This window comes from Apodemus sylvaticus, chromosome 10 (genome assembly GCF_947179515.1).
Source record: "Apodemus sylvaticus chromosome 10, mApoSyl1.1, whole genome shotgun sequence".
Classification (NCBI taxonomy): Eukaryota; Metazoa; Chordata; class Mammalia; order Rodentia; family Muridae; genus Apodemus; species Apodemus sylvaticus.
In genome coordinates this window covers 16021836-16310193 of record NC_067481.1, presented here as the reverse complement: position 1 = coordinate 16310193, position 288358 = coordinate 16021836, and the positions used below count along the sequence as shown (strand labels likewise).

At 43.1% G+C, this 288358-nt stretch overlaps 6 protein-coding genes and 1 non-coding gene across 24 annotated transcripts in view; 3 read left to right on the top strand and 4 right to left on the bottom strand.

Moving 5' to 3' along the window:
• Positions 1 to 71328, bottom strand: part of Pecam1 (platelet and endothelial cell adhesion molecule 1) — a 97143-nt gene extending 25815 nt beyond the window's left edge. For 4 of the 10 annotated variants that reach the window (XM_052196391.1, XM_052196395.1, XM_052196390.1 and 1 more), the window contains exons 1-12: positions 71157 to 71327; positions 35579 to 35924; positions 35462 to 35488; positions 18205 to 18498; positions 15303 to 15605; positions 13148 to 13423; positions 9351 to 9599; positions 7933 to 8208; positions 3578 to 3865; positions 2865 to 2972; positions 2259 to 2286; positions 1559 to 1632 (exon numbers count right to left, since the gene is read on the bottom strand). In XM_052196391.1, coding sequence (XP_052052351.1) covers positions 1559 to 1632; positions 2259 to 2286; positions 2865 to 2972; positions 3578 to 3865; positions 7933 to 8208; positions 9351 to 9599; positions 13148 to 13423; positions 15303 to 15605; positions 18205 to 18498; positions 35462 to 35488; positions 35579 to 35612 — 1957 coding nt within the window. In that variant the 5' untranslated portion in view covers positions 35613 to 35924; positions 71157 to 71327. Of the gene's footprint in view, positions 1 to 1558; positions 1633 to 2258; positions 2287 to 2864; positions 2973 to 3577; positions 3866 to 7932; positions 8209 to 9350; positions 9600 to 13147; positions 13424 to 15302; positions 15606 to 18204; positions 18499 to 35461; positions 35489 to 35578; positions 35925 to 71156 lie in introns of all 10 variants that reach the window. The other 6 variants (XM_052196386.1, XM_052196388.1, XM_052196392.1 and 3 more) reach the window with 3 other exon arrangements.
• A 2085-nt stretch (positions 71329 to 73413) lies between these two features.
• Positions 73414 to 90264, top strand: Milr1 (mast cell immunoglobulin like receptor 1). Of its 4 annotated transcripts, XM_052195778.1 has the most exons (8): positions 73415 to 73670; positions 73900 to 73941; positions 77347 to 77616; positions 83213 to 83326; positions 85892 to 85981; positions 87509 to 87577; positions 89334 to 89429; positions 90128 to 90264. In XM_052195778.1, exons 1-7 carry the CDS (start codon positions 73505 to 73507, stop codon positions 89384 to 89386), a joined length of 804 nt encoding a protein of 267 aa, XP_052051738.1. In that variant the 5' UTR covers positions 73415 to 73504; the 3' UTR covers positions 89387 to 89429; positions 90128 to 90264. The 4 variants fall into 4 exon arrangements, with proteins under 4 accessions (XP_052051740.1, XP_052051741.1, XP_052051738.1 ...); XM_052195777.1 differs by lacking the exon at positions 90128 to 90264 and having other exon boundaries at positions 89334 to 89570; XM_052195780.1 differs by lacking the exons at positions 83213 to 83326; positions 90128 to 90264 and having other exon boundaries at positions 73414 to 73670; positions 89334 to 89570.
• Positions 90265 to 92281: 2017 nt separating this feature from the next.
• Positions 92282 to 104251, bottom strand: Polg2 (DNA polymerase gamma 2, accessory subunit). 2 transcript variants are annotated; one of them, XM_052195775.1, is made up of 8 exons: positions 103352 to 104251; positions 101046 to 101172; positions 100822 to 100927; positions 99150 to 99323; positions 96513 to 96653; positions 96321 to 96401; positions 95634 to 95734; positions 92282 to 92827 (listed from the first exon to the last, which is right to left on the bottom strand). In XM_052195775.1, the coding sequence occupies exons 1-8, from the start codon at positions 103965 to 103967 to the stop codon at positions 92662 to 92664; spliced, it is 1512 nt and encodes a 503-aa protein (XP_052051735.1). In that variant the 5' UTR covers positions 103968 to 104251; the 3' UTR covers positions 92282 to 92661. The 2 variants fall into 2 exon arrangements, with proteins under 2 accessions (XP_052051735.1, XP_052051736.1); XM_052195776.1 differs by having other exon boundaries at positions 101046 to 101192; positions 103477 to 104248.
• A 1818-nt stretch (positions 104252 to 106069) lies between these two features.
• Ddx5 (DEAD-box helicase 5) lies at positions 106070 to 112706 on the bottom strand. The gene is made up of 13 exons (XM_052195774.1): positions 112472 to 112706; positions 111157 to 111322; positions 110706 to 110802; positions 110482 to 110615; positions 110324 to 110389; positions 109768 to 109909; positions 109520 to 109680; positions 109260 to 109432; positions 108909 to 109019; positions 108594 to 108655; positions 108450 to 108509; positions 106978 to 107202; positions 106070 to 106779 (listed from the first exon to the last, which is right to left on the bottom strand). Exons 1-13 carry the CDS (start codon positions 112513 to 112515, stop codon positions 106373 to 106375), a joined length of 1848 nt encoding a protein of 615 aa, XP_052051734.1. The 5' UTR covers positions 112516 to 112706; the 3' UTR covers positions 106070 to 106372.
• Positions 112707 to 113425: 719 nt separating this feature from the next.
• Positions 113426 to 143135, top strand: Cep95 (centrosomal protein 95). Of its 3 annotated transcripts, none has more exons than XM_052195772.1 (20): positions 113427 to 113555; positions 114931 to 115059; positions 117128 to 117235; positions 121130 to 121240; positions 124937 to 125045; positions 126874 to 126989; positions 129580 to 129696; positions 130811 to 130998; positions 132977 to 133086; positions 133577 to 133706; positions 135041 to 135194; positions 136197 to 136336; positions 137464 to 137559; positions 138303 to 138435; positions 139440 to 139609; positions 139702 to 139776; positions 140570 to 140722; positions 142071 to 142217; positions 142468 to 142539; positions 142814 to 143135. In XM_052195772.1, the coding sequence occupies exons 1-20, from the start codon at positions 113537 to 113539 to the stop codon at positions 143003 to 143005; spliced, it is 2469 nt and encodes an 822-aa protein (XP_052051732.1). In that variant the 5' UTR covers positions 113427 to 113536; the 3' UTR covers positions 143006 to 143135. The 3 variants fall into 3 exon arrangements, with proteins under 3 accessions (XP_052051733.1, XP_052051732.1, XP_052051731.1); XM_052195771.1 differs by having other exon boundaries at positions 130808 to 130998; XM_052195773.1 differs by lacking the exon at positions 137464 to 137559 and having other exon boundaries at positions 113426 to 113555; positions 130808 to 130998.
• Positions 143136 to 145077: 1942 nt separating this feature from the next.
• On the bottom strand, positions 145078 to 256128 carry Smurf2 (SMAD specific E3 ubiquitin protein ligase 2). Of its 3 annotated transcripts, XM_052194744.1 has the most exons (19): positions 256007 to 256128; positions 209829 to 209867; positions 205129 to 205237; positions 199377 to 199510; positions 196147 to 196212; positions 191725 to 191809; positions 186009 to 186092; positions 182458 to 182660; positions 179908 to 179992; positions 175146 to 175304; positions 169492 to 169687; positions 166570 to 166673; positions 161729 to 161843; positions 159058 to 159236; positions 156089 to 156226; positions 153594 to 153714; positions 149388 to 149589; positions 148015 to 148090; positions 145078 to 147758 (listed from the first exon to the last, which is right to left on the bottom strand). In XM_052194744.1, exons 1-19 carry the CDS (start codon positions 256056 to 256058, stop codon positions 147659 to 147661), a joined length of 2247 nt encoding a protein of 748 aa, XP_052050704.1. In that variant the 5' UTR covers positions 256059 to 256128; the 3' UTR covers positions 145078 to 147658. The 3 variants fall into 3 exon arrangements, with proteins under 3 accessions (XP_052050704.1, XP_052050705.1, XP_052050706.1); XM_052194745.1 differs by lacking the exon at positions 209829 to 209867; XM_052194746.1 differs by lacking the exons at positions 186009 to 186092; positions 191725 to 191809; positions 196147 to 196212; ... (2 more) ...; positions 209829 to 209867; positions 256007 to 256128 and adding an exon at positions 183108 to 183702.
• LOC127695774 (U6 spliceosomal RNA) lies at positions 241272 to 241379 on the top strand. The gene has a single exon (XR_007980121.1). It is a non-coding gene; the product is annotated as a U6 spliceosomal RNA (small nuclear RNA).
• Positions 256129 to 288358: the final 32230 nt, after the last annotated feature.

The window sequence follows — 288358 nt, the reverse complement described above, 5'->3', positions numbered from 1 at the left end:
TTTCAGGCAGCATCTCTGTGAACCTGGAGTTTGCTGATTCAGCTGGACCAGCTCATGATGGAGCCTACAGGGTGTGACCATTTCCATCACCTCCCCCAGGACTGGGGTTACAGGGGTTTGCTACCACATGTAGCCTTTACATTGGTGCTGGGGAATTGAACCCAAGGCCTCCAGCTCACACAGAAAACATTTTACCATCTCCCCAGCCCTCCTGTGACTTCTAAAACGCCCAGTACTGCTAAGAAAGCAAAGTCTATTCCTTCAGGTGACAAACGCCTTTGCCTCTGATCCTGGGTCTCCTCCTTCGTCTCTCTGTGGTGTGAGCTTTTCCTGCCTGCAGTGGGCCTTCCCTCCACTGCCTGGATAGAAAGGTACAGCTACAGAGGAGCACTTTCATTTGAGAGTTATTGGGAATTCAGAATGGTTTGATGTAAGTGAACTAATTAAAAGTGAAGCTTCTTTCTAGAAGGGACCAGTCACTAAAACCAAATACGAAAGCTGGTGGTTAGCTAACGTTCTCTGGTTAGGGAAGTGGGTTGACAAGAATACAGTTTAAGGAAATAACAGTGTCTCCGGATTATCACCTCAGTGCACACACACAAAATGAAGTGTGGGGTTTGTTTGGTGGTGATGCCCTTGCCCAGAATATGTGAGGCTTTGGCTCAAGCCCAAGCACTATAAAAACAAACAAACATTTTAGCATGTTCCTTGCCTTAAGAAATTCTTATATATAAGATATTATAAATATTAAACACATGGTTCTTTAATGTATGTGAGTTAATTAGTGTTAATCAAATTGCTTGTTTTGAGACAAGGTCTTGGTGTGCAGACCTATCAGGGTGGACTCCAACTTGTAGTGATCCTTCTGCGTCTGCTCTCTGAGTGCTGAGACGTTAGGTGTGAGCCATCACACTTGCCTCTGAGTGACTTTCTCACAGACCCAGGGGTCCTGACACCCACTGGGCAGCCTCTCTCCACTGATGCCTGCGCCAGAATGACATCTCAAGCTGGGCAGTGGTGGCACACGACTTTGATCCCAGCACTCAGGAGGCAGAGGCAGAGGCAGATGGATCTCTGTGAGTTCCAGACCAGCCTGGTCTACAGAGTGAGTTCCAGGACAGTCAGGGCTGAGAAGCCCCATCTTGGGGAGGAAAATAAAAGGTACCTTAGCACTTCTCAAAAATGCCTCTGCCAAGAGCAGACTGTTTCTCTCACTCTCCCTTTGTGGCAGGGTTAAGAGACGTGGTGGGAGTCCCATTGGAGATGTTTTACTGAAGATTCAATTGGATTTGATTTAATATCTGGTTTCTGTCTCCCAAGGGTCACCTACGTATTTTGGTCTGTGGAGGCAACAAGCAGTAGGGCCAGTCTCCATTCTCCATCCCAAAGAAATGAAGCAGAGAGGGGAAAGCAGAAAGGGTCCCATCTTCCCTTTCTGTTTGGTTAGCTGATTTCCCATGGCTGGTTATATACGGTACTGGTACCGCTGCCTGAAGCCAGGCTTTCCCTTCTACCGCAACCCTAAACCTTTGGTAATTAAAGGAAGCCTTGGCTTTACCGTAATGGCTGTTGGCTTCCATGTTGGGCTCAGAAACCTTCTCACTGTTGGAGTTCAGAAGTGGAGCAGCTGGCCTTCACATGCAAATGAAAAAGAAAAGAGAAAAATATGCATTAATATTCTTCCTCCAAGTCAACCAAAACATCAAAGGAAGACCATGAGAAAGCAAGAAGAAATATGCCTATTACACACTTGTAATCATGGCACTGGGGAGGCTGGGGCAGGAGGATGGCTGTGACCCTGAGACCAGCCAGAGCTATACAGCAAGACACAAAAAGCTGGACGTGGTACCACATGCCTACAATCCCAGCCCTGGGGAGGTAGAGGTGAGAAGATCAGGAATTTAAGGCTAGCCTTGGCAAAAGGAAAAGGTAAAGGATGTAAAACCCTCCCTTTTTTTAAATTTTAGGTGTGTGTGTGTATGTGTGTGTGTGGTACCAGCCAAGGTTGAATCATATCTCCAGCCTGGTAAAAAGCATTTCTTTTAAAAGGTCAACTCTATTATTCTAAGTATGTAATGAGTTGGCAGTCTTCCACTGAGACAGACAGAAACACACACACACACCCATTATACCCAAGGCCCTTATTCTTCATGAGTTTGCTAAAGAATCTCTGATAACTTCCTAGCAACCAGTCTGGGCTTGCAGACAAATCCAGCCCTGCCCACAAAGAAGCCACCCTCTCTTACAGGGACACTGACCTGGACATCTCCACGGGTTTCTGTTTGGCTTTAAAAAAGAAAGAAAATTTCAGGTCAGTATAAGTATACGGGACAGTGACAGCCTTCTTTCCCTTGACTCTCCTGAAACCTGACTACTCCATAAAGGAGAAAAGAGAGACTGGGGGGTGGGGTAGCTCAGTGCAATTTTCCTGCCTTGGAAAAGACAAAAGACCAACCCAGCCCAGACAGCAGCACCATTTTACTTGAGCCTAGGCTAGACCCTATTCCCACAAATGTATATGGTACACAATACCAGATCAAGGCACATCTGGAAGATTATCTGGGAGGCACATGGTATGTGCATGCACGCGTGTGCCTCACACAGGACACACACCAAGAAATAGCTTCTTGTGACTAGATCAGGTGTAATGTCACCCAGATCCCCCCACCCCCAGTTGGCTTGCCCAACTAGACAAGTACCCGTGTTCGTGAACAGCCAAGGCTTCACACCCTCCAAAGCCAGGACCTTGAGTTACCAAGTTGACATCTGACAAGGAGAATGCATGGTGCTCCCTCAACCTCCTCCGGGATGCCTCGCAGACCCAGCCAGTTCCCTGGAAGCGCAAGCTGCAGAAAGTCACTCACCCTTGGCTTTCCTCAGGAAGTAGCATTTGGCTGCAACTATCAAGGCGGCAATGACCACTCCAATGACAACCACCGCGATGAGACCTTTCTTCCACGGAGCAAGAAAGACTGGAAGTCGGGGAGGAAAAAAAGGAAGCACATGTTTTTCTCCTAGCAGCAAGAAGCAGCAGATGTAAGCAGCAATTCAGACCCTGTCTTGCAGTCCTTGTAAACGGCATCTTGCTTTGGCGTTGGCCTGTGAGGGCGTCTGTACTCAGCCTGTGCAATGATGGTGGCTTCTGCTAGACGCCAAGGTCAGCTACGGTCTTCAAGGAGTTACCAAGCTAATTTTGCTGAGGTGTGGTTCCATCCTCCTCCATCTCTACAGGACTCTCCCATCCAAGCACACAGCTAAGTTCCTATCAACGCCTCTGTGTTTGGGTACAGGCATTTCATGGATAGACATTGCACTCACAGTATGAGTCAACTGGTGTTTCTCTAACAGATACTTAGAATTGGGACTGGATAAAATAGTTTCATTTCTTTATATATAATCATCTCCTTTTCTGCTCAAGTTAGTATGAGTGGGTTTCTGCCAACTGTAACTAATCAGACACCAGTCTCTTAGCTCTCTCAAATAAGCTAGGCTCCGCTCCTCTCCCTTTTACAAGGAATGCATGCTTTCTGTCCCTTGGAAGCCCCCATACTGATGCTCTGGTGGGGTGTGGACTCACCTCTGACTGTCAGAGTGCTGCTCCGGAGACTGAGCCTCCTCAAACTGGCTCTGTTGGAGGCTGTACAATAGTATTGTCCTTCCTGATCCTTGCTAGTTTGTTTGTTGAACCAAAACGCTTGGGTGCTATTCACGATGTCTTGGTGGAAGGGTCTGTCCTCCTTTTCTTTGTAAAACTGGAATGTAATGGGGCCAGTCCCCTCTTTCACAGAGCACAGAAGTACCATTTCACTTCCAGACTGGACCTCGTTACTTGACAGGATGGAAATCGTAACTTCATCCACCGGGGCTGGAAAGCAGGCCAAGAATTAGCCCCGAGCAGAGAGGGGAGGGAATCAAGTCAGAAGTGCACACCCTTAATCCCAGCACTTGGGGGATGCATGCAGAAGGAGTTTAAATTCCAAGCCAGGGTACAGCATAGAGAGCCAGTCACAAAGAACCCAAGAGGGAAGGACAGGGAGTTGAACAGAGAGGGTACACAGAATAGCCACTTCTTGTCAGCGTCTCTTCCAGCCTAGGATAGACAGACAGACACCCCCTGTCCCCTTCACAGATAAAACATAAGATGCTAGGGTCATGCACCACCCTCCCACCTTGAGCATGACCGGCCACTCAACAGAACGACAAGATTAATTTGTGCTCTCTCTTGGAGTTTTGAGTACACGTGCACATGTGTGTATGTGTGTGTAGGTGCACCTGTGTGTTTGTGTGTGTGTATTTGAATGATTTCTCTCTGCCTTTCTGCTGACCACGGTGTGTGGCACATGAGCTAGAGAGATAGATGCCTCAGCAGTTGAGAGCATTGGCCGCTCTTCCAGAGCAGCCTACCGAGATTCAGTTCCCAGTGCCCACACAGCTGTTCACAACTGTCTGTAATTCCAGTCCCAGAGGATCGACACCCTCACCTGGCTATACATTCGGGAAAAACACCAATGCATGTCAGATAAAGAAACGAGAATTGTAAAGGGTGTGGGGCACTTATCCCTGTGTTTTCCTCTTCCCGTGTGCTTTTAAAGCCTTGTCCCCCATCTGTTTGCTCTCCCTCAAGCTTGCCTTCCAACCATCTGGTTTTGTTATTGTTTGCTATTTCCATTGTTCATTTATGTATTGTGAGACAAAGTCTCACTCTGTAACTCTGGCTGGCCTCTAACTCACAGAGATCTGCCTGCCTCCACCTCTTAAGTGCTGGGATTAAAGGCATATACAACCATATTTATTTTGTTTTGAGACAGGGTCTCATAGAGCTGGCCATGAACTCCAGATGTTAGCCTCCAAAATCCTGGGATTGCAGGTAAGTACCATCATCTGTAGATATCCGTCTGCTTTTGAAACTGCATTGCTAGCTAGCTGGGCAGTGGTGACGCATGCCTTGAATCCCAGCACTTGGGAGGCAGAGGCAGGAGGATTTCTGAGTTAGAGGCCAGCCTGATCCACAGAGTGAGTTCCAGGACAGCCTGGGCTATACAGAAAAAACCTGTCTCGAAGAAAAAAAAAAAAAAAGAAATAAACTACATTGCTATTTCTAGTTTCAACGAAGCTGGAAAAGTTCCACGGTCCTAAAGAGAAATTCAGTGGAGGACGTTTTAACCATACTTAACCCGGTTTTCCAGTCTCGGCCTCCAATAGCCTGAGTATCCCCCAGCCCACCCGCCACTGTTGACACGCCTCTACTGTCTGTGCTGTCTCTGAGGCTGGTTCTCCTTCCTTGCTAGCTGCCTTCCTCTTCACTACTTCTTTTGGTAGGAAAATATGGGTTTGGGCTTTCTGGAGAGTTGGTCCTCAGTCTTCCAACTCCACTCACATATATATATATATATATATATATATATATATATATATATAATTTTGATTTATTTATTCTGTGCATGGGTGTATACGCGGAACTCTGAGAACAATTTGCAGGAATCTGCCCTTCTACCAAGTAGGATTCAGGGGACCAAACTCAGATCATTAGGCAGAGCGGGCCCCTCTCTACCTGCTGAGCCATCTCACCAGCCCCTCCATCTCCACTTAGAGACTTTGCCTCCACGCTCTGCCTTTCTTTTTTGAGCACTGAGACCTAAATAGCAGTTTCCTGTCCAGACAGCTTCCCGGAACCTCTCGGCTCCCTTCCCACCTGAAAGCTCAGTGAGGCAAGTCCACTGCACCCCCACTGTGCCCCTTTCCTTAGCAACATTCTTCACCATTCAAATCCTGGTCCTATGTCACTATTCCAAGCCACCTTCCCTACTAGTGACGGTGGACTGGCCAGCAGACAGACATGAGCCACCTCTCTGAGCACAAAGGGAGGTATTATCTTGAAGGGAGTAGAGCATTTGGCCTGGGATGGCACTGGTCCCACACAGGGGCAGACAGCCTGAGCACACCGTGAGACCCGACAGTCTCTCCCACTGGGAAGCATAAGAGGTTAATGGTGAATCGGTCTCAGGAGCACATTGCCTGGGTTCAAATCCCCGCCTTACCTACTATGCCTTAGCTAGAAGTCTTAGTGAGTTCACTGCAAACTCAATGGTAAACCATGATGAGTCTCATGTGCTATTTTAAATACTACTAGGGACAATTTACTACAATGCTTCACCCAGGGCTGGGCACATGTGGAGGGCTCAGTAAATGCTGGTCACTAACGCTGACCTAATTTAAACTCAGCCTTCTTCTTCCTTGTGGGCATTTACTACTTCTTCCTCTTCCTCCTCCTCTTCTTCTGTGGTTTTTTTTTTTTTTTTTTTTTTTTTGAGACAAGTTTTCTCTGTGTTGTGCCTACCCTGGAACTCACTCTGTAGACCAAGTTGACCTGGAACTCAGAGATCCACCTGCCTCTGCCTCCCGAGTGCTGGGGTTAAAGGTGTATGCCACCACTGCCCAGATGTATTTACGTTTGAACATCTGGAGTTCTGAAGTCTTCACTCTTCCACAATAGCCCGAGTGCACAACCGCCAGGTTCATCTCTCCAGACCGATTCTTATTATGCCCCTCCTGTCTCCCTCGCCCACCGAGATCTGGGTCATATGTAACCTCGGATGGCCTTGATCTTACTATGTAGCTAAGGATAACCTTGAACTCCTGATCTGTCAGCCTCTACTTACTAAGTGCTGAGATTACAGGCTTCGTTTACCACTTACCTGCCACCTGTAGCCAACTTTTGCCCACACCAGCACAGGTACACAGTATACAATTATGTTGCATGGGTTTTTTTGTTTTTTGTTTGTTTGTTTGTTTTGGTTTTTCGAGACAGGGTTTCTCTGTATATATCGTCCTGGCTGTCCTGGAACTCACTCTGTAGACCAGGCTGGCTTCGAACTCAGAAATCCACCTACTTCTGCCTCCCAAGTACTGGGATTAAAGGCATGCGCCACCACCGCCCGGCTATGTTACATGTTAATAATTCGTTTTTATGTGCATTAGCGTTTGGCCTGCATGTACATCTGTGTGAGGACATCAGATCCCCAGAAACACTTGTGAACTGCCATGTGGATGTTGGGAATTGAACCCAGGACCTCTGAAACAGTAGCCAATGCTCCTAACCACAGAGCCATCTCTCCAGCCCCTATAGACTGCATGTGGATGACACAGAGTTGTCAAAAGATGCCGAAGGACAGAGGAGAAGGCAGATTGAGAGTCTTATAGCAGCAGGATTCAGAGCAGCAGGGGCAGTGGCACTGCAAAAGCCACCCAAGGTCACAAGTCAGATGCTCTAGGAAAAGATATCCAACCCTAAAACCACGCACGGTGCGAACCCCAGGCTAATGTCAGCAACTCCCATGAGCCCCCGGTCAGCAGCAACGCCTGCCGCAGGTTTCATGTGAGACTCAGACGCTGCACCAAGGCCAGTAGCAGGAAAGCGTTCGTTCCAGCCTGCAGTTCTTGGGGGGGGGGTGGCTCTCTCCTCATCTGAAAAGGCCCCCAAACCAAAGAAGCCTACAATACCAGCAGTATTAACCTTAAGTCCAGTCACCTTCCCTTTTTGGGGGTTCAACTGTCACTTGAAAAGTAAAAAGGAGCCGGGCGGTGGTGGCGCACGTCTGTAATCCCGGCACTTGGGAGGCAGAGGCAGGTGGATTTCTGAGTTCGAGGTCAGCCTGGTCCACCTGGTCCACAGAGTGAGTTCCAGGACAGCCAGGGCTATACAGAGAAACCCTGTCTTGACAAAACCAAATCCAAAAAAACCAAAAAAAAAAAAAAAAAAGGTAAAAAGGCGTTACAACAGCCACATCAAGAGCCCCCACATATTTTCTAGGCTCACAGTCTGGGCCTTGGTCTTTGATAGGCATCTGCTCACTGGGACACATGGGGAGCATCCTTGTGACCCCACAATCCCTCCCCTTGAACCTCCTTGCTCCTCAGGACACAGCTGCTTACCTATCACCTTGACCCTCAGGATCTCGCTGCGCACCTCGGGGTAGGAATGGCAATTATCTGCTACGCACTGGTATTCCTCGTCTCCGACGGGCTTATCTGTGAATGTCGCAGGGCCACTGGAGTCCATCTCGAGAGTCTGGAAGTTGTTCTTTGCTTTTATAAGGTGGTAAGTGATGGGCGCAGTGCCGTTTGCGGACCAGCAGCTGATGCCCACGGCCTGTCCTTTTATGATCTCAGATGTGGCATCGTGGAAAATCCTGGGCTTAGAGAGCATTTCTAGAACAATAGGGGGAATCCAAATGAAACAGAAGCAATGAACCAGTCCGGGGCCTTCTTTCTGAAAACTCTGAGCCTGGCTTTCCCCGTTGAGATCATGATTTCCAATGTCTGCCCGCCTGCCTGTCTTATCCATCTTAAGGAGCTTCTATAAGGCTGCCCGGGCCAGGCTAGGCAATGCTTGTCTATACGTGTGTGCAAGTGATAACAAGGGAGAAAAAGAACTGCTGTAGATGGGTGGGGATATGGACCAGTAGTAGAGCACTTGGCTAGCATGTGTAAAGTCTTGAGTCCAAAGAATGTGGAAGCAGGAAGAACTTTGTGAGTTTGAGGCCAGCCAGGGCTACATAATGAGACTCTGTGTCAAAACAGCAAAAATATATATATTTTTAAATCTAACTTTTTTTTTGGTTTTGGTTTTGATTTTGTTTTGTTTTATTAATCATTCCTATTGTTTACATCTCAAATGATATTGGTTTTGGTTTTTTTAGATGGATTTTCTTTGTATAATCTTCAACGTCCTGGAACTAGCTCTGTAGAACAGGCTGGCCTCGAACGCACAGAGATCTGTGCCTCTGAGTGCGGATATTAAAGGAATGTACCATTACAGCCCAGTTTAAAATATCTAATTTTTAGAAGCAAAATAATGATATAATATCTGGGTATAGTGGAGCACACCTTTAGTTCCACACCTGGGAGGGCAGGTGGGAAAATGGCAAGTTTGAGGCTAGCTTGAGCTACAGAGGGTAACCCTGTCCTGTCTCAAGAGGAGGAGGGAAGTAGGAGGATGTCTGGGAGAGTGTGGGGAAAGGAAGAGGTGGGAGATCCAGGATGGTGGTACCTGCCCACCTGGTACCACACATAGACAGACTAAACACGGAGGTCAAAGGTCAGAGGAGGTCAAAGGTCAGCTTGTAGTTGTTGCTCCTCTGCCTCCACCACATGGACCACAGCGACTGGATCAGGTTGTCTGAGTGGGCAGCAAGCACAATTACGCAGTGCGCCGTTTTCCTGGGCCTCCCTGGAGTTCTCCACCTGTCTGAATCCCATAGGCCTTTGCGACTGCACTGGGGATAGCTGCCCCTCACACTCCTTGTTCCTACTCAACCTTTGTACATCTGAGCAGCTGAGAGCGTCCTCACCGCACACCCGGATCGGTACCAAGCCACTTCTCTTGACCACTTTGCCGATGCCTGCGGTACAGCTGTACAGCCCGCTGTCCGTCTCCTCGGCGATCTTGCTGAAATTCTGATACTGTGACAAGACCGTCTCTTCCTTCTGGATGGTGAAGTTGGCTACGGGCACGCCCGAGACAGAGCAGGACAGGTCCAACATTTCCCCTTGGTCCAGACGGCTGGAGGAGAATTCTAGCCTCGGCTTCGGAAACAGCTCTGAGGGACATCAAGAGGGAAGGGAGGGAGATGTGTCTGGGTACCACCTCAGTCCTCTGCGGGAGGCACTTGTAGCCCAGGTACTCTCGGCAGAATTAACCCTTAGGAGCCTGCAAAGAGTCTTCCCTGCTTCTTATATACCTGATGGCACGGCCCAAGAGCCAGGACTCCCTCTGAACCTGAGACCTCTCTGCAGGCTCGTCCTGCATTCCCTATGAGGAGTCACTCAGCCATCCATTCGTTTATCGAGACTGTGTCTCAAGCAGCCTAGGTTGGCCTTGAACTAACTATGTAGCCAGGGATGGCCTTGAACTTCTGATCCTCCCGTCTCCACCTCCCAGGTCTTGGGACTACAGGTGTGCACCACTATACCTGGCTTCCACAAGTGTTTACTGTGGGGAAGACCCTTCGCTGGGCAACAGGGAGATAACTGAGATAACTGTATATGAGACAGTCTGACTTCAAGGAACTTATATCTAATGCTCAATTCAGGAATACCGTTTGCAGCAGAGTTCACGGAGAGGAAACTGAACTTCACCCTGGGCATTAAGGGAACAGTCCCTGGAAGGGAGTTGTCCTAGGTGGTTGCCTAGAGCATATTAGACAATATTTGCAAGTTCATTATGGCTAGAAGAAACCACCATTGACAGGCCTGCTTGTATCTGAAGCCTTCAGTTCTTAGAAAGCATCCCAGTATACAGAAGAATGTAATATATATGTATATATGTGTAATGTATATATATATATATATATATATATATATATATATATATATATGTATATATATGATGGCTTTTTTTCTCTAACAAGAGAATGTATACCTTATCAAGAGCACTCCAAGGATTTGTCACTATCAATAATCCATGCTGGGCACGATGGGGCATGCCTTTGATCCCAGCATTCAGAAGGCAGATCTCTCTGAGTTCTTTATAGGGACCAGCCTGGTTTACATAGGGGAGTTCTAAGGCTACATCATGAGAATGTCTCAAAAATTATAAATAAGCAAATAAATAAATAAATCACTAAATTGTGCATGACATCACACCCTACACCAGGAAATAGTGTGCTAATCCCCTAATTGGTGAGTTGGTAACCACATTCAGAGCTTGACACTTGGGGGTTTGGAGGAAACCACTGAATGAGCGGATGAACATTTATATGAATGGAGACATTCAATGGAAGACAAGAGCCAACTAGGCTCTTGGCAACATTGTAACACAAGGCTCAGCCCAATCCTCCCTCTGTTAAAGACACAGCATTGAACAGAAGAGTTAAGGTCTCAGCCCTCAGCAGCTTACATTGTAACAGCTGAATATTCACAGCCAACAAGAAAAGTACAGTGTTCTTGTAAGTGGCAAGTACTTTAGAGAGATAAAGCTGGGAACTGGGGTTAGGAGAACTAGTACTGGGCACTGCCTGGAGTAGAACATGCCTGGAGTCCTTTGCATGGAGGTATCAGGATCAAGAGTTCAAGGCCAATTCCACAAAGTGAAAGGCTAGCCTCAGTTATGTGAGATCTTGTCTTTTAATAAATGGAGGAAGAGGTAGAGATAGCTCAATAATTAAAAGCACTTAGTGCTCTTGCAGAGAGCCTGGATTAGGTTCCCAGTACCTACATCAGACAGCTCAGGTGGTGACTACCTGAAACTCCAGTTCCAAGAGCTCTGACATCCTCTGCTCTCAGCCTCGCGCGCGTGCACACACACACACACACACACACACACACACACACACACACACAGTACATATAAATGCACATAGACATACATAAATTCTTTATTCAAAATCTTTTGGGAGCTGGGCATGGTGGTGCACGCCTGTAATCCCTGCACTTGGGAGGCAGAGGCAGGCGGATTTCTGAGTTCGAGGCCAGCCTGGTCTACAGAGTGAGTTCCAGGACAGCCAGGACCACACAGAGAAACCCTGTCTCAAAAAAAAAAAATCCTTTTGGTTGTTTTTTGGTTTTGGTTTTTGAGACAGGGTCTCACTAATGTAGCTCTAGCTGGCCTGGAATTCATTATGTAGACCAGGCTGGCCTGGAACTCACAGAGATCTACCTGCCTCTGCCTCCCAAGTGTTGGCATTATAGACATGTGGAACAGGTATGTGCCACCATACCTGTTAAATTCTTTTACAGGCTGGCTATTGTGGCACATGCCTTTAATCATCCTAGCAGACAGGAGACAGAGGCAGGTAGATTTCTGTGAGCTTGAGGCCAGTTTGGTCTACGATGGGAATTCCAGGATAGCCAGGACAGGTTTTTCAAGACAGAGAAACCCTGTCTTGAAAAACTGAGAGAGAAAGAGAGAGAGAGAGAGAGAGAGAGAGAGAGAGAGAGAGAGAGAGATTGAGATTGAGAATACCTGCATAGCTGCAGACATTTTGTTCCTGCTGGGTATTTCATACTGTTGAGGTAATACACCTGCCAGTCACTGATGCAGGAAATTATTCAGAACAGGGTCATGCTGACCACATACCCTGTTATGTTCTATATGTTATGAGGTTGGTTGACCTTAAAAAAAATTCCACAACCATATGTGTCACTTAGGACCCATCAAATTAAAGGTCAATATGAACCGTTATATCTAAAATGGCTTGAGTCAGGGCCAACCACTGGGCAGCACTTCCAGCACCTGCATATGTGCTCATGGTGGGGTTTTTGTGGTCTTAGTCTTTATAAACTGATATAGAAAAAAATGTTCGGGGTCACAGCCTCAGTCCCCAAATTCTGAACTATGGCCCTGATTGGTTAGCCTTAGGGTACAATACAGCCCTGTCTGACTAAGATTAGTGTCTGTGTGGTTTGTGGGGCCTGATTCCAGGACCTCAACACCTTTTAGAAACAGATTTGGGTTGGAGTTTGGGCTCAGCACCTAAGAGCACTGGCCACCTTGCAGAGAACCCAGGTTTCATTCCCAGCCCCAATACGGTGACTTCCAACTATAACTCCTGTTCTAGGGTGGCCTGTACCCTATTCTGGCCCTCACAGACACCAAGCCTACAAGTGGCACACAGACCTACATGCAGGCAAAGCATCCACACACAGAAAACAAAATCTAAAAAATGCAAAAAGGTCATGAAGAAGAGTTAGCACAGAAGAAAGCTATACCGACACCTGCAGAGATATTAGCCAATCATCACTTAATGCAGACCACAGCTATCTCATTTAAACAAACATTGGGACAGTCCAATATAGTGAGTACCATCCCATGCCCGTTGTATTTCACACAGTTGGGGCAGGTTCAAGAATTCAGCCAAGGGCACAGAAGGAGTGAGGCACAGGACGAGTCAGAGCCACACCCAAACATTCACTGCAGCCCACTGACTCTTTCCCACAAACCCCGGCACCCAGCGTGAATACACCCAAGACAACCTGGAACAGAAAAGACATCACGCTCATCGGCCAGGGTCTCACTAGACAGCCCAGGCTGGCCTTGAACTCACAATCCTCCTACCTCAGTGCCCCAAATGCTGGCATTACAGACATGTGGATCGATGCCTAGCCACAACGGCCTCTTGAGCACCCACCAGCCCCTCAGCATTCCTACCTGTGATGTTGACCATGATGCTACTGGCCTTGGAGATGCGGTTTGATTCCACTTTGCAGGTATAGTGTCCACTGTACTCTACCATGGCCATGACTGAGTAGACGGCTTCGCTGCCTCGCTTGGAGGTGGCTATAATCGCCTTGTCTTTTTGGATTATAATTTCTGGAAATTCCCGGACCAAGTGTGTCACTTGCACTATGCACCTAATGTGGAGCTGGTCTCCTTCTATGATCATCCCAGGAGGCTCGATTTGAAACTTGGGAGTAGAGAAGGACTCTACAAGAAAGATGACAAGCCGGTTGGACTCAAGTTCAAAACTGGGCACTTTCTACTCTGTTATCTGGGTGGGAGGAACCCTGCGTGTGTATGAGGGCGTGGTGCTCTGGTGTAATGTGTGTGTAAAGGCAGGAAGAACAGCATCTATGCTAACCACTGAGCCATCTCTCTAGCCCCATTTGCCCTGGTTTTTTATGAGACAGACTCTCTTATTGGCTTGGGGCTCAATATCTAGGCTGAGACTGTCTAGCCCGTGAGTGTCACGAATCTGTCTGGCTCTGGCTCTCTAGGGCTGGGATCACAAACGTGCACCACCATACTCAGCTTTGCACTCACTTTGCTTTGGGAGCTGTCTGTCTCCCTAGCTCTGGAGCTGTCGCCTCCCTAGCTCTGGAGCTGTCGCCTCCCTAGCTCTGGAGCTGTCGCCTCCCTAGCTCTGGAGCTGTCGCCTCCCTAGCTCTGGAGCTGTCTGTCTCCCTAGCTCTGGAGCTGTCGCCTCCCTAGCTCTGGAGCTGTCGCCTCCCTAGCTCTGGAGCTGTCTGTCTCCCTAGCTCTGGAGCTGTCGCCTCCCTAGCTCTGGAGCTGTCGCCTCCCTAGCTCTGGAGCTGTCTGTCTCCCTAGCTCTGGAGCTGTCGCCTCCCTAGCTCTGGAGCTGTCGCCTCCCTAGCTCTGGAGCTGTCGCCTCCCTAGCTCTGGAGCTGTCGTCTCCCTAGCTCTGGAGCTGTTGTCTCCCTAGCTCTGGAGCTGTCGTCTCCCTAGCTTTGGAACTGTCATCTCCCTAGCTCTGGAGCTGTCTGTCTCCCTAGCTCTGGAGCTGTCGTCTCCCTAGCTCTGGAGCTGTCTCCCTAGCTCTGGAGCTGTCTCCCTAGCTCTGGAGCTGTCGTCTCCCTAGCTCTGGAGCTGTCGTCTCCCTAGCTCTGGAGCTGTCGTCTCCCTAGCTCTGGAGCTGTCGTCTCCCTAGCTTTGGAACTGTCATCTCCCTAGCTCTGGAGCTGTCTGTCTCCCTAGCTCTGGAGCTGTCGCCTCCCTAGCTCTGGAGCTGTCTCCCTAGCTCTGGAGCTGTCTCCCTAGCTCTGGAGCTGTCGTCTCCCTAGCTCTGGAGCTGTCGTCTCCCTAGCTCTGGAGCTGTCGTCTCCCTAGCTCTGGAGCTGTCATCTCCCTAGCTCTGGAGCTGTCTGTCTCCCTAGCTCTGGAGCTGTCGCCTCCCTAGCTCTGGAGCTGTCTCCCTAGCTCTGGAGCTGTCTCCCTAGCTCTGGAGCTGTCGTCTCCCTAGCTCTGGAGCTGTCGTCTCCCTAGCTCTGGAGCTGTCGTCTCCCTAGCTTTGGAACTGTCATCTCCCTAGCTCTGGAGCTGTCTCCCTAGCTCTGGAGCTGTCTCCCTAGCTCTTTTTCCGCTCTTTTGGTTCCTCTTCCTTTGCAGCCCCTCCCCCAGTGGATTTAGATTTTCCCAAATGCCGGTCAAACTTCCCACCCCATGTTTGTATCTCTAGTCCTCTCTTTCATTTCTACTTTGAGAGAGGGTCTCACTCAATGGCCCAGACTGCCCTTGAACTCTCAATCCTCCTGCCTCAGCATCCTGAGTAGGTGGGAATCGCAGGCCTGCACCGTAACACCCAGCTGCTGTTCCTGCACCCTACTTATTCTTTTTAGTTAATGTTATTTATTTGGCTCATGGGAGAAAGAGTCTCATAGCTGGGGGCTAGTCTTGAACCTCTGAACCCCCAGGGGTCACTAGGACTGGGATTACCATCTGTGCTAACAAGCTTATAATTATGAGAGCAGGTGCCCCAAAAGGAGGCACAGTTTCTCTGATTCTGGGCTCCTTTTTGACACATGCGACCTGTCACCACAAAGGCTGGTAAAGAGGTCAGGGTGCTGACCATGCACGGTGACATATTCGCTCCTGACGAATTCCGAGTCCGCCACTTTGCTTCCAGACAGGACCCCAGCCTGGCAACGAAACACCAGCACGTGGTCTTGCTCCTCAATGGGGAAGTCCATGAGCACAAAGTTCTCGTTGGAGGTCTTCTCTCTCCTCTTCTTGACTAACTTCGTCTCCAGTTCTACTTTCTCAATTTTAAAAATGATCGGCGGCTTCTCTTCCTGCACGGAACAATTGACTGTCACGACCCCGCCTTCTGTCACCTCCTTTTTGTCCAGTGTTATCTTGGGCTCAGTTACGCCTTTAGAGAATGAGAAGTACAGTTAGGATCAGTTCCTCATAACGGCCCACAGCCCTCTTCTGTCCCCGCGGCTGAGCCGTGATCAGTGATCAGGTGATCACTGATGGCATCTGTGTACCTGGCACTGTAGTGTACAGTTTAAAGATATAATACCATGGTGTTCTCAGAGGTTTACCTTCGGAAGGTGGTACAACTAGATTCCCAACTGGTGCAGTTTAAAAAGGAAAAACCTAGGCCGGGTGTGGTGGTGCACGCCTGTGATCCCAGCACTTGGGAGGCTAAGGCAGGTGGATTTCTGAGTTTGAGGCCAGTCTGGTCTACATAGTGAGTTCCAGGACAGAGTGAGTTCCAGGACCACACAGAGAAATCCAGTCTCAAAATAAAAACAAAAACAAAAACAAAACAAAACAAAACAAAACAAAAAAAAAAAAGGAAAAACCCAGGTGTGGCGATGCACGCCTTTCATCCTCGTTCTTAGGAAGCAGAAACAGGTAGATCTCTCTGAGTTCAAGGCCAGCCTAGTACACACACACACACACACACACACACACACACACACACACACACACACACACACACAGTGAATTCCAGGACAACAACATAGTGAGCTACATAGTAAGACCCTGTCTCAAAAAAAAAAAGTCAGTATTTAATAATGTTACTTCAGAGCCGGGCAGTAGTGGCGCACGCCTGTAATCCCAGCACTCTGGGAGGCAGAGGCAGGTGGATTTCTGAGTTGGAGGTCAGTCAGCCTGGTCTACAGAGTGAGTTCCAGGACAGCCAGGGCTACACAGAGAAACTCTGTCTCAAAAAAAAAACCAAATCCAAAAACAAACAAACAAACAAAAAAGTTACTTCAGCTGATGCTTCCATTGTCTCTATTAGTGTGTGAGTTCAAGCACTCGCACGTGGACCTCCATGTGGGGGCTACAGGCCAATACTGGGCATCTTCCTCAGCTGTTCTCCGCCTTACCGTTTGAGCTGGATCTCACTGAACTTGTATCTCACTAATTCAACTAGGCTGAAAGGCCAGCAAACACCAGGCATCCTCCTGTCTGCCCGCACCCCCAACTGTAGCATTATAGGCACATCCCAGACCCACGAGTACTGGGGATCTGCCCGTTCATGTCTTTCATTTTTTACAGACTGAGCTATCCCTGGCCTCTGTTGTAATTTATTGACTGCCTACCTCAAGCCTGGGACTTTACCCAGGATATGAAAAATAGGCCAGTTGTTGTCTTTGTTTTGAGACAGGGTTTCTCTGTGTAGCCCTGGCTGTCCTGGAGCTTGCTTTGTAGATCAGGCTGGCCTCGGACTCACAAAGATCCACTTGCTTTTGCCTCCAGAGTACTGGGATTAAAGGCATGTGTTTTTCAACAACTTCTGCCTGTCTGGAATAGGCTAGAATTAATCTCTTTGAGATTTTATAGCTCAAAAGAGCAGACAGATGTGTGGGGTTGGGGTTGGGGTTGGGGGAGGAAACATGTTTCAAACAACTAAAACACAGCCTGGGAAATGCTCTGTGAGGTGGCGAATGCTCTGTGAGGTGGCGTCATCCCAAGAAGAGAGTAAATTTGCCCAGGCTAAGATGGCATAGCATCACAAGGTTACCTGGTAGGTTACCTCATGGGCCCACCATGGTCTGTGTTGTTCACCATGCACTAATGACTGTACCTCATGCAGCTGTACACCAATTGGAGGGAAACTACCTGTTATCTTCACTTCATTCATGAGGATTCAAGAGTTTCATGTTCTTGTTACATATTACTTATTATTTGTTTGGTGTTGTGTATGGTTCCTATGGTGTAGGTGTGGAGGTCACGAGACACTATGGGAGTCAGTCCCCTCCTTCTACTGTGGGGGTTCAGGGCATTGAATGCCTCTCACCAGGCTTCACAGCCTCCCAGGTACCTCTGTGGCCCCTGAACTGTAGAATGGCTATTGGACTTGTCCAAACTGCGGCTCAGGCATCGAGACTACAGTCTAGTGGGTTTTGTTCTGTCTTTCCAGATAGGGTTTCTCTGTGTAGCCTGGTTATCCTAGAACTCACTCTATAGACCAGGCCGTCTTGAACCCACAGAGATCTATCCACCTCTGCCCACTGAGTGCTGGGATTAAAGGTGTGTACCACCAAGGCCCGGCTCACGGGACACAGCCTGTGGTGGTCTGTCATTCTCACAGAGGAGCATAAACACTGTAAGGACTGGTACCCTGGGAGAAATCAACTCTATTGAGAAAGTGCTAGAAGAAACTCAGTAGCAGGGTGTGTAATGCCAGTGCATGCGCAGGAGATTGACGCCAGCTGGGGCTGTGGGGAGACTGCGGTTCAGAGAGGGGGCTGGGAGAATAAAGTGTAGTCTGTGACATAAGGAGGATGGGGAGGGGTGTTCCCAAGGCCGGGACATCATCCAAAGGAGGAAGTCCTGCCCTCACACAGTGGGAGTTTCTAAAGTCTAGAGTTTCAGGTCAGGATGCCAGGCAGCGAGCAGGAAAGGTGGGGCTTCACGGAGAGGGAAACAGCGTGACTGGTGTCACCATGAGCATCACCAACATGAGCACCGTCACCAGCCTGCTGTGTCGTCCAAGCCCCCAGACTCACCATTCACCTTCACCTGCTGCTCCTCCGTGGTTTTTTCCTTGTTGTTCAGGATCACGGTGCATTTGTACTTCCCTGAGTGGAAGACCCGAGCCTGAGGGATGACGTAGCTCTCTGTGGGCTCCCTGGAGGAGACGTTGTACACCAGCACATCGTCCTTATAGAACAGCACCAGGTGCTGAGGCCTGGTTTCTGAGGTGGTGCTGATGTCCACAATGCACCGCAGGGTCAGTCTGTGCCCGTTCGCCACCTCCCAGGATGGCAGGCTCTCTATGTGGATGCTGTTGATGGTGAAAGCTGAGGAAAGCAGAAGGAGGGCAGATGCTGTTACCTCAGAAACAGGATCGTTCAGAGAGACACAGACCCATGCACACACCACACACACACGTACCACACATACCCCCTCACACACATACCACACCACACACATCACACCACACACATAGCCCCTCACACAACACACACACACACCACACCACACACACACACATACACCACACACATACCCCCTCACACACCATACCATACACATACACACCACACACACACACACACACATACACACACCACACATACCCCCCTCACACACATACTCCCTCACACACATACCACACCACACACTGCAGCACACCACATATCACACTAGACTGCTTCCTCTGCCTTATTTTGTATCTCTATTTTCTTAATATTTAAAATGCTTTCTCTAGTAACTATTTTCAAAACCCTGTGGAAAAATACAGATCACATCATACAAAATTAAGGCACGCTATCGGTCAGATGTGGCGCTAACATCTGTAAGTTCCAGCATTTGGAAGACTAAGACAGGGAGAATGCTAAGAGCTCAAGGCCAGTGCAGGTCCCAGATAGAGATTGGGTCTCACTTAAAAACTTAAATGAGAGCGAAGGAGAGCTGTAGGATTCTAGCAGATTCAAGGCCAACCTAGGTTACACAGTGTATCTCAGGCAAGTCAGTGAAGTTCTAAAATCTAAAATAGACAGCCAGCCAAACAGACAGGTAGATGTGTTGAGGGAGGGCTGGGGATGCATTTCAGGGATTGGGTGCTTGCCTAGCATGTAAAATGGCCTGGGCCTGTGTTCAATCCCTAGTACCACAAACAAAAGCATATCTTGAGGCTGGACGTATAGCTCAGAGATAGTGAACATATGCTGTGGTTTCAGAAGGGGAAAACAAGCTTTAGAAGAACAGTCATTACCTGAAATAGATGTATGCGGGTGAAAACAATAAACTCCCTAGGTTGTGGCCAGCAGGAGTTTGTCATCTAAGTGGCCTCAGAGTGTGGGACGTAAAACCATGTCAGGAAGTCTGGTAAGGTAGAGCAGGTTGAGACCTGGAGACTCGGTGGGCACACACATGAGACTTCCTGCTCCCAGCCAGACTCTTGGCCTGGAACTCGTGCCAACTCCTCACAGAAAAGAAACGTGCCTTATAGTCACATAGGCCCAAAACAGTTCTCCATGCTTATGAAGTACCTAGAGGCCTGGAGGGCTTAGTCAATAAGCCTTCCCAGACATTCCCCTCGGTGAAAGATATTTAATCTCAGGTCCACCCTGAGAACTGGGTATGGTATGGTATGTTTTTTTTTTTGTTGTTGTTGTTTGTTTGTTTGTTTTGCCAGGAGCAAACAATAAACTGTTTAGAACCACAGACTGTCTCTTCCATCCAGATCCATCGTGGGGAGCCATGGAGAAGACATTAGACGATAAAAACACAGCTTGATTCTACCACAGAAGGCCTCTCCGTGCTGCCAGTCACCACTGCCACCAAGTCAGCCTTAGCCAAGCTAAGGACAATCACCACTGGGACAAGCCAGGGCTCCCCTTCCCACCCCCACCCCCAGCCCAGGCTAGACACTGTCCCCAGCCCAAGGACCCCTGACTCAGTTCTCAGCTTCTCCTTGATTCCTCCTGGGTGCCTGAATGAGCAGGAAAATCCCCTACAGCCCTGCACCTGCCCCAGCGGCAGTGGAGTAGGATAATCTAATCGCAGTCAAACTCTCCATGTTATGCCTCCCCAAGAGGCCGTGCCCAAGGGCAGGGAGGATAAGAATCCACAGCAGAGGTGTCGCCAGATGGGGAATTTATTTTATCTTTTTATGCAGAGTTTGATGTAGCCTTGCACTTCCTCTAGCTCATTGTACAGCTGAGGATAACGGAACTTCTGGTCTTCTTGCCTCTACCTCCTAAGTCCATGGTTCATCCTTCCTAATGCTGTGACTCCAATACGGTTCTTCATGCTGTGGTGACCCACACACACCATAACGTTACTTTCCTTATTATTTATAACTGTGATTTTGCTACTGTTATGAATCTTAATGTAATATCTGATATACGGCCCCCAAAGGGATCTCTCTCGACCCACAGGTTGAGAACACCTACTTAGGTTAGGTGTCCCAAGTGATGGGATAGGAGCTTGTGTCACTGGGCCAGGTTTACAGAGACACAGATGAAGGCTTACACCCTTACACATAAAATGAACAAACCTAAAAATAAATCTAGAGACAATTTTATTTTTACATAATTTAAAGCTAAACATACGGACGGACTCACACCTGTAATCCCACAGTAGGAAACTGAGGCAGGGGGTTCCCTGTAAGCACAAAGCATACATACACACATAAGAAACCGTAAACGGGAGCTCCTCTGGCCTGTTTATGAAGAGATAGCATGCTACACACGGCACACAGGGTGACACCTTCACGCCTAGCAGGTAACCGGGGAAAACCCAAAAATGCATGTGGCTATGAAAGATTCGAAGACTGGAGATGGTGGAAGATGTCACAGGTACTAGGTCCCAGGTACATAGTGATTTGAATGAAAATGGCTCCCAGAGGCCATTGGGAAGTGGCACCGTGAAGAGGTGAGGCCTCGCTGGAGTAGGTTGTGGGGTCACAAGGCTATGTCCGCTGTCTGGACATGCAGGCCCAGAGCAGGAGGAAGCAGTCCTACTCCTGATGGTCTCAGGATGAAAGTTTCGGGGTTTGGATGAATTTTGATCTCAACCTTGTTCTGGAAGAGCTTGGCAGTTCGCATGGCTTTCAAGGCCCCACAGTGGGTGTGGCCTTGTTAGAGGAAGTGTGTCACTAAGGGTGGGCTTTTGGGTTTCATATGACCAAACCAGACTCAGTGGCTCTCTCTCTGCCTCCTGGGGCTCCAGATGTAGAACTCTCAGCTACCTGTCCAGCACCATGTCCACCTGTCTGCAGCCATGCTAATGACTGACCAAACTTCTGAGTCGTAAGCCAGTCAATGAAATGTTTTCTGTCATACAAGTTGCTGTGGTCATGGTGTCTCACTGCAGTGATAAACTCTAAGATAGGTAGAGAAGTTGTGCCAGCTAAACAGAGAGCCCTATGGCTTAGACAAGGCTCTCTAAAAGTTCAGTTCCTACCCAGTGAGAGGAAAACATTCATAGGTCATGATCACCATGTATGTTACATGATAGTTGAAATCGCCTCATTGACAAACCAGGAAGGACACCAGGAATGGTGATTATACCACCATGACACACCCTCACCAACTGTGCCAGATTGACTGAGGGAAAGCATCTGGGCTAAATTTTGTCCCCTAACTAGATCCACACGTTAAGTTGTAGCCTCCGGTCTTGTCGAATGTGACTAGGTGGACCTCAGGCCTCTACTGAGACCATTAAATTAAATTAAAAATGAGGCCTGTACCGTGTACTCTAAATCCGCTAGGTGTGTCTTGTGAACACAGATCCCATGTGAAGACATGGCTGAGGAGAGGGGATTGCTATAAATTTGATGAGACCAGTCTGGGCTCCTTCATCCAGGGCCAGGAGCCAGGTTTGTCAAGCACTTTGATCTTGGCGTTCTAGCCTTCTGAGAAACAATACGTTTCTCTTTACTTACCAGTCTGTGGTGTTTGCTACGTGAGCCTAAACAGACTAACAAGGATGGAGCTACACATGGCAGCTCATGCCCATGAATGTAGCACTCAGGAGACTGACGCAAGATTGTCATTGTGAACCCAAGGGCTTGAGCTACGAAGTAAACTCCTGCCTGGCTGGGGGCAGAGTTAATAGAATGCTTCTCAGCATGGAGGATGAAGCTAAGGGTGCCATCCCCAACACGACCTTTAAAAAGAAAAAGCCAGTGAGATGGCTCATCAGGTAAAGGCGTCTGCTGCCAAGCCTGGTGATCTGAGTTCAATTCCAAGAACCCACGTGGTGGGAGGTTCTACGCCATCACCCTGGCCTACGCCATCACACTGGCCTACACCATCACGTTGTCCTCTGACCTACATATGTGTGGAATGGCTGTCCTCCTCCAAATGAATTTTTAAAAAATGTAAAGAAGAAACTAACACCCTGTCTACACACACACACACACACACACACACTTGACATGGTGGTACACATCCTTAATGCCTGCGCTCAGTTGACCAGTCTGGTCTACACAGCATGTTCCATGCCCTCCAGGGTCTACATAGTAAGACCCTGTCTAAAACAAATGAACAGACCCCCCCACCCCCAGGACAAACAAAACCCAACACTCACAAAACTGTCTTATAGAGGGGCAGAGGGCATGGTTCTATTTGCTTGCCATGTGGGAGCCCTGGGTTCAGCTGCAGCACCAGGAAAAGGAAAAAAGGAAAAAAGGAAAAGACTGAGAACTGGTTTCCCAGCGCTAAGCAAGCCAGGCCGGGGAGTGCAGCCGACTCATTCCTAGACTCCGAATCCTCATAAGCCACCAACGGGTCTTGTGAGTTTCTCTTTCCTCATAAGCCACCAACGGATCTTGTGAGTTTCTCTTTTAGATCCAAAAGTTCTCTAATTTCAACGAACTTCTTGTCATGTAGAGGGAGGAAGACCAGGCGCTCAAGGTCAGCGGTGGGCTATGCAGCAAGTCTGAGGCTAACCTGGTCTACATATTGAGACCCTGTCTCAAAAAACAAAAACAAAACAAAACCAAATAACACATAAAGCAGGGGCTAGGGCTCAGTGGGAGAAGTTGTAGGCCAGACAGAGCTATATAATGAGACCCTGTTTTAAACAAGCAAACAAACAAAAAATAGAATAACTAACGGGTGGTTCCCACATGTATCAACTTCTCAAAGCAGAGACGGCTGTCCAGACCCTGCTTGCGTCTTTGAGAAGGTTTTGGGGTTTATGTCCTCCAAAAGGTTACATGAATATAAACAGGGAAAAGAGGAAATGATTCTATACTATTCACTGTAAAGTGAGACATTCTCAAGAGTTGACCTTTTACCAGGAAATGAACGGCCACAGGCCACCTCTGCTGTGGGCAGAGCAGTTAGTTATTTCAACCACAGTTGTTAGCGGTGGGTCCTACTCAGCCCAGGCTCACATCCCCCTGTGATGTGATGATTACATACTGTGGAGGTCGACCGGAGGTTTTTTTATCCTCCTGCTGTCACCTCCCAAGAGCTGGCTCCCAGGTAGGGGTCATCACTTTTGGCTTAGGAGATGTTGAGGAGTGAACCTACGACTCTGAGTGGAGCGTGCTAGGCAGGCGTCACATCCACTGGGGACACAGCATCGTTCTTAGCACCGGGGAGAACAGCAGGGAAATGGGAGCTGGAATCTGTCTGTCTGTCACAGAATAAATGGGAGTTTTAAAGCTTCATCTCTTCTCTGTTTCTAGAAATTTAGTTCATGCAGAACAACTTGTAACATCGCAATGTCCAAACTGGGGGTGTAGATCAGCAGTAGACCATGTGCCTAGCATGCATAAGGTCCTTGGTTCAATTCCCAGGACTGCCAGAAATAAATAAACCTATGAGTTCTTTAGGCTCACAGATCTGTTCTTACTCTGTGGTCTCCACCCTGGTTAGGGCAACTGTATAGACAGCATCCTGAACAAGCCACCTTTAGCTAAGTAGGGTTGAGAGTTGTTTTTGTTGTTACTACTACTACTACTACTACTACTACTACTACTTGGTTTTTTGAGACAGGGTTTCACTGTGTATATCTGGCTACCCTAGAACTCACTCTGTAGACCAAACTGGCTTCTAACTCACAGATCTGCCTGCCTTTGTCTCCTGAGCTCTGGGATTAAAAGGTGTGCACCACTAAACCTGGCTATTTGGAAGTTGTTGTGTTGTTTGTTTTTTAACTCCTGTAGTCTTTCTGCTTCTATTTTTTGAAATGGGAATACTAACACATGTGCATTTCTTGGGAATTTTTTTTTCTTGGTGCTAGGAAATCGAAGCTAGTGCCCTTCGGATTCCAGGCAAGCACTCAGCTCAGCCACTGAGCCACAACTCACCCAGCCCCACTCCCCTACCTCCATATTTGTATCTCAGACGGTGACTGAGGCAAGGCACCCGTGGTAATAAAGAACCTGGACCTGATGGATAATCCCTTCTCCCTTCACACTGCAGGACAATGATGACAGGAAACACTAAAGGCCTCTCCAGGCCAGGAACTATCTCCAGCGCTGAGTGGGTCAGTGATGCCCCGCCCCCCAACTTCATAATAGGTGCAAAAAAAATTAAGTTCGAACAAAACATTACATACAACTGTTCATACTATTGCTCCTTCTGTTGTTTGTTTTTTTATCACATGCATGAGTGTATTCTGCATATGGGTTTATGTACATTAATACAGTGTCCGGTTCCCTGGAGCTGGAGTTATGGGCAGTTGTGAGCTGCCCAACATGGATGCTAGATACCCTTCCTCTGCTAAAGCAGTAAGAACTCTTAACTCTTGGGCCATTCCTATCTTCCACCCCCTCCTTCCCTCCCCGCCTTTTAAGAGGCAATCTAGGGGCTGACTCAGCAGTTAAGAGTACTGACTGTTCTTCCAGAGACCCTGAGTTCAAATCCCAGTAACCATATGGTGGCTCACAACCATCTGTGATGAGATATGACACCCTCTTCTGGGGTGTCTGAAGACAGGGACAGTGTACTCACATATAATAAATAAATAAATCTTAAAAAAAAAAAAAAGAGAGAGAGAGAGTCAATCCAACGAAGCTAGTTAATCAGCTGGAATTTCAGGAATGCTCCCGAAAGGGAGTTCCTGTCCACCTAAATAAGGACAAGCTAGAAGGAACTTTTCTTTCTTTGAAAGGAAGTCTCCTGCCTCCAGGCCACTGTGAACTGTTATTTGAAACATCCTACCCAATGGCCCTTGTAATTTCTCTTCTTTTCTATTTCCTCTTCCCCCTGATAGAGATCAAAGTCTGGGGGCAGGAGGTGGGGGATGGGGGATACCCTGAGCATTCAGTCTCTGAGACCCACCCTCACACACTCTGCCAAGATGCTGCCCCACTACCCTCCATTGCAAAAGCATGGCTTTCTCTCTCCTTTGTTTCCCTGAAGTTTTTTTTTTTAATACAATATTTTTTTTTAAATTTCCTTATTATATGTAAGTACACTGTAGCTGTCTTCAGACACCCCAGAAGAGGGCATCAGATCTTGTCAGAGATGGCTGTGAGCCACCATGTGCTTGGTATGATTTGAACTCATGACCTTTGGAAGAACAGTCGGTGCCTTTAACCACTGAGCCATCTCTCCAGCCCCTCCCTGAAGTTTTATAACTTGGCTGCTCTGTTGTTTCTCTCAAACTCTAACTGTCCTCAAGGTTAATTAAATAATAATAATAAAGTAATAAATTTTAAAAAATCCTCAATTAAACACCAAGTGTAGCTTTTTGTTGTTGTTGTTGTTGTTGTTGTTGTTGTTTTGAGACAGGGACTCACTAGGTAGCCCTGGCTGGCTTGGAACTCAGTAGGTAGATCAGGTTGGCCTCGAATTCACTGAAATCCACCTGAGTTTCTGCCTCTTGAGTGCTGGGGTTAAGAGGTATGCTTGGCATGTGTGGCTTTAAAAAAAATTATTTACTTATTATATGTTAGTACACTGTAAGTGTCTTCAGACATTCCAGAAGAGAGCATCAGATATCATTAGGAAAGGTTGTGAACCATCATGTGGTTGCTGGGCTCTGAGCTCGGGGCCTCCAGAAGAGCAGTCAGTGTTCTTAACCACTGAGCCATCTCTCCAGCCCATGTGTGGCTTTTGTAAGGAGGATGGTGTCGGCACGGGTGAGTTCTCTGATACACATCCACTTGTGTAACACACACCTGGATCACCGGAAGGAGCGTCCTGTCGCCACTCAGTCAGCAGAGGAAACACTGCAGAAAACTCAAGGAGCCAGGTGCCGTGGCTCAGGCCTCTGATTCTAGAGCTCAGGAAGCAGAGAAAAAAAGAACTGCCAAGAGTTCAAGGCCTGTCTGGTCAACAGTGCAAATCCCAAGCCAGGCAGGATCACATGGAATCCCTGCTTCAAGGAGAGACGGGCGTGCAGGGCAAGAGAGATGGCTTGGTGATTAAGAGCATTTGTCCTTGCAGAACTAGGGTTCTATGCACCCACAAGGCAGCTCACGGTCATCTAATACACATACACATGAAAAAAAATAAAAATAAAAATAAAAATAAAAATAGGGCTGTTGAGACAGCTTAGCAAGCAAAGGCACCCGAGTTTGTGGATCCCAGGACTCACAGGGTAGGAAAGAATAAACTCCCGCAAATTGTTCTCTGACCTCTAAAAGGACATCACAGAGTGCACACAAAGCTAAGGCACACACACTAAATAAATATGCGTTAAAAGTTTAAAATAGAGGAAAGAAAATTTCCAAAATGAGCCAGGCCCAGGCCAACTTCCCACCCAAAGAGAGACTATAACCAGTGTCTGTATCATGGCTGCCGCTCTGCCCTAGACATCCCTGAACAAGATGCTCGTCACATCTCCCACACTGCACCAGGGCTATCACAGGACAGTTTACCCCAGTGGAGCCAGGATGCTCTCTGTTAGTTACAGATGTGTGCAGCTTCATCTAGGCAAGCTCTCTCCTCCAGGACCTCTGCCCTGGCTCAACCCAGCTGTCATGTCCCACGAGAGCAGCTCAGAAGAAGAGGGTGTCTCACGGGATGAAGAACTTCAGTGCAGCCACAAGAGTCAGCTTGAAAGCAGTTGCCCAGGCTTAGTCAGTCTTTGTGGAGTAACTTTGACCTTGACCAAATGGGTCTATCATCACGTGAGATCCTGAGCCAGAGTTACCCCGCAAGACTGGGTGAGGGGCTGAATGTATGCGATTTTCAGCCAGAGTCTTGGAGTACTTCAAGGTTTGTTGTGGTTTTTTTTTTTATATATATTTGTTTATTTTAAAACAATCTTGCTATGTAGCTGAGGCTAGCCTTAAACTCTTCACAATCCTCCCTTGGTTTCCAAAGTTCTGGAACTACAGCGTGAGCTGGCACACCCTTCCCCCAGCCCCTTTTATGTTCTGTTAGTACAAAGTTCCCAAGCTTTACTGAGCACTCCCTCTGTAACCTTGGCAGCCCTGGAAAGCCCCACCTCCCAGATTCATCACTCCAAGTACTGCAGTGGGAGTGTGCCCACTGGCCAGGCCTGTGCGGTAATTTTATTTTATTTATTGTTTGTTTGAGTCAGGATTTCTCTGTGTAGCTCTGGTTGTCCTGGGATAGTTCTATAGAGCAGACTGGCCAGGAACCCACTGTGTAGCCAAGGATTAGCATGGGTTTTGAGCTTTATGACTTTCCTGTCTCTACCTCCCAAGTCCTAGGCATGTACCGCCATGTATGGTTTAGGCAGTGTTGGGGATCAAACCCAGGGCCCCATGCGCGCCAGATGAAGTCTGAGGAACATTCCCAGTCTTGTTCACTGGTCTTTGATTTTGCAAAATCAAGCAAACAAAATAATACACCCAACAGATCTTGAGAATTATCTTTGTCTATAGAACAGAATTTTTACTCCTCTCTATAAGTAAATCCCGCCCACCTCCCACACATGAAGTGCTGCACAGAAGTCTATTGCCAGCATAAAGCACAGTAACTATTTACAGACTGGGGTGCACGGGATGTTGGAAGTGTCCCACAGGTCTCCCATTACGCACAACTGTATTTTCTGGCGGGCCCTCCACCCCTTCCACACACTCCTCATTAAGCCTCGAACTGTTCAAAACGGTTAATGGCAAACAGCTTAAAGAGTTCGGAGAGAGAAGGGTCTACAAAGGGAGTTCCAGGACACTCAGGGCTACACAGGGAAACCCAGTCTGGCGGGAGGAGGGGTAGGAACAAGGCTAAACACTAATGGTTTAGTGGTGGGACTTCCTTCCATAATCAAGGTCCTCTTAGCAAGACCAACCCTTACTCCCCGCGCCCCCAAGCCACCTGGTTCTCAACCTGGAAATGACTCAGAGTTGTGGGGGAGGGGAGGAGGAACTACCCACTATTGTCAGGAAAAATTACAGAGTTCCTAGGAAGCATGAGTCCCTAAGGCACTTCCTTATTATCACACAGGACATGCTGGCCCATCTGCCCTGGGGACTCTCAAGCGTGGCCTCAGTTCGCTTCAAGTTCCCACTCACGTGACTTTTATCCAACTACAGTGCCCCGTACTGGGTGTCCAGGAAAAATAAGAACTTACCCCTGCTCTCTAGAGTGCAGGCTGGTGGGTAATTGACTATAGCTCAGTCAGTGATGCAGAGAGGTAGGGATTGCCCAGGAGAGAACACAGTGTGCTGGATGTGCCCCGGATTGAGTCTGCTCGGCCGGAGGCAGGCCAGCTGGTGCGCACTCCAGAAGAGCATGTATCAGGGCAGGAGCGTAAGACACCACCGCATTCTGGGCATGAGCAGTTCCGGGAGCAGAGTGTGGGAAAGAGGGGTCAGTGGGTCAGGATGGTAATGCCAGAAGGAACTGGAGTTCTGGGAAAAATCACCATAAGGGGCTGGAGAGATGGCACAGCGGTTAAGAGCACCGACTGCTCTTCCGGAGGTCCTGAGTTCAAATCCCACCAACTACATGATGGCTCACAACTGTTGCATGAAGAGATGCAAATAAAAAACTATGAGCTAGAGCGAGTGGGGGTGGAGGGTGGGGAGGGGGGTTGGAGGGCTGGGGGGGTTGGAGCAAGAGGTAGAAAGGGAAGGGGGAAATAAATAAATAAATAAATAAATAAATAAATAAATAAATAAATGGGAAATCACCATGGCCCCAGACTCCACGGTGCCAGGGACTGTTCAGGTGGAAATGGAGGAGGCTGGGCAAGCAGGTGGGCAGAGCAAAGGTTGTACGTGACTCTCAAGGGAACCAAAAGCGCTGTATCTCTAGAGTGATGGAAACCTTCTAGAACTATACAAGGCTGTAAGTGCTCTTAATGTCAATATAGTATAAAGGAAGGTAAAGTGGCACACACCTTTAATCTCAGCACTGAGGAGGCAGAGGCAGGCAGATCTCTGAGTTCAAGGCCAGCCTGGTCTGCACAGCGAGTGAGTACCAAGATAGCCAGGGTCTCACAGGGTCTCAAAATAAATAAATGAATACAAATTTTAAAAATAAATTTTAGATTATATTTTATTTTTTAATGCCTGACTTGATTGACTGAAGGACTTGAAAAATGGAAGACAAGTTTCCTGGCTACTGATAATGTCAGGCAAAAGATAAGAGTGGGGACCACAGCCTTACATCTGAGGGGAAATCTGAAGACCTGGCAGATAAATGTACAGTAGGCTCAGAATTAAAACCTGAGGTTCAGGGAAGAGACCAGTATGGAACAGAGAACCAGACAGCATGCTGGAGAGGGAGACTGAGAGTCTCAGAGACAGGAACAGGGCTGGGCAGAACCAGTCTCCCCTGGGTGCAAGGAAAGAGGGTTTCTGAGGGAGAGAAATTGGAAGGAAATCCTAGGTCAAGAGAAGCCGGGATCCCGGTATGATCTTTAGTCAAGGGCAGCAAAAGTGACGGGATGGAAAAGGCTTGGCATCAGGTGGTCTTTGGTGGAGCTGAGATTCCAAGCAGAGGCTGGCCTCAAAGTTCCCCTGAGAATGGAAGCAGCTGGGGCCCGGGGTGGGGGTCCTTGTGGTGAGGGAGGGATAGGCTCAGGCCCAGGTGGGCCAGCAGGGGCCTGGCCAGCCTGAGGGAAGGTGCCTGTGCTCTGACACCAGAAGGGGAACCAACAGGATGGGTGGGAAGGCAGATTAGCCCGCAGCCAGGACTAGGTCCAGGGAGTTCCCTCCAGTCTGAGGCAGGCTGAGGTGGGCCACAGGCCTGAGAAAAGGGTCAAGTTTGGCCAGAACCTGACTTGCAGAGTCGGAGAAATCAACTAGAAAAACAATAAAACCTGCATTTCACATACTCCACTCGGGTGACTTGGGAGGCAGAGACTGGCTTGCTTACCCCTAGGGTTGACCCTGCACAGCTGGGTCTCAGTGGCCTGGATCATAAAAAACCTATCAAGGATCAGAGGGGTCCGCAGGCACACCATTAGGCCTACCTTGTGGAGCTGATGCAGGAAGGAAATGGTTCTCTAAACTAATCAAGAGGCCCTTCCTATCTCAAAGATGCCATCAACGCCATTAACTCAACAGCTGCAATTCTCTTGTTCTAGTCTGGACAGGGATGTCAGCGTCTTCCTTGGAAGGTTGGAGGTGATCGCCAAAGCATCACTGACTGGTTTTTGTTCTTTTGGTTTTCTTCCTTCCTCCCTTCTCCTCCTTCTCCTTCTTCCTCTTCTCTCTCCTCTTCCTTCTTATTCTTATATATATATATTTTGGATTTGTTTTTTTTTTTTTTTTGAGACAGGGTTTCTCTGTGTAGCCCTGGCTGTCCTGGAGCTCACTCTATAGACCAGGCTGGCCTCGAACTCAGAAATCCGCCTGCCTCTGCCTCCCAAGTGCTGGGATTACAGGTGTGCGCCACCACCGCCCAGCCTTATTCTTATTCTTTTTTTTTTTTTTTTTTTTTGAGGCAGGGTTTCTTTAGGCTGGCCTCAAACTCAGAGCTCTCCCTGCCTCTGCCTTCCGGGAACTGGGATTACAGGAAGCCACCACCACCACCAGCAGCAGCAGCCTGCCATCATTTTGTGTCTTGAGACAAGATCTCATGTATTGACATCTGAGCTCCTGCCCCCACCCACTTCCCGAGTGTGGGGATAGTAAGGCCTGTACCACCGTGTCTGGCATAAGCTGTGCTGGGACATCTTCCTTCTAAAGCCTTTCCTGGAGAGATACTGGGCCATCTCTGGGAACCCAAGAAAGGGACCAGCTAGTGTAAACTCACTCTCTTAATGTTCCCTACAGGGTTGTATAGTATTCCCTCCTGGCTTTGTTCTGAATCTTTGCCGTGTATTGAGTTTTACTGTGCCCCCTTGGGCAGACCCTCCTCTAAAGTACTCAAGCTGATGCCTTTCTACACTGTCCATTTGTCAGCTCAAAGAGAAATCTGCACCCTAAACCCCTACAAGCAGGCCAGGTGGCCTCTGAAGGGGGACCCCGTGCCATCCGACTCACCCCGCTAGAATTGTTTTCGGGACTCAGAACTAGAGCGTCTGGGCTACATCAGTCAACCTCACTGCCTCGCCTGCTCTCGAAAGCCTTAGAGAAATTTCGGGATCAGCATAACATCCTTCAGGACCGAATTCGATTACTTGCAGAGCTGCAAGATTAGATCTGACTCCCGGTAAGGATGGGATCTGTGCCCTTAGAATGGGACTGCTTTGGCACCAACAAATCCTAACAGGTTTGAGATGGGGCCCAAAGATACAGCCCCCAGACAAAAATTCAGCCTCAAGCTTCCTCCTACGTAAAGGCTTTTAGTTCCCTCCCACGCTGGCTCCTCCCTTAGGACTCCTCCTCATTCTCAAACTCACACTTTTACTTTAAAGTGTTTTACCCTCGGAACTTCCCCCTTACCAAAACAATGAGTGCTAGGTAAACCATCACAGTCACACCCAACGCAAGCGAGAGGGCTCTAAAGGCACAACTCCAACAAACGACCAATCAGATTAAGGAAGACCTGATCTTGACACAACAAACCTAGTCCCCCTACCACATCAGATAGATGCCCCGGCTACAATGTCCTCCAAAACTGTGGAAGAATAGACTTAGTGATGCTCCCCAAAAGTGAGGCATCGGTGCTTTCCTAGGGGAAGAAGCCTGTTCCTAAGCAAGCCAACATGGTCTACTACGGAAGAATGCTAAACAATTCCCAGAAAGACTCAGAAAGGGTAGACAATATCTTCCGCAAGGATACCTGGACTTCTTGGGGCCATGGGTCAGTCCCTTGGCAGACCTGATCACTACGGTTGGACTAACTTTGCCCTTTGGTCTCGGCCTTCTCAACCATCTCACCATATAAAATAAATAAATTTTAAAATTTATCATTTATTATATGTAAGTACTCTGGAGCTGTCTTCAGACACTCCAGAAGAGGGTGTCAGATCTCATTATGGATGGTTGTGAGCCACCATGTGGTTGCTGTGATTTGAACTCAGGACCTGCAGAAGAGCAGTCAGTGCTCTTAACCACTGAGCCCTCTCTCCAGCCCCCCACCAAGTTCTTTCAAAGGGTCACTCAATTCTTCATGGCTAGAAACTACTAGCCACTACCTTGCCTGGAAGGGACGTCAGAATGCTCCTTCCACCATTGGAACTGTCACCCCACTCTAGCTGGAAGAAGACCTCCCTCCCAAAACTACAACCCTCCCTCCCCCACCCCCCACCTTCGCTTGCTCTTTCTTTCTTTCTTTCTTTCTTTCTTTCTTTCTTTCTTTCTTTCTTTCTTTCTTTCTTTCTTTCTTTCTTTCTTTCTGAGACAGGGAGGGTTTCTCTATATAATAGCCCTGGCTGTCCTGGGACCCACTTTGTATACCAGGCTAGCCTCAAGCTCACAGAAATCCAGCTCCAGCCCCCTCTTCTTTCTACCCTTTCATATTTGGGAATATATTACATAATAGTCCCAGGCCATGAGGAATTAAGTTGGGCTGCGAGGGGCAATAGTCCTGCTGTGGTGGTGCACGCCGGTAATCCCAGCACTCTGGGAGGCAGAGGCAGGCAGAATTCTGAGTTGAGGCCAGCCTGGTCTACAGAGTGAGTTCCAGGACAGCCAGGGCTATACAGAAAAACCCTGTCTTGAAAAAAACAACAACAACAAAAAACCCCAACAACAACAACAACAACAAAATGGCTCCGCCCCAGCCTGACTGGTCAGCTCTACCTGCAGAAACAAGGTGCCCGAGGATCAAAAAGAACCCACCCTGCTTCCAGTCCAGCTACAGAAAAATAGCTGTAACTTCCTGGTAGCTATGCACACACACACACACACACACACACACACACACCTCCCCAGCCCCTCATCCTGGGGGAAAGGTTGAGGCCCCTCCCAGTTCCAACAAAGCAGCTTCATTTCAGTGTGTTGCTGCTTTTCTGCCTCATGTTTCTTACAGCTGGTGTCTTGAGAGAGAGAGAGAGAGAGACAGAGACAGAGAGAAGGGAAGGAAAGAAACAAGCTATGAGGATCTTGAGAAGCAAGACCCCTCTAGGACAGGAGACAGAGAGTGCTGGGGTGGAACTGCCTAGCATGCGGAAAGCCCTGGGTTTGACTCCCAGCGCTTTGTAAACCTGGTGTGGTGTATGCCTATAATCTCAGCCCTTGGGAGAGGAAAGTAAGAGGACCAGAAAGTCAGTGCCATCCTGAGCTACACAGTGAGTCTCAGGTATATGACACCCTGTGTGCGAAAGAGAGACGGGTGGGGGTGAAGATGGGGGTGGGGTGGGGTGGAGGTGGGGGGTGCAGATGCTGGGGGAAGCGAATAGGGCACAAGTTTAAATTATAAGGGAGGGCTAGGAGTGATTGCCCGGATCATTTATTTACTAATCCCTGCAGACAGTGCAACTACGTCTCCTCCCTTATGCCAATCTCAACTTTACCCTGCTCCGTGCCACCGGGTCTGGGGATGATCTGCATTTTACAGCCAGGCGAAAAGGTTTCAAGAAACAAAGCAAATCTGGGCTGAGTGACACCAGGGTGGTGGCACACAGCTGAGAACCCAGCACTGGGGAGGCTGAGGCAAGAGGATTTAGAGTTCATAGGCAGCCCGGGCTACACAGTGGGTTCACGACCACCTTAGCTTACCGCGTGAGAGACTCCGGTCTCAAACCAGACAAGATGAGCAAAGCCAAGCCCACCCCCCACCCCCACCCCCGGAGATGTCTGGGTTCTGGGCAGTGAGATCAGAGAGCTGACAACCCCTGACATCCTAGGCTGAGTCACGTCTTTCTGAGGCTCACGGATTCCACCGTTAAGTGGGGGATGACTTGAAGATAATACAGTCTGTCTCCAGGTGTGGCCATGGGAGCGGGAAGCCTGAGGAAGCATGGACAGACTCACAGACCACAGCCCTCCCCACCCTGGGGCCACAGCTCCATACCCGGCCCCACTCAGCCCAGTCAAGTTCCTCAGCTCAAAAAAGCCTGCAGCCCAGCATGCCCAGCCTTCACACACTGAAATAACTTTTGACTGACCAGAGAGTGTAACCTGTGGTGGCTTTCTTCCTGACCCACAGCCCCTGGGCTGGGCTGAGCCCCTTCCTTTGAGTCTCTGGATCAAGCAAGACAAATCCCCTTAATCTGAAAGATTTGAAGGTTCTGAACCAGCTCTCAAGTGGATGGACTTTAAGGACAGACAGAAGCCTCTCAGTGCGCAAACTCAGAAAGGCTCAAAGAGGAATGGAGCTACCCAGGCGGGTGGGAACGGGAACGGGAACGGGAACGGGGACCTGGCCAGTCCTGGCCTCTCCTTTCATTTAATCCCTTAGGAGAGAGGGAGTCCTGATAGTATTTACTATCCGCTCCTTCAGACGTCATTGTCTGTCAAGTCAACTGGGTCTCATTTGTAAATTAAAACAATTGAAAGAAAAAAATATTTTTTTAGTTTGTTTTGGGGCGGGGGAGGAGTAGGTTTTGTACTGTTTCAGACAGAGGTCTCTCACATAACTACTGACCTTCTATGCCTGCCTCCCAAGTTCTGGGATTACAGACACCAAACCCAATAAAGAGAAGAGTTTGAAAGTAAACAGAGATGTAGTATGCTGTAAAAAGAAATAGTTTAAGACAGAAAGACCATAAACAAATAAGGAATCACTGGGATTTAAAAAAAAAAAAAAACGCATCTCTCAAATTCCAACAAACAGAAAACCACCAAGATCTGAGACTGTTCGGCGATGCTCGCCGCCAATGCTGTCTCTAAAACACACTCTTTGAAGCTTGACTTAGAACAAGCTTTCGTTTTAAATGCCTATATATATATATATACACACACACACACACACACAAAGACAGCATCCACTTTAGATTTTTCTCAGCTGTTGTAAACACCAACCCTAAGCAGTATGACATGAGTTAAGAATTTCAGAAAAGAGACAAGGAAAGAAACCATGTAAAAACACCGGGACTTACAGTTTTCCTGGGCCTGGAGGCTTGCATCTGAAACAGAAAGAAAAAGAAAACCAATCTGTTGATTTCACTAATTCAAGTCTCCTGAAAATGGAAGCGAGAAGTAGGTTAAAAACTCACAGAGCGGCAGCGTGAGCAGCAGAACCAGGAGCATCTTGTCTGTGGACTGAGGCCCACCTCAGCTGAATCCTGAAAGATTCCAGCAGACTGAGGAACACAGCTAGTTCTGCCTTCCGGCCATGCCTCGGGGGCAGACTTCTCTTCCCTGCCACAGACCAGAAGCCTGCTGTGTGAAAAGCAGAAACAACTCTGACAACCTCTCCAGGCGCGCGGAGACCAGCTCTGGTACTTGTCAGGTAATGGCGGCCATAGCTGGAAACCAAGAACAATGAGGTCTGGGCTGGCCTGATATCTCCTCAGGAAATGACTGGCCTTCCGGAGGGACCACTGAATCCAGAGGCTTTGTCTAGAAGAGGAGAAAACAACAACAACCAGAAAAACCCCCAGAAGTTGCATTTGCCTCAAGTTCTTGAGCGTTTGGGGACTTCTCCTGACAGTGTACCCCGATCCAGTCACAACAGACAGGACGAGAAATTTCTATTTCCCTCCCTTCAGCTTCCACCCAAGAGTGCTTTTCTGGGATACTGAGTAAGGCCTGTCTGCCTTTCCTGTGGACTCCCGGAGGGGGCTGTGTCCGAGCAGTGCAAATCTCGGCCTCCTTTTCTTCAGTGGCTCCCTTCTCTGACAATGCGCAGTACTTCTGAGGAGCGCTGCTTCCCAACAGCACCACTGGTGACTCAGTAGAAAGAGGGATTTTCTTAAGCCTCTGCAGTGTGTGTGTGTGTGTGTGTGTGTGTGTGTGTGTGTGTGTGTGTAGTCCACACTACTCTCCCCACTCCAAATTCCCAACCTTTAAAAAAAAAATTGTGTATGTGGAAGTAGGGTAGAACGCATGTGTACTACTAGATGTTTGAGGGGTCACAGGTCAACTTGTAGAAATCCTCTCCTTCCATTATGTGAGTCCCAGGATCAAACCTAGATCAGCAGGCTTGGCCGCTGGCACCTTTACCCAGCGAACCATCTTGTCCCCCTTTCAAATACTTATGTATCTTCATGAGAGAATGAATATGTGTTTTGAGGGAGGAGTGCCTGTGTGCCTGTGTGTGCTTGGAAGCCAGAAGAGGTTGTCAAGTTCTCCAGAGCCACTGGGATCTGAACTCCATTGCTCTTAACTGCTGAGTCATCTCTCCAGCCTCCCTCCTCCCGATACCCTCCTCCCTCCGTCTTCTTTAGTGTCGGAGGGATTGAAGCCAGGGTCTCAGGAATGCCTAGAACATGCTCTGCCACCGAGCTAGCATCCCTACTGCCTTCCTTCTTCCCTTCCTTCTTTATTCTGACCCAGAGGATGGCTAAATTGCAGGCTGTCTTTGAGCACGACCCTCCCCATCACAGACAAACAACTGAGATTACAGATGTGAGTAGCCTTGCCTCCTAGGGTCTGTTCGTTTGCTTCTGTATTATTTTGGGACATAATCTCATGATGTGACCCTCTCCTGAACTCCAGGCTGGCCTTGAACTCATAAAGATTGGTCTGTGTGCCTCTACCCCCAGAATCCTGGAACTAGAGGTGTGTTCCGCCACACCTGACTTGTGGTTCTGTTTGTTTTGAGGCAGGGTCCTCTGAAACTGTCTGTACCGCAGCTCACTACGGAGCCAAGAATGACCTTTAACCTCTGACCCTCTGGCGTCAGGCTCCCTAGGATTGCAGACTTGTGCTACCACACCTGACTTATGTGGTGCTCAGTGGTAGGGGCACTCTATCAGAACTGCAGCCCTGGGCTCCAACTAATGTGTTTTTATTATTATTATGCCTTTTTCTCCCCAAGACAGAGCTTTTCCAAGAAGTCCTCATCGTCCTACAACTTGCTCTGTAGACCAGACTGACCTTGAACTCAGAAGTCCACTGGCCTCTGACTTCTGAGTGTTAGGATTATAGGCATCCAACACCATGCATGGCAGCTTTTTTATTTATTTGTTTGTTTTTTTGGTTTTTTGAGACAGGGTTTCTCTGTTTAGTCCTGGCTGTCCTAGAACTCACTTTGTAGACCAGGCTGGCCTTGAACTCAGAAATCCACCTGCCTCTGCCTCCCAAGTGCTGGGATTAAAGGCGTGAGCCACTACTGCCTGGCAAGCTTTTTGTTTTTAATCTTTTCTTCCTTCTTTCTTTTCGTTTCCTCCTCTTCTTTCATTCTGTTTGTTTGATTTTTTTTAAGATTAATTTATTGTTATATCTAAGTACACTATAGCTGTCTTCAGATGTATCAGAAGAGGGCAGATCTCATTACGGATGGTTGTGAGCCACCATGAGGGTGTTGGGATTTGAATTCAGGACCTTTGGAAGAGCAGTCAGTGCTCTTAACGGCTGAGCCACCTCTCTGGCCCGTTTTTTGTTGTTGTTGTTGTTGTTGTTGTTTTTGAGACAGGGTCTGAGTAGCCCTAGCTGTCCTGGAACTCACTCTGTAGACCAGGCTGGCCTCAAACTCATCATAGAAATCGCCTGCCTCTGCCTCCTGAGTGTTGGGATTGAAAGTGTGTCCTACACTGCCCAGTGTTGTTAGGTTTTGTTGTTGTTCTTACTTTTTGAGACAAGTCCTCACTAGTTCTCCCTGCCTCGGAAAACCGAAAGAAAGAAAAAAAGGGACCAGAGAGAGAGTCAGTAGAGGTGCCTGCCACCAAGTCTGATAACCCAAGTCTTAGAATACAGCAGGAGAAAAGCGACTCCCATGAGCTGTCCCCTGATCTCCTCACAAGCACAGTGACCGATATGCACACCCCTTCCACAATAAACAAAGGAACGACTAAAATTTTTAAATTACTAATTAATCGAGTTGCCTTTTGCTTGTGTGTAATCTTTTTCTACCTTCTTTCCCTCCCCCGTTCTTAGTGAAGCCCTTGATGGGAAGACAGGCAGGGAAGGCTGCCTACAGCTGTGTGGACTCCTTGGTAACGGATCAAGGATCTGACCCCTACACTGCTAACCAAGAATGAGTGCCCTGATGTGTCACTAGACTGGACCAGATCCACTAGATCCCATCAGGTCCCTATCCTCTCATGGCTGCTTCTTCTTCTCTTCCTCCTCCTCCTCCTTCTTCTCTTCCTCTTTTCCTTCTCCTCCTCCTCCTTCTCCTCCTCTTCTCCTTCTCCTTCTTCTCCTCCTCTTCTCCTTCTTCTTTTTCTTCTTCTCCTCCTCTTCTACTTCTTCTCCTCCTCCTTTCTTCTTCTTCTCCTTCTCCTCCTCTTCTTCCTCCTCTTCGTCTTCTTCTCCTTCTTCCCCCTCTTTCTTTTCCTCCTCTTTTTCCTCTTCCTCCTAATCCCCCTTTCCTCTTCTTCCTATTTCTCCTCCTCTTCCTTTATCTCCTCCCCGCCTCCTCTTTCTCTTCCTCTCCCTTTTCTCTTCCTCCTCCTCCCCCCTCCTCCCTCATTCACCTAAAGAAGTACACGTGGATCATTTCTGTGTGTTGTGCTCCTGTGACAAGTGACACAGGCCCGTATCACACCTAGAAAGCTGCCCACTGGCCTAAACTTCTAGAGGCAGCCTTTCTGAGGAGCTGCAGTGGGTGGTCTGGAGAGGAGGACAGGGCAGGTGGCAGACCCCGTGTATAGGCACCAGGCCAGGCAGACCTCCATCCACTTCTAGACTGTGGTGACAGTAAACATGACTCAGAGCCCCGCGTCCCCAGCCTGTGTGCAAGGCTCTACTGAACCTTGGAAAGTGGCTGTGGAGGACTAATCCCCTATGCACAGACATCAGGCCCAGCCCAGCCAGAGTTTGTGCCTGCAAGAGTGTGTAGGACAGAGTGCTAGTCTCTCGTCAGACGTTTACAGATGAGTTCATCCCTCACCTAGAATGGGGCTAACATGACCATCTACCCATTGCGTGCATGCGTCAGGAAGCTCCGATGGGAACTAGCATTCGCAAGCCACGTAACCCTCAGAGGACACGGTCAGTCAGCTGGAAACCATTAAAGGATTTCACGAATTGAAATGAGGTAGACATGAGTCCTTACGGCTCTGGTGCAATGCCCGAAAGAAGGTGGGGGAAGTGGGCAGAGGTACTGAGCGATACAAATTGATACAAGTTTTAAAAACTTGATACAAGTTTTAAAAGATGGTGAGATTTCCTCTGTAGAAACTGCAGGGATTGAGGAAGAACAGGTGCCCTGTGACGTAGAGGAAGAGGAGAGGTTATCTGACCTGGTTAAAGATACCCAGAGGCAGGCATCTGCTACCTCTGCGGTTGCACTGGAGGCCTCAGACGCAACGTACTTATCTACTGCAGATGTCTGCAGTAGGAGGGTCCAGGGGAGGAAAGTTCATCTTCAGAGGGTGGGTGTCCTGCTTCCATTTTGTCCTCTTATTTTCACAATAATAAATATAGGAGCCAGGGATATTGCTGCCTGGGGACTTGTCTCACTCTTGAGAGTTTATCTCGCTTTCTCTTAATAAATCTAGTGACACTTTACTTAAAAAGACAGGGACTGGAGGGATGCTTCTATAGTTAAAGAGTACTTTTTCTTACAAAGGATCCAGGTTCAGTTCCCAGCACCCACAGGAGGCTCCAAACTGTTGGTAACTTCGGTTCCAGGGCATGCTCTGCTCTCTTCTGACTTCCATGAGCACACGCTGTGTGTACATATACGCTGGCACACACACACTCAGATACATTTCTAAAAAAGTTAAGTCTATAAAAAGCCAGGTGGTGGTGGTGCACACCTTTAAACCCAGCACTGGGACGTAGGAGGAGGACCTTCATGAGTTCAAAGCCATCCTTGACTACACAGTGAGTTCTGTCTAAGTTAGCCTGAGCTTAGAGGGAGAGACTACCTCAACGATATAGCAAACAATTACTACACGTCAGGCCTTAAATAGGTGAAGGCAGCCAGGCAATGATTGGGGTGGGGGGAGAGGAAGGGACAAAGGAGAAAGAAAGAGAGATGGCTCTATGGTTAAGAGCACGGGCTGCTCTTCCAGAGGACTTGGGTTCAATTCCCAGCACCCACATGGCAGCTCACAGCTGTCTGTGACTCCAGTTCTAAAGGATCCAATACTCTTACACAGATACACATCCAGGCCAAACACAATAAACATAAAATAAAAGTAAATTAATTTTAAAAATAGGGAAAGAGGTAGAAGTTAGTTTTTGTTTTATTATTACTATTACTACTACTACTACTATTACTACTACTACTACTACTATCATCATTTTAAAATGTTTTTGAGACAGGGTCACACTATACAGCCCAGGCTAGTATCAATCCATCTGCCCCCGAGTGTTGGCTTTTTTATTAAAAGATGTATATATTTTTATATTACATGAACATTTCACCTTTGTGTAATATGTGCATCACATATGTGCCTTGTGCCTGAAAGAAGCCAGACGGGGGCATCGGACTCCCTAGATTAGAATTACAGAGAGTTGTGAGCTGCTTTGTGGGAGCTGGGTCCTCAGCAAAAGCAGCAAATATTTTTTTTAAGATTTATTATTATTTTTTAAGATTTATTTTTTTATTTTACATATATGAGTACACCGTAGCTGTCTTCAGACACACCAGAAGAGGGTATCAGACCCCATTACAGATGGTTGTGAGCCACTATGTAGTTGCTGGGAATTGAACTCAGGACCTCTGGAAGAGCAGTCAGTGACCTTAACCACTGAGCCATCTCTCCAGTCCCCGTCCCCCCCCCCCCATCCCCCAGCAAATATTCTTAACCATTCTCTGGGTTCTCACACCAGCATTTCTGTTTTCAATAACTCTATGGTATTCCATATGGTAGCCCAAGGGATTAACCCTGACACACATTACAAACAGGGTAACACCCCACAGGATGGGGATCGGGACTTCATACTTTTGGGACAACTCTCAGCCTCCCACAGAGAGCGTCATGACCCATTTTATAGACGGAGCAATCGAGGGTCATGGGGTGATTACAAATGGCTCCTCATTCCTGTCTTATGAAAGCCAACTAATTTGAAACTCAACAGTTACTGAACATCCTGGGTTGATGCCAGCTCTCCTCAGGACCTCTCGGGTGAAGCCTGTCTCCAGAACACCATCCACAGAAACACCAGCCCTTCCCAGGGCTGAAGTAATCTATTTCCCAATATCATTTCTCTCTCAAATCAGACAGCACTCACTGGGTGAGGCTGGAGACTTCGAGGGGCCAGGATGCTTCTCCAAGACAGGCCTGGAGCCAGAGGTGTCGGGAGGAAGCCATGGGACATGGAATGGCTCTGGGCTGGGCCCTGGGAAACAGACAAGTGGCAGCCCTGCCCTCCAGAGCGGTGTGGGAGGTTGGCTCATTAGTAGATCTTTCCATGCTGAGTCATAGCTTACAGAGTGAGTCTCTGCTGGGAGGTCCAAAGTAGGAGGTAGGGAGGTTCCTTCCCTAGCTCAGCTGGGCTCAGCGGGGTTGTGTGTGTGTGTGTGTGTGTGTCTGTGTGTCTGTGCGCTCTCTCTCTCTCTCTACCTCTCTCCACCTTCACCTCTCCACTAGACAATGGCATCTGTTACAGGACATTGCCTCTGCCCCTCTTTGCCTGTTTGGTCGGTTGCTGCTGTTGTATTTATTTCCACAGTTCTCCTAGAGTCCTCGCTAACCACTACGGAGCATCTCCTGGCCCTCTGCCTGCACTTCCAGTGTCATGCCTGGCTCCCAGTGACGTTTTAGACGATTGATTCTATCTGTTTTCTCCCTTCTGGCTCTAAGTCATCCTCAAATCTAATCTCCAAGCCATCAGAACCCTCGCTAATAAACTACTCGACAGAAGCATAAAGAGACCTCAGTGACACCACTCTACTGGGGACTTGTCCCAGGCTAAACTTAAAAATTCTTTTGTCCACCTACGTATCTAAAGACAGTGCCTCGTGTGCACCAGGCTGACTTCAAACTCACTATGGAGAGGAAGATGATCTCAAAGGTCTGATCTTCCTGACTCCACAAGAGCTGAGATTACGCGGATGGAACACCAAGCCATTTTGCAGGGTGTTTTGGATGGAAGCCGGGACGCTGTGTGCTCGCTAGGGATTCTGCGCATGCTTGGAGCTTCATTCATGATAGGATCAACTGAGCGACCTCACCAGGGTTAGGGTTAGGGTTAGGGTTAGGGTTAGGGTTAGGGTTAGGGTTAGGGTTAGGGAGTTCAGCTATGTCATGTGGCATGGCTTCATTTTCCACACACTTCTCCAGAATAGGATTCCTCGGGAGGGTGTGTAGCATGGTGTGTGTGTGTGTGTGTGTGTGTGTGTGTGTGTGTGTTTGTGCATTGCATATAGTGTATGCACACAGGAAGACTCCTCTGCACAGGCATATGTGGAGACCAGAGCTTGACTTCCAGATACCTTTCTCCACCCTTAAGTTCTTAGAGGGTCTCAGAACATAACCTCACTGAACCTGCAGCCATTTTTGGCTACATTGTCTGGCTAGTGAACCCCCTGGGATTTACTTGTCTCTGCCTCACAAGCCCCAGGGCGTGTGTGTGTGTGTGTGTGTGTGTGTGTGTGTGTGTGTTACAAACAGGTGACACTGTGGTACAACCAATTTATGTTTATCCCTGACTAGCTTACAAATGAGACTCGGACTACAGTTCTCTTATTTGGCCTTGACAATTCCTGGAGGGTCACCCCTAATCTACCTTTCTAACTGCTGGCCTGGCTACCTCACCAGCGGTGCTCCCCAAATACTTGCTGTTTCTCCTGGCCATGTGTTCAAGGTAGCTCTCTTCTCAGGGCTCCTTTTCCTCTCCCTCCTCAAGGTCTCTCCTCCTCTTCCTCCGGCTTCACTCAACAACCAGGTCACCGAAAAACCCACCTACCTCTAATCCCTCCAGTAACTGGCTGTCGTCAATATTATTTAAACAGTAGTTTTAAATTAAAGAACAAGGTTTGCACAACAAAAACTTTCAACCTTGAGCATTCTCTTGTAGGCTTAGAACTCTGCTACAGAATTTAGCATTAGAATGTGGAGCTACAGATCAGACCTTGAAAGGTCACCACACCAGCTTTTTTTTTTTTTTTTTTTTTTTGGTTTTTTTTTTTTTTGGTTTTTCCCAAGACAGGGTTTCTCTGTGTAGCCCTGGCTGTCCTGGAACTCACTGTGTAGACCAGGTTGGCCTCAAACTCAGAAATCCACCTGCCTCTGCCTCCCAGAATGCTGGGATTACAGGCGTGCGCCACACCGCCCAGCACCACACCAGCTTTTATCTAAGTTCTGAGGATCTGTACTCAGATACTGTAACCCTCAGTTACAGTAAAACCTCCTGGCCTTCTTAACCCCATAAAAGTTGAGATAAGACCGCTGCCTTAGAGTAGTCTAGGGCCTATATTGTAAAAAGTCACATCATATGATAAAAAGCCCCATCCCAGGACTAACCCTCAATTTATAAATTTCTTCTTTATTGTCCTCCGTTCATCTGCTGTGATTTTATGAATCACAGGGAGATTTGCTCCTGCTTTTTCAGGGTCAGAGCGGACAGCTGACCTCAACCCTAACCAGTTAGAAGAAATTTCTTGCAGCAAATAAAGTTGCTTTTGGTTTATTTCTGACTTTGGTGGTTCTTTCCTCATTATCTGCATGCCCATGATCCCTACATTTTGGTATATTGGCTGAGAAATGTGCAGTTTGAGGGAAAGAGACCCCAAGTTTCTGGCAACTTTATTCTTTTGGTCGATCCTGCCTGATTCACAGTAAGTTTTCATCTGGTTTCTGTTTCTGGGTGTCCGGACAACCTGGGGCTCAATGGAGCACAGGCAGATGTGTTATTGATCTCAGAGCTGGAAGGGTATTATAATAAATAAATGAATCTTAAAAAAGAAAAAGAAAAAAGACACCCTTCAGTTCGGGATTGGGACAGGTCTGCCAGCTCCTTGTAGACTGACACACAGTGTTCTTCCTTCGTGTCGGCTGGTTTTCTGTCCGACACCTTCATTTTCTTCTGTCTTGTTTACCGTCCATCTTCCTCAGGCGTCTTAGCCACTGAGTTGATTCTACATATGACTCAAGCCTCCTCACGGCCTTGGACGCCTGTGGAACTTGTTCTTTCCCGGTTTCAGGACATCAAGGGTGCTGCAGCTGCCGCAGCTGTCATGGCGGATTGACTTCAAACCCTTTGTTCCCTGCAATGGCCCACCTTCTGAGTAGGCTGGGGGCCTCTGAGCTCAGGTTCATCCTTAAGGTTCAAGATGTGTTCTTCAGCCGTCCTGACCCTCTGGACCAGGTCCCCTCCATTGCTCTCTCCTGGTTGCCCCACGCCCTCTTGGTTAAAGCCTCTTAGTCTCCCTCCAGGAAATGGGACCACAATTCTTCCCGTTCACCAAAGGAATCAGGAAGTTAATCTAACAGATTTGCCCTCCTTGCGGGGTTTACCCCCCATCATCAGATCCTGAATTAGAGGAATTTCAAAAGAAGATGAGACAACCCGGACTTCAGATGGAGGAAGAGCCTCTGGATAGTCCAACAACCCACTAAAGATAAGATTAAGGGCTTTCAGGCCACAATAACTTTTCTGGCTTACTTTTATCTAATTCCTGGGATGTCACTCGGTCCTGCTTGCACCTTTATCTGGAGACTATTGGACAAGCCACCTAATATCTGTGATAGTCCAAACACATAAGGGCCCTTCCGGTTTTAAGGCCAATTATGTCTCTTATGGCCAACGCTGACGTCATCACGGCTTATCCTAGCTAAGGTAAACCTTTTAAAGAAGGATATAAAGACCTCTCAACAGCTAAATAGTTGTCACAAAGTTTTCAATAGTACCAACTGCAGTGACCAAAGCCAGTATTGGTGTCCATCTTAGGGATGTGAAACTTGGGACCCTGCTTGTGGGATTAACCAAGACCCCCACATAACAATTTCAACCTCTGTTGATAATTCCTGCACACAGTCCCAGACTTGTAACCCTATTATAATCCTAGTTAAAGCATCCTAGTTAAAGCAGGGGACCATCCGCGGATTTGCAGAGTTTGGGATGCAGGAAGAGCCTGGGGATTCAGACAGCAGAGGAGAGTGTGGGCTGTGGGATGGCGCTCACAATACAGCGCTCCCAGGTCAAAGCTCCTGTCCTTCCTATAGGTCCCTTATAGGACCATCTGTTGCCCACACCACTTACTCTATATGTATCTGGTCCCGATGATAAGCAATGCTACTTCTCCAAGCCAAGCCGATGCATTAAATCAAACTGATCCCCTGCTTGAATAGTACCTATTTCCTCCTTAATTCTACCAATGCTAACCTCACCTCACAACTGATTGAGGGCTGTGTCTGAGAACTAAGTGGCCTTTTTACATAGGGTTGGGTCTCCTGGATAAACCTTCTTTTCTTTTCTTTTCTTTTCTTTTCTTTCTTTCTTTCTTTCTTTCTTCTTCTTCTTCTTCTTCTTTTTTTTTTTTTTTTTTTGGTTTTTTGGATTTGGTTTTTTCAAGACGGGGGTTTCTCTGTATAGCCCTGGCTGTCCTGGAACTCACTCTGTAGACCAGGCTGACTGACCTCCAACTCAGAAATCCGCCTGCCTCTGCCTCCCAGAGTGCTGGGATTACAGGCGTGCACCACCACCGCCTGGCCTTCTTTTCTTTTCTTTTTTTAAAAGATTTATTTTATTTATTATAAAATAATAAGTAAAGTACACTGTAGCTGTCTTCAGACACACCAGAAGAAGGCATCAGATCCCATTACAGATGGTTGTGAGCCACCATGTGGTTGACTGGGATTTGAACTCAGGACCTTTGGAAGAGCAGTTACTCTTAACCACTTAGCCATCTCTCCAGCCCCAACTCATCTTTTCAAAATGCTTAGATCAGTGTCCCTGATTAATAGGACAACCTGTCCCTGAGTGACCACCCCACTTACTCTGGGGGACATCCAGGGAAACGCCACTTGCTTTGGCTCCCATCACTACCCCTTAAATAAGATCCCTTATTCGTTGACGTAGACTCCCTGATATATATATAGTCCAGGAGTCCTCCAACTCTCACAGCTAAAGCAACTCCCACCAGTTAGCTGCCTCTCAGGGATCTTGGCTTGCCTACACCACTGGACTATACCACTGTCTGTCTACTGGCCTCTTCATCAGTAATAATAGTCCGGTACTTTGTATTTTAGTCCGGATCATCCCACGGGTATACTATTATGAAGACCCTGTGGGGAGAGAACATTTATCAGTACCCCCTGGGGCTCTGACATAAGAGAGCAGCTCCTGTCTTGGTCCCCGTGCTGGTGGGACTGGGCACAGCTGGCTCTGCTACCCTGGGAGCAGCTGCTTTAGTCACTAGTCAATCACCATCACCTCCCTGAGGCCATTGAAAAGGACCTCCTCCACCTTCAGGTGGCAACCTCATATCTCCAAAGGCAGGTAAGCTACAAAACAGAAAAGGATCAGACTCCTAAAAGAAGGAGGGGGGGCTATTTGCCGCATTGAGTGAATCCTGCTGTTTCCATGCCAACCGTTTGGGTGTTATCAAAAACACCCTAAGAGAGCTAAGAACAAGCCTCTCACTGAGAGACAAGAAAGGCAGCAATCATTCTCTTGGTTTCATAAACTTTTTAGTTGGTCCGCCCCCCCTCCGCCTCCACCCCCTCCCCCACCCCACCACACCCTGCTATCAGCCAAAGCTGGACCGTTACTGATACTTTTGCTGCTGTTAATACTTTCATTCGCCTTGTCCATGATAGATCCTCCAGCTTTAAGCTGGTGGTGCTCAGGTCTCAATATTCTCGCTCGGTGCTAGCCTCAGAGGATGATCAGAGCGGCACATGGGTTTGATTCAGTTACAACGAGGGTGTAGGGGGTGTGGGGGGGATATGAAGAGCCCAGAGTAACTGCGAGCGGTCCTCTGCTGCTCCTGTTTTACTACAAACCCTCAAGCCCTATTTACTCTTTTCACTTCTAGTAAAACCACCTAGTCTGCGCTAACCCCATAAAAGTTGAGATACGACCGCTGCCTTGGAGTAGCTTTGGGCCTATATTGTAAAAAGTCCCATCCTAGGACTAACCCTCTATGAATTTCTTCTTTATTGTCCCCTGAACATCTGCTTGCGATTTTATGATTCAGGAGACTTGCTCCTGCTTTTTCAGGGCTGTTGCTGTCAGTTCTGAGCCTGACCTCGACTCTGACTGGTTAGCATTTTCCCTCAATGAATAAAATTGTTTTGGGTTTATTTCTGACTTTGGTGGTCTTTTCTCATTATTTGTGTGCCCCTCCCCTGCTGTGACCCCAACATTGTCCACTGAACTATCTTCCAGCCTGAGTCTTGATGCTTAAATGTAGTGGACAGAGGTGGTTCTTGCTACTACAGCGACAGTAACGCTATTAACAGCCAAACCAACTCTGGTCTTCGTCCTCCACCTCCCTTCTCTCTCTCTCTCTCTTTCTCTCTCTCTCTCTCTCCTTTCTATCTCCTACCAAGGGAAATTTGGTAAAATAAGAGGAAGCCTTTAATTTGGTTTATCTCAAGTTTAGAGAGCAGTTTACTCTGCCAGGAACAGCTCGGCCGGGAGAAAATGGCTGCAGTTATCTAGAGGTCAGCCGGAGGAGAACCTTGGGTACAAACAGTAACTCTGGAGAAGGGACGGGCAGTCACTAGCTTATCACCTGGTTTTGATCCAGATGTTTAAGTTGGCTGCTGAGCAAATGCTAAATCTACCGAGAAAGACAAGCTGACAAACACAGATTATGGTCTCTAGCCACGCCTCCCCTCAAGCCCTCTATGACCAGGTCTGGAAGGCAGTTCAGGGACAAGGCCCTTGCATGGAAGATACAAGGATCTAGGCTCCCTCCTGGGAGAGGAAAGAAAGGTGGAGGGGGAAATTAAAGGAAGGAAGGAAGGAAGGAAGGAAGGAAGGAAGGAAGGAAGGAAGGAAGGAAGGAAGGAGGGAAGAAAAGAAAAGAAAAGAAAAGAAAAGAAAAGAAAAGAAAAGAAAAGAAAAGAAAAGAAAAGAAAAGAAAAGAAAAGAAAAGAAACTGAACCATCAGCCTAAGTCCAGAGTCTCTTCAAGCTTCTGGCTTTGAGCCCTTTGGCCTCAGGGGAGTAGGGCTGGAGAAGGCCAAAGTGTTTTCCTTCCCAGCAAGCCCCAGCAGCTGCTTGACCCTAGGGACTAACTCCCAAATCTGCAACCTTTACCTAAGGCAGGGGATCACGAGTTGAAGGCCACCCTCTGCTACACAGCACTTTTGTTTTGGTTTTTTTGGATTTTGTTTTTTTTTTCGAGACAGGGTCTCTCTGTGTAGCCCTGGCTGTCCTGGAACTCACTCTGTAGACCAGGGTGGTCTCGAACTCAGAGATCTGCCTGCCTCTGCCTCCCAGAGTGCTGGGATTACAGGTGTGTGCCACCACTGCCCCGCCTACACAGCACTTTTGAGGCCTGCTGCTCAAGAGACCCTCTCTCTCCACACCATACATCTAGCAGTGGCCAGCGTCTTGCTAATGGCCCAGGAAAAGCTGGAAGCCACTTCTAAAAGCTGGATGTCTGGACTGTAATAAGAACTGGAGAAAAAAAGAAAGCAGAACTCAAGAGGTCAGGGCACAGAATAATGGCCGGCTTTTTTGCTGCCCTTCTACAGACATAGGCCTGTTTTTTACAAACAGTTCAGAGGATTTAAGAGGGAAAAATGGTCTATTAAAATATCAAGAAACATGTAGGCTGATCTGGAACATATAACCACACCCTGTCACCAAAAAAAAAAAAAAAAAAAAAAATTAAGGCTGGGATGTGGACTAGTTGGCAGCATTCTGGCCTCACACACACACAAAGCCCTGGGTTCCATCCCTGGCCCTGTGTAAACTGGGCATAGTGGCTGCAACCTGTGATATGAGCATTCAGCTCGTCAGGACCATGAGGTCCTGAGTTTGATTCCCAGCACCCACATAAAAAATGGAGCAGAGCTGGGGAGGCAGAGACATGTTGTGTGACAAGACTTCTCCTGGGGAGTCCCAATACACACATCTACTCGCTCCAAATGGGGAGCCCATGATAGACCAAAGTCCACCTTGGCGAACCATGGGTTTTACTAGATGTACTTACAGGACTATGGGTGAGGGGGTTACTTAAAAAAATAGAAATGGCCCACCCCAGAATGGGTGACAGCTTACAAAAGCTTGGAACCTGGAGCACAGTGCACAGCCTGCAGGCGGTTCACAAGGCTGGAGAAATGTCCTTTCCAAGTGATTTGGTTGGGCTAAACCTTTTCCAGGCAGCTCAGCTGGTTTCTGCCAGCTCTGGGCAGCTGCTCTGGTCTCAAGTCTTCTTCAAAGCTTGGCTTGTCTGAGAGTGACTCTCAGCAGTCTTCATTGTTTAGTCTGTCAGGTAAATCTGATCAGTTTCAGGGACTTCCTGATGCTGTTTTGTGTTTGTTTACCTTCCTGCCTAAGGAGCTTCCCTGCAGGATACAAGAACAGCACAATGGAAGGAAACAGTCACATATCAGACAGGAAGAGCCCTAGGGCTTGCTCCCAGCCTGCCTAGCTGTTCTCTCTGTCCTATTCAATATATTTTTTGATGGCTCGAATGAAGAATTTTTGCTGTTGTTTTGTTTGTGAGAAGATCTCTTGTAGTCCAAGCTGGACTCAGTCTCACAGCACCCCTCCTGCCTCAGCCTTCTGAGTGCTGGGATTGCAAGCGTGTGCCTCCATGCCAACTTATGGAAGACTCACTGCTGTATTTCATGCCTAGAGCCCAGCAGTATACAAGGCTCTGGGTTTGATTCTCAGAGCCAGGAAGGAGGAAAAGAATCACAGATCCGATGGCGCTCTACGAGATCTCTCTAGAAAACGTGACCCACTCCTCACATCCCTGACCCATGGATGGCCTTTAGCAAAGGCTGCACTGCTCTCCCCTGGTTGACAATGACATGGGTGCTTCAACCAACTCAGACAGCAACCACCCCTGCCCGGACGCTGCTTAGCTAAATCACCCAGCACAGTCTATGTATTTACAGTTAACTCTCACAGGTTTAGGAAGTGCAGTGCACAGTTTGGAAACCTTGTGTGCAGTGGATTCCTCTGTGCATGGCCACTTTGCTGGGTCATTTTAGTTCTGAGTCTGTAGGCATTCTTACTGTGTCAGAGCACCATTCAGACGCTTCATGGGGGAAGGGTGGAGATCCCGTGTGTGCACAGGGCAGAAGGAATTTCCTGGTCTTTTGTGTCAGGGAATGATGTGGGGCTGCAAACAGGCAGGGGAGATAGCTTTACCTTTTAAGTGGATTTATAAATAGCCTACATTACACATGTCTACTTGCCACTTAGAGTCTGAAGATTTATCTTCCTCCATCTCATGGAGCATGGAAAGGAGGCAGGCCCCTGGACCCACGTCTTCCTCGTGCCCCAGCTCGCAAGGTCAGCCTCCCTTTATATTAACTCTCTGCTAGCCAGGACTGCATGAGACTGTCAGAGAGAGACAGACAGACACACAGAGAGAGACAGAGAGACAGAGAGAAGGGGTCGAGGGAGAGGTCTTCAGAGAGCTAGGTAATTTCACATGTTATCCTTTTGACTTAACTTTATGTCAAATTAACAAGTATCAGAAAAAGTTGGGAAAAAATTTGTAATAGATCAACAACATTCCTGGTCGTTTCCAATAAAAGCTGGGCATTGCCAGGCAGTGGTGGCGCACGCCTTTAATCCCAGCACTTGGGAGGCAGAGGCAGGAGGATTTCTGAGGCCAGTCTGGTCTACAGAATGAGTTCCAGGTCAGCCAGGGCTACACAGAGAAACCCTGTCTGGGTCGGGGGGGGCAGGGGGTGCTGGGCGTTGACAAGCACTTAGTTCAGGGGCACGCACTTGCCAATGTATATGCAGAAGTCAGAGGTCAACTGAAAGAGTTGGTTCTTCCCTGTCGTGTGCGGCCTGGCTGAACTCAGAATGTTGGTCTTGGTGGCAAAGCGCCTTCCCACGGAACCATCTCACCAGCTCTCTCGTAGAGTGAATCTATAGATTATCCATGCCTTCCGCTTGTCTTTGAATACTCTCTGTCTCCCTAGATTGTAGAATTGACAATTGGCGGTGACACGGATGACTGACGTCCAGAAAGACATGACTTGTACGGGATGAGGATGGCAGAGCTCAGTGCTGACCTGCTCAAGTGGATTGATTTGGCATCCATTTCGATGTCTTTCGTGGAAAATATGTATCTCCAGATGAATTAGTCTTTTAGTCTATCATCTGGCTACTCATACATGCATATATATTAGTTTGTTGTTTGTTTTGTTTTTGAGATAGGGTCTCACTCTGTAGCCCAGGTGGACCAAAACTCTCTGTGTAGCTCAGGATAACCGTGAAGTTATTGTAATCCTCCTACATCCATCTTGCCAGTGCTAGGATTATGAGTGTGTGTGTGTGTGTGTGTGTGTGTGTGTATGTGTATATATGTGTGTGTATGCGGGATGTGTGTATGCATGGTGTGTGTATGTATGTATGTGTGTGTGTATTCATGTGTGTGTGTGCATGTGTATGTGCGTGTGCACGTGTATGTATGTATATGTGTATATGTGTGTATGTATGTATGTGTGTATATATGTGTGTGTATGCGGGATGTGTGTATGTGTGGTGTGTGTATGTGTGTATGTGTGTGTGTATGTATGTGTGTGTGTATTCATGTGTGTGTGTGCATGTGCATGTGCGTGCGCACGCATATGTGTGTGTATATGTGTATATGTGTATATGTATGTATGTGTGTATATTTGTGTGTATGTATATGTGTGCATGTGTATGTATGTGTGTGTATGTAAGTGTATGTGTGTGTATGAATGTATATGTGTGCATGTGTATGTATGTGTGTGTATGTAAGTGTATGTGTGTATGAATGTGTATGTATGTATGTGTATGTGTGTATATGTGTGTGTGTATATGTGTGTATGTATATGTGTGTATGTGTATGTATGTGTGTGTATGTAAGTGTATGTGTGTGTATGAATGTGTATGTATGTATGTGTATGTGTGTATATGTGTGTATGCATATGTGTGTATGTGTGTATATGTATGTATGTGTGTGTGTGTATGATTTTTTTATATATGTTCTTCTGATTTTCCTTTTGGGCAGATGTAGAATCTCACTGATTGCATCAGTTGGTAAGAAAATAAAATATATGATAATTAATTACTTTATATGTGTTTGAGGTTGTGACTTTCAAGAATTATCCTCTAACACAAGACTGCTATGACCCTTATGTTTCACACATAATAACTAACATTTATTTATTGAGACAGGCTCTAGATATGTTGCCCAGGCTGGCCACAGACACGGTCAGTCTGCCTCTCCCTCCAGAGTGTTGTCTTTGCAGGCCTGCAGCACCAGGCCCACCTAGAGCATATTGTTACTGCTATTCCTTTCCCTCCCTCCCTCCCTCCCTCCCCCTCCTTTCTTCCCTCTCCTTTCTCCCTGTTACAGACATCTCTTCTCACAGGTACCAACAGGCGTCTGGAGACAAGTGTGTCCCTAGTGCCAGGGAGCATCTCTTACCCAGGAAGTGAGTTTTGATCAAAGGTGGTATTGGTGCCACACCCCGCTCCCACTTTCCTTCCCTGGCTCTTGGCTGCAGGCTTATGCCCTGAAAGGAGGATGAGATGTCACTTTCGAAATGCAGGCTCTGAGAGACCCCAGAATGCTGTTGCCTCTATGTCTGTGATGTTAATAACCCTTATAATGAATTTCTTAATCCCCAGCAATCCATCTGGGGTGGTCTTGAACTACTTGAACCACACTCCCCTCTCCCAAACCTCCTGCCTCTGGGATTACAAGTGTGAGCCCCACCCCCATTCCCCCTCCACCCTCCATCTCCCTCCCCCACCCCCACCCTCTTCCCAGCCACTTCACCTCACACTTTCACAAAAGAAAGGAACCTCTCAGAGAGACTGTGCACTTGGCCAGAGCACCCACAGGTGACCCACAGTTGACTGTGTTGGAAGGTGGAGTTAGCTGGAATGGCGGTCTTAGTTGGAACCCCCCAACAACCCCCAACCCCACCCACCCACCACCCACCCCTTCACCGGCTGTCTGACTCCAGCCCTGACTCCTCTGTGGGCTTGGAGAAGAAAATCATTTCAGACATCTTGAAATGCCACACAATAGAAAAAAACATTGGCCTAGAACATAGCTGAAGGGGTCAAAGTCTGAAAATGTCTAAGCACACTAAATATGAACTACTTAGTTCCCGAGGTTACTCTAGGATGCAATTCTTCACTCCGTTCTATACAGCTGTCTCGCTGCTTCCTGTTTCTTCACAGCTTCATTACCCGATTAAACACAATCCAAATAAATAGACACATTAAAAAAACATTTTTTTAAAAGGGCAGCCAAGTTGGGGCTTTGAGAATATGCACAGGAGAAGATGCTTGTGGATGGTGTGGGGGTCATGTGACTTGGGATGAAGCCAGGAGCCACGTGAACAGGGCTAAAACTGGGGTGGGAAATGTACCGGGTCTTAGGGAGCACCCTCCAGATGTTCAGTGCCTGCTCAATTAGAGCTCAGTTGGGGCTCAGAGGTTAAGAGCACTGGCTGCTCTTCCAGAGGTCCTGAGTTCAATTCCCAGCAACCACATGGTGGCTCACAGCCATCTGTAATGAGATCTAACGCCCTCTTCTGGTGTGTCTGAAGACAGCTACAGCGAACCTTCATATAATAAATAAATAAATATTTAAAAAGAAAGACTTTTTTAATTAAAATAAATGGACTAGTTGAAATAGCTAAGAGGGCCAGGCTTGGTGATGCACACCTTTAATTCTAGCACTTAGGAGGTAGAGGCAGGTGGATCTCTGTGAGTTCAAGACCAGCCTAGTCTATGGAGAAGACCCTGTCTCAAAACCAAAACAAAACAAAGCAGAAAGAGCAAGAGATAGCTGGGAGGTTTGAGGCTCTTGCCAACCAAAGATGTCACCCTGGTGTCCTGAATTCCCAGAATCCCACCTAAGGGTGGAAAGGGGAATAAAAGGAGAATACAGGATCTGACCTCATCTCCCACTGTGACACATGCTTACACACACACACACACACACACACACACACTACAACACATGAGTGCTCACAGCAAGGAGATTTCAATTTCAGATTTCTTGAGAAAGTAAATGCTCCTCAGTGGGTAACTGACTAATAAACTATAAAATAAATTTATTTTTAGCCTCGTGTGTGCACATGGCATTCAGGCATATGAAAGCCACATCTATGTGGGAGGTCGAGGACAACTTTGTGGAGATAATTCTCTCCTTCCTCCTTCACATGCATTGTGGGAATCAATTCCAGTTGTCAGGTTTCCACAGAAAGCATTTCCACTCCCAAGCCATCTCATGGGACCTTATGCCTGGTTATTGCCTGGTTTCCTAGTACACGAATCTACACAGGTAACAAAGCTACACAGAATTTCACCCACATGCAGACACAAAGAACACACGTAACACCAGGAAAAGTCAGATCTCTGGATAGAGCCCACGGGATTGCCCCCCTTATGGTGTTTAAGACGGGGTATTACGTGGGGCCAGCTGGTGTTGAGTTCATGTCAATCTTCCTCCTTCTGCCTCTGCAAGCCTGTGCTACCAGGATCGCCCATACTGAATATTACAGTTGAGGAAACAGGACAAAGGGTTAGTCCCCTTATCCTGTTTACTGAATGTAAACATGAATATTTTATTGGCTCTGCTTAAAATATCTTCTTTTTAAAGGGGAAGGAGGCAGTCTCCTGTCCTTGGAGGATGTAAGGGCTGAGGGCAGTGTGGCTGGGGTATCATGGCATCTGGGGACTCCCATGACCTTCAGCTCTGTAGGACTTTGTGAGACCCTTCAAGCTGTGGAGTGTAGTACGGACGCCCCCTGCTTCCGCTGGTCCCTAAGCACTCAGAGGAACATCCTCTGAGCCAGAAGAAGGACTAGCATTGTCCCACTACTCCTCAGGACCTGGTGATGTAAGTGGCCAGTGACCGCCATGCTAGCAGAGTGTTGAAATATCCTAACTAAGGGGCTTCCTTCATTGTCTTTGGGATCCTCTTAGTTCTTGCCCTGTGACCTTTTGTCCCCAAATCTGGCATAGGTATATGAAGAACTCATCTGCAGGTTTAATTGGAGAACAGATTCCTACCGAGGTCCCCCAAGCCGGTAACACCCATACTGAGCCTTTGACCACACAAAGGGCCTTGACATTTCTACCTGAGAACTGTAGATCCATTTTTAACCCCCTGACTCCAGAGGCCCCTGAAGGAAGGAGAAGGCTGGGCCACTGAGGCTGTATTGTTCTGTGCCAGCATTGTTCAGGTCCTCGCTGACCCAGAAGGTCCCTGGAGCCCAGGGGAATACAGCCTGATTGTTTTTCCCAAGCCCTGGTCCTTCAGGTGTGAGTGGCAGCCCTGAGGCCACGTAGGTTACTGTGGCATTTCTGCAGCAGGAAAGAGGAAGGAACTGTGACCTGCGCTGCTGTGGCATCAACAATGTGTCCCCAGCAGCAGCAGCAGGGACAGCGGAAGAGAGCTCTGTTTCCATAGTGATAAATCACTGGGAAGGGAGCTAGCTCCAGGATTTTTCCCTTCTCTGGGTTCCCTGCAAACCCACTCCAGGCGCCAGGGTGGTTGGAGGCTTGGGACACTAAGGCCTGTGTCTGGGTCTACAGAAATGCAAGTCCAACATGGCCTGGCATGGGGGCACCTACAACCCCCAGAATTCCTGACACTGAGGCAGGAGAATTACCTGCTGTGGACTGGGCCGCATAAGGAGTTCCAGTCCAGCCAGAACTACAAAGAGCAAGAAAGACCTTGTCTCATAACAACAAAAAGCAGGTGGGATGGCTCAGCAGATAAAGAGTTGCTGCAGCTAAGTCTGATGACCTGAGTTCAATTCCTGGTACCCACATGGTGGAAGGTGGGAAGGAGAGACCCAATGCTAGCAGGCTGTCCTGACCACACCAGGATGTCCACTATGTCATACATGCCTCTACACTCACTGACTGACAGACAGACAGACAGATGCACACATGGACACATGTTTTGGTTTTTTGGTTTGGTTTTTTTTTTTTTCCAGGCAGGGTTTCACTACGAAGCTCTAGCTATCCTGGAACTCACTCTGTAGGTCGGGCCAGCCTCAAACTCATAGAGATCGACCTGGCTTTCCCTCCCAAGTGCTGGGATTAAAGGCAAACACCACCACTGCCCAGCCAACACAGAATTTTTAATGCCAAAAAAGAAAGAAAAAGGACCTATCCCAACCCTCTCTCTCTCTTTGATTTGTTTTATTTTTGAGGCAGGGTTTCACTGGCTGTCCTGGAACTCATCAGGTTGGCCTCCATCTCACAGAGCTCTGCCTGCCTCTTCCTCTTCACAAGCCACAGTGATGGGATTGAAAGTGTGCACCACCATGGCCAACCTCTGCTGTTGTTGCTTTAAAGCAGAAGTCACGGGTCTGAGAGATGCTTCGGCTGGCTGGTAGAGGTGTGAGCCGGGTAACCTGCGTTCCACCCCAGAATCCGACTAATGGTGGAAACTGAGAACCAGTTCTGCTAAGCTGCCCGCTGGTCTCTACACGTGCACCGTGGCACCTGCGCCTGTCTACACGCTCCATGCACGCACACACAGGACGATAACTTAAAAAGATAACTCAATAGCCTGAGTCAGCTGTGTGTGGTGGTGCATGTTCATAATCCTCCCACGTGAGAGGCTGAGGCAGGAGGGTTGGAGAGATGGCTTAGCAGCTAAGAACGCTTCTGCTCTCCCAGAGGGGCCTGAGTTTGTGACTCCACAGGACACCTGGCATGCACATGCTTCTGTGGACATACATGCAGGCAAAATGACACACAAGCCAGGTGTGCACGCCTTTGATCCCAGCACTTGGGAGGCAGAGACAGGCAGATTTCTGAGTTTGGTTCAAGGCCAGCCTGGTCTATAGAGTGAGTTCCAGGACAGCCAGGACTATACAGAGAAACCCTGTCTTGAAAAACCAAACCAAAACAAAAATGACATACAGATTAAGTAGGTGCATAAATATCAAATGAGCAGGGGCCATCTTTATGGGCACCCCTAATCAAAATGCTTTGGCTTTTCTTTTCTCTTTTGAGATACGGGTTCTCTGTGTAGTCCTGTCTGTCCTGGAGCTTGCTGTACAGACCAGGCTGCCGTGCCTTGACTCTTAATGGCTGTTAGGAAAGGTATCCCAGCGTTGGTTATGCTCTGACCCCTGAGCACAGTCCTAGGCATATTATCCCTAATATTTCCTTTGGATATACATTCCTTTATGATTAGTGCAGACAACAAAGGACCAGCATTTTGTCTGAGTAGCATGAGGTGGGCTCACAAGGCCCTTCTGAATGTCTTCCATCCCCTCCCTTTTAGCCCCCCCTGCCTGGAACTGGAAGAGACCCCGCCTGGCCCCATCTGTGGAACACCAAGAGATCGAAATAACCACCCACGCGCAACCCAGAGGCCAACAGGCAAACCTCACCCAGGGCAACTTTCTCCCTGGCCTCACTTGAAAATGAAATAAAATTCCACATGTAAATGATTTAGCACTAACTAAATTGTGCAACAGCCAGTTCTCACCTCTTAAGAATAGTTATCTGGGGCTGGGTGGTGGTGGTGCACTCCTTTAATCCCAGCACTTGGGAGGCAGAGGCAGGCGGATTTCTGAGTTCGAGGCCAGCCTGGTCTACAGAGTGAGTTCCAAGACAGCCAAGGCTATACAGAGAAACCCTGTCTTGCAAACAAACAAACAAACAAAAAGAATAGTTATCTGGGGCTGGAGAGATTGCTTAGCGGTTGAGAGCACTGGCTGCTCTTCTGGAGGTCCTACGTTCAAATCCCAGCAACCACATGGTGGCTCATGACCATCCATAATGAGATCTGACACCCTCTTCTGGTGTGTCTGAAGACAGCTACAGTGTACTTACATGTAATAATAAATTTATCTTTTTTGGGGGGGGTGGCTTTTTTGTTTTTTTGAGACAGGGTTTCTCTGTGTAGCCCTGGCTGTCCTGGAACTCACTCTGTAGACCAGACTGGCCTCGAAGTCAGAAATCCACCTGCCTCTGCCTCCCAAGTGCTGGGATTAAAGGCATGAGCCACCACTGTCCGGCAAATAAATAAATCTTTAAAAAAAAAAGAATAGTTATCTCTGCTGAGTATGGTGATGCTCTGGAGGAAGAGGCAGGGGGATCTCTGTGAGTTCTAGTCAGCCTGCTCTACAGAGTGAGTTCCAGGACAGCCAGAGCCACACAGAGAAGCACTGTCTCAAAAACAAACAAACAAACAAACAAACAAATCAACCTCCCCCCCCCAAAAAAAACCCCTATAAACCAAAGCAAACCTACGAACATAATAAACCAAAAGAAACCTGGGCTTGGGGAGCGGTGGCAAATGAACAAGAAAGAACTTTTGGGATGATGGAAAGTTTCTGAGACTGAATTGGGGTGCTGGTTGTACACTGCATATATTTACAACATATAGAGTCCTTAGACTTAGTAAAAGTAGAGGATGCCCAGCTACACTTGAATTTCAGATAACAAGATGTAGTTTTAAGCTACAGCTGTAGACACAGGGCTGTGATCCAAGCTACTGCAGCGGCTGACACAGGAAAAGCCCAACTCCGGGGCTGATGGGCCACAGAGTCCAAAGCAATCGGAGGTAACGTCAAAATCAAAATGGGGATTGTGGTATAGTAGCGTGGAACTTGCCTGGCATTTTGAGGCTCTAGGCTCAATCTTCAGTTTTGGATGGTGGGAGAAAGAAAATATTTTTATAAGTGTACCCCAGAATAGGAAGGAAACTCAGCTCTGGAGAGCTGGCTGGGTGGTTAAGAGTGCTTGCTGCTTTCTATCTGTTCCCAGAACCTACATGCGGCACCTATAATTCCGATTCCAGGGCATCCAACACCCTCTTCTGGCCCCCACGGCACTTGTATGCATGTGGTGCACTTACAGGCACTACACATTAAAACAAAGACGCAAGCTTTAAAACAAAACAAAACAAAACAAAAACCAGACAAAATACAAGCCAGGTGGATCAGGTGAGTCTGAGGACAGCTTTGTTAGCATTAGAAGCTGTCTTACAGTAAGCCTCGGAATCCAGCGATGACGTCATCCCTAGACGACAAGAACACACTTGCGTCTGTTGCCATGGCAACCGCTACAAACTCCTGGCGTTTACCTCACCTGTGCGCATCATTACCTGGCATTTACATCACGGCCCGAATAAAAGACAGAGACCCAACCTCTTGCCTTCTTTTCTTTTTTCATCTTTCTTCTCTTCTTCACTATTCCCCACCCCACCCCCTAAACACATCTAGTTTTTTTTTTTTTTTTTTTTTTTAAATCTCTTCTAGTGGGACTGTGCTGGTCTGGAGTGATCTGTCCAGAAATGAGCCGCCTTCTAACTAACAAGCTTGGTCTGCAGAGTGAGTTCTAGGATAACCAAAGCTACACAGAGAAGCCCTGTCTTGAAAAGAAAGAAAGAAAGAAAGAAAGAAAGAAAGAAAGAAAGAAAGAAAGAAAGAAAGAAAGAAAGAAAGAAAGAAAGAAAGAAAGAAAGAAAGAAAGGAAGGAAGGAAGGAAGGAAGGAAGAAAGAAAGGGGGAAGGAGGGAGGGAGAAAGAGGTGGAAGAAGGAAAGGAGGGAGGGAGGGAGGAGGGAAGGAAGGAAGGTAGACAGAGTTGGGCACGGTGGTACAGGACCTAATCCTAGCACTCCGGGGGCAGAGGCAAGTGCACCTTTGTGAGTTCAAAGCCAGTGTGGCTTACACAACGATCTCCAGGCCTCCAGACCTCCAAAGTCTTTCTGTGTAGCCTAGGTTGGTCTCGAATTCTGGATCCTCTCATATCTATCCTACAAATGCTGGGGATAGATATGAGAGGATCTACTACTATGCCAATGACATTTTGGATAAAATCTTCTAATAATGAGGTTTATGAAATAAAGATCATACAGGAGTTATCGATGAAGAAAGAGGTAACAAAGACCTCAGCTTGCTCCAAATTCTAGAGTAATTTTAAAGTAGCTGACAATCAGGAACCTGCTCTATGTGGCGGTCTTCACATACATTCTGGGTACTTTTCAGCCCAGGACTAAATAGCTTTAGCTTATCCCCCTCCCCCCCCCCATCCTTCCAAGTAACTCCAGAAAAGAAAAAGTCAAATCAAGACAATACAAGGCAAAGGTGAACGGAGTGGTTCCATCCCTGAACTTTAAAAATTACAGAAATTTGACAATGGTGCCATCTAATGGAAATTAGAAAAATTGAACACATAGCCAAGCCCTCCCCTAAATCTGAAACATTTCTTTACAGCTATGAACTGCACTTTAGCAGGTTGTGATAGCATTAGCCTGTGTTTTGAGCTCTTTAGGAGGCTAAGACATAAGGACAAAAAAAATTCAAGTCCTGCCTTGCACATTGGGATGTTTGTCTAGTGTGTTATAAGGCCCTAAATTCAACCCCAGTCTGTCTGTCTGTCTGTCTGTCTCTCTCTCTCTCTCTTTCTCTCTCATACAGAGTTGTGCATGCACGCATACACATGCCATAGCTTATTTTAAATACTTCTCTATTTTTTTGACACATTTAGTTCTTTTCAGGGTTTTGGTTTTCTTATGGGGGGGGTTGTTTTTGTGATTATTTTACTTTATCTTAGACAGGGTCTCATGTGACTCAGGGTAGTCTCAAACTTGTTATGCCACTGAAGCGGGTCTTGAACTCCTGATACTTCTGCCTCTATTTCCTGACAGCTAGGGCACAGGGAGGTCCCGCTCTGGTTAGATATGGTCTAATTTTTTTGAGATATGGTCTTGTGTAGCCCAGGCTGGTCTCAAACTCGCTATGTAACGGAAGATGGCCTTGAACTTCTGGCCCTCTTGCCTCTACACCCCTAGTGTGCATCGTCGCACATGACTTTTTACAGTGGTAGAGGTTGAGCCTGGGGATTCATGCTTGCTAGGCGAGCACTCTGCCAGCTGAGATGCAGCTCTCGGGTCCTTCACCCTCTTAGAGTCTGAGGTTTTTGCTATGTGGTGTAGGCACATCTCATACTCACGTTGTAGCCCTGGCTGGCCTCAAATTCACAGTTTATTGATAATTATAGGTTTGTATACCACATCTGGCACTTCTTTTCTTTAAAGTGATTTCAAAATAACTCATTAAGCATAGGTTTCTTTAGGAAATTATGCAAATATTCTAAAATTAGATTGTAATGACACTTGTGTAGCTTTAATTAGATAGATCTTATGGGTTTTGTTTGCTTTGCTTTTGTTTTTCAAGACCGGGTTTTACTGTGCAGCTGTGGCTGACCCTGAGCTCACAGACACCTGCCTGGCTCTACCTCCCAAGTACTGCTGGGATTAAAGGTGTGTTCTCTATTCTTTCTTTCTCTCTCTCTCTCTCTCTCTCTCTCTCTCTCTCTCTCTCTCTCTCTCTCTCTCTCTCTCTCCCCCTCACTCTCCAGTGCCTCACATAGCCCAGGCTGGCTCAAACTCACTTTGTAGCCAAGGGTGATTTTGATACTCTGATTCCCCTACCTCCATCTCCTGAGTGCTGAGAGATCCCCCTACCTCTGTCTCCTGAGTGCTGAGAGATCCCCCTACCTCCGTCTCCTGAGTGCTGAGATTATAAGCATGTACCCACATGACTGTTCTACGCAGTTAAGACATTAAACTTGGGCTTTGCACATGATAGGCAAGCTCTTTGCCAATTTGGCTACATCTCCAGTGTCTAGACCACTAATTGGCTGTTGAATCTGATGCTGTCAGAGTCTGCTTGGTCCAGGTTGGAGGTTGGGCTGAGGACAGGTGGCCTTGTCCTAAGGAGAAGGCCACACACATCACTGGAACAAAAGCCAGCTCTTTTTTTTGTTGTTGTTTTTTTTTTGTTTGTTTGTTTGTTTTTTCTATTTGGTTTTTTAGAGACAGGGTTTTTCAATATAGCCCTGACTGTCCTCGAACTCACTCTGTAGACCAGGCTGGCTTTGAACTCAGAAATCCACCTGCTTCTGCCTCCCAGAGTGCTGGGATTACAGGCGTGTGTTGCCATGCTGCCCAGGAGACGGACCTCAAACAGCTGGCTGTGAACTCTGCAGGTGTGACGTCTCCATCCTCTGATGATGTAATTAAAGATGCGAATCACTCATCTCTGAAAGTGTTTTCCTGATAAGCATTTTTTCTTGTTTCAAAAAGATTTATTTACTTTTATTTTACATGTATTGGTGTTTTGCCTGCATCTGTGTTTGTGTCACGTGCATGCAGAGCCTATGAAGGCCAGAAGAGGGCGTGAGAGTCCCTGGATTTGGAGTTATGGGTGTTATGTGAGTGCTAGGAATTGACTCTAGGTCCTTTTGAAGAGCAGTCAATGCCTTTATCCATTGAGGCATCTCCCCATTTAAACATTAAGGCCATCATTTTTCTTGATGCCTGAAGCACGGCCCCCAAAGTCGGGTCCTCTCACCTTCATGGTCTTGTCCTGTAGCTCCCCACATCTCCCCAAGAAGCCCTGCTGCCATCAGGATCATCCAGCCAATATCATGGAAAACCAGATGCTTAAAGGACAGTTTAAGAACACAATCAGCAATATGGCACCACCAGAGCCCAGCTATCCTGCTACAGCAAGCCCTAGATATCCTAATAAAAATGAAGTACGAGAAGATGATCTTAAATTTCAACTTATAAAGATGATAGAGGCCTTTAAAGAGGCGGTGAATACATTCCTTAAAGAAATGCAGGAAAATACACTTAAATAGGTAGAGGCATTAAAAGAGGAAGCAAATACATATAAAGAAATACAGGAAAATACAAACAGGTGAAGGATATAAATAAAACTCTCCAAGACCTTAAAATGGAGATAGAAGCAATAGAGAAAATAAATGGAAGCAATCCTGGAAATGGAAAACCTAGAAAAGAGAACAGAAACTATAGACACAAGCATCACCAACAGAATACAAGAGACAGAAGAGAGAATCTCATGTGCAGAGGATACCATAGAAGAAACTGATATATCAGTCAAAGCAAATGCAAAATTTTAAAAGTTCATGACACAAAATATCCAGGAAATTTGGGACACCATGAAATGACCAAACCTAAGAATAACAGGAATAGAAGGAGAAGATTCCCAGCTCAATGGCCCAGAAAACATCATCAACAAGAAAATTTCCTAACCTAATGAAAGAAATGCCTATAAAAGTATATGAAGTGTACAGAACACCAAACAGAGTGGACCAGAAAAGAAAATCCTCCCGCCACATAAAAATCAAAATATTAAATGTACAGAACAAAGAAAGAATATTAAAAGCTAAAAGGAAAAGGCCAACTAACAAATAAAAGCAGACCTATCAGATTTACATCCTACTTCTCAACAAAGACTCTAAAAGCTAGAAGGGCCAGGGAAGATGTCTTGCAGATACTAAGTGACACAGATGTCAACCCAACTATTATACCAGCAAAACTTGCAATCACCATAGATGAAGAAACTAAGATATATCATGACAAAACCAGACTCAAACAATATCTTCCTACTAATCCGGCCCTATAAATGATACTAGAAGGAAAACTCAAACACAAGGAAGGTAATTACACCCAAGAAAACATAAGAAATTAATCATCTCACAGCAAAACCTAAAGAAGAGAAACACACACACACACACACTACTACTACTACTACTACTACTACTACTACTGTTACTACTACTACTATTACTATTACCACCACAACCACTGCTGCCAATATCAAAATAACAGGAACTAAGAATCATTGGTTATTAATATCTCTCAACATTAATGGACTCAATTCCCTAATAAAAAGACACGGTCTAAGAGAATGGATATGTAAATAGAATCCATCCTTCTGCTGAATACAAGAAACACATCTCAGTAACAAAGATAAATATTATCTCAGAGAAAAGTGCTGGAAAAAGGTTTTCCAAGCAAATGGACCCAAGAAACAAGCTGGAGTAGCTGTTCTAATATCTAATAAAATATACTTTCAACCAAAAGTAATCAAAAGAGACAAGTAAGGACACTTCATACTCCTCAAAGGAAAAATCCTCCAAGATGACATCTCAATTCTGACCATCTATGCCTCAGTACTAAAGCTTAAATCACACATTGAACCCCACACATTAATATGGGAGACCTCAACACCCCACTCTCACCAAAGGACAGGTCATTGAGGCAGAAAATAAACAGAGAAATAATGAAATTTGCAGAGATTATGATTCAAATGGACCTAACAGATATCTATAGAACATTTCACCCAAACACAAAAGAATATACCTTCTTACCACCTCACAGTATCTTCTCCAAAATTGGCCATATAAGCAGTCACAAAGCCGGGCGGTGGTGGCACACGCCTGTAATCCCAGCACTCTGGGAGGCAGAGGCAGGTGGATTTCTGAGTTCGAGGCCAGCCTGGTCTACAGAGTGAGGTCCAGGACAGCCAGGGGCCAGGGCTATATAGAGAAACCCTGTCTCAAAAAAACAAAAACAAAAAAAAAGTTGGAGAATTCTCATTCTAACAAATTAAAAGCACATCTGAAAGCTCTAGGAAAAAATAAGCAAGCACACCCGAAAGGAGTAGATGGCAGGAGATAATGAAACTGAGGCCCAAAATTGTTCAGTTAGGAACAAAAGAACAGGGCTGGAGAGGTGGCTCAGTAGTTAAGAGCTGACTGCTTTTCCAAAGGTCCGGAGTTCAAATCCCAGCACCCACATGGTGGCTCACAACCATCTGTAAAGGGATCTGATGCCCTCTTCTGGAGTGTCTGAAGACATCTACAGTGTACTTACATATAATAAATAAATCTTTGGGCCTGAGTGAGCAAGGTTAACCAGAGCAAGCAGGGCTGACTGGAGCGAGTAGGGTTGACCTGTGCGAGCAAAGGTGCTAAATTCAATTCCCAGCAATCACATGAAGGCTCACAACCATCTGTATAGCTACAGTGTACTCATATACATAAAATAAATCTTTTAAAAGAAAAGAAAGAAACAAAAGAACAATACAAAGAATCAATAAAACCAAGAGCTGGTTCTTTGAGAAAATCAACAAGGTAGACAAAACGCTTAGTCACACTAAAAGGCAGAGAGACAGTACCCAATTAAGACAATCAGAAATAAAAAGGGAAACAAAGCAACAGACACTGAGGAAATTCAAAGAATCACTAGGTCTTACTTCAAAAGCCTGTAGTTCACAAAACTGGCAAAACTAATAGAAATGGATGATTTTGTAGACAGATAATAATCACCAAAGTTAAATCAAGATTGGGTAAACTAAACAGTCCTATAACCCCTAAGGAAATAGATGCAGTCATTAAAAGTCTCCCAACCAAAAAAAAAAAGGCCAAGGCCAGATAGTTTTAGTGAAGAATTCTGCCAGTCTTTCTTTTTCTTTCTTTCTTTCTTTCTTTCTTTCTTTCTTTCTTTCTTTCTTTCTTTCTTTCTTTCTTTCTTTCTTTCTTTCTTTCTTTCTTTCCTTCTTTCTTTTTTTTGATTTGGTTTTTTTTGTTTGTTTGTTTGTTTGACAGGGTTTCTCTGTATAGCCCTGGCTGTCCTGGAACTCACTCTGTAGACCAGGCTGGCCTTGAACTCAGAAATCCGCCTGCCTCTGCCTCCCAGAGTGCTGGGATTACAGGCGTGTGCCACCACTGCCCGGCTCTGCCAGTCTTTCAAAAAAGAGCTAATACCAATACTGCTCAAACTATTCCACAAATAAAAACAGAAGGAACATTGTTAAACTCATTCTATGAGGCCAGAGTTACCCTAACCACACAAAGACTTAACAAAGAAAGAGAATTTCAGACCAATTCCCTTATGGACATTCATGCAAAAACTCAACAAAATACTTGCAAACCAACCCAAGAACGCATCAAAGACATCATGCACCATGATCAAGTAGGCTTCATCTAAGGGATACAAGGATGGTTCAATATACAAAAAAAAAAACCCCATCAATGTAAATAAACTGAAAGAAAAAACCCACATAATCATCTAATTAGGTGCTGAAAAAAGCCTTTGACCAAATCTAAAACTATTTCAAAATCTTGGAGAGATCAGGGATACACGGTGCATACCCAAACACAATAAAGGCAATAGACAAAAAGTCAATAGCCAATATCAAATTAAAGGGAGAGAAAGCAATTCTACTAAATCAGGGATAGGATGAGGCTGTCTACTCTTTCCCCATCTCTTCAATATAGTGATAGCTAGAGCGATACGACAAGTAAAGGAGATCAAGGGAATCCTAATTGAAAAGGAAGAAGCCTGGCCGGAGTGATGGCTCAGCGGTTAAGAGCACTGACTGCTCTTCCAGAGGTCCTGAGTTCAAATCCCAGCAACCACATGGTGGCTCACAACCATCTGTAAAGGGATCTGATGCCCTCTTCTGGAGTGTCTGAAGACAGCTGCAGTGTACTCACATAAGTAAAATAAATAAAATAAATCCTTTAAAAAAAAGAAAGAAAAGGAAGAAGTCAAAGTATTGCTTTTCGCAGATGATATAATTGTAAACATAAGTGACTCCCAAAATTCTACTAGAGAACTTCTACAGTTGACAAATACCTCAAAGAAATCAGTAGTCTTCCTTATACAAATGATAAATGGGCTGAGACAATGGCCACAAATAATATAAAATATCTTGGTTTAACTCTAACCAAAGAAGTGAAAGACATGTATGACAAGAAAGAAATTGAGAAAGATATCAGAAGATAGAAAGATCTCCCATGATTATGGATTGGTGTGATTAACATAGTGAAAATTGACCATCTTACCAAAAGCAACCCACAGATTCAACAAAATTCCCATCAAAAGTCCAACAGTGAACTGACAGACATTGAAAGACATTGAAAGAACAATTCTCAGCTTCATATGAAAACAAAAACAAAAAACCCCAAAAAGTCAGGATAGCTAAAATAATCCTGAACTATTAAAGAACTTCTGGAGGTATCACTATCCCTGACTTCAAGCTGTACTACAGAGCAATAGTAATAAAAACTGCATGGTATTGGTATAGAAACAGACAGGTTGATCAATAGCATCAAATTGAAGACCAAGAAATTAACCCACACACATACAGACATCTGATTTTCAGCAAAGAAGCCAAAACCATCAATGGAAAAGGGAGAAAAAGTAGGGAGAATTAGTGTGTGTGTGTGTGGGGGGGGAGCTCCCCTGTCTCAAAGGAGAAGGGGAGGGAGGAATGGAGGGAGGATCAGTGTGAGGGGGGCTGAAAGGAGAAGGGGGCTGATATTGGGATGTAAAGTGAATAAATAAATTTAAAAAAATTGTTTAAAAAATATTTGATGCCGGGCAGTGGTGGCACCTGCCTTTAATCCCAGCACTTGGGAGGCAGAGGCAGGTGGATTTCTGAGTTCGAGGCCAGCCTGGCCTACAGAGTGAGTTCCAACCAGTCAGGGCTATACAGAGAAACCCTGTCTTGAAAAAACCAAAAGAATAAAAAAATTAAAAAATGGGGCTGGAGAGATGGCTCAGAGGTTAAGGGCACTGACTGCTCTTCCAGAGGTCCTAAATTCAAATCCCAACAACCACATGGTGGCTCCCAACCATCTGTAATGAGATCTGATGCCCTCTTCTGGTGTGTCTGAAGACAGCTACAGTTTACTTATATATAATAAATAAATAAAATCTTTAAAAAAATTTTAAAAATAATTTAAAAAATTATTTGATGGGCCTGGAGAGCTGGCTCAGTGTCACGTATATGTACTGTTCTTTGACAGGGTTTAGAGTTGGATTCCCAGAATACACTCTGAGAGGCTCTAACTGTCTATAACACAGGCTTCAAAGGTCCTGGCTTATATGTGTAGCCATACACCACATCCATACATGAATGAATGAATGAATGAATGAATGAATGAATAAATAAATAACTTTTTGGGGGGGGTTGGGTTTTTTTGTTTTTTGTTGTTGTTTTGTTGTTTTTTGTTTTGTTGTTTTGTTGTTTTGTTGTTTTGTTGTTTTTTGTTGTTTTTTTCGAGACAGGGTTTCTCTGTATAGCCCTGGCTGTCCCGGAACTCACTCTGTAGACCAGGCTGGCCTCGAACTCAGAAATCCACCTGCCTCTGCCTCCCAAGTGCTGGGATTACAGACGTGCACCACCATCGCCTGGCATAACTTTTTAAACATTTCTTTATGTATAGTATGTGCCTGTGCACGTGGCAGCTCACAGAGACCAGAGAGGAAGTCAGATCCCTTGAAGCTGGAGTTAGAAGCAGTGTGAGCCTCCCAGCTGGATGCTGGGAATGGAACTGAGGTCCTGTGAAAGAGTAGAAAGTACTATCAGCTGCTGAGCCATCTCTCTGGCCCCTATTTTAAATTTTTGATATATATGTAGCTATATAGTTATATGTCTTTACTGCCTGTTAAGTAGTTCCCACAATGCTTCTGCAGAGTGACTAGAGACTTCCTGAAGATGGAATGAGGTCATTACTACAGGCCCGTCACAGTAGGCTGCCTCCTCTTATGCCCAATGGCTTGTCTGTCATATCTGTGTGACTCAGGACCACGAAGCTTAGAACTTGGCATGAGTTCTGGCCTAAGGGAATGTGTCAGGTCCAAGGATGAACCTCTCTTTTTCAAATCGATTCTTCATCTATTTATTACGCCATCTCCGACAAGCATCTGCCTTTTTGTGGGGCCCTGACTAAAGCACCCTAGCAATGTTTGTCAACAGCTGTGGGCGGTATTTTCCCTGATGCTATTCTGCGGTCTCTGGGGACATCGTCAGTCAGCAAACTTCCTTCTGGTTTCCAAACCTACTACGAATGCCCAGAAATGGCATTTTTTCATACAAAGTCCCAGGCCCAGCATTTCCCTCTGCCCAGTAAGACCGACTGGGTCAATCTGTGGGAAAGAGTCAAATGAAATTCTACCAGGTGTGGTGGCTCATGCCTTTAGCATTCAGGAGGCAGAGGCATGTGGATCTCTGTGAGTTCAAGACCAGCCTTGTCTACAGAGCGGGTTCACAGGTTCCAAGCCAGCCAGAGCTACACAGTGAGACTCAGTCTCAGAACAAACAAACAAACAAATAAGCAACAGCAGAACAGGGCTGGAGAGACAGCTCAGGGGTTCAGAGCACCAGATGCTTTTCTAGAAGTTTGATCCCCAGCACCCAAATGACAGTTTAAAACTGTTTATAACTGCAGTCCCAGGGGATCTTAAGGTACTAGGCATCCATATATACAGTACACAAATCTACATCCAGGCAGACCATGCATATATATAAAATAATAGAAAAAATCAAATAAATATATTTACATAGTGATATTTTCAAACTTCCCACTCTGTTTAGACTATAGATGAGGATCATCCCATTAAGAAAAAAAACCTCATAGAGTTTTTCAGTCAGACTTTCTCTTTTTTGTAATTTAAAGAATAGTTGATTGTGTGACTGTCTGAATTTTAGACAGGTTTTTGCTATGTAGCCCAGGCTGGCCAGGAGTTAGACTAGTCTTGAAATTCTGACTTTTTGCTTTACCTTTCTAGCACTGGAATTATAGGTCTTTGCCACTCTGCCTTAGTCGGGGTTTCTATTCCCGCACAAAACATCATGACCAAGAAGCAAGTTGGGGAGGAAAGGATTTATTCAGCTTTTACACTTCCACATTGCTGTCCATCACCAAAGGAAGTCAGGACAGGAACTCAAGCAGGTCAGGAAGCAGAAGCTGATGCAGAGGCCATGGAGGGATGTTCCTTACTGGCTTGCTTCCCCTGGCTTGCTCAGCTTGCTTTCTTTTTTTTCTTTCTTTCTTTCTTTCTTCCTTCCTTTCTTTCTTTGTTTTCTTTCCTTTCTTCCTTTCTTTGTTTTCTTTCCTTTCTTTGGGTTTTTTTTTTTTTTTTTTTTTTTGGATTTTTGTTTTTTTTCCGAGACAGGGTTTCTCTGTGTAGCCCTGGCTGTCCTGGAACTCACTCGGTAGACCAGGCTGGCCTCGAACTCAGAAATCCGCCTGCCTCTGCCTCCCAGAGTGCTGGGATTACAGGCGTGCGCCACCACCGCCCGGCTTCTTTCTTTCTTTTTTAAAGACAGGGTTTCTCTGTGTAGCCCTGGCTGCCCTGGAATTCACTCTGTAGACCAGGCTGGCCTTGAACTCAGAAATCTGCCTGCCTCTGCCTCCCAAGTGCTGGGATTAAAGGCGTGCACCACCACCACTGGCTTGCTTTCTTATAGAACCCAAGACCACCAGCCTAGGGAAGGCACCACCCACAAGGGGCCATCCCCCCTTGATCACTAATTGAGAAAATGCTCCACAGCTGAATCTCATGGGGCACTTCCTCAACTGAAGCTCCTCTCTCTGTGATAACTCCAACCTGTGTCAAGATGACACACAAAACCAGCCGGTACAATTGACCCCTTGTCAACTTGACACACAAACATATCACTATTAAGCCTCAACCCTTACTTTCTTATTCATCCCCAAGATCTAAATAACTTTAAAAGTCCCACAGTCTTTACATATCAAAAGTTCAATACCTTTAAAATATCCAATATCTTTTAAAATTCAAAGTCTTTTAAAAATTCAAAGTCTCTTAACTGTGGGCTCTACTAAAATACCTTCTTACTTCAAGAGTGAAAAATATCAGGGCACAGTCACAATCAAAAGCAAAATCAAACTCCAACCATCCAATGTCTGGGATCCGCTCACAATCTTCTAGGCTCCTCCAAGGGCCTGGGTCACTTCTCTAGCTCTGCCCTTTGTAGTACATACCTTTGTGGGGGGCACTTCCCCAACTGAAGCTCCTTGCTCTGTGATAACTCCAGCCTGTGTCATGTTGACACACAAAACCAGCCGCTACACACCCCACCTCATTCTGGCTTTGTTATCAAAAGGCAGGCACCAGGCCAGCAAGGAGACTCAACTGTGCAGTGCGCCTAGCACCTGGTGCTGGGGCCCCAGAACCTGCATGGCAGAAAGGGGAACTGAATCTTATAAGTTGTTCTCTGATCTCCACATGTATAATAATGTGGCATATGTACCCCAACACACACTAAAACTCACACCCACACCCACACCCACTAAAACTCATACACACACTCATACACACACACACACACTCATACACAAAATAAATTACAATGCAGAAAGCAGAATGTCTACTTTGAGATAGGGTCTTACTGTGTAGTCCTGGCTGTCCTGGAAATCTGTAAGTGACCAGGGAGGCCTTGAACTCAAAGAGATCCATCTGCCTCTGCTTCCTAAGTGCTGGAGTTAAAGGTCTGAGTCACCATGTTTGGCCTCTCTTCTTTTTTGAGACAGGGTCTTGCTGTGCAGCCTAAGCTAACCTGGAACTCAGCTTACTTGGAACATACAGTCATCCTCCTGCATCATCTTCTTACATTCTGGTATTGGAGACATGCTTTGTACCCATGGCTATGATATCCCTTTACCATCTTATTTTCTGTTGCTGTGATAAAAACATTGATCAAAATCAACTTAGGGGAGGAAAGGGGTCATCTATCTTACACCTCCAGGTGTATGCTGCGGCAGGAACCTGGAGGCTGGGCCTGAAGCCGGGCTATGTGCTGCTTGCTCTCTGGGGCTCATATCATGTTTTTCTTTTCTTAGATCACCCTGGATCATCTGCTCAGGGGTGACACCACCCACAGTCACTGAGCCTTCCTATATCAATCATTAACATTAATTAAGAAAATGTCACACAGACAAGCCCTTTTGTCAATCTGATGGAGAGAGAGAGATTCTCTCAGTTGAGGTTCCCTCCTTTCAAGGTGACTCTCATTTGTGTTAAGCTGATTTAAAACAAAACAAACAACAACAACCAAACAAACCCAAGCAGTCCATTTACCAGGTACAGCCAGATTCCTCCATTAGGATGCCAGCATTACATGAGTGTGGGTTGTATGTGACTCCAGCCGGCCCCCGTTAAGGTGGCCCTCAGGTTTCCTTGTGTGTCATGGAGATTAGGAAAAGAGGATACGTGCAAGACCAGACGCTGGAGAAGCAGGAGGGCGGCTGGAGGGTCCTGCAGAGCAGCCTGGTGCCGCTTACCTCAGAGGTGGCGTGAGGAACTGAAAGTGATTCTGCTGAGGCTCTGGTCTGAACACACCCACCCGAGAGTAGCGTACCAAAGGACTCTCTGAACCTGCCTCCGATTACCTTCAGGCCTTGTGTATAGAAGATGTATCTTATACATCTGGAACCTGTCACTCACCTCATAGGCAGCTAGCAAGTGTGTGCGTGCGTGTGTGTGTGTGTGTGTGTGTGTGTGGTGTAAGTGCTGATCCCATTGGGTGAGACTAAGAACACAATTCTTGAGCCAAATTTGAAGCAAGCAATGCTGGTTAAGATAATGAGCCCTGGCCAGGTCCATGCTCGGGATTCCTGGAGTTATGTCAGTCACCAAAGTACATTAATCGCAGGCTCGTAAAGAAAGGCAAACCCCACAAGGCCACACATACTTTCCACCTTTGTCCAATCAGGGGCAAGCATACATCCTGGCATACTCTCTGCTTGGGCATCTCCAGCCTACATGTGATCAAGCACATCCTGTGCAGATGGGGCAGCCAAGCTTGTCTAAGGAAGAGAAAACAAGGGCCTTGTTATCTTACATGAACAACAGCCGCCAGCACGCTAGGGAGTTAGCTGTGCTGGGGCAGGTGGGGCTTACCTGTTAGCGGCTTTTTTCATTTTTCTCCTAAAGATCTTTTTCGGGGGGGGAGGGGTTGGATTTTTGGTTTTTTCGAGACAGGATTTCTCTGTGTAGCCCTGGCTGTCCTGGAACTCACTCTGTAGACCAGGCTGGCCTCAAACTCAGAAATCCACCTGCCTCGGCCTCCCAGAGTGCTGGGATTACAGGTGTACGCCAGCACCGCCGGGCTCTTAAAGATCTTAATCACTGCAATTTAAACTTAAAACCTAACTTTAGCCTCTCGGTACGAGGAGGGAGAGAGAAGGGGGGCGGGGAATAAAAGATCCGTTATCACCAAGCACATCCAAGTGAGATAGGAGACCTTGCGGTCTGAGCAAGAAACAGACAGTTAAACCAACGAGTCACGGGTCCTGTTGAGTAAACTTGCCTAAATCCTCTCATTTCCTGCATGTGGTTGGGAAGAGGAATCTTAGAAGCTGAGCCCCACTCTGCAGGAGCTCAACTGACCATGGGTGATGGTGACTCTCTCATGAGGCTCTCTGTCGTCTCATTCAAGGGATCAAGGAGCTGGCTGGACAACCTGTTACTCTGGGCTCTGATTCTTCCTATCACATGTAAGCCTAGTTCGGTATTTTAAGAACTGACTCTGAGGCCAGTACTTGGGAGGCAAAGGCAGGCGGATCTCTGTGAAGCCTGTCTACACAGAGAATCCCAGGCCAGCAGGGCTACCTAGAGAGACCCTGTCTTGTAAAAATGAAGATGAACAAACAAATGGGAATCAACTCTCAAAACAATCACGTGGGAAACGAGCTTTTTTCCCTAATCTTCCCTTTTCTCTTCCAGTTCCAAACGCCGCAGTGGATCGTAGGAGTGTGGAAATAAACGGTAAGTTTCATTTCCTGACAACATGGGCACCAAAGTGGTCAGACAGCTGACTTTGAACAAGAGCATTCACTTGCAGGGATTTCTGTGGTTTTTAGATCAGCAACCAAAAGCAACGCCTGCTAGGAGGGAAATGAGCTAATTGTAGCAATTTTTTTCCACCTGAAACACTGGTAAACATACAATGTAGCAGCCTTGAGACTGTTTTTACCATGAAAACCTCTAAACTTCCTTTGTTCTCACTTTTAGCTAGAAAACCCTCACTTAACTTTTTGTAAATTTTTGTTCATTTATTTACTTTTGAGGCTGAGTCTCCTGTAGCTCAGGCTGGCCTCAAACTCCATTATATGACCAAGGCTAGACTAGAACTCCTAAACTCCCAAAAGCTGGGATCCAGCCCACCATACCCACTCAAAACATCCTTTAAATGAATCCAGGCAGCTAGTACTATGCCTAGGAAGAACTCTCCAGTGGAGTCAGAGTACTTTGATGCTGAGCCGCCTGGCATGCTGGCTGCCCCGCTGCTGACCTGGGAGCACGAACTGATGACTTTTGAGTCTGGTTTCTTTCATAGGTGAGCAGGAGTGCCCCACTCCTGGTTCCTCTGTAGTCTCTGTGTGGTACCTTGGTCCTTTGGTACAAGCTAACCACATAAAATTGGAAGTGGCATTGTTTACAGCACAGCCTGTTTCCTCTCTGCTTCCGGAAGCAGGCAGTTTCTTCTGAGGACTGTTTGTGATAAGGTCTTACTTCATAGCCTAGCACGCACTGTGTAGCCAAGGCTGATGTTGGACTCCTAGGAATCCTCCTGCTTCAGCCTGTTAAGTCTTGAATGTGGGTGATCATACAATGTAGCATCCTAGATGGACTTCTTTTTTGTTTTTTGTTTTGTTTTGGTTTTTTTTTTGGATTTGGGTTGTTTTTGTTTTTGTTTTTTCAGAGTCAGGGTTTCTCTGTATATCCCTGGCTGTCCTGGAACTCACTCTGTAGACCAGGCTGGCCTTGAACTCAGAAATCCGCCTGTCTCTGCCTCCCAGAGTGCTGGGATTACAGGCGTGCACCACCACTGCCTGACTCTAGATGGACTTCTTTATGTCTGTGGTGTCAGAGTTTATTGAATGGCAATAAATTCACAAGCTATGTCAGTTCTCTTGGTTGTGATTTTCCAAGCAGTCTTGATCTCCTGTGATGGCCGGGAAGTTAGCAAACACTAGTTCTTCTATTCCAATTCTAAATTTAAGATGAACTCTCAGAGCATGTATTACATATCTTACAGTAAATACACACATGAGTATGTATGTATACCAGTTTACAGACTGGCTACCAAAGCCACAGCAGACAGCCTTACTGAAGGTAGTCTCATGTAGCCCAGGCTGGCCTAGAACTCACTAGGCCAGCACAGACTGACCTTGAAGTCTCCATCCACCTGCCTCCATCCACACAAGTCCCGAAATTACAGGAGAAAGAAAGATCCTGGGGAAACTGGGGGCATCCCAGCAGGAGAGCAGAAAAGGGTGTGCCATGGGATCTGAATTATGGTGGGTTATTTAATGAAAGGTTCAAAGCCGCAGGTCTGCCCCTGGCTTATAGGAAATGTAATTGATGATCAGAAAATTTGGCAGGGTCTTACCTGAAAAGCAGTACAAATGGGAAGTTAAATCCCCTGTCAAAGTCAAACAAAAACATAGAGGCATAGAGACGAATGTGCAATGACGGACTTCTTACCTGGGGAAAAGCCAACAACACAACAGTGTGGAGCACAGCTGTGCAGACCTGGTGGCCCCTGGCGCACCTGAAAAATGAAGGAAAGATTAGGGTTGACTGGGGGGGACACACATTTCCCTAAGGTGTTTGATTCCACCTTAAAAGGGGGCGTATTGCTTTTTATCACCACTGTGAGAAATGAAAAATTCGACCAAATATCTGACAGGAAGCAACTAGAGAAAGGAAGGGTCAATCTGGGCTCACTGCTCAAGAGGAGAGATGGCCCACGATGGCTGGAAAGTCACGACAGAAGGGACATGAGACAGTTGCTCATGGAGCACCTAGTCAGGAAACAGAGAGATGATGGAGGATTGTTAAAATATCTTTTATTTCGCCTGATGTAATCGTCCTCTCTGGTCTCACTACCTCTGTCTGAGAACCCAGGCCTAGTCCTGGAGGCTTCTTCTAGCCTCTGTACAATTTTTTTCGAGACATGATTTCTTTGTGTAGCTCTGGCTGTCCTAGAACTCACTCTGTAGACCAGGCTGGCCTAGAACTCAGAAATCTGCCTGCCTCTGCCTCCCAAGTGCTGGGATTAAAGGTATACACCACCAGTGCCCAGCTTGGCTCTGGGCAATCTTATCTATGTCTAGAATGTTTTCAGTCCCTGGGACTTATGGCTGAATAAGATTACTCTTTCTAGCTCTTTCTGAACTCTGGCTGGCTGGTTAACTCAGCTGTTCTGGCTCAAATTCTTCTCCATGCTGACTGATTCAGTCTGGTTCCTCACAGGTTCTTACTGTGTTGCTCTGCCTGGCCTCATGCTAACTTTGGCAATATGTTCTAACCTTCTGGCTCCTTCTCATTCTCTGGCTCCTTCTGTCTCCACCTGTGTCTAGCTTCTTCTCCCTGTGTAACCTGTCTCACTATAACTGTCCGGGTAAAACTACCTCGGAACTTGGCGAACTGAACTACCCCAAATTCCACTCTACTGCTTCTCAACTCAAGGTCTCAACCAAACTGACTGACTTGAACTCAGAGCTCTGTCTGCCTCAGTCTCCTGAGTGTTAGGATAAAGGCATGTACCACCATGCCTTGACCTAAACTTTTCTTTACCTGAAACTTGCTCTAGAACAGGCTGGCCTTGAACCTTGAACTCAGAGATCTGCTTGCCTTTGTCTCCTGGAATTAAAGGTGTTTCTACATTCCAGTCGGATCCCACAGCAGGTCTTAGGATGTGATCCCTTGCCAGAGCAGACATTCCACTGCAGTGGAATGGTCTCCTGGTGTTTCTTTATTCAGTCTGGGAGCCCAGACCTCTGATGGATCACACACATTCAAGGTGGGTCTTCCCACCTCAATTAATCCAGGCTAGAAATGTCCTCACAGGCACACCCAGAGGCAATCTCCTAGGTGATTCTAGATCCTGTAAGCCTTACAGTCCTAACTACACACTGGGTCTTATGTAGCCCAGCCTGGCTTTGAACTCCTTGTACAGCTAAGGATAGCCCTGATCCTCCTGGTCCTTCCTGCTCCCATCTCCCGAAAGCTGGAATTATACGCATCATGCCTGATCGAGGTGTGTTCAGGATGGAATCCAGGACTTTGTTAGGCACACTAGGCAAAGCACTCCCCTTGCAAGCTGCGGTTCCAGCCCTGTCCGGTGGTTTTAACGAAGCCTTCTGTGTCATTTTGTCTTCCCAGAATTACCTCCTCCAAATCTGAACTCCAGTATGAACGTGGTCAGGATAGGCCAAAATGTATCCCTGTCTTGTTTCACCAAGAACACATCAGCAGACATCACCTATTCGCTCTTTTGGGGCACAAAATACCTAGAAAGCAAGAAAGGAAGAGGGGGAGCTGTGGATTTCTACCTGAGGATATCCAGTGCCAACAAGACAGGCCCCTACAAATGCAAAACTACTGTTTCCAACTTGTGGAAATACAGTCAGGATTTCAACTTCACAATCGCTGGTAAGCGCATCTGTATACAATGGAGGCGGGGTGGCCACTGGGATCCTCTCCTGCGGTGTGAAGGGCCCTGGGAGGGTGAAAGCATTCAGTCTGGGAAGAGCATGGCGCATCTGCGTAGCACAACTGCCATATGCTTTCTCCTTTTTTTTTTTTTTTAAGTTTTTCCTTCTTTTTATTCCTTATCTGGGCCAACTGTCTAAAAGATGGTACTCCCTCAGCAGAGAGGATACTCCCTGCTTAGCTAATTCTCTATACCACACTTCACTGATCTCCTAGTCCCTCCCTAATCTAATCAAGATTATTCAGCATATCAATCTTCAATGTTCCCTTGAAGCCTGAAGCTTCTCAACCAGCACATAGGGATTCCTTAAAAAAAAAAAAAGATGTATTTATTTTATATATGTGAGTACACTGTAGCTGTCTTTAGACACACCAGAAGAGGGCATCAGATCCCTTTACAGATGGTTGTGAGCCACCATGTGGTTGCTGGGAATTGAACTCAGGATCTCTGGAAGAACAGACAGTGCTCTTAACCTCTGAGCCATCTCTCCAGCTCTCTCCCTCTTATTTTTTTTTAAAGAAGTATTTATTATATATAAGTACACTGTAGCTGTCTTCACACACCCCACAAGGCATCAGATCTCTTTATGGATGGTTGTGAGCCACCATGTGGTTGCTGGGATTTGAACTCAGGACCTTGGGAAGAGCAGTCAGTGCTCTTTTTTTTTTATTTATTATTATTATTATTTTTTTTTTTTTTTTTTTTGGTTTTTCGAGACAGGGTTTCTCTGTGTAGCCCTGGCTGTCCTGGAACTCACTCTGTAGTCCAGGCTGGCCTCGAACTCAGAAATCTGCCTGCCTCTGCCTCCCAGAGTGCTGGGATTAAAGGCGTGCACCACCACGCCCGGCTGCAGTCAGTGCTCTTAACCACTGAGCTATCTCTCCAGCCCTCTCCCTCTTATTTTTAAAATTTAATAATTATTACTAACTTTTTAGACAGGTCTGATTATGTAGCCTTGGCTAGCCTGGAACTCACTATGTAGAGCAGGTTGGCCTCAGACTCACAGACATCTATCTGCCTCTGCTAGGGTTAAAGAAGCACACCAACAGGCTACATTCTCTTATTCAATCTGGGACTTGTCCCATGGGATAATACCAGCAACATTCAGGGTAGTTCTGTCCACCTCCATTCACCTAATCCATAGAACTCTCACGACCTGCCCAGACATTTGAGTCCTAGGGGGTTCTAGCTCTGATCAAGTTGAAACTGCTATTAACCAGCACAGCTAGAAGTACAGGTTTCTGCAGGAGTTTTATGCTATGGGCTCCAGGTGACAGGGCATGACTTAAGTGGCGACTGTGGCTGTCATAGCAATGAGTGGAGAAAGGAAAGCCGAAACAGCTGGGATGTGGTGTACACTGCGGACCAGTGCTCCTCACCCTATGAGTAAGGCCCCCAGCCTTCTCCACACGTGACCTTCCTGTAGTTTGTTCGAGTGACATACTGTCCTATCAAACAGAATCATCTTCAGTGAAGCCTCACAGATACATCTCTACCGACTGCCCTCTTGGTGTGAGCCGTTGCTTGTTGCAACCACGTGTCCCTTCAGGACAGTTGCCAGAAGCACGGGTTCCTTAACCGTGGATTCACTTATCAGCTAAGGTTAGAGGCGAGGACCCGGATGCACCACACCCTGGCTTACAGTGATTGGTTGCTGCCCTCACGGACCTCTGGTCTGGGGAAAAGACACAAAACCCAAACAAATGGCCCACAAGCTGTGCCAGCTGTTGTAAGGGAAACAGGCACAGTGTGAGAAAGGTAAGGCCTGAAGAAAGGACTGGCTGGGGAAGGTAGGAGGGCCTGCCCGAGGCACAGTGTGGAAAGATGAGCGGGAGCCTCCTATATGGGGAGAGGTCCAGACATCTCTAGAGCTCCAGCTTGCAAGGGAAACAGGGCTGGTTCAAGGTGGTTGAAAGTCAGAAAAGAAGCATGTGAGCCCAGGGGAGACTTCACAAAGGTGTTGAGTTTAGAGGGGCCTGGAGTATTGGGAACAGCAATGGGTTTGTCTTTTTGTGGCTTTTCTTGTTTTTGTTTTTGTTTTTTGTTTTTCGAGACAGGGTTTCTCTGTGTAGCCCTGGCTGTCCTGGAACTTACTTTGTTGACCAGGCTGGCCTCAAATTCAGAAATCTGCCTGCCTCTGCCTCCCAAGTGCTGGGATTACAGGCGTGTGTCACCACTGCCTGGCTGGAGTGATGGGTTTGAGGCTAACTTGGACTACATGAGACTCTTAACAGCAGGGGTGGGGATAGGGGTCACGCTCCGCAGTTTCTCTGCAATTTGCCAACTCTGTGACCTTGGCATTTCTCCCCCCCCCCCTTTGGAAGTAGCCACTCAAGTAGCCTAGGCTGGTTCTATGCTCATACATATAGCCAAGGATAACCCTGACTCCTGATTCTCCTAGCTCTATTTTCCAAGTTCTGGGATCACAGGTATATGCCAGCCCTTCCAGCTTTGGGGCAATTTGTAACATTTTGAAGCATAGTTGGCTTATCTCCAGACCCTAGAGACTGTTCTAAGGTCATGTAAAACCACATGGGTAACATGACGGATGGCAATCCTTCCTTCCTTATATTTGTGTTAAGGGACCACATAACATATCACATTGCTAGAATCTTCCCAAAAATAGACTAGGGGAGCCGGAGAGATGGGTAAGAATACTTACTCATCTTCTAGAGCATCCACGATCAAGTCCCAGCACCTACATAATGGCTCATAGCCATCGTTGGCTCCAGTCCAGAGAGACTAAAGCCTTCTTCTAGCCTCTATGGGCACCAAGGTGGACACACATACATGTGGTAAACACATATACATACGAACCTGCTTGAACTCAGAGATGCACCTGCCTCTGCCTCCCAAGTGCTGGGACTAAAGTCGTGTGCCGCCAGGGCCAGTTTGTTTCTTAAGAGTGATGACTATCAAAAATTTATTAGCCAGGTGGTGGTGGCACATGCTGTTAATCCCAGCACTTGGGAGGCAGAGGCAGGCGGATTTCTGAGTTCGAGGCCAGCCTGGTCTACAGACTGAGTTCCAGGACAGCCAGGGCTACACAGAGAAACCCTGTCTTGAAAAACAAACAAAACAAAACAAAACAACCCCCCCACACACAAATGTGTCAAGCACATACAATAAAATAAATCTAGATAGCAGTTGGAAAACATATCTCTGTGAGTTCAAGGACAGCCTGGTCCATGGAGTTTCAGGACAGCTAAGTCTATACAGAGAGACCCTGTCTCAAAAAACTAAAATAAATAAATAAATAAAAAAACCTAAATAACTATAACTATATATATAAAACAGGCCCGGCGGTGGTGGCGCACGCCTGTAATCCCAGCACTCTGGGAGGCAGAGGCAGGAGGATTTCTGAGTTCGAGGCCAGCCTGGTCTACAGAGTGAGTTCCAGGACAGCTAGGGCTATACAGAGAAACCCTGTCTTGAAAAAAACCAAATCCAAAAACAAACAAACAAAACCAAAACACTTAATTGTAGAAAAAGAGGACTTGACATGAGACCAGAGTCCTGTATTTCCTGTTTTGTGTTTCCCTCTCATTAATTTAGCAAGGCCACTTCTGCTCCTTAGAGGAAGTCAAAGTACTTGTGTCACTGAATTCTATAAATGAACACAGGATTAGAGAAATAGGCTACTTTGGGGCCGAGAATGAGCCAGCTCCACTGCACGCTTGGAACTGGATGGTGGGCAAGGTCATGCTCCTGGCTCAGTGACTGGAGGCTACTGCCACCAAATCTGAAGGTCTGAGTTTGCCCTCTGGGACCCACATGGTGGGAAGAGTCAAGGCCCATAAGCTGTCTTCTGCCTTCTCCATGTGTACCGTTTACGTGGCTTTTACATGCATGTAATTGGTTGTCACGGCTATTCCCGGTTGTCAACTTGACTATATCTGGAATGAACTACAACCCAGAATTGGAGGGTACACCTGTGATCCAGAATATTTACTCATCTTCTAGAGGACCCAGGTTGAGGCTGGAAGACACAGTTTCTGACCTGGATCTTGGCATGGAGATCTTGGCCATGAAAAGCTTAAGCCCAGGCTAAGGTAGTATATACCTTTAACCCCAGGAGACTGAGGCAAGGAGATCTCTGAGTTCAAGGTCAGCCTGAGGCAAAGCAACTCCCAGATCCAGACATGGTGGGTACACACCTTTAATTTGAGCCACACCTCGTGCTGGAGACCTACATAAGGACATCAGCAGAAGGAAGACTCACTCTTCTTTACCTGCTGCTGTGCTTACCACATACCTTTCTACAGAAGAGCAAAACAACTAGCCTCGTGCACTGAGCGACTACTAGATTCTTGGACTTCCCATCCACAGTGGCCCATTGTTGGGCTAGTCAGACTGCAGACTGTAAGACATCACAATAAATTTCCTTAATATATAGAGACATTCCAAAAATTCTGTGACTGAACCCTGACTAATAAAATACAGTGGGTAAACGAATATGCAGTAAATGCATTTTTGATAGTAGTTACTCTTAAGAATAAACAAACTGAGCAGGGTAGTGGTGGCGCACACCTGTAATCCCAGCACTTTGGGAGTTCGAGGCCAGCCTGGTCTACAGAGTGAGTTCCAGGATAGCCAGGACTATACAGGGAAACCCTATCTTGAAAAAAACCAAATCCAAAAAGCCTAAACAAACAAACAAACAAACAAACAAACTGGCCAGGTGGTGGTGGTGGTGAAAGCCTTTAATCTCAATACTTGGCTAGCAGAGACAGGTGGATCTCTGAGTTTAAGGCTAGCCTGGTCTACAGAGTGAGTTCTAGGATAGCCAAGGCTACATAGAGAGATAAAGAGACCTTGTCTGTCCAAATAAAAAAATAAAAAATAAATAAATAAATAAAAATAAGCTGACAGTTGTGCTCCACACATCTGTAGTCCCAGCTTTGGGAAATTGGAAAAAGGAGCCAATTTAGGCTAGCCTCAGCTACATAGCAAGTTCAAGAAAAGAAATAAAAGACCATGGACGCCTGCACATTGGTTCGTTGGAGCAAAGATGCACCCTCGTCCTGCCCTCTGACTTCTCGTCCTGCCCTCTGACTGGCTTTTGCCATGCTGCACAGGGCTGGTCAGGTTAGCTATTTGCCTGGCCTGCTGCTCTGCAGGTGGCCCCTCAGGTTGTTCCCCCTGAGGCTGAGGAGCTGAGGTAAGGGGCTGGACAGTGGTTGCTATGGTTGGGTGTTGTTTCAGGACCTGCTGGGATGGTATTAAGAGATGGTGACAAAGAATTGCCTGGTAGCAGGGCTGTGGTGGTACACGCCTTTAATCCCAGCACTTGGGAGGCAGAGGCCGGTGGATTGGTGGATTTCTGAGTTCGAGGCCAGCCTGGTCATGCCATGGGGAAGGGAGGCACAAGGATATGACTTTAAGAACCTCAGGAGTTGCTGGAATCATGTACACAGTATGCTGGTGAACACAGGTGACAGCCATGATGGCCTTTCCTAGAGAACTTAGGTCAGTGTCATAGAAAAAGGAACCTTTGCTATGTATAGTGGTGACCTATGAACTTTTTTCTCACAGAAGATGAGAGCTGCTCTTCATGTCAGCTGTCACTGTTGCTCCCAGGGGTGTTACTGGGCCTACTGGTAATATTCCTAGTTCTGGCTTTTTGGATTTATCTCAAATACAAAAAAGGTAGGTTCTCCCTGGTAGGTTCCTGCGCAGGGCAGAGGGGGAAGGGGAGCCCAGTGGTGGTAGAGCACGCCTTTAATCCCAGCACTCAGAGGCAGGAGGGGTGGGGATCTCTGAGAGGCCAGCCTGGTCTACAGAGTGAGTTCCAGGACAGCCAGGGCTACACAGAGAAACCCTGGGTGGAGGGGGGAGGGGGAGGGAGAAAGAAAGAGAGAAAGAGATTAAGAGGTAGACAGACAGACTTCATGTGGTTCATAGAGCACTGCCCTTAGGTTCGTTCTGGTGTAGATTGCCTGGAGAGCCAGCCTCACATGGACATAACTTAAACACACATCCCCATGCCCCCAACCCCATGACTGGATTAGAATTCGGTACCTATCATCTGAAAATCATTGATAATTTTTGTACTCTTAAAGGCCTTGTAAGGTCTGCCTGGCTGGCTTTGAACCCACAATGGTGCTTCAGTCTCAGCTTTGGAATGCTGAGCTTACAGGTCTGCACCAGTACTCTCAGCGTATAGTTTTTTTTTTTTTTTTTTTTTTTTTGAGTCTTGAGTCTCTGGTAGCCGGGGTGGTGTCAGACTCACCATGCACTAGAGAATGGCCTTGACTTCTGGTCCTCCTGCACCAGACTGGGACCACAATCACATGTTCCTACATCCAATTTGTGTGTCGGTAGGGGTGAAACCTAGAGCTTTGTGCAGGCAAGACTACCAACTGAGCATAAGACTGTCTTCGTGTCATGCTAAAATATACACACAGTGAGATTTGCTATTCTACTCCCCCATCTTTGTTTCTTTTACTGTGTGAGGCCCTGTCGTGTGTTCAACAAGAGCTCTTCCCAGTCACATGCTCAGCTAGTTGTCTGTGCGTGTCAGTAACAGTCACACTTATCTCCGTTGTGAGACCACGGATAAGGCCGCACCCACCTTTATCAGCTTCCCCGGCTGAAACCCACTGAGACAGTTCCTCATTCTGTTCTGTTCTGTAACCACATTCTGTTTTCTGTCTCTACAGACAGAACCATTCTAGGATTTCATTTGAGTGAAACCATGCAGTTGTCTTTTATTTTGTGACAGGGTCTCCGGTATCCCAGGCTGGTCTTCAATTCACCATGTAGTTAGGATAACCTTGAACTTCTGGTCCTCCTGAGTAGTTGGATTACAGGCCTGTAGAATGAACTCAGGGCACCCTGCTTGCTGGGCAAGGGCTCTGCTGGCTGTGCCACACCCCCAGGGGCTGTTCTTTGGTGTTTGGTTTCCTTTGCATATGGGAACAGCTTTCCTTTTTAGGCCTGGGAACCATCTGGTCTTCCAGAAAACCTCATGTCATTTTTCCACTTCTGGTCCCCATGCTTGGGTTGCTTTCGTCTTCAGGCCACTGTAAACAGTGCTGCTGTGCACGTGGTGTGTGTGTGTGTGTGTGTGTGTGTGTGTGTGTGTAATACTATTTATAACAGCTTCTCAGCTACTCCCGGGGGCTTGGTGTGTGAAGTCGGGAGGGGAACACGCCTCGGTGGTCTTCCCACTCGACCCACTATAGCAACAACAAACTCTTCACTGTCAGAGTAGAAGGCTTTCCCTGCTCACCTCTAAGCCCTTCTCTGGTAAAGATTTCAAAGTGGCTCTTTTTCTCCACACGTGTGGAGAAATATCTAGATTTGCACAAAACAGCCTTTGTGTCTCAAGCGCACGAGGAGCCAAGCGGAGGGCTGCCTGGCGCCATGTCTTCTCTGGGCCTCCGCCTTCTGACCCGTGGAATAGGGCGGTGGAGACACTGAATGAGTGAGATTCGTTCACAGGTGTCAGTCAGGCCCCCGTGCTCCCTCCACCTTCCACGGATGAAGGGCACAGAGGGCAGCCCTCAGCTGATGAAGTTGAAAAGCAGCTGGGGATGGCCGGTGAAAAGCAAAGGCAGGTCCGAGCCCAGCTTCCACAAGACCTAGAACAGACTGCAGACAAACCCAGACCCTAAAACCCTGTGGAAACAGACACCCTATTTAACTCAGCTTCTCAAACGTCTCAACAATGAAATCACCCCAAGTTTTTGTCAAAGTGCCATTAAGACGTTTGATTTCAGCTAGGTGGTGGTGGAACATGCAGCTAATCCTAGCCTTTGGGAGGCAGAGGCAGGCAGATCTTTGAGTTCAAGGCCAGCCTCGAGTACTGAGTTTCAGGACAGCCAGGGCTACACCTGTCTCAGAAACCCTGGCTCAGAAAAAACAAAACCAAAGAAACATAGAACTTAGAGCTTAGTTGTATTACTCATCTCTTGAAGATATCTCAAGGCTCTCTACCTTTCAAGAAGGAAAGAAAATGTGTCCATTTCCACTATGATGCATAGGCTAAGGCCTCGCAGGGCCTGGTCAGGAGGACCCTGGACTAGAGAAGTCAGTGCTATATAGAAACCTGTGATCCCCCCCCCCCCAATTAGTTGAGGCCACTGGCATGTCACTTAGAATCATGAGAGATTCTTTCCCTTGGCAGAGAAGACAGGAAAAACATGTCTAAATAGGTTCAACATGATGATTATATGTCTTGTTTTTTTTTTGGTGGGGGGTTGGGGACAGGAAAGACTCTGAGAGAGAATGCGTCCAAGGGTTCTGGAGATGTGCCCACACAAGGTGAACTGTATGCAAATGTCTACAAAACTCAAACAGGTAAAGGGCTTTGCTGGCTGTTTTGAGCAGTTTGATTGGTTGGTTTGTGGGTGACTGTATCCATACATATGTACATATACATGTGTGTGTATATATATATATATATATATATATACCTACACACACACACACACACACACACACATGTTAAGGCACTGGGACTTGACCCCAAGGTATCCACACATGTGAGACAAGTACGACACAGTGCTAGTTATATAAAATAAAATAAAATTCTCCACCGGGCGGTGGTGGTGCACACCTATAATCCCAGCACTTTGGGAGGCAGAGGCAGGTGGATTCTGAGTTTGAGGCCAGCCTGGTCTACAGAGTTCCAGGACAGCCAGGGCTACATAGAGAAACCCTGTCTCGAAAAAAACCAAATCCAAATCCAAAAAACAAAGACAAAAACAAAAAATTCTCCAGAGACACTTTTTAAAAAAAAAAAAAAAAAAAAAAACTCCTGCAGCTGCCTCCCGTCTCCAGTCTTACTGTCCGGGGACTGGGGCAGGGTTCAGAGCTCCTCCCTGACGTAGCTTATCACAAGGGGATCATCCTATCCTTTGTTTTTTTTTTTCCATGTAACATATTTTAGAGATGACTTTATTTCAGCTTGGTTTATTTCAGCTTTTTTTCAGATGATCCATGCTCTACCCCAAAGTCTCTCGTGATCATCATTTAAAGAAGATTATGCTGCTCATTTGTCTTCTTTTCAGACAGAGTCATGCTAGGTAGCCCAGACTGGCTTCAAACTTGTAACCCTCCTGCCTCAGCCTCTCGAGTGATGGGATCACAGACCTATGATACCCTATCCAACAAACTGTTCTTTAAAAATATCTAGTTTGACAACAAATGAAAAACTATATTAGCATCTAGCCTAGGCTAGCTTTGTACTCACTGTGCAGCCCAGGATGACCTCAAACTCCCACAATCCTCCCATGCCCATGTCCCAGGATTACCAATGTGGTGTAATTTGCATGTCATCATTGCATAGAAGCCATGCGAATCTCTGTGTCTTTCTATTTTAGTCTGCACATTGCAGAATCGAACTGTCTCAATCTTGTTTGCCGGTTTGATTTTTGCAGTGCTTGGGATCAAACCCAGAGCTCCACCTGTGCCAGCCAAGTGCTAGAGTACATAGACCCGCTCCCTTAGAGCTTTGCAAGATTGTAGTACTCTATGATTAGCTAGAGTCATCAAACAGTACAATATTTAGTCACTTATCAGAGCAGACACTGTATGTTGGATGTTTACGGTGGAAGGGCCCAGCTAACGTCGGCCTCCAATCTAGTCAGCCCCTCAGAGCCAGACACACTCTGAGCACTGAGTAAGCCCTGAATCACCCGCATCAGTTCCCAGTTTCTGGCATTTCCATCCTGCCAAGCAGGAGCCTGGCTCAGCCTGGGAATGACAACGCATTCCCACAACCCCAAAGGAAAAGGGCTCAGTCCAGGCCCCAGGCCACCGCCCTCCTGGGTCAGACGAGCCAAGACCTGACCCAGTAACACTTATGCACTGTCTTTGGCCCAGGGGCAGAACAACCCCAGGAGATACACTATGCCATTCCAGTCTTCCAGGAGGCAGCACCCGCAAAACAAGGTGAGTCGTGGTGGGACAAGAGACGCAGTTGCCATGACACAAGTGTCCCTGTGACATCACTGTGAGCAGGGGCTTTTGTATCTAAGGATGGGGTTTGCGGACTCCAGGCTCCTAGCAAGTCAATAGTAACCAATCACAGCTCCCACTAATGTAATTAATGTAACTGTAATATCACCACAATGACAGATGCAGAAGTGGGTGGAGGGAAAACTGGGTTGGAACTTTCTTCTAGATACTTCCAAGACAGGCTAAGAAACGGCTTGGCATTTATGAGTGTGTACTCTGCTCCAGAGGACCTGGGTTCACATCCCAGCACTCCTGGCTGGTGGCTTACAACCACTTGCACCTTTAGCACCGGAGGCCTCTGCTTCTGGTCTCCAGAGGTGTCTATGCTCACACACACATGCCTCCCCCACCCCCCACGTTAGTTAAAGTTAAAATAAAATCTCCTTTTTTCTTCTGGGTTTTTCAAGGCAGGGTTTTCTATGGGTAGCTCTGATGGACCAGGCTGGTCTCGAACTCAGAAAGGTGATGGTGGTGCACACCTTTAATTCCAACACTCTGGGAGTCAGAGGCAGGCAGATCTCTGTAAGTTTGAGGCTAGCCTGGTCTACAGAGTGAGTTTCCAGGACAGCCAGGGCTACCCAGAGAAACCCTGTCTTGAAAACATAAACAAACAAACAGATAAATAGAATCTCAACAACAAAAAAATACCATCACCAAAAAAAATTCCCACACAGGGTCACTACTAAAACATTTTTTTTCTTTTTTAAAGATTATATATATATATATGAATACACTGTAGCTGTCTTCAGACACACCAGAAGAGGGCATCTGATTCCATTACAGATGGTTGTAAGTCACCATGTGGTTGCTGGGAATTGAACTCAGAACCTCTGGAAGAGCAGTCAGTGCTCTTAACCTCTGAGCCATCTCCCTAGCCCCAAAGATTTATTTATTTTATTATATGTGAGTACACTGTAGTTGTTTTTTCAGACACATCAGAAGAAGGCATCCGATCTCATTACAGATGGTTGTGAGCCACCTTGAGGTTGCTGGGAATTGAACTCAGGACCTCTGGAAGAGCAGCCAGTGCTCTTAACTGCTGAGCCAACTCTTCAGCTCTAAAACATTTTTAAGAAGAAATGAGTGCTGGGGAGATGGCTCTGGGGATAGGAGCCCTTGCCTGTCTCACCTTCACGAGGACTTGAGTTCGGATCCTGAGCTCTTGAGCAAAAAGCTGGGCGTGGCTGTGCTTGGGCCTTTGAGATGAGGAGATGCAGAGATTTCTGGGGCTCACTGGCATCCAGTCTTGCTTCAGGTTTAGCGAAAGACCCCATCTCAAGAGAGTAAGGTAGGAAGTGATAAGGCAGGAAATGTAATGGCCTCCTATGGCCTTCATGACCCCCCCCCCCCCATATACATACCACACACAAACACACACACAAACACACACAGAAGAAATTATTAAACTGGGAAAGACCAGTTAATACTTGCTTCTTTCAGGTTTACCATCTAGAAATGGGGCTTTTAAATAAAACAATCTATTATATTTACTTATTGTGTATGTGTGTGAATGGGCCAACATATGCCATGGTGTGTGCGCAGAAGTCCGAGGACAAGTTGGGGGAGTCAGCTTCTTCCTCCTGCCACCGCGAGGGACCTAAGCCAACATACCTGAAATGGGGATTCCTTTTAGGGTTTCTCTGAACTCAGAGCTGTAGCTTACTGAGTTATTTTCCCTCTCCAATTTCAGAAGGCGATGTGAATAGAGAAGCTGATTGCATCTACTCTGAACTCACCTACTAAAGTGTGAAGAAACTGACTGTATCCCAGTGTAAAAGACTTTCTAGTAAGCTGATGTGTATGGAGAAACAGGAAATTCACCTGGCACTTAAAAGTTTCACTTTGATGACAAGATTAGATGCCTAATTTAGCCAAAGAAATAGTGTCCGGATGTAAAAATACATTCACTTTAGGTGACCAAGTTAAATCTTTTGATTTTGTGTTTTAAGACAGAGTCTTGCTATGTAGTCCCAGCTGTCCTCAATCTCAGGATCCTCCTTTATCAGCCAGGTCTGATAAAGAGTTAAAAAAAAATACTCAGGTTTTGTGGCCTTCCATCTTCTCCCTTTCCAACACAGTCATCTTGGGGCTTAGGAGGTGGCTCAGCAGTTAAGAGCAGACACTGCTCTTCCAAAGGATGGAGTCCAGATTCTACATTCCACAACTCACAGTTGCCAATAACATTGTTTCCAAAGGATCCATGCCCCCTTCTGACATCTGCAAGCACTACACTCATGAGTCGGGGTTGGGGAGAGATGGCTCAGAGGTTAAGAACACTGACTGCAGCCGGGCAGTGGTGGCGCATGCCTATAATCCCAGCACTCTGGGAGGCAGAGGCAGGCGGATTTCTGAGTTCGAGGCCAGCCTGGTCTACAGAGTGAGTTCCAGGACAGCCAGGGCTATACAGAGAAACCCTGTCTCAGAAAAAAAAAAAAAATCCAAATAAATAAATAAATAAATAAATGAACACTGACTCTTTTAAAGGTCCTGAGTTCAAATCCCAGCAACCACCTGGTGGCTCACAACCATCCACAGTGAGATCTGATGCCCTCTTCTGAGTGTCTGAAGATAGCTACAGTGTACTTACATATAATAAATAAATAAACAAACAAACGAATGAATGAATAAATAATCTTTTTTAAAAAAGCCAGTATGGGCTACAAAGTGAGTTCTAGGACTACCAGGGTTATATAGAAACCCTGTCTCAAAAACAACAATAACAATAACAGCATAGAAAGAAAAAGAAAGAAATGAAGAGAAAAGAAAGAAATTCAAATATAGGGGAAAGTATCCAACCTTGTTGAGGTGGGCATTTGGTCTTTCATTTTAAGAGGAAAAGGTTCTAACTTTGCTCAAGATCACACAGTTGTTGACACCAACATCTGGTCATACAGCGAGCTATCTAAACAGGAAGTATCAGCGGGCACAGGAATGATGAAATGCTGGCCCAGGGTAAGTAAAGGCAAACACAATTTACATCTCCCCAGCTGTTTTCCCCATGGTGTCCTCCGTAACAGCACGTAGGGGAGGAAGCTACAGGGGTCAACTTCCTGTAAGACTCGAACCATTGGGAAGGGTATATATGGGCATGTATCACTCAGGCTTTCAGAAGGAAGGGCTTGGAACACAAGGCAGCTGAGCGTGTGAGGAAGCTTGGGCCTACAGGGCACCTCTCCGTCGCTGGTGGGACACAGCGGTCACACTCGGGTAGAAGATGCTTGACTTGACAGGGAAAATCTGAAGCACACGCACACGTAACGGTAAACGTTCAAGGTCACTTCATATTATGTCATGAATAGAGAAGCAATTGTGATGTGTTTTTGCATGTGCCCAGTGGGTCCCATGGGATTAAACCCTGGGCCCTGTGCATGCTATGCAATGGATCACTCCTGCCTCTGAGGTAAAAGCTCAGCCCAGGATGATTAGTGGGGAAAGCATATACTACGTTACATATTATTTTGCCCATAAATTTCAGTATTGAGAGAGAGGAGGAAGTTCTCACAGGTAGGAACAGACTTTGCTAGGAATTGACCTATCACTAAAGGGCGTGCTAGTTAGCCGGTGGCTGAGGCTGTGAGGAACTCTGGCAGCTAGAAAAAAGGGAAGCCTGTCTCCTTGTGAACTCTCCTGAAGATCTCTCTTGACAAGTAGCCTGAGCGATACTGCCCTGAGCAAGTCTACTTTAGCTCCTTTCTGTCCCCCAGAGGATCCTTCCATACTGTTTAGTGGCAAAGCATCTGCAGTTCCTGGTGTCCAGTATTTATAAAAGCGCAGGAATGTGCTGTCAGATGCAGGGCAAAAGTCCACTCTTCTTTTCCAAAAGCACGTCTACATCAGTACTGTTCCTGTTCTGCTACTACTGAAGGGAAGTTGAAAAAAACCCACAAGAACAAAAATAGAACAGAGCCGGGGACCAGGGTGCAGCTCAGTGGGCAGAGTCCCACTGCTTAGCTGTGCATGACACCCACAAACTAGGTGTGGTGGCACAGGCCTATGATCCCTGCACTGAGAGGCAGGAAAGTCACAAGGTCGAGACTGGGCTGGGGAGGCGTAACAGCTGGTAAATGCTTGTCAAGCAAGCAAGAACACCGGGATTAGATAACCAGCAGCCACTGAGAGCCAGGCTCTCTGCCCTAAGCTGTAATCGTAGCACCAGGAAAGCAAAACAGAAGGACCTTTGGGGTTCTCTGGGGCATGTACACCTGCCTTTGTGTATTTACACACACATGTGTACCTGCTTTTGTGTATTTATTTACACACTCACTCTGTAAGCCAGACTGGCATAAAACTCAAGAGATCTGCCTGCGCTGGTGCCGCTCCACCCCCACCCCCACCCCCTTGCTGGGAAGAAAGTTGTGCACCATTATGCCTGGCTGGATTTGTGGGGTTTTAAGATTTATTTATTTTATGTGTAAGTTCACTATAGCTGTCTTCAGAATGCCAGAAAAGGGTGTCAGATCACACTGCAGATGATTGTGAGCCACCATGTCGTTGCCTGGAATTGAACTCAGGACCTTTGGAAGAGTAGACAGTGATTCTAACCACTGAGCCATCTCTCCAGCCCCTAGATTTGTGTTCTTAATAGACTTTGTCTTTAGTTAGGGTTTTACTGCTGTGAACGGACACCATGACCAAGGCAACACTAATAAAGGACATTTAATTGGGGCTGGCTTACAGGTTCACAGGTTCAGTCCATTATCATCAAGGCAGGCATGGTGCAGGAGGAGCTGAGAGTTCTACATCTTCATCATCTGAAGGCTGCTTGTGCAAGACTGACTTCCAGGCAGCCAGGAACAGGGTCTTAAAGCCCATGCCCACAGTGGTATACATACTCCCAATAGTGCCACTCCCTGGGGCCAAACATATTCAAACTACTACAGACCATATACAAGGATAATAAAAAAAAATGATTCAAAGGAAGAACCAAAACTGTCTACTTTATAGATACAAAAGGCCCAAACCATATTAATATAAGTTAATGAAATCAATAGAGATTATTTATTACAGATTTTGAAGCCCTACACATTTCTAGCCGACGCAAGGTACTTGACCAGGAAGTCTGTCAGCTTGGATATGTGCATCATTTCCTTCATTGTGGTGTCTCTGCTCCGCAGCTGGATTAGCCCGTTTTCCAGCGTGGTCTCAGTGACCAGAACTGTGAAGAGGATACTCATCTCATCGTACCTGAGAAAACAGTTAAGGGGAATGCGTGGGCGCCTGTACAGACATCAGCTCTCACCTCACGGACACCCCAGAGTCCAGGTGCTCTCACCTGGGCCTTTACAAATGGGCCAAATTATGCCCTACCCCCACTCTCCCACTCCCATTTCTTTCTTTTTTTTTTTTTGTTTTTTGGTTTTTTTTTGTTTTTTTGGATTTGGTTTTTTCAAGACAGGGTTTCTCTGTATAGCCCTGGCTGTCCAGGAACTGACTCTGTAGACCAGGGTGGCCTCAAACTCAGAAATCCACCTGCCTCTGCCTCCCAAGTGCTGGGATTACAGGCGTGCACCACCACTGCCCGGCTGGAGCATTGTTTCTAAGTCAGCAGAACCCGTCTCTATGGGAGAAGCCTAGTACTTTATAAAGAGCTACCATGTAAATACTTCTTCAGCTTTGTCGTACACTAGGGACTGTCCTCAGGAAACTTTTTCATAAACTTTTTTGTACAGCGCATAAATATCACTAAATCAAACCACCTGGTGTCAGACTCTGGGCGTTTGACCCAGCACTGGCTGGCTAGGTTGGGCTGAACCGAGTTTTACTCTTGTCTCTCCCAGGATCATTTTGCTGTAGGCTGTAGAGTTTGCAGGGACCCCGACAGATGCAGTCTCAAAAAAACAAAAACAAAAACAAAACAGAACAAAAAACCCTCTAACTCCAGTTCCTGGAGATCTGATGCCCTCTTCTGTCCTATGTGAGCACTTGCACACATGGTGCACAGATATGCATGCGTGCAAAATACTCATACACTAAAAAAAAGTAACAACAAGAAATAAACATAGAGAAAAAAATATAAATGACACGCCTTCCCCATAAACAAGACTTTAGAGCATATAAAAACTAGGAAGTTCAAGTTCCCCTCCTTCGTTTTATATCTGAACAAACACCACTCCCATTTTGTCCCCGCGGGAACCTATAAAAACCCCAGCCCTGAGCTCGGCTCCTGAGGAGCCGCTCTCTGTCAGTCTCTGGCGTCTGCTCTGCCTGCTGAGAGCTGTTTTCCTGCCGATATTATCTGGAAAGTATATTTTAGTCATGTATTTTGTTTTAGATACAGGATCTCTTTATGTAACTCAAGTTGACCTGAACCTCATGATCCTCCTGCCTCAGCCTACAGAGATTGCAGTTATGAGTTACCATGCCAACAAAGTAAAAGAACAAAATACAAAATTTCCTAATCTTAGATAGGCATTCAACACAAAAAACTAAAAAAAAAAAAAAAAAAAGCCAGGCAGTGGTGGCACCTTTAATCCCAGCTCTTGGGAGGCAGAGGCAGGCGGATTTCTGAGTTAGGCCAGCCTGGTCTACAGAGTGAGCTCCAGGACAGCCAGAGCTACACAGAGAAACCCTGTCTCGAAAAAACAAACAAACAAAAAAACTCTAAAATTTTTTTTAAAAATCAAAATAAGCATAAAAGGATAAATTATTTTGATTAAAGAAAGCAGAAATAAAGTTGCAAGTTAGCAATACTAGAGAGAGTTCAACTATAAGATTATTTTAACCATCCTGACAAAATATTAGTGACCTTAATCTGCGTAATGGTGAGAAGAGCAGTGTTGAGATCTATGCAGAAGCCAGGCATATACGGGCTCATGCCTATAACCCCAGCACTCAAGAAGTGAGGCAGAGGCCTTCCATGATCTTGAGGCCGGCCTGAGAGACAGAGTAAGATTTAGGGTCAATCTGGGTCACAGTTTGAGACTGTGTTGAGAGATCTTGAGGATGTGTGGGATGCTGTGTGCACAGACAGACAGAGGAGTTGAGACTGAGGAGTCAAGTTCTTTTTTTTTTTTTTTTAACCCCGAGACAGGGTTTCTCTGTGTAGCCCTGGCTGTCCTGGAACTCACTCTGTAGACCAGGCTGGCCTCAAACTCAGAAATCCGCCTGCCTCTGCCTCCCAAGTGCTGGGATTACCGGCGTGCGCCACCACCGCCCGGCCTAGGAGTCAAGTTCTTATCATTTGGTGGTGGGCTGGATTGAGGGAAGCAATAAAGATGCTTGAACATAATATCCCTTATCTGAAATGCTTGGATCAGAAGTGTTTTAGAGTTTAACAAAACAAAACACCTTAAATCTTTAATTATATAATTAGCTCTCCTAGGGCTGGGGCCAAAGTCTGAATATGAAATCTATTCCTGTTTCCCACCCCTTATTCATACAGCTTAAAGGTAATTCTAGACAGTGTCTTTGTTTTGACTGTCATAGGTCAGGTCACATGGAAATTTTCATTTACAAAAATATTAGTACTCAGAAGGGTCAGGCATTGCATTTTTCAGTGAAGAGATGACTACCTAGAAGCTAGGTTCAGCTTGCCAGCCAGGAAAGGCATTCCATTTACGTTCCTCCCTGGAAAACTGACAAGCTGAGGTGTACACATAAAACAGACGGTACTGTTCGTTCCTAAGGCAGTTAGCTCACGGCACAAGGTCCCACAGAAGGAAATGCTTGGAGCATTTTATGAAAAGTCTGACTTCTTTCTACTCTATGTTTGCCTGCATGCATGTATACTCTGTGTGTGTGTGTCTGCGCGTGCGGTGCGCATGTGTAGGACAGAAGTTGCTGAATCCCTGAGGTGCTGCATTTATGAGCTGCCTAACTTGGATGCTGGGAACTGAACTTGGGCTCTCTGGAAGCACAGCAACCATTCAGCCAATGAGGGGCTCTCCAGCCCCATTTTTTCAGATTACATTTGGAAGAGATTTGTTTCTATCTGTATAATGAAACATGTAATATAATCAAACTGAACAATGAGAAGAAAGATATTTCTTACTTTGAATGGAGCTGCTCTAATGAGGAATGCATAGTTTCGGAATAACCAGGCCACACAGAAATCCCATTTTCCAGTAACTCGTTAAGTAGCCCTTGACAAACCTGGTGGAAACAGAAGAGATTTCAAATAGGAAAGAAAAGTGCTTGTGAAACTGTAGGCCGCTTGTAAACTGGTTATACAGTGTTATAGTTTACACACCGAACACTTTACTGGTTATACAGTGTCAACGCATTGAACATTTTAGAAACTGCATATCGCCTCTAAAAATAAAGAAATTAAGCAATGCCAACTGAGTATTGACTGCAAATCTTCCAAGAAACAGTTTGATACCAACAGAGAATCATCACCAATTGTCATTCAGAACACAAAACAGAAACAGCCCAGTTAGCCGTACAGGCCAGGGACAGGTGGGAACTGTGCCCTAGGGGTTTTATTTCCACATCAGGAAAAGGAAGAACTGCTGGAGAAACCCCAGTAGGGCATTGCAAAAGTCAGCTACACAAACTGCTTCCTGACCACTTCTTAGTAACTGGTGGCAAGACGGCTCAGTGGGGAAGGGCAGTTACTACCAAGCCTGAGCACCCGAGGACCCACAGGATGGAAGACGGAAGCAATGCCCAAGCTGTCCTCTGACCTCCAACCCACACGTGTGCTCGCACACAATTCTAAGTACTCACAGCAACTCACCTGTCGTAATTCCACCGTTGGGCCTTTCCCCACATCCAAAGCAACCTTAATAGGGGCTAAACATGGGTGAAGTTTAAGCACCTGGGGGACAAGAGGAAGAAGGAAGCACTGTTAATGTGTAAGAATAAAAAAACAACCAACCAAACAAACCCTTAACTTCTCTTTTCCATCTCTGTGAAATAGCAACAGCACCTTTCTCTGGAGACTCTTGTTCCTCGAAAAGGAGTTCTCCGCCAGCTGGAAGGAATCGTAGAGGTAAGCCAGCGTGCCCAGGTCGAGGTCCCCATTTACAGACAGAACGCAAGGAACCACATTCTTCCGCCCATCTCGACCCTTCATAGAAGACATCAAAATAAAGTACCATTTAGCAGGATCTCTTGTGTGTGAGCATCTAGATTTTGTGTTTTCAGACAGGCTCTCACTGTGTAGCTCTGTCTTGTCCTTGAACTTAAGAGATCACTAGCACTTGGGAGGCAGAGGCAGGCGGATTTCTGAGTTTGAGGCCAGTCTGATCTACAGAGTTCCAGGACAGCTAGGGCTACACAGAGAAACCCTGTCTCGGAAAAACAACAACAAACAAACAAAAAAAGAGATCCACCTGCCTCTGTCTCTTAAGTTCCAGGATTAAAAGCATGTGCCACTATGACTGGCTAGCAGAACTTTTCTTAAAGTTATGTATTTTAGACTTATGCCATCAGAATAAATCACAGATTCACTTTATAAAGCACCTACTCCATGATAGAATTATGCTGAGCACTGGGCCACAAAATAACACTGTCTTCTGTTCTCAAGGAGTTCAATTATCTGAAGATGTCAAACCTAGCAACTCCACTCAGAGAGGATGGGCTGACTCACCTAGAGTGGAGAGAGGCCTCAGAACCTTTCAATGCTGTTTGGAAAGGGAACATTTAGGGTTTTGTTGCTGTTTTGTTTTGCTGAGATAGGATTTCTGTATAGCTCTGGCTGTCCTGGAACCTGTTCTGTGAGCAGGCTGGCCTCCAACTTAAGAGACCCACTTGGCTCCGCCTCCTGAGAGCTAGGGTCAATGGCGGGCTACCACTGCACAGCTGGAAAGGGAACATTTGTTTAAATAGTTCCTTTACTATTATTATGCGTGTGTGATAATAGGGTCACAAATGCATCTGATGTCACAGGACCTACGTGGGTTCCCAGTTGTTAGTTTCACTCTGTGGGCCCCAGGAACTGAACTCGGTTGTTAGGCTCCATGGCAAATGCTTTTACCAGCCAAGCCATGTCCAAAACCCTGGTTTACTTTTTAAACCAGTCTCACCTTGAAATCTCCTGTCTCACCCTCAGGTGTTCTGGATTAAAGGCACCTACTACTTGACTGGTTCCTGGATTTATGTTCACTAAGACTTGGGTTTCATCCCAAGATATGAAAGTACACTGTACAGGGCTGGAGAGATGGCTCAGGGGTTAAGAGAATTTGTTCTTGCGGAGGACCAGGGTTCTAGTCTGAGCACTCACATGGTGGGCTCTCTCTGTAATTCCAGTTCCAGGGGATCTGGTGGCCTCTTGGGCATTACACACATTTGGGCCACAGAGATACATGCAGGTAAAACACCCACACACAGAATAAAATAAATTAAAACAAACAAACAAACAAAAAAAAAACCAGCCAGGCGGTGGTGGCGCATCCCTGTAATCCCAGCTCTCTGGGAGGCAGAGGCAGGTGGATTTCTGAGTTCAAGGCCAGCCTGGTCTACAGAGTGAGTTCCAGGAGAGCCAGGGCTATACAGAGAAACCCTGTTTCAAAAAAAACCAATAAAATAAAATAAAAATAAAAAAATAAACGAATGTACACTGGAGAAAGCTAAAAGGCACCATCTTAACCGAGTGATATAAGAGAACATATTAACTGAAGGGAGTTGGGACTTTTCAGAATCCATAGTTGAGGCAGCAAGCATGCCTGGGAAAACTCCTATGGGTCAGACACTATCTGGACTGGAGTCTCCTGTTTCCTATCCCTTGGATGCAGTTTACTAATGTCAAAGTGACCTTCCTGCTAACAAAATAAACCGCCCTCCTACATTGCTGATGGCCCGATCTGTACGTATGCCAAAAAAAAACCCCACCCTGCGCGCCAGAATCCTCCACCAATGTTTGAATCAGCAAATCATGTGTAACCGCGCCAACCCCCCCTGACTTTTCCTATATAAACCCCTAACTTTTGGGCCTCAGGGTCGACTCCACTGTCTCCTGTGTGAGATACGTGTCGATCCAGAGCTCTGATAATAAACTACCTCATGCATTTGCATCAAGTCGGTCTCTCGTGTTTCCTTGGGTGGATGCTATCCCGAGAATGGAGTGGGGGGGTCTCCCCAAAAGGAGGTCCTACATTAACAGCCAGCGGTGTGTCCCCTAATATGCCCAGAGAAGGACATGCCGCTTTGCCATTTCCTGACATGGCACAAATTATAAAAAATCATAAAACTTCAGAAAGAACTGCTCAAAGGCTCATTCGACAAAGCAGCTCGTTTCTTCTAAAGTGTCAGGGACACAAGACTAGGAAAGGTAAAAGAAGCTTTTCATCTGGGGAAGAGAGCTGGAGCAGCTTCACAGAAAGGTGCTCTGGGCTATCCCGGGCCTGTGAGGCCTAGTCCTCCGATACTCACATCTCCTGAGCATGGAGGGTCACTGTTAATTTCCTGACTTTGACAGCTGCAGTCAGGGTTATGTAGTTGGGTATTGCCTACAAAATGTACGTAAGGTTACTGGTTCCCAGGACACCCGACAACTATCCTTCAGTGGTTGGGGAAACAGAGAATCTGGGTAAAAGAACGTATGGGCGCTCAGAGTGACTCACACCTGTATGGCAGACGCATTTCCAGGATACATGTGTAGGAGTTCCTGATCTCCCAGATTCCACAGGGTCTCTAGTGGCTCCTTTCCCCAGGGAAAGCTGTAGTAAAGCTTGGTTCCCTTGCGTCCTGATTCATCCTGACAGTCGGCGCTGCTGAAGTCAGAGGGACTCATAGCAAACTGCAAAACAAAGTGTCTTACTGATTTAGTGAAATGTTAGCCCCCCTCCCCCCTCCGAGCAGGTAGTCCTGGAGCTTCAGCTGGCCGAAGAGCCACCTGCTTCTGCTCTCTGAATGCTAGGATTCACTGACTTCCAATTCCACGGTTATCTCTGAGAATTAAGGTCGTCTGACACTTTTATCCAGCAACGGGTTAAAAGTAAGTTAAGTCCCAAACATAGAGGCTCAGGGATGGTATCAGCGCTCAGCACATCTGTACCAGAACACTGACACCCGCTGGAACAGAATGTGCCATTCAAAGGACTTTCTGTTTGTATTGCTATTACAAGTTAAGTCTAGCATCCTGAGAGTGTAGTTAGCTCAGTAGCAGAGAGCTTGACTAGCACATTCAAGGCTTTCGATGCTATAGCCAGGACCGCAGTAAACGGCACACAAATGAACTGGCGGGCTGGAGATTCACACCTGTAATGCCTTCTAATCTAAGAGGTTTGCCGTAAGCTGTAGGTCCGGCTGGGCTGAAAAGTGAACTCCAGCCCAGCTTGGGTTAGAAGGACGCTTTGTCTCAAAAAAGCCAAACTTAGGGCCTCTGAGATGGTTCAGTAAGAGCGCATGCTGCTCAGCCCTGGGAGTTGGCTCCCCAGAACCCACATGGTGGAAACAGAATTAACTCCCTAAAGTTGCCCTTGGATAGTCACACTTTGGCCATGGCATTCATGTTGGGCATGCCCCCATCCCCCCATGCAGTAACATGTGTTTTTTAAGATTTATTTTTGACAGGTGGTGGTGGCGGTACAAGCTTTAGTCCCGGCATTGGAGAGGCAGGCAGATAGACTGCGAGTGTTATTTTATTGACATCTGCCTGTCTGCATGCTTTAAGCTTACAGCCGCCTTCAGAGGTCAGAAGAGGGAGTCAGCTCCCTGAGGGCTGGAGTTACAGGCAGTGATAAGCTGCCTAACTTGAGTGCTGGGAACCAAACTCTTCCTCTGGAAGACCACTGAACATACAATAATTTTCTTTAAAAGAAACTAAAACTGCAAGGCGGTGGTGGTGCACGCCTGTAATCTCAGCACTCTGGGAAGCAGAGGCAGGCGGATTTCTGAGTTCGAGGCCAGCCTGGTCTACAGAGTGAGTTCCAGGACAGCCAGGGCTATACAGAGAAACCCTGTCTTGAAAAAAACCAAACCCAACAAACAAGCAAAAAACCCTAAAACTAAAACAAACACAAAAACCACAGCTAAATCAAGTTCTATTCATAAGCCCGGTGTGGTGGAGTATGTCTGTTAAGTAAGCCTAGTGCTTAGGAAAGGGAATCCCCAAACTGGGGTAAGAGCTCTCTTCATAATCTCAGAGCTCAGAGAGGCAGTAAATTCAAGGGCATCCCTAGGCTATATACGGAGCTTGAGACTAGCCAGGGTTAACATGAGGTCATGCTTCAGAAACGAAAACCAAAAATAATTAAACGTTCAATTATTAACTATTGAAATTACTACTGGAGTACCTTTCTCCACCACAGAAGCCGATGACGCAACCAGAAATCAAGCCACTGGCTCGAAGTCCTCGTGGGAGTAAACCATACCAACGAAGCTTCAGTCCTTTCACCAACTCTTTATTAAAAAAAAAAAAATCAGAAAGTTAATGGAGATTATATAATGTATCACAAAGTGAAGTAATGAGTACTTGATTATTTAAGTACCAAACCAGGTTATCTGTCACATTTCGTACCTTGTAACGCTGCTGGGTATCTGCTTAGTGTCCGAAACAGGGTGGAAACACACTCCAATCTGAGCAAGACCATAAGGTAGCTTTCTGTTTACCAGATCCAGGCAATTAACATAGTGTTCCAAGGCCCCTGCCAAGAGACAGATCCATCTACTTCACGTAGGTAAACCGCCAATGAGCTTTGAGTCCAGTACTTGACGTCCCAGTATTAAGGGGCAGAGGTGAGAGAATTTTGAAGCAAGCCTGGGCTACAGTGATTTCAAGACCAACTTGAGATTTAAAAAAAAAAAAAATCAGGTCTCAAAAGCAGAAACAAAAGAACAGTCCAACATCTTCAGAGAGAGACAAAAAAAAAAAAAAAAAAGACAGGAGGGTCAAGAGTTCAAGGTCATCCTCAGTTACACAGTAGATTTGAGGTTGGTTTCTGAGGCAGGAGACCCTGTCTCAAATACAACCAAGAAAACCCCCCTCCCAAACCCCCAAAGGGGATCTTGATGCTTTCACCTAGACTTTGTCAGTTAACATTTTGCCACGGTTTTTTTTCCCTCACTCTAAACACTTAATATGTTTCCTAAAAATATTCTCTGTAACCATTGTTAAAGTATAAATTTAAGATGGATTATCTAACATATGCCAAACAACTTGAAGTTGTTTTTGGTTTTTTGAGACAGGGGTTCTCTGTGTAGCCCTGACTATCCCAGTACTCACTCTGCAGACCATGCTGGCCTGGAACTCAGAAATCCGCCAGCCTCTTCCTCCCAAGTGCTGGGATTAAAGGTGTGTACCACCACTGTCCGGCGTATTTTTTGTTTTAATCCTCACCCAAACCCAGTTTTTATTTTTCTGGCTCATAAGTAAGGTTCATGAATTTGATTTTTGATTACACATCTTCAATCTGTCAATCAAGAATATTTCCTTAAACCTGGAGAGATAGCTTCACTGGTAAAAGCAGCTGCTGCTAAACCTGAAGCCCTGAATTCTATCCCCAGGATCCACATGGTAGAAGGAGAGAATTGACTTCTATCTTATCCACACTAGACTCAAAATCTCATTTTCAGTCTGCAATTTTAGAGGAGGAGATTTCATCTAAAAGACTGGGAGGTAAAAATGGCTAATGTTTGGGGACATGGTAAGCAAGAAGACTAATGCAATCAATACCAAGAACATGGAATAAAATATACTACAATCTAGATTGCACTTATCACCGGTCTGCTTTATTTCATTAAGGAAATATTTAAAGGTTACAGTATATACTAATTTTCACAAGTTTGGACTTGTAGGGTGTTGTTAGCTACTCCATACTACTAAAATGCAAAGGCAGCATTTCCCAGAGATGAGCTGCCACTAACACCAAGTCTTGAAAAGAATGTCAGTGGTAGCTGGGCCTGGTGTCTGAATCCCAGCACTCAGAAGGCAGAGGGAGATTTCTAAGAGTTCAAGGCCAGCCTGGTCTACATGGTGAGTTCCAGGACAGCCAGGACTATACAAAGAAACCCTGTCTCGAAAAACAAGTCAGGGGTTTTCTGTTCAATTTTTTTTTCCTTTTTTTCTTTCTTTCTTTCTTTTTTTTTTTTTTTGGTTTTTCGAGACAAGGTTTCTCTGTGTAGCTGTGGCTGTCCTGGAACTCACTCCATAGACCAGGCTGGCCTCAAACTCAGAAATTTGCCTGCCTCTGCCTCCCAAGTGCTGGGATTAAAGGCGTGCGCCACCACCGCCCGGCTGTTCAATTTTTTCTTTTAATTTATTTTATTTGAGTAGACTGTAGCTGTCTTCAAACACAGAAGAGGGCATCACATCCCATTACAGTCGTTTGTAAACCACCACGTGGTTGCTGGGAATTTAACTCAGAACCTTTGGAAGAGCAGTGGATGCTCTTAACTGCTGAGCCATCTTTCCAGCCCTTTTTCATTTTTATTTACTTGCTGACAAGCTAAAGAATTACCTAGACAAAAAAAAAAAAAAAAAAAAAAGGCTTGAGTTGATATTATATATAAAACTGGAGGAGAGGAAGTCTTTGAAAATGCCTTGGTATCAATGAAAGTTCAAGTATGTGACTGAATTCAGGTCCTAACACTATAGTTTTAGGTTTGCTTGTCAAACTGAATACTTTACCCATTTCTCAGGAATAATGCCACGGACGGACCTTTGCCTCAAGGTGGATCACTCTGATATGTTACTTTTTTTTTTAAAAAAAGGAACCTGGTCACTTCTTTGCCTGGAAGCCTAGGGCCGTTGCTGTCTCCAAACTCGTGCAAGACTGCCTTTCCATCCCAAATCTGTTCAGAAGCACGAAAAGCGAAGAGCCATACCGTGAAGAAGAGTCTCCCGTAGTTTCCCAGAAGTTTTTAATAAGTTCTCAAGAAATGCCACTAGCTGTTCCTTACTCAGCTCTTTGTCTTGCAAGATTTCGCGTATACATTCTGGAGAAACTAACCTGAGGGCACTGTCCCCGGGCTGCGAAGAGCCCGGCTCGTGGTGGAGGGAGTCCACCGCGAAGACCTGCTCTCTGAACACCACCATAGAGGACCACCATTGTGAGGCTAGGTTCTTTCGTAACTCTACACCCAAAGGTCCAAAGCCCGCGTGGCACCCGCTCAGGAGAGCAGCCGCGCTGAGCTGCTGTGGCGTCCCGCTGAGAAAGTGCCTCCTCCGGCAGAGATCTACGAGCGCCTCGCCGGCCACTGCACGGTCGGGGGCGGCACGCTGCGGAGCCCCATCTGCGGCACCCGCATTCCCGGACAGCCAGCGCCTGCAGGCCTTGCAGCAGGCCCTGGCCGCGCCACCCGAGCGCATCGCTTCCGGAGTCGGGAACACCGGCATCTCACGTGGGAAGCCCTGTCTCAAACCTAGACCAGCACCAGAGACTAGGGTGCAGGCGCGGCGGAAATGGACGTACTGCAGACCACGCCCCCGGAAGAGCGTCATCGGCAGCCTGGCCCCAGACCCCTTGGGCGTATCCCGGCCTCCGCGGCCGATGCCAGCGTCTGTGGTTGTTTACTACCTTGGGGATTTTCCGTTTGGCAACTCCACATTCACTTGTTCAGTTTTTCCCATCCTGTTACTATGGAGTTACCATCAACTCATGGTTTTCCAAGCTGCCAAACACAAAAAAGTCCTACCAACATGTTGTCTTGGGCGGCGCTGATTGAGACTTATCGTTCAGTCCCCGGGGGAAATGTCCACCTCAACTATTATGTGCTACAAGACATAGCTTTTAAACTGGAAGGTTCCTAATGTTGGCAAACTCTGCCAGGGGTAGCCACTCCACTCCCTCCTGGGTGTGGCTGGACAAACAAGGTGTGGTTTTAAAGAGAACTCAGATTTTTTTTTTTTTTTTTTTGGTTTTTCAAGACAGGGTTTCTGTGTAGTCCTAGCTGTCCTGGAACTCACTCTGTAGACCAGGCTGGCATACAACTCAGCAATCCGCCAGCCTCTGCCTCCCAAGTGCTGGGATTAAAGGCGTGCACCATCACTGCCTGGTGAGAACTCAGGTCTTAAAAGGACTTCCTGGATCTTGAATCTAAGAACCACCTCCTTAAAACAGATCCTTATTTACTTCCCTTAAAATGATCAGTAATCTAGTAGAAAGTAGGTAAGACTTGACTAGGATAAAAGGGTGGTTTTAGTGTAACATCTTAACCTTTGTAAGAAAGGTCAAGCTAGTTAATGGTATTAGGGAATGTGATTATGAGGTGCAGGACAGTTGTAGCTCACTCCTTTAATCTTTAGAGTACAAGGGACAATATCTGACTTCAAGGCCAACCTGGCCTATATATCAAATTCCAGGATAGCCAGAGTGAAGGTGGGGGTGGGGAGTGCAAAATCCCAGGTAAAAGGCCTCTACGCGAATAAATAAATGAAGAGAATGGGGAGAAAAATCACATTTATTAGTTAAGACAACCACAGGCTGGACACAACACACATGCTAAAAAGTGGACTGTCTTTTAAACTTCAAAGGTAATTTTTTCCAAGCCCCACAATCATTTCCATAATTATTTACAAAATAAAAGGTCCACATTAAGACAGTAAACAGTAAAATATGTAATAAATGCTCCAATCTACACCTATACTTCAAAATCATGAATCTGACTAGCCATGCCATTGAAAACCACTCAGAGTACTAGATGAACCAGTTTTCAATGTTATCAGCCCTGGAAAACACGCCCAGCTCCCACCCCCAGCACATTCTAATTTGTTTTTAACATTTCATAAATAAGGCATTAACAATAAAGCCCGTTTTAAAAACAAAAAACTAAATGAACTTCTTTTAAGACTTTTGTCCTGGGCAAAAACATACCATTTTCTGGCAAGACATTTATTTAGACCTACCTACTTCTAGCCATTCTGACATAAAGCTGTTTGCTGGTGATCTCACTGAAATCTAAAGCTTTCCCTGTTTTTTCTAGCTGTAAGCCCATGTTGAACCTAACCCAAAAACCTTTTTACTGTGCTTTTGCTTATGATGCCTGGTGCTAGTCTTCCCTGTGACTAGCCTACAGTTTCAAGACCTAAAGTAATAGTGGAGACAGTCCTGACTTCCAGGTGTGGCCATAAGCACTCTGGCAAGTCTGTGAGGACTAGGAACCTACAAGAAGGTAACCTGCACAGATCTTGGGCTAACAGTCTTTCAGCTTTGTGCATTTTGGCAGTTGACAATAAAGCCAAGAGATGGAATAAAACTGATAAAGCAAAATATGCCATCACTTAAAACTGTTTTGCAAAAGACATGACCATGTTATACAGTTCCTGTCCTGTAGTTCACTCTTAAATGACTTCCCTGATGTTGAAAACTGACAAAGCTTTTATGTAATAAATCTAGAATATAAATCCATTGTCTCTAAATTCTTCCCATAAAGATCCTAAGGGCCTTCTCCAAGAGTTCCTCTCCAAAAATCAAGAAATGGGAAGTAGTCAACTTCAGTTGTGTAAAAATAAACACCAAAACAAAAATCCCCCCAAAAAACATACTATCTAAGCCAAGTTTTACATGACATTATATATGTAAAATAAAGTACAATTTCACTTAATTCAGTCTTCAAATATCTTTTATTGGAAGGCCATGCATTGCCTTCATTTATTGTATTTGAAATCACTGTACAGTTACTTTTGTGAAAACACTGCCTGCATTTTCTAGTACAAAAAAAACCTAAAAATTGTTTCAGGAATGTAGAGAAATATCCAACTTAAATAGCGAAAAAGTGCACCATAATTACTGCTGCACTGCAGTCATTTCTGCATTTCCCATGTTTCTTAAATAACTATCTTGTCTGATAACACACAATATAAAGAGCAATTATGAAAAACAGACATTTACATATACTTCTAAAGTCTTATTGAGAATACCCTGTTGGCATCGGATAGCCAATCATAGGCGCAGCAGCTGCGGTAGCAGGATATGCATATGCCTGTTGGTTCATACCATTGTGCATATTTGCAACATTACTTCCATATTGCTGAGTGCTATCATAACCGTTCTGGTAAGTCCCTGTTGGATTACCAGTCCTAAAACTGGTCTGTATACCAGCAGATACAAAATTACTTCCAAAGCTCCCATTGGTGTAATTTGCAGCACTGTAAACACCATTCTGAGTTTTAGCCCCAAAATCTCTCTTAAGCAGACTAGAGTAGCCTCTGTCATAATTTTCCCTGTCTCTAAAGGTATTAAATCCACCCCTTTTGCCTGCTGAGTATCTGTCACGACGATCATCCTTCATGCCTCCTCTACCCCTGGAACGACCTGTCAAGAAAGTAGAAATTGATCAATTTTATCTATGGCATAAATGTGCTAAGATATGAGAGTTAGTTGTTTATGCTGGGTCTTAAGTGCTTTTAGATTCCTTAGATTTAAAAATTAAAAAAAACAACAAACTATCCCACTCTGTAGACAAGAGGTGACAGTCAGCTACCCGAAACATCTCTTATGGAAGATTCTTACCTGAACCTCTGTCTTCGACCAATTGAAGCAACTTGGGATTAATTGCTTGATTAGCTTCCCGAAGCACAGAGATAAGGTCGCTCACTTGCTTTATGTTATTAGGTGTAAAGAAAGTGTATGCTGTGCCTGTTTTGGTACTGCGAGCAGTTCTTCCAATTCGATGAATATAATCCTCTGAGGAGTTAGGGTAGTCATAATTGATGACAAATTTCACATCTTCCACATCTGTAAGGTGTTGCAGTGTGGCAAAATAGCAATGTACGGAGTTTTGCACACCACAACAGCCAGACCAAAAATAAAAAGTTAGACAATTGTATTCCCAAGAAGGTACGGGCTGAAAAAAATACAGTTAAAATGGTTATCCATTTCCTGTAGGAACACCATTGAGGTAGAAAAAAGGGTAAAAAAAAACCCAATAAAAAATGCACATGTCAGCTGTCTTAACACCCACCCACTGACAGCCTATCAAGGGAATGTGTGTACTCCTTAGCACATTCCCAACTTGACAGTCCCCTTACAGATCATCAAGTGACATCTGAATGCTTCTGCGCAGTAGGGCCAATTAAAAGTTTCACAGCAATCTCTTCATGTGCTCATTTTTGAGGACCTTTAAACAAAAATGTAAAGGTCCTTTGCATTATACTCATCAGAAGTTCAAAATTCTGGCCACACTGCTTGTCTTGCCAAGACCTTACAACTGCAGCTGCAAGAAAAACATACCTGTCCCCCAAAAGTTGTTTTAATGCACTGTGTCTCGTCTAGGCAAGCGCTTCCAAGAAGCCAGGATTCACTTGAGAATGTGTCTCTCTCTGGCAGGTCTCGACATGACGACTACTGTGTAGGTGAGGGAGGAACTTTCAAGGCACTTTTCTTTTCCCACTGACTATGTGTGAGAAGTTGGTCCTGCTCTAGGTCTCATGTGCCAGTACTCACCAATTTGTAAAAGGCTTAGTACCTTTTAAAGCTGCTCTCTCCATTTCAAACTTGAACAAAAATTTCATTGAACATTGAAGTTTGGAATTATTTCTTCGACATTTCAGCAAACTCACTGAAACTCAAAGACCCACAGATCACAGTGAACAGTTTGAAACAATGCTGTACCATGGCAATCATGCAAAGCATGGGACAGATGAAATACCACGGCAGTGAACTGTGAGGTAACTTCCATTTTTTTCCCCCGGAGAGAACAGTTTATGGGGCAGAGGTGGTATGTTCTGCCCTTTGAAGATTACTGGCACACTTTCAGCTTTTCACCTCTCTAATCGACTGGAAGCAGCCAGCCGATCACTAGTCCTCCATCCCCCTCGAGTCCTCCGATTGTCATGCCTAGGCCTTGCCACAAAGACTGCACCTTTATGTGAAAAAAAACTTAGAAAAAATGCAGAGGTTAAAGAAAGCAATAAACTTTCTTTAAAAAAAACTACATGGAGATCTTCTGGGAAACCAAGCCATGAATTCGAGTTTGTACTAACCTAGCCCTCTGGAGGCCACATCGGTAGCAATCAGAATAGGAGCTTTTCCATGTTTGAATTCTATAAAGATAAATGTGAATAATCATTAGTGCAAGCAAATCTTATCAAGCTACAAACTAATTACATCTTATTTGAAATACATACCATTTAGAACCCAGTCACGTTCCTGCTGACTCTTGTCACCATGGATGCCCATGGCAGGCCACCTATATTAAGAATTAAATCATCAGTACACCCAACTTAAAAGAATCTACAAGTATTTATCCCCACTGCACTTCATCTTGGTCAAATGCTCTCCCACTAAGCATTGCAACCCAGAGCCTATTACAATCACTGGAGACAATTCATACAATTACCCCTATATATCATAGGCACATGATCTCTAAAACACTCTCTGCTTCTGATCAAAGTACTTTTGCCTTCTTCCTAAAGTCTACTTTGAATCAGGAAACCGCATACCCATCTCTCCTCATTTTTCTGGTAAGTTCATCACATCTTCTTTTGGTTTCAACAAAAACAATGGTTTTATTCTCCTTCTCACTCATGATCTCTTCCATCAGACGAATAAGTCTAAAGGTGAAGAAAAACTCACCATTTTAAAAAGAATTAAACAAAAACCATCAAACCAAAACAAACAAACAAAAAAAACCATTTGTGCTTAGTGTATCAAGTGACCATGTATCAAGGTTAAGTCAAAATGACAAATCCACTATTTAAAAAGACATAGCACGCTACCTTAATTTTATTGCGATAATTTTCAAAACTGATTACTCTTATTTAAGCAAGATTTTCTCAACTAATTAAACTTACTTTTCATCCTTTTCAACATCATGACATACATCCACAATCTGAAGAATGTTATGGTTTGCACTCAGTTCCAGTGCACCAATATTGATATGAATATAGTCTTTCAGGAAATCTTCAGCAAGCTGTCTTACTTCTTTTGGCCAAGTTGCACTCCACATTAGTGTTTGTCTATCAGGCTGAAGATTTAGGGAAATAAATTAGACTTCAACCCTAAGAGCAAACCTAGAACGGATTTTCAAATCAATATAGATAAGGACACTTACTCTTATTTGATCCACAATTTTCCTTATTTGGGGTTCAAATCCCATATCAAGCATCCTATCAGCTTCATCAAGGACAAGGTAAGTTGTTCTTCTCAGATTGGTTTTCCCACACTCTAAAAAGTCAATCAGTCTTCCAGGTGTTGCAATACAGATTTCCACACCTTTAAGTAGAAAGGAGTAGTTTTAACTATAATACATAAAACTTTCATCTCCACCAGTGACAAAGAGCCCCCTTGATGATCACACACCTCTTTCCAAATCACGAATCTGTGGTCCTTTGGGAGCACCACCATAGATGCAAGTAGACTTCAAGCGACAAGCTCTACAATATTCAGCAGCGACTTGCTGCACCTGCTGTGCCAGTTCTCGAGTTGGTGCCAGCACCAAGCACTAAGTTTGAAAAAGCAGTTTTTAGTATAAACCAGTTTACTAAGATGCTATGTCTTTGTGTGTTGGGAATTGGAATTTAGATGGTCACAAGACTTTTTTGAGACAGGGTCTCCTGTTATCGAAACTGGCCTCTACTCCAGTTTCTACTTCCCAGGTACTATGCTCAGGATAAAGAAAACTCTTTGACATTTACTTTTTGTATACACACAAAAAGCACATGTAGAAACCAGAAGGCAACTTTTGGAAGTTGGTCTCTCCTTGTGGCAGTTCATCAGGCTCATGACAAGTATCTATTATTGACTGATCCAACTTATTACTGTCTTTGGATACTAACTTTAGGTGGTTTTTATACAGCCCCATTTTCAGTCAAAGGAGTTCTAGCAAACAGGGTGGAAAACTTAAGAGAATACTTACAATAGGCCCATCACCTCTCTCTAGGAATGGCTGGTGGTTTATGTGTACAATGGCAGGCAGCAAATACTAGAGGAAAAACAATAGAAATTAGATTAAAATAGTTTAAATGTATTTACGGGTCAGGTCTCCCACAATTTATCAAGGTTTCCTAGACTTACAGATAATGTTTTCCCAGATCCAGTCTGAGCTACTCCAACCATATCCAATCCACTGAGAGCAACTGGCCAGCCCTGAGCTTGAATAGCAGTGGGTTCAGTGAAGTTCTGCCTTGCAATCACATCCATAACATTCGCTGCAACCAACAATACCATTTTAGCCACAAACTCATAGGCAAAAAAAGGGGGGGAAAAAAAAGGGGGCAAAGATGAAAATTAGTCCTTACCAGGAAAGTTTGCTTCATAAAAATTCAGAACAGGTTTTGGACAGTTGTGACCTCGAACTGTAATCTCCTTGCTTCTTCTGTATGTATCTACCTCTTGCTGAAAAAGAGAGGACCTCAGTCTCAGCCCTCCGTCAGCTATAATGACAAGTTCCCTATAGCTCAATAACAATTTTTAAACATACTTATTTCTAAAAATCTAGACCCATAAATGAAAACTCTACTTAGCAATAAAAATAACTTCATAACACACATTAAAAAAAAAAAACTGTCTCTATGAAGCCCAAATAGGCTTGTGATTAAAGTATGCACCATTACACAAAGAAAAATTCAACCGGAAGTGTACCATAAGTAACTCTCAAAATCATTTACAAGGCACCTGTTAAGTTTCCATCTAATTGACTAGCAGCAGTTACTGAGTTATAGCATGAAGAAAGCACACTTAAGTACTCACTGCTGTGCGCCTTGCCAAATCAGGATGCTCCTGATAGAAATTCTTCTCAAATTTGGGCAGCTCATCAAGATTCCACTTCTTTTTAACTAGTTTCTCCCCAGGATTTCCAAACTTCTTTCCAGAGAGGGGTCCTGTTCTACTCCCTCCAAATCGAGGTGCGCCAAACCTACAAAAAAAAAGTTAGGTATATTGTGAAAGGGTTCTACATAAACAGGTTTGTCCTCCTGTTTCATTTACTGCCTTTTGATACGAGCCAAAGTGTGCCTCTGGAATCCTTCCCAACTGTCATTCTACCGACGGCCACAACTGGCAGCGATTCTTTTCTGATGTCCCAGACACACTCTATTGAGCCCAAATAAACAGCGTGGATTTATCAGGTCGCAAACCGCCCAAACGTCTCAAATTCCGATTACAAGGACAGCAGCTAGGGCCTCCATCTTCCCTCCCCACAGAGCTTAGGAATTAGTGTCTAGGAGCTGAGCTAGAAGGGAGGAGCTTAGCAAGATTATTTTTTGCCACTGTTTTCTTCAATGGAGCTGGTCTTAAAGAAATAACGGGACCGCGCAGGCTGCATGAGCGGCTTGGCGAGGCTAGAACTGCGGGCGGGGTATAAAGGGGCGCAGGCGCCAGCGAGCCGCGTTTAGGGAAACGCCGCGAACGGCTGCAAACCAAGGTAACAAAATTATATAACGCGAGGGAGAAAAAGAGGAGGAGCCGACGGCGACCGGGGGAGGAGTCCCGGCCCGGGCGGCGTTCCCGCTGGGGCGGCGCTTCCTTCTTTGTCTCGCATTTCTCTCTGCGCCACATTTTCTCGACGCTGCCATTTTGAGCGCCTCCGCCGGGCGGGGTAACAAAGGCGCCGCCGCCATGTCCGAGGCCGGCATTTTGTGTCTGCGGTTCAGCCACATGGCCGAATTCGCGGGCGTAGGACACCCTACCGGGCACAGAGGGCCTCGAAAGCGCCCCTTTTGTCCCCCGGGGATACCCGGGGCCCCTAAAACACCCAACGAAAGCCTGCGCAAACAACGCCCGGAGCCGCCTCAAAGGCGCGGCGCTTCCCGACCGAAAACTCCTCGGGGGTTTTCCACAACAGCCGCGAGGTCGCCGGGCCGCCACGGGTCCCGTTCCTTTCAAACAAAAACCAAGGTTGAGCCCAAATACCACAAACGTCGCCTTTAACGGCTTTTTAACAGGGTGCGTGAAAAAAAGCAAGGCCTCCTTCCAGAAAAAAATACGGGTCGGTTGGAAAGCCGAGCCTCGGCCGTGCCGCTCGCCCCTCCCCCACCCGCCCTGACAGGTCCCTTGTTACACTCACCCTCGATCCCGGCCGCGGTCTCGGTCACTAGAATAACTCGACATGGCGTCAATGGTTGCGGTGTGCGGGCGGAACCCAGTGAAAGAGAATCCAGTTGCGACGGGTCGCTGAGAGGAGGCCTCGGCGACGGCGAAGCCTTTGCGGGGGCGTCACCAGCGGAGGGACGGCGGTGTGGAGGGCCGGAGCTGTATACCCAAGGACCGATGGAAATGAATGAGGTGCCGGCTGCGTCCCGGCAGCCGGTTTTATAGTCTGGACCGCCTCCTCGCCGCAAAGGATGCTGGGAGCCGCTCTATGACCTAATCACTCCGCCCCCTGGCTCTGAGGCCTCAACGCCCGCTGGCGTTCCGGAATCCGCCATGTTCTCGCCCCTCCCCCCACGGACGCTCCCTCACAGGCGCCCGTTTATTACTCGCTTCACGACTGGGTGACACCACTAGAATGCCTCGTCCCACACCCTTTTAGCTACACCACCTTCTCGTCTTGCTACACCTCAAACAAGCTGCTTCCCGTGGCCAGCCGGTCATTAAAATGGCCAACACCAGCCATTCCACTGTCTCTACTTGAAGATGTTTACGTCTCCACAGACTCCCCCACACCCATAACCAAAGAAGACGGGGGAGGTGGAGCTTGGCGTTGTCACGTGATTGTACCCAGGGCAAGGCGGATCGCACTACTTCCTCGCTTGCTATCGGCGGAGGAATACAAACCACAAACTCACCGGAAGCGCGGCTCCAACGCCCCCGGGAGATCGGCCGGGCTGCTGGGTGACCTGGCTGCCCTGCCCGCCGATCTGAGAACCCTTAAGCGGGATCTTGTCCGCGGGGAATGGTATCTGGAGCCCGCAAACTGCCGCCTAAGCGCGTGCAGCGAAAGGAAGTGCTTCTCTGATGACCAATCAGCGGCGAGAAGCCGTTTTAACGTCCCTCCCTCTTCCACCCCTCCTTCCCCGCTCTCTGGTTTCTACCCCCTCCTATTCCCTTCGGCTCTACTGGGTTCGACCCTTCCAGGACACCGTCGCCCGCGCTCTCGTCTTGGAGTCCGGCCGCAACCTCTCTTGGCAGTATGGCCAGCTCAGAGGCTGGTGAGTCTCCGCCTGGAGCCCTAGTGTTTTTGTACTGCAGCATTCCGCAGGCTTCGGGCTGAATTTGAACCGTGTCTGAGCCGTTGGAGATGCTCTTGACTGTCGGACACTAGTTGCAGTCGCAGGGAGTCTCTGAATTTATTCTCAGCCTCAAGACTTGCGGTTTCCAGGGGTGGAAGATGAGACAGGAGCTCTTTGACGAGGCTGGGACACCCGCATCCTGCCCTTACAGAGCAGTTAGGATCCTTCTTGGATCCGAATTTCTGTGGGGTATCCAGCCACAGACTGTCTCTCATTCCCCTTGCTTTGTTTGAACTAAGCCCGAACCTATCTCTGTATTGATTTTTCCCCTTTTGAGGCATAGCACTCTTAAGTTCTTTTGATGCCCTCTAGAGTAACTGGCTTTGTCTAGTACTGCATTTGAAAAGCCAATTGATTCGGTCGTCTAGGACGCTTTCCTGTTCCATTCCAAGACAGCATACAAAATGGTTGTCATGGCTTGGTCAGCTATGCGAAATGGGCATCAGGAGGAGGGCATTTTGGGCATGACACATTCAGACTATTGTCTCCAGAATGTCTGTCCATACTGCAAATGTGGCCAATTCTAAAATGCTTTCTAATACTCAGTCATTTCAGGATACAGGCTTTTTTCAAACCTTTGGGATTATTGCTGAAATCCTTAACCTTTAGTTCTGCACTATCTAGGGGAAGGCAAGAGCTGTTTTTGGAAAACAACAGCGGGGAGCTTGATTAGTATTATTAATGTGCTAATTTAGAACTTAGCGATTTGGGTTGTTTTTTTTTCTTTTATTTTTACCTTTGAATACATCAAATTAATAAAAAGGAAAACTAACAAATGCATTAGTGTCGGTGTTGTTATTATTCAAGTTCATAACAGCCTAAATTAATCCCTTGTTTGGGCACCCGAGAGATCTTGACTTACACAAGATAATTGTGTAAGAACATGTCTAAAACTGTTGGGAATTCAGTGCCACCTCCGTTGGTTTCTAGTATCTTTTAGATTATCATTTGCAGCTGTCTTATGACATTCCTGGTTACTTATAAATTTACTGTAACTAAAAACACCCATGTGAGTATAAAAATACTGGTAAATAGGATTTTAGGTTGCAAGAATAGTTGAGTTGGCACAACAGTTTTGACTGCAAAGGAGCTAGCTAGCACTGGAAATATCCCAAAAAGTTAAATACATCTTTTGAAAACTTGCCTGGTTGAGTCTTTGAAATTTCATAACAAAGTCCTTACCTTCTACAGTTTTCAATGTATATTCTTATGCAGCAGTGATTTTTAAGTGTACATACATATGACTTTCTCTATTGCTATTGAAGACTGATTTCCCCTGCTTCTTCCCCAACAGAATGGGTAACAATTGCCAATAACCTTCTTTTTAAATGTCACATACACCTGAGGATACATGAACTTCAAGACTGTGATGCTAATGTTTTTATTGCCCTTTATCAATCCATTTTGGGAGAAAAGGTACCAGGTAAGGGTACACAAAAGTGAGAATAATTTTATGTCTTAAGTCACAGGTTTCCTTTGACATAGAATTTTGTTTCCCTTCCCTTTCAATATCTTATTTCTATCCAAATATGGCACAAGTTGCTTTAATGAGTACATTATGGACCTCACCCATAATAATAGCCATGATTAAATAGTTTGGCATTTGAGTTAATCCCTATTTGATTCAATCTCATACAGTTCATTCATGCCTTTAAAGACATTATTTCTGTGACTACCCTCAAGATTCTAAATTTGAATGGGTCTTGGAAATTTGTTGGGTCTTACTTAACTACTGATTGTAGATAAGAATTAACATTACAGTGAAGTGTGTTGACCAGGCTGGTCTACATAGTGAATTCTAGAGTTACATAGACCTTGTTTCCAAAAGAAGAAAAAAAAAATGCTTGTATTTGGTTAACCTAATTTACTAAGAGGACAGCTAATTCATGCAGTAGTGGTGCATGCTTTTAATTCCAGCACTGGGGAGGCAGAAGGGAGGTAATCTCTCCACAGAGATCCTGGTCCACAGATCGAGGAAATGAAAACAGTCAATAAATGTGACTTACTGTGACTGCTCATTTTCTTTTAGGTGGCAGATCATTTGCATGCATCCTCTGTTAGGTATCACAGACCCTTTATCCTTAGATTCCTTACTACTCCTTCCTTTGTCTCTAACGTATAAAGCATTAACGTATAAAATGAGTACCCTATTGATCTCCCCACCATTAACTTGAATGAATGTCTTCCACCACCGTTTTCTAGAATAAGGGTGTGACCTGGTGTTGTGGGAGCTTGATAATAATTTCAACTGTCCAGGGTTCATCTTGTTGTTACTGTTTGTTTGTTTGTTTTGTTTTTGTTTTTTTGGTTTTTTGATTTTGATTTTTGCCTCCCAAGAGCAGGCAGATTTCTGAGTTTGAGGCCAGCCTGGTCTACAGAGTGAGCTCCAGGACAGCCAGGACTATACAGAGAAACCCTGTCTGGGTGGGCGGGGCAGGGAAGAGATCCACCTGCCTCTGCCTCTCCAGCACAGATCAAAGGCGTGCAGTACTACTGCCGGGCTCTAGGGCCCACCTTTAATACCAGAGAGATGCCTGGCTGGCTGTTGAGATCTTTCTACTCTCTTGTGTGTGCTTTAGCTTTTGTGTCAGCTGTTCCCAGAAGGTACTTGTAACGGCCTTCAAGAGATCTACTTGAGCACTTGCTGTGGCTTAGCACTCTTGTTTTTGTTTTGTTTTGTTTTCGAGACAGGGTTTCTCTGTGTAGCCCTGGCTGTCCTGGAACTCACTCTGTAGACCAGGCTGGCCTCGAACTTAGAAATCTGCCTGCCTCTGCCTCCCAAGTGCTGGAATTAAAGGTGTGTGCCACCACCACCCGGCTTAGCGCTCTTGATTCTTGAGGCAGTATCACTGTGTAGACTCAGTTGGCCTAGAACTTGCTATGTGGACCAGGCTGTACTTTGCCTTCTGAATGAGTGCTGGAATTAATGGCACGTGTCACCATGTTTAGCTGATTTGGGATTTAATTTTTTTTGCTTTACTTTGTCAAGGAAAGCATCTCATAGGGAGTTAAGTATCCTTTTGATTGTTTAGTTACATTCTGAGACAGGTCTTGTTTTATAGACAAGTGTAGTTGCAAATTCATAATACTTCCACAGCCCCTCCAATATTGAGATTATAGGTATGTGTCATGCACAGCCTTGTTTTTATTATTAGACCATCTTATTGCCTTGAATCTAGGTTATCTCTTTATTCCTTTACATAGTACTTCCATAAAATATACTCATGCATTGCGTAAAAAATATCTCACTAATATACACAAAGTGTTGAAAAACAAGTTCCAATCAATAATCAATCAATACAGATTCTAGTGCATAGTATTTAGGTTCCTTAAGTTTTTTTTTTCTCTTTGAGTTGCTTTTATAGCAGTAGAGTTTACTCAGAAGCTTAGTCATAGACTGTTTATGACAAATATAGATATATGTATTTATTCTTTAAAACTTGGCCCCTCAAAGATCTAAAACAATGTGACTTTCCCTCCCACCCCCACAGACCTCATAGTTATTCCCAGGAATCAAGAAGATGAGGCCCACAACATACAGGCGGTAATCGATTCACTAGCTTTGGATTACCTTCAGGTCAGCCTGTCTCATATAACAGGTTAGTATATATTTACCCATCAGATAATGACATATTTTATTAACTGTCAGAATCTTAGGTGCTGTTTAACTTAGTCCAAACAGGAAACTGCAAGACTGAGCTACAGCAATCAGTGTCTAGTTAGGCTACCATGAGGGCCCTGGAAAACTGAACGTGCAGTCAGAAATGTGTTGTATATGTTTCTTGGTTTTTATTGTTTGTTTTCCTGAGATGGTTTCTCTCTGTAGCCCTGACTGTCCTGGAACTCCCCTGTAGACCAGGCTGGCCCCGAACTAAGATCTCCTGCCTGAGTACTACCCAGAGAAACCCTGTGTCAAAAACAATCTGCCCATCAGCACCCCCCCCCAAAAGGTATGTGCCACCATGCTTTTAAAGCACAGCTAAAGAAACACCTGAATGTCCACAGCTAGGGCTGATTAAAGTATAATTTATTAATGTGCATTGGTGTTTTGCTTGCATGTATGTCTGTGTGAGGGCATCAAATCATGTGGAACTGGATTATGGACAGCTATGAGCTGCCTTGTGGGTGCTGGGAATTGAACCTGGGTACTCTGGAAGAGCAGCCAGTACTGCTAAGCACGGAGCCACCTCTCCAGCCTGAGGATATTTTTTTTTTTTGAGGATTTTTTTTTTTTAAGATTTATTATATGTAAGTACACTGTAGCTGTCTTCAGATACCCCAGAAGAGGGGTGTCAGAGCTCATTACAGATGGTTGTGAGCCACCATGTGGTGGTGGCTGGGATTTGAACTCAGGACCTTCAGAAGAGCAGGCAGTGCTCTTAACTGCTGAGCCACCTCTCCAACCCAAAGATATTCTTAATATACAATTTTCACATTACAGAAAATAATTTATACCGGGCAGTGGTGGCACACACCTTTAAACCCAGCACTTGGGAGGCAGAGGCAGGAGGCAGGCGGATTTCTGAGTTCGAGGTCAGCCTGGTCTACAGAGTGGGTTCCAGGACAGCCAGAATGACACAGAGAAACCCTGTCTCGAAAAAAACAGCAACCAAAACACAGAAAACAACAACAAAAAAATAATTTTCAGTGTATACTACATTAGGAAAACTTGTCTTTCTGGTGACAGATCACAGCACATGCTACAGTGTGTTAGAACAGATGTGGAATCTGTATGTTCTTGATTGCTTTCAGAAAGACTTTGTAGAAGAATATGTAAGAAACATGTTACTCTGATGGCATCAGTTGAGACCTTCATGGATTCTGGAAGGGACAAGAATAGTTCTTGAGCAACTTTAAAACTTAATTTTATTTTTGATTTAGTTTATATGTATGGGCATTTTGCCAACATGTAGAGTGTGCCAGGTCTCCTTGGGAGCTGCAGTTACAGACAGGTGTGAGTTCCCATGTGGGTGTTGGGCTGGAACCCAGGTCCTCCTTAGACACTGACTACTGAGTAGTCAGTGAGTTTAGCCACTGAGCCATCTCTCCAGCCCCAGGTCTTTGAACTTGGAACTATGTCATCCATTTCAGCTGCTGGGGACATGGTTTAACTGCATCCCTACGTGCTTCCCTAGCATGTAGGAGACCGGGGTTCACTCTCTTAACCCCACATGCAGACATAGATACAGTTTCATGTAAACACCTTCTTAAGCTTTTCCCAGAATAATACAGGGTATACTAGGCTGCATTCAAAACAGAACATAACACATGTATTCATCGTTCCACATTGAGAGTTAAGAATGCTAATAAATGAGTTCAAGCTAATGAACAGTGAGAATCTTAAAAAACGCCAGAGTGTATTTTAATCTCAAAGCAGGCTTATGCTGTTGATTTATTCATTTCAAGAGATAAATTTTTTTTCTGTTCTTTTGCTTTATTGTTTTATTTTTTATTTTTATTTTATTTTATTATTTTTGTTGTTGTTTTTTGAGACAGGGTTTCTCTGTGTAGCGCTGGCTGTCCTGGAACTCATTCTGTAGACCAAGCTGGCCTTGAACTCAGAAATCCGCTTGCCTCTGCCTCCCAAGTGCACGTGCGCAGAACTGCCTGGCTTGCTTTTTGGGTTTTTTTTTTTTTTTTTTTTTTTGAGACAGGTTCTTTTTACATAGCCCCAGCTATCCTGGAAGTCACTGTGTAAACCAAGCTGGCTTCAAGTTTACAGGGATCCACCTGCCTCTGGCCCCTGAGTATTGGGATCGAGGAAGTGCACCACTGTGCCCAAGGAGTGAAATGTTAAGATAGGTTATAGCTCTTAATAAATGGGCAAGAGCCTCACCCCGAGGCATTCTAACTCAGTTCTGCTTGAGTAAATGACCTTGGCCAATTGGGAGAAATGAATGTGGAGGGAGTGCCCTTGTTCCTGCAGCTCAGCAGAACTACTGTATTGTCTGAGCAAGGACAGCTGCTGCTTTGTTTCCAGACTGTGTGTCACTGTGTTGTCTTGGTTGGCCTAGAACTCACGCCCCCGTGCTGCTGAGATTAAAGCTGTGTGTCACCACATCTAGCTTTTTTTTTTTTTTTAAGCCAGGCTCTCAAATTGTATCCTGGTCTGACTCCTTAGCTCAGGCTGGCCTCAAACTCCTAGCAGTCGTCCTATCCCAGTCTCTTTAGTGTGGCTATTGTAGGTCCTGGTTACTGTGATGGCTTGGTATGTGCGCTCTGTAAACGTCCTGGAGCAAGGCTATATAAAGGTTTTCAGTACAGAGCTTCCCTGGGAGCAGAGCGGTGGAAGCTGAGGGTCTGCTTCCCTCACCGCCGACCGACTGACCGACCGACTGACCGCAGAGCAGCTTTCACCCTCCCGTGGCTCCTTTAAAGCTCCTGCTCCCGCCACCAAGCTCTGCACTCTGCTGACGATGATCCAGCTGCTGGCTTGGCATCTTAGGCTCCCCATCCTGGAAACGGAGAAGTCTGAGTGTGCCCTTGGGACACAATTATATATTTTAAGCCAGAAAAACACAGCACTTGAAAACATGGTTTCTGGTGTCTTATTTTAAAAATTAAAAAGCCTGTCAAACTCTCTCTGTTTTTACCAGCAGCAGAGAAAAACACCAGAGTCCTGGATTGGGTTTGTTTTATGTCATGGTTAAATGAGCTGGATTCTCAAGTCTGCTTTTGCCTTTTTTTTTTTTTTGAATGATACACATACTTTTCCGAAGAATAGACAGTACAGGAAGATAAGTTCCATCCAGACTTGATGTTGTTTAGAGTTCATTTAGATGATTTTAAACAAATCAAGTGTACATGTTTTACCAGCCCACTTCTATTCAGCATTCCAACTTAACGTTTATCGGTGGTCTCTTATGGCCAGGTGTTGTGCTACAGCTTTTCTACAGATTAACTTCTGAGAGCTAGAGGTATAAATCAGTGGGGAGGTAGAGGTAGGAGGAAGAGGAATTTACGGTCATCCTTTACTGTTTAGAAAGTTTGAGACCAGTCAGAGATACTTGGAATCATGTCTCAAAAAAGGAATAAAATGGTTCTGCCTTTACAAAATAATAAATGTGAACCGAGGTTCTTGAACGAAGCAGCTGACAAGTTGTTAATTTTGTCTTGCTGTGACTTTTCCAGCCAGCCTTGAGAAGCAGCAGGCACCTCAGTCCTTGACGAGCTACTTACTGTAAAGTTCCTGCTCTTTCCTGTTTTGGCGGGGATCTCCCAGAGGATGTTCCCTGGGAACACTTCCTCAGCTGCTGGGAAAAGGCCCAAGCCAGTGGGTGATTAAATACCACATTCAGGCTCCCCCACCCCTTGTGTCTTCAGATGCAGGCCGACAACAGGAAATACATGTTTTTGATAATTTATCGTTGCTTTTTCTTGGTTAGTTTATACCTGTGTTCCCAAACAGCACTCATATATATTCATGTCAAAGTTTATGAAGCTTTCTGGTTTCTCCATTAAATGTCTTAAAAGTCTGTGTCTTCTGTGTTCAGGAGAAAACATAGTGAAAGGGGACAAGGAATCTATCAAAAATCTCCTAGAAATATTTGATGGATTGCTGGATTATCTGACAGAACACGTCAGTGAATCGTCTCACAACCAAAGTAAGTTTAACTACAGCCAGCCGGCTTACACTCCCTAATATGAAACAGCTGGTACATGCAAGGATAAAGTTCTCGTTCTTTCTGTTCTCAGTGGTTGGAAACTCTATCCTAGACTCCCATTATACTCTGCTAACCTGGATGTGGTTCTTAAGTTACAACCGATCAATAACAAAGTTACGTTTCTAGCTGAATTATTTATTGTCCTATTATTACATGAAATCTCTTGTTCCAGGATTTTGTGTCAGAACTGCTATCACCCATGGTAAGTGCAGATGTTACTGAAGCATCAGCAGGGAGACCTGGTACATCATTGGTTTTGAACTAAATTGGCATTTTGTGACAGCCTGAATTTTTTTTTTTTTTTTTTTTTGGATTTGGTTTTTTTCAAGACAGGGTTTCTCTGTATAGCCCTGGCTGTCCTGGAACTCACTCTGTAGACCAGGCTGGCCTCGAACTCAGAAATCCGCCTGCCTCTGCCTCCCAGAGTGCTGGGATTAAAGGCGTGCGCCACCACCGCTCAGCAGCCTGAATATTTTTAATATTACTCTTTGAGTAACTTAATTCAGAGTTATCATGTGAGATTATTTACTGCCATACTCAAATTCATTTTTTCACCTTTGAGAAATTCTGTATCTGGGAATTTACCCTAATGAAGTAAACTAAAGACATTTAAATTATTTGCATTGTTCTATGTAATTATGGAAAAGGACATATATTCTTTTGTGTGTGAGAGAGCTAGATAAACAGGGTCTGTGCAGTGCAGGCTAATCTTGAGCTCACTGTGTACCCGAGGATGCCCTTGAGTTTTGTTTTTTATTGGGACAGAGTGTCCTGTGTAGCCCTGGCTCTCCTGGAACTCATTCTGTAGACCAGGCTGACCTCAGAGATCCACCTGCCTCTGCCTCTGTAGTGCTGGGATTGTAGGCTTATACCACCACATCCCGCAAGAAGCTGTAGTTTAACAATTTAAGAGTAAACTCTTCTGTTGACAATGGATAGAATAATACATGATCTGTTCTTAGATAGCAGAATTAAACAAAAAGTTTTAGGAGAAATAGTAATAAACAGGAATTCTAATACATCTTAAAACAAAATGCTAGGGTCCATTCATTCTTCCATATTCTGTTGCTGATCCTGTGAGACCTGGGTTCAGGCTGTGGCACTTACAGGCTGTCTTCCAGCCTCTGGGGACACGGCCTGCCCTTCATGTCAGTGGCCAAGAAGACGTAAAAAGCAGGCCAGGAGCCTGGGAGGGAAGGGGTAGTGTGCTGGAAATGGCTCCTTCAGGGATTGTGATTCCTGTCAAACGCTACTCCGAGTGCTTGGAGAAGGTGAGAACTGCCTGCCGTGTTTTCTGTTTCAAAGACTCCTGTGCCTTGTGGAGGAGACAGCTCTAAATGTGTATATAAACATGGACGGAGTGGAGAAGAGTGATGAAAGGGGGGTGGCAGGTGGGACTCACCGACTCAGGGGTCACGGGCTACGGGGGTGCTGCATTTTTTAATCTTGTTTCCCTTACGTCCCTTTTTACTTACCTTGTGGGCACACGCACATATGTGTATATGCATAGGTGCACATGTATGTGGGCATCTTACTACAGTGTGCATGTGGAATGGGGTCTCCCCTCCCACCCTGTGGGTCTCAGGGACCAAACTCAGGTTGGCAGGTTTGGCTGGAGGAACCTTGACCTGTCATGGCCTTCTTTTGTGTTTTTAAAAAGTAACAAGGTTGGGCTGGAGAGGTGGCTCAGTGGTTAAGAGCACCGCCTGCTCTTCTGAAGGTTCTGAGTTCAAATCCCAGCAACCACATGGTGGCTCACAACCACCCATAACAAGATCTGATTGCCCTCTTCTGGAGTGTCTGAAGACAGCTAGTGTACTTATGTATAATAATAAATAAATAAAATCTTTAAAAAAAAAAAAAAGTAACAAGGTTAAGAGGCAGAAACTCTAAAGAGATTGAGATTAATTTAAGAGCAGCCAGACACCGTGGCACCACCTTTAGTCCTGTCACTCGGGAGGCAGCAGCAGGGCGGTCTTCTGAGTATGAGGCAAATATTGGAAGCACTTTTACGATTTAAAGCTTGATCCCAGGGAGTAGGGATGCTGGGTGCCTAGCTGACGAGGGCAGTGAGGACTGTCTCAGTCACTGTTCTGTTGCTGTGAAGAGACACCATGAGCACAGCAACTCTTATAAAGGAAAGCATTTAACTAGGGCTCGCTCTAGGTTCTAGAAGCTATTCCATCATCATGGTGGCAGGCAGGAGTGGCAGCTGCGAGTTAGAGCCTCATCCACTAGTGGGGGGAGACTAGGCTTGGCGTGGGCTTCTGAAACCTCAAAGCCCACTCAGTGACACACTTTCTCCGACATGGCCACATCTCTGTCTTTCTAATCCTTTCAAATAGCACCGCTCCCTGGTGACGAAGCATTCGGCAGTATGAGCCTATGGGGTTGTTCTTCTTCCCAGGGGAAGGCTGTAGTGAGTCGAGTTGTGCAGTTGAGCCCCTTTGTGATAACACCTTAGTTAGACAATGTTTTCTAAGGTTCAAGTTTCACTTACACAGGTCTAACGTGTATTTATTTGTTACTGTTACCTGGAGCTGATCATATTCTTCAAAGTTCCGGTTAACAGCAACAGGAACCAAATGTCTATTGTCATTAATCACATGACCCGTGTACGGTAGCTTCCACCTGGGACCTAGCATTATTGTTTACCACTGAAGAATGAGGCTTTGAAGGCAAAGACTCTGGTCAGTCCTTGGTTCTACCTCTTGCTGGATTGTTGATGTTCTCTAAGCATTTGTCTTTTTTTTCTTCAGAGCTGAGGACCGAACCCAGGGCCTTGCTCTTGCTGGGCAAGCAATTGCTCTACCACTGAGCTTTTCCCCAACCCCAAGCTTTTGTTCTTTGTTCTTTGGGACAGGGCCTTGAATAGCCAGTGCTGGCCTTCAGCTCCTGATAGGCCTTCCTCAGTCTGCCCATGATGGCAGGTGTGCCCCATTACAGCCTGCTCTCAGCCTGGATTATTTTCTGAAGGTTGTGAACAATGTTGAGTGGGAATAGTTAGGGAAAAGGAAGTGCACAAGAGTGTCAACAGATGGTCCTAAAACGCACATCTGGGAATGTGCAGGCAGACAGAAGTAGGGTGAATGCTTCCACAGGGAACTGCAGAATACAAGGGAAATCTGGTCACTGGAGGCCTCCTGTCTCCTGGATTCACCCTGACATTTGTGAAAGTAAGAGATGGAGATTTTTGTCCAGGCCGTGGTGAGGTCTCCTAGCCTAAGCATGGCTGTCTTGGAAGCTGAGGTATGTTGGCACGGTCATGCTTCTGTGCTGACCTCCTTTATCATCCTCTGCTATCCCTTACAGATGAAGCGGTGAACACGTGAGTGGGCCTGGCTTTGACAGTGGGGCTGGATGGGGCTGGAAGAACATTGGTGCGTGAAAGCATTTGCCTCCTAAACCCGATAACTTGAATTCCATTCCTAGAGCCCAGAGAGGAGTTGGGTTGTGACACCCAAGCTCCTGCACAAGATGTCCCCCACGTGTACAAACCCAGGGACTAACGAAGCCCTGCCATGGTCGCCTGCTCGCCTGCTGTGAGAGCCCACTCTGTCACTTGTTTTCCAGGGGACTCCCCTTGGCTCCAGACATACAGTATCAACTTAGCCTTCATGTTTATCTTTTACACAGGTGACACTGAGCAGCATTCTAAAGGCTCTCATGGAGAGGAAGCTGTGGAGGAGCTGGACCGTGCAGAGGAGTCCGGGTCTCCATGGAGAACAGCTGCTTATATGAGGAGGTGCGGATGCCTGTGAACTCCATCAGCCGAGCTAAGCTTTGCACTGTGAGACAGAGCCCAGCTCTCTCTAATGGTCCCTCCAAAGGCTAAGGGGAACATTTTATACCTTTCTGAGGGACTTGTAAGAACTATACTTAATAATTTAATGCTAATTCTCAATTTTAACTACCTATTAATTTTTAATTTTCCCTTGATCAATTTTTCTTTTTGAGACAGGTCTTATGTAGCCTGGGCTGGCCTTGAACTCACTGTATAGCTGAGTACGACTCAGCTGGGCACAAAATGTTACAAAAATGCTTTTTGGGCGACACTTGGGGGATGGGTTCCTAGCCTTTGCTGTTCTGTAACTTACTCTATAGACCTGGCTGACTTTGAACTCAGAGATAACCCTGCCTCTGCCTCCCAAGTGCTGGGACTAAAGGTGTGCGCTACTGCTGCATGGCCTAGAAATGTTTTTAGAGATCTTTGAGGAGATGAGATCTCGTAGTGTTCGGAGGTAAGTACCACTGGCTTCTGTTAGCAGCATAGTGCTGATGCTTTGTTCCTGTCTCCCTTTCTTTTTGGTGGACTTGGATCAAACACAAGGGCCTCATGCTAGGCCAACATTCTACTTCTGAGCCTTGAATTTCCTGTCTTTTCCATCTCCACTTTTACTACCTTTTTCATTCTAAACTTTTGTTGAGATGGTTCTAAGTACCTCTTGCTCCCTTGAATTCCTGATTCTCCTGCCTCTGCCTTCCAACTGTTGGGATTAAAGACATGTGGTAACACACCAACACTTAACTTTTTTTCATTATCTATCTATCTATCTATCTATCTTTTTGTTTAATTTTCGAGGCAGGGTCTCACTATGTAGCTTTGGCTAGCCTAGAACTCATAGATCAAAGGTGTATCTTTGATCCCAGTACTTAGGAGACAGAGGTAGGTGAATCTCAGAGTTTGAGGACAGCCTGGTCAACAGAGTGAGTTCCAAGACAGGGAGGGCTACACAGAGAAACCTGGGAGGAAGGAAGGCAAGAAGGAAGGAAGGAAGGAAGGAAGGATGGATGGATGAATGAACTTTATTTATTTGCTTAAAATGTTCCCATTTGCCGGGTGGTGGTGGTGGCGGCGGCGCACGCCTGTAATCCCAGCACTCTGGGAGGCAGAGGCAGGCGAATTTCTGAGTTCGAGGCCAGCCTGGTCTACAGAGTGAGTTCCAGGACAGCCAGGGCTATACAGAGAAACCCTGTCTCGAAAAAACCAAAAATCCAAAATGTTCCCATTAACCTTTGGAGGAACCATTAGAGTGTGCTGGGCTCAATCTCACAGAGTGGAAAGCTCATTGGGGTTTGCTATATTTAATTATTTATTTATTGACTAAAAAAATTATTATGTAAAGTATGTTGTGTTTTGCCTGCATGTAAGTCTGTAGGCCAGAAGAGGGTACCAGATCTCATTATAGATGGTTATGAGCCATCATGTGATTGCTGGGTATTGAACTCAGGATCTCTGGAAGAACAGACAGTGCTCACTTCTGAGCCATCTCTCCAGCCCCCAGGTTGGCTGTTTTTTTAATCCTTGATACATGAAGCTGTTTCCACCTTGCATATAGCAGTTAAAACCAAATGGAAAAATGGCAAGAAATATTCCTTTCAATGCCCACCCCATCTCCTTTCTGTGCTAGGATAAACCAAGGGCTTTAAGCATGGTAGTCAAGTGCTGAATTACTGGGCTACACCAAAGCCCCAGTCTCTATGCACCTAAGAATAAGCAGCCAGAATACCTCTAAGCCCTGTTTGAAAGTTCTCTGTAGTCAAGCCAGGCCATAGTGAGTGACCGTTTCCAGGTGTTCCTTCTCCTCGGATGCTTTGGGCCCCACCTGGGATGAAGATGACGCTGAGGCCACCGGTGAAGTGATTAGACTGGGAGACACCGCACATACGTTTTCTCTAAGAAGTAATGGTGAGTAGACAGACTTTAAATATCAACTGTCATTTAACACCCGAGCACAAAAATGTAGACTCATACAGTTTAAGGCTGAGATGATAGAGCTTCAGTTAAATATTCTCATTGATGTCACAGAATGTCACCATTGCCCACTAAATATGACATTCCAGCTGTGTGAGAATCAAGGGCCTGTACTCAGGTCAGTGTGTGCAGAGCTGTCATCTAGTCTATTATGCAAATTAGCTGAACAGTTACTGAGGCAGTCTTGAGCTTGGTCACACCCTGGGAGTATTTGATATTCTGAACTAGTTCAATCACTCTGTTCACAGAGTGCACTAACAAGTTTGTGTTCAGGCCTGCGTCCCACAGTCTGTTGCTCATAGACAGGCTGCCTCTCAGGCTTCCACTGGGCGCCCGTGGGGTCCCCATTCAGCTCTTGGTTCTACCCCTGCTCTCAGTTGGAACTCCTTGGCCAGCACATTGCCCCATCTGTTAAAGGTGGGCTTATGTTCCAGTGCCCAGCCTCCTCACGGGTCAGACTCTAAGGCAGTGTCCTGTGCCATGGCTTTCTCTGTATTCTATAATAACATTCATACAATGCATGGAAAATTAGAGGCTCCTAGGTAACCTCTGAGTTCTGGAAAGTAGGCAGGTGGCACTTCCTCATCCGGGCCCAGGTGATACACTGGGAAATGAGCAGCTGCCGAGCCACCTAGACGATGCTCAGCCTGTGTGAGGATGGACAGTAAAATTTGGTTTATCTTAGTCTCAAAACCTGGCAAGATACAAGGCCACGTTTTGGATGAAACGATGAAAAGTTACTGTGGAAATAGGTACAATAAACTGAGAATTAGGAGGCTTCATTCCATAACTATCGGCTTTGTGACTTTGGACAAGGCCCTTTTCTGAGTTTGATTTCATCTGTGTGAAATGAGAAACTTGGACTAAGCCATCTCTATAGTCTCTGTCAGCATTAACACTCTGATTGGAGGCAAGTCTTACATTCCAGCAGCAGCCCAAAGCTGGGAGGGAAGGGACGGCAGTCTAGGATGGGCCGTGTGATATCAAACGCCATGAAAATGTATAACTGCAAAATCTGAAACTTGGAGTACTGACATGCTGTAAGTGGAAAATATCAGCCTGGGTCAGGCAAATGGCTCGTCCACTAAAGGCACCTTCCCCAAGCCTGGCCACCTGAGTTCTAATCCCAGGACCCACACAGCAGGACAGAACTCCCGTTATCCTCAGACCTATATGGCCACAATGGTATCCTATGCACAAAAGTAAATAAAATACCCAAAAGTAGGAAGTTGCAGAGGTACTGTGGTCATTTTTATTGTATATTGTATATTACATATCGTATATTGTGCCTGGCTAGTTTTATGTCAACTTGACAGAAGCTGAAGTCATTGGAGAGGAGGGAACCCCAACTGAGGAGATGCCTCCATAAGATTAGGCTGTAGGCAAGCCTGTAGGGCATTTTCTTAATTATTGATATTTGTGGCAGGGCCCAGCTCATTGTGGGTGGAGCCATGCCTGGGCTGATGGTCCTGGGTTCTATAAGAAAGCAGGCTGAGCAAGCCAGTAATTGGTACTCCTCCACAGCCTCTGCATCAGCCCCTGTTCAGGTTCCTGTTTTTACTGCTTTGGATATTGAGCTGATGTGCGGAAGTGTGAGTGAAATAACCCTTTCTTCCCCAAGCTGCATTTGGTTATAGTGTTTCATCACAGCACTAGTAACTCTTAAGACATACACATACATAAAACTCTCAAGATAAAGAAAAACTGGTTAGATGTAGTAGTGCTTGCTTTAATCCCAGCACTCAAGAGGAAGAGACAGAAGGATCCCTGTGAGTTTGAGGCCAGCTTGGTCTACATACTGAGTTTCAGGACAGCAGTGCTGTACAGAGATACCCTGTCCAAAAAAAAAAAGGGGGGGGGGGAAATGCTGAGGCTGTGTGTGTTAAGGCATATATGAATCATGAATGAATTGGGTCCTCCCTCTAATAAAGATTATTTTGTATATAAGCATATTTCCAAAGTTGAAAACCCTTTTGGTTCCAAGCACTCAGATATATGGGGTATATATATCCTGTTACTTGTTTACAGATTAGATACAGAGCTCCAGAGAGTCAATTCAGTCAAGAAAAAATTCAAACTAAAATTTTCATTAAAACTTAAGGATCAAGAATAAAAACAAAGAAAGGTTGGGTATAGTGTGTGAACTTCATGTGATAAAGGTCACCTTCCTCTTCTGTTTAGATGAGTGTCAGATCACAGTCAGCTAACACTTTCACAGATATCTAATTTTGGCCTTGCATCTAAACCCTAAGTCTTAGGGAATGGTGATAGCCGCCACCCAGCTTCATACAGCAGCGCTCTGCATCTCTATACCTACTCTCCTAAAGCAGAGCAGTGCAGCACTGACCAAACCGCATTCAGGCAGTGCAGCATTGTCCCTTCCTGGATCACAGTTGTTACAGGTAATTGGTATCATGAGCAGTTGTAACAATATATTCTTTAAAGATGTTGTTCCTATTAGCTTTTAATATATTTAACAAACTTCGCTGATGGTTTAATATTAGTGTCATACTCTCTTTCTCAGGTGCTCAGAATTCTATGGACTTACGGTCTAGAAGAGCCTTGGCTTCCCCAGGCATGAAGCCACCTGAGGAAATGTTGAGTCCTGGCTGGTCCAAGAATGGGCCACCTTGTGAGGGTGGTGAGTTGTGCTGGGTCTTAGTTCTCGATGCTCACTGCAGCAGTGTGTGTGTGTGCTGCAATGCCCATATGTAGGTCAGAAGGCAACTAGGATAAGTTAGGCGTCTCTGTTTACTGTAGGTTCTTGGGCTTGAACTCAGATCATCTGGATTGGCAGCAAGCACCTTTACCTACTGAACCATCTTGCCAGCCCATGAGCTCTGTTTTAATTAAGTTAAAAATACATTCCTGTCTTAGTTGGGGTTTTACTGCTGTGAACAGACTCCATGACCAAGGCAACTTTTATAAGGACAACATTTAATTGGGGCTGGCTTACAGGTTCAGAGGTTCAGTCCATTATCATCAAGGTGGGAGCATGGGAGCGTCCAGGCAGGCATGGTGCAGGCAGAGCTGAGAGTTATGTTTTCATCTGAAGACTGCTAGGAGAAGACTGGCTTCCAGCAGCTAGGATGAGGGTCCTAAAGCCCACACCCACAGTGACATAATTACTCCAACGGGACCATATGTACTGGCTGGTTTTGTGTTAACTTGACACAGGCTGGAGTTATCACAGAGAAAGGAGCCTCCCTTGAGGAAATATCTCCATGAGATCCAACTGTGGGGCATTTTCTCAATTAGTGATCAAGTGGGGGAGGGCCCCTTGTGGGTGGTGCCATCCTGGGCTGGTAGTCCTTGGTTCTATAAGAAAGCAAGCTGAGCAAGCCAGGGGAAGCAAGCCAGTAAGTAACATCCCTCCATAGCCTCTGCATCAGCTCCTGCTTCCTGACCTGCTTGAGTTCCAGTCCTGACTTCCTTTAGTGATGAACAGCAATGTGGAAGTGTAAGCTGAATAAACCCTTTCCTCCCCAACTTGCTTCTTGATCATGATGTTTGTGCAGGAATAGAAACCCTGACTAAGACACGATACCTCTAAATAGTGCCACTCTCTGGACCAAGCATGTTCAGATCACCACAATTCCTTAACTGAGCCTGGTGGCTGATGGTATAATCCTAGCACTTGGGAAGCAGGGCAGGTGGATTGAGGTGCAATGTTTGAGGACAGCCTGGACTATAGAGTGAATTCTAGGTCAGTGATGCCCTTGTAGAGTGAGACCCACTGTGATCTCTCTTAGCAGCAGAAACTCCTATGAGCATGGTTCCAAGTGCCAGGAAACTCGGCGAGCCGATCCGAGCTGCTATCCCTTTACATCCTCCCTACCATCCTCCTGAATCCCGAGCACCTTGTCCCATAGGCAAAGAATACCTCTGGTCAAGTCGCTACTTGTCTACGCTGAGTTCTGGAGAGCACACGGCACCTTCTGTGGTAAGTGGGAAGGTCTTCTTATATTTGGCTAGAAGACCATATATTACTTATTTTTGCTGCTAGTGATTGAACCTAGAGCCTTGAATAAATATGCTGAGCATACACAATCCAACTGATCTGTAATCCCAGCCCCAGAAGTCCATCTACTTAAAGAGGTCTCTACCAGAATGGTTGTCAGATATATTAATCAAAGTCTGAGCTAGGCACAATGACACATACTCAAAATCTTGTAAACTAAATAAATATAAATTAAACAATTTAAAGATTTATTTATTTATTATATGTAAGTATACTGTAGCTGTCTTCAGACACTTCTTCTCACCCCGGCCTGCTCTCTTGCTGTAGCTGTCTTCAGACACCCCAGAAGAGGGCATCAGATCTCATTACAGATGGTTGTGAGCCACCATGTGGTTGCTGGGATTTGAACTCACAACTGTTGGAAGAGCAGTCAGTGCTCTTAACCACTGAGCCATCTCTCCAACCCTAAATAAACAATTTAAATAAATAGATACATATTTAAATTAATAAATAATAAATAAAGTATTCCTTTTTTTAAAGACAAGGTCTTCATGTATGTGGCGTCCTGGCCAGCCAGGCAGGAACTCGTGTTGTAGACTAAGCTGGCCTTCAACTCAGAGCTCTGCCTGCTTCAGCGTCTCCAGTGTTGGGAATGATGGTGCATCATACTTAAAATTTATGTCAGTGGCTAGACACGTATCTTAATTGGTAGAGTGCTCGCTTCGAATACACAAATCCCCACACTGCAGAAACCCAATCCTCGGTGCAGAGGCAAGAAGATTAGAGATTCGCATTCATCCTCAGCTATAAGATGCCCTGTCTTTAAAAACAAGTTGGAGAGAGATGGTCAGTGATTAAGAGCACTGGCTTCTCTTCCAGAGACCCAGGTCTGATTCCCGCACCTATGTGGCAGCTCACAGCTTCTGGTAGCTTGAGTCCCAGCGGACCAGACACCCTCTTCTGTGTAGAGACACATGTTGTATAGTCAGACACACTGGCAAAGCACCCAAATACACAAAATAATAAACTAAATAACTAAAAAGTATTTAATAATAAACTAAATAACTTATTTAGATTTGTCAAGATGGAGTTTCTCTGTGTAGCCCTGGCTGTCCTAGAATTCACTCTAGATCAGGCTGGCCTCAAACTCAGAGATCCACCTGCCACCGCCTCCGCTGAGATTAACAGTGTGTACCATCACTGCCCAGCAATAAAATACTTTTTAAATTAAAAGAACAAAGTTGACCTCTGTATCTCCCTTTATGCTGTTATCCTAGGCAGCCCGGGGAGAAAGGCGTGAGGATGGCTGGAGCCGGCACGTGCAGGCGCTGCAGCTCTGCGTGCTCGCGGGCACCAGATGATAAATGTCAGAACAGTAGGGAGTGGAGAATGCACTCTGAGGGGAGGCTGGCCCAGAGAAGCGAATGCCTTGTTTGAGGCTGTACCGCTTGTGCTCAGGAGAGAGAACGAGGAAGGATGGGGCTAGGAGAACTGACCGTTGTCAGTCTTGGGGGTTGGGATGGATCCTGGGGGTCTGGTAACATGCTGTTTCTTCCCTTGGGTGATGGAGAATAGGAGACACATACTTTAAAAAGGTTTTCAAAAAATGGGAGAATAAAGTCTGGGTATGGTAACAAGCACCCTATCCCAGTGCTTGGGAGGCAAGGACAGAGGGGTCTGTATGGGGCCAGCCTGGGCTACCTAGTGAGTTCCAGACCAGATTAAAAAAAAACTAAAATATTTTCTAGGCAGGTCCCTGTAAGGTTAAGACATAAGCTATTAAAAATGTTACGTATTCCTGCCTCGGAGGGCTTCATTCCAGAGCGTTTGCGGACAGCTTCTGTGGGCTCCGTGGTGCTGGAGCCTGAACGCAGGCCCATGCCGCATGGCCAGCTCTTCACTGCCCGAGACATCTCCTCAAGCCTCCTTCTCAAGCCACCTTTTCTTTCTGGTTGAATAGGAACCGGATGATGTTTTCTTAACTTCTACATTATCTAAAGATGATGACCAGGAAACATGTCCTGCTCTGACTGAAGGCTCCAGGCCAAGGAAGCTTTCTACAGGGGAGAGGTAATGTTGCTGTGGGCTTCTGTGTTTACCATATGTCCATCGTGAAGGGATCTGGGAAGTGAAGGGGCTGGTGAGGTCACTTACAGGAAAGGTGCTTGCTGCCCAAGCCAGGTGACCTGACATGGATCTCTGGAACCCATTAAAGGTAACTTGTGGCAAGTTACTCCCCCTAATAGTAACTTTTTTGAAAAATAGTATCAAAAAATTTTAGCTTTTGGGAACCATAATGAAATTTGTTGTTATTGTTTTGGTTTTTTTTTTCAAGACAGGGTTTTTCTGTGTAGTTCCTGGCTGTCCTGGAACTCACTCTGTAGACCAGGCTGGCCTCGAACTCAGAAATCCACCTACCTCTGCCTCCCGAGCGCTGGGATTAAAGGCGTGCACCACCACTGCCTGGCTGAAATTATTTGTTAAAGTATTAATTATAGTCATTTTGAAGTAAATAGTGTATATTTGGCAAGCTAATTGCCATGTGACCATTTTATTACAGAGGTGAAAACAGAGCTATGGTCCCCTCAGACTACCCACCTTTCCCTCAGAAGACCAGGAAGCGGTTAACAGAACAAGAACTGCATGCCGTGTCAGAGAAACTCTCTCAGCGACTCTCTGAACTGGACTGGGCAAGTCTTGTCTTTTAATCTTGGTTGAGGTTTCTGGGTTTAGCCTTTCGGAGGAAGGTACTGCTCTCCCATCAGAAGATGAAACCGGGCTTAGGTATTGGGAGATGACTTGTGTTCTGGGTGCTGTTAAAATGTTCCGTAAATCAGCTCGGTGGTAGAGCATGTTTTTAATCCCAGTGCTTGGGAGGCAGGTAGAGCTCTTAAATTTGAGGCAAGCCTGGTCTTCAGAGTGAGTTTCAGGGGGTGCTGGAGTCAGCGGTTAAGAGCACTGACTGGTCTTCCAGAGGTCCTGAGTTCAAATCCCAGCAACCACATGGTGGCTCACAGCCAACTGTAATGGGATTGGATGCCCTCTTCTGGTGTGTCTGAGGACAGCAACAGTGTATTTATATACATAAAATAAATAAATAAATCTTTACAAAAACAAAAACAGGTGGCCCATGCCTTTAATCTCAGCACTTGGGAGAAGAGGCAGGCATATGTGAGTTTAAGGACAGCCTAGTCTATAGAACAAGTTTCAGGAGCTACACAGAAAAACTTTGTCTCGAAAAACCAAAACCAAAAATAAAAATAATGAGGAAAGATTCAGTTCCAGGATAGCCTGGGCTACATAGAGCAATACTGTGTGAAAAACCAAAAAAAAGTCCCACAAGTCAAGAGGAGGGGCATAAAGAACGGCACCCGCCTTCCTTATGGAACCAAAAGTAGCACAGGTTTATCTACATTTTATTGAGTCCCGATGGAATCATTTAATGTAATTCTACTAAACCATTTAATTTTAGTTGCATCTATACTACCTTTGCTACCAAAGACTGATGTGGTATTAAATGGAATAGTAGGGTAACTACCTTGAATGGTTACATGAAATCTGCATGACTTTCTGTAAAATTTATTAAAGTTGAGTGTCTGTAGCACTGATTGTTCAAAAAACAATCAAAAACCAAAACAAAAATGAGGTCTGAGGCTCACTTAGATGGTCTAGAACTTCTACCCAGCCAGGCTGGCCTTGAACTTGCAGTAATTCTACCTCTAAGATCAAAAGTGTGTCTACCCATGCACGGGTAGACACGGTGGCCCGCCTCCCAGCTCTGAGGATACTGGGGAGGAAGATCATGAGTTCCAGGCCGGCTTGGTTGGCACAAAGAAATCCTATCTCAAATCAAATACACGAAGTGAATGAGGTCAAGCTGTGGTGTGTAAGATACACGTGTAAGTCTCTACAAGCTTGCTGCTGGTGACTGCCAAAGGCGACTTTTAGAAGGCTTGCTCTCTACTACTGTACACTGGACTTCCTGCTGAAGTCACGGACAGATAGTGAAAGAATTTTTCAATAGATGTTGAAAAATGCACTGGGTGATCGAGGGACAGACGAGACGGATGGTAAAGATGGCGTTGCTGAAGATGAAGAGGTGCACAGTGGGAATGAGGAGATGCTATCACAGCACAGTGACAGCATCATGGAGTATGGACCAAAGAAGCCCAGGCCAGGTACAAACCACGGAGGCCTAGAATGAGGCATCCATGATAACTTCTCAAGTAGTTTCATGTGTTAAGCTTCATTCTATATATAAGGATAAAAAATGATAGCAAACTCGAGGTAATATTGTTTCTTACTGATATTTCTGTATATCACAGCTTATATTGCTTGTCTAAATATGCACTATTGTTTTTTTTTAAATTTATGCTAACACTATTTATATCCTGTAACTTTAACCTATTAACCTTATTTAGGAAATGTTTGTTGATATTTAAAGACCCAGCTGAATCGTCAGTATGCCCCTCTAGCAGAACTTGAATATTTCTGCCCGTTAGAGAAGACTCTGTAGTTAGCCATATTACCTTTACTGTAGTAAGCTGCTGTGTATGTGTTTACATTCCATCCATGGACCTAGACAGGCAAAAGACAAGGCACAAGTTACCTGTCTCACAACCAAGGGCACTTACTTTCCATAGAACTTGATATGCAGCATACATTCTGCAGTCTGAATTCAACCCAAAGTTGAATATGCAGTGCCTGTGTACTTTACACATTTTCTTGTGTGTGTGTGTTGTGTGTGTTGTGTGTGTATAGGGTCATATGAGCCTGTGCATTTGTGTTTGTGAACATGTATGTGGAGGCCTGGGGCCAAGATCAGGTTTCTTCAAGTGCTCTTCGTGTTATGTTCTGAGCTGGGGTCCCCTGACCGAGCCTGGAACCCACAGATACAGCAAGGGCAGCCGGCCACTGAGCTGGCGTTACAGACGCTCCATCACACCCAGCTTCTTACTGAGTGCCAGGGATCTGAACTCAGGCGTGAACAGTGACCGCCCAGCCTCTCATCCCTGGCAGTCTGTGTGCTTGGTATGACCAAACACACAATTACATATTAGAAAAGAATACTCTTAGCACATTAGCTTGTCATTCCCATTTTTCTTTTTTTAAAGATTTAATAGTTTCCAGCTTAACATTTCTGACTGTCAGGAGCTAATGGTGACTTTTCTATGTTGCAGGATTTTCTACATACAGAAAGGTACCTTACAGGTCCTATTCACTGTCGTCATCTTCAGTGAACAAACACAGACAATTAGAGAAAGAGAGAAAGAGGCAGCACAAATCTAAAGGGACAGACTCACGCCATTCCCAAGCAAAGGTACAGCTCCAGTCCTTGAGTATTACTCATCACTCAGATGCCGTTTTCCCTCAGCCGGGCGTTACAGTGAACACGCATGCATGCCACTGAGCGAAGGTCTCATGTGCATTCACTGTGCCCGAGTTGAATGGATGGCAGAGGATTATATAATATGCTGTATGTTCTCACTAGATATATGGTCATGAAATCTTCAAGAAAATAACATGCTTAGTGTTCAGTGGATGAAGAAAGAGGTCAGTGTGGCCTGGTCTGTTCAGATAGAAGGCAGAGGGAAGGGTTAAGCTACAGTGGAACGAGTCAGGTGCTCGGGGGAGCACGGGCTGCTCTTACAGAGCACCATACGGTGGCCCACAACTGTCCGTAACTGCAGTTCCAGTGGGTCCAACACCCTCTTCTGGCCTTCACAGGTACCAGGCAGGCAGGCACACAGTGCACAGACATACATGCAGACAAGACACCTGGTATCATTGCCAAGAAGATGTATTATAGAACAGAGATTTTAAAACAGATGACTTTAGCACACTTACTTGTTTGCTGTAGTTGTGGGTTTTTGTTTTTTTAAGACAGGGTTTTTCTCTGTAGCCTTGTCCTTGAACTTGATTTGTAGACCAGGCTGGCCTTGATCTTGGAGAGCTGCCTGCCTCTGCCTCCTGAGTGCCAGGATTAAAGGCGAAAGCCACTACTGCCTGGCATGTGAGTTTTTATAATGTCATAATTAAATTGGTGAAAAGTAGAGTTAATTCAGAGGACATAAAATAGTTATATCTCAGGGGTTGGGGAGACAGGCAAGTGCTTGTCGTGCAAGCACGAGGCCTGGAGTCTGATCTCTGGATTCAGTAGGAGGAGACCCTGTATCAATGTGCCGGGGGAGAGGCTGAGGAACACACCCACATAGTTATCCTCAGCAGTAACTTGCATCCAGAGGAGTCTCATTCTAAAACCTGTGCAAAGAGACAGAAAGCCACTGCCCCCAGCTCCATGCGCCGATCGATCCTGGCCCGTTAGCACGGTGTATTTTATGAAGCAGCCTGAAAGGAACTTAGGAAAATGTAAATGAACTTGGTATTTTTCGACTGGGAATCCAGATGACTGTCCTGACAGCTGTGTTATGACCTTATTCCTTCCAGGCATTAACTGAAGCATTTGAACAGGAACTAAGAAAAAATAAAGTTCAAGAGAACGTTGGCCTTCGAGGGAGAAGGGAGGAGGAGGAAGAGGAAACAGTGGGTAAAAGTCTCCATCTGATGAGTGCCAGGCATGAGAGGGGCAGTCACTGGCTCTTAGAAGGCAGGGCTTCATTTCAGGACAGGAGAGAGGTCCTCCAGCTCAGATACAAGAGGATTTACGTTGAAGGCCTAAACTTCGGCCTTAAAAGTTCTTGCATACTGGTTTGTCAAGAGTTAGAATAGATTTAGTTGACAAAGAGGCGGCAGGACCCCAAGCACTGTGTACCTGGCTGTGAGAAGCCCAGGTCCTTGCTTTCTGCGCCTCAGAAGATGGCTCCCAGCTGGGTGTGGTGGTGCATGTCCTTAATCCCAGCACTTGGGAGGCAGAAGCCAGAGGACATCTGTGGTTTGAGTCCAGCCTGGTCTATATATTGAGTCCCAGGATAACCAGGACTAAATAGACCCTGTCTCAAATACACAAACTGCTGATGTTCCTGTGAAAGCAGGACAGAGGTGCCGAGCTATAAACGCATGCTTTGAATTGCTTGAGTTTGGTTGTTTTTAATATACTTAGAAAAGGTGGTAAAGAAGCCAGCACATTAACATTTCAGTCGCAGTTGTATTCAGGCTATGGGACTATGGCCACTAAAGCTGGGGAGAGGCCGGTTTGTTGCAAGAGAGAAAACCAAGACTAAGAAGGTGGTTTGCAGTCAGCTGTTCTGTCTTTGTTGTCTGAGATGATTGGGTAAAAGCATTTGCAGACCCCTTTCTTTCCTCTGTCCTTTTCATCTGCCTCTAAGGAAAAGTCATACAGAGAAGCCTTTGCTAAAGGAACTTCAAAGCGGAGTCAGGTTCAGAAGATTTACTCCAGAAAACCTGCAGCTCCAAGTGCAAAAGGTGGTGCTCTCCTGAAGTCAGGCAAGACATCGCCAAGTAAGAGCCTCCGACGTCCCTGAGGCCAGCAGGCAGCCTCTGGGCACAGAGGCCGAGTTCCAGAGGCTAGGGGAAGCAGACATCTCCCAGTTAGCTGTAAAAAGGTCCTTTTGTGATACTGCCGTAGGCTGGGTTTCTGTAGTCAGAACCAGACTCCTAAGCCTTAGTCCTCTGTAGCTCTGCTGCTCCGTGGAGCCTCTCCACGCACTCTAGTTCCCGGCGGCGGTGGTGGTGGTGGTGGTGGTGGTGGTGGTGGTGGTGGTGGTTGCTCCGTTTGTTTTCGGAAAGCTACTAGAAGGCAAGGGCTGCTCCAAGCAAGCAGATGGCTGACAGTGGGCTCTCCTGAGCAGAGAGAGCCTTGGTGCAAAGAAACAAGGTCAGGTGAGATCCAGGCTTTCAGCTGTTTTCCATCAGGGACTGCTTTCCTAACCATGTGCCTGCGAGCAAGCTGAGGTGGCTTCCATCTTCACACGCAGGAAGCATCTGCCTGTAGGCCCTGAGGTGGCTAAGGAGTGTGGATGGACCCCCTCCAGACTACAGTTGGAACTTTTCAGCTTTTTACCCTCAATAGTAGGAATATAAAAGTAGCAAGTACACTCCAGATGGTTCTTTTTAGAACCAGCACCACAGGGCTGGAGAGATGGCTCAGCGGTTAAGAGTACTGACTACTCTTCCGAAGGTCCTGAGTTCACAACTGACTGTAAAGATGACACCCTCTTCTGGTGTGTCTAAAGACAGCTACAGTGTACTTAGATATAATAAATAAATCTTTCGGCTGAAGCAAGCAGGTCCAACTGGAGCAAGCAGAGGTCCTGAATTCAAATTCCCAGTAACCACATGATGGCTCACAACCATCAGTGCAGCTACAGTGTACTTATATGCATAAAATAAATAAATAAATCTTAGAACCAGCACCACAGTCCTGAGATTAGTTTAGTAGGCAGGTGGGGATGAGAATTCTTTTAGATGGTTGGTTAGATTAACAGCATCTCATTTCCTCACAGTGAAAGTAAATGAACACAGTCTGCTGCCCCTGATGCTGGAACAGTTTCCATTTCTCTATGTCTCTGACCCAACACTGACCAAAATGTGGAAGCAGCAGATGGCACAGGTTGAACAGCTCAAAAGGGAAGCACAGAGAGAGAACCGATCCAAAAAGAAACTCCAGGATGAAGTAAGCTCCTGCCCAGGCAGGCGTGGACGATGCACACGGGGAACCTGCCTTCAGCAGCGTGACTAACCTCCTTGCTTTGTGTCTCTATAAAGATAGAAGAAGCCCTGAGAAGGCACGATCTCCTTACTGCTCTCGTCAAGAAGGAATATGACCATAACCAGAGGCTGGTACGTCGGGCCCACACTGAGCAGTGCCGTTTCCTCTATCAGCATCAGCGAGGCAGCAGACTTGCCACAGTTGCTGTGGAGTGAATGCGTATCCCGGGCTTTAACTCAGAACTGGTGGAGACGACGCACCTCACACTGCAGACCCAGACTTGGGAACACCCAGCAGGAGGCTGCGCAGCTCCTTTTATCCCTGCCACATGGCTATTTTTCACTTCTTTATAGTAACAAATTAGAGATGGTATCTTCTGAGATGAAAACCCAAGCTTTCAGATGGAATGGGAGTTGCCTAGCTTTCTCTTTGACGAGCAAAAGGCAGAGTTGAATTTTTATCCCATTTCTGTCTCTACCTCCACAGCCTACGTAGGTTCTTAGAATTGTAGCGTAGTGTTGGCGTCTCCGATCCCAGGTAGAGCCAATTTTGTTATAATTTGGATTGGAAATGATACTTACCCCTGGTTAAAATATAGTGACCGGAAAAGGCAGAAGAGTTAAGTATGGAAATATTAATCTTAAATAGTTTCTAAAAAGCCATCCTCAAAGTTTCCTGGTCACTGAGTCAGGGCCATCTGACCCGACAGACAGGACATGGAATCCATGGCTCACAGTACTCAGGGTCGCAGTGCTTCACAGGTTATGGTGATGGAGCTACAAAGGCTGAAGAACCCTGTGTGGGCCATGGTCTTTCCTGCGTGCCCAGCTTACAGCGGGAAGACCTCATTGGTGGCGGGGAGCTGAGGGTGAGAATGGATGCTCATTCACCTGGCCTGCTACTTCCTTCTCGCCCCCTCTCTAGCAAGACTTCAGGGACCGAATTCACAGGCAAAGGCTGACCCAATCAAAGATAAAAGAAAATCGTCATCAAAGTGTTCGCGCCCGAAAATATTATGATGATTACAGAGTTCAGTTACGTGCAAAAATGATGAAAATGAGAACCCGGGAAGAAATGGTATGTGTGCCTTTGTGTCTGTCTAGCTCTGCTAAAGAGAACTTGTGTTTTGTACCAGTTTGTCTACAAATGTTACCTCAGTTTGGATCCAAAATCCAAGTCCAACATGCAGTCAGGACTTGGGCTTGGTGGATTCACTGCCTGCTGTGCATTCGCCGGCTACTGTCTTCACGGCCCTCCTCCCATGCAGCCGGCATTGCCTCAGACCTCCCACACACGCTCTGCAGTACAGCTGCTCTAGGGTTTGGGAGCACACTGCAGACAACAGAAATTAAGGTATGCTATGCTTGCATGATGCAAAAGGACACGCAAGGAGTTACCATCCTGAGAGCTGTTCCCACAAGACACAGACTGTCTTAGCCAATCAGAGTTTGAATTACTGACAAATTTTATTTCTATAATAAAACTTGATCATAGTTAAACTGTATTAAATAAAACCAAAGTTTTCTTGAGGAAGATACTGCTATGGCTTTGAGAGGTTAAGTAACTTGCCTAAGGTAACATGCAGTAGTCATTTATCCAGAATTCCGCCTTACGAAGGGAAGACAACTGGGCATGTCCAAATCCCGTTTATGGCAGCTGCCCACATGCTGACCCTCATCTTCACCTGAGTACTTGGGTGCAGACATTTGTTTCCATCTTATCACATGCACAGATGCTTCAGAGCTCTCTCCTGAGGGCAGCAGAGCTGGGTCCATGAGGGTGCTGAGCCCCATTCTTCAGAGAACTGAGGGCATGGAGAAGATGGAACTCATGCAGGGCTGGTGGGGTGTGGTTGCTTTTGTAAATCTGGCAGTATTTCAGGTGGTGATGTGTATGTATTGTACCCACATAGCAACCAAACCAGCTAAAAACAGACCATGCCTATCAGTTTAAGAATATGTTGGGCTGGAGAGATGGCTCAGTGGTTAAGAGCACTGACTGCTCTTCTAGAGGTCCTGAGTTCAAATCCTAGCAACCACATGATGACTCACAACCATCTGTAATGAGATCTGATGCCCTCTTTTGTGGTGCTGAAGACAACTACCACGTTCTTAAATCTAATAAATCTTTAATAAAAAAGATTGTTATATTCACACAGTAGAGTGACAAAAAGTGACAACCCTATCTGTATGGGATCTGACCTTTGAAGTGTCGGGTTAATAAGGCTGTGTTCAGAACAGGAAGGGACAGCAGTGCTGATGAGCATGGGTTTCACGTGTGGAATAGCTACACACTTCTGGGTCTACTAAAACTTAGAATATGCATATTTTAAGAGTTAATTTTATGTATTTGAATAATGAAGAAAGCTGTTATTTTGAAAAGTCTTTGTGAAATGCAGTATCATTTATGATTAAATAACCAACAGATCTTTAAGAAACTGTTTGAAGAAGGTTTACAAATTCAGAAACAAAGACTACGAGACCTAAGAAACTACACCAAAGAGAAACGCAATGAAGAAAAGAGACAGCACCAGAATGAGCTGGACTCCATGGAAAACTACTACAAGGACCAGGTGGGCTTGCTGCCGCCACCAGCGTGCTTGACCCGAGCACCTGTCAGCTTGGCTTAGTTCATTGCTGGCTAATATGCAAGTTAGCACAGAGCTTTGCAGCACCAGACAGGCTATACTGATTGTTTCTAAGGCAAATTTAAGACAATATTTAAAATAGTATCCCGTGTGTGTTGCCCTATTTCCATTTTGATTTAAGATGGAGTATAAGAATTGCATTGTGATGGAAGATTTGGTTTTTTCTTCCCCACAGTTTTCATTGCTGGCAGAGGCTATCTCACAGGAACGCCAGGAACTCAAAACAAGACAAAAATTCCAGGCTCAGGTAATAACAGGACAGGAATTAGGAATTATTCCTAAAAGGAAGTAGTAAATGTTATTGTAACTTCAAAGAATGGAGAGAATACAAAGAGAATCTGTCTCTGCTCCCGAGTACCTGATGGGCTCTGATGTTGCCAGCTCTGGTCTTGGAAGGGAGCCAATAAATTACTAACCTCTCTGGAGGAACCTGCTAGGAGCGGGCAAATCGGGGCTTAGCGTGAGAATAGAGGGGCCTGGATAAGAGTCACAAGCTTGCGACTGACTGAGTTCTCTTTCAGACGTTACATAAGGTGAAGAGGGAGCTGAGAGCTAAGATGGAGAAGGAAATTCAGCAGCTGCAGCACATGATAACGCAGAACGACGATGATGCTTTCTTCCGGGAACTAGAAGCTGAGCGCTTCAAAGCTCGGCTGCAGTTGGCTTCTTTCCAGTACAGTAAAAATCCCTTCCCAAGAGGCCAAACTTCATAGGTGAAGTTTCTAGACATCTTAATATGATCAGAGCTAGACCTGAGCCAGTAAACAGTATAAACCAGAACATGCCTTATTTATGTATTCATGTTAAAACTTAGAATTTTTTAAATAAAAACCTTTTCTTAAAGCCTACTGCTTTTGGATTTATAACCTAAAACCTGTGAAAAGGGAATAAAGGCACTTAACTATGTTAGAGCAGTTAACAAGTCCTGCCAGCCCACTTGTGAAGCATGTTGACAGAGGTCAATAAAAGTTATTGACTACGTATGAACTCCAGGACCAAGCACAGCATCTAACAGGCTGTGGATAAAGCCACTAATGGCCACTGTTTTGGAGCTGAGAAGCTATGTGGCCTTAAGTCCTCATCTGCCATGGGGGAGCTGCCTTCCATTTCCCTAGCCTTATCTACTTCCTGGCCAGAAGAGGTCATCTCTATGCAGGATGACTGGCTTCTTACCCATCAACTGGTGGTGAGCTGAGTGTAGCAGTGCATACCTTTATCCCAGCACAAATGAAAGCCATTAGAAAGCTAGGCGGTGGTGGCGCACGCCTGTAATCCCAGCACTTTACGAGGCAGAGGCAGACAGGATTTCTGAGTTCGAGGCCAGCCTGGACTACAGATTGATTCCAGGACAGCCAGGGATACACAGAGAAACCCTGTCTCGAAAAACCAAATCCAAAAAACCAAAAAAAAAAAAAAAAAAAAAGCCACATTAGCTTAACACAGCCCACTGGGAAATTACACAACTCAGAAATAGGCAAGAAAAGTTTTGTTCCTGAGACAGGCCTGCATTCCTATTGTAATTCAGGCTGGCCTCAAACTTCTCAAGCTTCTAGCAGGCTCCTGAGTGCTGGGATTACAGGCTTGCGCTATCATACCTGTCAGGAAAATTACCTTTTATATAGCCTTTTAACTATAATAAACCAGTTTAGAGTATTAACATAAAAGGGTAATAGCCCGCTGGTGTAATTACTTCCATTTGTCCTGTAACTAGGCTCCTGACTTCATGTGATCCTGCTATGACTGTCTGGGTAGAAAACCCAAACATCAAGCATGTTTACCCATTGTTATATAAATAACAGAGGCAAACTGCTGGTTACCACAAAGCAGAACCGCTTTCAACAAAGCAGTCAAAGCAAGACGGTTCGAGTTAAGTACTATTAAATACCAAAGGTCTCTGATGTACAGTAACTTTGTTTTAAAGCCAGTAAATGTAGCCTACTGGGGAACCACGATCAAACATTACATCAGGACATTGGCCACAGACAATTCCACCCCAATCTAATTTGATGAGCCAATGAGTTTACTGGGACTATTGACAGGAGCGTGCTACTGAAGAGCCCTCCAGACAGGCATTGGCACGAGGGCAGCAGCACTGGAGCATGGCTCCCCTGACCAAGCCTCTGTGCCAGCAGCTCTTCACCATGGCAGTAACCTTTCAAGACTGCATGGGCACGCCTCAGAGGGAGCTGTGGGCTTCCCCAGTCCTGGGAGCGTCCCTCGTCCCTCTAGGAAAGAACGGGAGGAAGTGGCTACGTAACGCTGCCTGGGCTTGTCGCACGCTACTGTTTCTGTTTCCAGCTCTTCTATTCTGTTGCAGCCTCTGCTGGACAGAGATTCAAAGACCACACATTATGGTGAAAAGTGAACCCACAGCATTGATTTTCTGTGTATTTAGCTGTGCTCTCATCAACTGGCATCACAGAGCTATAACTCGTCTCTCCTTTTCATTTGCACGACTTTACTGGTTAACGTCAGGGCATGCTGGCAAAGTTTAGGCCGTCTGCCAACCACAGCACTGCCCTCCAGACCCCAGACAGACCTGGTTGTAGATAAACATTTTTCTCTCAGAAGTCCCACCACCTCACAGCTCCCAACAACAGATGGAAACGGCTCAGCTGTCATGGTAGAGAACCTCTCCCCTTCCTGCTCCACCAGGCCTCTGAGCCCTGGGGGAAGGCTCCACTCTTTCCAAGTCCATATAGCTCCCTGCCATACGACCTGTGAGAAGCCAAATGTGTTTTTCAAAACAAGTAAAAACTCAGTTTTCTTAAAAACCTCGCTGCTGTGACAGTGCAAACAGCATTCATTTTATTGCTCAACTTCGGCATGGGCACATACATACGTAGAGTTAATTTTTAAAAACCATTTATACAGATGTTATTGATAAAGCTCATGTAACAAATGAGTGAAATTACAAAGAATATCAAGGCTAAAACATTCTGTAATAAATACAATGGAAATGATAAAACTTTGTTTTTAAAGTCAGTTTAGAGAAAAGGAAGAATATTACATAAAGTGAACTAATTACATCTAGAATAAGAAACTCAGCATTTGGTACAATCATCCTCCTAGCGTGAGAGAACATTGACCACCACACATGGCCCCGACAATAAGCTGAAGGGCGAGGCACTGCTGCCGACCTGCAGGCACCGGAAGTGTCTAACACCCAGCAGCGCAATCTGTCTGATGCACTGCAAGTTCAGAGCTGATTTAGTGTTGTCAAAGAAAACAAATTACAATGGATTTAGGAGAAAAGAAATTTGTGCTCTGGCCTGTAAATGGGGGTGAGGTGGGGGGAGCACTGTAAAATACAGAGCAACAAACTGCAAAACAAAATGTACAGGATATGCAGCACTACTTAAAACTGCCAGGAAATAGTGGCCTCTTACTGCATGTGAGCACAAGGTAACCATTGGTCAGAATTAAGCTTTCCTGATGGAACAGAGCGACTGGAGGACGGCTGCGTGGGAACAGATAAATACATTAAACACAAGGCGAGTCCAGGTTCGGGGACACGGGGAGTTTTGTTCGCTTAGCACCTATCTGGACGCAATCGGGTGAAGTAATTTTGAAACTGAAATCTAAATCATGTTTTCAGATGTCCTGTGCTATTGAAGACTGTTACATAGGGCAATTTCCTTTAAAGCTCTGTCAAGTCACTGTAATAGTTAAAAGGCACTCGAAAAGTGGTGGGATTTGCGTGTGTTACACTGCATGGGAAACCTTGGAAAGCAGCATCTCCTCATCACTGCCTCCCTGTCGGCTACGGTCCTCGCCCCTGAGACAGGGTCTCAAGTAGCCTCAAACCCACTGTGTGCGTGAGGCCTGCCTGCCTTGGCATGCTGATCCTCCTGCCTCCACCTCCCCAGTGATAGGATGATGGTGTGAGCCACCAGGCCGAGGTACACTTTCTGTCCGGTGCTCCTCATGACCTTGTGCCAAGCTCAGCAAAACTTGCTATTCTTATTTCACATCAATGTTTAAAAATAATAGTGCATTGTTCTGATGGTTGAGTTTTTAAATCCAATGTGATTCTTTTGATGGTTGTAACCCCTCACCCCAGAATTTTTGTTACCTTCTAGATCACAGAATGAGCCACTCGCCTTGAAAGCTTACCTCAACCCTGGAAGCAGCCATGGGGCAGCCTGGCCTCCCCTCCCTCACTGACGAGCTCTTCGGTTTTACAGTAAATTGTATGACTGACTCAGAGTCACTCTTATGTGAGTGAGGCAAGATCTGCGATGTAGCTGAGGCTGGCCTCAAACTTGAAGTGTCCTCCCTGTTTTAGCTTCCCAGGAGCTGGGACCCCAGGCATGGTCAGCACAGCTGACTTCACTCAGGTATGACATTCCTGGTCTACCATGCCCACTACCACCTCCAGTTCAACCAATGAGGTAAAAGCAGGGCTCTCTCTAAGCTTGCTAAACGATCTTTAGAGCAAAAATTGTCCTTTTAGAAACAATTAAAATATAAGTTAGATGTTCTTATTAGAGACTTTGGTTTATAGAAATAGCATATAAAAGACAAGCTGACCCAGCAAAGAATGAAAATCCATTCCGTCACATACTGAGAAGCTATAAAAATGCAGTATTTCAATTTAAGATGAAAGTAAATCCAAAATACCTGATCTTCTTGATTCAAGAACATGAGGTTTTTTGTTTTTTGTTTTTTAAAAGTCATCTTAAAAACAGGAAGGGTAGCAAATAAACTCAGTTCAAATGGTTGCATTAAGAATTTCCAAGAAAGTCACACTTGAAAAATATAAAACCCCACTTAAGCTACAGTGACCCACATAATGCAAAATATAATAATACTCTGCTATAGAAAAACACAACTAAACATGTAAATGGCTTAATTTCATAAAGGTAATGATCCCTTTAGCCAATTGTTTACAAAGGTGGAACAATTCAAAATAACTTTAGTTTCTTACAAAGAGCAAGTATAGGAGCTGTTTGAAAATCATTTATTTGATCAAAATGAAATGTGACTTGTACCGACTGCTGGAGTTGTCTTGCTATGCGGGAGAGACATGAGTCTGAGAAACGATTTGGAGAGATAACCTTGTATAAAAATAGTAGTAGTCTTTTAAGTGTAGAATACTGCCTAACTCTGGAGACGCAGGGGTCAGCATTCTTTAGGTTCAAGGTATTAATCTTTAAATAGCAGCTGAGTGTGTCCTCATGGCAAAGCATAAAGACCTTTACTTTCCTTGAAAAGGAATTTCAAAACTGTCCTTTCCCTCCCACTGTCCTAGACTCTGAGGCGCAGGGGAGGGGCTGTCCTGTACCCCGGCGTCCTCTGAAGCGCTGCTGAAGGCGGCTGTTGGCCAGGGGATAAATAAGAGTTGTAGAAGTCCTCGGCGCCTGTCACTCCACAGCAAAGCCACAGGTCTCTTCGATGGCTGTCAGCAGCTTCTCATAGAGCTTCTCATAGCTCTCATAGGGCGGGATGTCTATTCGATTGAAGCTGTGAACAAGCAAATCAGACTTGATCATTTGCACAGAACAAGTCAACAGGTACAGCAGTGGGCATCACACAGGCTTGTGTCATACAGGAAGTTAGAAGCTGGCAGCCCTCTAAAGCAGAGACTACCACTCTGGGGTTTGCCTACCTATTTCTGAATAACTTTACTTTTTTAAATCACTTAAAAGAAGCATTCATCATTTCTTTAAAACTAAAACCTACCTACAATGACAGAGGAAAAGCTACAAAAATAACTCACCAAGTGTGGGCTTTTGGCAAGTTGTTCGTGCAGGCATCAATCTGGTGTATGGTAAAGAGCCGTGGGCCGGCGGCACCTGCCAGGGAAGGAATGTGGGTCAGATCACAGCCGGTACATGAGTCCATCTCCAAAGCCTCAGAACAAACTGGAACATACACCACAGGAGCTGGGAGCACCTTGTACCTTGTATCCACACACATCAACTTGGGGGCTCATAGGAAAAGCAGCCTGGCCAAGTGCCATACATCAGCAACACTGTCTGAGAAAAAGGCTTAACTGATGTCCCTCTGTCAGCTAAAGTACCATAGAACATTTGCATCCCAAACAATAAGTACACATTAGGTTTGCTTTTGTTTTGTTTTGTTTTTTCCTTTTTCTTTTTCGAAGACAGGAGACAGGGTTTCTCTGTGTAACCTTGGCTATCTTGGAATTCCCTCTGTAGACCAGGGTGGCCTCTATCTCCCAAGTGCTGGGATTAAAGACCTGTGCCACTTTTTTTTTCTTTCCAATTTTTGAAATAGGATCTTACTGTGTAGTTCAAGATAGTCTTAAACTTAAGATCCTCCTGCCTCAGCTTCTAGGGGACTACGAATACAGGCATATGCTATTATGCTTAAAATACACATTAGAATCATATTTTAAAAGATGATACTCTAATACAAATTTAGGCTTATGACTCAAACTGAGTTTAGCAAAGATTAGCAGTCTACAGGATACACTTTCAGTTAGCACACATGCCTTCCCCCCCCTACAGAAGATGACGCCACACTCCCCAAACAGGGAAGGGGAGTACAACCTCAGGCAGCTTTGCCCAGGCTGAGCACTGTGGGGAACTGCTGAAGAGCTCTGTACTCGGCTCACTTTGTGGATTCCCCCTCCTCACAAGCACCTTTGAAAATGAAGAGCTTAAAGGTGAAGGAAGCAATGGCTACTGAATGATACACCACAGTCATCATCAGGGTTACCAACTCAACCAAAACTCAAACAGCTAATGACACAGAAAAACAATCCTAAAAAATTTAGGATGGTTGTATATCAATGATCTAAAGTCATATAGTAAATAAAGTGCTTGGATCAAACAGCTGGCTTTCAATATTCCTGCTGCCTCTCTCTGTTGAAAGAAGGCAGAAGAGGCGTCTCAGGTGGGTAAAGGTTTTGCCAAGCTGAGATGTGAACATGGAGGTGAATGATCTTCCCTACAGAATTAAAGCAAGGTGACCACAAAATGCAAAACAGAGCGCACAGGGCTTATAAAACTGTAGCATACCCCAAGCACTGTGATCCTCTCCCATCCTCCCCCATCCTCCCCCACCCACCCCACCCCTGCAGGGGTGGATGCCAGGTACCTGTGTGCCCATCCCATGACATCTCACCTTGTAGTGCTTTGAAGCCCTGCAGAGGCACTCGAGAGGACCCTGTGACAAACTGGAGCAACCGTGCTCGTCTCTCTTCATCAAAAAACTCCACAGCTTTCCAGAACCACTTGACGACGTTGCTGTCTGGGGTACAGTGTTTTAACCGGGTGTTGACCTTCCAGTCACTCACGTCAATTTTGCCAAGTCCACAAATAATGAGCTGTTGAAATATTTGCAGGAGTGGTGAGCCTGTGGACATCAAAGCTGAGCCTCCCAAGTCGTATTAGATTTGCAGAGAGCATTCCCACAAGTGGCACACAACTGAATTATCTGGAAAGCTTTTCAAAACATACCCAACAGACCCTATGCTGCAGAGACTGTAGCTGAGTCTGGTGGCAGTCAGGTCTGAAGCCTTTTTTTGAGACAGGGTTTTTCCTCCATGTAACCTTATCTAACTCTGTTTAATAGGCTGGCCTCAAACTCAGAGACCTGTCTGCCTCTGTCTCCTGAGCACTGGCATTAAAGGCATGTGCCACCACTGCTGAGGGTCTGATTCTTTAAAGCTCCTACAATGAAAGAAATATCTACTCATTGTAGGTCCTGTCTCCAGTGTTTAACAATCACTATAATGGACTCTGACAAGAACAAAGATTTTGTAAAAATTCCAGTTTCAAAATAGAACTCTAAAATTTTAAAACATTAGACAGAAATCAAGACTCTGTAAACACAAACTGGGTGTAACACCCAATGCCTGTAATCCCAGCACTTCAGAGGCTGAGACAGGAGGATCAGCATGAGTTTAAGTCTAGCCTGAGCTACTACTACCTTGTCTCCAAAAGAGAAGAAATAATACTACAGGTTTATCTGTGCTTTTCTTAGGCCTGCATTGATTTACATTAATTCTAACACTGTTAGCTTTGCAATTTGAGGTAATTCATTTTTGCCATCAGCTCGAAGTGTACTTTGCTCTAATACCACAGTCACCTCAACATCATTTTTCCTGTGAAAATGATCCAGACTGTACAGCAAGAAACGTGTTGGATATGTATATAATTCTCTTAACAACTTTGAAATTATATTAAAATGTAAATACTTGAGGGCCAGGCGTTGTGGCACATACTTTTAACCCATAATTCAGGAGGCAGAGGCAGATCTGTTCGGTCAGCCTGGTCTACACAAAGTGAGTTCCAGAACAGCCAATGCTACAGAGAAACCTTTGTTTGAAAAAAATAAAACAAATTCATGAATTCTGCTGTAGTGTTCCACCTGACATTCAGATACAATCAATACATAAGAACTATACTAAAGTCACTTTTATACTACTAACATATCTCTACAGAGTCCAATACTAACCTATACATGTATATATATCTACCATGTTTGCTTTATTCATTTAAGTGTGTGTATGTTTGTGTGAGTGTATGTCTATACATGAACTCATGCTACAACACACAGGCAAATTCAAAGGACAACTTTCAGGAGTCATTTTTTCCTCTACCATGTAGGGCCTGGTAATTGAACTCAGGTCATCAGATTTGTTGGCACGTGGCCTCACCTGTTAAATCATCTTGACAGACCCCAATTAAGTGTATATCAGTGAATTATGACAGTGTATAAGCCATAATGTAACTTGTATAGTTCCTTTTTCATATACTTATTTTGATAATGTAGCATAACATTAAAACTACATATTTTCTAAAAATTTAATTATTTCAATAGTGATAAAACTACAATATAAATCTTATCCCTACCAAATAAAATTCACCTCCCAAAGAAGTGGTTTGAATGTGTCTGGCCCAGGGAATGGTACTGTTAGAGGTGGCCTTGTTGAAGAAGAGCGTCTTTGTGAGGGTGGGCTTTGAAGCTCCACCCAGTGTGGAAGGGTGAGTCTGCTCCTGGCTTCCTTTGGGTGAAGATGTAGAACTCTCAGCTCCTCCAGCATCATGCCTGCCTGGACGCTGCCATGCTTCCCACCTTGATGATAATGGACTGAACCTGTAAGCCATCCCCAATTAAATGTCCTTTATGCCTTGGTCATGGTATCTCTTCATAGCAATGAGAACCCTAACAGAGACAATGTCTCTGAAATAATGAATTCAGACCACTAAAGATCCCTTCTAAATCCTGTCCATCAGAAGAGTGCCTGTTATAGTGCAAAGTCTTGATTCACAACATAAACAAAGAAGGTCCTATATCTCAGACCTACTCTACCTAGCCATTTAGCACTATGTTCCCCCTCCTCCTGACTTGTCTTTGGCCATTTCGTTATTCAGTCACAAAAGGAATGGGGGATAGTACTGAGTCAACTGATTGTTTGCAAACATCTATTAAAGAGACCAGCAGGCCTAGAGAGATAGGTGGCTCAGTGGATAGCAGGGCTCAGACCTGCTGCTCTTCCAAGGGAACTGAGTTTACCATGTTGGGTGGCTACAGCCACCTGTAACTCTAGGTCCCGGGATTTAAAACCTTAGCCTCCCTGGTTACCTGCACTCACACACACATACCAACATGCAGACACATGCATTTATACATAATTTAAAAATAATAAAAGTAGATTATAAAAAAGACAAGAAAGAAACAGCCAGTAATACTACTAAAATCATTTAAAAATGATCTATACTCTTCAAATACTTATGTCCTAACCACCAGATAAATTAGTAGAATTAAACCTTTTTATGTACTTACTTTTCTTGACACAAGGACTTGCTATATAGCTCAGGCTGACCTTAAATTTTCAATCTTCATGTCTCAGCACAAGTGCTATATTATAGCCACACTCCACCACTCCCAACAAACCTCACTATTTCTTCCATAGTAGTTCAGTTTTAAGTTGGATGTGTTTACTGTGGTACTCTAAGGGTAAGCTTCACACGGAAGGAATGTAACTGTTCAATACAGAGCTGATTACTGTTATTATATGGGTGTTTGCAAAGGCCCAGGAATGGTTAGACACTACATAATTTACCTTGTTTCATGTCTTCTAAATGTATTCTAGCAAAGATGAGCACTAGCTGTACTTAACATTTTATTGAAATAAATTTCAGTATGTTAGAGACAAAGTAATCTATGTAAATAAGCCAATTAAATCAAGAAATGACAAAAAGTTGGGAAGAAGGCCCAGGCTGCAGGATGGCTCAGTGGGTAAAAATACTTGCCAAGCAAGTATGGCAACCTGAGTTCAACCCCCAGCACCCATGTTCATGAAGAAAGAGCTGACATCACAAAGCTGTCCTCTGACCTCCACATGTGCACCACCGGAAGAATTTTAAGTAGGAAAAATTTTAAATGGGAAGAATGTCTATGTGATTTGAAAAGAAAAGGGACTTGAGAAGCGGCTTAGCTAGTGCAGTACATGAATCCCAGGGTAGAATCCTAACACTCAGGGAGGGCGGAGGTGAGCAAAAAGCCAGAAATTAAAGGTCATCCTCATCTACATAGACCCAGACTAGTTAAAAAGAAGGAAAAGGGGGTTGGTGAGATGGCTCAGCAGTTAAGAGCACTGACTGCTCTCCCGAAGGTCCTGAGTTCAAATCCCAGCAACCACATGATGGCTCACAACCATCCATAATGAGATCTGATGCCCTCTTCTGGTGTGTCTGAAAACAGCTACAGTGTACTTACATATAATAAAAAAATAAATCTTTGGGACAGAGGGAACAGAGGTGCTAAATTCAATTCCCAGCAACCACATGAAAGCTCACAGCCATCTGTATAGCCATAATAAATAAATAAATAAATAAATAAATAAATAAATAAATAAATAAATAAGTGGCAGAAACCAATGCACAGATTTAAACAGAAAAATAATTTAAAAAAAAGAAGGAAAAGGATATATAAATTAAGAATGTCTCCATATGGGGCTGGAGAGATGGCTTGCTGCACTTTTAGAAGAGTCAAGTTTGATTCCTAGTACACTTGACAAGCAGCTAACAATCAGCTGTAACTACAGCTCCAAAGGATCTGACCTCTTGGGTCTCTGAGACCACCAGTACCAATGTGCACACCCCTGCACACACAGATACATGTGCATGCACTCATAAAGACATATATAAGAGATTTCTTACCCACAGAAACCCCAAAGTCCCAAATATTTCCTCTAAGAATTCTCAGAGGATTGACTCATGAAACTCTGAAAGCATTAGAAAGCACCACTTCCTCTGCAGCAGCAGGAGAGCCCCCAGACTTGGTACAGCACAGGATCAGAACGGTGGGTGACACACTGACCTCCAGCTCCTTTTCATCAAACGTCTTCAGCAGATGCTGTGGAATGACTTCATTAAACCCCTTCTGCAGCGCCAGGAACTGAGCTTCAATGCCTCGGAGAAATCTCCAGTTTACATAAAGCCTGCGAACATTGGTCAGGGGTGTCATGTGACTGCATAAATTCAGATTTGGTAATTGCCATAAATATCTACTTTGGAAACTTTACACTTTAAAGTGTCTATCATCAAAATTTTAGTCTAATAGGGCTGAGATACAGGCAAGATGAAGAGTCCTTTCATAGGCACAAGACCCTGGGTAAACTCTCTGGCCTGAAAGAAAAAGGACACTAAAAAAGTAAAACAATTTAGTCTAATGTCTAAAAAAAGTTTATCACTAAAGAGACAAGTGGACCCTAAGTGCTGAGACAGTTCAATGCAGTCCAAAAGCAGCCCCTGCCAGCCCCAGGCAGCAGCACAGGGATCTGCTCTTCACTCGGGCCTGAGTAACAGACTTCCAATCCCAGTCACTAGGAGGGTGGGAGCAGGAGGATCAAAAAAAGCTTATGCCCTGCCTGGGCTACAGCGTGAGTTCAAGGAAGCTGGGCATCCAGTAACGAGAAAGGCTGCAGCGCAGTAGCGGGGCCTCGCTGACACACACACACACACACACACACACACACACACACACACACACGCACGCACGCACGCACGCACGCACGCACGCACGCGCACGCACGCACGCACGCACGCACGCACGCACGCACGCCCAGTGGCAGGGCCTTGCTGACACACACACAGGGCCCTGCACTTGGCCCCCAGCACTGCTGGCTAAAGAAAATCATTCTGCCAATCAGAAAACCTGCTAGTAAACTGAACATCTACCACAACTCAGGGTCTGAAGTGCAATTTTGGTTAAGATTTGGTAATTACCATAAATATCTATATTGGTAACTAACTATAATAACTTTAATAGCACTTCTTTCAAATTTTTAAAAAAAATTTCCTATGTATTGGTGTTTTGTCTACATGAATGTATGAGTGTCAGATCCCTGGAGTTATAGACAGGCAGGAGCTGCCATGTGGGTGCTAGAAATTGAACCCAGGTCCTCTGGAAGAACAGTGAGTGCTGTTAACTGACAAATGATCTCTCTAGCCCCAACATTTCTTTCTTAATTTATAATACACAAGTCAATAAGCAGAATAAAGAGCCCAATCTCTTAAAGATCAATCATTCCCAGGACGGGGACAGGGGAGGGGGTGGGCTGGGGAGGAATAACTTAAGAATGCTGTCAGAGAATGTGAGATGTTCCCCAGAAGCTGTGAAACCTTGGAAGATGTCAACTTACTAACAAAAATACATTAAGATACTACATTATTTGTGAAGCTTTCCTTGTACCTTTTAAAATCTGTTTTTTGAGACAGGGTTCATTAAAATGTTATATATGGTGTGTATGATGTATAAATATGGGTATTATTTGGGTCTCACAGGCTGGTTACAGGACAGCCAAGGATGACTTTCTATACAACCGATCCCCCTGCCTCCTGAGATCAGAGGTATGCATCAACATGCCCAGCTTTAAGAACATTTCTGGGCTAACTTTTAGTATTAACTGAACATCTTTATTTATACTTAGCTGCATGTATATTTCTGTAAAAGAGTTCTAAATATGGTGTTGCTTGGAGGGTATGTTCATGTTCATATGGCGCCTGGGCTCCCCAGTGTATCACTTCACAGCGGAAATCATGCTGGCTACAAGTATATGTAGACCAAAACAACATCAGGCAGAGGCTGGAGAGATGGCTCCACAATAAAGAGCACTGGTTGTTTTTCCAGAGGACCTGAGCTTGATTCCTAATGCCCACAGTGCAGCTCACAACCATCTATATAACTCAACTAGTACCAGGGAATTCGATGGCCTGTTTTGGCCTCCATGGGCACCAGGCATGAACATGTTGCACAGACATATAAGCAAGACAAAAATCTAGACCTGCTACTCTACAACTTGGGAGAGGACCAGAAATTCAAGGTCACCCTCAGCTACATGGCAAGTTGGAGGCCAGTATGGGCTACATAAGACCCTGTCTCCAAAGGGGTATGGGGAGGGCTAGTCACTTCTGAGCTCTGGAATGTCAGCAGTCCATAAAAAAGAAGCCTATCCTACTGAGAGGCCAAGAAAGGGAACAGCCTTTGATACCACATAGGAGCTCAGTGAGCTCAGATAAAGAAAGGCAGTCATTTGTGCCACTCCAGCTGAGGCCTCAAATCTAAGAGTCAGAGGGCCTGCCCTGGCCTTTTAACCCCAGCCAACAGCTTGCAGACTAGCAGTGTATCATACCCATTAGTCTCTGCCCAACTACCAACTGCAGGGATTATGAAACAATAGTCGAGTGGGAGTTTTTAAGTCATTTAATTCCACAGAAGTTTGTTCCAGCAGTAAGAAACATTTCATAAACACTTGAATGTTTCTCTATACTGATGTTCTGGAGCTTTTTTTTTTTTTTAATTCAAGCATTTACCTGACATATTCTTTTTTATTTTCTTCGGTAACAGGGATACTTTTGCCATTAGGTTTGAGTTCATGCTGAATAATTTCACCATATGCATTATGTTCAACACAGAAGGTATGGTCCAGAACACCTGTGATATCATTTTCACTAGATAAGAAACAAAAAAGACACATTAACAGGGGATCCTACCTCTTATCTCCTACAATGTGTTCATAGGTGAGACGTTCAGCTAAGAGAATACTATGATATAGCAGTTACAGGACCAAGCTCCTCCCACCAGTTCTTATGCTAGCATGCCATCTTTTCTTGCACAGAAAAGTCAAAGACACTTCTCTTTATAAATACAGACAGCATTTTACTTCCTGAGCAACAAGAATGGGCTCTGTCAAAGAGAGACTCTTTTGAGAACAACAATATATTTTTGGTATCCAGATAAAGGCTCTTCTGAAGGAAGGAACAAGCACTGAGTCTCTTCAGTGAGAAAGTGATCTGTGAGTTCTATGAAACTGAGCACCTTCCCATGCAGACTCAGCTACCAGTTCGTTCTTTGCAAAGTATGGTTCCAACAATCACTGCCTTCATCAAAATGAAATTAATAGGACAGGCCAGGTGTGGAAAGAGCACTGCTTGCTTTTCCAGAGGATCTGAGTTTATTTCACACTCAGTGTGGAAAGTGCTCACTGCATGACTACAACCTGAGTTCAGTCCCTGGAACCTGCATGGCAACAATTCTACTTTCATTTACTAGTATTTAAAATCTACCATTCTGTCACATTAGCTGAGACAGAATCTGCCTTAGTCTTAGGATACTATTCCATATAGTGCTTTAGCTTACAACAGTGCACAGGTTGAGCACTCTCAGCCAGGAAATCTGAAATTCAAAATAAAATACTTTTGGATACCATCAGGATATATGTGTAAAGTGTGTATGAAATGAAATGTGTTTAAACTAGGGGTCCCCCCCATCAACTATCTCAAGGATAAGCAAACATTATAAAACTGGTGATCAAAATCAGAAATATTTCTATAGTCCCAAGGACTTCAGATAAGGGATGATCAATCTGTAGTAGATTAATTTTCCTTTTTAAAGAAATAACACGAGACTTCTAGAAAGGCCCAGATCAGGTCTCAAGGCCTGTGTACCAGACAAGCCTGGAAGTGTTTCACCAAAGAAGCTTCTTTTTGCAGCAAACAGAAATGATTACAGAGATCCACAGTTAGTCATAATGCAGAGAGTAAGTGGCCATGGGTTGCTCAACCCATCTTGATAATCTATACTGCAGCCCTACACAAAAGGTCCAGGAAGATGTCAGAAGAGAGCAGGAAGAGCCCAAGAGCCAGAGAACAGACCTGTCAGGAGACAGTGTCTCCTAGACACGACAGAAAAGTTCCATAATATGGTTGCCTAAACAAGGCCCGCACAATGACACCAGTTGTCATGCCAACATGCATGAGAAAATCTCTACGGTCCCCACCTAGAAGTAGAGCTACAGGCAGTCGATGACTGCTGAGAGGAGGATTAGTTTTTTTCAGGGATGAGGGCCAGATAGGTTATCTAATCTCAAGTAATCCGCCCTATACACAGATACATGCTGGAAATACTAAACAGACTCAATGTGTGTGCATGTGCATGTATGTGTGTGCACGGTAACTTTAGTTCAAGGGGATATGACACCCTCTTCCGGCATCCTCAAACACTGTACACACATGGTGTACAAATATGTATGCTGGCAAAACACTCATACACAGTAAGAAATATTTCTTAAGTCTTTAAAGGAATAACATGGGCTGGAGATACATCTCAGAAGAAAAGTCCTTAGTACACTAGTTTCCCTTTCTGGAATCTTAAATGTGCAGAGAGCACCAGACTAGGCATGGGGGAGGAAGGAGTCTTACATGGTTTTATCATAAACCACACTTAACATTTTTTGTGCATATTTCAAATTTAAAAAAAAAGTGCATTCATTTTATTTATTCTTTACATTTTTTTTTACTTTTTTAAAAAAAAGATTTATTTATTATGTATACAATGTTCTACCTGCATGTATGCCTGCAGGCCAGAAGAGGGCATCAGATCCCATTATAGATGGTTGTGAACCCATTACCATGTGGTTGCTGGGGTGCATTAGTTTTGAAATGTGTCTTTTTATTTTATTTGCTTTTTAAAAATTATTATTATTATTATTATTATTTCATCTTTGCATGTATGGGTGTTTTGTCTACATGTATGTGTGAGCACCATGTGTGTGTCTAGTGCTTGAGACCAGAAAAAGGAAACAGATTCCCTGAAAGTAAAGTTATAGATAATTGTGAGCCATCATGTTTGGGTGCTGGGAACTGAACCCAGGTTCTCTGGAAGAGTAGCCAGTGCTCTAACCATTGAACTATTTTTCTAGCTTTCGTTCTTCAGTTTGTTGTGGAGCCTGTCCTTGACTTCATGATTCTCCTAGACCTTACAAGTACAGGTCTTATAGGGATGAACTATCAGATATAGCTTATATTTTTAAGATTTACTTTCATTATTAATTATATGGGGTTCGAGTGCCTAAAAATGCCAGGTTAGATGCCCTGGAACTAGAGCTCCAGGAAGCTGTGCTACCTAACATGGGTGCTGGGAATCAAACTCAAGTCAGTCCCTGCTCTGGTAAGGCCAGTACATGCTCTTGACTGCTGAACTACCTAAGCATTCTTTGTTTTGTTTGATTTTCTAAAAAATGTGTGTGTGTGTGTGTGTGTGTGTGCCTGTGTGACTTTGTAGACTGTGTGCTGTGTGTCAGGTGACTGTGGAGGCTGAAGGAGGTATCAGATCCCCTGGAACTGCATGATCTGCCTCACGGGGAGTTCTGGGAACTGAACTGTGTCCTCTACAAGAGTAATAAGGGCTCTTAACTACTAAGCCGTCTCTCCAGCTCCTAGTTTGTCTCTTTTTAAAAGCTCAGATGCTAACTATGCTAACAGAAGTAAGATTCAGTACGTACAGTATCCACACCAAACTATTATGAAGGTCTGGGTCAACTAGTTCCATGTCATCCAAAGTAATTGACTTCCCCAGCAACTGTTTATAAAACGGTAATGTGAAGCCACCATCAATATAATGTCCATGGAATACAGCCATTCCCATTATTCGTCCAACAAAGTGGAAATAGGATAAATGTTCCTGAAATGAAAAAAGAAGAAACAAAGACAAATACTCAAGTTAGAAACTCTTCAGTAAATTGTCTTTATAAAAAGTAAATATTTGGGGCTGGGGAGATGGTTCAGCGGTTAGGAGTACTGACTGCTCTTCCAGAGGACCCAGGTTTAATCGCAGCAACCACATGGCAGCTCACCCTAACTCTGTGACTACCTCACACAGACATACAGGCAGGCAAAAACAGAGCAATGTGTGTAAAATAAATAAGTTATTTAAAAAAGTAAATATTTAAGCAACATTTTTTCCCTTTTTCTCCCCCCTCCCCCTCCCAGTTCCGTCCCTGTCTCTGAGACAGGGCTTTCTTGCAGCCCAGTCACTCTCCCCACTGCTGGGATCTCAGGTACAAGCCACCACGTCCATAGCTCTCTCAGGGCAAAGGCCCTTTAGAAAATGATCCCTTGACAAAGCTTTGTGAAGCTACTTGCACATCCTGTTCTCTGAGTGCATTGTCAAACAAAGCTGTTAATCCTTTCGTTGCTTCTCAACCATCCAGAGACTGAACTTTAGGATACCACAGATTTAAGACATGGATTTAGTCTCACATTTGGATTAATCCACCAACTACTGTTTATATAAAAATTAATGAGTCCCTCTGGGACTAGTCAACATTTGGACACACAAGGAATAAAGACAGTATCCAGAGAGAATACTCCTGAGGAGAACAGCAAAGTGATAAAGCCCAGGGGACTGGGTCTACTCCTGGGAAGCACCCAGCACAGGTCTGATGGCAGGCAGATGGACAGTAGTGAGCTGTGAAGCAGCAGCCTCACCTTAACAAATAACTTCCTAATGAGCCTCGGCTACCTCATGTATATACAACTGTTCTTTCACTATATTGTTTGGTTGGTTAGATATCTATATTTTTAAATGCCTTTGCTTTTCTATTTAATAAGTAATCTTTAATTTTACAATTATTTTATCTTTAAAATATATATTTTAAGAAATACATGCTGGGGCTGGAGAGATGGCTCAGTGGTTAAGAGCACTGACTGCTCTTCCGAAGGTCCTGAGTTCAAATCCCAGCAACCACATGGTAGCTCACAACCATCTGTAATTGTAATGAGATCTGATGCCCTCTTCTGGTGTGTCTGAAGACAGCTACAGTCTACTTACATATAATAATAAATAAATCTTAAAAAAAAAAAAAGAAGTACATGCTTACTTTAAAATATTTAGATAAAACAAACACAAGCAAAGAAGACATTGAAAATTACCCATTATCCTAGACAAAATTATCAGTTTTATGGTATAGACCTTTTAATGCTTTCTCTTACATATATCTACCATAGCTATATCACATTATATAACTTTTCACTTAACATCACTTGACAGCCAGGCAGTGGTGGTGAACACCTTTAATCCCAGCACTTGGGAGGCAGAGGCGGGCAGATTTCTGAGTTCGAGGCCAGCCTGGTCTACAGAGTGAGTTCCAAGACAGCCAAGGCTATACAGAGAAACCCTGTCTTGAAAAACAAAACAAAACAAAAAAAAATCACTTGACATATAATAATACACATCCGTATCACACATCATCTTCATCTCACAATATACCCTTGCATGAAAATAGAACAGAGATAATTAGAAAGTAACAAACTAGCAGTAACTCCTGACATCTAGACCTAGCTTGTGCTAGGATCAAACCCTCGGGCCTCACAGGTACTAGTCAACAACCGACCCCTGAGTAACAGTCCAGCCTTAACTTCTAAGTATTTAATAATGCATTACAGGATTTAAAAAAATACAATTAAGTGTTTCCTGTACAGGGTCACATGTAACTTTCTAAGGTGAAAATTTTTCCTGTTAATTTTTAACAATAATTGAGGTTTAAGGCAATGAACTATACCACAGTCACAAAGATAGTAACTTATATAACAAGAGTATGATTCTACATCTTTTTGCCTTCAGAAACAGGGCTTATACCACAATCCAAGCTGCCCTATAACTTAGTAAGGGCCAGGATGGCCTAGAACTTTCATGATCTGTTGCCTTAGACTGGAAAGCACTGGGATCTTAGCTATGAGCCTGCACACCCAGAGACTCCATGTCTAATTTCATAATCTGTGTCTATTTCTTTGCTTTTTTACTTTGAAACAGGGTCTCACTATGTAGTCCAGTCTAGTCTCAGCCTTCCAAGTGATGTGATTACAAGCACCCATCACTAGACTCAGACCAAGAAAAACCATTTACACTATTGTATGTCATAATTTAATTAATCCTCTGCATGGACAACTGTGTTGTGTCCAATGTGGGATAATCAATAGCAGATAGCCTAGTGTCTCAATGTAGCACGCAGCTGTAATCATTTACTCAGACAACTTTCAAGAAGAGGAATTGCTAAATTAGAGGGTGTGGCCAGGATCAGCCAAGTGATTCCTTTGTGAGAGTCACACTGATGTCTACAGAGGAGAGCAGAGTGGATCCCAGCACATTCACACTGTTGTGACCACAGCTCATACCGGATTAACTGCAGAATCAGGATTGATCTGCAACGTGTAGATATCATCTCTAGAATACTGGAAGAGACCATAGTAAGGATTCAACATTTCATGTGACAGCAGGTACAACCATTCCCTAGAAAACAAGATAAAGTATTTGTTAATTAACATATGCCATTAGCCACTCTAGTAGATGATTTAATTTTTAAATTTTATTATTATGGGTATGCATGATGTGTGTAAATACATGTGTCACAGAATACATGTGGAAGTTGAAGGACAACTCTATGGAGTTGGTTTCTCCTTTCACTTACGTGGCTTTGGAGACTGAACTGACGCATGGCAAACACTTTAACCTGCTGGATTTTACCTAGGCTGGACTCAAATTCAAGACATACACCTGCTTCTGTCTCTCAAGTGCTGAGATGAAAGGCAAGCTGAATTATGCTTTTAAGCTAAAAGAAAATGCAGTACTAACTGTGGTTCTAGAAAAAAAATCACAACAGAAGGGTGCTGGAGAGATGGCTCAGCAGTTAAGAACACTGACTGCTCTTCCGAAGGTCTTGAGTTCAAATACCAGCAGCCACATGGTGGCTCATGACCATCTGTAATGAGATCTGACTCCCTTTTCTGATGTGTCTAAAGACAGCAACAGTATACTTACATGTAAGAAGTAAATAAATCTTAAAAAAAATCACAACAGAAGATGAATGTTTAAAGAGCAATTATAATTATTAAACAGTTATTGTTCATAATTTGGAACAACTTTTATTACACTTTTGCATCAGTGAACATAAAGGTACTACTTAGAAGTTCAGCTGCTCATGAGATGCTGTAGCCCTCTAGAGTTTGATCACTTTAAATGTTATATAAGATTTATAACCCATAATAAATCATCTAATGTCTATTTCTATCAGGATAAATGATTCATACTGATACATAATACAACAGGCAGGCAGATCTCTGTGAGTTCAAGGCCAGCCTAGCTACCTGTTAAATTCTAGGAAGATCAGGATATATGCAGAGATCCTGTCTCAAAAAAGACACATAACACGGCACAAATTTATTCTTCCTTTTTGGGTAGTGGAGTGCTCTGTGGCATTGTTTTCATAAAGAAGTGTCAATGTCTACCTTATCATCATTTACTGCATAAAGTCCAAAGCAAACCATGAAGGACACCCAAATCACAAAGCTTTGGATCTGAGGGGACACTGGTATACTTTGGGAATGCCCCTATGACTTCTCTTCCATTTTGTTGTGCTGAACATGGAATATAAAGCTCTGCACATGCTAGGCAAGTGCTCTACCACTGAATTATAGCCCCAGTCCTCTTACTTCTGTTTCTTTGAGATAGGTCTTGTTTACCTAAGCTGGCCTTGATTTACTCTATAGTCCAGGCAAGTCCTGAACTTGTGATTCTCCTACCTCGGCCTCTCAAGCTGTATCAAGATGCCATTAAAGCTTGTTCTAAACCTAACCCTTTTTTCTAACCTTTCTTGTCAATGCTTTTGTTTGTTTGGTTTGGTTTGGTTTATTTAAAACAGGGTTTCTCTGTGTAACAGTCCTGGCTGCCCTGGAACTCATCAGGCTGGCCTCAAACTCTAGAGATCCACCTGCCTCTGCCTCCAAAGTGCTGGGAGTAAAGGCGTGTGCCACCATGCCTAGCCTACATCGATGCTTTTAAAACCTCAATATAAATAGCACTACTGCCAACTTATCAAATTCTTCATATTTTTCAATAAAAGATGACTTGTTGTTTTGATGACAGTGAAATAACTAGTCTAGAACTTAATACTGTTAAAAACAAATTAAAAGAAAATGTTTTACAATTCTATGATGTGACAAAGGTGAAATCAAATTACTATCATGTGATAGTACAGACAGACTGAAATACCAGAATGTGCATCTCCATGCACAGCCTCCACTACACATGACAAACCGATGGATGTGCTACGCTTTGCTGTGTACTATGTACATCTATGCCTTTTTTAAAAGAAAGCTGAATTTTTGTTCTTATCTTCCCAAGAATAGAGCAAAACTAACCATTTTAGATCTACTACAAACTAAAGGTCAGACAGCATAGTTCACTCATTCATTTCCACATGCCATTTATCCTGCCACATTTATAGTAATGAGGTAATTTCAAAGAGACTACTTGTCTGATCTGTACAATAGCTGTCACTAGCAAATAAATGTTTTCCTAACATTCATATTCGATTTCTGAGTAAATAAACCCATAGGAATTAAAGTTCTAAAATTTACATACAAAAGATTTTTTTCGAAAATCTAAACTATGCAGTAAATGGATAGAACTAGAAAAGATTATACAGAATGATGTCACCCAGACCCAGAAAGACAAGCACTGCATGTTCTGTGATTCCTAGCTGAAATCATCAGATAGAAGTATATAACCTGGAGTAATTGCAGAAACTGGGAAAGGAAAAGGGGCCATGGGGCTTTGAGAGAGAGGTTGCAGGATAAAGGTGATATGAAAGGGTCAGTGGGGTGAGAATCTAATTGGAAAGGTAGGATAAATAACACCTCAAGATAAAACCTCAAGAAATCATATTATTTTATATTTACTTAAAATTATATGTGTAATACATATAAGCATAGAAGTAACAGAAAGATAAAGTTATGCCACTTTGGCATAGCAATATTCCTCAGAAGAGCCATTAGATCACCTTATAAAAACTCCAATACCAGGCATTTGAAACATCTGCTACAGTTGTTAGTCAGTGTAGTCTAAGTGATCCCAAAATAACAGAAGCTATTGCTGTACCTTTGGTTGCCTCTCAAGAGGTTGAAGGTAATCCACTATAGCTACAGCTGAAGATCTATATACCCAAGACACAGGATTCAGAGGCTTTGTGCTGGATCTAACCAAAAGTGATGGTCTGACAGTCTTGCTGTCATAGTTCCATAAAGTACTATATAAGGTGTCAAGGAAGGGAAGCAACCAACCGTCACAATACCCAGCTGTGACACCTGTAATAGTGACCAGCACAGAGGTGCAGAAAGGTGCAGTAGTGACACGCCTGACTTAGTGATAAGTAAGTCACAGCTGCCTGACTAGACACTAGGACCACTCAATACAAGGAAAATCATGCATGGTACTAAAAACCTAATCAACTACCTGAGGCTAATGAAGTCAGGACTCTTAGAAGAGAGCCTATTACCACCATTCTGCTAAATCAGCATAATTCCTAATTTCATTCTAAAAATCCACCTTTTTACCCACAGATATGTATAACTCTCATCCTTCCTCAAAGAAACATTTCTTTATAGCAAATGGAGACAATTACAGAAAACCACGAGAGGTTATAATGCAGGCATAAATGGATCATGGGGAACCCAACCCCAATGGTTAGATATATCTGCAATACAACTTCTTCACCTAAGATTCAAGGTAGATTTCAGAAGAGGTGTTAGGAAAACTGTAAGAGCCAGAGGACCAGGAAGTCTGCTGTGAAATGTGCCTCTTAGAAAAGATAGGGAGCTACACCCATACTACTGCAATGATATGGTTGCCTAAACAAAACCTGAATGACAATTATCAATAGACATGCTAACATAGGAGGAAATCTCATGGGAACCCAACCCCACACAAAGTACTAAAAGTAACTAATGACTGCTAAGAGGGAGAATTAGCTTCTTCTAGGGATGAGCCCAACTGTTTATCCAATACAAATATGTCAGGCCTGAAATCATATACACCCAAACCACACTAAACAGACTCACCATGTTGGACTTATATAGTTATAGATTTACTAAATATATATAACAATAATAAAGAAAAAGAGGCTATTAATTTGAGGGGGCTAGAGGGAAGAAAGGAGAAAAGAAATGCGATTATATTTTAACTTATAAGTTTTAGTAAAAGAAATAAACTAAACAGACACAAATATTAAAATTCTATAAAAACACATGGAATAGTCATGAAAGAACTATAAAGTAAAGAAAGTGCAGAAAGTGCACGTTTTTAGGTAAAGCCTGGTAAACACAAGCAGTGCTAACAATTACAGGACTTGGTGAAAACAATTTACTTAGGTTGGACTTAGAATCGGAGAACCAAGACTATTTAGTCCTTACAATAGTTCTGTCCAGGGCTGTGATTCTCCTACAGTCACGTAAAGTAAATGCCACAAGTGAAAAAATCCTGACAGCACACATGCCATCAAAAATATGTTGGATTCATTGTATGATTAAGAACATAGCAGAAACAGCATATCATACTTTCCCTTAAGGCATTCTTAAGGGCCATTGTGAGATATACATGTATACAAGTAAGCAAATATAATATATCCTTGTTTAGCAAGCAAGGGAAACAACATTCAGTTTAAAATGGACAGTATGAGGCAGAGGAAATAAGATATGCTGAAGATGTAAAAATGCAGGCCGGCCAGCCAGCCCTACAGAGAGTCCCACAGGGCTTCTGTGGTCCAGAGTATTAACTACGCTTCTGTTACTGTCATCTCGTTGTGAATAAATCCACTGGGACTGCATCTGTATTGCAAACAGTGGGGAGCTTTATACCTGAACATTCATTCATGACAGCTACAGCTATCTTAATTTTGTTTAGTCCAAAGATCCATATAGGGGCTGAAGAGATGGTTCAGTAGCTCAGAGTACTGCCTGCCCTTGCAAAAGACCTGGGCTGTACTTCCAGTACCCAGAGTGGTCACAACAGTCTGTAACTCAAGTTCCATGGAATCCAATGTCCTTTTCTGGCCTCTTTGGGTACTGCATGCACATCATACACATTCAGACATGCAGGCAAAATACTCACCCAGACTAACTATAAATAAACAAACGATGACTGATTGAACAAATGAATAATAAATAGATATCCATGTATTTACCTGGCAACTCCTCCATAGTCAAGGCCTTCTTCTCCACGAAATTTTATCATTAATCGCTTCCATAGATCTTTCGGCCTCATTTTCATGACCTGTCGATATGATTCCTGAAAAATATTTTTAATATACTATCATCATTAGGTGCTTTAGCCTCTAATTTAAAAGTTTTCATCTCTTCCAATTCACAAAACTAAGTCAGAGACACCAGCAGAAACCAAAAGTAAGAGAATCACAGTTCTAAAAGAACATAAGTAAAGTAATATATTAACTACATGGACAATTTTATATTGGGGACAGGGTAAAGATAGACTCTTACAAAGCCCAGACTGGCTTTGAACACCCTATATAGATAATGTTGGCCTCTGGATGGCCTGGAAATTGCTATGTTGACTAGGCTGCCCTTGATCCTGCAGAGATCTGCCTCTCTCTAACTCAAACTCCAGAGTGCTGCAATTGTATAGTTAGGTGTGGTGTCATATGCCTTTATCTTTTTTTTAAATGGACTTACTTTACTTTCTTTTACTTGTATAATCTTTTTATATTAGCCAACAACTGGATCCTGGCTCTTTTGTACAAAGACCCTAGTATGAATATTATAAGATAATCAGGTAGTTCCTGATAGGAAGACTTGGTGAGCACATCTGTTTCTCAAGGTCTGGGGTAGCCTTAGATCTTGGAGATGTCATCAAAGGCAGTCCTGGGTGTCCACGGTCAATACCAGCAATCAACAACAGCTTCTTGGACTCAGGTGCTTAGATGATGCCAGTGCCTCTAGGTCAATGGTCTGTTGTTACCTTGCTTGGGACACTATGGGATTTGGTTATCTCACTCCCTTGGTAGCCTCTGTGTACCAGACAATGGAGAGTTTATCTAAGATAATGGGTTCATGAATGCTGGTGGCTCTCTTACTGGTGTACCTAGCACTACCATCAATGTGGCCATTGTAGTCTCCAATGGCCAACAAATGACTTGAACCCATCCACTGGCCAGTGAAAGACTGCCTTATTAATCTTCACAACCCGTGTTATGAACAACACCCCAAGAAGTTATTTTTGGGGGCTGATGGACAAGGAAAAATCCTGGCTAGGAATTTTTTTTTGAGAATTATTTTCTGTATATGAGTACACTGTAGCTGTCTTCATGTACACCAGAAGAGAGCATCAGATACCATTACAGAAGGCTGTAAGTCATGTGGCTGCTGGGAATTAAACTTAGGACCTCTGGAAGAGCAGTTAGGGCTTGTAACTATCTCTTCAGCTCCCCTGCCCCCAGCCCCTTATTAAAGATTTATTTTTATTTTTATTCAGGTACATGTGTTGGTATCCACAGAGGCCATCGCATCCCTTGAATCTTGAGTTATAGGTGGTTGTGAGCCATCTCACATGGAGTTACATGGAGGCTGTAACTGAACTCAAGTCTTCTGGAAGAACAAGTTTTTTTTTTGTTTTTTTGTTTTTTTGGATTTGGTTTTTTCAAGACAGGGTTTCTTTGTATAGCCCTGGCTGTCCTGGAACTCACTCTGTAGACCAGGCTGGCCTCGAACTCAGAAATCCGCCTGCCTCTGCCTCCCAAGTACTGGGATTACAGGCGTGCGCCACCACCACCCAGCCAAGAACAAGTATTTTTAACAGCTGAGCTGTTTCTCCAGCTCCTAATTCTGGACCACAAAGCCCAGTATGGTAACAGGATCTACTTCTTGTTTCAAGCCTTACTTCCCTCCACGAGCTTCAAGACTGCAGCCTTGGCTATGACTGTCATCCCAGCCCAAGTGCACTTGCAGCCTCTAAGGAAGACTCCTCTGCCTCCCAAGACCAGGAACCCAGGATCTCTGGATCCTTCCAGTGCACAAGCATCACCTACTATTATGTAGTGTTTTCCAAGTGGGAAGAAGCTCTTTTTATCATTCTGAAATACATACAAATTACACTGTAACCAAAGACAAAAAGCTCATCAGGAGGCAGATCTCCGAGTTGAGGCTAGCCTAGTCTACAAAGTGAGGTTTAGGATAGCCAGAGCTAAACAGGGAAACCCTATTTTTGAAACACATACACACACACACACAGAGAGAGAGAGAGAGAGAGAGAGAGAGAGAGAGAGAGAGAGAGAGAGAGAGAGGCAAAGAAAGGAAGGAAGGAAGGAAGGAAAAGGGAGGAAGGAAGGAAGAAAAGAAAGGAAGGGAAGAAGAGAAAAAGAAAAAAGAAAAAAGAAAAAAGAAAAAAGAAAAAAGAAAAGAAAAGAAAAGAAAAGAAAAGAAAAGAAAAGAAAAGAAAAGAAAAGGTCAAGTGGGGCAGTGGTGGCGCACGCCTTTAATCCCAGCACTTGGGAGGCAGAGGCAGAGGCAGGCGGATTTCTGAGTTCGCGGCCAGCCTGGTCTACAGAGTGAGTTCCAGGACAGCCAGGGCTACACAGAGAAAACCTGTCTCGGAAAAAGACAAGAGAAGACAAGAAAAGACAAAAAGAAAAGAATACTTTTACTCCAATCAGATAAGAGTTCCTAAAGTATATTCTTAGAAAGAATAAAACAGGGGTTAGGGAGATGGCTCAGTGGTTAAGAGCACTGGCTGCTCTGCCAGAGGAATTGAATTGCCTCTGAGTTCAATTCCCTGCACCCACACAGTGACTCATGACCATCTGTAATGGGATCTGATGCCCTCTTCTGTATATACAGAACATTCATACATTAAAAAAAATCATAAATAAACTAATAAAAAAGAGTAAAACGAAGTCCAGGCATGATGGTGCATGCCTTTAATCCCAGTCTTTGAGGGAAGGAGTCAGAGGTAGGTGTTTGAGAACAGCCTGGTCAATATCAACAGTTTCAGCCTAGTCAGAGCTACACAGTGAGATTATCTCAAAACAAAGAAAAAAAGAGCAAATCACTAAATCTGATTTTCTTCTAATTGGAATTAAGGCTTATATATTTACCTCAAAAATCTCTTCCCTAGACACCTCAATGCGGCAGTGGCCAGCTTGAGGCTGCTGTTGGGAAAGTTCTTGCCGCAAGATTTTTAGCTTTTGAACCAAGTCTCGCTTGTACCTTGGCACTGTCAGACACTCAGTGTCATCAGGACACAACGACACCACTTGCTGTTGCTGTTGGTCTTTCAACTGGTTCTGACGACTGGAAATAAACAGAAATGTTATCAAAGTACTTTAGAACATACAAGGTTGCAATTCTACGTTTAATTCAGCATCAGCCTATAAGAGAAATCTATCAATGACTAAGCCTTATGAGGCAGACCATCAGCCTGACAGAATTGGTTACTGAGGCTCTATTCATAAAGCTTTATGCAGATGCTAAGGAGAACTGCTCAGATACCATTTCCTCTGCATCATCCCATCACCTAATTTAAAGCTCAGGCAGGTGCTACATATCCCGTCATCCATAGTGTTTTTCTGGAAGAATCAAACAGAAGCCTAAACTGTCAGCTCAGTGGAGACCTTTCCTCCTATACCTGATTCAGTTTAAACCACAAAAATAAAAAAACAGTGAAGCAGCCTGTCTCTTCAGCTATGCTAGGGCATGTAAGAGGTAGTTATATAAGGGGTGATGTCAACACTGGCAGAAAACAGTGGGGATGCCAATCTGCTCCCTGCAAGGCCTCTGACAATGTCCAGAGTCCTTATCAAGCAAATTATTTTCTTGAAATAAATAAGCCTGACAGAAAAGATTCAAGTTGTAATCTTTGTTCATAGTTACTTTTAAAAGTTTCCTTTAATAATAAGGTAGAATTTCTGTCAGGCATTAAGAATATCAGGCATAGGCTGGGCAGTAGTGGCGCACGCCTTTAATCCTAGCACTTGGGAGGCAGAGGCAGGTGGATTTCTGAGTTTGAGGCCAGTCTGGTCTACAGAGTGAGTTTCAGGACAGCCAGGGCTACACAAAGAAACCCTTTCTCAAAAACACCAAAACAAAACAAAACAAAACAAAACAACAACAACAACAACAAAACAGAATAGCAGAGTTAAGGGTGAGAATAATAGAGTTAAGGGTGAGAACAGGCAGGAAGGGGAGAGCCTGCAGTCGGGCTGAGGCCACAGCCCAGGCCTAGTGCCTTTTCTGTACCTCTGAGAAAGCAGGGAAGCTGCCTGAGGCCCATTTTTCTCACTGATGAAGAGAGGACTCAATGTATAAAGTATGCTTTTCAGACAAGATCCTTTTTAAAAAAAAAAGAAAAAAAGATGTATTTATTTTATGTATATAAGTAGCTGTCTTCAGACATACGAGAAATGGGCAGATCCCATTAAAAATGGTTATGAGAACTGAACTCAGAACCTCAGGAAGAACAGTGCTCTTAACCGCTAAGCCATCTCTCTAGCCCCGCAAGATTCTTTTTCAAAAAGGGGGTTTGGACAAAGGATATATATGTGTCCTTGGCTATGTGATTTACTGAGTCCTAATGACAATATTTTGCAACAGTTTAATAATGTTGTATGCTGACATAGATTATATGGTGAGGCCTCAAACACAGGAACAATTGAATTGCATAACATCAAAAACTTCCCTTTACAGGGAGTAACCAGTTATCTCAAGAGGGACTCTAAAGCAGAGAACTGAAGAAGGTTCCAGTACCCACAATACAACTGCAGACTGGGGGGCTGGAGAGGTGGCTCAGCGGTTTAAGCGTACTGATGGCTCTTCCAAAGGTGCTGAGTTCAAAATCCTAGCAACCACATGGTGGATCACAACCATTCGTAATGAGATCTGATGTGCTCTTTTGGTGTGTCTAAAGACAACTACAGTGTACTTACATATAATAATAAATAAATGTTAAAAAAGAAAACTGCAGGCTGCCCTGAATGCACACACTACACACAAGTCTACCTCAGACTTCTAACAGGCAACTTCTCCCATTGATTCTCTCAAAAAAAGTAACCCCCAACTCTTTTAGTTTAAATTTAAGACTACATTCTAAAATGTAACTTGACTATTTTTTTTCTGGCTTAGATAATTGCCCTCTCCATGACTTGTATAGCAATCTACATTTCCCCCTTACTTCCTAAAATGTTGAAACAGAAAAACAAAACAAAACCCTTAGAATCAAAGCAATCTACAAATGTTTGTTAAGTTATATATAATCCATACGTAAACAACTCCCTAAAAGTCAGACTAATAGTTAAATTAACTTCAAGATTTTATTATTTGGATAACAGCCAAAGTATTTACTCAAAGAACATTTTTGCCACAGAGACATTTACCCACCCTTCTTTTCTCCCTCTCTGACTGTATGGGCTTAAAAATTATACAAAGGAATAAAAACCACATTGTAAGCCAGGCATGGTACTCCATATTAGAAGTCAGATCATCCTCTGCTACTTACTAAGTTAAGGCCACAGCAGGCTCCTCTAAGACCCTGTCTATTAGTGCTATCAAATAAGGTAACAATAATTCAAGTCAGGCCTGGTGGTATAAGGTACCTAAGGCACAGGATCCCAAGTTTAAGGGCTGCTAAGGCTACAGAGTGAGTTCAGGACCAGCCTAGGCAACTCAGTGATAACCTGTCTCAAAATAACACACCCAAGAATAAGCTTACCACAAGAATAGGTAGAAAAAGAAAATTAAAGAGTCCAGCACTTGGGCTGGAGAGATGGCTCAGTGGTTAAGAGCACTGATTACTCTTCCAGAGGTCCTGAGTTCAATTCCCAGCAACCACATGGTGGCTCACAACCATATGTAATGAGATCTGATGCCCTCTTCTGGTGTGTCTGAAGAAAGCAATGGTATACTCACATAAATAAAAATAAATAAATCTTTAAAAAAAAAAGAGAGAAAGAGGAGGGGGAGGGAGAGAAGGAAGGAAGGAAGGAAGGAAGGAAGGAAGGAAGGAAGGAAGGAAGAAAGAAAGAAAGAAAGAAAGAAAGAAAGAAAGAAAGAAAGAAAGAAAGAAAGAAAGAAAGAAAGAAAGAATGAATCCAGCACTTGAGAAGCTGAGGCAGGAAAATAAAGTTCAAAGACAACCTGGATTGTAAGACCAGTTCCAACAGGCCTATGCAACAAAGCTAAACCTTATCTCCAAATAAATATCACGACAAAATACAACTTAAAATATCATCATAGGTCCATTGTGGTGACATATGCCTTTGATCCCAGCACTTAGGAGGATTTCTATGAGTTCAAGGCCAGCTTGGTCTATACAGTAAAACTCTGTCTCAAAACAAAACAAGACTCCGGAAAACAAAAAACATCATCACATTTGCAATTTTGATTCTATAAGCTACTGAAATTTTTTAAAATATAGTTTCTTGAGAAGCAAGATGCATAGCACACTACACATGGGAAAGATATGGAGTTAAGAAGACAAACCCAAGTTTTAAGCCCATGCCTTTACTGGAGAATCCCATAAGAAAATCAAGGCCACTGAGGGTGAACAGACAGGTAAGTCAGTAGTAACAAGTAACACTATAGTGCTAAAAGACTGAATGGACTTTACTACTCAGGAAAAATAAAAATATTTTATTACATTCATTTATTTATTTAGGGTATAGCTATGCCATTGTATCCATAGGGAGGTCACAGGACAACAGGTCACGTGAGTCTCAGATAGCCAACTCAGGCTTTGTGGCAAGCACCTTGACCCAGTGACCCATCTCATGGTCCTAAAAACATTTTACGATGCATTGATTCTACCATCATGTTAGTGCCCGAGAGCAGTAACATCAAATGACAGGCTACACACTGTATTATTTTGCTACCTAGGTTGTAGATTTTTTTTTTTAAGATTTATTTTATTTATGGGTACACTGTAGCTGTTTCCAGACACACCAGAAGGCATCAGATCCCGTTATAGATGGTTGTGAGCCACCATGTGGTTTCTGGGAAGTGAACTCAGGACCTCTGGAAGAGCAGTCAGTGCTCTTAACCACACTGAGCCATCTCTTCAGCCCTAGATTGTAGATTTTGTTTGTTTGTTTGTTTTGTTTTTTTGGATTTGGTTTTTTCGAGACAGGGTTTCTCTGTATAGCCCTGGCTGTCCTGGAACTCACTCTGTAGACCAGGCTGGCCTTGAACTCAGAAATCTGCCTGCCTCTGCCTCCCAGAGTGCTGGGATTACAGGTGTGTGCCACCACCGCCCTGCTAGGTTGTAGATTTTAATGTATAGATTAGCAGCCCATGATTTCCTGCCATTTCTTCAAGTGTTACAAATATTTTGGAACTTCATTTATAACTAAGGTTTTAGCATCTAGTCACAATAAAAAGGTCTATTACCATAATAAGTCTGACAAGGTAATCATAAATATTCAAAGTGTTGGACATAGTGGTACATGCCTTTAATCCCAGCTCTAGGGAGGCAGAGGATGGTGGATCTCTGAGTTCAAAGCCAGTCTGGTCTACATAAGTTCTAGAATAGCCAGATCAAGAAGACCCTGTTGGGGGTGGGTGGAGAAGGGAGACAACCCCCTAAAAAATTTTCAGAGAGGCAACAAAGACACATATTAAATTTTTTTTGTATTATTCTAAATAAGTGGTAGCCAGTCCTCATTTAATTTACCCTATTGAATCTAAAACAATTAATGAAGCAACAATATTTCCCAAAGTTATCCCTGACCTCTGTTAGTTTTATTTTATTCTAACATTTAACACAATATTTATTGCATACACTAATGAATGAAGAAAGCAGAGCAGGTTGTATTTATTTAGAGAGTCTAAATTGAGTTACTCTGTGGATACAACTTTGTTCTCAGGATTCAAAGAAGCTATGGTCTGTTGTTCTACCACTGTCCAAGAGTCTTTACCAGAAATGGTGACAAAGACACACTGCTACTTTCCTGATGATGAAGCTCCCTTTTCTCTCCCCTCCCTCCTTCATTTCCTCAGAAGACAATGCCAGTAAATAACAAGGTCAGGAGAAAACAGGTAACTAGAGAGAAATCAAAGTAAAAGATGCAAATATGGTACAAAAACCATGTAGTACAGACATGATCAGAAACCAAAGCATTGACAGGTCTGAATCGAGTAGCACTTCATGTTGGGAAAATTACAGAAAAATCACCTTTGGCTTGTTCCCTCATCTGTAGAAATATTATATTTACCAGGAAGAAACTGTTAAACCATGCAAGAAACAAAGAACAACACTTTACACACAGAGAGTGCTATTGCAATGTCTTGTCAGTCACTATTATCGGTTGTGTGCAATGGGATGACAACAGACTCAGCCCGCTCAGTCTCAGCTTCTGCTCAACCACGACCTCTGTAAACAGCCTTCTTGCCTGAGCACTTCTCATGCGTACCTCTTGCTAACATTTTAGTACTCGTTCCTGTGTGAGCACAGTGAAAGTAAGATATGCACTACATCAGAGTAAAGTATCTCATTTTCTTTCATTTACTCTGATCAGTAAAAGTAAATTATAGCTAGGCATGGTGGCTCATGTCCACAATCCCAACACTGAAGAAGCAGGGGCAGGCCAGGCTACACCAGTAATTCAAGGCCAGCCTGGACTATCCCTTGAGAAGTCATCATAAGTATAAATCAATATTGTAAATTTAAGAGAGTGCTTATTCTTCTACATTTATTATAAAAAGCACATATATGTCCTCTTATTTAGAACAATATTTTCACCTGTACTACTTCAAAACTTACTTTAAAACTAAATGCAAGTTAGCAGAGAGCCGAGGATCTGTAAACTGTGTTGTTCTGTTGTTATGGTCAACGAAATAAACTCTTCCTGTTGCAGTATTGCGGATCTCCCATCCAGGAGGCAAAGGACCGAGCTCTTCACAATTGATGTTGCTAAGATCCCTGCAAAACAAATATATAACAGAAACACCTCATTACTGGCTTGCTGAGCCATGCAAGTGGATGTGACACAGAGCAATTCCATGAAGCCTGAGAAAATGTATTGTTTCAGAAACTTGAGATGCTCAGCTGGAATCTTTAATTCCCAATGGCTTCCCAAACTTGCACATTCAACACCCAATCCCTAAATGGCTCAGAACTTATCACATAGTCTGGCTTTTAGTAAGTTCCTAGGCTTTAATGTCATACACATTTTAAATTCATACAGAGCAATCATACTACTTGCCAACATAAACTACACTTCAATATTTGTTTGACAGAAAGTTTGTTTAACAAGTGTCAATGATATAAGAAATATCTATTCAATATTTTCCTTATTATTTCATAAAGTCAGTATAAACAAACATGTATGCAATGAGTGACTGTATGTTCTCCAATAAAGCAAAACTGGAAACATTACTAAAATCCTGATCCTGGAAATAATCATAACATTTTTTTTAACAAAATATGTTGTTTTAAATTTTGAAGTCTATAAACTTCATGAAGAAAAACCTGGTAAGGATACTTAAGAGGAATGTTTTAAGGCTTATTGCAGCAACAAAGAAAAGTTCAAGTACTTTTAAGAGTCAAGGACCACTGAAACTCTGTCACACACCATAAGGTTGTACAGGACCACACAGAACACAGGTGAACACACTGAGGTGGCTGGTGCGGTCCAGGTGCCCAGAAGCATAGAAGATCTTATCCCTCCCCAACCCTTCTATGTGTACTGCTCCCTTCTGGCTGGTTATAAACCAGCAACAGCATTGTAGATTTTTATCTTCTATCCTGCTAGAGCAACACCTTCTACAGAAAGAGACCATCCCAGAGGGTCCAAGTTACTGGAGGCTGCAGGTGAAGATGTACACTGTACACTGAGGCGTTTCCAGCTCTTAGAGATTTCTTCAAATAGTGATTCTGACTTCTGCTTAAAATGATCCTGGACACTCCTCTGCTGCAGAATAACTAAAGCTTGAAAACTACTACAGAAGAGGCAAGGCAAAGCTCTGAGAACCTTCAAGTCACAATAACCACGAAGAACTGACTTGGTTCTGCTCAACAGAGAACGGACTCCCCACTGGGCACGCTCAAGGGGGGATTGAGTGGCAGCTGGGAAGGCTGAGGTCAGCATCAAGGTTTGGAAAGAAGTCCTGGGACTTCTCAAGCTGAGCTCAAAAGGGTGAAGCAATTCTAGAAAAACTTCCCAAATTTTCATCTTAGGCCCAGAGAATGCCAACTAATAAGGATCATGCAACACCTCAGGTATGGTGGCATATAACAGTAATCCCAGTGCTCAGAGGCTGAGGAAGTAGGAAGGGTGCAAGTTCAAGCCCAGCCTGGGCTATAGACCAAGATTGTGTCATCCAAAAAACAAAACAACCCCCCCCCCCACACACACACACCTTTAAACCCAGCAGTAGGTAGGTGAGTTTCTGTGTGTTCTATGTCAGCAAAAGCTACATAATGAACCTACCCCAAAATCAAACAAAACAACACAACACAACACACTAAATTCAAGTAAGAACTTCACACAACATAAGGTCAATGAAGGTTTTAGAAGTGACCACATTGTGACAACTAGTATAAACAGTAAGCCACAGAATTAGAGCTCTAACTAAAAAAGACCATAAAGAGAATATAGAGTGTGATGTTTAAGATTTTTAAACAAGGGCTGGAGAAATGGCTTAATGGTTAAGGACACTGGTTCCTCCATTGGACCTAGGTTGATCCCCAGTACCTACATGGTAGGTAGCTCACAACCATCTGTAATGTCAGTTCTAGGGGACTCAATGCCCTCTTCTGGCCTCCATGAGCACCAGACATGCATGTGGTACACAGACAAACATGCAGACAAAAATCCATATACACAAAATAAATAAAAATTCAAAAGCAAACTGTGGTATAAAAATGATGTATGAACAACAGGAGATAAAGACTAAACAATAAAGTGCTTTCTTTGCATGTACAGGCCCTGCATTTGAACTCTACCACTGCAGATTTAAAGGAAACATAAGAAATAATAAAAATAACAAAACAGGCACACAATTGCAAAGATGAGTTGTCAAGGAAAGATAATTTAAAAGGAATAGGTGGCTCTTTTTAGATCAGACTATTAGTAGTGGGAAGCAATTACAAAAACCAAAGGACAAATAATTCTGCTATTGATATAATGTAGAATTTACTTTTATATGATTTGAATCTACAGTGACAATAAGAAGTACCAATTAAAAGAGTAAAACACTAGAAATGATTTTTATGCTCAAATGAATAACAAAAAATGTAAAGTTAGACAGCTTCATAAAAACAATACAAGTCTTCATCTCAAGACTTCAGTCAGTATGTAACAGGATGAATTACAGGAATTAAAGAGAGATGCAAACAGGACTTCTAAGACACTGGCTACTGGAGTACTATGGGCAACTTTAAGCAGAGCTAAGCTGGAGAGCTAAGCTGGAGACGATACACTACACAGGCAAGCTCTCTCTCTTTTTTTTTTTTTTTTGTTATGGTTTGGTGTTTTGAGACAGGGTTTCTCTGCATAGCCCTGGCTGTCCAGGAACTCACTCTATAGAGCAGGCTGCCCTTGAACTCAGAGACCCACCACAGACAAGCTCTTTGAAGAAGCCCACTACACTTCTTTACTGGTGTCTTTAATGAGACTCAGCAGACTTATCTATGCTTTTCATGCCTGATTTAAGCAAATAAAAAGGAATATAACCTCCCGTAAAAGAGACACATGTGCTAAATGATGCTCCAAAACAAAAGACAAAATATAACTTTTAAAGATAACTGGGGCATACACACAAAAAAATAATACAGGACATTGGTAATTTAAAGTCTTATTCAAATACACATGTCATTATTCTACATAAGCCAAATCTCACTATGCATGCTAGGGTGGCCTAAAGCTTGTGATCTTCCTCCTGTCTCTTGAGCACTAGAATTACATATGTACATCATAACTCCGCTGGGCTGCCAACATAAAATATGCTCTGCTTTTTTTTTTTTTTTAGTTTTATTCCCTTTTTAAGATAGGGTCTCACTGAAGCCCTGGCTGGCCTGGACCTTGCAATGTAGCTATGCAGACCAGGCAGGCCTTAAACTCAGATACCTGGGTCTGCTGCTTCTGCTTCCCGAGTGCTGAACCCGACCGTGCCCGACTTTTGTTTACATTTTATAAGTTATTGGGAGAGAGCTTACAATTTAACAAAACCTCGAGTCATAACTTTAGGTCCTTAGGTTTCTTTCAGTGAACTTAATAATAAAAATGAATATAAAACTCCCTCTTGACTACTGCTTTTTAAAAATTATTCATATTATTAAGAGAAAGAAGAGGAGAGAACACTACCATTGTGGAGACACAGAAATGGCAAACTTGGTAGAATAATTAATGACAACACATTTTCTAGGTTGTTACCTTCAAAAGCTTCTAATTCTAAACTCTGTAACAAAGTAAAATGTTTTCATTATAGTTTTTTTATTTATAAGACACAGTATCAAAGCAACCCCAGTCCAGTCAATCCCATCTGTTTTTGATTAAACTACATAAAAGAGGTCCTGCTCTGCCTGCTTCCCCCACAAATGGTTTGCCTTGTTTTTGGAAATGACTGGTATATCATATATTAAACCTCCTTATTACATAAATGCGTTGTACACCACCGAGTCAATTCCAATTAAAATTTAAGTCTTTTTTTTTTTTTTTTGTAGCTTCAGCTAGACTACTAGATACTTAGTATATGGCTCACTAGAAAATAACTCAAAAAAATCAATGTCTGAAAACCTCATTATTTGCAATGTAAAGGTACTCAAAATTATAATAGCTCATTGGGCAGTGTGGGCACTCAGGGGCTGAAGGAGAATCACTCTAGTAAAGGAGATTGTGACTAGCCGAAGCAAAACCAAGGACCATATCTCAGAACAAACAACAGGTAAGGTGGTAAATGTAGTGATGTATGCACCATTCTCCCTTCCTCTTCTTCTCGGACTCAGCCTTTCAAGCACTAGCACTGCCCCGTGTGCGTTGACGTGCAGCCCCACCCCCACCCCCCCACCTCCGCCCCACTGCTCTTTTTCTAAGGGTATGCTTGCATGTTGTTCCTGAAATTACTTTCCAGACTCCTACAGACATGTATTTTGCCCCACACTTTTTAGCTGGGGTGTTGAAAGGAAAGGAGTCCCAGACTAGCAGGGAGCCAGGGTGAGACCACAGACACTATCTGGACTTTTACTAAGTATCAAGCTGAAACACTATCAGAAAGAACCAAACTTTTATATAAACTGTTTTTTTAGCAGTTAATTTTTGTTTATTTCTTTTGTTCATAGACCCTTTTCACTAGAAGTTATTTTTTTCACCATTCCTGGTGAAATGGATAGTCATGGTTGGTATAAAGAGTACTTAAGGGCCAAGAACAGTAGCTCACACCTTTAATCTCAGCACTCAGAAGGTGGATCTTTATGAGTTTGAGGCCAGTGTGGTCTACATAACAAGTACAGGCCAGTCAGAGCTATATAGTTAAGACCTAGTCTCAAAAAAATAAAAGCAATAATCTTTAAGATATGTTCTTACCTAGGCACTCGAGGGTCATGCCACGTGCTCACACCAGTCTGCGTATGTAAGAAATATACCTGACCCTGCTGCGTTGTCCTCTGTTCTGTAAAATAATGAAAACATACTCAGTTTTTCATATTTAATCAAACACCACTACATTGGATGAAATTCTAATAGGATAAAATTCCCCCAAGCTCCCAATTGCCTGTTTATTTGGGGGAAAAAAAAAAAGGCTGTGCAAACATTCAGACAGGCATGGCAGATCCCACCACTCAGAAGGCAGAAACAAGCAGATCTCTTTGAGTTTTGAGGCAAGCCATAGTGAGTTCTAAGCCAATCAGGGCTACTTAGTGAGACCTGTCTCAAAGCAAATCATTTGTTCAACTCTGGAAACAATTTTATAAATGGTAGTGAGGTATAGCCATTATCCCCAAAGCAAGAAGACAACTCAGAGGAAGAAGCTAGCCACTTTTAAAAAATGTTTGAACAGTGCTTTTTAAGATTTTTAGGCTAATGAATTTTTTACTGTGGCAATTTTATACCCAAATTTGTGATTTCTCTTTCCTTAACAAAGATATATCAAGATTCTTCCTGGATTGCAAGCAAGGTGTCACAAACATGCAATCTCAGCACACAGGAGACAAAGGCAGTGAGACAACAAATCCATGTCTAGCCTGGGCTACCTGTCAAAACTCCAGCCCATCTATGGCATAAAATAGAGACTCTAATGTAAATAATACACATCACATAATCATAAAACTCATTTTGAAAGCATAATATAAATTTGTGGACTGAGAGGATAAAAAAGTGTATGAGCTCAAAGACTGGAAGGATGCAGAGATGCCACGATGAAAAGAGAGTAAAATCTTCTTCAAGGGTTATGATTCAGGAGTTGTCTTTTGCCTGGAAACTCATTTTAGCAAAATATAGCGAGAATGCCAATGTGTAAGATAATAATAAGATAATAGAGTGTGTGACATCACAGCACACTCTATCTATAGACCTGCAATGAAGTCAATGAACAATTCCCACCTAAGGACAGCTTCAAGGACCAGAAGAAGCTCACTGACTTTTGCCTGCCTTCAATCCCAAACACTAAGAAAGATTCCAAAACTGACAATAGCTACAATAATTTCAGTCTTGGTAGCTACTTTTTCCCCCATTTTATTCTTACAAAGGAACATCTGAACTCAAATCACACACAGTGCAAAAATATAATTTACCTTTACTCCAAATAACCTGGCTGATAAACTCCATGGGGATTATCTCCAAAATATAAATGTAACAACAGATACATTTTGCTAACTTGCTTTTTATGTCAAACAGACACGTCACTGGAGATTATGTCATTTCTTGCAACAAACCAACACATGGTTGTTACTGTTATTCCTCTCATTTAACAGAAGATAAGTTTAGCTTCTCAGGGGCTAAATAATATGATTGGTATCAAGGCAAAGGCAGGTCTGTTTCCCATGCTGGAATCATCACTGCATGGCAAGTCACATGATGGGATATAGCAGTGAGATGAAACTTCTTTCAAAATAAGAGGCTAAAATTTATTTTAAACTATAACTATAATCATTTGTTTGCAGAATAGTTTTTATATAAATTATACAGTAAAATTACTTAGAAAATGTAATTCCCAATTTTGGTCATTAGGTGTCACTATAACAACATCTATAGTATTATGCAGAAAAGTATCTGTCCCTAAAGTCACACTAGAGGTCTAAGTTAAGATGATCCTGTACAATAGCATTGTTATACCTTTGTATAGTGTCTGCTTGCAAAGGAGTCTCATTTTATTCTGTCAGCTTCCTATAAAAACTGTGTGATTTGTATCTACCACATTTTATTATAAATGAGCATACAAGCTAAGGTTCATAAATGACTACCTATGGCCAAACTGTTGGTTAGATAGTCTTCTAATCATTACAGACTTTTTAAAATTGGAGATTATATTTACTTTCACACAGAATCCCTAATCCCTGATTAGCCCCCCTCTACTGTCTAGTGTAGTATGTTTTTCCTATAACCATTCCACAGATGAGTACAGGGCCTTGATCATGCTAGCATCCTCAGGCCTAATTAACTTTCAGACATTAGTACTATTTTAAAGTACAGCGTCGTGGTACACACTTATAATCCCAATGTATGGTGAGTGGGCAGAGAAAGGAATATCAGGAGTTCAAGGGCTGTCTGCCTACACTGTGAGCCTGAGCTATAGGAGACCCTATCTCAAAACAGACAACTTCTGACAATTTTTTAAAAAAGTTAGTTCTCTGGCTGAGTGGTGCGGCAGAGGAGGAGGAGGAGGCGGCGGTGGTGGTGGTGGTGGTGGTGGTGGTGGTGGTGGCTCACACCTTTAATCCCAGTACTCAGGAGGCAGAGGCAGGCGGATCTCTGAGTTGGAGGTCAGCCTGATCTATAGAGAGAGCTCCAGGACAGCCAAGATGACAGAGAAACCCAGTCTCAAAAAAACAAAACAAACAAAACAAAACAAAACAAAAACCCAAATAGTTCTCTGACATTCTTAAAGCAAGGTGAATGCTCCCTTTGCTATAACCATACCATAGCCTTCTGGTAGGTCTGGAGGAGTGTGTAAGTGTGTCCTGCTCATGTAATTTCTATGTCGCTGAGACCTGACTCTTCTCTCTGCTAGTCTGGGGTCTGAAGACTGTCCACACGTTGCACCATTTGTTCCAGTAATTGGAGTATTCTCATCCACAAAGCAGCTAAGAGGTCTGCCAGGACTAGAATATTCTGACGCCGGTCTATTGAAAAGTGACAAGGGAAAAAAGTCACCAATTTAGACAGGAAAACCAGAGGTCTCAAGACAACATATACAATATAGTGAAAATATAGCAAATCAGGCAAGAAAATAAGATGCATAAAGGAAACACAATTTCAATTAAGTTTTAAAAATATCCATACATAGTTGTATATGTGCTACTGGGTCACTAAGCACAAGGACTTAGACCTGATTTCCACCATTTTCCCTCCCACAGGGCTTTTGACAAGTAGGTGTTCCTCTACGCCTTTAATTTGTGGAAGTCATGTGCCCTTTAGTCCTTGTAAACAGTACCTCTTTCTAGGTATGGCTCTTTGTCACTCAAAACAGTTCATGCTTAAACACTGCCTCCTGGGAGATCTTCTAATGCACAGAACTCGCCCTACAATTTGATAGCAAACAGTTCCCAACTTATAATAGTACAACTTACAAGTTTTGCTGGTTTTGTTTTTTGGGAAAAGACCTCACTCTGTAGTTCAGGCTGGCTGTGATTCATAGCAATCCATTTGCCTCAGCCTCCAGAGAGCCAGGGCTGCAGGCATGAGCCACCGCATACAGCTCTCAACTTGTCATTTCTTGACCTTTTGATAGTCAAAAGCCATCAGCAGTTAGTCAAAAGTGCACTTTAAATTTTTACCTTTTTCTGGGCTAGTGAGTGATATATAAGGTATAGAGATCTTCAAACTACTAGATAACAGCCGCAAGCTACAGCTCCCAGTCAACCTCATCAGGAGGGTAAGTAATGGCTATTCTACAGCATACCTCATTGTTAAGCTACATGTAATAAAATATGCATATTGAACCTAATTTTTTCACTTTTAACTTCATTGGACAGAATCCTAATCAATAAGTAAAGAACCACTGTACACTGCCTTAGTTACTCAATGCAGCAATTAGTTATCTCTGGTATTCATTTATTTGCACCTGCATTTTTGTTCGCTGTCCTCTACAATATTCTTGGGAGGAAGGAAGTTTAGGTAGCTTATTCTCTATTATAAATAGCCACGTCACTCTGTCAGTCACATGTAAGGAATAAAAGTACCTTAATAAATGTTATCAAATAAAGAAGCTAATAAATCTTATCAAAGACTTTCTATTCTATAAAGTAATCTTCAAAAACAACAGGTAATGGAGTTCATTTTCACTGATTTTGTTCTTGCTTTGTTCTCTACCACTGAGCTGTATTTCTAGCCCAACAATTCATTTTCTTTCTTTTCTTGAGGCAGGGTCTCACATCATAGCAATTCTCCTGCTCAGCTTTCTGGGTAGGCAGTGGGAAAAGACATGTAAGCCATCACAGCTAAATTAATCACATCTAAATTAAAAGCTCTTTTTAAAAATACCCATCTGTGTGGGGGTATTTTGTCAGCATATGTATATCATATAAATGCTTAGGGTCCTTGCCAGAAGAAGATATCAGACGGTCTGGGACTGGAAATACACACAATCATGAGCCGCCGTGCAGGTGGCTGGGAATCAGGTCTGAGTCCTCTGCAAGAGCAACTATTGCTCTTACCTATCAAAACATCTTTCCAGCCCCCAAAGCTCATTTTCAAACTAACATTCATTAAGGGGGAAAAATGCTTTACATACATGAGGAAATTAAAGATGAGTTAGAAGAAAGCAGGTTTCACTTAAACAATGACATAGGTATAAATTCATTTATGCTATTAGGATAAAAATAGGTTCTTCAGTTTAATTGATAATCTAGACAGCTTGAATTAGAAATAAATGTAACTTTGAACTGAGCATTTTTAAAAATGACAAGATAGTTCATGACACTTCAGCATAAACAAAGAACTCAAGGCAACTAACAAACACTGATAGAAGGAGGAAATCATCTTCCCTAGGGAAGAGTACATCGGCTGGTTATCTATTACCCAATAGTCAGTACTGGAAACATACATACAAGTAACAACATATGGACTGAGTGGGTCATATTTTTCTATTTAGGAAGACAGATGGATGGATGGATGGATAGATAGATAGCAACTTTTTTAAGGTGATAAATTTGAAAGAAGGGTAACACATGGGAGTGTTTGGAGGAAAGAAAGGGAAATGGGAAAGTATAATTGTTTAAAAATTTTAAAATGGCAAAGCTTTAATCAGACATTCATAATGTAATAAAACACCTTCTAAGCTGGGTATGGTGCATGCACATATAATCACAGCACTTCGAAGGATAAAGCACGGGAATCTTGAGTTCAAGTGTAGGCTGGACTATATTCCAAGCTCTAGACTAGCATGATCCAGACAGCAAGATAACAACAGCAGGAGAGAGGGAGGGAGGGAGGGAGGGAGGAAGGGAAAGGAAGGAAGGAAAGAAGGGAGGGAGGGAGGGAGGGAGGGAAAAGCAAGCAAGCAAACAAGCAAGCTTGATTTCAATAAGTTAAACAATCCTCAATAAACAAAAGCAGATACAGCTAATGGAAACCATCTAATAATTTATTCTGAGTGCCAGGCCTGTGCAGGAATCACAGGAACCAGTAAACACTAGCAAAGATGGCATCTCAGCTTTATTCTTACTTGTGAACAGGAGTACAGAGGAGGTAAAGCACTCACCTTACTCATTTTCAGCTGCTTTAAAAGCACTCCTTTCAGTTTCAAAGAACTGTCTTGCATCCTGATGTCTCTACACAGGATGTACCACAAATACAGGGGCTCTATCCACCTACCACCACCTGTCAGGATCTACTTCAGACTTTTCCTTTGCAAGGCCACCATCTCCTCACCACTCACTCTCAGATACTCACCTTCCATATGGATTTTCTTGATCATATACCCTACTTAGCCATGATCTAATAGCATCCCCTTATGGAGATCTTGAATAAATAGTTCATAACAGCCATTAATATTCAAATACAAACTAATGACAACAAGAAACAAAATAACTATGTGTCCTAGTCATTTATTTGGTTACTGAGCACCACTGAAGATCATGGATATACAAAGGATTGACCTGTGAAAAGTCTCTGTTAACTATTATTTCTTTTAAAAAGTAATAGGAGCCACACATGGTAGCACATTCCCTTAATTCATCACTGGAGAGGCAGAAACAGATATGAATTTGAGGCCAGCTTTCTCTACACATACGATTTCCAGGACAAACAGGGCTATCTATGTAAAGGGACACTGTCTCAAAAACTAAAACAAGTCACTGTACTTCAAATACAATTATTGTAAATACATTTAAAAACAGAATTTAAATATAAATATTTTAAAAATAATAATAGCACTCCAAGACCAGTATAAAGCAATGGGGAAATCAGATAACAGAAAGGAATCCAGGAAAGGCTAGCACAGACCATAGAAAATACTTGTATGATTTTACCGTGTTGGGCGTTCCCACTGTGTAGTTCTTGTGATGTGGTTTAGATACTGGATTCTTCCAGAAGCAGTTCGCCTTTCTTCCCAACTGCAATTAAAGCATTGAGAAACAGGACATTAATAAGTGTCAGCCGGAAGTGAGACTTGGAATGTTCTCTCTGCAACCACTAAGTCAGTAAGACTTTCTATCACAAACCATAGAAGACAATATAGGAAATCCATTCATAAAGAACCTGCTTTTTTTTCAACTTTCATTAGAATTATACAACAGCGTTTACAGAACTTCGAGCTATTTTGTTGAAGTAATATTTTTCTTATCAGCCAAACTGAAAACTTTAAAAAAAAACTTTAGTAACAGTTAAATTGACAATAATTTCCCACAAATTTTGTGGTACATGCCTGAACTGACACATTAATCATTAATTGCATCAAATTTTACAGCAATTAAGCTCAAGGATTAGAATCCAGTCTAAAAAAATTTCAATCCCTTGTAATTTAAAAAAAAAAAATTACTTGGAAAGTATCTAAAAGTTCTTGAAACTCAATTTTAAAAATTTCATCTCAGGGTGGGTGGTGGTGGCACACTCTTGTAATCCCAGTACTCTGGGAGGCAGAGGCAGGCAAATTTCTGAGTTCCAGGACAGCCTGGTCTACAGAGTGAGTTCCAGGACAGCCAGGGCTATACAGAGAAACCCTGTCTCGAAAAAACAACAACAACAACAACAAAACAAAAAAAAAAACAGAAAAAACAAAAAACAACAACAACAAAAAAAAAAAAAAACCCAAAAATTTATCTCCTTATTCTATAGACATGGATGTTTTATCTGTCTGTCTATCTGTCTGTGCATCATGTTCATGCCTGGTGCCTTCAGAGGCTAGAAGAGAGTATCCCATCACCTGGAACTGGAGGTACAGATGGTTGGAAGTCAACATGTGGGGGCTGGGAATTGAAGCTGGATTCTTTGGAAGAGCAGCCAGTGCTCTTAAATGGTAAACCATCTCTTTAGTTCTCTAGTTTTTAAAAATAAAAATACCATTTATCCCTAAACTCTTTATGCCATTTCATCGAATGAAATACCCAAATGACTGTGGAAATGTGGTTATATTCCTCCTGTGGTTAAAATTATAATTCAATAATAATCAGCAAGAAAAGGTTATGTCTCACATTGATATACTGTCTCAATATTAATTACTTCATCTTTTAACTTTCTTGTGAAAAACACCACAGACTCCATTTTCAAAAAAGAATTAACAAGCCAGGCGGTGGTGGCGCACGCCTGTAATCCCAACACTCTGGGAGGCAGAGGCAGGCAAATTTCTGAGTTCGAGGCCAGCCTGGTCTTACAGAGTGAGTTCCAGGACAGCCAGGGCTACACAGAGAAACCCTGTCTCGAAAAAACCAAAAAAAAACCAAAAAAAAAAAAAAAACTAACAGATTTATCAAGAAGCTAAAACAAAGGGCTAGACAAGTGGCTCAGTGGTTAGTAACACTTGCTGTTCTTCTAGAGTGCCCAAGTTCAGTTCCCAGCACCCACATAGGGCAGCTTACAACTATCTGTGTAACTCCAAGTCCAATAAGCACATAAACACACACACAGACATATACATCTAGACATAATTTAAACACTTTAAAAAGCTAAAAATGATCTATAGTTATTTTTACCAATTAAAAATGTAGACATTTATATATTATATGCATATATTTACCTGAATATGTATAGGAGTGCACATGCCACAGTACAGGTATATAGTTCTGAGGGCAATTTGTAGAAACTGTTCGTTTTTGTTTTAGTTTTAGTTTTTCAAAGACAGGGTTTCTCTGTATAGCCCTGGCTGTTCTGGAACTCACTCTGTAGACCAGACTGGCATCGAACTCAGAAATCCGCCTGCCTCTGCCTCCAAAGTGCTGGGATTAAAGGCGTGTCCCACCACTGCCTAGCTGTAGAAACTGTTCTATCGTTCCACTTTGTGGGTCTGGGGTTCACATTGTCAGCCTTGGTGGCAATCATTTTATCTCCTAAGCCATCTCACCAGCCCCATACTAATTTTTTTTATTAGATATTTTCTTTATTTACATTTCAAATGTTATCCCCTTTACTCTTTTCCCCTCCAAAAATCCCCATCCCATCTCCCCTTCCCCTATTCACCAACCCTTCCACTCCAGCTTCCCTGTCCTGGCATTCCTCTACACTGGAGCATCTCGCCTTCACAGGACAAATGGCCTCCCCTCTCACTTATATCTGACAAGGCCCTCCTCTGATACATACACAGCTGGAGCCATGGGTCCCTCCATGTGTACTCTTTGGTTGGTGGTTTAGTCCCTGGAAGCTCTGGGGTTACTGGTTGGTTCATATTGTTGTTTCTCCTATGGGGCTGCAAACCCCTTCAGCTCCTTGGGTCCTTTCTCTAGCTGCTCCATTGGGGACCCTGTACTTAGTCCATTGGTTGGCTGTGAGCATCCACTTCTGTATTTGTCAGGCACTGGCCTCTCAGGAGACAACTATATCAGGCTCCTGTCAGCAAGCACGTGTTGGCATCCACTATAGTGTCTGGGTTTGGTAACTGTATATGGAATTGATACCCAGGTGGGGCAGTCTCTAAATGACCTTTCCTTCAATCTCTGCTCCACACATTGTCTCTGTATCTCTTCCCATGGGTATTTTGATCCTCCCTTCTAAGAAGGACCGAAGTCTTCCTTCTTGAGCTTCATGTGGTCTGTGAATTTTATCTTGGGTATTCCCAGCTTCTGGGCTAATATTCACTTATCAGTGAGTGCATACCATGTGTGTTCTTTTGTGATTGGATTACCTCACTCAGGACAATATTTTCTAGTTCCATCTATTTGCCTGCAAATTTCATGAATTCATTATTTTTAATAGCTGAGTAGAACTCCACTGTGTAAATGTACTACATTTTTCTGTATCCATTCCTCTGTTGAGGGACATCAGGGTTATTTCCAGCTTCTGGCTATTATAAATAAGGCTGCTATAAACATAGTGGAGCATGTGTCTTTGATATATGTTGGAGCATCTTCTGGGTATATGCTGGGTCTTTAGGTAGTACTATGTCTAGTTTTCTGAGGAATCGCCAGACTGATTTCCAGAGTGGTTGGACCAGCTTGCAATCCCACCAACAATGGAGGAACATTTCTCTTTCGCTATATCCTCACCAGCATCTGCTGTCACCCGAGTTTTTGATCTTAGCCATTCTGACTGGTGTGAGGTGGAATTTCAGGGTTGTTTTAATTGCATTTCCCTGAAGATTAAGGATGTTGAACATTTCTTTAGCTGCTTCTCAGCCATTCTGTATTCCTCAGTTGAGAATTCTTTTGTTTAGCTCTGTACCCTCCCCCCCCCTTTTTTTTTTCGAGACAGGGTTTCTCTGTGTAGCCCTGGCTGTCCTGGAACTCACTCTGTAGACCAGGCTGGCCTCGAACTCAGAAATCCGCCTGCCTCTGCCTCCCGAGTGCTGGGATTACAGGCGTGCGCCACCACCGCCCGGCTCTGTACCCCATTTTTAACAGGGTTATTTGGTTCTCTGGAGTCTTAACTTCTTGAGTTCTTTGTATATATTGGATATTAGCCCTCTATCGGATCCTATACTAATTTTTAAACTGATTTTTACCGTCTACTTTTATTCATGTGTAGTGCCCAAAAAGAGGGAATCAGATCACCTAGAGCTGAAATTAAAGATGGCTGCCTGATGTAGGTGTTGAGAACTGAATTCACATTCTCTCTAAGAGCAGCACATGTTCTTAACCACTGGCCTATCTCTGTAGCACCAATTGATTTGTCTTTGAGATTTATTTTTATGTACCTGTGTGCATGTATAACTATATATGTTGATGTGTGTTTAAGTACCCAAGGAGGCAAGATGAGAATGTTGAATATCTTGGAATTTGAGTCACAGGTATTTGTGAGCCTGCAGTAGGAACTGGGAACTGAATTACAGTCATCAGCAAGAGAGACAAGCTCTTTTACTGGGTGAGCATCTCTCCAGCCCCGCAAACTGTCTGTCTCCGTGAGGCAGGGCCTTACAATACAACTCATACTACCTTGGAACTCACTATGTATTCCAAGCTGACCTTAAATTCATGATCCTACTGCCTCAACCTCCCAATAGCTCAGATTGGTAAGAGTAGGTCACTATGCCTAGAACAATTTTAGAATTTTTAAAGTTTAAACAAAATATGCAAACACTAGAACTTGTATATAAAATTTTATGTCAAAATAAGACATGACTGAGATGAGCAAGATGGCTGAGTGGATAAAGGTACTTCCTGCCCAGTAACAACTTGTGTTTGATTCAGAGGATCCATATCGTAAGAAAAGAGCCAACCTACAAAAGTTGTCTTCTGACCCCACATACACACTGTAGCTCACATATACTCACAAATTCACACAAATAAATGTGATAAAATTATAAACAATAAGTTGAGCTAAAAGTCAACCAATTAACCACATCTACTGTAAGTGGGTACAATTTATTTTAAGTTATATTTCATTGAAGTTAAATAAAAATACTTTAAAATAAAAAAAAAATCAGCAAAGTATCAGACTTAGTATAAAAAGTGGAGAATAGGGATAAAGTTCATAAGCTTGGGAATTAAGACAGGCATAAATCCAGCTTCCTCACTTATTACATAACCTCTGGCAAATGACTCATATTGGTTTCCACTTTCTTTGTTGTAAAATGAGAACAATAGTAGTAACATTTTTAAAAAGTAGCTAATTATTCAGTACCTGTTTTTGTTTTGTGTTATTTATTTATTAGACAAGGTCTCACTATGTAGCCCTGGCTGTCCTGGAACTCATTAAGTAGACCAAGCTGGTCTCAAACTCACAAATCTGTTTGCCTCTGCTGGGATTAAAGGTGTGTGCCACTACTCCTAGCTTATTAAGCAAGCACTTATGATGTACAAAATATTGAACAGCTTTACATGAATGAATTCATCTAACTCTTGCACCAAATTGTATGGCATACTCCATCAATCATCATGCTAAAGTTTGCAAAAGTTAAATAAATGTATAGCATCACTTAGCAGAAGAATGAGGACCAGAACTCAGGTGGTCACTATACCTGTCTTTGCTGCCACAAGAATTAAGTAACATCATACCCTGAACTGCTTGACACAAATATACTTCACTAAATGTCACCATGTTACAATTACTATTACTCAATGCTCCTTTCCTTAACTCTAAAAATAAAGCAATATATTCAAATTCAGTACTTATATGCTCTATTCTAGATAATTAAAGGAAAATCTTTTCCTTCAAAACAAAAAAAATTTACCCTGGGTAGGTGAATGGTAGGGTGCTGAGGCAGGAGTGGTTGGGTGGGTCGGGGAGCACCCTCATAGAGGTGGCGGGGAAGTAGGGAGGAATAGGGGGTTTGTGGAGGAGAAACTGGGAAGGGGTATAACATTTGAAATGTCAATAAATAACCAATAAAATGAAAATATCAATAAAGAAAACAGAACTAAAATTCATAAAAATAAATAAATTTAAAGCAGAAGAAATATTTGACAAGAAATTTCCTTTTCTTCCTTTTCAAAACTCTTTTAAATGAAATTTAACACCACTTGTGGCAAGTTCTTATAATTTTCCAAGTAGAAGAGAAATCTATGTTCTGTTTCTATGCTCATAGAAACTCTTTGGTCACTAGCTTGAGGGCAGCACTGTTGCACACACACCTCTAATGACTCTGAGATATCCACTTACCCATCTGGTAAATCATTGTCAAACAAACGACTGCAGTCCACAACTTGTCCTCCCGTGCCTATTCGGTCTCTAGATTGAAGACTTACTATTAAAAAACAAAATCATTATTAAGATTTTGACAGTGTTTTCCAGTTCTGTCAAGCAAAATATCCATGTTAAGCCAAATGTGATGGTGCTTGTCTGTCATCCCAGCACTCAGAAGGATGAGACACAAGGATTGCTGAAGTGTGATGTTAGCCTGGGTGTACAGCAAATTTAAGCCCAGCCTATACATACATTGAGAAGCCCTTGTCTCAGAAAACCAAGTAGCATAAAATGTAGATTATTTTACTTCTTTAGACTTACTGAGAATACTGATGAACTTCAGTGACAGTATTCTTGCCTAGCATGCATGAGGCTCCTAGCACTGTAAAAACCTACTAGCAGAGTTTAGAATGAATTCCTTGGTTTCTACTAAAATCTCCAACTTCTTTTCTCATAGATTTTTCCTTTTAGATGTAATGTTAAAAATCAAAGTTTTCCTGATTTTGTTGTGATTTGAAGGAAGAATCTAGTGCCCTTTTTCAACATTAGAATAGGGCAATGTCACCCACTGCACATAAGAAACAGGACATTTAGAAAGTCTGAAAACACAGTCTGAAACTTCCCATGAACTTAGGTTGCATTCTTGAAAATATGAACTGCTATAAAAAATACACTGGATCCCAGCAATGGGACAAACCTTTGGTCACATGAGTATTAACAGCATGTCAGTATGAAGTGTAGTATAAAATTACTACTGAGCAGCTTGGGAACAGAGCATATAGGCTCTAATGTAGCCAGCACCAGAACACCTAATTCAGTGCAAGTTTTCATAATCCAAGACCAAATAATAAGGAAGTTAGGTTACATGATAGCTCTTCCTTGTCCTACTGAAGTTCTTCCTTGTCCTACTATTTCTTAATTCTATTTTTGGCATGTTCCCCAAAGATAGAAGAGACATGGCCAAATTTCACTATTCCCTAACATTTTTAGAATTCGTAAGTTACAACATAAAATATGATATCCAAAGACTTTTTTTTCAAAGAAAGATCTCAAACTTCTCTTAAAATTTGGAGAGGGAGTGCTATTTTTTAGGCTTTAAAAAAAAAGATGTATTTATTGTATGTGTCTAAGTGTTTTGTCCATATGTGTACATGTATACCATATGAAAGCCTAGTCAGAGGTGCTAAGTCCCTAGAACTTAATGGATGGTTGTGAGTTACAATGTGAGTAATGAAAAAAGACCCAGTGGGTTATGTGAGGAAGCAGCAGGCACTCTTCTTAGTCACTGAGCCATCTCTCATTGTTTGACATTCTGTGGTATTCTTTGACAAAAGGTCTCATTATGTATAAAGAGTGGCCTTGAGTTTATTACATTGCCCACCCAGCCCACAAACTCATGGAAATACTATTTCTTTAACGTCTTTAATGTTGGAATTATATGCATGAACTACCACACCTGGCTAAAGTTTTAGAAAAAAAAAAACAATTTCAAGACAAATCTCCTTTATATTAAGCTTAATTTAAAGGAGAGAACTGTAATACACCATACCTCAATAAATGTAAATGTTTTATAAAAAAGAATGAATCACTAAGTTATTTAATTATCAAATAGAAGAAAAACAAAGTGATATTTCCAGAATGCGTCTTGCTTATTTTGTTTTTTCTAAGACAGAGTTTCTCTGTGTAGCCCTGGGTGTCCTAAAAATCTCTCCATAGACCAAGCTGGCCCTGAACTAAGAGATGTTTCTGCCTCTCCCTTCTGAGTAGTAGGATTAAGGCTCGTACCAACAACCTGCCTCAATGTTTTTTTAAAAGACAGGGTTCCATGTAGCTTAGGCTGGTCTCAGATTCACTATGTAGCTGAAGAGGACCCAGACAACCTGATCTTCCCGCCTCTACCTCTCAAGTGCCAGGGTCATATGTGTGTTCCCCTGAGCTTGGATTAGTCAGGTATTTAATTATTTTTGTTTATAAGTTTATGATGTCATTGTTAATGTTATTTTATTACTCCATTTGCCTTTGCATAAACCACAGTGGATGATGTACACCATGAGCATGTAGGTGCCTACAGAGCCCAGAAGAGGGCACTGAATTTTCTGTAACTACTGTTACAGGTGGTTTTAAGAGCTGCCTGATGTAGATAATGGGAACAAAACGTGGGTCTCAGCTGACAGAGCAGCAAGTGCTCTTAACTGTTGAACTGTCTCTCCAGCTCCAGAAGAAAAACTTGCTCCTCAAACTGGACTATCCTTCAATTTAAGACTGCCCTCCTTCTTCCTCCGGAATGTGGCAGTAACAACGTTCCATCACCCAAATAAAATGGTGAGTTTTCTACAGTGGTTTTTCTCCATTTTTTCCCAAAGGATATCATGAGCTAGATGTGGGAGCTCATGCCTATAATCCTAGCACTCAGAGAAGGCTGAGACAGCTGAATCACTGTGAGTACAAGACCAACCTGGGTTATAGAATAAAATCTCTATATATATGCAAAATTATATATTATGATATATATATAATCATATATAAAAAAATCATATCCATGTCTATGTATATATGCATATATGTATGTACATATATATGTGTCTAAGTCCATGTATGTATGCTTGTGCCTAAGTCCATTAAGTCCCTGAACTGGATTTACTGTGTTTAAGAATGACATAACAAAGCCGGACGGTGGTGGTGCACGCCTGTAATCCCAGCACTCTGGGAGGCAGAGGCAGGCGAATTTCTGAGTTTGAGGCCAGCCTGGTCTACAGAGTGAGTTTCAGGACAGCCAGGGCTATACAGAGAAACCCTGTCTCGAAAAAACCAAATCCAAAAAACAAAACAAAACAAAATCAACAAAAAAAAGACATAACAAGATTTTTAAATATAGCTTATGTTTTTAATAATCGTTATACTATAATATTCAGTTTCACAAAAAATCTTTACATAGGCACACATAAAGTAAAACACTTGTTCTAATAAGTACATTTTTAATATGACAAAGTCAAGTCTGCTATACGGAGGCAAGTGCTTGAAATAGTTTCCTAGTCCAAGCTGGTTGCAAACCTGTGATCCATCTGCCTCATGTGCTGGAATTATAAGTATGTAGCATTGTGTCTAGTTTATACAAATTTATAGCTATAGCTAGTGAAACTATTTTTGTTACCTAAAACTATAAACTGGCAAACATTACATAGAATACCAAATCAGCAGGCAAATTACATGTAAAAGGTTTGTGTGAAAGGGTTTATGTTTGAAGTATTTACCTTGTCTCAGTTTGAAAACAGAACTTATCAGTGGTTTGCTGTCTAGACACGCCCAAGGACAAGTGTCACAGGGTTTGTTATATGGCTGCTCAGACAGCTTTCCACATATGGATTCAAATGCTTGCTGTACTTTTGGGAACGAAAACTTTTCTGAAAGAGTAAAAATTATTTTAGTCTAAATCCCGCTCTACCTCAAGTGGGGAAGCAGCAATTTATTCATCTAACTTAAGAAGCCCCAAAGCTGGGCTGGAGAGATGGCTCATTGGTTAACAACACTCACTGCTCTTCCAGAAGTTCTGAGTTCAGTTCCCAGCAACCACATGGTGGCTCACAACCATCTGTAATGGGATCCAATGCCCTCTTCTGGTGTGTCTGAAGACAGCGACACTGTACTCATATAAATTAAAAAAAAAAAAAAAAAAAAAGCCATTGCTTAGTAACTTGGTTAGTGTTTATTGCATTGTTGTAGAAATCTGCTAACAGAAAAAAATGAGCACTGACAGAGTAACATTAAATGACAATAACATTATCTGATAGAGTAACATTAACTCCGAATAAAAAGGAAGAATCACACAAGACACTTAATGGAAATGGTCTAATAGATCATTTTCAACTGCCCTCAATCTTAGATTGCTCAAGATGCATCATATGGTAGGACTCTAAGGCAGACAGCTTTGAACTCTGGTCCTCATGCTTGCACAGCACATGATCTTATCCACTGAGCCATCTCAAGTGTGTGTGTGTGTGTGTGTGTGTGTGTGTGTGTGTGTGTGTGTGTGTGTGTGTGTGTGTAAATAAATATACATATATAAATTAAGTCATGCTGTATACTGAACCCACTATAGCATCTTATATGATTCATGTCAATTCCATGGTAATCAGAGGTTTTTTAGATGACTAAGGATAGGGCTCAGTTGGTAGAACACTTGTCTACCATATATAAAGCTCTGGATTTGATTCACAGCACATCACAAAACCTGCACTCAGGAGACAAAGGCAGGAGGAGGATCAAAAATTTAAGGTCAACTCTGGCTAGACACCAAGTTCAAGAATAGTCTGGGCTATATGAGACTCTCTCTTTAAAAAAAATTAGACCTATGGCAGTTTAAAAGGAGATAGAATTCAGAATTTTAAATTTCACACTTACCTACAATTTGTCCTCGAACTGTATCATTGTCATTTGGCCCCAGTTTGCATAAATCCAACCTCTGATCTATTCAAATAAAAATAAAAAGTATCAGAAATTCTAACATCTATAATCTATGAATGATACTAAATTTTCACAGATCATTGAAAACTAGACCTATCTTTAATAATCATTCTAATTATAAAATGAATGCTTAAAAATCTATAGCTACATATGTAGCAAATTTAAACAACTCAGCAAGTTCTGACAAATTCAGATTTCAAAAACATGAAGCACTACATTGGTGACGAATGGCTCTCTCCAAAGCTTTGGATCACTTCAGTCTGAGCCTTGGCTTACCTTACCTCTCAATAGTTGTTGGTCCTAAGCAATTTATACTCAAGTTCTGGCTTTTAGATATGTAACAGAACCTATCTAATTTTTCAAGGATTAAATCAGATTATTATATACAGCTCTCAGTATAGTATGCGGCATGTAAGTGCTGAATAATGTCTGCTGTTATATATATAAAACCATTCAAAAGAACACAAAATAAGTATTAAGGCAAGGGGTGTCAGGTGATGGCAGTGCATGCCAGCCTGGTCTACAGAGCAAGTTCCAGGACAACCATGCCTAAAGAGAGAAACTGTCTTTAAAAAGAAGAAGAAAAGAAGGAGGAAGAGAAAGAGGAGGGGGGGAGAAGGAGAAGAAAAGGAGAGGAAGCTGAACAAAGCTGTAGACTTGAGGTAACAATCATTTTGTAACAGTTCTTTCAGATGCCTCATCTGTAAAATCAATACAACACTGGTATGCTCCCGGCCAAAGTTATAAGGTACAATGTCGCCCACAGCATGCTGGCTGGGTTTATAAATTACATCTTCCTGTTGAATTGGGCAGTGTAACAGTTTCTATCCATATGTAGAAGCTTGTTGGCCCAGCTCTCTCTCCTATTGCTCAGTACCCTGCTAACCTGGGAGCTAAGACTGTCTCAGTGGCTTAGGCACTTAAGTTCCTCTGTTTTAGAACCTGTAACTCAGTTATCTCCCTTTACTGTAACAGGCCAATATTTATACATCTCATTGTACATCTTTTAATATAGCAAAGCTAAACTTATAGTGATTTTGTTTACTAATTTCCTTAGATAAAATTCATGTGGGTTTCTTTATTACCTTAGGCATTCATGACAAAACTGATTTTTTTCCACATTAAAAATTTCTACAGAATCATACAAACAAAACATCTGCTGAAAAAGGTATTTCCAACTATATCCGAATGGCAAGATACCCCTGTCAGGTCCAAAAGTATCAGAACCAATGGCTAACTGTGGTGCCTATTAGCATTCTAAAGCACACGGTAGTCTTTGGGCTAAGCATAGCAAATTCTTGTCACAGAATCTATGCTGGCACCCTGATTCTTCCCAGGTCTTTGCATCCCAATCCTCTACTTAAATTTCTCCAGCTTGTGGGCTTCCCTTCTCCCAGCTTCTCCTTCCTATATATTCCACTACCACTTCAGCCCCAGGCTCTCTTTCCTCTCTGTCTTCCTGTGTTAGTGACACTCCATTCTCGTCTACCACACCCTTTTCTCCTCTAATGGCCCATTTTAATCTGCTGGACATGCTCAGCCTACCACTTTCTCCCCCTACTCTGGACTCTTCAGATGCCTCTGACTGTACTTTCCTCATACCTACAATAAAAACCTTGCCAGCTGGGTGTTAGTGGCACATGCCTTAATCCCAGTACTGAGGCGCAGACAGGTGGATCTCTTAAGTTTGAAGCCAGCCTGGTCTACAGAGGTAGTTTTAAGACAACCAAAGCTGCATAAACAAACCCTATTTCACAAACAAAACAAAACCTTTCCTTCAATCATACCTTAGAGCAGTCATGTCCTCACTTTATATTGTCCCAGGGTTACATGAGACAGACGTGGTAAGTCAATCCACCAATACACTATAGAAACTTTTTCTAATGCCTCTGCTTTCTAATATGCAGGATGGTGAGAAAGAGGCTATAATCAAGTAGTCAAGATAACTATTTTATTCTCAAATGTATTTTTAAACTGATTCTAATCACTTAAATAAAAATTTACTTCTATTTAAAAAAAATCCAACAAAAACTAGGTGCTAAAATTTTTTTAAAGGCATGCATATTGTTACCTTTCTTTCTAACCTTCTGGATGGCAATCACCTCTCTCTCTCTCTCTCTCTCTCTCTCTCTCTCTCTCTAGTAAATTTTGTTCTTCTACAATTTCATACACATATGTGATATTCTCTGACCACTCTCCCCTCCTGTTTCCTTCCCAACTCTACCACCCACTCCTCCTCTCTTCCTCACAAATCTCTTTTGCCTATTGACCAAAAGTTGTGGTTTAGTTTTGCTTTGCTGGTTTTTCAGTGTTTCATGTAGTTTAAAGCTGTGGAGCTACCCATGAGCATCTGGTGGCTCTGCCGGTGTACATGCCTGGGTCCCACTCCCCTTCTCTCTCAAGATCTCTTACTTGGGAAACAGATCAGCACTGGGTGCTAGGCCTGGGTTCTTCTCCCTCCACAACGGAATGTTAGAAAGGCTGGCCCTCTGGACCTCCTTGCCGTATACACAGCTAGTATGAAGTCATGGTTGCTATGGCCATGTTATGCTTTGCAGATAGCATTTTGGAGGCCCTCTCCCCATCCTGTGCCTTATACATTCATTTCACCCCTCTTCCTCAATGTTTCCTGAACCCTAAACGTTTGGTGCAAATATCTTGTCTAGAGGTCAAGACTCCACCATCCTTTATTCTCGGTATCTTGTTCTGCCATGGGTCTTTGCATTTAACTCTTAACTCTACAAGGTGAGCTGCCTTTATCTGGTCTGAGACAAGCCCCAAATGTCAATCACTTCTGAATATCATAAATTACTGGACGCTCAAGCATCCTCTCTGATTCACCTTTAGAATCAAATCCTTAAAATGTTTCATTTCTGGAAAAAAATTGATTTAAGTATTAAGAATGTGCTAGGGAGGAGAAAGGGGGAGAAAGAAGGGAAGTGAGAAGGAGGAGGAGAAGGAGAGAGCGAGCGAGCTACCTCCTCTGGCTGCTGGCTAACCCACCAAACCATTTTGCCAGCCCACAATGTTTCATTTTTGTGTCTATTAAATAAATATAGACCAGGAATTTTTATCAATGTTTCAGATATATATGGGAACTAAGTTTTGGACATCCATTACATAAAAGTTGTCATACATATTTTCTAATTGAAAAGTTATTTCCTCACAGCCAGTGTCCTTGAGGCGGCTGATGGCGTTGGAGAGGAGGCGGACACAGCCGAGGAAGCCGGCGCCTTGCTTCTTATGGATCTTCTTATGGTTCCACACGCTGATCGTGACGGAGTCCGACCTCCCAATGTACCTACAAGGCAAGCAGCCACATGAACAACTGGGTGATTATAAAGAGGACACAACTATGGTTCTTAACATCCTAACATACCAAGTATATTTCAGAATACAGCTAAAAGAAGCAAACTATGTTCTGAACTCAATAAATCCAAAGTACCAAACTTAAACTTTAAAAACATTTAAAATAATTTTTAATATAATCCCTTTTTTTTTCAATCTCATGTTGGGTAAAAATTGTTTTAAAAAAAAGCTATTTTAGGGTTTGGGAATGTCATTCAGATGTAGAAAGAATACTCATATTTTAATTATTACCTCAGATACTTAGTTCACCTTCAAGAGGCACTATCAAGGCTGATAGACCAAAAATCTGACCTACCTGTTATATTTTTAAATGCTGTAGAACAAAAGTTGTTTGTAACGCTTTTCCCCTGCTTCTTTCCTATATGCAGGCCTTGAGCGAGCAGGACTCTTGTAGATTTCACTTCACTGCCTGCAGACAAGCAGAGCAGGGAAAAGCGTTACTATACTTGTCTGTGCATATGCCTGCAAGTATGTAAAAGCTCTATCATGGCCAATTATTAACATGGCATCAAGTCATGCAAAAACATGTTTAAAACATAATCATGTGATCAGAACCTAACTTTCTTTCAGTGATTCTAAGAGGTCACATTTTTGGTCCAGCAACCTTGATCTTATACTATCAGTCAATAAAACAAAACCAAGGAACATGGAAGATGCACTTAGCCCTGGATCCAGTGTGTCTAAAGAGTGATCACCCTGACATTCATGCAATGCAAGTCAATACATTCGCTTTATAAAAATAAAAGATTGTTTCTTCTCCCTTTGCTTTGAGTGATGGTCTAATGCAGCCCAGGCTGGCCTTGAACTCACTATGTGATCTTGCTTTCAACCACCAAGTGCTGGGATTATAGGCATGTGTTACTATATCCAGTTTTAGATAATGCTGGGATCAAACCAAGGGCTCTCTCTACACATGCTTGGCTAGTACTCTACCAACTAAGCTACGTGTCTAGGCCTGTTTTGTTATTGTTTGTTTAGACCAGATTGGCTTTTGACCTGCCTGCCTCCTGCACATCTGCTTCCTGGTGGATTACAGGTTTGGGGCATCAAACCTGGCTCTAAAATGGCCTACTGCTTACAAATGAGATGTTCTAAACTGTCACAGAGTAGGCATGCATCAATTCTCAAAAACACCTACAAGATACCTACTGGTAAGTAACTACTGCATGTTACATCACATAGTAACAAGTAATACAACACACACACACACACACACACACACACACACACTACTATTTCCTAACTAGTTTGCAGCTATTCTAAAATAGTGACTCTTGAGGCCTCAGTAGCCCACTACTGGCCTAAGGAACACTTATCTATTTAGTACATGTACCAACATATTCTTTATGTTTACTATGATACAAAAAGATTTGAAATTCTTTTGTTTGTTTTGTTTGTTTTTTTGTTTTTGTTTTTCAAGACAGGGTTTCTTTGTGTAGCCCTGGCCATCCCAGAACTCACTCTGTATACCAGGCTGGCCTCAACTCCGATCTGCCTGCTTCTGCCTCCCAAGTGCTGGGATTAAAGGTGTGCACCACCACTGCCAGACAAGATTTGAAATTCTAAACTGTAATTTTTGATAATTTTATAATTATAGGCCTTTTGAAAATAACTGCAAGCACTAAAGTTTTATAAGTCAAAAACATTCTGTCAAAATATTTCAAGGTCAGAAACTAATTAGAAATCATATTTAGGTGGTCTCTGTTTTCATTTTAAAGAAAACTTGTATAATTTAATACACATGGATAGAAGAAAAATGAATTCTTTTAAACCTATAAGCTAAACACTTTGTTGCTGTTGCAGTTTTTAAGAAAGAGTCCTGCTATGTAGTCCATACAGGAACTGAGAACTTACAATCCTCCTGAATAAGTAGTACTATAGGCACACACCACTGCACCCAGCTTTAAACTTAAATAGAAATCTCTATTATTAGAACCTCAACTTCCCCCACAAGTATAAGATTTATAAACAAAATTAAAGATGGTCTAACATAAGGAATATCTCTATAAGGGAACACAATATTATCATGTAGAATACAATATTATATATGCAGTTAAGATTTTGGCTAAAGTATAATGTATGTTATCCTTTCTAGATGAAATGATTTAACAAAATGATCCCAAGTGTTTCTCTATCTTGTCCCCTCCACATGTAAGACAGACCTCCTTAGGTAGCCAGTTAATACTAACTATAAAATAAGCCCCACCCCATAACGCCCAGAGGAAGCTCCTCTCCCAGGCGCTCTAACACGCCCAGGAACATAGGAACATAGGATCACAGGATCCCAGAATCCCAGGATCTCAGGATCTCAGGATTTCAGGATCACAGGATTCCAGAGACAGCTTGACTCTAATTAGTTATGATACAACCAGGATCACAGGAGGGACAGGCTCCAGTCAGATATAGCAAGGGCAGGTAGCACTAGAGATAACCAGATGGCAGGAGACAAGCATAAGAACATAAGCAACAGAAACCAAGATTTCTTGGTATCATCAGAACCCATTTCTCCCACCATAGCAAGTCCTGGATATACCATTGCACTGGAAAAGCAAGATTCAAATCTAAAATCACTTCTCATGATGATGACAGAGGACCTTAAGAAGGTCATAAATAAATAACTCCCTTAAAGAAATACAGAAGAACACAGGTAAACAAATCGAACCCCTTAAAGAAGAAACACACACAAAAAAAATCCCTTAAAGAATTACAGGAAAACACAATCAAACAGGTGAAGGAAATGAACAAAACCACCCAGGATCTAAAAATGGAACAAGAATGTTTCTTGGAATAGAAACAAAAAAGAAAGCACAAAGGTAGACAACCCTGGAGTTAGAAAACCTAGGAAAGAGATCAGGAGTTATAAATGCAAGCATTACCAACAAAATACAAGAGCTAGAAGAGAATCTCAGGGGCAGAAGATGCCATAGAAAACATTGACATAACAGTGAAAGAAAATGCAAAAAGTAAAAAGCCTATAACCCAAAACATCCAGGAAATCCAGGACACAGTAAGAAGACCAAACCTAAGGATAATAGGTATAGAAGGGAGTGAAGATTCCCAACTTAAAGGGCCAGGAAATATCTTCAACAAAATTATACAAGGAAACTTCCCTGATACAAAGAAGGAGATGCCTGTGAACATACAAGCAGCCTACAGAATTCCAAATAGACTGGACCTGAAAAAAAAATTCCTCCCATCACATAATAATCAAAACACCAAATGTAGTAAACAAAGAATATTAAAAGAAGTAAAGGAAAAAGGTCAAGTAACACATAAAGGCAGGCCTATCAGAATTACACCAAACTTCTCACCAGAGACTATGAAAGCTAGATGGGCAGACCTCATACAGACCCTAAGAGAACACAAATGTCAGCTCAGGCTACTATGCCCAGCAAAACTCTCAATTACCATAGATGGAGAAAACAAGATATTCCATGATAAAACCAAATTTACACAATTATCTTTCTACAAATCCAGCCCTACAAAGGATAATAGATGGAAAACATCAACACAAGGAAGAAAACTAAAGCAATAAAGTAATCTTTCAACAAACCCACACAAACATAATTCTACCTCTAACAACAAAAATAACAGGAAGTAACAATCACTTTTCCTTAATATCTCTTAGTATGAAAATTAATATTACCAACATATCCTAATCGATTGAAATTCAAACATATGAGGAATTAGAAATTTGTTGGCTGTCACACAATGGTCTCTTTAATTTAGTAATTGGAGAAATATGTCCAATATTGTACAAGCCATATACACTTTCTGCTTGTTTGTATGTGACAGTGTCTTGCTGTGTACCACATAATGGTCTTGAAATCATGCTTCTATCCCAGTCTCTCTATTAGTAGGAGGGATGTTTATTTGATGTTTTCACACTGTAGTATGGTTTTCAGAGCAGCTTACATGTTTCAAAATTATTTATGCAGCCAAAAGAAACATAGACAATTTTGAAGGTGGTTTGTAAGAGAACAACAAAGAGTCAGACTGAATTTTTTGCTTGATAATTATAATTATTATATCAATTTTGAAGAAGAGGACCTTATAAGTTACTCTTTTCCTGAGATGAATGCTTTTCAAAATCATCAGAGCCAATGAACCAGAATCTTACCCTCACCTAATGTCTGTGCCACCCTCCAAGCAGAACCATTTTTCATTGAAATAGTTGATGAATGACTTCATGGATAGACCATCTTAATACACACACACCATTTCTTAAATGAATGTAACCTGTTCCCTGTGGGCTGAGAATGATGACAATTACTCAAGTCAAATAGCTTTGACCATAGCAGGAAATCTGTATCCAAATAATTGTGCCTACAATTCATTCCTTGGTGCAGCAGAACTGTCAACTCTTAGCTACTATGGAGGTAAAATCCGTTGGTGATGTGAGGGACATCGAAGTACAGCCTGATCACAATAAACTCCAATGTCTAAAAATTGTTCTAATTTTGGGTTTGTACCACAGTAAAAGCCAAGATCTTAAGTTCTACTGGAAACAAAACAAACAAAAACACTTTATCTATTTATGTTCATTTAATAACATGTCCATCATTTTATGATTGGTATAAAAATACATACACATATATAGTGTTGAGTATAATAAAAAAAAGTTTTTGCCAATTTACCATGCCTGTAGGTAATGACCTATACTAATTTTAATAATTGCATGGAAGTCTATTATGGGAAAATATGATTTATTATTTGTGAGCTATTAGCAAGTTTATGCTGTTATAAAAGTAATATGACTATTATACATGTATACCCTTTGTATACTTGATGAATTTATAGCATATGTGAGGTCAAAGGGAGATATAATTATAATAAGTATGTTAGTTATAAGATTGAATATCAACTTAAAAAAAAGAGAAAAATAAACTATAAAATAAAAATTTATGGAAGGGAGACCAGGAAGGGGGATAACATTTGAAATGTAAAGAAAGAAAATAATTAATAAATAAATTTAAAAAGTCCCATCAAGCACATGAAAAGATCTTCAATTATCACTAGTCTTCAAGAAAAGGTAACTTGAACCTATCAAGAAATACGGCTGTAACTTTTTCAAGATATGTTTTCTTTCTTTTAACTGTGTGTGTGTGTGTGTGTGTGTGTGTGTGTGTGTGTGTGTGTATTCACGCGCGCGCATGCCTGTCTGCTTTGTTTATCAATAATTCAAAGCATTTTTCCACTGGGTCTAGCTCCTCTTTTATAGATGTCAAATCATAAGGCTGAGCCCCTTGTGTTGGCAGGCCTGCAATCCTAGCTATTTAGAAGGGTGAAGTAGGAAGATTTCCAGTTCAAGGTCTGCCTGAGCAACTGAGTAAGACCAACCTCACATAAAACACATAAAAGTAAAAAAAGGAGGTGAGGGTTCAGTGATAGAGTGCTTACCTACCATGTTTGAGACCCATGGTACAATTGTGAAAAAGTAAAAGAAACTGTATTATATACAAACAGAAATCATTTTCCATGATTCTTTTAATAGATTATATTACATTAATTAATTAAATATTACATTTCAGATTAACCATTTATACCTACAGGTCATAATGCTGATTCCACTTTGGATCAAGTGTGTTCTTCACAGTATCTGTAGAATGGCACTGCCCAGAACCATCAACTACCACTTTAGCAAACGGATCAGGGAGACCTGTGGGAAAAAGGGAAGTACTTTAAACTAAAAAATTACCTAGACATGTAAGATAAAAAATTAATTACGTGAGGATTATTATTTGCTATAAAAGATTTTTCCATTCTGACATTCAGACACACACACACACACATATGCACACAGAGGGTGAGGGGCTATTTTTAACCAAACATTGAGGTCACTTCCACATTTGATATCAGAATTATATGTTTTTCCCAACTTGCAGCATTCTGTTAAACACTACCATGGTCTACATGGTGCCTGGGTACTTTAGGATTGTACGTAGCCACTGACCTCTAAGAAGGTGAATGATCAAACATTCCCACTCTTTCCTTTGACACAACTGTCTTAGTAGCTCATTTAAAAGGCTTGTTAAACATAGCTGTCACACAGAACATCAATTTCAGAAAAGTCAAACTGCTTAAAAACTGCTACCAAATAATGACTACAAGTAATAAGAAACACCACAAAAAGGAAATGAAAATAGCAAACACAGGAAAGGAAATCAACAGCAAGGAAATGCTTGGTTATCCGACTAAAACAGCAAACACAATGGGAATTATTCAAAATGCTTTGTCTTAAATCTTTACAATAATCCTCTGAAGGAAATGAGTGTGGTCATCTCTATTTTACAAATGAATAAAAAGATTAAATATCAAATCATAACTAGCTCAATGTACACATAGTAGTGAAAAGTATGAACAAAGTCTAAAGCAGCAGTTCTCAACCCGTGAGTTGCAACCCCTTGGGGGGAATCAAAGGACCCCTTCACAGGAGCTGACTAAAACCATCGGAAAACAAGATATTTACACTATGATTCATAAGAGCAGCAACATTATAGTCATGAAGAAATAATGAAAATAACTGGGGGCTGGAGAGATGGCTTAATGGTTAAGAGCAATGACTGCTCTTTGAAAAGTCCTGAGTTCAAATCCCAGCAACTACATGGTGGCTCACAACCATCTGTAACGCGATCTGACACCCTCTTCTGGGGTGTCTGAAGACAGCTACAGTGTACTTACACATAATAGATAAATAAATCTTTAAAACAAAAGAAAATAATTTTATGGAGGTCACAACAACATGAGGAACTAATATTCTATATTATATTATATTATATTATATTATATTATATTATATTATATTATATTATATTATATTATATTATATTTGGAATGTACCCCAATAGCGGTGTTAGACTGGTCCCTACTACAGCAATACCCAGGGGTGGTTGGTGAGGGACTGGTTTATAAAGACCTTAACCTTATCAAGAGTAACCCACTGACGCATTCATAATATGACGGGCTATTCTGGGCGGTAATGAGACCCTGCTGAAGGAACAGAGTCCTTGAGGTATAGCTCTGATGCTGTATCTCGTTTCTGTCCTACTCTGTCTCATCCCTGTCATCTCTGCTTTCCAACCATGGTGAAGTGAGCAGCCTCACTATGTCCTCCCTGCTACATGGTCTGCCTTATCACAGGGCTACATAAACTGAGCCAGTTACACATGAGCTGGAAACCTCTACAACTATGAGTCATAAAACCAAAAACAAACAAAAAGAATTCCCCAAAACCAAAAAACCAGTTCCTCCTTTCAGTTGATTCTTTCAAATACTGTGTCGGTGATGAAAACCTGACACACCACCCATTTACTACTTGTTCAAGAGTGAGTGAAGAAAACGCTCATAAAGCCAGAACAGTCTGACTGTGAACAGAAAGAAAGAGCAATGAATGCAGAACACACACAGGTATGAAAGGCCTTTGCTAGGAGCAGTAGAGCTCTGACCTTCACATGCATCATGACACATGCACCCGTATACCACCTTAAAATAGACTTTAATCACTGAACACAATTTAAGCTTAATTATATTTACTATTAATAATTATACTCTGGGTACTAGAGAAATGCATCAGCAGTTAAAAGCATTTGTTAGTCTTGCAGAGAAACCAGGGTCACTTCTTAGCACTGGCATAATGGTTTACGACTGTCCACAAATACACGTCCAGGAACCCGGCACCCTTTCCTAGCCTCCAGAGGCACAAGGATGTAGACAGGACACTTACATGTGAGCAAAACACTCATGCACCTAAAATTAAAATAATCTTTTTTAAAAACTCTACTTTGATCAGGAAATATACTCAATAATAGAAAAAATTAAGATCTACTGTCTTCCCCTAAGATAAATGTGGATAGACAGAACTTTATTATAAACAGGTCAAAGACACCCTGAAGTGCAGGTATGAACCTACACAGAAATCTGGGACATTGGTCAGGGTGAGCCTCGAGTCACTGCCATCTTGGCTGCCTCCTCTGGAAGGCCTGAGGCTGACTTTTTGTTGCTCCCCTTTCTAGTCTGCCAGGTAGAGTCCATTTTGAGTTTTAAAAATAATTATGCTGCCTCTAAACCTTAGGGCTGAAGCAAGCTCACATTCTTAAATTACTCAAATTATTCTTTGCAGTTTTTACTGTCTTACACCAATGAATTGGGATTTCTTTCTTTCACCTACTACTCAAGCACAAAAGACTCTACAAGGAGTCACTGTCAATTCTTAGAGAATTACAAAGAATTAACGACTTCTGAGGAACACTGAGACAAGACTATCTGGATGTTTTATAAAAGAAGCTGTGAATGGGGTTCTGGACAAGGAAAGAATTTGAAAGGGAAAGAAAACTGAAAGACAAAACTGAAGATTTTATCTTCAAAATGTGCGCAAATGTCTTAAAAGCGAGCCTCGGCTTTGTTCGGTTGGCACCACATCCAAGTCTCCCGAGGCTTTGCAGCTTCACCCAGACAAGTCACAGAACTCAATCTTAGGAAGTTGTCAAAAAATTACCAAGGTCTTTAGGTTATTAATGATAGGGAAGTATAATTAAGGAGCAGCCCAGGAGAGAATAAAATTGGTGTTAGCAGATACAGTCGGGGAGTTCCACGGCCCTTGGGTCCTCCTCTCCTGTGAAATGCTTGTAGGGTAAACTATGGTATAAAAGTGGAAGGCTGCTTCCAACTGTCCTCCTCTGCTTCAATTTATCCTATTTGACATTTATCCATTTAAACACAAAGATACCATAAACATTCATAACTAGAGTTTTATAAAATTATGTTCTTTGAACTTAAAATCAAGTTCTAATGTTAAAAGATAGAAAGGAATAAATGAAATTAAGTATGGATTTAAAGTGTGTCAAAAATTATTCCTTTAACAATTATTGTTATGTATTGAATGCTTTGACTGCACGTATGCCTGTGCACCACTTGCATGAAGTGTCTTCAGAGGTCAGTAAGGGGTTACTGGAACTGGAGTTACAAATGGTAGTGAGCCTCCATGTGGGTGTAGAGAATCAAACTGGGTCTGGATAAACAGCCAGTGCTCTTAATTGTTGAACCATCTCTCCAGTCCTGCAAATTTCTTTCCCTTTTAACCAACCTGAAAATATTACCTAACATCATAAATAAACACCCAACACACCGTTTTTGTAAGCTGACAGAATTTAGATTTAAAAATCTAAGTTATTTCTTTTTTTTTTTAATTTTATTTATTTAATATATGAGTGCTCTGATCCACAGGCCAGAAGAGGGCATCAGATCCCCTTATAAATGGTAGTGAGCCACCATGTGGTTGCTGGGACTTGAACTCAGGACCTCTGTAAGAGCAGCTAGTGTTCTTCTTAACCACTGAGCCAGCTCACCAGCCCATAAAAGTTATTTCTAATTTCAAATATTTTACGTGTAAAATTTTTGGCTAAAGGTTTTTACTTACAATCTTGTGACTGTTACAAAATAATTTAAAGCTAATATAAAGTATGAAATTATAAGGTTAAAATTCGTACTAGCCATCTGCTAGCAGAGACTACACAGAAGGCTCAAGAACTCAAGGCCAGATGGGGCTAAATGAATCCCTACCTCAAAACAACAAAAAATACAAAGTGAGGAAGAAGAAAAGAGATTGTAGGTTAAGATATTTAGTAAATACAAGGAAATATCCCAATCTGCTCTCACAAAACTTAATCCTAAATCGAACTACAAAAATTTCACAACTTCTGGGCATTGTTAATGCCTGTAATTCTGACAGTCAGAGGACAGAGTCAGAAGGACTGTAAGTTCAAGGCCAGCTTAGACCACACAGCAAAATCCTGTCCCAAAACAAAACAAAAAAACTACATCCAACTGGTAAATAGACTACAGTGCAGTCAACAACTTCTCTGAAGACTGGCAGTGTCTCTTTCCTACACCCCTGGAAACTCTACAAGCAGGCTCAACTCTCTTCCTCCCAATGAATCCTGAATGCATGAGTGAATTTTCCTTAAAATGTTAAAGTAAAAGCATATTTTTTTCTTCAACCTTTCCAGAAACATTTCTAACACTTGCATTTGTACACCTGCACACACATTTGTATGAAAGAGTAGAAATGGATAAAGAGAAGGGGCATGGCAAATCACAGAACCCTCTAGATAAGTGTGAGGCAATGACCTGAAAATATAGCATTCATAAAACAGTCTGTCTCCAAATCCCTAAACCAGGCAGTTCTGAAAATACAATTCTCCCCCAAACCTACACAGGATATACAAGATTTGTATTAAAGTTCATTTACTTACGGAAAAAATCCTTTTTCACCAAGTTTTTTGCACAGAGTACTGTAAAAAAAAAACAAAAACAAATACATGGAAAAATTAAATTAAAATAGTAAGACTGCATTGCTTAACTTTTAAACACTTAAATGTTTAAAAATATTAAATGAATTTTATATGCCAAACATGGATGATTGAGCCCTAACTACAGTTGAGGTATGAAATATGATCATAAACTACAGAAGAAGTAACCATCTTTACATAAATCAATGACTGTAACCTTAGCAATGATTACCAGTAACAGTAGAGGAACAAGATTACAAATCTGATCATTTTAATCAGAGTCTAATTCTATCTTCCATCAAGATCTATTCTTAGGGGGCTGGAGAGATGACTCAGTGGTTAAGAGCACTGACTGTTCTTCTGAAGGTCCTGAGTTCAAATCCCAGCAACCACATGGTGGCTCACAACCATCTGTAATGAGATCTGATGCCTTCTTCTGGAGTGTCTGTAGACAGCTACAGTGTACTTACATATAATAAATAAATATTTTTAAAAGATCTATTCTTAGTGGAGAAATTTTTCATAAAGGACTAGAGAGACAGCTCAGAGGTTGAAAACACTTGCATTTTCAGAGCACCACAGTTCAGTTCCCAGCACCCAGGTCAGACTGCTCATAGCTGCAACTTCAGTTACAGGGGATCCAAGCATTCTCACTCTTGTGCATGCTCTCTCTCTCTCTCTCTCTCTCTCTCTCTCTCTCTCTCTCTCTCTCTCTCTCTCTCTCTCATACACACACACACACACAAAATGGGGAAATAAAAATAAATTAAAATTAAAAATAAAATTTATTTTGGGCTTTGGGGTTTTGTTGGGTAATGGGAGCATTATTTCCAAACAGTTTCTCTCTGAGGTTCTGCTGTCCTGGAACTTGCTCTATAGACCAGGCTGTCCTCAAATTCACAGAGATATGCCTACTTCTGCCTCCTGAGTGCTGGGATTAAAGGCATGTGCCACCACTTTCCAGCTAAAAGGTTTTTTGGTTTTTTTTTTTTTTTTTTTTATTGTTTGTTTCAGAAGAAACCCAGTGGTAATGAGAAAAATGACTCTAAGGAGAATATACATAAATTCAGGTTGGAATATCTATTTAAGGATAAAACAATTTTATACAGAAGATCCTAAGTAAAAGTTTCCTAACAATGCAGTATTTAAAAACTAGCATTCTGTGGTCTTATATAAATGCCACAGAAACCTTACAGGAGAAATCTGCCTTCCCCTAAATCATCAATGTTCAGTGACAAGATGGGCCTCCCGTATGCTGGTGAGATAGCTCACTGGGTAAATTAAATGCTTGCTGCCAACCTCACAACCATAGTTTGATTCTCAGGCCCAACATGGTAGAAAGAGAGGACCTGAAAGTTGTCTCCTTTGACCTCCATACCTACCTACCTACACACACACACACACACACACAAGTAAATAAATATAATTTTTAAAAAATTAAGTTAAAAGCTAGATATCTCAAATATGTGTACCTTGCAATGTGAATACATGCACAACATTCTGAATCTATTAAAAATTGCTGAATTGAACTTTTAATTTTATGTGTATGTGTTTCCATGCATGAATGTATGAACATACTTGTGTGCATGGTGCCCATGGAGGCCAGAAGAAGGTATTGGAATATCTGGAAATGGACTTATAGATTGCTACAAGCAGTTATGTGGGTACCTGGAACTGAACCCAGATCGCCAGCGCTTTTACCACTGAGCCATCCATCTCTCCAGTCTTCATAAACTTCTTTAATTCAAACTTAACAAGCAAAGAGAAAATTACAAAATTTCATATATTTACAATTAAATATATAAGATATGAATATAATGTTTGACTAATTTCTGCAAACTTCTCTGTCTTTGAGGTTTATTACAATTATTGATGATTGGCATATAAAATTCATTTAATATAAATTTACAAAGTCTAATCACTTTTGAATAAATTAAACAAACACTATCAGTATAGGAATAAAGATATTAAACAATCACAAGGTTCGAGGCCAGCCTGGTCTACTAAGTGAGTTCCAGGACAGCCAGGGCTACACAGAGAAACCCTGTCTCAAGAAAAACAAAACAAACAAAAAAACAAAAAAAATCACAAGACCCTATGTCCCCCTTAGGTCACACATCTTAGAAGAAAAAAACGTATTTGTGCTTTTGAGACAGAGCCTCACTAGGTAGCCCCAGCTGGCCTATAACTTGTTATACAGATCAGGTTAGCTTTGAATTCACAGGGAGGAAAGGTGTGTGCTACTACACCTGGCAGTTTTGTTTATAAAAATGAAAATTCAATCATGAAAACTAAGACCATAATTGAAAGTACTAAATCATAAAATGGATTTAGAAATATGTCCCATTAACCTTTATCAGTATAGAAACCAAGCCATTAACATATATACAACACATGCACATTTCAAATTGTAGTCTACGCCCCCCCCACACACACACACACACCAGGGTTTCTCTGTATAGCCCTGGCTGTCCTAGAACTCACTCTGTAGACCAGGCTGGCCTCTAACTCAGAAATCTGCCTACCTCTGCCTCCCAAGTGCTGGGATTAAAGGTATGTACCACCACTGCCTGGCTCAAATTACAGTCTTTAATAAACTGCCATTCACTTTATGACTCGTGAAGTAAAATGAGCCCACACCTGACTTTAGAAAAACAGTCTAAGAATTCTCTAACTTCCTGTCATAGACTTAACATTTTTAATCTCTCTACTTACAATCTCTCCAGTCCGAGACGATGTTTTTACCTGTGCTTTAGATCTCACTTTTAACATACTCATGGACTTTGAGAGCCACCACAGACATACCGGCCTGTCTCTTCTGACCACCCAATCTTCCTCCAGTGAAAGCAAAGCAAGCCAGGGCCACATAGAGAGCTCCAGGACAGCAAAGGCTAACAGAGAAACCCTTTCTCAAAAAACTGCTCATCTTGATTGACCTTGAAATTCTATGTAAACTGCTATAATATTTTTTCTGTAGAAAGAGCTCACATTTCTAAGAGTTCTTTGTTTAGCAAAATAATAAAACTCTTCCATCTCAAAAAAATGTAAAGCCACTTTTCATATATTCTCTCAGGTCTTTGTCATTTATAGTTCTGATAACATCTAAACCCTTTAAAAATCTCTCAAATCTCAGTTCTACAAAACTTAAGTATGCTCCCAGTAAATCACTCCTCCTCTGTACCCCCAGACCCCCATCCCCACCAAACTTTCTCACCAGTTTACAGTAAGCAAGGCTGGGTATAGTTCAAAAGTAGAGCGCTTGCTAGCATACACAAGACCCTAGGTCTATTCTCCTGCCCAGAAGAGAGGAAGCAGCTGAAGAGGGTGGATATTTTCAACCAACATCAGCTCCATGAAAACCTTTTGGATATCCTCATCTGTCTACTCTTCATCCAGTTCAGACCCAGAAATTACTAGAGCCTTCTGACTGGGTCACTATCTCAAGTGTCACCAGCTCCAGGGCTAACACAAGACCCACAGTGATCTTTCCAAATCCCTGATTACACCCTCTCATTTTCCTTTCTCTATCCTTAAAGGCCTTCCGAATCAAACTTATTTTCTCCTCAAAGCCACAGCTAGTGCTTGTCCATCTCCTTGACTTCACTTCTCACCCCAATTCCCATCTAAGTTCCCTAGTATGAGAACTAGCCATACAGTCTCAAAGACACTCCACCTCTCACCTGACCATAGACTTTGCATCCCTCTCTCCACCCAAATCATTTGTCCCAAGCTTCTCACCTACTCATTTTTGCAAACTCAAAGGGGAGGAAAGCTTTTTGGAACAAGTTTTTTTCAACTCTCCCATTTTCTCAGAAACTTATACTTACCATGAAGAATTACCACATTTTACTATACATGTTACATTTACAATGTTACTATAATTCATACTACACTGTATGAATTATACATTCATCCTCATTTCTTAGTATCCTCAGCATTAAGTATACATTGTACCTGGCATCTATTCAGCATTCAATAGAGAGTGGTGAATTAATGAAACAGAATTCAACATACTCTAAAACTTGACTAAAATGGTGATTTTTTTCAACAATAAAACATCAATTACAAATCCTCACACATAATCCCTTTTGATCTATAAAAAAATAAATCTTTTTAATAAATTCTCTTTGTTTGAAAGTTATTAGATCATGCTTAACATTATTTTAAAGTTTACAAGATGTTAAGAGTATGAAAGTAATTTTCAAAAAATACTTAAAACTCAAGAGTTGTTGAGAGATGGCTCAGCAGTTAAGAGCACCTGCTGCTCCTGCAAAGGACACAGGTTCAATTCTCAGCACCCACACAGCAGCTCACAACCACCTGAACTCCACTTCCAAGGGTGCTGTCTAGTTTCCACATATACCAGGGCACATACATGGTACACCAGCATACATATCGGCAAAAAATTCATACACATAAAATAAAAATAAAAAATTATACTGAAAACTCAAGAACAAATACTGGACACATTCTAAGTTTATGAAGTAATAATTTAATCCAGAACTTTCTAGAAAGTCAGGCATGCTGATATATACCTGTAATCTCAGCACTTGAGACTGTTGGAGAAGACAGACAGACAGACAGACAGACGCATGCATGCACACATGCAGAGGAAGGGATAAAAGAAGGGAGAGAAAAAATAAAGAGAACAAACAAGATTTAAAGCAAGAAACATCAGAACTGGTCAAATTGTTTGCAACTGATGTTTAAATCAACAGCTGATGTTAGATGTTTACCTCACTCTCCTATGTTTGGTGAACATGGAGCACACACTGACTTGGCTAGACTAGCTCACACCAGTAAGCCCTAGTGATTCTAACCTCCTCAAAACTAAGATTACAGGTTAGTCTGTGCCTGTCTTTTTACCCAGGTGCAAATGATTCAAACTCAGGTTATTATGCTTGCATAGCAAGTACTTTACCAACTTTAGCCATGTCCCAAGCCCCAGATTACTATTCCTAGCACTAAATCTCATCAACTCCAAACAGATTTAAAAACAAAAAAAAATTTTGCATGTGTTTATGGCATCTCATGTGTAGGTGCCCATGGAAGCCAGAAGAATGCTGGATACCTTGGAGCTAGTTACAGGCAATTGTTGGCCACCAAATGTGAGTGCTAGGAACTAAACTCAGGTCCTCGCCACACAGGATCCACTATTAACATATGAGCCATCTCTCCAGCCCTTCCAACCAATTTTTGTGAAAGTAGTTTTTACATATATTGTTTAATGCTCTCAAAGCAACACCTTATATTTGTAATTTTGAAGATTATCAATATATGTTCTGAAAAATGGTAATTGTATTCACTTGCATAAATAATTTTCATGTACTCTAGTCTTCACTGTCCTGTTCTATTTCTTGGAAATCTACTGCAGAGATTAGAACCACAGCTCTCTTTTTTTTCCCATCCTCAGTTATCAATTATGGGAGAGTTACTCCTTCAAAGAATTCATTTATTTCAGTATGACAAACTCTTGAGTATGCCACTATAACAAACCTTTCCCTAAGGAGGTATGTATCAAGGGCTTCTGAGAAATATGTATCTAATATGTGTGTGTGTATTTGTGTGTGTGTTTTAAGTCTAATTTTTGGTAACAGAAACCATGGAAAGTATAACCAAGATTGATTAATTCTTGTTTTCTAAGTGTTTCTTAAGAGAGGCACGCATGGACATGGTGAGGGTAAAGCAGCAGGAGAGAGAGCTTGTAAATTAAGTGTGCCACATGCAGCAAAGGGTGAAGAGGCCAGACATTCTCCTGTCCATCCAGCTGTACCTCAACCCTTTTAACATTTAGTAAGCTTATTGGAATTAGTTATATGCAGAAAGGCAGAAATGCTTATTGATTAAATTTCCACTAAATTTTATTAACACATCACACTAGCTTCAGATATTAACCAATTATGTGCTAATTTTGATCAATGACAACTACAAATGTAGCATTTTAATAATACAGTCCATTAGGGACAATGTCTTGAATGAGCTAGAGACGCATAGATGGTCTGCTATACTACTTTGATCTTGTTAATATTCATCTCCAATTCCTCCAAACATTTTGTATTCTTTTTTAAAAGATATATTTATTTTATGTATGTGAGTACACTGTCCCTGTCTTCAGACACACCGGAAGAGAGCATCAGATCCCATTACCGATGGTTGTGAGCCACCATGTGATTGCTGGAAATTGAATTCAGGACCTCTAGAAGAGCAGTTAGTGCTCTTATCCACTGAGCCATCTCTCCAGCCCACCTTTTGTATTCTTAAATCTATATGTCCTAAAGTTGTTCTAGCTAGTCTACCTGCCTCTTCTGTAAATAAGTGGCTTAAAATGATGGTATAATCAATTTAAATTAAGGAAATTTGTATAGTAGCTAATCTCCACTGTCAATTTTATTGATTTAGAATTGCCAATCAGTGAGGCATACCACTGTATGTTTTTCTGAGATAGTTTGCAGAAAAGACTCATTAAGGAGGAAGATCAACACTGAACTTGGGTGGCCTCAACCTATTAGCTTAGAACACTGGCAGGATAAAAGAAAAGCCAGAATAATGTCATGATCCTATACTCTGCTTTCTGGCCACCATGATGTGAACTGTTCTGTTCTACCAGGTGCTCTATGTCACTGGACTGACATCTCAGAGACCAAGAGCAAATCCTTCAAGTTGTCCCTGCCATGTATTTTATGACAGCTATGAGAAAGTTACTAAGAATTAGCATGCTGGTCATGTCTCTGTATTTCACATGAATACAAGTATAACCCTCGAGATGCTTACTAAGAACAGATCAAAGGAATTGATAAGGCAATCCCCCCACCCCCACCCCCCTTTTTTTAGATAGTCTCACTGTATAGGCCTGGCTGGCCTCCAACTCCTTAGACTGGCTTCAAACTCACAGAGAACCACCTGCCTCTGCCTCCCAGGTACTAACATTAAAGGCATATGTATACCCTAAGGCCTAGTTTCATTCTTTCACTTGACATTTCCTAAGTCCTCACTTTATGCCAAGTACTATGATAGATTCTACAAACACAAAGATATAGCCTTTATGCTCAGAGCTCACAAGGTAGATATGGTTCAATTATTATGACATAAATACTCCCTTTTGATGGAGAATTAGAATCCTTATATGTAGCCCTGCTCTCCTCAAATCTAGGGGTTGGAGAGATGGATCAGTGATTAAGAGCACCTGTCTCATCCGGCAGAATACCTGAGTTCAGTTTCTAGTCTCATAACCACTTGTAACTCCAGTTCTGGGATGTACTGTTCTTTTCTGATCTTTGTGAGCTTCTGCACATACATGCATGCATGCACACGAACACATGCATACACACATACACCCTTAGTTACTATTCTAGTGCTGTGAAGAAACACCATGACAAAGCATTTCACTGGTTGCTTACTTACATTTTCAGGTTAGTCCATTATCATCACGATGGGAAGCAAACAAGTATTACAGTAGCTGAGAGATTTACATACTGATCCACAGACAGATAGGGACAAAGAAACACTGGGCCTGGTCTAGACTTTTGAAACCTCAAAGCCCAGCCACTAGTGGCACACCTTCTCCAACAAGGGCACACTTCGTAATACTTCCCAAATCATATATCAACTGGATATATCAACTGATATATCAAACATATAAGCTTACGGTCAAACATATAAGCTTACAGTCAAACATATAAGCTTACGGGCATCATTTGCATTCAAACCATCAAACACACATAGGTACATATATTTAGGCACATGCAAACATACACATAAAGATTTCAACTAAATCTAGATTCATCTGCCCCAACCTCCTGAGTGCGGGCTGGGACTATAGGAATATGCCACTATGTTGGTTTAAATGTCTGTTACTTTTACAAGAAATATTTATAAATTCTGCCCCACACCCTCACACCCCCCAAAAAACCAGAAAAATTATTTTTATATTGTTATTTGAAGTAGTAATTGGAAAAGCAACTCCTTTTGGGGTTGCCAATCATTTCCTTTTCTGATTAGAAAGGAGTTGCCTATACGAAACAAGCATCTGTAACAGTATCAACACGTGTCCAGCTGAGGTAACAGAGTGCCCTGCTGTTCTTACTCAGCTGTACTCATAATGTATGGTTGTCTATGCTTAATTTCAATAACACTCTCAACTGCTCATTATATCCTTGACAAACTCCCCCTTCTTCCTCAGATTGCAGTTGCATTCCAATTATGATGTTCACTGGAATGAAACGGCTTCAAAGAAAGGAAGAAAAGATAGTCAGATATCCTACTTTTCTCTGCATACCCACCAAATCAAACAAACTTTTACAATACTGTTCCTGTAACTTAGTTATCAAAGCTTTTTTTTTAAGACTTTATTTATTGTATGTATGTGAATACATTGTAACTCTCTTCAGACACACCAAAAGAGGGCATCAAATGGTTGTGAGCTACCGTGTGGTTGCTGGGAATTGAACTTGAGACCTCTGGAAGAGCAGTCAGGACTCTTAACGGCTAAGCCATCTCTCCTGCCCCATCAAGGCTATTTTAACCAATATACTTTCTTCATGTTCTTTGCACTTAACACTGACACTGAAAACTTATACAGAAATCCATTTCAACACCTCTCAATGAGTCTCAACAAGTTGGCCCATGCTCCAAAGACATACATTTTTGTGCACCATTCCTGATCACTGACATATAAGAGCAGAAGCTTATAATTGCTGTATATTATTACTACAGGAGCTGCAGATGTAGCTGTTGACAGAATGCCTGTGTGGCACGTGTGTGAAGCCTTGGGTTCCATCCCCAACACCACATAAACTAGGTATGGCAGTATAGTATATGTCTATTCATAGTACTAGAGAGGAAAAACTGAAGAACTAGAAGTTCAAGTCTACACAGTTAACACAAGTTAGGGTAACATGATCTACATAATAAGACCCTAACTCAAAAACGAAAAGTTATTACAGAACTTTCTAATAAGCACAAGTACCAAATACAAACCTAATACATTATAATAAATGTATTTGGAAAACTATTCAAAAATATTTCAGCTATATATTTTTTTAATTTATTAATTTTTTCATTATATGCATGGGGCTATATAGGTGCTTGCAGAGTCACAGAAGAGAACATTAGATCCCCTGGAGGTGGAGTACAGGTTTTGAGCCTCCCAACTTGGATGCTGGCACTCCACACTAGAGTCCTCCACAAGAGCAGTAAATGCTCTTGACCACTGAGCCATTTCTCCAGCCCCTCAGCTATGTATTTTAAACCAGTATTTACATAATACATAAATGTGCTGTTTTTCATACATTGATCCCCTTGTATTCTGTTTGCAGGCCAATTATTTTGTTACTATTGAATAGTTTTATGTCAACTTGATACAAGCTAAAATTATCAGAGAGGAAGGAACCTCAATTAAAAATATTCCTCCAAAGATCGGACTGTAGGCAAGCCTGAAGGACATTTTCTTAATTAGTGATTGACTGGTGAAGGCCCAGTCTGTTGTGAGTAGTCCCATCCCTGGGTTGGTGTCTTGGGTTCTATAAGGTGGCAGGCTGAGCAAGCCATGGGAAGCAAGCCAGTAAGCAGGACTTCTCCACAGCCTCTGCATCAGCTCCTGCTGAGCTCCTGCTTCCAGGTTTCTGCCCTCCTTGAGTTCCTGTCCTGACTTCCTTTGATAAAGAACTGTGAAGATGAATTGTGATATGGAAACTTAAGCCAAATAAGTCATTTCCTCCCCAAGTTGCTTTGGTCATTGTGTTTCATCACAACAAAAGTAACCCTAACTAAGACACTTCAAAACTCAGCTACCACTTCCTCTGCTAGATGTATTCCTTTAAACAGACCTGTTCATAACTGATGGCAGTGCCAGAGGTTGGAGGAGTATACTTAGGGGCTGGAGAGGATGGCTCAGTGACTAAGAACACTAGCTATTCTTCCAGAAGACCTGGATTCCATGCCTAGCTCCAACATGCCAGTTAACAACCATTTTTAAACTCCAGTTCCAGAAGACCCAATACTCACCTCTAGTCTCCTTAGGCACCAGGTACACACTTTGTACACAAACATAAAAACAGACATAGCACATACATAGAATAAAAATAAAGAAATCTAATTTTTTTAAATAGAAGAGTATATGTAAACCACACTGCACAATAATTTATTCTTCCTCAGAATACCAAGTTAGATGTGTTATTATACAATTCAGGTATATAGTATTTGTAATTTATTTGTTAACTCGTAGTTTAACATTATATATAGACAGGTCTGCATCATTTCCTAGCCACTCCCAGATGTCCTTTACCTTTTATTTCTAGCAACACTACAAAGAGTGTGGTTTGGTTTAAGTTTTAAGTATCACGCAAGGGTTAAACAAGGTCACAATGCCTGCATTTGAGCCTGGTGCTATTTTACTGGTATGTAATCCTGAACACTATTTAATGAAGCTATGCTCCAGAGTCTTTATCTGAAAATGAGACTTCTCTAAGTTACCTCAGTTGTTTTAAAGACTAAACAAATTATAATATATGAATTATTTAAAATACTAATATTTAATATAGCAAATGCTCCGTACATATTAGCTATTTTTATTCTTTCTCCTCTAAATGTCCAGTGAGGTGTGTTTACTAGCAAGAAAGGAGTCTTCTCATAATCTGACAAGAGATTTATTTTCGCTCAAGCTGCCAAAATAAATACTGTAGCCTGGGTGGCTTAAACAACAAACACTATTTCTCAAAATTCTGGAAGATATAAAGTCCAAGATCAAGTGCCAGCAGACTGAGTGTCTGATGAGAACCTTCTTTCTGGAGTATAGACAGGCATGTTCTTGCTATATTCTAGGCAAAGCAAAGAAGGGAACCTTCTCTTGCATCCACTACTAATCCTATTCATGAATGTTCCATCTTCATTGACCTAATTCCTTTCCAGAGGCTCCATCTACAGATAGCATCCCTTAGTGATGAAGCTCTGACACATGAGCTGGAGTGGGGAGGGACACTCCTAGCAGGCTTATCTACTTGATAAGTCTTCCAGTAAACCCCATCCATATGTGTACCTTTACTTCTCAAGCAGTCTCCAAGCCAATTTCAACTGCCAAACACACACTCCTGACTTAGGCATTTTACTGGCCCTTCAATTTTACTTACTCAAGATGAAATGTATCAGTTTCCCTAGGGAGGCAGCCCTCTTTTTCCTGAGGACCACTCTGGTTCTACTAACTGCACAACATGTTTCCAAACACCAGAGAGCAAATGTCTACCTCTCTAGTTAATCTGTTTCCATTTCCAATGTTCACTTATGTATATCTAGCATATTTATAATGTACCAAAAAACTTCCCCACAGAGTATACTAACTGAACCCTACAAGCATGTTAGTTATGTTTTCATATGCACACAAAAGGAAACAAGATTTGTAGGTCAGCAAGATGGTTCAGAAGGTAAAAGCACTTGTCACCAGATCTGGTAACCTGAATTCAATCTCCAGAAGCCACATAGTTTATGGAGAGAACTGACTCCCACAAGTGGTCCTCTAACCAATACATTTCAGAAGTACCTCACATGTGCCCTGAACACCAAACCAACCCCACAAATATATGTGATAAAAAAGAAATATAATAGTTGTAATTTGATGCAAGATATGTCCTATCCATTCACACTGAGGCAGTGAGAGGCCAGTGATTGGAGGGGAAAGGGGAGGAGGAGCTAAGAGGAGGGGCGGAGAGGGAGGGATCCTGGGAGCTGCTCCAGGGAGCGGAGGAGGAGATCCAGATGCAGATGGTGTCAGATGTGTTTCTGGTGTGCTGAGAGGTTAGAAATACTGGGATAAAACTTTATCATTGTAATTTGGCATTATGTAATTGGGAGTTATATATACTTAAATATATTTGGTTAACTACTCAACTTTAAGAGTCATGCTTTACCGGATACTTGGAAGTAGTGGGTGCTGGGCAGGAGAGTGGGACCTGCTGGGACTTGGAGTAGAGGCCTGACAGGGCGGTACTATATTTTAACAATTTCCCACTACAGTAACTCATCCTACTCACCTCTTAAATAAGAATGGTAAATCCTATTATATATGTATCTTTTAAAATGTCAGTGATTCCATCTTTCTTTTTCACATTAATTCCTCAACTAGACAATCTTATTTCTCTGTCTCTCTTACATAAGATGAACATGTTTCTACTTTAGCTTTATCCATGATATTCCTCTACGACCTCGAATGTAATTATTCCAACTAACCCTAAAAGCTGTATCTACTCTATTAAACTTCAATTCCATGTAAGAGCTGTTCTGGCTGTCTGTCTCTCTGGTTCATATATGTATGCGACTGCGTCTGTCTACCCTTCTCTCCCCTCATCCTCAAATTTTAAGATTCAATTTTCAACTTTTAATCAAAAGTCATAGTGACTTCCTTAATCCTATAAAGATGTATCCTAAGGAACAGCAAGGGTGGCCCAAGACCATCGCAGGCAAGCCAACAGTATACATCCATTTTGAAAGTGTATGACTCTTCTAGAAAAGCTCTCTTCCTTTTAATATTTTATTTTTAATTATGTGTCTGTGTGTGGGTTTGAGCATGTGGGTGCAGATGCTCACAGACAGAGGCAAGAAGAGCTAGAATTACAGGTGGTTGTGAAATGCCTGACATGGGTGCAGGGAACCAAACTCAGATCCTCTGCCAAACTATTACTGATTCTATTTTTTCAGTTTTTGATTTTTCCCTTCCTGTGAAACTTTAAGAACATACTAACTCCATTTTTTTCCAAGTTCCTTCTCACAGTGATGTATCAGTAGTTCATATGACACTTTTATCTTACATTTTGTCTCAGAAAGCTGTTTTTTTTTTAATGTGGCTTACTTATGTATCACCTACAGGTTGTTACATAATTTTAAATATAATATGCACTCAAATATTTAGCAAATCAATAAAACACTAAGAAAATTACTGACAAATCATTAGGATTAAGAAACTAGTCAATGGAGCCAATCTGTAAGCAGCACTCCTTCACAGCCTCTACATCGCCTTCTGCCACCTCCAGGTTCCTGCCCTGTTTGAGTTCCTGCCTTGATTTCCATCAATGATGGACTGCCACTTGGAAGTGTAAGATAAAATAAACCCTTTTCCTCCCCACTCCCTCCCCCAAAACAAACAAGTAATAAATAATGAAACTCACTCCTTGATTCTTAACCTAATAATTTTTTTATTTAAATCAAGATGGTCCCAAAATTATTTGTATTTGTTTAGCCATCTCTTTTAGCCCTGGAATTCTTTATAAATAACAATCTTCACTGAACCTATTCTCTAGTGAAGAGCAGAAGAGATACTGTTCCATAACAGTCTCTAGCTACAACAGTCTTATTTCTACAACAATGTAAATAAACTTACTGGCTGTAAAAACTGTAGTTCTTCAATACCTAATAAATCACCAAACAGGCTCCACTGATAAATGCAGGTCACGAGAAACATGGCAGAGGAAACTACAAGTGTAAAAAGAACTAAAGGGCCAGCAAGGCCACTCACAGGCAAAGGTGCTTGCCATACAAACCTGACCTCTCTCGGCACCTACATCCTCAAATCCGATTGCTACTACTACTAACCCAAGCCACCTAGTTGCTGACCACAATACAAATCTGACTGGATGACATAATCCTAACACAGGCATACCATATCACTAGGAACCACCAGATGTCCTAATTTTATATCATGTGTACACTATAGACAGCCTCCAGCCAGATCTTAACTTACCTACAATAAATCTGGGTATCACCAGACAAGACCACTCAGAAATGTGGCTTACCCAGTAAAGACTCTTGGCTACAAAGGACTACTCCATTTCTCCATCCCTGAGCTTAGATTCTGGGCTAGATCAGGTTCTCTACTAAACAACTAAGCCCTTTCACTCAGTGTACTATCTCTAACTTCTAACAATTTTATAAAATGTAATAAAATATTTTAACAGTTTTGAAGGCTTCTGGAACATCATATAATTAAATCAACCCCTAATAAACCCAGTCCTAGATTTTACCAAGTTTCTGACACCTTCTATTGGTGATTCTGCTAAGTTCATCTATCCTGGCTTCATAACTTTCTGGTTTAGGACCATATAAGTACCTCTGGGTAGACATGGAAAACAAATTTCATGTCATCTTTGATGAACTACATCAAGTGGATGTTATTTTGTGCATGTTTCATCATCCACCTAAGAGCTATCTCTGGGACATGGTATGGGCAAATGCAAAAGACAAGGATAGCCCTCTGTAGGATCCTCCCAAATGCTTAGGTACTCTATTCACATTTGTTATCAAATGACAAAGGAAACAAAACCAAACAAATCCTATTAAGACCCTCACTCTTATATGCTATTATGTTCAAATTTATACATGTCTAATACTATAGTATCATCATAAACAAGGACAATTTATAATTTCAAAGGGTACTTTGGGGGAACTTGCAATTCCAATGAAAGCCTTTAACCCCACCTGCCCCCACTTCACATAGTGTCAGAGAACAAAAGGAGATAAAGCCCATAAAACAAAACTCTGCCTTCTTAAACTGACTCATGAAGACATTTAATGATTCATATTTCTTGAATAAGTCCCTAGCGAAGTTAACAAGTCAGTTCTGCGTCCTGACTTCCTGCCTTGAAAGTTCATCCTTTATTCCATCTTCTGAAATCCTAATATTCGAACTCTTCATGTAAGCACCTGACATTTCCTCCATAATAGAGTTTCCTTGTATCTTCCTGCCCTTAGTTACAGTCCTATATCCTCTTCGGTTTTTGGGCAAAGCTAATTCAGGATAGACAACCTTACAATTACAATTAAAAACCAAAGTCATTTTGGTTTAGCTGGCTAGTTTTTGAGATAGGTCTAGTGTAACCTAGGCTGGCCTCAAACTCACTATGAAGATAAAAAATTATACTGAACCTTTTAAAAATTTATTATGTATACTGTATATTCTATATATTATGTATATTATGTATTCTGCCTGCATGTACACTTGCAAGCCGGAAGAGGGCACTGGATATCATTATAGATGGTTATGAACCACCATGTAATTGCTGGAAATTGAACTCAGGACCTCTTAACCTCTGAGACATCTCTCCAGCCCCAACACTGAACTTCTAATCATCCTGCTTCCATCTCTCAAATGTTGGTATTACTGACATGTGTCACCGTCTATGTGGTGCTAGGAATATTACAAGTACTCTTATCAAACTGAATTATATCACTAGCCTCCTCATTACTGTCTATAAACTCTGGACCTAAGTGACTGCAGACTGATGTTTCCTGAGCTTAGAATACTTTTAGACTTTATACACCCAGGCCAAGCAGAACATCACAAACTTATAAACTACCAGTTTCCCTAAAAATGGTTCCCAAGAACTAGGCTGGAGCTGGGCATGTTAATACCTGCTTGTAATTCCTGCATTTGAGAGGTAGTGGAAGGATGATCAAGTATTCAAGACCAGCTTTCACTACATAAATCTGAAGACAGCCTGGGCCATGTGAGATCTTGTTTCAAAAGACAACTACAAAAGCCTTTACCAGAGCAGGACTCTAATACAGATCAATTATCATTACTGAAAAGGAAGTTGTTTTAAACTAAAGAAAAAGAACATGCTCACGTAAGACAATCCCAGAGATTTTCTTACCAAAATAGTCTGGACAAAAGTCCAAATCACAAACAAAAACATTCAGAAACACAAAATTTGAAAAACCTTCATGTAATATTTTAGGTAATAACAGTAAGGACTATTTCAGTCACCTGTAGTAAATCAAAACCAGACACAGCCACATTGGTATGTAAAATGTCAGTGAACTGGCAAATAGGTTACTCAGATGGGATATAACAAACTATTGTCAAAGTATAATAATAAAATCTCAAAAGTCCTCATATCACATCAAATTAAACAACTTTACTCAACTACTCACTATCTTTATCTCTGAATGACAAAGACAAGGATTATACAAGAGAAAATAGTGAATACACAAAGAAATCAATACTAGAAGTCTGTCTTTAAAAACTGAGTGAGCTCCTCTGGTCAGGTAGAAACACAGGAATAAATGCCATACACTGAGCAGAACTTTGCTGTGCTCTTATTAGTCAATACACATTTAATCTTCTGGTAAGGGCCCAGTTAGTCATGGATATAGAAACTTCTATGTCTACTTTAAATCCCTTCCAACTGTGCACTAAGTGCTAACAAAATAACAACAGTATTTCTAACATACCCATAACCCTTCCAGTCTCACAACTTTTGCCAATTTAAATTGGCAAATTAGTTCAACAGAAAAGAATATAAGTGCCTCTGCAAGCTTTTACTGGGTTGTATCTTGTTTTGTGATACTTTAATCAAACTGAATGCTTTAATACAAAACTAAATTAGCCTTTGCTTCCTGTGCTTACTGAACTCAACACAGATCAGACTGCACTACTCTTTGGCCTTAAGGGTCTATCAACATGGAGAAATGTATTAAGCTGACCCCAATTAAGAGTTCAAACTGATCTCCAGGCTCTGATCATATACACTCCCCCTTTCGTCAACTCTGGTTAAATATTGAATGGTTTATTTCTTAAATGACAATGCTCTGGGCATGATGGAACAAAGCTATCTATAGCTATAGCTGTATCTATAGCTATATCGATATATATCTAGACATTGAGGCAAGAAGATTGAGAGTTTGAAACCAACTAGAACAACCATCCCAGTACTCAGGAGGCAGAGGCAGAGGCAGAAGAAAGAAAAAGAAGAAAATGAAAGAGGGGCAGGCAGGCGGGCAGATTGAAAAGGAAAAGGCATTACCCATGAAGGCCTGTTACCACTCTACACGTAGCACTCAAGTAAGCACTCTGCTCACTGAGCTTGTGAAATCCTATCAAGAAACTTTTTCACAGAGGTTAACAGAATTTCTCTAAAATCCTCAAGATAGAATCTATCATTTATATTATCCTTGAAGTTTCAGAAAATTCTAAGTTTTTCCAACCTCAGGTTTTACTAGTAGCATTAATAGCCATGTAATCACTCCTCATCCAATTCTCTCAGTTTATGTCCATATGGTACATAACTTCTGTCAAAGAAAAGGAATGCACCTGAAGGGCCATAGCAAGTCCTCCCACCAACAGCTCCCACAGACAGGTTTCAAGGTGCTGGTACACAGGGTTTCTGTGAAACATACTGCCAGTCCTGACCAATGGGCGTCTATGCCCTCAATCTTAAAAGTGAATCCAACAATAGTCTCCAGAAGCAGAAAAACATACAACTTTCCCTGGAACTCCAGATCAAGCCGATGACTACAAAGAAAGACAGTTCCTACACAAGATAGTACTGTAAAACAGGCTAATGCGTTCCTTTAAAATATTGTTGCAGCATTCTTCTGGTGATTTAATTCAAACATGATATGATTTTTGTTTCATTTAGGTTCCTGGTACAGTTCAAAATGTGTACACCCATGTTACACAACAGTTTGGACACTGGCCCCAAGTTATACGTCATAGTTTCAAGACACATACAGAGGCCACTTACTGGCTAAACCACTGTTTCTCTGTATCACCAGCAGATCACAGAGACCTTGCTTCTCTAAGAGGAAACACGAGACATTCTGTGGTTGTTTAGCTTTAAAAGACTTACTCTATTTTTCCTTCCCCAGAGCCTATTAAACTCCGTGTTGGATCAAGTTCCCTGCAGGGCAGTAAAACTTTTTCAGTGCTCAATTTTTGGTCTTAGTCTTTTCTTGTAACTGCTTCAAGGGATTTCCCCACTATTAAATTCTAACTATTTTTCTTTCTCCTCAAATTTAACAGCATCACCAATATACACGTTACCAAAACAAACAAACAAAATCCCCCAAAATCCAAACAAAGAAAAACCTTCTGCCCATTATCCATGTACTTCTTCCAGGCAGCTTCTAGAATGGAAAGCAAACTGCTTACATAAAGACCTTAAGGCCTGCCAACTCACCTAACACACAGGGTATCTTATGACTTGGTCCCTGACCACCATCTTTTCCAGCCTCATCTTTCACAATGCCCACAGAGATACCTTTTGTCTATCATTCTTTAAACACAGAATACCGCCTTCACTATTCCTCAGCTTATATACCTGCATAAATCCTTATAAATGAAGCACAAATATCACTGAGCTGGTACTCAGAGTGATCCTTGCCATCTGTTCAGATGACCTTGTCAAATTAGGTTTTCATTTCTCAGTCTTCTTAGGATATGAGGTATATCTTTGCCATAGACTTAACAATGCATACTGAAATACCACACTGTCAGCCATCTTAACAACAAAGACAATATCCAAGTGTCTCTTATCATACCTTAGTGCTGACAAATATCAAGTACTCAGTAAACATTCTTTTACAGAATGAATAAAGTATTTTGGACTGTATTGCTTTAATGGACTAAGTCTATTTCTTAAGAGGGAAACAAAATCTTTATTTCTTTATATTTTCCATATAAAACTAAAATTCAAAATATCAAAGCTGATTGTAAAATGTCTCACTTCAGAATCCATAATCCCTACTACATCTATGCAATCATATTTAGATATACCTGCAACACATTTTATAATTTTAAATATGCTAATATGTATATGATATATATTGTGAGTCTATAATGTACACATATACAAAATATGTACACATGCATTCAAAACTGCAGCTTTAGGATATTTTGCCGGGCGATGGTGGCGCACGCCTGTAATCCCAGCAATCTGAGAGGCAGAGGCAGGCGGATTTCTGAGTTCGAGGCCAGCCTGGTCTACAGAGTGAGTTCCAGGACAGCCAGGGCTATACAGAGAAACCCTGTCTCGAAAAAAAACAAATCAAAAAGAAAAAAAAAAAAAGAAAGAGAGAAAAGGATATTTTGCTATTCACTTATTTCAAGGGCTACAAAGAAAATACCTTTTCTCATCTGCTTTAGTAGTTTTATCTATCCCCAAAAATATAAAAGATATATACAGAAGAACATTTATAGCAAAGTAAAGCAATTATCACTGCATTAAAATTAAAAAGACGGAGCTGGAGAGATGGCTCAGTGGTTAAGAGCACTGACTGCTCTTCCAGAGGTCCTGAGTTCAATTCCCAGCAACCACATGGTGGCTCACAACCATCTGTAATGGGGTCTGATGCCCTCTTCTGGTTTGTCTGAAGACAGCTACGGTGTACTCATATATGTAAAATAAAAAAAAATAATAAATCTTAAAAAAAAATTAAAAAGATAATCACCCAAGGGTAAACCAACAAGTTTTTAAAGAGATCAAATTTCCAGAGGGACCAATAGAGAAAGATTCCTGACAATCTTAGAAAGAGATGGATATCCAAAGTCATGGCTTCCTGGTAACACTGTAATTCAAAGAGAGCCTCAAGAGAATAAACTAATATCAAAAAGGAAGTTAAACAATGCTAAAAGAATCTAAAGAGTAGCATAGTGAAGAGAGAAAGCAGTATTGGAAAGACAGCTCAATGGGTAACGAACTTGCCACACAAGACTGAGTTCAAACCTCCAAATCTCACACAAAGGCAGGCACAGCATGTCTGCAATCCCAGCACTCCTACGAGAGACTCCCAAGAGCTTTGCAGACCAGCTGTCATAGACTAGCTAGCTTTTTGATCCTGTATCAAACAAGGTAGAAGGCAAGGACTGGTATCCAAGGTACTCCGCCCTGCACAACCACAATGGAGTGCTGTGTGGGTCTACACATATACATACATATCCACACAAAGCAAACAGGACAACAGAACTAAGAGAACCAAGGACTGTACATGCAATAAAAAGGCAGGACAACTTTCCACTATCAAAGAAAGCCTATTTAAACTACAGGAAGAGCTTAAAGGAAACTAGTTTGTAAGAAATGAATGTGGTCACAGACTGAAAGAAAAATGTTTACTTGGGTCTAAAGAGGAATACAGAGAAAACTCTCAAAAAACAATAGTTCCAAGTATGAGCTGAGTGTAGAACACTTCAGAAATCACAGAAGGAAGTAACAAAAGTGCCTGGAAAGAGCTGTTTAATATTTTAAACAAGGGTCAGGTATGGTAGTTCACATCTTTAGTCCCAGAGCCTGGTAGGCAGAGACAGGCAGATGAATCCCTGAGTTTGAAGCCAGCCTGGTTTACAGAGTGAATTCCAAGACAGCCAGGGCTACATAGAGAAACTCAGAAAAAAAATTTTTTTAAACAAGTGCTTAAAGCTAAGAATCCTGAAACTATTCATTGCAACTGCACTCTGAGCCCCTCTCAAGACTATAAATCCCACCCTCAAATAGTAAATATCATGGAAGGAGCTGCATTTTTTGAATGCACGTATAAATATTTTGCACATGTATATATTAGACACATGTACATTATATACATCATATATATATTTGCATATTTTAAATTTGTGAAATGAATCACCAGTTACATCTAAGTAACAAATGGCCTTACAAGAGTACAATCAGCAATAGACTAGTCACTTGAGATCGGAGATGTCATCTGGTTTTGCCCCATGCAGAGGTGAAGTATATAGTTAAAGCACATGAAGTAGTAAAATCGTCCCAGAAGTTGTGTTGTTTGGTTTCTAAAGTCTTCATGCCTGGATGAAGAAAATAATTTTGAGAAGTTATCAGCCAACTGGGAATTTCTATCAATATATGATCCTATTCAAACTAAATGCCACAGGAGAAAGGGAGCCAGCAGCTCTGTAAGTATAGAGTGCTTACCTACCAAAATGCAAATCAGTTCCTGCTGCCCCACCCAAACTGGTCCAACAGGCTGGGTACAGACAGCAAGAGAATTGTGTTAATGCTGTCAAACCTACAAATCTGTATTTAAGGAATGGCTGTGGCAAGGGAGAAGGATATAAATGACAACTTACGCAGTGTTGAACTGAACGTAAGGTTTGAAACTGTTCTTACTCAACTCTGAACATGGGTGGGGTATTAGAAAACTGTAAACACTACCCAGAGTTTAAGTGCATTTTACATGTTGTAAAGCCCTGGTTAAGGACTTTCTGTACATGGGTGGTGAGAACAACACAAGTCCAGAAACCTTTTTTACTCTATACTTTTTACCAACACTCAAATAGCTCTTGGGTGTCTCTGGAAAGCATCTGTCAGTCAAACAAAGTAGTGAGGTAAAGACAGGTAAACCAGGGCCAGTGAGATGACTCAGTGGGTAAAGGTGCTTGTCTCCAGGCCTGAGAAATGCACACAGTAAAAGAAGAAAACCAACTCCAAAAACTTGTCCACTGACCTCCACAAGCACACCATGCACAATCCCCACATCCCCCATACACACACAAATCATTTTTTTAGAGATGCAGGTAAACAAGAAAGTCTCTATTAGACTGCCATTGGCAAAAGCAGCTTTGCTTGGACAAAGCCCAACTTTGCACATAAATGAAAACAAGACAGAAATTTGTGTTTTAGAAAACAAATGCAAGACAGGAATTAACAGAAATGGGCTACATCAGGCAGGATTCAAAGTAAGAGACATACAGATATAACAAAAGAGGGAAGAAGTACTATGCAAAGTTCCAGATGAGGAAATTAACTGATTTTGACAGATGAAGAGCACACCTTGACTGGTCTTTGAAAGTCAACCCAGCTCCAAGGATGTACTCACAAAATGTACTTAACCACCTCCTTATGGAATTAACAACAACGGTAGGCACTTCTGCCCTTCTGCTCACATACTACTAGACATAATAAGACCGTGAATAGCAACAACACTAATTCACTAAATGCACAACACTTCCCAGGCACTGTGCAGAGCATTATGTAGATGAGTTCATTCCCACCTCTGAATTCATAGCATTAAAAGCCACTCTACAGAAAGAAATTAAAGATTAGAGAGGATCCACACTTCACCATTACACACTGCCTCTCATTATCTGTTAGCTACCCCTATCACTCCAGGATTATTCTAAGCCCCCCTTTTAAAAAAAAATGGGGAAAAGACACCACTTTTAATTTCCAGAAGCTTCAATTGTTGGCATATTCATCACAAATGTCTCCATTAGCTCTGATGTCTGAAACTAAACTAGCCAAACAGTCCTGTGTAAGCCACACCATATGGTTAAGAACTGTTCACACCCCCAGCATATTCCTGTCCTTAGCGTACCCAAGAAGTGTGTGCCAGCTCAACCAAATGTATCCAACTGACTTTACTCAGGCAACTGCCAACAGGAGCAGGCCAAGAGGGGAGTACTTGATTAATTCAAAATACTCACTCAACCTGTTTGGCTTAAAACCTGATTTAAAAGGAAGCTACAACTACTTTACCTGTCCAATCCACCCCAATTAAGCCATAAGGGAAAATGAACCCAAAATTAACTTTTTTTTATTTCGATATATTCTTTATTTACATTTCAAATGATTTCCCCTTTTCTGGATCCCCACTCCCTGAAAGTCCCATAAGCCCTCTTCCCTCCCCCTGTTCCCCCATCTACCCCTTCCCACTTCCCTATACTGCTGCACTGAGTCTTTCCAGAACAAGGGCAAAAGTAACTTCTTAAAGAAAACAAACAAATAAACAAACTGCACAGGGTGTCCAGATCTCTGTACCAGTAGACCTAACAATTTGGGAAGACTACTGTAACTCAGAAACAGAAACAGACGTAAGAACTGTCTGTCTCGATTCAAATTTTCAGTTCCCTGAGCACTTACCTAGCTTGAGCCTGTGTACAAATTACTGTGACATAGGTGTTTTCTTGTGTAATAGTTTTATTCATCTGCTTTGCAGTAAGTACTTGAAGATTAAGTGCAATGATTTTGCTAAAGAACTTAAAATATGGAAAATCACAAAGCACATAGAGCTTTGGGGACAGAGGGATGGCAGCACCTGAAAAAGCACTGGACTGTCAGAACAACTCAAGGGAGTCAGCCCTCTATTTCTACCACATAAGCATCAAGCTCAAGTCTGCAGACTTGGCCACCAATGCTTTCTGCCTGCTAAAACAATAGTTCTCAACCTTTCTAATGCTGCAACTCTTTAGAGTACAGTTCCTCATGTTGTGATCGCCAACCATAAAATTATTTCATTACTACTTCATAACTGCAATTTTGCTACTGTTATGAACTGCAATGTAAGTATTTGATATGTAGCCCCTAAGATAGGGTTGTTCAACCCCTAAAGCGGTCACAACCTACACATTGAGAACTGCTGTGCTAAGACATCTCTCCAGCCCACACAATAATTAGACTAAAAGGCAGCATTGCTCATGGCAAATTCCTCTACACTCAGGTACTAGGAGTTGGTTGGGTCCCTTAATACAGATAGCTAAATCCTGAGTGATGATGCATAACTATAATCCCAGCACTTGGAAGGCAGAGAATCAGGAGTCCAATGCCATCTCAGCTACATAGTTCAAAGCCAGATCAGGGTGTATATCAAAAAAATAAAATTATATTTAAAAAGTAGACAAAGTTTCTATAAAGTGTGAAAACAGAAGAAAAAAATGAAATGCTTTTTAATAGCATCTTCATTCATACTTACTCTAGTATTCTAAATCCAAAAAAGGTTTGCATTAGCTCAATAAAAATAATAGTAAACAAATATTAACCATATAACAATTAAGTATGTTATTCAATACTAAGTATGTTATATTCTCTACTACCTTCATGGATTTATTAATTCACATAACATGAATAATTTCTCTAAGTGTAATGGGCTACAGAGTAAAACCCTGTCTCAAAAATAAATAAATAAAATAAAAAGAGGAAAAAAAGAATGATTTTACAATTTCAATTAATTAGTGGCATTGGAGGTGACACTAATGTAGGAGCACCACAAATTCAAGAGCTGCCTAGATAACTTAGTGAGATTCTGTCTTTAAAAACACAAAGAGAACTGGAGCTATAACTCAGTAGTAGAGCAACTGCATAGCATGCACAGGTCCCTAGTCTAATCCTTAGTATCCTAAGCAAAGCAGAAAAGGGGTGGAAGCTCATATTATATATATGTACAACTGAAAAAAAAAGACTTCTTGAATCTCTATTTCCTCAAAACATAACTTCTATAAATTTCTAGAATATAAGTTCTAGAAATTATATATTTGTACTTATTTTTTCACATGACTATGTAAGTCCATGGCTAGGGATGTAGCTCAATTAGTAGAAAACTTGCCTAACATATCCAAAGTCCTGGGTTCAAATTCTCAGCACCACACAAAACAGGTATGGTGGTGCAGGTCTGTAATCCTAACACTGAGAAGGTAAAAGCTAAATTCTATTTGGATGTTGCACAGAGGAGGTAGAATTTTAACTAAACTCTAATGTAATAATGGCTATGATTTAACCAGTACAGATGAAACTAAAGAATGACCCAGAAAGAATGTTTTGAGAAGAACAAAAAAGATGGGAAGGGTAAGATATCTGAGAGGGTGAAAGGGTTTAGTATCTTTATTGACAAGCTAAGGAGCATGAATCCAATCCTGTCCACAAAAGATAACAGTTTCCAAGAAGGGAAAAGACATGATTAGTGATGCTTTGGAGGAAATAATCTGTGAGTGAGGTCCAGAATGAGCTGTAGGAGAAAGGAAACACCATGTCTGTTAAATCCAGGAACACTATCTGAGATCAAAAGACTGAACTATGGTAGAAGAATGAGTAGACCAGCAAAGGAGGGATGGGTCAGAGAAAGGACAAGTAGTAGGTCCTGACAATTAGCATGCACAGGACGGTGACTCAGTTACACAACACTACTCACTGTATAAAATCCAGATGCCCCAGCCTACCATTCAAGTAGAATCTCACCTCCGGTGTTCCTTTTCTTCCCCCTCCACAACTTAACTCTACACTTTATATATTTAAATCTTTCCCATGCTTCTCTCTCCACCTGTGAATTCGAAGAGTTTAAGACTACAAAGTCATTGTAGACCCACAAGCATTACTTGAACATAAGATGTTCCCAAAAGACAAATAAGGTGAAAGTTACCAGAAGAGGAGGGAATGAACAAACCAAGAAGAAACAAAAGCAGTCTCTATGTAAGCACCTAGCAATTTACAATGTAAGGAAGAGACTGGTAACTTGTTGTATATGAAAGCCAAATTAGCAAAGTAGTGAACAGGATAGGTGTGCTAATGTACACCTTTAATCTTGGATCTTGGGAGGCAAAAGTAGACTGATCTCTACAGGTTCAATGTCAGTCTACTTAGAAAGTTCTAGAGGAGCCAAGGCTTTGTAGTTAAACACACAACAACAACAACAAAAGAGAGGGGGGAAAAAGTAGAGAACAAGGTCTGAAGAGATTTGCCCTGCAAGATCAAAACCCAGGTAAAATTCAATCAGGCTTAGTGGCCATCTGTAATTCTAGCCTCAGAGGGTAAATGCAAAGGCTCACCAGAGCAAGCTTGCTAATGTCAGCAAGTTTGGGTTGACTGAGACCCTGCCTCCATGTTTAAAGTGAAAGAATGATCCAAGATGATAGTGGTTGATCCCAACATGAACCTTAAGCCTCCACATGCATAAGCACCCACACATAGGTATGTCCACATATATGTAAAAAATGCATACACACATGCACACCACACACATGAAAATGGAAAAAGAAAAAGAGAGAAGACAAGTTAACCTTTTCCCTGTAAATCTTTCCTACAGACTAAATTAACCATACATAATTATTTATATTTAGCTTCTTCTTTAAAAGCTAAGACATAAAAACTGAGTAACATTTTTCTGAAATCATTTTAAAATCAGTCTAATAGAACAAGGTTCAAATCTTGAGTCTTCCATAGTTTAAGACAAACACTATCCCAAAACAACTTAAAAACAACAAGGCTAAATACTTTCAAATAGAGGGGGAGGGGCACAATTCCTTGATTGCAGGTAAATAAAATTTTACTTTTAAATTTAGTAATTTCCCTATTAAAGTGTATTTCCAGGCTATAAATTGCTTTGTTTTTTAAAAGGGGAAATGACAACACATTGTAAAATGTAAGGTTTTTCTGTCTGAGTAGTAATTTTTCTAGTACTTTATAATTTTAATTACTTGATAATTTTCATGGCTTGGTAGGTAAGGGCACTTGCCACTAAACCTGACAACCTAACTTTGATCCCCTGGACCCATATGTTGGAAAGAGAAAAACCAACTCTCACAAGTTGTCCTCTGATCCCTATCTTAGGGTTTCTACTGCTGAAGAGAGACCATGACCATGGCAACTCTTACAAAGGAAAATGTTTAACTGGGGCTGGCATACAGTTTCAGAGGTTTAGTCCATTATCATCATGGTGGGAAGCAAGGCAGTATGCAGGCAGACATGGTACTAGAGGAGCTGAGAGTTTTACATCTTGATCCCCAGACAGCCCCTTAAATATATAATTTTATAATCAGTTTTTAACTGACACTAGAAAAATGACAAACATTCCAGACCTCAAAATACGGCTTCCATCTCAACAAGTTTTTATCTATGGACTCAACCAAGGAGTAATAGAAATTACTCATGGGAAAAACGAACATTTATAATGAACATGTAAACTTCCTCATTATTAATCAACTATTCAACTATTTAATATATTTAATCAAAAATCAACTATTCATACAGCAATGATTTAACTATTTAATTCATTTATACTGTATTAGAAACTATGTATGGATAGCTTATAAGAGGATATGTATGTGTGGTTTATGTCAATATTATATAACTTAAATTTTTATATGAAGGCCTTGAACACTCATTGATCTTTACATATGTGAAGGTTCCTGCAACTCTGTCTTTCACAAACATTAAAGGACAACTGTTCATCTGAATAGAATCAAACTCAGATTTGATTTTGTCTGCCTGGTTGGCTGGGTTTTTTGTTTTGTTTTTTAAGATTTTATTTATTTGATGTCTATGAGTACACTGTCACTGTCTTCAGACATACCAGAACAGGGCATCAGATCCCATTACAAATGATTGTGAGCCACCATGTGGCTGCTGGGAATTGAATTCAGGACCTCTGGAAGAACAACAGTCAGTGCTCTCAACCACTGAGCCATCTCTCCAACCCCTGGATTTTTGTTTTGTTTGGGGTTTTTGTTTGTTTTGAAGCAAGATCTCATATGCAGTCTTCACTGGCCTCAAACTCACTATATAGCTGACTATGACCCTGACCTCCTGATGCTCCTGTACCTTACAAGCACTGGGATTACAAGCAGGTGCGATCACTCCCAGCTCTCAAACTCAGGCTTCATTACTTAGTAAAAGGCACTGAATTACCTTGATACAATTGGTACAAATCACAGAAAATAAACCTCTGTTCCCAAAGTTTCAGTCCAAGAAAAGCAAAAACATAACATTTAAAAATAGTTATTCAAAGAACAAGTCATAAAAAAACTTTTATTTCCAAATTTAAAGATTATACATTTATAGTACATATCCGATCTATATTAACATGGCTTTACTGTTAAAAATCCATTCAATAACAAATGGTAAATCTAAAAGATCCTGAAAGTAAATATTTACTAAGACAAGAAAAGTTTACATTTTAGAAAAAAACATGCAGCCGGGAAGTGGTGGCACACTCCTGTAATCCCAGCACTCTGGGAGGCAGAGGCAGGCAGATTTCTGAGTTCGAGGCCAGCCTGGTCTACATACAGAGTGAGTTCCAGGACAGCCAGGACTATACAGAGAAACCCTGACTCGGAAAAAGAAAAAAACATTCAACCCAATAGATAAAGCAACCCCGAAGTGTCCCTGGAACTCATTTTCAGTAAATCCAAAAACAATTTGTATGTGTAAGAGAAATCTTTTCTTCCAAATCAGATGACATGGCTCAGTGGGTAAAGGTGCCTTGTAGCTAAGGCTGAAAACCTGAGTTTGATCCTGGAACCCACACAGGGAAGGAGAACCAACACCCCCAAGTCATCCTGACTTACACACATTCTTGTGCATAAACATAAAGAAATGTAAAAGAAGTTTTAAAAAATGTTTCTAAGGCTGGGGTGTAGCTCAATGGCACCGTGCTTACCTAGTAGGCCAACGGCCTTGGGTTCAATCAACACTACAACAAAACAAAACAAAAACTCTTTTTTCTTTTTTTAAATAGGGTCTATGTAGTCCTGGCTGTTGTGGAGCTCATTGTGTAGACTAGGCTGGCCTTGAACTCACAGAGATCCTCCTGCTTCTGCCCCTTGAGTGCTGGGATTAAAGGCATGTACCATCACACCAACCGAAAAGTGTGGTGGGTTGCCCTGATGCTGTTCTCCAATGCTAATTTTGCTTCCTCAGGAGGGGATGCCCACTGATCAGCAGTCACACAAGTACTCAGGTGATATCATGTAAATCTTTTACCCATTTTCACTGGTCAAATAAAGACTAGAGCCTGTGATTGGGCAGAGGAAGAAAAAGGTGGGAGGGGAGGTCTAAAAGAGAAGAAGAAAAGAGAGGAAGAGAGGGAAGAGAAGAAAAGATAGTACATAACTATGTGGCCAGGAGAAATTGCAAGGAATAGCTGAGGCTGGTATGGTGATAGAGCTGCCCAATCTTAGGCTTATAGCTTATTAATATCATAACTGGAGTGTGTGTTTTTACACAGGTTTATTGGGTGTGAAAATTACTACAACATAAAAGTTTACAATTTTTAAAAAGACTGTTTCTGCAATCTACAAAACTGTCAAACACTAAAAAATTTATAATTTTTGCTGAATAAATACATAAATATTTGCATAACGCATTTTCACAAGTTTGGGTTTTGGTCATTTGTAAACAAGTTTACAACAGACCCTTTACCAAGAGATAACAAAAAACTCAAGACTACATAGAATGTCAGTGTCCTATCCTGTCAGTCTGCTCTCTAGCACATATTCCAGGACTTTGGTCTGCTCTGCCTCTCTCTGCTTCTCCCTTTGATGTGGAATTGCGACCACCCTTCCACTCTTCTTTCAGTAATATGATCACTCATGGAGCATATCCTTTCAGTAGCTTTCTAAGACAGCAGAGAATTGAAATAATTTTTCTGAGAGCTGGCAGTTCCAAAATGCCCTATTCAGCCTTCTCATTTGTGGGCAGCACTGGGTTCTGAGCTAGAAACCATCTCCCTTCAGAATTCTGAAGGCATCCTCCTCCTGTCTTCTTGCTGATGATATTGCTATTGGAAGTTCTAATTCTTCTCTTATGTAAAAGTGAATGAATGAAAAGGCCCTTCCTCCCCAATGTGGCAACTGATGGCTTTCTTTATACAGCATTTGGCAAGGTGACACAGCCATTTCTTTGGGAGACTCCAAAATTCACAAGTGTTTTCTCTAGGGCTGTCCAATTTTGACAGGAAAACCTTGTTCATAAAGTAGAAAGTACATAATTAGCTGCTACTGTTCTGGAAGTTGATCAGTGGCAAGGGACTGAAAACTTATCATTTAGGCTGTAGTCAGAGCCCTCATTTTTCAGACAAGCATTTCTCTTTTACTCCCCATAGGGCAATGAGTCTGGAGCCACCTGGATTAACTTTTCTCAAAAATAAGACTTAAACTTTGTTCAGGGTGAGGAAAAAAAATGACCTGCCTGACCCAGAAGAAATGTAGAATGGTTCAAGACTTCCTCGCACCAACACCACCCTCAGACACAGTCTGCTGCCTCTGCCCATCTTTGTAGAGAGACATGACATGGCTGAATTCTGCACTGACTTGCTATTTTTCTTTGCACCATCTACAATCTGAATAAAGCGTGTGTGATGGCTACTCTTGGTTGTCAACTGGGCATACCTGTGATCTAGATCTTGAGGCTGAAAGACACAGGTTTTTTGACCCAGATCCTGACATGGATGGCACACGCTTTTGATCCAGATCTTGAGGCATAGTGGTTATGAAAAGTTTAGGCCCAGGCAAAACTTTTAGTACATGCCTTTAATCCCAGGAGACTGAAACAAGCATATCTCTGAGTTCAAGGCCAGCCTGAAACGGAGCAAATCCAGCCTGAGACAGTTCCAAATCCAGGGGTGGTATTATATACCTTCAATCTGGACCACACCTTCTGCTGGAGGCCTACATACAAGAGATGGAAGACGTACTCTTCTTCGTGGGCATGCTCTTACTAGCCAGCACATCTGTTGGAACCTTTTTCTACAGAAGACCAACTAAAACAACTAGCCTAGGGGATTGAGCAACTACTAGATCCTTGGACTTCCCATCCACAACTACCCATTGTTGGGTTAGATGGACTGCAGACTATAAGTCATTACAATAAATTCCCTTTATATGTAGAGCCATTCCATAAGTTCTGTGACTCTATTATAGCATGGACTTTAGAATTCAATTAATACTTTATCAATATTGACTCATCAATTTTAACAAATGTTTAATACTGTAGTAAAAGAGTTGAAAATGTTTTTAAAAAGTGAGTTTAAGAAATATAGGAATCGGGGCTAGAAAGATGGCTCAGTGGTTAAGAGCACTAACTGTTCTAAAGAGTTCGATTCCCAGCAACCACATGGTGGCTCACAACCATTGCAATGGATTCTGACGCCCTCTTCTGGTGTGTCTGAAGACAGCTGCAGTGTACTCATAAATAAAGTAAATAAATAAATCTTTAAAAAAAGAAATATAGGAATTATTAATGTCATAATTTTTCTGTAAGTCTAAAACTATTCTCAATTTAAGTTCATTTTTAATTAAATTTGTGTCTATGCATTTATGTATATATGTATATATAGGTGTCTTGCCCACATGTATGTACATGCAGTAACCATGTCAGAAGTGCCCAGGTCAGAAGAGGGGTGTCAGATTCCTGGGACTTGAGTTAAAGATGGCTCTGGGAAACTATGTGGGTCTTAGGAATTGAACCCCTCTGAGAAAGGGGCCAGTGCTCTTAACCATTGAGCTAATTGAGCTATCTATCAAGCTCCTACAGTTCATTCTTAAGTTAGCAAGAGATCAATAGTAGAAATAATTCAATCTTACTTTTTCTTCTAATTTATGAGGCTGCTCTGTAGAAATGTTTGCTAGAATGGCTGAAGAAAAACAAAGCACACTCTAGGGGAGCACTAACATTCTTTGATTCTTTTATTATTTTTATCTTACATATATGGATTTTTTTGCATGTATGCATGTCTGTGAAATGTGTGCCTGCTGCCCAAAGCCAGGACCTCTCTCTGATGTCCCTGTCTCTGTCTCTCTCTCTCTCTCTCTCTCTCTCTCTCTCTCGCGTGCGTGCGTGCGTGCGTGCGTGCGTGTGTGTGTGTGTGTGTGTGTGTGTGTGTGTGTGTGTGTGTGTGTTTTTCAAGACATGGTTTCTCTGTATAGCCTTGGTGTGTGTGTGTGTGTGTGTGTGTGTGTGTTTTTCAAGACATGGTTTCTCTGTATAGCCTTGGTCTCCTGAACTGGCTCTGTAGACCAGGCTGGCCTCAAACTCAGAGATCCACCTCCCTCTGCCCCCTGAGTGCTGGGATTAAAGGTGTGTGCCAACATTCAGCTCCAGTCTTTGATTCTTAACTCTGCAGTAGTAGCTTTCAGTATAAAAAAAAAAATCAGTGCTCGCTTTGGCAGCACATATACTAAAATTGGAACGATACAGAGAAGATTAGCATGGCCCCTGCGCAAGGATGACACACAAATATATATAATATATTTATATATTATATAATATATTATATATATATATTATATAAATATATATGGATGAATCTGTTTATGTTATATATAACTAAGCATTCATTTTAATAAAGAAAGGATCTTGTTATAAAAAAATAAATCTGGAGAAAGAGGAACACTCCTCCACTGCTGGTGGGGTTGCAAATTGGTACAACCACTCTGGAAATCAGTCTGGCGGTTCCTCCGAAAACTGGGCACCCCACTTCCAGAAGATCCTGCTATACCACTCCTGGGCATATATCCAGAGGATTCCCCACCATGTAATAAGGATACATGCTCTACTATGTTCATAGCAGCCCTATTTATAATTGCCAGATGCTGGAAAGAACCCAGGTATCCCTCAACAGAAGAGTGGATGCAAAAAATGTGGTATATCTACACAATGGAGTCCTATTCAGCCATTAGAAACAATGAATTCATGAAATTCTTAGGCAAATGGATGGAGCTAGAGAACATCATACTAAGTGAGGTAACCCAGACTCAAAAGGTGAATCATGGTATGCACTCACTAATAAGTGGTTATTAACCTAGAAAACTGGAATACCCAAAACATAATCCACACACCAAATGAGATACAAGAAGAAAGGAGGAGTGGCCCCTGGTTCTGGAAAGACTCAGTGAAACAGTATTCGGCAAAACCAGAACGGGGAAGTGGGAAGGGGTGGGAGGGAGGACAGGGGAAGAGAAGGGGGCTTACGGGACTTTCGGGGAGTGGGGGGGCTAGAAAAGGGGAAATCATTTGAAATGTAAATAAATTATATCGAATAAAAAAAAAATCAAACTCAAAAAAAAAATCAGCAGAGAACTAAAGAAATTCACAGTATATAAGTTGTTCCATTCAGATGTGTCTGTCTTCCTACTTTGCCAATCTGTTATTTTTTTCCATTGTCTATCTTTTTAGTCCTTTACCAAATAACCTTGGACTTTTATAGTCAATAAAATTATCATAATTCTTGGTGCTGTTGACATTAGGTTATATAGTAAAATGCCTGAACACTTCAGAAGTATAACACAGACAATGAAGGCTGGAAAAATGAGCCAGGCCTGGTGACCCATGCCTTAACCTCAGTACTCTAGAGGCAGAGGCAGCTGGACCTTGAGTTCAAAACTGGAGCAGTCATCTTTCCTCTCTTACTCTCTTAGCTTCTCTCTTGCCCTCTTGGCCTCTTCTCGCTCCCTTCCCCTCCCCCCTCTTTCCACATGGTCATGACCAGTCTCTGCTTCTCTACTCTCTCCTTCTCTCTGCCTTTCTCTGCCTCTCCTACCCTCTTAACTCTCCTCCCCATGACCTGAATAAACTCTCTTCTATACTTAAGACTGGAGCAGTCTCAGAACAAGTTTCTGGGATAGCAAAGGCCACACAGACCACTCAAGAAAACCCTGTCACAGAAATGGGGGAAAAAGAAGCTAGAAAGAAGCTGTTAGGTTAGTATACAGAAACATATATAGGAGCTGAAGAGATGACTCAGCAGTTAAAAGCACTTACTGGAGAACATACAGGTACAACTCCAGCACACACATGGTAGCTCACACCTGTCTATAATGTAACTCCAGGGGATCCAACATCCTGTTCTAACTTCCATGGTATACATGTAACACACATACATATATACAGCAACTTACACGCATAAAATTAATATTCAAAAATAAATAATAGTATCACCTAAAAATCAAAAAAAAAAAAAAAAAAAAAACCAGCAGCAGCTGCTGTTACTGCCGTCACATACAATTGGGTTTTTTTTTTTTTTAAAGATTTATTTGTTATATGTAAGTACACTGTAGCTGTCTTCAGACACTCCAGAAGAGGGAGTCAGACTCATTACAGATGGTTGTGAACCACCATGTGGTTGCTGGGATTTAAATTCAGGACCTTGGGAAGAGTAGTCAGTGCTCTTAACTGTTGAGCCACCTCACCAGCCCCACATACAATTGTTAAAAGGCTGCAAATTCACTTTTCTATCCAGAGACAAGGAAATTTACATTCCCTCCCCATTAATTTAGAAAAGTTTATAACGCACTTGCTTATGACCAATAGATTATAGCAAGGCTTTTCCAGGCTGGGTCAGAAGAGGAAATGCAGCTTTGACTTTGCTCCCTGGACAGCTCCTTGTTAGAGCCTCCTAGCCCGCTCCTTAGCAATGGAACTGGCCTGAAGCTACCTGGCAGTATGACTTGTCTGTGAAGAGAGACCATATGGAAGCTTGGACATGACCTGCGGAGAAAGAAATGCCTGGAAACTCTTCAGCTATTCCAGTTCCAGCTGCCCTCTGAATAAACACATGGCAGATGCTGAACCCAAAAGTGCCCAAGGATTCTTTTCCCAAGTTCCTGATCCACAAAAGTCATGAGATAATAAAATTATTGCAAGTTTGAGCGTTACTTTTTATAAAGAAAAACCAAAAAACCCTTTTGTACAACAAATATAATTTTTCCAAATACCTTTTGTCTTCATATAAATCATTCAGGGTTTTGTTTTTTTTTTTTCTTTGTTCCAAATAACTGGGAGAAGAATTTGCTTGGCTAGCAATAGGATGATTTTTCCAGATAAAAATTAGTTGTTATATAGTTAAGAAATTTGAAAAATCTGTTAGGGACAGGTTTTATATACTGTTCGTGAAGGGACCTGAATTCAGCACCCAGCACCCATGCCAGGTGGCTTTCAACAACCTGTAGCTCTAGAGGGATGCAATGTCTCAGCCCTCAAAAAGCATCTACCCTGATGTACACATACCCACACACAACACAGAATTTAAAATGATTTAAAAAAAAAACTGTAATGGCAAAGAAGATAAATTAGAACAAAGTGTAATGGTTCATTTGTGAAAATGCCACAATGAAACCTATCACTTTATATGCTAACTTTAAAGTTAACTTATAAAAGAAAAGACGGCAAAGCAAACAAAAATTCATTTTTAGAAGGCACTGAGTCTATTTTAAATGACTTGACCAACAAGCAGGTAGCAGTTACAAAGCTAGGATTTCTTATGGAATCAGGACAATTTTCAGTATTTCAAGCAGAACTAGTAGAAACACTGATCTGTGCTGTCCTCAGGAACAGTCACCTCATTTTATCTTTTAATTACAAGCTTAATAAAAAAAAGTTGCAGTCTTTCAAAAACAAACCCTATTGGGGGGGGGGGAAGGATGGAAATGAAGGGGAAGGGAGAGAGGGAGGGGAAGGAAGGAGAGAGCGAGATACATTCATTCTGGTGCATCAACACAAATGGCTTACAGCCTCTACAGATGGTTTCTTCGCACCATGGTTCCCCTAAAGGGAAGAGGGGATGAATGCTCTCACCCTGGCCACTGAACAGCTAGATAATCCAGAGGCTAACATTATAACCCTTCTAAATGTCGTCATCTATTACAGCCTTTAACATAATCCCTGGGTCTTTCTTATAACAAAACAAACCTTCCCTTGTGTGCCAGACTGTCAATTCTGAAGCAGAGGGAAATTATTAAATTTACTCTCTTTGGAACTAGTATATCATTACATTACTCCTACGAATTATTGACTTTTAAAAAGAATTTTTTTTTTCAGCCAGGCATAGTCCCAGCACTCGGGAGGCAAGGAAGGTGGATCTCTGTGAGTTCAAGGCCTGCCTGGTCAACAAAGTGAGTTCTAGTACAGCCGGGACTGTTACATAGAGAAATCCTGTCTTAGGAAAAAAAGAAAAAGGTCTTTTTCTCTGTATGTGCAATGGTGTATGTTTACAGAATGTATATGTGTGGCAGGTGCATGCCTCATTGTGCATATGGAAATCAGAAGACAACCTTAGGGAGTTAGGCCTTACCTTTCCTTCTCATTTTTTGAAGTACAGTCTGTCTGTTGTTTTTTGGTTTTTTGACACAGGGTTTCCGTGTAGCCTTGGCCATCTCAGAACTCACTCTATAGACCAGACTGGCCTCAAACTCAGAGATCTGCCTGCCTCTGCATCCTGAGAGCTGGGATTGAAGGTGTGCGCCACCACTGCCTAGCACTGTTGTTGTAGTTATTTGTTTCCTTGCTCTGTTTTGTTTGTTGCTTTGCATGCAAGGCTAGCTGGTCCACAAGTTTCCAAGAAATTCTCTGGTCTCTGACTTCTATTTCCTAGAGGAATGCTGGGATTACAGATGTGTCAACTTTTGACATGGTCCAAGGGACATGTAAAAGGGTCTGTGCTGCTTGCACTTTTACCCAAAACCTTTCCCATTCCCTGCCCCCATTTTTGAAAAGTCTCACTGTTTTGCCTAGGCTAGTTCTGAATGTAAGATCCTACAGCCTCAGCCTCCCAAGTAGCTGGGATTAAAAGTGATTGTCAATGTACTGTCTCACACTTTTCTAAGATTTATTTTTATGTATATGAACGTTTTGCCTACATTTATGTCTATGTACCACAAGCATGTCTGTACTCTTGAGGACAGAAGAGATGTTAGATTCCCTAGAATGCAGATGGTTCTGTCACACAGATTCTGGGAACTGAACGGGTTAGCAAGCAGCCAGTGCTCTTGACCCTGGAGCTCAGACCTTTTAAGTATGCTTGTCACATATCCTTTTTAAACATTTTTACTCATTCAGTTAAAAAAACCTGTTACAATGTATGCAAATTTTCTTAAGTGATACTCCACAAATTTATTTTCAGTAAATTTCAGCTAGATCTTTAAATTTGCAGAGTGGTAATAAAACTTTAACAAGTGGATCAAGGAGACAGCTAGCATCCAAAGGCACTTGAGACTAAGCCTAAGGACCTAAATTCAATCCCCAAGACTCCCAAGGTGAAAGAAGAAGACTGACTCCTGAGAGATATCCTCTGACCCACCATGATGGCATGCATGAAATAAAGATGCTAACAGTACTATCAAGTCAAAAATTAGCAAAAGAACGCTTCAGTCCTATACCTTCATAGCTCAATGTCAAAATTCTGAGATGTTAGTTAATTCAATAGTGACATCATGGAGAGAAATTCTTGTTTCCAATGAAGTCCTAAAGAATATTTGCACCTTTCAATTCCACCTTTCTTAATCCCTGGTGAACTATGTATCAAGTACTGTCAGATACAGCATTCTGAATGTATCAAATGCTTCATGACTTTTCCAGAAATTGAAAATACTTTTTATACTTCACAACATGATCAATTTAATCAATCCATGTTTTTTCTTTACAAACTTTCTAAGGAAGTTATTAGAAAGCCAGGTATAGAGGCACATGCTTTTAATCCCAGCACTTTGGAAGCAGAGGCAGGAAGATCTCTGAGTTTGAGGCCAGCTTGGTCTACATAGTGAGTTCCACAACAGCCAGGGCTACACAAAGAAACCTGTCTCAAAGGGGGGAGGGGCAAAAAACAATAGAAAGTTATTAAGAGTCTGATCCTACACTGTCACACAAAATACAAGTAAAATTAATTCATGTTAGTAGTCCTAATTTAATGTCTGCTCTACAACATGCAGCATTTAAGTTTATTATTCATAAACTAAATTATGTGTGGAGTTTTACTAGAAGCTGAAGTTGCCTTTCCCAGTGTCTAACTCTTTAATCCCATTTATTCCAAGTACACTCATTTTGGCTTTGGTTTACAAACCTACAGCTTGACAGCTACCTACCCACATAGAAAGAGCTCCATCTACTGATAGGAGAAAATCTACTAACAATTATTCTGCTAAATAAACACAGCAAGAAAATATAAAATGACTCCTAATAATATACTGCTATATACATACATCAGTGTATCACTGAACCCTCACCAGAGAAGCAGCTTCTCACAGTAGATTAATACAGAGACCCACAACTGGGCAACGTGCAAAAAGGAAAAGACTCTGGAGCACTCAGTCCTAAATGAAATCAATGTCAAACACCTCACCTCATGGTTCAGGGATGATCTATGTGGAAGAGGAGATAGAAAGACTGTAAGATCCAGCAGTGGTGGATGACTCCAGGGAAAGAGCTGGTGCATGCATGCATGCATGCATGCATTCACAGAGACTGAAGTAGCATGCACAGGTCCTGCACAAGTTCAAGACCTGCACAGACAAAAATCTAAGAACAGAGAAATGGAAGAGGACGCAAAGTCCCACCCGTAACCAAGAAGCTACTTGTAACTGATAATCTGCTAGGAAGGAGAAAATCAGTTTTTTTCCAGTGAAGTGAATACTAGGTACATGTACTGGCTGGTTTTGTGTGTCAACTTGACACAAGCTGGAGTTATCACAGAGAAAGGCGCCTCAATCAAGAAAATACCTCCCTGAGATCCAGTTGTAAGGCATTTTCTCTACTAGTGATTAAGAGGAGAGGGCCTAGCCCATTGTGGGTGGTACCATCCCTGGGCTGGTAGTCTTGGGTTCTAAAAGCAAGCAAGCTGAGCACATCCCTCCATGGCCTCTGCATCAGCTCCTGCTTCCTGATCTGCTTGAGTTCCAGTCATGACTTTCTTTGGTAATGAACAGCAGTGTGGAAATGTAAATAAACCCTTTTCTTCCCAACTTGCTTCTTGGTCCTGATGTTTGTGCAGTAATAGAAACCCTGACTAAGACAGTACATCAACCAGGGCATGCCTATGCTCAGGAATGGTTGACCAACACTCAAGATTCCATGGTTTGTTTGCTTCTTTTGTGTTTTTGTTTTGTTTTGTTTTGTCTTGGGGGGTTTTGTTTCGATTTATGTTTGAAAAAAAAGAACATGAGGTTAGGTGGGTAGGAAAGTGGAGAGATCTAGAAAGAGTTGGGAGGAAATATATTGTAGAAAATGTTTTAAAGCCAATACACAAAAAATAAACCTTTTTAAAAAAAAAATCTTAAAAGGATCAATACATTTGAACATGACAATACTTTTTTTTCTTTTTCCAAAAACCACAGTCTCTTCCTATAATCTAGGCTGGCTAGAACTCACTATGTAGACTGGCTTCAAACTTACGATATTTTTGCCTCAATATCAAAAATGCTCAGGTATAGGTAGGAATGTATCACATACATACTCTGAAATGCGGTAAGAAAATAATTTTTTAAAGATTTATTTATTGATTTATTGATTGATTTATTGATTTATTATATGTAAGTACACTGTAGTTGTCTTCAGACACTCCAGAAGAGGGTGTCAGATCTCATTTCAGATGGTTGTGAGCCACCACGGAGTTGCCAAGATTTGAACTCAGGACCTTTGGAAGAGCAGTCAGTGCTCTTAACCACTGAGCCATCTCTCCAAGAAAATAATTTTTAATTCAAAATTATGGACTTGGTATGTAGTTCATTTGGTAGGACGCTTCCTTAGCATTCATGATGCCCTAGGTTCAATCCCCAGCACTACCAAAAAACTGGTTATAATGGCACATAACCCTAGCACTCAGAAAGGCAGAAAAAAGAAGTCTAAGATCATTCTTAACTAATTAATAGTTCAAGACCATCCTGGGTAATATGATTCTCAAAAACAAACAAACAAACCCCAAAAAACTAAGTTATCTATACCAAGACACTTAGACTAATATCTGTAAATAGAGTAAAATCTATAATAATAAAAATCTGGGGAAGAAAATTAAAATAGCAAAAAAAACCTGACAATGGTTGCTATAAAATTCTCTTAACTGGTTCTCCTAAAAACCAGTCCTTATACCTTCAACTACAGTCATAGCTTCCCTAGTACTGCTAAGCTACTTTAAATGGCAAATATAAAAAGGCTTCAAATATTTCAGTGACTCTCATCATCTTAAAACAATATCAAAAAAAAAAAAAATAGCCAGGCAGTGGTGGCGCACACCTTTAATCCCAGCACTCTGGGAGGCAGAGGCAGGTGGATTTCTGAGTTCAAGGCCAGCCTAGGATGGCTTCCAGGACAGCCAGGGCTACACAGAGAAACCCTGTCTCAGAGGGAAAAAAATATCAAACTTCTTGACAATCACAGCAAGGTCCTAAATGGAGTGGTCCCTATCTCTTGCCAACTCATACCCAATGCAGCAATCATAACAAATACGTGTGGGACTGTATAGAATTACATATAGGTCTCCAACAGTCATTCCATCAAGTGTCCAAAGCTCCCAATTTATGCTGACACAGGGATCATGTCCTCATGGAATTTACAGTATAGCAGCAACTGCCTTCTATGTGTTAGATCCTATTCTAAACTACAGAAAGGGTCTCTTAGAGTCACAGACAAAACCAGTTCAGCTCAGGGAAAGTTCTGAGGATAATAGTAATCTTTAAACCTTAAAAAAAAAAAAAAAAAAAAAAAGGTAGGATTACAAAGTGTTAAGAGTAGCTCCAAATGATGGTTTCCCACATAGCTCATTCTGATTTTATCACACTCTAGTCAGGTAACTTGACTTCTGAAACACACTCTGCCTACTTCATACAGTTGTACAAACAAAAAGTGACAACAGATGGAAGCTTGAGTGTCTAATTTTTTTGTTTATCTATGTGTTTATGTGTGCACACACATGTACACAATATGCCAGGTCATGAGTGTGAAATCAGAGGATAACTTTTGAGAGACAGTTCCCTACTTGGATCTTGTGAGGCTCAGTGACTGAATTCAGGTAATCAGGCTTGGTGGCAAACTTCACTTGCTGAGCCATCTCATTAGCTCCAGTGTCCAGTAATTAATACACGTCAATTATACAAAACATGTAATAATGCTAACTACAGCAAGGATTAGTGTCACACACCTGTAGTCCAGACGTAAAAGCAAGAGGATCACTAAAGTCCAAGGTCAGTGTGTTTGACTGTTAAGACTGTTAAGACTGTTTTGTCTCACAAAACCAAACAAAAATTTTGAAAATGTTGATTATGGGGCTGGAGAGATGGCTCAGCTTTTAAGAGCATTTGTTGATCTTGCAAAGGACTCAGAATTGGCTCCAAGAACCAACATGGTGGCTCACAATCATCTGTAACTCCAGTTCCAGGAAATCCGAGGTTCTCTTCTGACTTCAGAAAGAACCATGTACACACACACACACACACACACACACACACAAGCAAACACCCACACACAAAACAAATATTTTGAAATGTTGATTATAACAGTATATTCTAAAGGTTCAGCCTTTTAAAAAAAATAAGGTCTCAATGTGTAGCCTGCAAGTCACTATATAGATAAGGCACACCTCAAATTCACAAAGACCAGCCTGTCTGTGCCTCCCAAGTACTGTGATTAAAGGTATTCTACCACCACACCCATCGATTTTAGCAGTCTTAAAATATAAAAATAACAGAGGACTAATGGAAAAAGTACAGGAACAAAGATAAACAACCTATTATCATTTATCCAGGGACATATTACAGTAATACAATAACTTACATTCAAAATTACAATGAATCACAGAGCTTTATAACTGTTAGATATGATCTATACCCAAAACATAATCCACACATCAAATGAGGTACAAGAAGAACGGAGGAGTGGCCCCTGGTTCTGGAAAGTCTCAGTGTAGCAGTATAAGGCAAAACCAGAACAGGGAAGTGGGAAGGGGTGGGTGGGAGAACAGGGGGAGGGAAGGGGGCTTATGTGACTTTCGGGGAGTGGGGGACCAGAAAAGGGGAAATCATTTGAAATGTAAATAAAAAATATATCGAATAAAATAAAAACAGAAAAAAACAAAAACAAAAAAAAAGTAAGATATAGTAGGGCCAGACATATAGCTCAGTGTTAATAGTGATTGCTTAGCATGCACAAAAAGCTAGACCCAATCCACACATAAATAAAAATATAAAAATAAAAATTTTGTGTGCCTTAAATTTGCCCTTCACTTTACCTTGAAATTTGAGTTTTGTCAGGAATGGTGGCACCCACCTGTAATCCCAGGACTTGGAAAATAAAGGCAAAATTTCAGAATACCAGCATTCTACACAGTGAGCTTGAAACCAATAAACTACATAATCTGTCTATTTAAAAAAAAAAAGAAAGAAAAAAATAAAATTGAATTATATGCTACTAAATGTACAAAATTTTAACATGCTGAATAAGAGGTTAGCATGTTGTCTTAGGATTATTACTGCTATAATAACCAAAAGCAAGTTGGGAAAGAAGGATTTATTTGGCTTACATTTCCACACCATAGCCCATCAATGAAGGAAGTCAAGACAAACTCAAACATGACAAAAACCTGGAGAAAGGAGCTCAAAGGATCTTTGGGGGGCAGTGGTAGGGGTGTTGCTGCTTACTAGCCTGCTCCGCACAGCTTGCTCAGCCTGCTTACAGAATCCAGGACCAGCCCAGGGATGGCACCACCCACAACATGCTGGGCCCTCCCCATCAATTACTAAGAAAATGCCCTACAGGTTTGCCTACAGCCTGATCTTATGGAGGAATTTTTCTCAATTGGGGTTCCCTCCTCTCTGATAACTCTAGTTTAAGTCAAGTTAATATAAAACTGGCAAGCACACGTTATTATAAAAATAGATGGATGTGAATAAGGCAGAAGCCATGATTTAAAACCCATACCTGCTGGGCTACTTTAAATGGCAAATATAAAAAAGCTTCAAATATTGCAGTGGCTCTCATTATCTTAAAACAATATCCAAAAAACAAAAAAAAAAAAAGCTGGGCGGTGGTGGCGCACACCTTTAATCCCAGCACTCTGGGAGGCAGAGGCAGGAGGATTTCTGAGTTCGAGGCCAGCCTGGTCTACAGAGTGAATTCCAGGACAGCCAGGGCTATACAGAGAAACCCTGTCTTGAAAAAAAAACAAAAACAAAACAAAACAAAAAAGACGGGGCTATGCCATTTTAGTTTCCTCCTCCTAGTGAAATAAATTAGTTATATTCAATACCAAAGCCCTCAAGAAGTCAATATGATCAAGATGCAACAAAGTTTAAATTTTTCAAGTCTTGAGTTAAAGAACTCAGTGAAATAATATTTAAAATACAAGTATATTTAAAGTGAGATTTTAAAATTAATTTTCCTTACATATAGGTCAACTTCTCTACTGCCAAGGATTTTTAAATTAATGAGAAACAGCATACAAAAACACTACATTACAAAAAGGTCTAAAATAAAGGTCCTGGATAAGTAATCTGTTATTACTCCATACCTAAGAATTTAAAATATTAGAAACTACACTAAACTGTATTTTCCAGCATTTGATTTTCATAAACAATAAGGGTATAAAAATTTACCTCATTTTTTTACTATAACCAAATATAGAGACTATTTTCAACTCAAATCCTTTCTTAATGTTATAGGAAAGCCTATATATGTATCACACTACAAATTACACATATATAATCAATCCATTCTACACTCTAAATACACAAACTGAAATTAATAGGATTCCCAGATAGCCCATTTTAATGACCAAATGTTACTGTGTCATAAAAACTAAAAGAAGTAACTTGATAGAACATACCATATATTCACTAATGGTTTAAGGAATCTCAATTTGATAATAAATTCTTCTTCAACAATATCACAATTTACTAATGGGCGGATTTTAGTAATAGTCTATGGAGACTATCCATGTAGGCAGAGATCTCAAGGTGGGGGAGGGTGCTGAGACAGGGACAGGCAGAGGCTGGCTATGAAAAGAATTGTTAACACCTTTGAGCAAAGGGCAATTCTCCAATAAGGATATAATTAACTGCAGTTATAAAGTACCATGGAATCAAAGGTATTCCATAAATGTAAATTTTTAAATGGCTTTAACTTAAAGTAAAAAATGTAATCTTAAAACATCTTATAGCCCAAGTGTATTATAAACCAAATAAAAGTTCACTGTGGGATTTTTTTTTAAGTTTTTTCCTCTATTAGGGACTCCAGATCTAAATGAACTGTTAAACACTTAATCTAAAGGTATGCCAAACATTTCTTAAGGTCTTAACAAAGAATCAACTTTTTTTTTTTAAACAAAACGAGTCCTAGGTTAAATATTTTATTTGGCTTCTCAAGATGGACTGAGAAGCTGGGCACCAGCTCCAGACTAAGTCCTGGATGCACATCAAACACAGTCCTGTCATTTATCCAGTCAGTCAAAACAATCTTTTCCATCTAACCCTTTTATGTTTGTGTCCTAAAAAGCTGCTAATTGAATCCAGCTCCTAAGATCTATTTGTTAAAATTTATACTATTTAATTTGTAAATGATGAACAAAAATGAAAAAATGTAAGTTAACATTCCCTGCAAAACAGGAGATTCTATCATATGTAATCAAAGAGACAACGATGGTTTTAGTATTTGTCCGACTTTGAGAAAACTATTCACAGGCAAATTCCCAATAGCTTTAAGAAATTGCGAGTAGTTCAAACTGTTTTTACAATTAAGAGGAGCAGACAGATATTTAAAATTCTTCAGAAAAAGCTAAGTATACAAAAATCACTCTATAAATTTAGTCTAATGTATCCTCTTGCTCAGAAACTAAGTGTGATCTTTTTCCTTTCAAACTTCACTAAGGGGAAGTCTCCATAGTGCAGTGGTTATCATGTTCTTCTAACAATTGTCACTCATAAATCTTTATACACTATCATATACAGAAAAAAAAAGATAAATATGAGATCTACTTAACCACATTAACCCTCAGAACACTGACATGGCTGAAGGGGTGAAGATATTGTCTCTCAAGCATGATGACCTGAGTTTAACTGGGAAGACTCACAAGATGGAAAAGGAGATCCCACCTTTTCCTGTCCACCACACATGTTCCATGGCCATGAGATACCTATACACACACACAGTACATAAATGTAACAAAACCTCATATCTCATTTTTAATAATTTAATTTGATGTGCATCAGTATGAGTGTGTCAGATTCCTTAGAACTGGAGTCACAGACAGCTGTGAACTGGAATGTGGGTGCTGGGAATTGAACCTGGGCCCTTTGGAAGAACAGAGGGTGCTCTTTACTAAGCCATCTCTCCAGCCCTCCGCAGAACTCATTTTACCCAAAAAAAAAAAAAAAAAAAAAAAAAAAAAAAAAAAAAAACCCAAAAAACAAAAAACAAAAAACCAAGCCTCTCTTTTCTCTCCCATATATATCCCAGAAGGAAATAAATAACATCCATTACTGATGGCTTCTGCACACTTACACTCACAATTTCTTTCTATAACCATTGACACAGGCCTGCCTAATAAGAACATTAATATATAAACTAGAGCACTAAAGATCCTTTATAATTGTGTTCCACTGACTTCCCCCAAATGAACACAATAAAGATAAAAATCAAAGCACTTCCCCCCAACCTAGTGTTAATAATACCTTGTAATTTTCCCTAGGGAAGGAAAGGCTTTCAGGTCAGTACTATGTATATATTTTTTAATTTCTGGAGATAGGGATGGTAAGTGTACCTAAGCACAGGTGCTTGTGGGAGGCCAGGCGCATCAGATGCCCTGGAACTAGAGTGACAGGTGGTAGTGAGCCAAGGACCTGGGTGGGGGGTGCTGGGACTAGAACTCAGGTCTTCTTAGAGAACAGGATACACTTAACCACTGTGCCATCTCTTCAGCCTCAAAAGTAAAGTATTTTAAGCTGTAGCCAACATACATTCAAACTAAATTCTCAAATACCAAATTCACTTCAAGTTACCTAGAAAGTACAGCCGATAGATTGCCATTTAACACACAAGCATTCAACTACAAAATTCGTCCACATAAATTTCAAAGTTTAGTGTGGGCAAACATAATTACAGCTTATCCTAGGAGGGCACAAATGCATATGAACCAACTACAAAATGCCATCTTTTCCATCTTACATTTGAATATAAATAAATGTGGACAATTTACTTACTGTGAATGACAGTGACTAGCTAGCAGAGAGACAATAGTTTCAATTACACTATTTAAAACAAACGCAATTTTTCCTTAAAAGGAGGGAGATGTGACCATGGAAGAACATCAGAAGTGGCATCGTAAGCAAATTATACCTGTAATATGTTAACAAGTCGCTGCACCTGGGAACATAAACAGTCTTTAACAAATCCCTCTGAGCATTCCTTCCCACTTAGAAAGGGATGAGAAGTGTGGAGGGAACCAGTGAAAGTTAGCTTAAAAAGTTTGTATGAACTTAGAAACACATTTCAAAGCAAGTGATTCTAAACCAGGTCTGGAGTTAAGACATGAGCCACTAGTTCTGCGGCCTACAAGGAACAACCCCAAACACGCTACCCTACAATCAAACAACTTCCAAAACACAGAGTGTACAATGAGCCGGGAGTCGTGGGATCAGGCAGACACGCCGGAAAAGCCAACCACAGTCTCGGTCCCTCCCACAGACGTGCGTTATAAGGTGTGTGGCACTGGCCACAGAGGTTGGCAGCTGGCGAGTAAAGGTTCACACCCGGGCATAGGTAGGTGTCCAAGTTAACAACCCGGGAACACACGCACTCTCCCGTTAAGCACTCACTCCATATTTAAGGAGTGTTTACTGCGCGCAGTCAGCAACTGGATTCAGTAATCTCCTTCACGACCCCACCTGGGCAGTAGTCCAGGAGCTGCTCCTGTGACCCCAGGAAACGAGACTTGGGGACCTCAAATCCGCCCTCCACGGGAGACCCACGGGCCACACACTTGGCATTCTGAAGAATTTCCCAACCCCAGCTAAGTGGTTCTCCAATGACTCCCTAAACCAGGCCTTCCCACGCCCGGATTCCCGTCCAACGCCACCACCGACCGCGACCCCGGCCCTCCGCCTGCCCACAGGCGCCGCAGCCGCCAGCCCTGCTCACCTGTCAGGCGCAGCTTGACGGGCCCGTTCCTCCGGCCTCCGGGGTTAGACATGTCCCCAGCGGCGGGGGAGGAGGCGGCGGCGGCGGCGGCGCTCGCGGCTGGCGGGCGGGCGGCGGGCAGGCTGGGCTGGGCTGGGCCGACGGCGAGGCGCGGAGGAGTCACCACTGCGGCCGGGGCCGGGGTCCGAACAGCCCGCGCCGCGGCCGCCAGGGCCGGAGGGTCCCGGATGTGCCGAGCGCCGTCGCCATGAGCGGCGGAGGGAGCGGGACGCAGAGCTCCCCCCTCCTCCCACTTCTGCTTCCTCGGCCCGGGCCACACAACAAAGCGGCAGCCGCGGCCGGCCGCGCCGCCTCCGCCCCGCGCCCCCGCCGCCTCCTGTCCTCGCGGCCCGCCTCGGTCTCCCCTTCTCGGTGCCGCGAGGCCTGGGAGCCGACAGTGCGAAGTCTGCTGAGGCGGGCGGGTGCTCGGCCGCTTCCTCCTCCGCCCGCCCTCTTGTCTGAGGGAACCCGGTCCTGGGGCCGCTGCCGCCGCCGCCGCCGCCGCCACTCGTCGGCTCCTGGGGGCGGGGCTGGCTGCGGGGCGGGGCTGTGGTGGGCGGAGCTGTCTCAGGGGCGGGGTTGTGGGCGAGGTCTCCAGTGCCTGGGGTGCCAGAGGAAGGCCGGACTCCGCGCGGGCTGCGGGGAGCGCGTGCGCCGCGGCCCAGACCCAGCTCGGAGCTCCACCGCCCGGCGGCGCCGGCTCAGTGGCACCAGAGGGGCCTGCTGACCAGCTAGCTCACTGAAAGACAGCCTGTGTCCCAACAGGGCAGAATGCCCGAGTAATACTCCCACTGCACGCCCTGAGAGGCTGGCGAGAGTAAAGTTAGACCCGAGTCCGAAGAATTAATTCGACAAGACGCTATTCCCACATCGAACGTTCCAGCAATGTCCCAGGAGTGCTTAGCTCTTAGTATAGTAATTGCCACCTCCACAGGCTCACCTGGTGCTCCAGATCAGGTTACCTACCTGCTCCGACTCTTTTGTTTTTCCCCCAGCAGGACAAGCATAGGGAGATGATACAAATAACAACGCCAAGGACTGTGAACAAGATAGGTGAATACCGAGTGGAAAACTCACGCAATACTGTAGTTTGCTATCTCAGGAGGAAAAAAGAAAATGAATAGTTACAGTTCACTATTCGTGTAACTGCAGTTACACGAATAGTGAACTGTAAGTTACACGAATAGGTAACTGGTAAATTACACGAATAGGAACTTATTCTGGACAAATAAACAATACAGGTGTTTTGGGATTTTGTTTTACAAGGTTGGGGTGAGGGTACAGCCTAATAGTGAATTGTATTACATCAACTGCAAAACATTTGTATGCAGCCATCTAAATGGCAATTATGGTAACTAACACTGGAAGCTATATGTAAGGCAGGGTTTAAATGGAGAATACAAGTTGTATGTGCACACAGAGTAATAATGAAAACTAAGGATAAGAGTGTGGATTTGTATCCATGCTGGCTTTCTTTAAAGCTGTTATAACATTAATGCCGTTTAAACTGTTCATTGAAGCCTAATACATTTTAATCCTAAATATTGCAAATGGTGGCTTACAATCTATCAGTTAAGACACTTCATTCTCTAGATGAAATCCAAAAACGTTTCATCAGTATTAAAAACACTCCTGCGGATTAAAGTGATCTCAAAATCATAAGTTCTCGCAGTAATACTTAAAATATAAGCGACAGCTCTAGAATTCAATCAAGAAATACTAAGTGCTTATTATTCACAAAGCAATGAACACTTAAGAAACACTTCTTTGTGCTATGTAAGATCTGAAGGCTCAAGAAACAATTCCTACAAAAGACAAAAGTTACTGTGGCGATAGAACAATTGCTACATCACTATTTCAAATGCTAGTTTGTGACAATAAACTGAGCAAGCTGATGTATGCACTCATATTTTCCTGGTTCATATGGTGTACACTTTGTTCCCAACCACCCACTAGCATAATTTGTAGCTTTGTATTGGGAAATAGAAGTTAAGATTTCAGAAAATGGTCAGAAACCTAGTGTGGGTTGGGTGCAGAGGAGACTTGTGAATTTTAAGCAATACCTTCACACATTTGGCAGCTCTGGGAAATGGGATGTAGGCATGATGTTCAGACAATGTTGTTTAGACTTCCCCAAGTATAATGCTTTAAAACCATCCAGTATGGGCTGGAGAGATGGTTTGGTGGTTAAGAGTATCTGTTACTCTTGCAGATGATCTGGTTTCAGTTCCCAACACCCACAAGGTAGCTCACAACCATCTCTAACCCCAGTTCCAGGGGCTATGATGCCGTTTTCTAACTTCCATGGGCACCGAGAATGCATGGGATACACACAGATACATTTAGGAAAAACACTCACACACACAAATAAGTCTTTTAAAAAGCTCAAAATACAAATAATAAGCAAAACCATTGAACACACTGATAACCTCTGTGTAATGTTAGAAACGATAGTCAGTGTCTTACACATGCTAGGCAAGCATGCTATCACTGAGCAGCATCTGAAGTCCCTGTAATAATACTGTATTTGTTATTTTACAGGCAGGAACGGCTCACTGTGTAAGCCTTGCTGGCCTGTAACTTACTATGTAGACCAGACTGGCTGAAAATGGACAGAGAGCCATCCAAATGTACTACCATGCCCATTATTATCCCAGTAATAATCTTTTTAAAACTGGGTACATGGATGCATCATTGTTTTCCTTAACACATTAAATGTTTAATGTTGACTTTAATTAGTAAGCAAAATAAAGATTTTAGAAGACAAAAAAATGAAATAAAAAAGACAAATGTTAATAGGAAAGTCACTTCCAATAGATCTCTTGGCTAAGAAGGCTCACCAGTGGAGGCCTAAATTAGAGCTCTTTGAGCCAGAAACCTTCAAGTAAAAAGGAGTTTTTGTGTGCACTCCCCCTTAGCTATTTCGAAAGTACACATTATATAGACACTATGCAGGGGACCATCAGCTGATTCCTAGAAATTAGTAAGGAAAAACATGAAAAGTAGGGATTAAGGCTCATATCAATTATATGTATTTAAATGTAAAAAAAAAAAAAACACTTTAAGAAAAGAAAATAGCATTGAACAGGAAGAAATGGCCATTCTCTCCACAGTAAAATATTCCTATGAGATTCATTCATCCAGCTAATGGTTTTTGAACTCCTTCTATGTACTGGACACAGTAATAGGCTTGGACTGAGATTAAAAAAATAATATTTAAAGATCAGTATAGAGGCAGAAAACTAATAGAATAAGGAGAAAAAGAAGTCTGGGGATATGACTCAGTTGCTAGAGTGGTTGTCTCAAATTCTCAAATGTGGGCTGGAGAAATAGCTCAATGGCTAAGCGCACTGACGGCTCTTCCGAAGGTCCTGAGTTCAAATCCCAGCAAACCACATGGTGGCTTACAACCATCTGTAATGAGATCTGATGCCCTTTTGTGGAGTGTCTGAAGAAGGCTACAGTGTATTTACATATAGTAAATAAATCTTTGAAAAATAATTCTCAAATGCACTAAAACCAGCTTGCCAAAAAAAATCAATACAGCACATACTTATAATACAGGACATCATTGATTAACTAGTGAATTCAAGGTCAACCTGGGCTACATAGATTAATAATAATAATAATAATAATACAAGAAATTGGGAAGGGAGAAGAGAACTTTTTTTTTTTTTTGGTTTTTTTGGATTTGGTTTTTTCAAGACAGGGTTTCTCTGTATAGACCTGGCTGTTCTAGAACTCACTCTGTAGACCAGGCTGGCCTCGAACTCAGAAATCTGCCTGCCTCTGCCACCCAGAGTTCTGGGATTACAGGCATGCACCACCACCGCCCAGTGAGAAGAGGACTTGTTAACTCTGATTGTTCAAGCCCTTACCTGGTCCACTGAATCAGAATTTCCAGCAGTCAAGATGAAGGTGGTTTGTAAAAGCTCTATGGGCACTCAGATCCAAACCAAGTTTAGAAACTCTCAGCCCATTGGTTCTGGAACTTGAGTATGCATCAGCATCACCTGGAGAACTTGCTAAACAAAGGGCACTCCACACCAGGGGGTGGGGCTGATGGAGGTTGGTCTAGAGTAGAACTCTGGCGTTTACTCTTATCTATTTGTCCATTGTTAGTGTGTGTGTATGTGGGGGGGGGGGGGGTGCAGCAGAAGTATATGTGTGAGAGAAATGATAACTTAGAATTGGTTCTCTCTCTACATTACACTGAATTCATCTGGCTTGCAAGGCAAATGCTTTTACCTCCTGAGCCTCTTTCCAAGGGCCCCGTTATTTCCTCCCTTCCCCCCTACCCTGCCCCCTTGCTAGAGAAGGAACCTAGGGTCCTATGCCTACTAGGCTGGCACTGTACTGCTGAATTTATCCAGCCCCATGATTTGGGGTTTCATTGCAATAGACTTTACTCTGTATGTAGTTCCCTCTGCTAGGAACTTGCTAGCAGCCCAGGCAGACCTCAATCTCACAGGAATCTTCCTGCTTCAGACTTCAGATGGCTAGGTTTGCAGATGAGAGTCACCTGGCCCAGGTAACACAGTCACCCAGGTGATACAGGTCTGCTCAACAGAGCACTGTGCTTTGAGAACACCTGCCCCATCTAAATTACACTGTTAAGAGACGCTGGAGTCTCATTAGATTCAATTTCAGCATCAGATGCACTCCAGGCTTCTTCACAGCAACAATTTAGACATAGTTTCGAGGGCAAATAAAGGAAAAATAACAATTCTTGAGCAAATCATCTTTTGCTTTCTCCCTGAAGTTGGAACCCATTTCCAATGCAAAATTGTATCAGCATATACCTTTGACACGTGTGGGATTTGTAGAAAGCTTTTCAAAGCTATTTTGTCCCCTTTTGACTTCTAAGTTGCTCTCAGTAGGATTGTACTGTGAACCTTTTATAGAATTATTGACTTATGCATTTGTCTCAAGTATACTAACACCACCAATTTCATATCAACAAAATCAATCTTTAGTTTGAGGAGAAGGTTCAGAGGCTAAAGCACCTAACACATCAGTGTGAGGACCAGAATTTTAATTCATTCCCAGAATCCACAAAAATGCCGGGAGGGTGTGTCTGGAACTTACCTACAATCCCAGTGCTCAGCTGTCAGAGACAAAGAATCCCTATAGGAAGCTTGCCAGCTAGACCACCCAAATCTATAAGTTCTGGGTTCATCAAGAAACCGTGTCTCAGAAAGATACCCAACATCCATTTCTGGCTTCCATAAGCACATAAATGCACACACATGTACTATCACATATATCCACATGTATGCATACCACAAATACACACATACAAAAAAAATGTATTTTCCCGGAAGTGTCACTTAACAGAACATTCTAATACAAATTCTGTAACCTGATGAGCACGACATTACAGCACTTGTGTTCAAACTTTAGGACCTTAGCTTGAGCTCCAAACAACAGAAAGAAGAACAGAAAGTTTCCTCTGGCATCCACAAACCCACACACATGTGCACCCACACATATGTGCACCCACACATATGTGCACCCACATACATGAATGAATGTAAGCTTTAAAGATGAAGACATTATAACAGCATGTGCTAAAGAGCATTTTTAACCAAAAGATTTATTGGATATTTTTCTGATCACGTAGCATGGCATCCTTTATAATAATATCCTAGACCAGTGGTGAAAATCACACAGCTATAAGAATATTTAAAATCCTTTGCTTAAAACATGTTTCTGTTTTCCTGGACTAACATTAAATTTAATATGACTTTGCAAGAAAATGCTTACCATCTGGACTTGGTATTTCCTCTGTTCCAGCCATTAATATATTTTTTAAATGTTTTTATTATAAGTATACTGTAGCTGTCTTCAGACACACCAGAAGAGGGCATCCGATCTCATTAGGGATGGTTGTGAGCCATCATGTGGTTGCTGGGATTTGAACTTGGGACCTTCAGAAGAGCAGTCAGTGCTCTTAACTTCTGAGCTTCTCTCCACCTCCCCCTCCATTATTTTTACATGGAGGTATTGTCTCCACCACTTAAAAAAAAGTCAGAAGTAAGGTTATGTTAATAGTGGCACTCCTGCAAGGCTATTTTTATAGTGTGAATTTCTAATTTCATGCAGCATCTGTGTCATCTGGGGGAAAAGCAGGCATCAGGTAGTCAGCTTTAAAAGCTTTAAAAATAGCTTTCTTCATTTCTAAAATTTTATGAATTCAACTTAACTTTGGGTTGTCACTAGACATGATAATGCCCACATAATTATTCAGCAGTCATGAGGCTCAAGTAAAGAATGACCACAAGTTCAAGGCCAACCTGGGCTATTAGTGAATCCCAGACTAGACTAGTCTACCTGCTTCCAGTGCTTACCAGCTCATCACTGGTAAAACAGCGCCCAGGAAGTTATCACTGTCAACGGGAGCCTCCCTCTCCCATCAGTGTGCACTGGTCTTTGCTTCAGCCTTTGGGATCATAGGCATTCTCATGGTTGGTCCTGTTCCAACAGGGTCTGTGGTTCAGCCACATTCTGAACCCTTTTATGTCCTCTTCATCCAGCAGATCTGGTCTCCAAGATGGAAACTGAAGTCCCATCTCCTTGTAATGTCTCTCCAGTTCTGTGTATCTACCCCACCCCACCCCACCCCACTCCCATTTCCCCCTCCCCCCTCCCCTGTCCCATGCCAAGCATTTGTTCCTTACCTCTAACTTGATGTACTAACTGACGATCCCTAAACAATCCCTCTGAGGAAATCGACCCGGCTGATGGCTGGAGGATAGTGCCTTGGGCTCCCATCCACAGATCCTAACTCAGCCACTGGATTGAAGGCCATGAATTTGCATTTTCAGTGCTACTGGAGCAGAGAATACGCTGTGAGAATCATCACCCAGGTTGCCACGTGTATGGTAGGTGAGTGTGGCACCGGCTGATTTGGAAATGGTATACAAGAAGCCAGTCTGGTTTTCTGCCCTTGGAATGTGAGATGGGGGGACACTGGCCACGAGCCGACTGTGCTAGCTGTGGGGAGCTGAGCTGAAAGATCATGGGGTTGGCAACAGATGAAGCCAATTGTAAAACTATAGGCCTTTCAAATAGATAAGCAGAGATCCGTCAGGCTGGTAGACGGGGAGGAGCTCTCGGACTTCCAGACTCTCATGAAGGAGAGGAAGAGGGTGAGAGCTTCCCTGCCAATATTTCTAACCAGGTATGTGCTTATATTTCATCCCCTGGATATCTGTCCTGGTTAGTTGTTTTTTTGTTCGTTTGGGAGGGTTGTTTGGTTGGTTGATTGGTTGGTTTTGGGAGGTTTATTTTATTGAGGGGAGTTGTTGCTAGGTGATTGTTGTTGTTGTTGTTGTTTTGGCTTTGTTTTCTTTTGTTTTCAGCTTGACACAACATAGAATCACCCGGGAAGGGAGAATGACAGCTGAAGAATTGCCTCGGTCAGACTGGCCTGTAAGATAGTCTGTAAGTCATTGTCTCGGTTGATGATTCATGTGCAGGTTCAGACCACTGTGGGCAGCACCATGACTAGGCTGGTGGGCCTGGGCTGTATAAGAAAACTATCTAAGAGGTTGGTTGAAGAGATAGCTCCATGTGAGGTGCTTGTATAGAGAACCTGCGTTCGGTTCCTAACATGCGCATGGTGGCTTACAACTGCATTTAACTCCATGAATCCAATGCCGTCTTTGGACTTCTGATGCATGCCATACACATGTACACACACACACAGAATAAATATTTTAAAGGTTTCAGAATTGCAAATGTCACTTGTTTTGTGTGCATTTTGGACTATGCTGATCAAGGGGTAATAACCAAATACCTGTGGATTTCCAACAAATTCATCATCCACTAAATTCTTCCCAGCAACAGATTTTGCCCATATAACCCTTTAGAAGACCTTACCTGATTCAGCCAGTTCTCCAACCACTTTCTACAGCTGGTTTAACTCAGCTCTAACAATCTCACCATAGAACAGGATATATATATATCCTGTCATATATATATATATATATATATATATATATATATATATATCGCTTGGCCTTAAATTGATTGTCATGCCCTCTGCCTACGTGTTAAAACTAAGCAGATCTTGTATTTCAAAGTCGTGTCCAAAAGACAAGTGAGCTCAACACCCCCTACTATGGATAGAACTGTGTTCCCAGAAATGATGTGTCAAAGTCCCAACCCCTGGGTTCCTATGAATATGACCTTAGGATCTTGGCAAGTGCAACCAAGTTAAAGTGAGGTCAGCAGGATGGGGCCTGTTTCAATGTGAGTGGTGGTTTTCTTTTTTGTTTTTAAGTGGGACCTCTTTAAAAAGATGAAAATGCTAGAAACACACTGGAAGAGTGATACGATTGGTGTGATGCAGGGGAATGCCAAGGAACACCAAGGATTGCTGACTATTACCAGAAGCTAGAGTCTTAAATAAGGGAGCAAGTTCTAGCTTGCTTTCTGTTGCTGTGATTTAAAAGAAATTAAAATAAAAGGTCTGGAGAGATGGCTCAGCAGATAAGAGCACTGACTGCTCTTCCAGAGGATCTGAGTTCAATTCCCAGCAACCAAACGGTGGCTAACAACCATCTGCAATGTAATCTGGTGTCCTCTTATGGCCTGCAGGCATACATGCAGGCAGAACAATGTATACATAATAAATAAATAAATCTTGAAAAAGAAATCCCATTGTCCAGTGGCTGGAGAGATGGCTCTGGGGTTAATAAGAACACTGACTGCTAGTCAGGCAGAGTGACACATACCTTTAATTCCCATAACTCTGGAGGCAGAGGCGAACAGCTCTCTGGGAGTGTGGCAAATCTGGTCTACAGGGATGAACAGTGAAGAGGGTCTGGTTTTGATTTCCAGCACCCACATGGTGTGGTTTGTAACTGCTTGTAACTCCATTTCAACAGGACCTGACACCCTCTTCTGGCTTCCACAGGCACTGCATGCATGCTGCACAGACGGATATTCAGACAAAACACTCAGACACAGAAACCATAAAGAAAATTTTGAAAATTAAAATATTAATCAAACTATCCAAAAATCAAATTGAGGAAGGAACAGTTTATTTCAGCCTATGCTTCTGGGTCACAGTCCACCAGTGAGGAAAATCAGGACAGGATCTAAAGCACAACCCATGGAGAAATGCTGCCTAGTGGCTTGCTTTCAGGCCAGTGTTTCCTTACCTTCATTATACACCCCAGGCCCAGCTGCCTACAGATGGTACTGCCCACAGGGTTCTCAGTCTGCCTACAACAATTAGCAATCAAGAAAATGCTCCAAAGACATGTCTGTAGGCTGGCCAACCTGATGCAGGCAATTCCTTAAGGGGGGCCCTCTTACAGGTATGTCAGGTCGACAACCAAGATTAGCCATCACAGAGCACCTTGGCTTCGCACTTCCTGCCTTCAGAACTGTAGGACTTGCCTCCCATACTCGGGGCCCTGGGTGGAATCACAAGCACTGGGACCAGGAAGAGACAGAACTTGTGGGAGAATAAATTCCAGTTATTTTAGGCCATCCAATTTGGAATACTTTATAATGGAAACTCTGAGAGACAAACCTCAGCTTTAAGTCCTTTCTGTATGGTTTCAGATACAGTACAGGTGACAGGGCATGGCCACACTGCACAGCTCATTGTCATTATTCCTGGCTTGTTTGTTTGTTTGTTTTTTGTTTTTTCGAGACAGGGTTTCTCTGTGTAGCCCTGGCTGTCCTAGAACTCACTTTGTAGACCAGGCGGGCCTCAAACTCAGAAATCTGCCTGCCTCTGCCCCCCAAGTGCTGGGATTAAAGGCGTGTGCCACCACCGCCCGACTCCTTCCTGGCTTTTATATACTGCACTTGTATGTGGTATATACATGTGTAGTATACATATATGTATGTACTCACCTTCATGCATGTGAAGGAAGAAGTCAGAGGTCAACATCAATTGTCTTCCTCTGTTGCTCTCTACCATATTTTTGAGACAAGACCTCTTGATGAATGTAGGCCTCCTATTGTCAGCTAGACCGGCTGGCCAGTGAGCCGATGAGATCTGCCTGTCCTTCATCTTCCTAGTGTAGGAGGTTAGAGTACTACATGTATGTGCGTGTTCAAGAGTACTGGAGATCCGAACTTGGATCCTCCTGCTCCTGCTTATGTAGCAACCCCTACACCCACTGAGCCATTGCCTCAATCCCAATACTATGCTGTTTTGTTTTGTTTTGTTGTTTTGTTTTGTTTTTCCCAAACAGAGAATCACGAAACTCAAGGCCATTTTGCGGACCCATTCTCAAATGTCTAAAGAATACGAACTAGCTTGTTAGGCTGTGAATTCAGAGCTAAAAGGAAATGTAATTTGAAGAGATTGCATATTTTCCAAAGCCAATTTGGTGATTTCAGCATGGAAGTATTACAATGAAATGTTTGCAGAGCTATCTGTGCGTGCTGTGCTGTAAGCCGAGCTCATGAAGCAACACGTCTTTCCGAGATGAGGTAGCAGCCTTGGCCCCCGGGGAGAGGGAGTGGGGCATCACTCCGAGGCAACTACTCTGGACTGAGCAGACCAAAAGGAAGTCGTTTCCAATCATCTTCAAAATACACACTGTAGTAGCTACAACATGAATCTCCAAGGGCAGGGGAGGAGATGGGGAAATATTTGTGAGATGCAGTCTTTATGGGTAATGCAGAGACCGTGGGCCAGAATGAGATCAATGTGGCTCCTAAGCTCATGTGTCAATGTCAAACCACTGCTTAAAAAAAAAAAATCCGTCAATGGCTGCTCTTGCCTTTTGGATCCTGCCCAGACTGTTTTGAATGGTATTCCTGGCATTACCTGGACTCGGCCTGCCTCCTCAGCTCCATTAGACTCACAACTTCCAGATGCCTAGCTCATTTCTCTTCTTGCCTTCAGATGTCTAGCTTCCAGTCTGTGTGCCATGTCAGAGCAGAACAGGGCCCAATTGTACATCTTTTACATAATAAAATTGACTACTTGATAGATGGTAATATTTGAGTATGGATTCCCCTGTTTGTATATTTCTTAGAGGTATGTCATTTCGGTTAACTGGAGCTAATTGGGATAATCACAAGAAAGCCTCTTCCATCTGCATTCTCCTAGATTTAAAAACAGCAGATGTTGTGTGTGTGTGTGTGTGTGTGTGTGTGTGTCTGTCTGTCTGTCTATCTATGTATGTGTGTATCTGTGTATGTGTCTATCTGTGTGTGTCTGTGTATCTGTGTCTGTCTATATAGACTAGAAATCCTGGTGTCCATTACTCCTTGTCTCACTTTTGAGACACAGTTTCTCAACTGACCCTGGAGCCAGTCTGGTAGAACAGGCCTCCAACTCTCAGAGATCCACGCACCTTTGTCTCCTGAGTGCACCATCATGCCAGGCTTCCTGCCTGTCTTTTTTCACATGCCTTCTGAGGCACTGAACCTGGGTCTTCATGCTTATTTTGCAAATTCTTTACTAACTGAGCCATCTCCCCAGCCCTGGTCATCTTAAAAGACAGGCATAGTTGGGGCTAGAGAGATGGCTCAGCGGGTAAGAGCACTGACTGCTCTTCCAAAGGTCATGAGTTCGAATCCCAGCAACCACATGGTGGCTCACAACCATCCATAAAGAGATCTGACACCTACAGTGTACTTACATATAATAAATAAATAAAAGACAGGCATAGCCTGGTATCATTGCACACTTCTGTAATCCCAACATTTGAAAGGATGAAACCATAGGATGGTAAGTTCCAGACCAGCCTGGGCTACATAGCAAACACTTGGTCTTCAAGGTAATAACCCTAAAATGTCTCACTAATAGTTTAGGCTTTTCTTTGAGGTGAGACTGGATTGTGGCATAGGGAAAAAACAAGCAGGGTAGGTGGACTGAAGGCCACTGGAATCCAAGGAAAGTAAATTCCTTAGAAAGGGAGTCAGAGCATTACCTGACATCCGGTTGTGTCACAAGCAAAGGGCCCTATTGAAAACAGATTCGATGACTTTTAATATCATTACAAAACAGTGTAATCTTGTCTTTTGCAAACAGAGACAGAAGAAATTGCTAGAGTGTATCCACTTCTTGAAAACAGTCGACAGAGTAACTAGGGAGCTATTTTCTTAGCTGCTGAGAGTCATTAAGATGCTAGAAGAATGGCTCTCAGCTGTCCTAATGCTGCAACCCTTTAACACAATTCCTCATGTTGTGGTGACACCCCCCTCCCCGAACATAAGGTGATTTTTGTTGCTACTTCATAACCATAATTTTTCTACTGTTACAAATCATAATGTTAAATCTGTAAAAGGGTCACTCGTCTCCAACTCGCCTCCAAAGGGGTATATGCCTATAAATTAAAGACTATCCTGGACAGCATAGTAAGAGTATACCTTAGAGAGAAAGAGGAGAAACTGGATGGGGGAGGGGAGAAGAGAGGTGGAGAGAGAGGGCACAAGACTAGAATTAAGCTGTTCCCTTCAGATGATTGGTTGGTTTGGCTTATTTGGGTGGGTGGTGGAGTTGTTGTTTTGATTTTTTTTTTTTTTTTTTTTTTGGTCCAGGTGCCTTTTCAGGGAGGGATGCTTTGTCTGTTTGCTTTTGAGACAAAGTCTCATGCTATATAGCCAAGGCTGGCTTGGTACTCGATCCATGTCCCAGGGTGGCCGGAATAATCCTCCTGTATTAGTCTCCCAAGTGCTGGGGTTACAGGCGTGAGCACCACACCCAGCTTAGAATTTTTCAAGAATTGTTTTCGGTATTAAACCCTCCTCGGCCATTCCTTTTTTTTTTTTTATAACTTGTTATTGTGGCTTTAAAACCCTACCCACTGAATTGGTTTGGACCTTATTGAAAAAGGAATCTACAAATAGATGTCAAAACACACGTTATACCCTATAATTCCACTCTAGGAATCTAAGTCTAAGGGAACAATGAGGAGTACACATAAAACAAGTTTATTCATCCGGAAGCTGCACAGGAGAACAAGATAGGAAAGGCGCAGAAATGAACAAAAGGAGATTGGCTTAAAAATGATTGGTATAGTCATATGATAAACTCTTATGCAACCATGGAAAATCGTGTTCCCGAAGATTTTATTTTTTTCTTCTTCAGATGTTTTCATATTTTAAAAAACATGAAAAAATTTCCCCCTCCCTTCTTCTCTCTTTCCCTGGGGGAAACAGCCACCGTGAATTTGGCAAGCAACCTTTCTCTGCAGGTTTTCATATTTCATTTTCTTTAGTGACAAAGAGGAATGCCTTTGTGTATATATATATATATGTATATGTATATATATATATGTATATGTATATATATATATATATATAAAATGTGAAGAAAAGAAGCCCGTCATTAATCAGATAAATTTTCTGTTCATGTGTTCAAAATGATATTTACTAAGAATATGAGATTCTCACCACTGTTTCCAGAGTGTATAATCAGTAGGAGAGGTAAAATAACCAAAACGGATGCTGGAGAGGCACAGGGTTTGTGTCTTGCAATGACTTTTGTGTGAGTATCTGAGTGAGGGCAGGTGCCCGTGAAGGACGAAGGAATCAGATCCCCTGGCTAGGGTTATAAGTGAGCCATCTGGATGCCCTGAAGAGCTCTAACCACTGAGCCATCTCTCCAGGCCTGTATGCATCTTTTATAAATAATGTGCAAAGGACCAGAAGGAATGATATGTACCTGTGATCCCTGAAGTCTGGACAGAGAGGCAGAAGGATCAGACGTTCAAAGCCATCATTAGCTAACAAGTCAGGCCTGTCTGGGCTGTTTAACATCCTGTCTCAAGCCAGGCAGGGTAGTGGCACATGCCTATAATCCCAGTACTCAGGGGGCAGAGACAGAAATATTGCCGAGTCCAAGGCCAGCCTGGTCTACGTAGTGAGTTCCAGGACAGCCAGGGCTACAAACAAACATATAAAAAAAATCCAGAGCCGGGCAGCACTGTAATCCCAGTGGTGCACGCCTGTAATCCCAGGTCTCTGAGAGGCAGAGGCAAGCAGATTTCTGAGTTCGAGGCCAGCCTGGTCTACAGAGTGAGTTCCAGGACAGCCAGGGCTACACAGAGAAACCCTGTCTCAGGGAAAAGAAAAAAGAAAAAAAAACACCATACAAATAAACAAACCAAAAGAACATCACCCCCCCTCCCCCCAGAAAAAAAATCCAGGCTGGAAATTAAGACAAGCAAGCATGGTACACAAAGGTTAAGAGGAGAACCGTCTGTTATCTATTGCCTCTTAGAAGGGCTTTTTAAAGCCTCGGGTTCCTATCAAAGTGATTCTCCGAGTTTAGTTTTACTGGGAACGTTGAAACAATTTTTTTTTTTTTAAACTTCTTTCCTACTGGATAAAAACTAGGACAACAGGCCTTAGGGCCCTCATTGTCAGACACTGTCTGAGATGGAAGTCAACAACAGAGAAAGTGAGATGTTTGGGATGAGAAATATCCGCCGGAGCCTGGGGCATCTGAATGCCTGGTCCCCAGTTCGTGGCACTGTGTGGGACGTTTAGGAAGAGGGGTCTTGTTGGAGAAAGTATGGCACTGGAGGCAGGCTTTGAGAGTTAAAAGACCTGAGAATTTGCTCGTCCTGCTTCATGTTGACGTTCAAAATCTTTATCTTGGCTTCTGCTCCAGCCACCAGGCCTGCTTCCCTCTCCCTTCATCGTGGACTCTAACCCTCTGGAATTGTAAGGACAAATAAATTGTCTCTTCTCAAAGTCGTCTTGGTCATGGTGCTTTATCACAGCAATAAAAAAATTAACTTAATAGGGCCAGAGGGAGGGCTCAGTGGTTTAGGATATTTGCTGCTCTTCAGAAAACCCAAGTTAAAGCCCTAGATCTTACATGGTGGCTCACAATCATCCACAACTCCAGTTCCAGGGTCTCTGAAATCCTCTTTTGGATTGCAGGTACCAGGCATATACATGACATATACACATGCATATAGGCAAAATACCCATACATATAAAATATAAACAATTTTGAAGTAATTTTAGAAATAAGATCCAGGAGATGGTGGCACATGCCTTTAGTCCCAGTACTTGGGAGGCAGAGGCAGGCGAATTTCTGAGTTCGAGGCCAGCCTGGTCTACAGAGTGAGTTCCAGGACAGCCAGGGCTACACAGAGAAACCCTGTCTCAAAAAAAACCAAAAAATAAAAAAATAAAATAAAATAAAAAAATATGAAGAAACACGGCTCCATCTCTGCTGCCTTATTTGAGGGAGGGAGTACTCTGTTTTGTTTTGAGACCAGGGACATATGTATATCAGACAAGCCTCAAGATAACTTGGTATGAACCCAGGGATAGCCTTGAAATCCCAATCCTCCTTCCTTGACCTCCCAAATGCTAGCGTTTCAGGCACACACTCCACAGCTGGCTTCCTCCGTTCCCTTCTTAGACAGGAAGAAATCTCTACCAGAAGCAACTTCATACCCACAGACCTCCTCTCACCAGAATTTGATATGTTCCTTCTTAAGCTATGCAGTAGACATGGTAACGGAGGCCCTGGAGAAGCATCTCCACTGGGAGACTGCTTGTCTAGCATGCGCAAGGTGCAAGGTTCAATGCCCAGGCTGCAAACTGGGCTTGGGGGTAACATGGTCAGCTTTCTCGGAATTTAGAACAGAAGCAGGATGATCAGAAGACTTGGCAAGGCCAAGTTATTTTCGAGGCTATTCTGGACTACATGATACCCCATCCCCAAATGAATAAATAAATACATAAATAAATAACCTCTAAGATTAACTGACGTGTAGAAGACGTGATTATCTGAGTGACGAAAGCCTGATAGGAGCTATGGGGGCTAAGGATGGATATCGGGTAAGTTATTTCAAATGATATTAGTTTCCATGTTTCACAGGTGAGAAAATAAAATTTGGAGAGAGGAAAATGGCTTGCCCAGGGTCACCCAACAGGTGGTATCTACAGTGGAGGAGCTCTGAACGTTTGGGAAGGGCAGAGACGTTCCAAGCCTGTCTTCACAGCAAGTCAAATGAAGCCAGTCAAAGGTGAATCGCCCGCCCTGACAGGGCCTACCACTTGGCTTAGCCTCGCCGTAAACACACTCGTAATGCAGGGAGCAAAGCCATAGCAATGTATTTAGCTTGTGATTAAATGGGTCAGCAACTTGGGCTTAGCGTTCCCATCTCAGCTGGATACACCCAAATCTCTTTGGTCAACTGAGGACTACCTGGGGACTACCTGGGGACTACCTGGCCTACGAAGGCCTCAGTTGGAATGGTCCACCTATTGTTGTACAAGGACCCTCGTCCCCTAACAGGCTAGCCTGGCCTTATTCACATGCAAGCTGGGCAGGATACCAAGAATAGAGGGGGGCTAGAGAGGTGGCTCAGAGGTTAAGAGCACTGACCGCTCTTCCAAAGGTCCTGAGTTCAATTCCCAGCAACCACATGGTGGCTAACAACCATCCCAAATGAGATCTAACACCCTCTTCTGGAGTTTATGAACATAGACAGCTACAGTGTACTTACATATAATAAATAAATAAATAAATCTTTAAAAAAAAAAAAGAATAGAGGGGGTAGGGGGAGAAACACATGACCTCTTGAGGCCTAAGTAGGGTCTAAGAAGAAGGACTTTTTGAATAAGAATTAAACTGAATAAGGACTTTCTCCTTTCCTCCCAGGAAGTGCGAACATGCCTACATACTCTGCTATTCATGTGCACACAGACACACATGCACGCATACAAACACACACACATGCACACACATGCACACACATGCACACACACACACATACACTCATGTGCACACACACACATGCACATGCCTATGCTGCCATTCATGTGTGCACACACACATGCACACACACACACACAAACACACATGCATACACACACATGCCTATACACAGAGGTGTAGACACACTTGCACACACTGCACACCCATTAAAATATAAGTAAAAGAAACCAGTCCCACATCCACAGTTCAAGGAGTATTCATTGAACTAACCTAATGCACAGTCAACATCACCTAGGCTCTGGACACGAACATTTAACCAGAGTCACAATGAGGCCAAGTAGTAATAGGGCGTGGACTCAATCTAGAGAGTTAAAAATAAAACAAAAACCCAGCTCCATGTTCAATGCACTGAGGCTGGAACAAGGCCACCAGAGGAGAGCATCTAAAAACCAAATATTTAAGACAAAAGACAAAATCCCATCCACTTTATTTGTGCCCTGCCTCAAAACATGCTTCATATGGCTATCAACCAGGAAGATCCTTTCTACTGGGCTGGCAAAACAAACATAAGGCCTACATTCATTCAACAAATATTTATTGGCCAAACCCCATAAACTTCAAAGAAATTGAATTCCCTTTTAATGATCAAGTTGCTTTCTGGTTAAAATACCCTCCAGAGGGTCTGGGAATGTAGCTCAGTTACTAGAGTATCTGCCTGGAATACAGGAAGCCTTGGGTTTAATTCCTGGTACTATGGAAACTGGGCACAGTGGGGATAGTTCTGTAATTTAAGCACCTGGGGCGGGGGGTGCCCAGAAGACCAGAAATTCAAGGACATCCTGGGATACCTAGCAAGTTGGAGGCCATCCTGGGCTACATAAGATACATGGTTCAAAAACAAAAACAACAATAACTATAAAACTTCAGAATGATGGGCCAAGAGAAGTTTCCTTTAATTAAGGAAATTTAATATAATTAATTAAGAATTAATAAAGTCTTTTTTTTTTCTTTTTGGTTTTCGAGACAGGGTTTCTCTGTGCAGCCTTGGCTGTCCTGGAATTCACTCTGTAGACCAGGCTGGCCTTGAACTCAGAAATCCACCTGCCTCTGCCTCCCAAGTGCTAGGATCAAAGGTGTGCCCTGCCTCCACCAGCCACAGCCACCACCCGGCATAAATTCTTAACTAATTGTTAAAACAAGTCTATAGGGTAAGGATTGGTCCAATTGGTTGAGTGCTTACTTAGCACCCTTGAAGAAGCCCTGAGTTTTATGCCCAGTACCAACTACATAGAGTAGGTATTGTGAGACAGGAGGATCAGTTCAAGGTCATCTTCAACTACATAATGAGTTTGTGCTATATGAGAACCTGCCTCCAAAAACAACAGTGTGTGTGTGTGTGTGTGTGTGTGTGTGTGCTGGAGAGATAACTCAGTAGTTAAAGAGCATGTACTACTCTTGGAGAAGACCCAACTTTGGTTCCCAGCCCCCACTCTGATCAGAGTCACTTTGGTCTATAACTCCAGCTCTAGGGAAATTTGACTCCTTCCTCTGGTCTCCAAGGTACAGCTTATATGCACAAACACCCCCTCCACACATGCACATATACATGGTTAGAAACAAAGCCTGAACTCTGGAGGCAGAGGCAGGTGCGTGAGAGTAACCTGGTCTCCATAGAGTTCCGCTCCAGCCAGGACTCCATAGTAAGCCATTTAAAATATAAATTAATTAATACAAAAATAAAAATATTTTAAATTATATGTATTTTAATATATCTGGAAAAAAAAAAACCTGACCAATCTTTTTTTTTTCCTGAATTCATCTCAGCCCATTCAATACTATCACTCCCATCTCTTCATTTAGATGTTTAAAACATTCGGGATCTGATGTCTAAGGAGAGACCTAGAGCACAGCTGCACTGCGTTCCAGCTGGTGGGCCCATTCAGAAATCTACAGACCCTGGGTCTGAGCCTGCACAGCGAGAAGCCTGGCCCAGAGCACTTCTGAATGTGGAACCTGGCTCCTGGGAATTCTCATAGCGAAGGAAGGCTGCCAAAATACGCAACTCCCTCCAAATACAGGTGAAATAATAGTCTTGCCAAGCGAACCCTCACAACAGGAAAACATACAGAGTTAGCTCACCCTGCGTTCTCAGAGGCACTTTCCATAGCTGCGGAAAGCCAGCCAGCCAGGCAAGAGTATGCAGGGAACTCCTCTCCTGCCACGCCGCACAGGGACTCTGTGTTTCTGGATAAACTAAACGGAGTGTCCACTCCAAGGACAGAGTACCCAGAAGAGCAGATGTTCTTTGGTTTTCCTTGGCTTGTTCTTGGGGAGAGCCACAGGTATAGAGACCATGCAAGGAAATGAATGTAGAAAATATAGAGAGACTGTAGAAGCTGGGGAGATGACTTAGAAGTCAAGAGCGCCTCTATGGCAACTGACCACTGTCTGTAACACCAGTTCTAGGACATCTGACACACTCTTCTGGCCTCTGCAGGGACCAGGCATTCAGGTGGTACATAGACATACATACATGGGAAACACACACACACACACACACACATACCATGCATACACCCTCCCTGGGTCTCTCTGGCAAGTCAAGAAAACCCTCCCTCCTACCCCACACCGTGGTGAACCGAGAGAGCAAGATCAACAGGATCCAGAAAATCTGCTGCTTGGGTAGAAGTGAGAAAGACACAAGTTAATAGCGGTCACAGGGCGGTGGTGGCACACGCCTTTAGTTCCAGCACTTGGAAGGCAGAGACAGGTAGATTTCTGAGTTCGAGGCCAGCCTGGTCTACAGAGTGAGTTCCAGGACAGCCAGAGCTACACAGAGAAACCCTATCTCGGGGAAAAAAACGAAACAAAACAAAAACCAAACAAAAAAACAGCGGTCACAGTGGAAATGACATCAGGTGTTTAGTTGACAGTAGGCTCAAGTCTGAATCATTGCAGTGGCCTGGGCTCCTGGCTGAAACCAGAGGATTCCATGGAGGATACAGGACCCGACAGCACCCCAGAACTCACACGTCCTGCGCAGAATCAACCCAGGGCAGTAGCAGTCCTACCAACATGAAAGCACTCGCAGGTCTGGGTTCTGTACAAGAGACACTGGGAAAGGCATCAGAATACTGCGGGACTTAAGTCCCCTGTGCCACAAAGGCTTGGAAGCATTGTAATGGGCCATGCCCGCCATCCCAGCACCTGGGAGGTGAAGGCAGGAGGATGTGTGGAGGTCAGAGTTATCCTCATTGTTAGCTACACAGCAAATTCCAACTGAGATGAAAAATTAAATTTAAAATGGTGGAGGGGATGAAGAAATGGCTCCGTGGTTAGGATCACTTGCTGCTCTTGCACAGGATAGAAGTTGGCTTCCCAGCACCCACATCAGGCTGCTCACAACCACCCATGTAACTCCAGCTCCAAAGGGACCCGGCATCTTCTTTTGCCTTCTAGGAGAGGAACCCATACACATGTGGCAGACACAGACACACGCAGACGCAGACAAAGACACGTAAATGAAAAAGGTGGAGAAGCTTGGAAAATACCTTCCTCAGTAAACTGCAGGAGTAACCCAGTTCGAACACTAAGCCAGTGAAACCCAGTGGACTCAAGTCTAGACCCCAGTTCCTGTGGGAAAATGGTTGGAGATATGAGTTTGAACTCTCAGTGCTAGGGGACTGGAGATCGACAGATCCCCAAGGCTTACTGGCTAGCCATCCTAGACTCATTGGAAAGCTCCAAATGAGAGGCACTGTCTCAAAAACAAAAACAAAAACAAAGTGAGAAAACAAAACAAAACAAAACAAAATAAAAAAAAACACTCTTATTTGTAAATTAAAATGTGATAATACCAATGAAAATATCAAGTGTGATCTAGCTTATGGATATTGTTTTTATAAATGACCATAAATAAGGCTGGTTGTTGTAATGCATGCCTTCAATCCCAGCACTCCCCTGGCAGAGAGGCAGGTGGATCTCTGTGAGTTCAAGGCCAGCTTGGTTTATACAACAAATTTCAGTCCAGTCAGGGAAGGCTACATGGTAAAAATGTGTCTCAAAACTAAAACCAAGCTACATAAAGTAATAATTGTTCATTATAAAATTAGAAAATGAAGGTTAGTGACACGACTCAGTGGTTAGAGCACTGGCTGCTCTTCCAGAGGACCTGGGTTCAATTCCCAGCACCCACGTGGTGGCTCACATGGATCTGTAGCTTCAGTTCCAGGGAATCCAAGGCTCTCTTCCAACCTCTGTGGGCATGTGGGACATATACACACATACAGGCAAGACACCCATACACATAAAATAAATAAGTCTAAAGAACAAAAAATTCATTAAATGCATTTTTCTAGCTGGGCATTGATGTTGCAGGCCTTTGATCCCAGCACTTGGGAGGCAGAGGCAGGCAGATTTCTGAATTCAAGGCCAGCCTGGTCTACAGATCGAGTTCCAGGACAGCCAGGGCTACACGGAGGAACCCTGTCTCGAAACACAAAAACAAAACAAAACAAGCACAAGTGTATTTTCTACCATTCCCGATGATTATCATTCTTATGATTTTAATACATTTCCTTTTGAACCTTGTGCTATGCAACCATATCTTTTAAGTGATATATTTTTCTGGTTTATGAGTAATACACACCTAATGTAGAGAAAAATGGGGAATCAGAAAAGCACAAAGGAGAAAATTTGAAATGCTGAAATATAACCACTGTTATAACATGCTCTCTATCCAACTTATTTTGACGTCACATTTAAAAAAAATATGTAATTCACGATTATCCTGTAAAGTCAGTTTAACATCCAGGTTTTTTTTCTTTTAGCACAAGTCTCTTTCCTGTCATTAAGCATATTCAAAGGAACAGAATCGTATTCTGTGTGTGCGCATTCTATTGCTTCTGTTTAAACTGTAGGTGAGTCTCCCCAGCAAATGTCTGTAATGATTGGTCTTGCTCAGAACCATTGCTTGTTTTTTAGACTGAGCACTGGTCCTAGGCTGCCCTGAGGTCATAGGGTAAGGACTCTATCGAAGTATAACCGTCTTTTCAGAAGAAGGACCTTCCCGGTCCTTGGGCCTTGCCCCTTCCCAGTGTCTGTCTCAAAAGCCAACAGAACAGAATGGAAAATTCTCCAGAAGCAGATTTTTTTTTTCTGAACTAATTTTTTGACAGACACCTTCAGTTTCTTCCTTTTTTTTTGTGGTGGGGGGGTGAACAAACATTGGTAATTTATATTTTCCCGGATAAATTTTCCGTTTCTTCAGGAATTTTCCATTTCTCAAAAAAAAAAAAAATCTGCAACTCACTGGAAGAGAATTTATTTTATATGCTGTTACTTTTGTATTGAGTTATTTGTTTTAATTTAATTTATATGCTGCTATATTTTATGTTTACTTATTTATTTTAAGACACGCTCAGCCCGATGGTGGTGGCGCACTCCTTTAATCCCAGCACTTGGGAGGCAGAGGCAGGCGGATTTCTGAGTTCAAGGCCAGCCTAGTCTACAGAGTGAGTTCCAGGACAGCCAGGGCTACACAGAGAAAGCCTGTCTTGAAAAACAAAAATACAAAAATACAAAAAATAAAAAAAAAAAAAAAAAAAAAAAGATACACTCTCACTACTTTGCCCAGGTTTGCCTTGAACTCCTAGACTTAAGCAATCCTCCGGCCTCCGTTTTCTGTATGCCAGAGTTTAATGGAATTAACTACTTTTTTATTTTAAAAGGAAAAGTAATCATTTTATTAAGTTATATGCCACACATTATCATACATCCTTTTAAAGTAATTTTTAAAAAGATTTATTTATTATATGTAAGTACACTGTTGCTGTCTTCAGACACCCCAGAAGAGGGCATCAGATCTCATTATAGATGAGTGTGAGACACCATGTGGTTGTGGGATTTGAACTCAGGACCTTCAGAAGAGCAGTCAGCACTCTTAACCACTGAGCTATCTCTCCAGCCCCCTAAAGTAATATTTTTTTCAAAGGTTTATTTATTTTATACATGTGAGTACACTGTCACTGTTGCTGTCTTCAGACACACCAGAAGAGGGCACTGGATCCCATTACAGGTGGTTATGAGCCACCATGTGGTTGCTGGGAATTGAATTCAGGACCTCTGGAAAAGCAGTCAGTGCACTTAACCACTGAGCCATCTTTCCAGCCCCTATACATTTTTTTAAAGTGTGCATTTTGGGGCTGTGGGTGTGACTGAAAGCTGGAGACCTGGAGCACACTGCACAAACTACAGGCAGTTCAACAGATTGGACGTACCCTTTCCAGATGCCTCTTCTAGGCAGCTCAGCTAGTTTCTGTTTCTTCCAAGTAGCTGGTCTGGTTTGAGTCTTTTCTCCAGCTTGAGTTCACTCTTTTAAGTGTGATTCTCAGCTTTTATTGCTTATTATGGCAGGGAGGGGGCCTGGTCAATCTAGTCAGTTTCAGGGATTTCCTGAAACTCTTTTGTTGTGGAATGTTTCAATCTCAAAGCAAACAGTTATACAACAATGCAATACACAACACACAAACACAAACATGCACACATACACACATGCACACATATACACATGCACACATACACACATGCACACATACACACATGCAAACATGCACACATACACACATTCACACATATACACATGCACACATACACACATGTACACATACACACATGCAAACATAAACACATACATACATTCACACATATACATATACACATGTACACATACACACATGCAAACATGCACACATTCACACATATACACATGCACACATATACACATGTACACATACACACATGCATTTAGTTTTATTTGTATGTGTGTAGATGTTTTGCCTATGCGTGTATGTGTGTGCCTGGTGCCCACAGTGGCCTGAAGAGGGCATCAGCTCCCTTGGGACTGGAATTACAGCCAGTTGTGAGCCACCAGGTAGGTGCTAGAAATCAAACTCAAGTTCTCTGGAAGAGCAGTCAATGATTTTAACCAGAAATGACTCAAAAACAGCTTGACTCGTCTCTCCAATCCTTGGAGCTTGACTTTTGAGACAAGACCTCTAGCCCAGGATGACCCTGATCTCCTTATATAGCTGAGGATGACTTTGCCATCTGATTCTCCTGCTCCACTTGCCAAATGCTGAGATTACAGGCATCCATCACCATGTGCAATTTTCTTCAAGCCTCATTTTTTTTTTAACTCTATCATCCCAGTTCTCAAAATCTCACTCAAATAAATAAACAATATACAATGCAGGAAATCATTAAGCAGATAATTGCTAATCATATAATTTAAGCACACTCACCCACAGTTACTTCAGTGAAAGAGACCAAGGAAGGACCAGGTTCCCAAGGGGAAAAGCAGCCAGTCTCCAAAAGGGCCAACCTGGGTGACAGTTGCTGGGTGGCTATCCCATAAGGTCACATTGGGAAGAAGCTGTCAGGCACCTGGCCACATTTACCCATTTCTCCAAGGAGGTAGGGGCATGAGACACTCACGTGGTATATGTATGAATATACATATATGTATATATGTATATGTATATATACACACACACACACACACATATATATATATATATATATATGTAGAAAGAGAGAGAGAGAAAGAGAGAGAGACATACAGGCAGGCACCCAAATACATAAGATAAAATAAAAGTGTATCTTAATTATAATAAAGTAAACAAACCCAGGATTTCGCTTAGGAAGACTTAAGTCCTCAGGGATGGCAGGTGTGTAGCTCGGATGCAGCAGTCAGTCAGCGTGCAGCTCCTGGGCCTCTTCTGTTTACGTCTTTTTTTGTTTGTTTGTTTTGTTTTCCAAGACAAGGTTTCTCTGTGTAGCCCTGGCTGTCTTGGAACTCACTCTGTAGACCAGGCTGGCCACGAACTCAGAAATCAACCTGCCTCTGCCTCCCAAGTGCTAGGATTAAAGGCGCGTGCCACCACCGCCCGGCCCTTCTGTTTATGTCTTACACAGGTTTTTTTGAGTTGTCTTGGGCAGAATCCTCTTCCTCCTGAACACTGCTTGCATCCCACTAAACTTTGCCTCCAATTCACTGGCTAGCCGGGCTTAGATGTTCTGGAAATTTTTCAGTTGAGGAACTGATACAAAACATAACACCAGGGCTTCAACCACCACCAGCTTCGATCTCCTCGGTCCGTGGAGATCCTGTCTGGCCGCAGCTGTGCAGGAGATCTAAGTTCACCTCCACTTCCAGCAGGGCTGCCACCTCCAATCCTCCTCTTCTTCCCAAAGTGACCCAGGTCTCCGGCCTGAGAACTGCTCATATCTGGGAGGCCTAGTCAATCTTTCTTTTTAAGTCTTTTGCCACTTCATCAAGAATGTAATATATACACATTACATGTGTATTTGAAGGCACAAGACATTGAATTAAATAGCTTACACTTTACACTTGGATAGTTTGGTTTCCACAGAAACTTAGACCTTAGGGGTTCACCCAAAGTATAAGCAACGGATCTGGGATTCAAAGCCCCACTCCATGTTGTGGGTTTGTTTTGACATAGGGTCTCACTCTGTAGACCTGGGCTGGGGTTAGATATAGCCCCAGAGTAGCCTCTGAGGTGGGGTAATCCTTCTGCCTCTGCCTCACAGGGACTGGAATTACAGGTTTAAACTGCTTTGTGAACTTTGCCATTGAGAGCTATAATGGCTCACACCCGCCAGTAGTTCTCACATGAATACCCTTTCTTAGGACAGCAGCAAGCACTTCTCCAGTGTTTACCGTGGTCTGTGTTCCCATTCAGGGCCAGTCTGGTATAGTCTGCACATCTCCCATTAAGTGATTGACTCAATTCCTTATCAATTTATAGGAGCCTTGAGTACAGTAGGGAAAGTGTCCTTTCTGTATACGGATCTAAAAGTATATTTGCCCAGATTGTCTTCTGAATTCACTTATACTGATTTCCACTATGAAGAAATTATATTTGTATGCAATCATTATTTATCCATTTTTATTTTATGGCTTCTGGCCCTACTTACACACTTGGATGAAGTTTCCATTTATTGAGTATTCTGCAATGAATTTTTCAAGTGTTTTTATAGGCTTCCTTTTTCTTTTCTCTCTTTTGACACCCAATTCATTTAGAATTCAAATCAAAGATAAAAATTCGAGTTTCCCCCCCCCCAAATGCTTTCTCAGTTGCTCCTACACTATTTTTTTTAATTATCAAAAATTTTCCATTAACTTATCATATGTTAAATTCCACTGTCAACATTCAAATGATACTTCTTTACAACAAAACATACTGAATCTAGTCATTCTATCTCATTCCCTTTCTGCACTGCATTTATGAGCCAATGCCAGGAATATTTTGAATATTTGGTAAGAGAGAGCCTACTATACAATTCTGATTAAAGCCCATTCTTGTGATTTCCCTTAATGATTTACACACTAAAAGCTACAGTTATAGGGTCAGCTAGATGGTCCAGCCAGTGAAGATGCTTTCGGCCAAGCCTCAGGATCTGGGTTAGATGCTTAACATGCTGGAAAGACGCAATCCACTCCTGCAAGTTATTCTCTGACCTCCACACAGGCACAGCAGTCCAGACACCCAGCAAGTAAATAAAGAAATGCAATAAAGAAGTTAAGTTATGGCGCTAGAGAGATGGCTCAGAGGTTAGGAGCACTGACTACTCGTCCAGAGGTCCTGAGTTCAAATCCCAGCAACCACATGGTGGCTCACAACCATCTGTAACGGGATCCAATGTCTTCTTCTGGTGTGTCTGAAAACAGTTACAGTGTACTCACATACATAAAATAAGTAAATAAATCTTTTTAAAAAACCGTTAAACTATAGGTATAAAGAATATGTCAGGACTGGAGAGATGGCTCAGCCATTAATAGCACTAGCTGCTCTTATTGAGGATCAGGGTTCCATTCCCAGCACCCACACAGCGTGGCACCACCATCCATAACTCTAGTCCCAGGGGATCTGCCTCCTCCAACACTAGATACACACACACACACACACACACACACACACACACACGTAGGCAAAACACTTGTAGACATCAAATAAATAAGTCTAAAAAAACATTTTTTAAAGAATCTGTCAAAACATGGGAGGAAATGCTTCCAATGAAATTTGCCAAGTGAAACAGGAAGGAGGTGAACTTCACAAAAACCAAGACTATGACTACATTCGGCAAACACGCACTGAGGAGAGTCACGTGGCCATACCCCAGAAGGGAGGGTGATTTTGCTGGAATGTGGGATGACTGATTCCTCCCACCTTCCCCCCTCCCCAACTTCTCCGCGAAGCGGTGACATCAGCATAATTTTTTAAAGTTTTGCTTTTTAATAACGGCGTTTTGCTCGTGTGTGTTTTTCTTTTCTGCCTCGGGAGACTTTATGAAAATGATAGTCGAGAAATAAAAGCGTGTAAACCCACAAATATGGGGTGGGGGGGGAACCAGAGAAAAAAAAAAAGATCTCATGGTTGGAAAATTCCAGAATGTTTTGGGAGGGAAGGAGCCGGTGGAGGAATGGTAACAGACACCACAGAGCTGTGAAGGGGAAGACCAGAAAACCTGGGCAAAGAGATGAGTAGAGTGAAAGATGTCACTGCGGACAGGACGGGACGGGAGACTGCTTCTGGGAGACAAGGCTGACTCATTGTGTGTGCCCTCAAGCTGAGACACCTCAAAGCGCCCTAGCTTCTTCCCTCCCAACTGCACAAGGGCCGCTCTGTTTAACATCACTAGCGTCTACTCTGCAGCGGCCAGAAAGTTGATTGTGAATGGTCAGCATAAAAGATATAACAGCCTGGAGGAGGGTCAGCGATACTCAAGAAGCCCCCCCCCTTTTTTTTTTAATTTGTATGAGTACACTGTAGCTGTCTTCAGACACACACGAGAAGAATGCATTGGATCCTCAAAACAGATGGTTGTGAGCCACCATGCGGTTGCTTTGAATTGAACTCGGGACCTCTGGAAGAGCAGTCAGTGCTCTTAACCACTGAGCCATCTCTCCAGCCCCCCAAGAAACCCTTTAAAGCATCCAGGAACCAGCTGTGTAGCTGCAGGTGCATTGTGGGCCAAATGCTCCTGTCCCTATCGCCCAAACTACAGAGAGGGCAATGGAGATAGTGCCATCTCCAATATTATAAGAGGAGGAGGGCAAGAGGAGGAGAGAAAGAGAAAGAGGAGGAGGAGGAAGAAGGGGAGGAGGAACAAGAACAAGAAGAACAACAACAACAAGAAGTTGTTATTATTTTAACTGGAGCAGTGCTGGCCCACTGTGTAGACAGGATCACAGGGAGGCTCCCAGATCAGGCAGCTACTTCCTCTAAAAGCTGATGCTGTGACCACTCCTTGATCCCCATTCACTAACCCCTCCATTTTCCTTAGTTCTGAAGCCCTGTGTGAAGTGCCCACCCAGCATCCCTCCCTACCCATCTTGCTCCTACATGCCTAGCTGCTATAGAAAGGGAGCACCAGAGTCCTTCACTCCTGCTTGAGTGAATTAAACGGCTTCCCAAGATGCAGAGCTGCGGTTCATTCCATAGTCTCACCCGATCTAATGGATGGTTTTCTTTTGCTGATTTTCAGGCTTCGTTTTGGTTCTCGAGACTGAGTTTCACGTAGTCCAGGCTGGTCTCAGATTCATAATGTAGTTAAAGATGACCTGTAAGTTTTGATCCTCCTGCCTCTACTTCTCAAGCCCTGGGTTTGCAGGTGTGCACCACCACTCCTAACTTATGCAGTGGCAGGGATTTAACCTAGGACTGTCTGTGCTTGGCTAACCCACTGAGCTGTGTCCCCAGATCCCAACCTCACGTATTTTGTTCTAGTGACAGAAAGGTGACCACTAGTTTGCAATGTTCTTATTGTTTGTGGTATTAGGATATGAGACAGGAACTCACGCGTGGTAGGCAGATGCTCTACTATTGAGCTCCATTCCTAGCCCTCTTTTTATTTTTATATTATTTTATTTGTTGATTGGGTATTTGGTTTTATAAGTGGGAGTGGGGCATGAAGTATGTATATGCTGTGGTGTAAATGTGGAGGTCAGAAGACAACTTTGGGGAATTGGTTCTCTCCTTTCACCATGTGGGGCCTCAGGCTCAGCAACAAGCGCTTCACCCACTGAGCCAACTCACGTGCCATTGTTCATTGTTTTTAGAGACAGGGTCTCACTATATAATTCAAACCATTCTGGAACTCACTATGTAGTTTAGAATGGCTTTAAATACATGATTCCCCCTGCCTCAGCCACTCAAGTATTACCTTTGTCTCCGTGTGTTTTCACACACCCCACATTTGAGTCCATCATCAGGTCCTACGACCTCTCCAACCCACTGCCTATCACGCCAGCTGCCACCATCGGCCCAAGCCACCGATCTCTCCCTAGACTACTAAAGTCCCCTCCTAAGTGATCTCCCTGATGCCACTTCCTGTCCTCACCCTCTTCCAGTAACTGTCACTACAGCTCTCCAAGAATCTCTTTAAGGACATCTCTGTTAAAAGCCAGTGCCCCTCCCATGATTGTAGAGTAAAATCCAGAGTCCCCGCTACCATATAGAAGGCTCTCCGACCTTAATTCCCGCATCTTCCCCTCCTCACACACTCTACACAACTCCCTTCCTTTCTCTTATTCCCCAACCTGTCCACACATGAACATTCCCAACCTCAAGACCTTCATATCTACTCTTCTGCTTTCCCAGAAGACTCTTGGCCTCCCCCACCCACCCATTCCCTCGCTCCTCCTCTCTGAATGTTTGCTCAAAATTCCCTTTGCAGCAAAAGCTTCCTCAGCCACCCCATTTAATAATTTATACTTCCCTCATACCCAGAATTGGTATTTGCCTTCCCGGCTTTCTTCTCTCTGCTTAGCATTTATCATTGTCTTGCATGCTATACTGTTTTGTATTTCTGTTTAGATTCCAAATTGTCCCTCCCAGTGGGACATAGTTGCTATGAGGACACTGGTGTTTAGGCTTTCTTTACTGCCATAGGCCAGCATCTTGAATGGGGCCTGGCACGTAGTAGGCATTCAACAAATATTTATTAAGTCAGTGAATGCATGGACCCTTGCCCTAGATCTTTTCCTGATTACTTGTGCCCGAGAAGCTAGTGATCAATAATGGTTGCTAAGTACCTGCCAAAGGTCAGAGTTACAGACGAAAGTATGTTCCTCTGTGTTCTCCCACGGTGGGTGCCGGGACCTGGGAAGGGCGGAGAGCAGCGATAGATATCTCTGACAGGGAAGGAAGATGGGATTCATACTAGAAATAAGAGGAAGGATGTCTCCGCCCGTCTGCTCCGAGGCTGAGCCCTGCCTGGCAGGCTGCCTGCTCCCAGAAACAGGAAGTATCCAGAGGGGAAGTGACTGCAGACACAGAGAGGGATGAAATGCCCTGTGCCTGAGACAGAACACTTGAAGCTAGTTGTAACCGCCAGCGGCTACATGTGAACCAGGTTACCTGTTGAAAGAATCTTGGGGAACAGGGACACAGACAAGGGATTTGAGTCAAGCCTAGGATTCTGGTCAAGACTGCTTTTAATAAATTGAAGACAGGTTTTATAGACTTTTGGGGGATCGGCCAACCCCCCAGAAGTCGGTAGCTTCAAAGGCGGTGCTGTGAATCTTCTGGCTCCAGGTCTCAGCGGGTCGTCTGCCTTCTGCCTGGAAGCTCAGGTGAACGCCGGCCTGGGGGCGGTGTCGATAGCCGAGGTGTGGAGTCCCTTTGTTTGTAGAACAAAGGCCAGAGGTAGCCATCAGAAGAGTTGGGTGCCCGCTAGCCAACTAGTTACAGGGGGGGAAGGGTACAGCTAGTCACTCTGGAGCCTTCCAAGAGTCCATTCCTGGGGGATGAGTAAAATCCGCTCCACAGTGCCTCCATGACTCATTTTTGGATGGCAAGCAATCTGCAGCTTCAAGTCAGGGCGAGCAGGTGCTTCCTCCTCTGGGGTCCCCACCTGGGGTGACTGGATGCTGAATGAGGGAGGTGGGTGGTACCACTGGCATGCTTCTGTGCCAGCATCTCCCAGAGTGGAAAGTGTGCCCCTCAAGAGGCCGGTAGGGATTGGTGCTGCCTGGACCATAGCTTGTAGAAACAGCTATGCAAGAAAGTATTCCTGAGATTAAGATCTAAGGATCATCGATCTTGTCTTCCTTGACTTGATGCCAGAGGTAAACAACCTACAAAGCCATTACCTCTTTGAAAACCTACTTTCTATTTGTTCAGCTATGTGTCTTGAGAAAGGACAAAAACACCCTGATAAAAAGAACTTGGGAGAGAAAGGGTTCACTTGAGCTCACGGTTCCAGGCTACCGTCCACCATAGCAGGAAGGCACAGCTGCAGGAGTTTGGGGAAACCGGCCTGCAGGTCTGTAGTGAGAAGAGAAGTAAATGGGGGCACACCTATACTTCTTCCTCTTACACAGTTCAGGATTCCCTGTCTAGGGAATGGTTCTGCCCACAGTGGATCTTCCTGCCTCCATTAATATTACCAAGGGGCTAGAGAGAGCTCAGCCATTAAGGACACTTGATGGACCAGATTTGATCTGGATGGACCCAGGTTTGATCCCTAGCACCTGTACAGTAGCTCTCTGCTCCGTTTCCAAGGGGTTCTGCTGTAGCTCTGCCTTGCTGAGCTCTGAAGCTCAAGCTCCTATTGTTGACCAAAGGGCGGTAAGGTCATAAAACACATACCAGGAAACCTGTGGTGAAAAATAAGTTGGTCGTTTAAGGACAGCACTGAAAACACAGTGCTCAGGTGGAAACAGGCAGAGACATCAATTCATTTCCAGAAGAGCAGAAAACCACCCTGCGTAACCACACTGATCTACCTACAGACAAGCCCTGGGCTTCATGTTTATGACAAAGTGCAGTGGGCAGCTCAAAGCCAAGGATGTTATTATGAGCGTTTAAATCACGCTAATAAAAGCTGCAGTTGTTTTTAATCCCTTCTTGAAAACCAAAGCCATCTTTAAGCCTACCCTTTGATAAGAGTTTAAAGATAGCAGGAGGTGTCATTCCCACATGTGGCTTCTAACTTGATTATTTACAGAGCAGAACTCATACGTTAAGAATTTCCAAGGCTTGGGGCTGGAGAGATGGTTCAGCTATTGAATGGACTGGCTGCTCTTCCAGAGGGCCTGGATTCAATTCCCAGCACCCACGTGGCAGTTCACAACTGTCTATAATTCCAGTTCCAGGGGATCTGATACCCTCACACAAACATTCATGCAGGCAAAACACCAAGGCACATAAATAAATAAATCATAAATTAAAAAGGGGTTTTGTTTTTTTGTTTTTTGCCTAAGCATTTGGCCTGAATATCTTTGCAATATCATTGTATCTATCTCTATGCACCCTGTGTGCTTTCTGTCAGGGAATTAGGGGCTCCTTTGCAGTGGAGGTATCCCAGAGTACGCACAACCATAGACTCCTAGGGCCAAAGCAGGCATCCACCCTTCCTGCTCTAGACTTGCTGTGCAAGCCTGTCCTGACCAGGCTAGTGCTTCACAGACAGCACAAACTGATCCGTCTTACAGTCACAGAGCCCAGCTCAGTTGGTAGAGTGCTTGTCTAGCATGATGAACACAGCCCTGGGTTCAGTCCCCAGCACTGCATAAACTAGATGTGAGGCCACACACCTGCATTTGCGGGGTAGAGGCA

Bases quoted from the DNA above. Each gene is read 5' to 3' on its own strand.
- Milr1 (XM_052195778.1), top strand. From the start codon at position 73,505: ATGTGGTTGGGAAGAGGAATCTTAGAAGCTGAGCCCCACTCTGCAGGA. The intron at 77,617-83,212 runs GTAAGCGCATCT...TTTTTCTCACAG, and splicing joins TTTCAACTTCACAATCGCTG to AAGATGAGAGCTGCTCTTCA. The intron at 83,327-85,891 runs GTAGGTTCTCCC...GGTTGGGGACAG, and splicing joins TTATCTCAAATACAAAAAAG to GAAAGACTCTGAGAGAGAAT.
- Polg2 (XM_052195775.1), bottom strand. From the start codon at position 103,967: ATGACGCTCTTCCGGGGGCGTGGTCTGCAGTACGTCCATTTCCGCCGC. The intron at 101,173-103,351 runs GTATGGCTCTTC...GTCTCTTGGCAG, and splicing joins ACGGGAGACTCTTCTTCACG to GGGCCTTGGAACACTATGTT. The intron at 96,654-99,149 runs GTGTGAGTCACT...TCTTCTATGAAG, and splicing joins GAAATGCGTCTGCCATACAG to GGTCGAGATGGGCGGAAGAA.
- Ddx5 (XM_052195774.1), bottom strand. From the start codon at position 112,515: ATGTCGAGTTATTCTAGTGACCGAGACCGCGGCCGGGATCGAGG. The intron at 109,681-109,767 runs GTGTGTGATCAT...TTCTACTTAAAG, and splicing joins GATTCGTGATTTGGAAAGAG to GTGTGGAAATCTGTATTGCA. The intron at 107,203-108,449 runs GTTAGTACAAAC...AACACCTTACAG, and splicing joins TGTGGCCTCCAGAGGGCTAG to ATGTGGAAGATGTGAAATTT.
- Cep95 (XM_052195771.1), top strand. The intron at 121,241-124,936 runs GTAAGTTTAACT...TCTTTTACACAG, and splicing joins TGAATCGTCTCACAACCAAA to GTGACACTGAGCAGCATTCT. The intron at 130,999-132,976 runs GTAAGTGGGAAG...CTGGTTGAATAG, and splicing joins AGCACACGGCACCTTCTGTG to GAACCGGATGATGTTTTCTT.
- Smurf2 (XM_052194744.1), bottom strand. From the start codon at position 256,058: ATGTCTAACCCCGGAGGCCGGAGGAACGGGCCCGTCAAGCTGCGCCTG. The intron at 169,688-175,145 runs GTAAGTTTTGAA...GTTTATTTCCAG, and splicing joins AACTTGCATTTAGTTTTAAA to TCGTCAGAACCAGTTGAAAG. The intron at 159,237-161,728 runs GTATGAGCTGTG...TTTTCATTTCAG, and splicing joins CTGATTCTGCAGTTAATCCG to GAACATTTATCCTATTTCCA.